The sequence below is a fragment of the Diorhabda sublineata genome, chromosome 1, assembly GCF_026230105.1.
Source record: "Diorhabda sublineata isolate icDioSubl1.1 chromosome 1, icDioSubl1.1, whole genome shotgun sequence".
In the NCBI taxonomy this organism is placed as follows: Eukaryota; Metazoa; Arthropoda; class Insecta; order Coleoptera; family Chrysomelidae; genus Diorhabda; species Diorhabda sublineata.
The window spans coordinates 32636763-32871893 of NC_079474.1; the positions used below are offsets into that span (position 1 = coordinate 32636763).

The window sequence follows — 235131 nt, forward strand, 5'->3', positions numbered from 1 at the left end:
TCGAAAAACCGCATCGTTCTTGGTTAATCTAGGACCTACTAAACATATTATATTCTCGTCATATCATATGCCTACATATCGACAAACCCAACAATTACTGGTGAGAACGCAGTGAACCCCGTAACGCTCCGCGCAAGATGCTTAGTTGCAGGTTGTTTAGACCGCGCGCAAAAATGATTGTTTGGGGTGCGTGGCGCGTTTTTGCAGGTGAATATGCACTTCTAGGTAAAAGGACTAGTATTTTTTAATTATAATGTTATTATAGTATTCATAATAATACGTAAAGCTTTCTTTTCTTTAACTTAATGATATTTTCATTACTTTCTTCTATTTTTACCTACGTCATGAATTATTTATTGTATTCTATAAAAGCTACATAGAATTTTATCTTTACAGTCACCTTGACCATTAAGTCCAGCTACATTGTAAAAAAATTTGTTTTAATTGATTAATAAATATTGTCAGTATCGTAAATTATACATCTAGAGGTATGTTTTTTTTTGTAATAAATAAACATGAGATGCTAATGCGTTTTACGTCATGTCCATGTTAATTTACTGTCTGTCGATGTAAATAACCATCAATGTATACGAAATGATTTAATGATTTAGCGGAATTATACGGAAGAACGGGTTTTTTCTTCCTTGTTAGAAAGTTTCTAGGTTAAAAAGGGAAATTCGAATGGAGATTTTAAAGGTGTTTATAACCTAACATGATACCAAAGACCAATAAAGTAAATTTGAGAAATTTACTTGATTGGCGAACGGGTTAATTATATTTCTTTCTCCTCCACGCATCAGCATTCGTCCGTGATGCCCATAATATGGAGATGGAGCAGCTGTTCAGTTATAAAAGCAGAAGGTCCATCTTTGTGTGCATTACATTGTCTCTATCTATCTCCACAGAGCCTGACTTGCAAGCAGACTGTCGAGAGACGTAGTAGCAACAGCTAAGCCAAGTATGACTTCTGGTGGATTTCCCCGAGTGACCGGGCACCTCAACAGGATTTTCTCAAGCTGGTACTACATGATGCGTCCAACTTTTGCGCCAAAATTCGCGTTCTACCATACGGTTGATCATTGGAAGGAAGACTTGATGTAGAGCTGCAACTACAAAATACATTTTCGCCAGCATTCACCTTTCAACGTTGGCTAAACATTGAACGAAAGCCTGAACCTTATTTAATCTTACTTATAGAAAAGAAAACGTGGTATAAAAGTGATGAACGGTATAAAACAGATATAAATTCTGTTCTGATCCTGGCAATTTTGGTTTTTTATACAAAACACGTGGCATTTACACGCAAGGGAATAAGAGGTGTGTACAACAAGTGTTGATTCCAGTTGGGTTAGATTCGAGCGAGCTACTTTCCATGGACAACGCTGGAAGCGAAACATTCGTCGCATGTAATGGTCACTACAACCACACGTGTTATACCGGCTTTAGCACCAGGACAAGCCTGGAACAAACCGTTTCAGACGCATGAATGATAATAAATTATTTGTTTTATTGTTTACGGGCATAATTAATTTATCGCAATCGTTAGTCTAATTTGTTTTAGATAAATATGTTAATTCGTTCAATTAACACAAAATATACTTTAGATAACTAATTATTTCTATATTACTTTTTTATCTATTAACACGACTAACGCTTCCATTAAAATTAGTGAGTAGAATTATTCTTATAGAAACCGATAGAAATTCAATTAAATAATAATCTATTCTAAATGTTATAATTAGTTTCTTCTAATCATGTGTCAAAACAAAGTACAAAGTCAATTGTTATATATATATATATATATATATATATATATATATATACGTCAATATTAACGGCAAATATTATTAATGAGAATTTAATCCAAATGAACTAAGAATTCATATAATTATAGTCAAGGATTTTTTGACAAATTGAGAGTTGAATTCCAATGAAATAACTGTATAAATATAAGGAAGCTTTTTTTACAACAATTTTTTTTTCTATCCCATCTAAGTAATGAAAAAAAAACTCCCATGGCCCTTAATATTAATATTATGTTCTAGACCGAGGGGCAAAGCATCGCTTCGACCATGAACGTTTTTTATTCAATATTGAATGCTCTATAAAAGTGTTCAATGCGATCAAGCCGTAACTCGAACCGGCGAGGTAGTACAGGCCTTAACTTCAGTCTTTAAAGACGATATCTTGGTTATCGAAACGCGCGTCAATCATTGTAACTGTGATTGTCGGCGTAGTGTAAACAGTGTGTTCATTATGAATATCATTAACGGTTCTAGAACTCGACATTAGTATTAATAGAGTCTATCATCCACGAACATCTTCAATATCGTCGCGATGAGTTCCCAAACCGTAGAAATTGGAGACAAAACTGAGTACACAGGAAGGAGCGCCAGTGAAAGCAAAGACAACAAAGTTCCGCGGGTAAGATTATGTGTACTGTATTCTGGAACCGACGGGGAGTGCTGTGCGTTCACTCACTACGCACACGACGTTCCATAAATGCTGCATGCTACTCTGTCTTTCTGAAAACACAAGTTACATTCGCTCGAAACGGAGTATTCACCCAGGATAACGCGTGCACTCATACTGCGCTCGATACTATATCAGAATTTGGGTGGGAGATACTAGAACATCCTCCCTACACTCAGGACTTATTATCCTGTTACTAGGATATGTTTGGATCACTGAAAGAAGCCATCGGAAGTCAATAATTCAACAACGGCGCAACAAGGTAGAGGTGCGCACATGGATGTCCGAGTTGTCTCGATACTGGCATCAAAAAGCTTCAGGAGAGGCCGCAAAAATGAGTGGGGAATTAGCAAATATTTTTTCTTGATAATAAATAAATGTAACAGAGCGTTTGTTTAATTTGAACGACCCTAGTATATCTAACTAAAACAAAAATATGTTCAAAAATGTATCGCAACTGTCCCAAAAATTTCCTTTTCTTCTTTATACACTAATTTCGAATTACCCTCGTATATATAAAAGTTATGCAACAGTAAAAAAAGATCAGATTCAATGCCGAATTTATTTTTCATAAAATATCGGGATGGGACGTTTTTATTTATTTGCAATGGATCCAAATATAATGCTTGTTCATCTTTAAAAAATTTTCCCCTAAAATTCACAGTAGAAACTTTTTTTGTTGTCGCTTACGTCACTGGTTTTTACGGTGTTGAATAATTCTTTTAAAAAAATGTTTTATTGCTAAATAGTTTTATTTATTTATTTTATTTACGTCTATATGTATCTATTAGAAACGTTATTATCTTCTCGTTTTTGAAATTCTTGATGTTTTTTAATTCCTAATATGAATTATATTTTCCATTATATTGATGTTCTTTAATCTTTTTTCCAAATAATGTGATGTTTGTCCTACATAAACATTATGACACCTACTACAAAGGAACTTCATTTGATTCAGAAGCAAATAACTAAATTAATAATTTTTTTCGATGATTTTCTTTTTCTACCGAATCCTTTTACTTTCATCTTTACATTTGAATATCTATACATATCAAAATTCGCATACCACAACTCCAATGATTGATTGGTTCTTCCAATTTGCTACAAAGTTTCTACGAACGCCTAACGGCCAATACTAGAGATAAAATTGAACAAATCGTGATTTGATTGTTCGGAAATTAATCCTAATCACGTTCAATGGAGAAATGACAATATATTAAAGATCTACTAAAGGCAAAATGGAGTAGAAGAAACCTAACCAACAAAAGATAGAAAAGGTACAGAAATACAACAGATAATACAGAAAGAAAAACTAGGAGAGGCCCCAAGAATAGACCAATGACAGATATGTTAAATATGACAGAAATGGGAATACAAAATTTACGTTACAAGAAACATAACAAATACATACACGGAAATAATAGAAAACAGACTAAGAGAAGAAATAGTAAAAACAAATCACATGAAGTACACTGGGTCTTTAGAAACAATTCGACAGTGTCAGTAGAGATGACATGACAATATGACAAATGACAATAGAAAAACTAAAATGCTGAGTGGGTGTAAAAATATGTCAAAGATATGGAAGAGATATCAAAGAGGTTCGAAACGACAAAAGAATTAAAACAAGGATGTGTACTACGCTAATTATGGTTTACTATAGTTTTGGATGAAAGAATAAAATAAACAAGAAGACAAATAAAACAATATAATGTAAGATACTGAAAGATGGAAGACATTAAATCAAAATTGAATAATACGATGATGATGATTATCATAAGCTAAGAGGGAGATTAAACTAGAAGAATCATGATATACACGAGAGAACTGGAGCAGCTGGAAGATTATTCATCGCAATCAAGAAACAGTTTCTAACCAAAAAGGAAATACCTAAACAGGGAAAGATAAATTATAGAATTGATATAGGGGGAAATTTGAAATTAAAGCCAATTTAAACCAAAATCGAAGACAACTAAGACGACTTGGCTCGTCATGGGAAGATATCAAGAGAAATATGAAGCATCAAATTACAAAAATATGAAAGGAAGACCGAGCTGGAGCTGAAGAAAAGAAATAAAAATAGTAACTATAAAGAGAAACCAATTAACACAAACAAATGTTTGTAGATTATTATTATTAAACGTAAAATTTTAATTTGTTTATTTCTTCTAAACCATTTATTGCGTCAATAATTACATCGAATTCTTCTGGGAAATTTCAAAAAAAAAGTCCAATAATTCTCAAGTCTCAATACGGCTCTGTGTATTTAAGTCTGCTGTAAAATCTTTATGCGTGTTGAAAAATTGCTAATAACTATCCTATAATAATTATTTAAACACCTAAATATATATTATATAACTAAATAAAGGACTATTAACACCAAAACTATAAAGATAAACCATGGGAACAATTAACATACGAAAAATAGGTTAAGAATCTCTGCGGAATTAATTTTTATCTTCTATAAGGGTTTTTTGCAATATAACCCCGCATTTCTTCTTCTTTTCTTTTTCTTCTTTTCTGTAGATATTATATTTTAAGTTTGTTTATAATGATTTCATAACTTAACTAGAAGTCCAACTTGCTTAAAGCAACCGGTTTTAGCTGATCTAGTGAAATAGATTTACGGAAAGAAATATGGTTAGAACTAAATAAACACTTGATTCTTAACCTAACCTAACCAAGTGGACTAAACAGCAGAGAGTGCTTGACAATCAAGGACATGTTGAATTTCTAATTATGCAAGTTTTTGTAGAGGCAAAGGCATAAAGGAACTGATCTGTTTGATGAAATATTTGAAGATATGAAATAGTAATGGCCACTGGATCGGTTTTATGTTTTATTTTGTATCATTAAAATGTATTTCTGTTGTTAATTCACAAGTTACAACTACTCAAATTGGATTATTATTCGTATTTGGTGGTGGAATTCCAAAAACGGGAACTCACCGAGTGGTTTCGAATGTTTACTCTATCACACACTAGGTAATTGTACCTAAAAGGATTTTTGAAGCTTCGCAAGGAAAAGGGAATAAAAAAATATTTTCCCAGCTTAGGTAATTTTATACTTTCGCCCAAGAAAATCCAAAAAGTAGCCCATTTCAATGATTTTTTTTAAATTTTCGTTTTTACATCGGATTTACGAAAAAAATTATGAAGATAAAAAAAAATTGTTGATAACTTTTTTTAAAATAATCTAATTAAGTTTTTATATTTTTTTTCTACACAAAAAAAACGAACAAATTGGAAAAAAAATTATAGAAAAATGTTGATTTATCATGTTTTTACAATTAAAAATAAAAACAATTTCTCTTAAAATTGACCTTTTCTCACATATAATCATTTGTACCTTTTTTATTAAGTAATCATTAAAGTTATATGAACAAAAACATTATTAAAATCACTTATTGTAATCAAGATAATCAATATTATAAGTTAACTTTCGTTTTTTTCTGTAGATTAACAAAAAACGTATATGAACTGCGTTTGATGCTTTGTAAAAAAGTTATGGACGATTATATGCGAAGAAGTGCGTTTATGGTGAGAGGTGAGATATTTCTGATATTTTTTCTCATAAATCCGCCGTGAGAACGAAGATTTAAAAAAAAATTCATCGAAATTGGATACTTTTTCGATTTTCTAGAGCCAAAAAACGAGGGGACCGCGAAAGTATAAAATTACCTTAACCTAACTTAACCACGTATTTTCAGGTAGTGATATTTTGTGTCTATATTTAGATTTTTTATGACACAAAAAACTTCGCAAATTCCTTTATTCAGCAACCTCATATTCCTTCTATACGTTTTGTAATATCTCTAGGTTAGGTTAAGAAAATTTTTTGTCATCCCCTTTTCTTTCTAGACCACAAAAATCCTCAATAGTTGTCGGCGATCGTAAACGATTAATGACATAAGTTTAAAGTTATGTTAACGCTTAGAAAAATGTAAACAACTAATATTTTCTATTACACATAAATATTGAACTAAAAAAAGTCATGATTAAAATTCTAAACAAGTGGATTTTGTTTTTTAACTACCTTTATGTGTGCCTTTGTCAAAAATCAATATTTTTTTTATTGTTGTCCAATTGTAGCTATTATGAATAACTAATTTGTGATGTAAAGAAATGTGGGGTTACAGTCACAAAGCACCCTCAGTAAACAATGTTTCATCATGTTAAAATTCAATACTAGTATTGTAATTTGCTACATCAAAAAATCCCCATTATTTCATTAATTATTATCAAACGTAATGTTTTAATTTGTTTATTTCATCTAAACCATTTCTTGCGTCAATAATTTCATCAGATTGTATTAGAAAATTTAAAAAAAAAATCATCTACGTTTACTATAACAATTAAGAACCTCGACGGAACTGGTATTAATAATTATTCCGCATCTTTAACCCAAAAATATACGTAAATATTTCCAACAACACAACCTATAAATTGCCGAGGATATCAACCAGTCGCTCATATATCGAAATTCATTCGAGGTGAAAGCACGCGCTTATAGTTAACAAAAACCGGCATTAAGTTTTGCAGTGATAGTGAATTTTCAAGATGCATACGAATCCATTCACTCGTACTCACAGCCAAATCCGTCAAGTTATCGATAATATCGTTTTTGGAAAAGAAAAAATGAGCAGAAATAATTCCGAAACGTCTGTTTGGTCGAATTCTTCCAAAGGATCGAATAGTTCGAAAAGTTTTCTACATTCAACGGGACATTCATGGAATTTAAAATCGTTTAGAAGAAAAAACCAAAGAAATTTCAAATAAATCTATCGAATTAGTGAGGAAAATTAAAAATGGGAATTAGTGATAACTATCCATTATTTTTTCTAAAAGAGTTTGGAAAAGTTTTATTAGAGAAAATGGAATATTGATCAAGGTAAGCCTTATTGATAACCCAAAATATCTTCATTTATATACATTTATTTAAAGGATGTTTTTAACCTTGTTATGTGAATTTTAAAAAAAATATATTTACATTTACATTATTTTATGATTAATAGATAAAAACATTTAATACTTTAATTAAAGATAAAATAATATACAGTTAGGTGTGAGTTGCCTTAGTAATCAATTTCTTTATTACATTTTTCTGAAAATATTGAATATTTAACCAAATTAGGATTATTCGTGATAAAATATTATTAAACCTATAACTTTTTTAAAAACCTTATTATAATTTATTTTTATCAAATCAATCACGAACCAATTTAATCTTCACATTATAATACATTGTCATTAAAAGCTTCCTAGATGTTCCTTCCTACAACATGGATGTTATTGATAATTAACTAACTCTACATCAAAGTGATAATAAATATGCATTCAAGTTAATTATTCTAATAGATGGAATTTTTGATAACTTTAACTTAAAAATTGAATCACTTTGCATGTTATTTGTTAAAATTGATATATTAATTTTATATTTCTTTTGTTACAGAATCTCGTTTAGTCCAAATCTTTCGTCGCTTTTTTGTTCAAGGAAAAAGCATAGTGACCCAAAGATGGAGAAGGACAGTGTATTTTTGATTCAAGATACCTTTAACAAGCAACATAATATGTTGTATATTCATTAGTTAATAATAAAATTATTATTTTTATTCATGTTTTACGCTAATTTCTCCCGTTTCCATCAATAAAACATATTAAAAATCTAACCTCAAATTTTGAGCTTTTACTCATATTATTTTGTTATATTCAGACGTAAATCTTATTTCTAGTTGATTATTCAGTATGGAATTCAATAATGTGGATTATAAATTGAATCCTTTTATAACTATGAAAAAAATTATAATTTGTAAATAGAAAACCGTTTATTATTTGAATTTGACATTTAACGCTTAACGGTAATCTTTTATGGCAATGCTTTACCTACTTCATAATAGATGGCAGTTATTAAAATTCAGAACACGAACCAAAAACGTTTTGTCAAAATTATAAAGATTTCTTTTACATTGTTCAATAGAAATCTACATCTACACTAGATGGTGCTGCTACTAACTTTATTGAATAAAAATAATCAAATAACCAGAAATGCTAAATACATGGAAAAAAATTTGGTCGTTAGTCTTCAACAAAGTCTTCAAGAAAATCTGAATAGACCAACTATTATTTAAAATTTTAAACATTTTACACTCAAATTTAGGAAAATAAACTTCGTTAAACTTGTATTATTAATGATTTTATGATTCTTTCTCATACTTTAATGTTCTTGATGAGTTCCTTTTTTGGCAGCTGAATATAAAATTACAATCATCTATTTTTTTTCACATTTCCGTTTCTGCTAAGAATTTATAGGGTCGACGCAAATGAATTTGACACACTGACATTCCGACCTAGAAAAGTCAATAACAAAGAACAATCATTAATGATTTTATGATTCTTCTTCGTATCATAATATTCTTGATGAGATGGTGACCATTTAAAAATGGCCGTCGTAGGATAAACAAATGCTTTTAAGTACTGTGTGGTGTGTGAAGTTATTTGTTGGATTTATACAGAACAAAACAGTCGACGGAAATGAATTTGACACACTGATATTCCGACCTTGAAAAGTCAATAACAAAGAACAATTATTAAGGATTTTATGATTCTTCTTCATATCATAATAGTCTTTATCAGTTTTTTCATTGCATAATAAGATAAAAAATTAAAATTGTCAAAATCAGCTGGTGACCATTTAAAAATGGCCGTCATAGGGTAAAGTTATTTTTTGGAATTATACGGTACAAACCAGTCGACGGGAATGAATATGCTTGAAAGACTAAAAAATACTGCATAAATACCCAGTTTATATTGTATAAATTTTTCTGAAAGAGTACTAAACAAAATCTATGAAGACCTCTTATTACTTTAAACTAAAAATCAATAATAAACAAACGAACTGCCAAACAACATCTAGAAATTGTTTACCCTACGGCCGTCATTTCGACGTACATCAATTGTTTGTGGATAGAGTTTTGTCCTCTGTACAACAGAATCTGCACGCTGCATTATCTGCTATGTCTAACGTTTCCAGGTGTCCATTGAGGTGATAATGCCTCGACAGGACTGCTGTTATTATTCAGCAGATTTTCTCTGGTTGTAGTTTCCTAGAAGGGTCTTTGTATGTCTCAGCCCCTATAGGTTATCCCAATAATTGGTTGTGCTCTTATTTACCTTCTTTACCAGTGTTTTTTCCATTGTTTTGTAGCTGATACCACAGAAGGGTTCATGTCCCATGAAGGGCTAATTAAAAAAATTAAAAATGACCGTTCATATCACAGATGCTCTAGAAAAGGGATAAAAATAACAAAATTTTTTAGAGCTCGTGTAAGTATGTTAATTTTTAAAATTTTTGAATAAATCAAACAAAAATTTTGTGTAAAAAGTTTTATTGTCGTCCAGTTTCTAAAAAATTTTTTGAATTTAATTTCGTAAAAATGTATGGCGCGTTAATTTGTGGACATCTGAATTTCTGTAAAATATATTCTAACTTCTTTGAACTCTTATTACCAACTGGTTCTAAAAGATTATTCCATAACATATTGGCAGCTGAAAAACAAAAAATCAATTCTACTAGAAATTTTGTTCCATCGAAATCATCATCAAAGCAAGAGCAGAAATCAATTTTCCATGTCATCAAAATATAACGAAATCTTCGCCAGCTCGATTATGAGCGTTTTCACCAAAGTGTACTAACTTCAATATATTCCGAGCTTTCAAATACTTATAAATCCATCGTCTGGAAACTAGTTAGTTAAGATTCGGCTAATTATTTCCCAGACGATGAATACGTTATTCGAAATCTCGGAATATATTAAAGTTAGTACAATTTGGTGCTTAATTTGGCACATTATTTTTTTGACTCTATATTATGTATGCATTACCTAAAGCATGTCCTTTTTGAGAAAAGTGAAAACAATCATGAGTGATATACGAAATATCAATGACTTCATCAAATCGATGACTAGGATCTTCTGGAGCATTAAAAAGTTTCATAAAAGGCTGCAATACTACTGTAAAATCCGATTTTTTGTCGTACTTTCCACTAGATATCTGAAAAATCGGTATAAATTACAAAAAAAGCTCCTGTAATTTTTATATAAATCAAATATTTTTGTGAACTTAGAATATATGTAGTGGATATGCTTACTAAGACTTCTTCAGCTTGTTGATAAGCTTTCGTTAGAGACGTTATCACATTAAATTCGTCTCCACCACGATGGAAGCATTCACAAAACAGCCTGTGAAGAAATCTGCAGCTCAGCGTTCTCTTTATTCTTAGACTAACTGAAACATCTTTAAATCGACATTTTAAGAAACACAAAAGTATAGTTTAGAACAAATTTGAGACAACTAAGACACGGAAAATTATGTAAAAGTTGTCTAATTATTGCACGAATAGTCAACTGATGTGATTTAGAATTGAATCGTATTATCTCTCAGCTACTAAATATAGCGTTGCTAGACACTGCTCTTCTTTCTTATTTGAGTTGGTATCCTCAAAAATTCTTGTTATTTGAAAAATTGCCCAAGCCGCCTCCGTTTAAACAATTGCCAACAGCCACCTTACATGATCTTATATTACTTACCTAATACAGGTATCAAGTTTACAAAAGTTCTTGGTAAATTATTTTGTAAGTAATCCAAAGCTCTCTCTAACTTCCTAACATGACTAGCAGCTGTCGCAGCTTCTTTGTCATAACACTGAGCAGAACAAAGATCGTTCGCACCGAAAAATATAGTCACCATCTTCCAATTGTTATTTATATCCATATCGGGATTATCTCTAATTTTTTTGACTAGAATTTTTGCTTGCCGTAAAGCATCGGCATCGGCAGCCACAGGAAAAGCTACGTTTAGCTTCGAATTTGAACTTAAAAATTCTCCTTCGCCTAAAGAGAAACCTTTAAGGTTAGGATTGAATTCCTTTAGAATGTTTGGAAGAGTTAGAAATTCTCTCCACGTCCCTTCACCACCTAAAAAAAATGTATGATATGATTTCTTTTTACAGTTTTAATAAATGCAATTTACAAATTAAATTTCTATAAACAAGCTCCAGATTACCCGTTTTTTTCTAATCAAAAACGAGATTTCAAAATCTTTCATTGGTGTTTTACGTAGGTGCCTGACAACACGGTTTTTGAGTTCGTCAGTGACAAGTATCAACAAGCTTTACGCAACATTTTAACTTGCTGCTTAGATCCATTTCGTCATAGTAGAGCTCTAATGACACCTCAGTCAAGATAGAAGAAGCTAATGAAGGATTTATAACAACACAAATTAAAAACAGAATGGAAGCTGTTTAGTTGACTTGTGTCCACCATTTGGTTGTTTCGCTGGGGACAAGAATCATTAAAAGATGACCCGTGGGACGGTGACGGTGATTACTCCAGAAAGCATCAAATTAGTGGAAGAAGTTGTTTTGAGTGACCATAATCTAAAAATTAAAGAAATTGAATTTCTAATACTCGTGTTCTAAAGATCCTACATGAAAATTTTAATATGATAAAAATGAGTTTACGACTTTTACCGTCTGGACAAACAAAGACCAAAAGAGATTCCATGGATGGCATTGGAAAGAAAAGCCTACAATATTTTGGAACTGCAAGGTACGATTTTTTGAAACATTTTTTTATGCTGACATAGAAGCTTTAGTCAGAAGTTCTGAGAAGTATGTAGAATAAACATTATATGTTAGGTTAAGAACTCATTGATCACACTAGGTGTTATTTATTAACACTTTTCCACCAGAAAAGTTGCAAATTTCAAGAGAACAAACCACAATGTAGCCTATCAATAGCAGAAAATTGCTTTCTTTATTTTTAACCAACCGTAAAAAATATAAATAAGTTGTTTCATTTATGAAAATTCATTTAGTAGATGATAAAAAATAAAAAAAAATAGTATCAATGTATTTTTCTGTATAAAACTAAGTGTCAACGTGACATCATAAGTCATTCAAGTCTATAAATCATCAAATCTCAAGTTACAGATCGACATAACATATTTTACTACAAATAAAATGACAAACCGTTAATTCTGAAGAGAAACGAAACTGTTGGTGTAAAATTGAAATCTTACAAAGGTATATTTTCACAAATTTGATAAAATACCTTCCGGAAAATCATGCAAATGAAATAATACTGAACTGCTTTGGTGGAAAACTATCCAAACATAAAAATGGCTGGTATTTCTCTAAGTCAAATAAATATAAGTTTCATTAGAGGTTCTAATACCCGAAACTCTGTAGCGAGTCAATTAATTTCTTCAATTCATTTAGACAGATTCGCATCATACACTAAAAGTTTTCCTTGGACGAAAAACAAGAAGTCCCTCAACGAAATTTTGGAAAAGAAATTATATGAATCTAAAACAGGATGTGGTTTTAACAAAAACAATTTGAAGGATACAGCTCAAGATATTATACAGAATTTTAACGATAAGTACGTTCCGAAAATGTTTATAGAGAGTTGTAATTCGTGGTACAATCACCACACCATTATCCCCACTACTCCGAAAAAATTCCTAACAAAAATTAATACTAGAGATGTTGGTAAAAAAAAGAAAAATAAGAATATGAAAAAACGGAAAAAATATGTTTGTAAAAAATCTTGTGGTAACTGTTATGTTTGCATTAAGAAAGAAACGTCACGGATAAAACGCAAACAGAAAGCAGGATTGAATAAATTATTGACTGCATATATGTCTAAAAAAACATGAAAAATAAATATTTGTTTGGTATTTTCTTTACTAAAATAAATATATTTCCTTAGTTTCTATCTTAAAGAAGTCGCTTTGGTGCTCGAATTAACAATAACAGAAAATATCGCATACTGAAGAAACATAATATGATATCGGGCAGTATTCATAGACATAATATAGTAGACTGCTCGTTCGTTGAAATTCGTGTTCCAATATTAGAATGGGGATACGAAGAAAGCTACGTTCCTTCTAATTTCTTGTATCGTACTCTTTCCGCCCTTATATCTCTATTTATCTCGTTCCACCAATCATTATATATATCCAGCAGTGTAGAATTACTATGTCTATGGTTATGTTTTAATTTTATGGTTTAACATGATATGCTAGTTGCCTATACGGTAGGTATCTCTACCAGTGTCAACCATTTGTTCTTTTTATATGATAATTTTGTTTAAATATTCATTATTAAGTACATTATTTCTATATGATGGTGCACGTATTATATCTCTTCCTTAAATCCAATTGTTTACTAATTCATATCACAATATCTTTTACAACTTTCAATAATAGATGTCAATATTTAATCATAGTCATAACCGTCGATTGATTCTGTCCAAGGTTGGTAGAGAATAGGTTGCCGCTAACTCGTGCGATATATGCGTGACGTCATCTGTTGAAAGCCGATAGACAAGAACATAGGAATGGTACGGTTTTTATCGACTGTTCGGTCGTTTTTGACATAAATATAAAACCACATTTATTTATAATAAGAAAGAAATTTCTTGAACTATCCAATAGTATACAGATACACAAATTTAATTGTATTAGATATTTTTGTATGATTTCATTGTGATTTTCATATTTATTTCAAGTTTATACCAATTTTTTATTCTGCTTTTTATGATTGTTCTAAATACAGGTTCAATTTTATAAAAAAAAATATATTTCAGTTGTAAAGTAGCAATATTTTATCAAAGTGACTAATTCAACATATAAAACATTTAATTATTGATATCTTTTGACAATATATAAATTTAAAAACACAATTAACCAAAAAGTTGAATATTCTTCTAATCGTTTTCAACAAATGACGTAACGACTTCCACGTCTGTTGCAGCCACATTACCGGACAACCTATCCTCTACCAACCTTGGATCCTGGACTTTTGACATATAATCGGTTAATAGTTTGAAATTGTTATAGAACTTTTCGGAAACAACAAACCGGATTATGGTCAAAAAAAATTCCACAAAGAATAGGACGGTCTACCATTCCATTAAATCGACGACACAGTCCAATTTTATGACGTTACAAATTTGTTGTTTCATTTACAGTGGGTTTTGGGTTTGTAGTTGCAAATAAATTGAGTCCAATCTTGATCAATGTTCGATTTATTGAACAGGATTTCAAAGTGCGTTCAAATAAATAATAATAAAGGAATAACAATTTCAGAGCACGTTTTTCTTTCGCCTTTCTTTTCGCTCGTGTCACTATTACATGAAACTGTCAAAAGGTGCTTATCGCCTACTAATTTAATAAAATCAGAATACATTAGAATACATAATTACCAACTTTGACTCTATATAAAACAAAAGTATAGTGTGAAGTTGGATAGGGTCAAGGTTGGGTTGGGTTCGGGTCAGCTGTCAATTGATCAATTCTCAACAAAATTAAAGCCATCATATGAGAACTTTCATCAAAAAGTCTAGTTAATAATTTTGCATTCTTTCGAGCTGATATATGTATTTCTTCCTTTAATTTATTTTGTATCCGTTTTTCATTTTTTGATTAAAATTTTTTTGAAATTTAAGAAGCTACTTATATTTTCTTCACTATATAAAGTAACGTTTATATGAAAGACAAATTCAATAAGAAAACCTAATTGTCGAATAGATCAGGAAGTTAATCACCAATTATTGTCATGGGATTTTCAAATGAGAAAATGATTCCCTATATTCTGCCAAATTTTAGTTTTCTGTATTCATTCGAGACTGTGTGTTGTATAAGAACTCATGAGCACGTACAAATTCCATCAGCATTTTATTCAGAGTATCAAACTACACTATAAAAGTGAGGTTATGTTTTAGACTTTCAGCGATGATCAACGCGTCTAAAGTGAAAAGTTGGTTAACTTCGACGTCAAGAACGCGTATAAGCATTATAATTGTATGCGTTATTACAAGTTGAAGTTATTACAAGTTGAATTTGGCATATATGAAGCGGGTCATTCTACGTACCGTTTTAAAAAAAAGTGTGTTGGTTTCTCGTTAAGAGTAAACGTCAATTTGACATTGTCACATACATTTTTCAACATGTCATCCCACTAAATTACGTGTTTTCGAATTTGAAATGTTTATTAGTTTAGGAGTTCATCCATGATGCCATTTACTAAAAAACTTCATCGAGGTATTACTTAATTTTTTCTACATACCTTATTAGAATATACCGAAGAAAATAATTAGAAAGATGTGAATTTAAAACAGACCGTCGTTTTGGAATAAGTTAGATAACAGGACATTTTATTTAAATAAATTGAAGTTTTTAATTTGTTTCAGTTATTTTTCTCTAGAAGAAACTTTTAGTGTCATACAGAAACAAAAGAAATGTTGAGATGTGTACAACAAGAAACCAACAAAAAAATGCGTAAAACCAAAAAGAAAACTAAGAAATCAAGAAATCGTAAAAACACTGACTTACAACAAAGTACCAATGATCGATATTTATGTATTGAATGTTTTCAAAATTCAGATAAAGTAGTTGGACAAAACGATTGTCTATACAATACAGATACAGAACCGTGGTATTTAAATGAATTACTTTCTTGGCCTACGCCAAATTTTACGAACATATTTTGTAAAAGTAGTATTCAAAAAAACATCGAGTCACAATGTAAAGAAGGCATGTTCTCTGAAAATTGCCTCGAAGAAATCCAACGTAACTTATGCTGCCAAAAATCAACAGAAGAAATCATCGATCCTTGTAATCCCCCTAAAAAATCAAAATCTGTTAAATCATCCAACAAAAAACATTGCAAATGTCCTCCAGACAAAGATTCGACCGTAAAAACCGCGAACACCGTCAAAAAATGTATCGGACACTCTCTTATTGAAGATGAAGTGCTTCAACGTACTAAACCTCGGAAAAACAAATCTAAAAATGGAAACTACGGGAAACAATTCGCTTGTGACAGTGAAACGATGACGAAATGGTTTTCGGAATTAGCCCCAAGACCTAATTTCGATTTGGGAATTGTTGAAGCATGCCAAGATGCTACGGAAAGAGTTATTTGTTGCACTCAGATTAATGACGACGAAACAGACATTTTTAAAGCTCGAAACACTAAAAAATCAAAACTGAAGAAAATAACTTCGAAGAAACTAAGTTGTAAATGTAGTAAAACAAACATTGAAACTGAATATTGAATAAAAATATCAATTCAACGTAATTTATTGTTTTAATAAATCAAAACATCCATAATTCCTATTAAAAATTTTGAATGAACATAGACAATAACATCAAAGTATTTTGTGTAGGCGTAATAGGCAATCGATGGTATTAATTATTTAATTTTGTAACTAAAGTATATAAAAATTTTTTTTGGTGTACGGCCTTAAAGACCTATAAATATTTACAAGTTCACTAATTTTCTCTATTTTGAAGTGTTTCTTTAATATTGTTTAAAAGTATCACAATTTTCGTGCAAGTTCAGAAGTAACGTCTAAAGCCTAGATTAGTATTTTCAAATTTGCCGCCGAAACTAAAATCAAGATGACAGCACTAGTACGTTCGCGTATGAATACGCTTATTCTCCCCTACATATCACTGGCATGTAGGGTGAATAATTCTATATATTAATCTCATGTTACAACTGAAGTATACTAAAATATAGATAACTAAGCGAATGCTAGAGTATTGTGTATAGTTATAAAGAGCGAAAAATTATTTTTACCAATCTAAATCATTTAATAACTCGAGAATACTGGAATGTAGATAACATAGCATACATTGAAGTATTTTGTGTAGACATAACAGGAGATCGATTCTATCAACTAATTATCTCATTTTATTACCAAAGTATACTGGAATGTAGTTAATTCACAACACATTAAAGTATTTTGTGTAGGCTCACAGGGATAACAATCTTATTTATCAATCTACTTCATTTTATATAACTTGAGTATATTGAAACATAGACAACACAACATACACTCAAGTATTTTGTGTAGACCTATGGAGCGAAATATAATAATACTGTATTGATAGTATTTCTTAAATTTAAATATAAAATAAAATTTCCATAAATTTCAATTAGTACCTTTTAAGTTGGTAATGTCTGTTTTGTATATCTGTTCTAATGACATGACAGGTACTATTTTGAAATGAAGAAATAAAATACAATTTCAAAATCAATTTCTAAATTCTTGTGATAGCAAAATTTTTGTGATAAAAAGAGCCGCGCAACATTATGAACGTGGCCGAAACATTTGATTTACCATATAAAAAGAATAGGTAAGATTAAGAATTATTATTAGAAATAGTTAAATTATACTTAAGTGTTTCAAATTGTACGATATTAGTAAAAATATTCAAAAAATTGTTGCCTTATATTGCATTTTTCGATTCCACATTGCTTTTTTCCGTTAATTGGGTTTTTAAGGATTTTTTTAACCATTAATTAGTCCACGACAACTACTTTCTACTTACTTTTTGTATACAGGGTTTTTAGAAACAAGATTTTTTGACTTTATTTTATAGTTTAGACAATTTTTACCATTAACTACCTATTATTGTATAGGGATATTGTGAGATTGGATTTGTTTACTTATATATGACGTGTTTGGGTAGCTCTATTACATAAATGACTGTATTTTACTGGGTTTATGACCTCTTTTTACTTGTAGTTTTTTTCTTTACATTCGTCCACATATGTCATGAAAGTAATTATACGTTTTTATCCAATGAATGTACAATGAAGAGTGTAATTGAGGCCCTTACTTCCTTCATATTGGCACAGATTTGGTTGATTTTGCTACTTTTTCATGTACACTGAAATTTTAGTGGGAAATATTGAGCATTAGTACCAAAATCAAAACTCAGGTCTAATTACCAATAAATTCATTATGACCTACCTTGAACGATAAGTCTTCGAAAAATGTCTAGTAAATGCTATTACAATTGTGGTAGTTCTGATATATCAAAATGTATATTCGGTTGTGAGACTTGTACAGCACAAGTTTTGAAACGAAACGGCCTGCAAGATGATACCTGTTGGTCGTATTATGGTCCACTACCAAATTGCTGTTGCCAAACTTGTAAGCGACAAATGGATCTGTTATGGCATAGAAGAAATTGTATAAATTTCCGTAAGTAATCGAATGGTACTAACTAGGCAACGATTCTTAGTTATCAGAATTTTTTGTTTCAACTCAGGGCAATATCGTGATGTCTCTTTTAAATGTAGACCATCATCCGAGCCCCCTTGCAACAATTATCAACAGTTACCAGTATGTAAGGGTGGTTGTCGAATCTGTGGTACTTGCATTCCTTGTATATTTCAACAAAGTAAGTAGTTACGGTATATTCACTTATAAGTACCTATCCATTCCCTTCGTTCTACAGAATATACTATGGATCAATGTTGTCAAAAATCGGACCGAAATATATTAAAAGAAAGTAAAAGTGTCGGTAGTCTAAGCTTAACTTTAACACTAGATTATTCAACTTCAAGTGACGATTTACGTCCCGGGTAAGTTAATTTACAAGTATACTGACATCTCAACATTTGATTAACGTATTATAGAGTCAATACAATTTACAGATTGTCCTTAAAAAAGTGACATAAACTTGCGTGTTTACAAATCGGCCAACTGTAAACTTTTGACTTTAACTATATATTTTTTTTAAATTATTCATCAGATCAAAAAAAATATGCCGTTTGAAAGACAATTTGATATGCTCAAATATGAGTATAAGTTTATGAAAATTTATTTCGAGTAACATAGTGAAATTAATGCACTCAGTAAATTGAACTTTTTTATTATTAACGTAAACAGGGTTATTGACAATTTGAAACTGAGCACTTAATTTCTTAATACCACCTCTTGTATTAATCTCTCCCCCATCATTCGATTAGGCATAGTTCTAATCACTTTGGGGTAGGAAATTTATATCGAATTTTTATTCTTAGCTGGCCACTCCATAACCCGAAAACCGACTTCTGCTATGCAATTTTGGACGATTCTGGCGGTTTGCCACCTTGCATTCTCATTCAAAAAGGTAAATTCGTCTCCAACGTAGTTGATGTAGGGTACCAAACGAATTGCTAATGAACACAGATCATGCAGAAACCACCTCAATAAGCACTCATCAAAGCTGCGATCTGTAAATCGCTCTCAATTCAGATGATGATGATGAAACGCAGGCGTTTTTACCGATGAGCTGGAGACAGTTTTGGACCAATCGCTGGTGTTATTTTCGTACAGTTTTCGTCTTAGTGTCCACTGAATGATAGTCACTCCTCGCACCACACGTAGATGTCGTTGCACTTGTACGGCATTAAGGTGACGATGTTGTTGATACAATTATGGAGAATAGAGGTAAGGAGTACCATCTCTGTGCTACAAAAAGTGTCCATCAAATTCTTTACGTTAGTGAGACGATACTATCGCATAAGTGTAAATTTTAAATAAAGCGACGACTCTAGTTATTTAAAATTTTTTAACACTGCATATTCAAATAAGACTGAACTAAACGATCATATGATATCTCGTCCGACAGGAGCGCCATTCTGGTCAAATTTTGAATTATAATGTACCGTCTACAAGCGGACAGTTTTTAAGCTACCATATGATATGGTACTCCTTACCTCTACCTTCCATAGATACAATAAAGCGGTCATCACGAGCAGTTGTAAATCGTCTTCTGCCTGTTCCAGGTCGCCCAAATTTTATTTGTTTACCGGTTGCCACGCATATAAACGATAAGCTTTGCCAATAAACTAATACTCACATTAAAGCATATTGAATTGTCTTTCATACAGCATATTTCTTTTTTTGATCTGATTAATAATAAAAATAAACATAGAGAGTTATCAAATGTAGTGAATACATCCAAACCTCGCTTTAGGGCCGCTCTTTATAGCGTATACGCTATGACGATCCTTTTCAATTAAGACACGTTTTTTATTTTGTTTCACTGTAACGGTAAAATATATTTTTCCAATGTCGATATAGAGACCGACCACGATAACTTTGGTACGATGACGTAATTTTCGATGCGCGAAGGCGTGATTAATATGCTAGTAGCGGCAATTTCGATGCAGACTCTTTTCTATATCAAAAGAGAAGCCGAAAATCAGTCACGATAAGAACTAAACTATGTTGTATCGATGTGGAATTGTTGAAATTTGCATGGGACCATTATTCAAATTATTTAAAAAAGAAAACATTAAAACGAATTTGTGATTTGACGCACCTTTACATGTTTCGAGATCAACACGCCAAAGAAACTGGCTTATATCGTGAAAAAACTTTTCGAAAATTTGAAGAATGGAAATACCGATGAATCCGCAGAAGATGTCACATCGAAATACTTGATAATGCATTTAATTTGCATACACTACCGGACAAAAGTTTTTACCAATCGACCATATATAAATAAGGATATATTAATAATAAAAATACAATCTGTAATTGCTATATATTTTAATTTTTGATTCATTGATGCACAATTTTGGCATTCTCTGTGACAATTTCGACAAATAATCGTCGATTTCACTGATTTCTGACCAATTCTGTCCAATTTGACACACAGTAACTCACTCAGATTGAGGTCGGGCGACTGTGACGGCCAATTCATTATTTTCCTCAGTTTCCTTAAAAACATCACCGATCATCCGCCGTGTTTTACAGTAGAGGTTGCACATGGATCTAGCATCCGTTGTTTTTTTGCTCACAACCACTCTTCTTTTAGACCTAAAAACCTCAAGCTTTTGACTCATCGCTTCATAAAACTGTCCAATTTTTATGTGAGGTTTTTCGAAACCACCCTGAACGTTTTCTATCGCCAAAGCGAGGTATGGGTGTATAAGTTTTTCATGTGAAATATAATGAATAAATAAACATATGATCTAAACCACTGTTTATTAGTATAATCCAGTCATTTGAAAATTTTTCTTTGCCTCTATATTCGTCAAATCTTATGATTGAACTGTTTCCACAAACATATAACGAAACATTTATTTTTAGAGGAAATAAACCCGTTGATGATTGTATATGTGAAGATAAAAACGGCAGAATTGCTAGGAGAGGTACATCAACATTAAATAACCCAACAGCTTGTTCGAAATGTGAAATATCTACAACGGAAACCATTCAATTCGTTCCTTGCGCTGAATCTGATTTAAAATGTTCTTCGCTATCTGATCCGAAGTTTGAGAGGGTTACAAATCAAATATCTTCCAAAAAACATGTTCCCGAAACGTGCATTTGTAAATCTGAAGAGAGTTTGAAGTATGAATGTCATATAAATCAAACAAAGTTTTCCAGCAAACAGAAATCTTCTAGAAAGCATATTTGTAAACATGTATCTAGAAAACCCATTTCTTTATCAACAAGAAAAGTCGAAAATAAACATATTAGAAGTTCATCATGTTCTAATGCAGATGCAATGTCTAACAATCATCTAGTTAATGCTGTACATCCAGAATCCAATCAAATACCAAGTCAAGACTTTCGATATCTGTGTACTTGTGATAAAAATCCTGTTTGTAAATATTATGGTAATATTAGAATGATGTACAGACGATATATGTGTCTAAGACCTAATAGTGTATGTCTTAAATATGTTAATCCATATTTCAAAATGCTCTGTCATAATTCAAAATTAAGACCCTCCTATGAACAAACTCATGAAAGAGCAGAAATCAATAAACCAGTTATTCTACCTCATTTAGAATCTTTGAAAAGAAAACAAACTAAAAGAAACGCAAAATCTACTGTGAAACCAATCAAAAACGTTATAGGTAATATTGAAACTACTGGATGTCGAGATAGATTTGTACAAACTGTTTGTTTCAATACAAAGTCCGTTTCATCAAAGTCTGTAATGACCCCAAACACTGAAGCAGCGTCAAAGTTTGAACCGGAAATTTTTGAAAAAGCTCCTTCGAAGACTATTGAAAAAGGTTTAAAATGTATCAGTTGCAAAATTGTTGATTCAAGCACTGTTCATGAACCTTTTGACTCCACTTGTAGCTGTAATAATTGCGGAGATACAAATTCAACTGAACGATGTATTTATAATAGAAAACTTGATAAAGAAAAATGCAGTTTAGAAGATAGTATCATTGAAAGACCATCATTTCAAGAGGAAGATTCGAAAGCACAACTTTCATCGCAAGATGTATGTACCTGTACAAAAAATGGATATGAGTGTACTGAGTCCTTCGGCACAGTTCACAAACCTTTTGATTCTATTTGTTGTTGTAGTAATTGCGGAGATAAAAATTCATCCGAACGATGTATTTATAATACAAAACTTGATGAAGGGAATTTCAGTATAGAAGATACTATCATGGAAAGACCATCAATTCAAAAGGAAGATTCAAAAGCACAACTTTCATCGCAAGATGTATGTATTTGTACAAAAAATGGATATGAGTGTACTGAGTCCTTCGGCACAGTTCACAAACCTTTTGATTCTAGTTGTTGTTGTTGTAATTGCGGATATAAAAATTCATTTGTACAATGTATTTATAACAAAAAACTTGATAAAGGAAAATGCAGTTTAGAAGATAGTAGAATTGAAAAACCATCATATCTAGAGGACGATTCAGAACCACAATTTCCACTGCAAAATGTATGTACCTGCGAAAAAATTGAATGCGATTGTACTGAGCCCAAAAAAAATAACGAAATTGTATTAAATGATATGACGAAAGTTGAATATGAAAAATTGTATACATATAGTTCTGAGAAAATAGGAATATCTAAATGCCCTTCACCAGTTTGTAAAATAGTGATTGATTTTAAAAGAAATAAAACGAAATATATAAAAACTGAAACATTAAATCTTTACGATACCAAAGAAAGTGTATTAAATTGTAGTTGTGGGACTATCAATTAGCTATTAAAGACATTCAGTATTTGCTAACTAGGTTTTTGTTATACTTTCATTAGATATTAAAATAAAAAAATATGTTTTCATCGGTTCAATATTTTCTATATCTTCTTTTGTTCTGTTATATTGCATTACAGTCTTATTATGTACTGAACTACTTTGGCGTTTGTGGTACTAAAATGTTTTCCGTGATAGTACAGGCAAATTAGGCGATTTTGAGCTAAAACCCTAAATCAAATCGGGTGGTTTTCATTTTGTAAATTCTGGAAGGTTTTGGGATACAGCATAAGACTAGTAATTCTTAACAAAATTACGGGCTCGGGTTTTCGAAATTTTGTGATTTGAATCTCAAAAAAAATTTGAAACCCGAATAACTCGAAAAGTATGAGGAGTTAAAAAAATGTAGAATATAAAATTCTCTACAAAAAAGTATCCTAGGTATTTGTTCATAACCTTAAAATTTTTACCTTAAAAATGGGTTTATACAGTCAAAAATATTTTGCGAATTATTCTAAAACTACGAGGAATTCGAAAAAAAGTGCTGGAACAAAAAATGTACAGCACAAAATTCTCGACAGATTGGTCTGTAAGCATTTTTTTCAAACCTCAAAATTTTCATCGTAAAATGGGTTTATACACTCAAAAATATTTTGAATTGCGAATAACTCGAAAATTACGAGGATTTCGACACAAACTGCCGGGGTATTAAATGCGGAGCACAACATTATGTATATAAAAGGTTTCAACTTTTTCTTAAACTCAAAATTTTCATCGTAAAATGGGTTTATACAGTCGAAAATATTTTGCGAATTATTCTAAAACTACGAGGAATTCGAAAAAAAGTGCTGGAACAAAAAATGTACAGCACAAAATTCTCGACAGATTGGTCTGTAAGCATTTTTTTCAAACCTCAAAATTTTCATCGTAAAATGGGTTTATACACTCAAAAATATTTTGAATTGCGAATAACTCGAAAATTACGAGGATTTCGACACAAACTGCCGGGGTATTAAATGCGGAGCACAACATTCTGTATATAAAAGGTTTAAATTTTTTCCTAACCTCAAAATTTTCACTATAAAATGGGTTTGAACGTTCAAAAATATTTTGAATCGCGAATAACTACGTAGAATTAAAAAAAGGTGCAATTTACACATCATTCCCAAATTAGGCACTGGTTTCGGTCAAAAATCATGCTTATTTATGTGAAAAACACGTCTTCTCCGCACGCGCATAGTTTGAGATCATCTCTGCAGATGGCAAGCTTAAGCCAAATATCTGAATACAATGTTACGACTCTCAATCGATTCGGTGCAACGTGCTTTCACAAATAAATTTTAAAATTTTCGAATAAATTTACTCTTGGATATTTAAGGACATATATACGTAAAAACGGGACATTTTGAACTTTCTATGCATTTTCAAAATTGTCAGAATGAGGATACATCATCCTGCGAATGTTTTTATATAAACTTGAGCTGAGATTCTAAGCTTCAAAATGAGTAATTGAAATAATAATCAACCGAGAACGAAGATAGTATTCTAGATCGCGTTTTTTAAAAGTTAGTTCATTTGAAACCAAGAAGTAGTTGATGTTAATATTGATAATGACACGAACGACAAATTTTCCAAGAGTTAGAGCAGTTTCCATGTGCGCCTGGAACGTAAATTGGCTTGAAATCGCACTGGCGGGAATTTGCGAGAGGATGCTCCAGCTTTCGGCGGATGCTCAGAAATAGTGGCTCCAACGAAAAAATGATTTCAGACATTTTTGTAGAAAATTTTGTGCTCTACATTTTTAGTTCGGGTACTTTTTTTCGAATTCCCCTTCGTTTTCGAGTTATTCGAGTTTCAAAGTTGCTAGGCTTATTTCAATTTAATTTCGAGTTTATTCCTAATTTACCTGTACTACGATCTTTTTTTGTCCCCACATCTTCTATAAATAGTCAAGTTTTGTCGTTGGTTGGTCTGGAAATCATTTTTTTATAATTTACAAGGAACTATTCAGTTGTAGACTATAGGGAGAGTTAGGAAAGGTGATAAATTCAATAAATGTTAGAACATTAAACAGCTATAATTAATTTTCAGGTGTTTTAAGACCCCCTGGTGCTAGAAAGAAAAATGAGGACATTAAACAAGAGGTTCACTTTGTGCCCTGCAGTAAATTAAAAAAACGCAATAATTTTGATGATAATTCGACTTTAAACAAGAAAAATAATTTGAATAGATCTCGCAAACATAAATCCCCAATTGTATTGAGCAAAATAAAACTAAATTATTGCACCTGTGATGAATCTCTACCATCAGATAGCTTAGAAAAAATGAATACTCAAGCAGATGAAACTATGTTAGATAAAGAAGAGAAAAATAATAGAAGACGTTCATCAAAGGATAATAATTCACTAAACGATGAAAGTTTTTGTAATTGTAGTTCTGAAAGTGAAGAGAAATTAAGAGAACCAAAATATTCGAAACAAAAAGAATATTTCAAACAAAATAATGGGGAAGATTGTTGTGAATGTAGTTCTGATAGCGAAGAGCAGTTGAGGAAATCGAAATATTCAAAACAAAACCATAAGTTGGGTTATCAAAAAGGAGGAAAGTTTCTACTACATTCTAACGAAAGTGATTCTAGTTTTGATGAGAGAAAAAATACAAAATATGTCTCTGATAAAACTGGAAATTATGAAACAGATAATGAATTCGAATCTGATGATGAATATGAAACAAGCGACGAAGATGAAGAATTTCGCCCGTCGCCTAGTACATTAATTGATGATGTACCTTTCTGTTTAAGAAAAAGAATCAAACCGGTTAAAGAAAAAGGAAAGAAAGGTTCTTTTATGAAACAATTATTCAATAAAATAAAGGAGAGCACTGAAAATAGATTCGTCGATAGTTTTTGTAAATGTGATGAAGAAAATATTGCAACGAACGAATATGAAGATGATGATTATTTTGAAGATGATACTTTCCAAACTAAACAATGCTGTTCTTTAGTTTTGTCTTGTGATAGTTCTATATGTTTAGATGATGATCAAGCAGAATGTTCTTTAATAGACGACTCCTAAGTTTTTCAAAATAAATAACTTGATCAACAATTTTTTTTATAATAAAACGATATTTCAAAAACAAATTATTTATTAAATTATTTACGTAATTTCATGGTAGTTTCATTTTATTCTAAAAATGATTACATTGATTATGACTTCTAAAGGATTTTTTAAAACTACCAACTTCATAAAAACGGCAGGGGGAGACCAGAGTGGGTGGAAACATTCAAATTTTGAATTCCTATTTATTAAATTGTACACACGAGTTATGGCAGACAATTTTTTTTATGATATTACTACGTAAAAAAAAGGATTTATATCAGAAAAGTACAGGAATGTCAACAAACAATTACAATATTCATAATTCCCGCTCTTGATGATGATGTATCGATTTTTATCATATCTTATTTATTTAATTATATTGACTTGGTATTATAATATCCACCATGATAATTCCGCCGTCAGTTTGGAAGCTCCATAGGTGGTAAAATCAAGTACGTATTGAATTTTTCAAATTATTTCTGTCAGAAAACAAAGTTGGTCCTACCAGTAAATTCTGGAAGGTCCAAAGAATTTTTCAGATCAATAAAACACAATTTGATTTTTCGAAAAAATTTCACACATGTCTGTTATATATCGTTAAAGTAATTAATTTCTTGTTCAAATTGAAATTAGTTTTTTATGAGCATATATCTATGTAAAACCGTGGTTTGGAATGATCAAGAATTATTAATCTCCACTGTTTACCAATGTAAACATCGAATCGTAAACATAAATGCATTTCTTATCGGAAGGCGTATGTACACAATTTCTTCGAAATATTCCTGCTACACAGTCTGCGATAAGCAGTGGCATGGTTTCGTGAGATTTATTTCATTCATAAATAACTTTAAATAAATAAAATATGATTGAATGAAGACTCTGAAATTGCACAGTGTAGTAAGAATAAAGACAGGTATTGATTTGATTATAAATATTTAGATATACAAACACAGTAATTTTAAATATAATCGAATATTTAAAAAAGAACATAATCATCAAACTGATAATACAATCATAATAGAAAATGCTGAATTAACTAGAGTAAATAAATTTTCCATTTCCAGTTCTAATAGGCGAATGGGATACAAAAAGGGCCCAGTTCACGTCGAGTATCCTGCTTAAACCAAACTCCCTTACAGGCAGGTACATTTTACTCGTCTATCTATACAGGGTCTTTCAAAACGTCCGCATCCGAGTTATATCTCAGCATTAAGCGAAAAAAAAATCACCAAACAATCACATGTCTCTAACGCATAGATTAATCGTAAATTAACAATAAGTTTTAACCAATCAAAGCTTGTGGAATATTTAAGTTCATCCCTACCGAGCGGTCGAGAGAGCCATAAAAGTATTTAGCTGCTGCCGCAGCAATTCAACGATCGTTAATAATACGCGCCGAAAAACTTTCGAGTATGTTTTAGAAACATAGGGAGGAACTTAAACGTTCCACAAGCTTTGATTGGCTAAACCTACATCTTATTTATGTGTTATTCATTTTAGCGCGTGTTCTATTCATTTAGAAAATATATTAGAAACAATATCATTAAATTGATTAATTTCATGGTTTTGCTCATCATATTTTAAATAGTCTTTTATTTTGTGGAACAGGCAATAAATTATATTCCTTGTAAACCACACGCGGCCTTTAGAACGTGAAATTATTACTTAAGGAATCAAAATGAAAATTTATAACACGTATACACCATACATTATATTTGACATTTTGATTCCAACATGGCGCCATATTGTGCGAGAAAGATGGCGCGTGCCTGCGCATAAGCATACCGGTGTATGTATAACGTGTGCTTTGCTAACGTAAAGACATTTGCGTCATTTCCGCCAATTTGATTTTTTATTAGTGTTATAAACTGATAATTAACGATTTATTAGATCTTAAGTTATCTAAATGAAACGTCCTTAAAATATTTAGGCTGTGATTTAATACTTCGATAATTCTGAAATAAATTGTTTCAATTTTAATTTTAAATCTCAAAGTATTAGATATAGGCAACCAGGATTACAAACTAAATTGTAGGCAATTTATATTACACTGTAAAAGTAATCAAATAATCAAAGAAATCTCAACTTCATTTGCTGTTAATAATTTGAATGTTTATATGTGTTCGAAATGTTTTTTTTTGGTTTAAACAATAGTCAAATTATTGATCAGAATATTTTCGAAAAGGAGTACTATAATATAGTAATTTAATTATATATTATATTATGAAAGGTTTGGCTGACATTTGAGTATTGTGAAAATAAAAAGTTCAATAAAAAATGACTTCTCTTCCTACTGTATGGTCTTTGTTTACACGATTAACTGTCAAATTATATCAACATTTTGTCATTTACAAAATTTATGTGCCTGTAAAAGAAAAATCGAATTAATACGCAACCGTATTAAAATGTAATATGTTTCAGGTAAGCTAGCTACAATTTTATATGTATATCACCTATAAAATTTATCGAATGATTTTCGATATCAATATAACGTGTAGTTGAATTGTATTTTTACTATTTTTAGTATAAACAGAATGCCCAAACCAGAATCGCCGCAACGTTGCGAAGAATCATGTCCCGGAGCATTAGCAAGTGATTGGAGTATTAACGAATTTAACCGAAACGCAAGTAATTGTTCTATTTGCGATTTAGAATGTCCCCAATCCAAATCGCAAGTACCAAATAATTTTAATAGGTAACATTGCTGACAAAAGAAAACTAAAATTATATACATTGGTAAATTAGGAAAACAAGTTTTAGAATAATAATGTTAATGATTTAAAATTTTCATTAATAGGAAGGCGAATGAAGTTGTGAAAAATATTTTTTGAAAAAATCGCGCATTTTAGAAAAAACCACACGATAATAAAAAAATTTCAATTGATCATAAACTTACATAGGCGTGGTTTAAAATGTTATTGTTAATGCTTATTTGTAGCTCTTTATCGAAAACAGACGAAAGCAAAAAAAAGTGGATTGTGTGCTTCAGAGGAGTTTTTTCAAAAAATAAATCCAATATTACGCCCGGCGAGCCAACTCCTTTTTTTAAAGAATCCACGATTGAGTCGCAGTCTAACCAAGCAGGTATGTAAAAATAAAGTTAAAAGACTGCTTCCATCGCTCGGCTGTTGTCTAATTATATTATTCATTGAGATCTATCGACCTTGTTTCTTGAATTCTACGCGGTTTCTGCTACAATCGGAAAGACCTTAACACAATAAAGATTATAGACAAATCACACGTGATTAACTTGGTTTTTATTTGTAGTATCAGAAAATATATATATATGCACTTCCCAAAATTAATTTGTATCATCAAATTATCTATTTGCGCCCCTCTTAAAACCCATTAAAAAGTGATTTTTTAAGTGCGAATCAGCTATAGAGAAAATATTAATCTAAATAAAATACCCTCTTCGGTCTACGAGATCTGGTTATTAAATAAAGAGACTACGCGCATAGAGGGCGCCCTTGACGGGTGGGGTGAAAAACGAGTAGTGGGCTATGTATCTAGATATCTTATCTATGGACGTCCCAAAACATGTTTCCATCACTATTATAATATTTGTGTAGTAGCGGTTTGAAACTAACGTGTTTTTTTCTCAACGTATCAATCTCAAATTTCTTGTTAAATTGAAAAAAACCTCCGAATGAGTGCTGTAAATTGTTGCAAGAGGCTTATGGGGACCATTATCTATCTAGTGCGCGTATTTTTTATTGGTTTAAGCGCTTTAGTGATGGCCGAGAGAGCACTGAAGATGACCAGCACCCTGGTCGTGCTATGACTGTTTCAACTCCGGAAATAATTACCAAAATCAACCAAATTGTACGTGCAGATCGTCGAATGAACATCCGGATGATTGCCGAGGTTATAAATGCCGATAAAGAAACGGTTAGAAAAATTTTACCCGAGGAATTACACATGACAAAAGTGGAAGTTGGTGCCAAAAAATTTGACTCCTGACCAAAAGCTCTTGCGTCAACGGGTCTGTTCAGATTTCCTTGTAAGATTGGAAAAAGAGCTGCTTTGAAAGGGACCCGATATGAGTCGATGGAAGCGGTGAAGCAAAAAACGGCAGAGTTCCCAAAGGCACATCACCAACGGAGATCCAGCACCGCTTCGATCAATGGAAAAAACGTATGGAAAGGTGTGTGGTAAGAGGAGGGAAGTATATTGAAGGGGAGCATTCGAATGTCGAGTAATTTTTATAATAAAACCCTTTTCCGTGCAGCTAAATCTTTTTAGGTGGTAGGTACTAAGGTTTTTATCATTACAATATAATTTTTTTCTATAAGAATTATAAGTTTTTATAACGTACGTGAATTTTATGTTTCTTATACTTTACGTGAAGGGTGCAAATGAAAACAAATCGATTCATGAGTAATTTTTTTGTTGATCCGCACTTAAAAAATCACTTTTTTTGTATTTAGTATACGTTTTCCGAGAGCAGGTTTTTTCTTATTTTCCTAACTTTTTTAAGGGGTGTAAATTAGTTAATGGGATTTTTTTATAAAGTAGAACTGAAATTATCATGAAAATATGTATAGTTAGTATTATTTATGAACATAAAGACATCATTTTCTTCTCCTTTATTGAAACTAAAAATTTTTTCCAAATTTAAATCGCGGCAAACGAAAAACTTGTCACTTTTAACATGGAAGGAAAAAAAATTCGTGAAGATTTAAAAATTGGTAAAATTGCTAAGAAAAATATAGATATAAAATAAGATATAAAAATCTGAAAAGTTTACATTTATTCCTTAAGTACTTGGAAAATGTGTATTCAAGGTTAAAGGTCACGAAAATGAATATTTACGCGTTTTTCAGCCAAACAAAATTACTTCCTACAAAAATTACAAATAATAAAATGAAGTTAACTGATTACAGAATATTTAACAAAATCTTGTTTTTTAAATTTGTCGTTTTACATCCTTAAAATTGCACATTTCGCATTTCAATCACTTTCATATATATATAAGGAAAAATCCGTTTTTCCTGAATTTTTGAAACGTTATATCTCAGACATGGATAACACATAGAAAACAAGTATTTGGACTATTTGATAGGTAATCCTATTGTCTACAATTTTTGTATGAAGTTATTTTTGATTAAATCTACCATTTGACTGAAAACCGCGAAAAAACAAATTTTCATGACATTTGACCTTGATTACATGTTTACTCAGATACGATATTGAGATGAATTTTTCAGATATCATATATGATAGTATTTTTGTTGCTTCAAGTTTATTTATTGGTCAAATCTAACCAGCCAAAGATTTGAATCTACACTACCCGTCAAAAGTTTTCTCCCACCTACGCCCATGTCTATAAACGTCAACTGTCAACATTCCTTGTAAATGACATTTAACAATAACATGCACGTATTGAGATCTCATAACATACACGTGCGTTTTGAGAAAACAAATAAACTTCTTGGTTTAATTAAATAAAATTTTTATTTGCGTAAAACTTTATTTGGTCTATTTACACAAATTTAGTCAATTAAAAAACATAAAAACTTTTAGCATTAGCGAGATATATTTAGGATTGAAAGAGTGATGCTCCTAAATGTAGGCAGCACATTATGCAATTTCTTTAAAAATAGGACACGGTTTCTTAGTGTCAGTTATTTTTTCGTTGTTTATGATTGTAGTTTTTCTTCTCGTGAAGACTTATAACTTTAAAACGTGATCGACGACTGACGAGCCCAGAGATAACAGCTCGGATCATTGAATTTAAGAGTATGCCTTTGAGTACTTCTACAGTGAAAAGGAGATTGAGAAAACCTCTTCTAAATCATTAAAACAAAATTAAGAGGTTGTAGTGAGCTAAAAAGTATAAAAATTGAATGTATGAAAAGTGGTAAGTATTATGGAGTGATTTCATTTGTTGTGTATCACGCAAAATATAGAGGGGGCCAGAACTTTTGAGCGGTAGTGTAGCTAAAGAAAATTATACGAACACCCTTAAAGGTAACTGAAATATATAATCGATTAGGAAATATTAACAAATATATGACGTTTGTGTGCGCAGTATTTAATACTATTTATTATCAACAGAGGGCAGTGGTTCCGATTGCAGCTGTTGTAATTGCAAAGATAACCAAGCGCAAGAAGACAGAAAAAACGTATCGAATTATCCAGACAAACGAAGCCAACCGTTACTTCAACCAGTTTTAACTACTTTTGAAGATACATCTTTACTAACAACACCAAACACACTTCCATCTACTTCTAAATCTATAGGACAATCCCAATCCAAAGGCCCAATACTTCCTCCAGTTCTATCTACTGTCCAACCGTGTGTAGTCGATTCAATTTTTTCATTCAAATGCCCGAAAAATTTTGATTTGTCACCAAAAGTGTCTCCGAAATCTGCCCCTACAACTACAAATAAAGATAATCCTCCGACTCTTCAAAGTTTGTCTAATTTTTCAATGACTCAATCGAGAAGATCTGTCAAAAACGAAATATCTGTACCTCTTAAAACTTCTGTTTTCTCGATCCGCTCCAATGATTGTTCAAAATTACTTAACCCTCCGATATGTTCAAACCAATGTTTAGAAATACAACCAACGCTACCAATGATTTCAGAAGTATTTTTCGAAGAAATAAAGACTACATCTTCTAATACGTCTAACGTTCAAAAAGAGCTACCTATTGAACTTAAGGAAGGCACAGAAGAACAACTAGAAGAACCAGTAGAAGATCCAGTAGAAGAACCAGTAGAAGATCCAGTAGAAGAACCAGTAGAAGTATCATTAGAAGAACCAGTTGAAGAATCAGTAGAAGTACTAGTAGAAGAGCCTGTGGAAGAGCCAATAGATGACATGAATGAATCAAATCCTCCTCAAACTGAAATTGACGCGAATGAAGATCCCACAGAAAATACTGAACCAATCGTTCCCGTAGAGTCTACTAAACTTTCCAGTAATGAATCAAACTGCAGCTGTTGTTTCTGTAATGATACCCCAACAATTTGTCCATCTGAAAGTCCGACATATCCTATATTTTCTTCGGAATCTACCGAAGCTAAACAAATATCGAGAAGCGCTTGTAAATGTTCTTCAACAAGTTCCAACGTATCTGCTCTCGATGAATCAGACATTCCTATTTTCGTTTGTGCGACAGACTGTACAACGCCTTGCTCCAAAAATCCTCAATCGAAATATACAAATTCTCAAAACTATTCCAAAAAAATCGATAAAAATGACCCGACATGTAATTGTGTGAATGATAAAAATATACTAAGAGATACTAGACCGTCAATTAAACGCTCAACTTTTCTGAATTGTCGTGCAAGTGGCATCAATACCCCAAAATCGAAGCCAATACAATCCGGATCATTTCTTATATGCCCAAAGTTGGCTCCATTATTCGTTAAATCTATTTGTCGATCACCTCATCATATTTCCATGCTACGATCAAAGTTATGTTTAAATTACAAGAATCAAAATATCTCTCCTGTTTGTTCTCTTAAATCGTCAGAAGAAAAGCCTTGTTATTTCTATTTATCACAATCTTCGAAGGCCAAGTATTCAGGAGATTCTCCTCAAAAAGTTTGTAGCTCTAAAAGATCTCCTAATAATGCACGAAAAATCTGCCACAATAAACAGAATCTTCCGAAAGAATTACCTACCAAAACAAAATGTATATCTTCTAAATCTTCAACGCCTCTCAAACCTAAATCTACAGATTTATCATCCAAATGTACAGCTAGGTGTTCGAAGAAATATCATACAGTATCTTCAAAAGATAAGATGGATTCCTCGAAACTTGGGAAAGAACAATCAAATAATCCTAAACCAAGCTCAAAATCGAAATGTTGTTGGTTAGTAAGTAAGAAGAAAAGTATTTTTTTGCAAGTGCAACATGTGTAAATGGAGTTTTTGTTTATTTGTTGTGACTTACAAAAGAATATATGGATGGTTCTTATTTAGTTCACATTGTCTAGGTTATTATTAAGAATAAAACAGTCGTTAGGTTTATCCACACAGGTGGATAGGTGGTTTTAGATTTAAGTGATCCGTCGTCTTTACGTCTTTAAATAAAATACGTCTTTCTTGGATACCGTACGCCTTTCGGATTTACAGAATATCTTAAAACATAGGTGCTTACGTCTTTTAAGCAACTGAATCTCGCGCTTTTCGTCTAATCATTATATTCGCCGCGTTGTTGCCGGCTGGCGCTACACTGGGTATTTAGTTAAAAGAATAGAGATGGGAGATAAGGAAAAACGATAACTAAGTGAAAAAAAAACGAAACTAGCATTTGCTTATTCAACTTATCAAATTAAGAAACAAATATGTGGTCCAACTATACAAGACATTCGTAATCAGTAGTCGAATTATTCTAATTTATAAATGTTGCACTTACAAATATTTTTAAAGTGCCACTCAAATGTTGACGCCAATATTTAGTATCTAGTGCTTTTTTGTATCACATCGTTTGTATCATTTGAAAAATACATTTACCTTTAAATATCAGAAGAGAATTTTACATTTTTACCAACAGACGATTTGTAGCTATAAAATCTCAATGTTTCAATAGATCGTCGGTGTTGCAAGTTTTCTACAGTTTCCTGTAGCCTGATGAACTGGCTTACCTATTCTTTTTCATTTTTTTTCTTTGTCTTTCAGTCTACTGCAGTGCATATCACTCTAAGATCCACCACAACATCAGCCTTGCAGAGGAATATTCCTATATCAGGGCCTAACCTAATAAATCCCTTCTCCTCCAAATGAATGATATCTTCATCCAATCACACAGAACCTCTCTCCCTCTCTCTCCCTCTCTCTCTCTCAGTGTTTCCATGGAGAACTTGAATAAGGCTCTTGCATGCCAGAAGATGATTTTACATCATCATCTATTTGTGGCTGCAACATCTTAATGTTTCAATGGAAAAAGTGAAAAAGTTTGATACACGCTAGAAGAGGATTTTACATCTTTACAATCAGAAGATTTCTAGCTTTATCATCTCACTGTTTCAGTGGGGAAATTGGAGAAGATTCGTATATATCAGAAGAATATTCTACATCGTAACCATCAGAAGATTTGTAGCTGCAAAATCTTAATGTTCTAGTAGAAAACGTGAAAAAGTTTCTTACATGCCAAAAGAGGATTTTACATCTTTACAATCAGAAGATTTCTTGCTACATCATCTCACTGTTTCAGTGGGGAAATTGGAGAAGATTCGTATATCTCAGAAGAAGATTCTACATCGTAAATATCAGAAGATTTGTAGCTACAAAATCTTAATGTTCTAGTAGAAAACGTGGAAAAGTTTCTTACATGTCAAAAGAGGTTTTTACATTTTTACAATCAGAATATTTCTAGCTTCATCATCTCATTATTTCAGTGGGGACGTGGAGAAGATTCGTATATATCAGAAGAATATTCTACATCGTAACCATCAGAAGATTTGTAGCTGCAAAATCTTAATGTTCTAGTAGAAAACGTGAAAAAGTTTCTTACATGCTAAAAGAGGATTTTACATCTTTACAATGAGAAGATTTCTTGCTACATCATCTCACTGTTTCAGTGGGGAAATTGGAGAAGATTCGTATATCTCAGAAGAAGATTCTACATCGTAAATATCAGAAGATTTGTAGCTACAAAATCTTAATGTTCTAGTAGAAAACGTGGAAAAGTTTCTTACATGTCAAAAGAGGATTTTACATCTTTACAATCAGAAGATTTCTTGCTACATCATCTCACTGTTTCAGTGGGGAAATTGGAGAAGATTCGTATATCTCAGAAGAAGATTCTACATCGTAAATATCAGAAGATTTGTAGCTACAAAATCTTAATGTTCTAGTAGAAAACGTGGAAAAGTTTCTTACATGTCAAAAGAGGTTTTTACATTTTTACAATCAGAATATTTCTAGCTTTATCATCTCATTATTTCAGTGGGGACGTGGAGAAGATTCGTATATATCAGAAGAATATTCTACATCGTAACCATCAGAAGATTTGTAGCTGCAAAATCTTAATGTTCTAGTAGAAAACGTGAAAAAGTTTCTTACATGCTAAAAGAGGATTTTACATCTTTACAATGAGAAGATTTCTTGCTACATCATCTCACTGTTTCAGTGGGGAAATTGGAGAAGATTCGTATATCTCAGAAGAAGATTCTACATCGTAACCATCAGAAGATTTGTAGCTGCAAAATCTTAATGTTCTAGTAGAAAACGTGAAAAAGTTTCTTACATGCTAAAAGAGGATTTTACATCTTTACAATGAGAAGATTTCTTGCTACATCATCTCACTGTTTCAGTGGGGAAATTGGAGAAGATTCGTATATCTCAGAAGAAGATTCTACATCGTAACCATCAGAAGATTTGTAGCTGCAAAATCTTAATGTTCTAGTAGAAAACGTGGAAAAGTTTCTTACATGTCAAAAGAGGATTTTACATCTTTACAATGAGAAGATTTCTTGCTACATCATCTCACTGTTTCAGTGGGGAAATTGGAGAAGATTCGTATATCTCAGAAGAAGATTCTACATCGTAACTATCAGAAGATTTGTAGTTACAAAATCTTAATGTTCTAATAGAAAACGTGGAAAAGTTTCTTACATGTGAAAAGAGGATTTTTCATCTTTACAATGAGAAGATTTCTTGCTACATCATCTCACTGTTTCAGTGGGGAAATTGGAGAAGATTCGTATATCTCAGAAGAAGATTCTACATCGTAACTATCAGAAGATTTGTAGCTACAAAATCTTAATGTTCTAGTAGAAAACGTGGAAAAGTTTCTTACATGTCAAAAGAGGATTTTACATCTTTACAATGAGAAGATTTCTTGCTACATCATCTCACTGTTTCAGTGGGGAAATTGGAGAAGATTCGTATATCTCAGAAGAAGATTCTACATCGTAACTATCAGAAGATTTGTAGCTACAAAATCTTAATGTTCTAGTAGAAAACGTGAAAAAATTTCTTACATGCTAAAAGAGGATTTTACATCTTTACAATGAGAAGATTTCTTGCTACATCATCTCACTGTTTCAGTGGGGAAATTGGAGAAGATTCGTATATCTCAGAAGAAGATTCTACATCGTAACTATCAGAAGATTTGTAGCTACAAAATCTTAATGTTCTAGTAGAAAACGTGAAAAAATTTCTTACATGCTAAAAGAGGATTTTACATCTTTACAATGAGAAGATTTCTTGCTACATCATCTCACTGTTTCAGTGGGGAAATTGGAGAAGATTCGTATATCTCAGAAGAAGATTCTACATCGTAAATATCAGAAGATTTGTAGCTACAAAATCTTAATGTTCTAGTAGAAAACGTGGAAAAGTTTCTTACATGTCAAAAGAGGATTTTACATCTTTACAATGAGAAGATTTCTTGCTACATCATCTCACTGTTTCAGTGGGGAAATTGGAGAAGATTCGTATATATCAGAAGAAGATTCTACATCGTAACTATCAGAAGATTTGTAGCTACAAAATCTTAATGTTCTAGTAGAAAACGTGAAAAAATTTCTTACATGCCAAAAGAGGATTTTACATCTTTACAATCAGAAGATTTCTAGCTGCATCATCTCACTGTTTCAGTGGAGAACGTGGATAAGGTTCTTACACACTAGAACAGGGTTCTCCATCTTCACCATCAGATTTATAGCTCCAACTTCTTGCTAGTCCAGCGAAAGAATTTTAGCTAAAATATTCTACGTTTCCCTTGAAAACTTGGAAAAGGTTCGTACAGGTCAGAGGAAGATTTTAGATCCTCAACATCAGATGATTTGTAGCTTGAATATCTTACTGTCTTCTTGGAAAATCGTTTGAGGAATATGTCCGTGTAACAATAAAAGTCAGAATATGTCAATACCAGGAATGATGTCAAAACGTTTCGGTTTTAATATTTGTTTTTGGGAAAATGACGAAAGACAGGAATATTCCAGCAACCAAAATAGAATAAGAAAGTTGTCTATTTGTTTTTGCATTGGGAAACGTTCCAATATTCCAATCGGATATTATTTTGACGATCATTTTTATCCACTTTTGATACATTTTCATTTGTTTACGTTGATCTAGTACCAAAAATATGTTTAGAAGTGTTTGTCAATTCACTGGACGGAATTATCGTTATTCGATAGTTGTAATTTTCAAATAGTTTATAAATAAACTAAAAATACTTTTTCACAAATGTAGAATTATTATGAGAATTAGAAAATTTAAGTAACGATGTCCACATTTGGGTTGCGCAAGTACAATTGCGATAAATATATTATTCTGCAATAGCGTGTTTCATTCATATATAACTCTGATATTCTTATATTGCTAGTACTTGGAAGAGAAAGCTCTACCCTTGAAATAGGAGATTAAATTCTAATACAAAAGTTAATTTATCTCATTATTTTTATTTGATTGTTTATAAGAGTTTAGAAGGACAATCCATATACTTTCCATAGCTTGAATCACAATTATATACTCACAAGGTATATGTCTGCAAGTTTTGCTTCCTATATCGACTAGCAATATGGGTGTATTACATACAGGGTGTCAATTCAAGAACGTAATATATTTCCGATCCATTCAAATATGCGCATATGTATAAAAACTTGTTTTCAAGGAAGTTTGCATGTATAAAAAGTAGTCTTCTACATTCCCATAAGTGCCCATAAACGTGTAAACTTTTGAAATAGCTCAAAACCTCGTAGAAATTGAAGATGTCAAGTACGTGGTGTTTTTAGAAAGGTAGTTAAAAAACCAAACCCTTTACAGTTTATAGTTAAATCAGTAGGCGTACATAGATTTTCTGATTAACCCTAGGTAAACAGTAAGTCTTGTCCAAGTGTGGTTCTTTGCACGTGTGAGAGCTGGAGAATTACCAATGACGTGGTCTTTAGCTTCTTTCTTCTCTATGCACCACCACCACCGTGTTACCTTTAGTTTGAAGATGGCGTCCGGTCAAAAACGCTGGTCAAATTTCGTGCCTGTTTAAATGAAGCAGTTGATTGTGTGCCCGATTATGTTTACCCATACCCATCATCTTTTCATCATCAGAGACAAATCCCAGTTGATCGGGCATTCAAATTAGGTAGAAACCAACCTCTTTATCTATTCAAAATTTCAGCGGTTGCGTCCGCTCTTGCTAGAGGGTAAATGTAATTCAGCGCAAACTTTTAAAAATAATTATGATGTATGTAGGTGTAACGTTCCCAAGTTTTCACCTTGTATATGATTTCATCACATTTTTCTGGTTTTTTAACACATTTAACGGCTATAATATAATGAAATGTTTGAATAAATATTTAATGTACAAGGTTATTCTTTATTTTTTATGTAGGTTTGTACTATTTAAAAAAGAATAACGTTGTATATCTATATAAGTGGTTTTTTCTTGTTAATCGTATCATGTTTAGAAAATTTGCCGCTATACAGTGGATTATAAAATGATATATAATAATATTACTTCCCTTCCAGTGACACTTGCAATACCAAATTTTTTAAATAAAAGTTGGGGCGATATTAGGAAAAAAATATTTCCAAACTATTTGAATTTGGTAAAGACGGACGACCTTCAGCAATAGTTTAGTTAGTAGCATTCGTGAGAAGTCGCAGGGGATGAAATAGTTATAATTTTGCCAGCAATGTTATTCATTATTTTGTATACGCTTTGCAAGAAAAATGACGCTTATGGTATATTAAAAATATACACGTTATGTTCCGATTTAATCCTTTTTCAAACTGTACAAATATCGTATTATTTTTAATTGTTCCTTCGTTCTTTTCATTTCCTCCTTCAATCCCTCAGTTCTCTTTTTTTTCAGGTAGTTTTCTATTTCTGTATTCCATTTCCTAATGGGTTTACCTCTTTAATTTTGTTTTTGTTTTCCACATCACTTTAACCATTCTGTTTTCTTCTATTCCAAACCATTGGGACTAGCACCCAGGATTAGCAACCATAGATCGGAATTGGTAGTAGTACTGATTCGAAGATTCTATTTAGTTGAAAAATTCTTTGTATAATTCATTTTGTTCACATTCTTTGCTCTATTGTTTTATAATTTTCTCTAGATACTTTATCTTGTAAACCTTCTGTTTTTCCAATTCTAGTATTAGCACAGGTTCATTATTTCTGTGTTTTGTATGTTTATTTCATTATGCCATTTCTGTATTCTGTTTTGTAGATCTTCTTTCATATTAGCGTTTATCAATAGATCGTTAGTTCGTTTATATAGATTGGTTTCAGTCTGTTGAATCCTATGTGTTTCCTTATCATTTCATGCTTAAACGATATTTAAACACCTCCTTGAGGAGCCCCTTTGTGAATCACAAAACTACATGTCATCTTTAGGCTAGCTCATACCACCATTCTTCGTTTTATTATATATATATATATATATATATATATATATATATATATATATATATATATATATATATATATATTCTTATCTATGGTTATAATTTGTTTATTAACTTTTATATTCTTCATTATTTCCCATTTTTTTTGCTTATACTGTCAAAGGCTTTTTCTGTATCAACTGTTGCAACTTAAATCCAATTCTCTGTGTCTGTTGTTTTTCCTGTTATTTGTTTCATAGTAAATATCCAATATGACGTTAATATATTGGATCTAAATGTTATCTGTGTATTATTTAATGTGTTGTCTACCTCCTATCTTTGTCCATTTTCAATGATTCGTTCAAAGAGTTTATATGTAGAACAAAGTAGCGATATTCCTCTATAATTTTTTGGGATAGATAATATTATTGCTAATTCCGATTTTCTAGAATGTATTTCTTACTTCAGTAATACTTTATTCCATACCCTTATTTCTCAAGTACTTTAGCATTATTCTCGGTGCTTCCCGTATTTTTAGTTTTTCTTTCGTCTTCATTACCTCGTTCTTTTTTATTTCCGATCTTGGGTCTTCTCGTATTGCGCTTATCTTCTTTTTCTGATTATTCTTCGATTATTTCTGCTTCTATATATTCCCTCGTTAGTTGCTTATTGAATTTTTCTTTTTTTTGATGATCTTAGTTTCTGATACAGTTTCTTCCAAGTCTTCTTCAAACTCCTCCCACGACTTTTTCTCTCTGTTTTTTTTTGATATGTCCATCATTCTTGTTTGACTGATGTATCTCTTCCATAATTTTTTTTCTCTATTATCTCAATTTTTGTTTCCTCATTCCATCAGTGTGTTGATTTCTTTTGGTTCGTTGTATGCGATACAGTTTTCCTCCATGTCTTTTCCAAACTCCTCCTACGACTTACCATGAGCTTCTTTTACCAAGTTTTTTACTTTTTCTCTCTGTTTTTTTTTTGTATATTTGATATCTCCATCATTCTTGTTTGACTGATGTATCTCTTCCATAATCTTTTTTCTCTATTATCTCAATTTTTGTTCCCTCATTCCATCAGTATGTTGATTTCTTTTGGTTCGTTGTATGCGATACAGTTTTCCTCCATGTCTTTTCCAAACTCCTCCTACGACTTACCATGAGCTTCTTTTACCAAGTTTTTTACTTTTTCTCTCTGTTTTTTTTTTTGTATATTTGATATCTCCATCATTCTTGTTTGACTGATGTATCTCTTCCATAATCTTTTTTCTCTATTATCTCAATTTTTGTTCCCTCATTCCATCAGTATGTTGATTTCTTTTGGTTCGTTGTATGCGATACAGTTTTCCTCCATGTCTTTTCCAAACTCCTCCTACGACTTACCATGAGCTTCTTTTACCAAGTTTTTTACTTTTTCTCTCTGTTTTTTTTTTGTATATTTGATATCTCCATCATTCTTGTTTGACTGATGTATCTCTTCCATAATCTTTTTTCTCTATTATCTCAATTTTTGTTCCCTCATTCCATCAGTATGTTGATTTCTTTTGGTTCGTTGTATGCGATACAGTTTTCCTCCATGTCTTTCCCAAACTCCTCCTACGACTTACCATGAGCTTCTTTTACCAAGTTTTTTACTTTTTCTCTCTGTTTTTTTTGTATATTTGATATCTCCATCATTCTTGTTTGACTGATGTATCTCTTCCATAATCTTTTTTCTCTATTATCTCAATTTTTGTTTCCTCATTCCATCAGTATGTTGGTTTCTTTTGGTTAGTTGTATGCGATACAGTTTTCCTCCATGTCTTTCCCAAACTCCTCCTACGACTTACCATGAGCTTCTTTTACCAAGTTTTTTACTTTTTCTCTCTGTTTTTTTTGTATATTTGATATCTCCATCATTCTTGTTTGACTGATGTATCTCTTCCATAATCTTTTTTCTCTATTATCTCAATTTTTGTTCCCTCATTCCATCAGTATGTTGATTTCTTTTGGTTCGTTGTATGCGATACAGTTTTCCTCCATGTCTTTCCCAAACTCCTCCTACGACTTACCATGAGCTTCTTTTACCAAGTTTTTTACTTTTTCTCTCTGTTTTTTTTGTATATTTGATATCTTCATCATTCTTGTTTGACTGATGTATCTCTTCCATAATCTTTTTTCTCTATTATCTCAATTTTTGTTTCCTCATTTCATCAGTATGTTGGTTTCTTTTGGTTAGTTGTATGCGATACAGTTTTCCTCCATGTCTTTCCCAAACTCCTCCTACGACTTACCATGAGCTTCTTTTACCAAGTTTTTTACTTTTTCTCTCTGTTTTTTTTGTATATTTGATATCTCCATCATTCTTGTTTGACTGATGTATCTCTTCCATAATCTTTTTTCTCTATTATCTCAATTTTTGTTTCCTCATTCCATCAGTATGTTGGTTTCTTTTGGTTAGTTGTATGCGATACAGTTTTCCTCCATGTCTTTTCCAAACTCCTCCTACGACTTACCATGAGCTTCTTTTACTAAGTTTTTCAGTTGGTCTATTCTATACAAAGAAAATATTGTTTTGAAACTTATTTTTATATGGTTAGTCAAACTTCTCAGTAAAATTCATATTTTTTTGCAAACCTCGTATACTACGAAAATAATTTATCGTCTGATGATTTTAGTTTATATTTCAGAGTACGTAGTAGTTTAACAGGAATAAGATTTTTTCGTAATATTAATAATAAAAAAGTTATCCGATTAAATCACTAAAAAAATTCTTTCCTTATTTTTTGTCATAAGAATATTTATTATACACAATAGAAATGTTTTTTGGCTAACTTTTTGAGCAGGTTATAATATAATTTACTTTCTTTTTAGCTCTAACAAATCAACTGAGAAGAGGGAAACTATGGATAACAAACAAATTCCTTCATGCTGGTCGAATCGATTTCAACAACCTGATAAGGTTCTAGAAAATAATCAGAATACATCGAATTCGTTATTTGGAAAATACAAATGCACCGTTTGCCGAAAACCTATTATCGATTGTAAATGTAAACCTAATATATCCGATGAAGACGAAAGCTCTAGCAGTTCTGATCAAAAGCAAATCTCCCCCAATTGCTCAATTTGCAACGAACCAGTACAAGAATGTAAATGTAATGAAGACGCCGTATTACCCTCGTGGAACGATAAACCGAAATATTTATGTCCCGTTTGTAATAAACCGATCGAAGAATGTACCTGTCATCAAAGCGACACCGATGAATCTGGTGAAGATAGTATTGACGAAAATTCACAAGCTAACTTAAATGAGTGTTTCGGTAAATGCGCGACATATACACAATCGAGGACACCACAAACTTTCCCGGGTGACAGTAATAAAACTTGTATGTGCAAATCACAAAACGACCAATTCGATGAACAAATTAATTGCGATTGTAAAACTTGTCGCGAACAGTTGCAAAAATATCGAAAAAAATCGGTTTGTCCAAAACAGGGTCCAGCTAAATGTGTCGATTGCAAAAAACTACTTCAAGAATGTACCTGCAAACCGACTTCATTCGAACCGCCAATTTACACAAAGTATAAGTGTTCGGAATGTAATCAACCAATTCCAGAATGTACTTGTGATACAGATTCACCAGAAAAAGAACCTACGTACCAAAAAATATCGAATAAAGCACAAAAATATTGTAATTGCCTAGAAAAAGAGCAAGAAGATAATCCTTTCTCTAAAAATCGACTTATTGATGCATTACAAGAATGTGTGTGTGATAGTAAAAATGCTGAACAATCGAATCAATGCCCAAAAGCGAATGGAAGAGAAACGATGTCTTATTCTTCAAAAAACGACAATCAATCAGTTGTAAAACAAAAATATAGATGTTTGTGCTGTAAGAAACCGATACAAGATTGTACATGTACCTCGTTTGGATTTGAAAATAGTTCTAATAACATGGCTGATTGTAGAAATATAGCTGAATCGGAAATAGGGAATCAGATTTGTTCAAAATGCGTCAATAAAAATTATTCCGACACAAATAACAAATCTTATTCAAAACCAGCGTTCACGAAATACAAATGCACAAATTGTAACGTACCATTGTTGGAATGTAAATGCTCTTTAAGCGATATTCCAAGTGCCATTTTGGAAAATAATAATAAATGTCAAGAAGATGAAGCTTCTGAGGAAAATAACGAATCAAAACTTTACGTATGTTCCGAATGCAATAGATCAATTCAATATTGTGTATGCAATAATAATAAAAAACGAGAATATCCAAAGATGAATAATGTTTCCAAATACAAATGTTCGGAATGTAATAAACCTCTTGAAGAATGTAAATGTAAAGCAGAAAATAACGAAAGCGTAAGTGATCTGGATTGTGGAAATTACAACGAATCTAAACAATTAGAAACAAAACCAAACTACGTATGTTGTTATTGCAAACGACCTATTGAAGATTGTGTATGCCAAATTAAAAAAGACTCAGATTATAAACAATCGGTACCAAAATGTAGTTTTCAACGACATACAGAAGATGTACAAAATTATTCAAATTGTTTATCCAATATGGAAAAAGGAAACTCTAAATTAAAAACCAAAAACTTAAAATGTTGTAAATGTAAACAACCCGTAGACGAATGTATTTGTGATACGAACGATTATTCAACTAACCAATCCAGACAACCAAATATTAATAAATTATGTTCAAAGTACAACAATAAATCCAATAGATTTGGAAACGAAAACGTTTCGCTTTCTTACCAACCTCGTATGAATGATACAGGAAATGATCGAAATCGTGCGGTAACAGAATCTTCTAGATTTTCGAAACTTTGTACATACAACAAAAATCCTCCAAAAAAGACAAATAGGAATTGTATAGATATTCCGCAGTTTCCTCATCCGAGCTTATTAACTGAACCATGTCTCGATAGCTGCGACAGCAAAGGTGCTTCATCTTACTGCCCGCTTAAAAACGAATGTAATCCCATGCACTTTTCTAAAAAAAAGAGATTTGAACCTTCAAAACCTGTAACTTCTCCAGAAGACGAGTTTTCAGATTGTCCTCTACTTTTTCTGAAAGTATGTCCAGTATCTAAAGTCGGTCCGAGACGTTCTGCAAGTCGGATTAAAAAATTTCCGAGCAAAGTAAAGAATTGTATAACTCCTAAAGCTTCTTTGAAGAAATCTTCTAGACGTCGTTCTCCTTCTAGTTCTTCTAGAAACAGTCGCGATAATCAGAATATGTTTAAAGAAAAAGATTTGTATCAAAGGAAGAGCTGCAAAGTGTGTAATCAATCTTCAGAGAATCGAACCGTTGAACAGAGTGTTATACATAAAATTAGACATTTTAACTCGCTATTTAATAATAAAGATTGTAAATTCAACTGACTTTTGACATTTATTAATAGATTTGAAAATCGGCTTAACTAAATGTGGTTATAAGGATATTTTTAATTATTAATACTCCAAATTTTCCTGGCGACAAATTATATATCACATTTTTGTTAATATTGTTTTTATTTAGTATGTATTATCAGACTTCTTAATGTTTTTATTTCACTGGAAACTCATCTACGAAGCGCATTTGAAAAGTTTCCAATCTTAACCTCAAAATACTTAGTGCACTCCAACTTATCCTAACAAAGAAAGAAAAGTCATGAATAAATGAAACTGATTATTTTTCTAACATTCATTTCAACATACTTTTCAGAACGTCTGAAAAAACTTCTATGCTACTATAATAATATGGCGCATGTTCACACATCGTCTCTGTTAAATCTACAACTTATTTTGCCTTTCAGTTTTGCGAACAAAAAATAGTCGGACGGAGACAGATCAGGGCTATATGGTAGATGAAGACACATTCTACTTGATGCTGTTTTTGCATTGCGCTCAGAATTGAAGACACTAATTTTTGTCATATTTGCCGGTCTATGCTGGAATTTCTTTTGTTTTTGAATAGAAACACAGCAACTATAAGATGAAAGGGTTGAAATGGGTAGGAGAATCGTTAGAAAAAGTGTACAGACTCAAAAAAGACAACCCTCGTAGTTATTTCTGATGACTTCTTTTATTTTGCTCGATTGCATCTGGGGCAATAAGCGACAAAATTATGAATGGGTTATAATTTTAGTGTTAGAGTGAAATATTCAAAAAGTTTTGTTTTTTGAATCGAAACAAGCGATTAAAATAAGGAAGAAACATGTCATTCTCTCACATATCGTAGACTGAACGTTTTCTAAAGATCTGTTGTTTTTATTGGTTCATAACAAGGTCCAGAATTAACGTATTGTCATAAGATAATTCCCGTATAAAAAAAAATCGAAAAAATGTGATAAATTTCTTCAGTTCCATATTTCTCACATTTTTGTTAATAGATCATTTATATACGCTCTGGAGCGCAAGTACATCATTAGTAGTGCGGGGTGTATGCCATTTTGGATGTTTGCGTCAATGGAAGTGACGTCACCCACCATGTCTGCTATATTGGATGACATCTATCAACTGTCGTGTGTTTTTAGTCATCTGTCATTTTCGCCATGTAAATGATCATGTTTGTCAAATGTCGTGTGTGTTCTATGTCGTCTACCGTTACCGCCATTCTGTCGATTGTTCTATGAGGCCTACGATTGTGTATGTTAACTGTCGTGTGTTTTGTGTCACCTATCGTTTCCGCCATCTCTAAACTGTTCTATCATGTCTATGAATATGTCTGTTAACTGTCGTGTGTTTTATGTTATCTGTCGTTTCCACCATCCTTCAACTGTCATGTGTTTTGTGCCATCTAGTGTTTCCGCCATTGATCAACTGTCGTGTCTTAAGTCAAATGTCGTTTTCGCCATATGTCAACTGTTTTATGATGTCTACGATCATGTTGTCAAATATCGTGAGAACATGTGTCGCATATGCTGTGATATCCCACCCGTCAGTAAATCTAAATATTATATATTTTTCAAATTATCTTCATTTTACCTGATTTGAAAACCAATTTTCAATTAGAAATTATTTAAAATAAAGATAATTTAGCAACGAAGAATAGGTTTTTCAAAAACGCCGAAAATTTTTTTAATAATTGCAAAACAACAAGTAAACTATTGTTTTTTTTTCAATTTTATGATCACTTTTGATTTATAAAAAACCTATGTTCTTATATTTATGATAAATATCAATAGTAAAATAATTTAATTCTTTGGAATTAGTACAAAAATAAATCACAGGCCAGCATCCGTAGAGTTTAAAATTATTATATAGTTTTATAAATTATATTTGAAATACCTGCACACCAAGAGACGCCTCTATGCTCAATTATAGTACCAAATGCATATTCCTCCAAAGCTCCATTACCAGCTACCAGTGAATCGCCCAACGCTCCTATGATATCAATATCACCAGGTCTAAGTTTATGAATGCTTGTAGGTACGGTCGGGGAACGCCCGAAACCGTTTTTAGTTATATTGGTACAAGGAAACGGGATCGATTTTGGAAAATACGGTTGAACTCTTAAGCTACTTTTTCTCTGAGGGTATTTGATAACAAAATTTCCGTGTTTACCCTGAAATAGAATATAAATTTCAAGCACAGATATTAGAAGAGCTGGTTTCATGATGAAATATGAAAAGGACATGAGTTTCTGAAAGACAAAACTCTCTTGAAACCATGTATAATAAAGCATCTGTTCCATTGCGATTGAAGTATCTCCAAAACTATGATGGCAACGTCAAATTTGACATATTCATATCTGTAGTGCCATATCTCAAAACTTAATTATCAGCCCTCGTATAAATATTGTTTATTAAATAAAACTGGTCCCAAATTCTTCATACAAACCCAAAAATGATTCCTGATCACTTTTAATCATGCAGACTCTGTATTTTTTTATTTATTATTTAATTAATATAATATTTAACAATAATATTTGTTAAAACGTAATCATGTTATTAATTCTGGGCTATGGTCACTAATGCAATTCTCGCGAAAGCAGTTTCAAACCACAAAGGTATGGTTTTTTAAATTTAATACCTGATTGAATCAAAGATTGTTTGACCGTATTCATTTATTAATTCCAATAACTTACCTAATATGTATAGACATGAATTCTATTGTTTATCAACTTTCTTTTGAAGACGCAACTTATTATGAGTGACGAATACAAAGTGCGTGGGTACGAGGCTTGTTCAATAAAAACGGTTCCCAACGAGTTTTCATAATGAAAAGCATGAAGCATTGAATAATACATTGATTGTTGTGAATTCAGGACATGCTAACATCAGGGTTCATCTCGCTGAAGTTCCGAACCGACACCCTTCGATCTGTCAGCATTGCGTCTTCCACTTTCGTAATTATTTCTTCCGAAAACGATAACCAATCATGGATATATTTGACGTCTCTCTTTGAAGTTGCACACTCATACACTTTTTGATTGTTTGTACATCAAAAGAAGTTTCTTTGCACACTCAAAACGAATCACAGAGTGAGAATCGAAAGGAAGCTCCATGTTTCGTTGCTACCAAGATAAGAGCCAAAGGAGCCAAGCTACACACAATCTCTGCCAAATCCCGCCAAACAGCGTTCCTGGCGTCCTCAGCTCCTTGGGAACGTTATTTCATGGACAACCCTCGTAATAACCAACGACTTTTATGTTAAGTAGGACCTTATGTAGCTGTTTAGGAAGAAGGTCGAGCCACTAGGCCCAGTGATTGTTTTGTTTTAATTAGCTCCACCTCCAGACCGTGACTGTTGACAAACCGAAAAACTTTTTACTCGTACGTACAGGTGAAGATCTTCAAATTTCCATAAAATGAAAAAAGTAGTAGAAACAATTCTATGTAAAATACTCACCGTTGCTGTATCCTTAATTATCCTTTGAAATGTCTTCACATCATCTCCTCTTTGGTTATAAGCAGTTTTAATAAATATCACAGTGAATAGTATAACTAGAAGTGGCGTCTTGAGTATTCTAGATGGCATTTTTCGTATTGCTGGTAAATGCGGCGAAAAATATTCAGAATAGTTTTTTGGAATTTATCCGAAATCTAAAATGAAAAGATCTGTATTCATGTATATCCTTAAATCCCAGAAGTACTTGGTTCAACAAAGAAAACACGTCTGGGAACGGAAAATAATCCGAGGGGGCTGAATCTGGTAAATAGGGTGCATAAGGTTGCAATTCAAAACTTAATTCATTAATTTTGGCCATGGATGTGTGAGCTGGTGCATTGTCGTAATGAAACAACACTTTTTTCTTAGTCAAATGCAGCAGGTTTTGCTTGATTTCTTCACTCAAACGTTGCAAGAAGTTCGCATAATACTCAGTCAATAGTCAATGAAAATTATCCCACGCGCATCCCAAAAAAACGACGCCATACCTTGCCAGCAGATAGAACAGTATTTTCTTTCTTTGGAGACGGTTCTCTCTTTTCAGTGCATTGTTTTGATTATTTTTTTGTTTGGGTTGTAAAGTGATAGACTCACGTTTTATCTATGGTTATGAAATATCTTCACGAAGCTGTTTTTGTTCTATTGTGAGCAAACGCGGCACCCACAGCTTCCTCATGACCAAATTTTCAGTTAATACTGCACTTTTTGAAGTGCTCAATATGTCTGCAAGCTCACACACTTTCATGCAATACCTCTTCATGGATTATCTTCAACATTTCAGGAGTCGTCACCTCATTTGGTACGACCTTGTTTAAACTCTGTTACCCAATATTTTACTGTGAATCTAGTGGAGCTTCTATATTCTTTTCAAATAAAAATATTGTATTACAAACGATAACCATTTTTTACAAGTTTACAAATTCTAAGGTACTGGTAGTTTTCAAGCAACCGCTACTATCTCTAAGTCAGACCAGGTACTTCTGGGACTATAATAATGTATAGATGTATAGACTAATAATGTTTAGAATAAAGTAAATATTAATAATTGATAAATAAGAAGAACAAAATTATTTTCCAATAAAGAGTTGCTTTACAACGAAATGAAATGCATTCGTTTAGACGGCTTGGTATGCTAAGAATCACGTGATTAATAGCAGGAAAAATAGTTAATCAAGAACAGTACTTTGAAGATTTTCACGATATTTAGTTTTTTACTTTGTTTTTAATGAAATAATAAACACCTCGTTTTATGGTTTATGTGCGATTTTAACTAATGCTAAAGTTCATACTCCGTATTTTATGAATAGACAGAAAATTATAATGATTATTAAATCAATAAAATTGCCTAACATAACAAGACAATCATCTATTAACCCAGAAAAAAATATGATTGGAAAAATTGCTCAAATTCGGTCAAAGTTTGTCAATTAAGATTGTATAATAAAATATACTTCTAGAACTTTCATTTTGTACCTACAACCTTGATAAAAATAATCATCAATTGAAGGTTTTACCAAGAATTATAAGAAGTAAGAAGTGAGTAATGGTCCAGAATAATGACCAGCATAAGTGAAAGCTCGGGTCGGTGTCTTTGATGCGGTCTAGGTCAAATTCGCACCGAAATGTTACGTGAAAAAGATGTTAGTGAAGTTGTTTTTACTTCGATATACTTCAAAAACTGTTAGAAAGAATATAAAATAGTTGAAAATAAAAAAATTAATATATGCTTTGGAAGCATATGAATGTAATAAAATGTCCTTGAAGCCTTTTTTATCTTTTAGGAGCTCGCAAACTTTTGAAACAACAAGAGGGTTAAGGCAATAAGTAAAACCTTTCACCTTCTTCATAATATGGGCATTGGGCATATATTTTCCAAATTCTCTCATGATATTGATCCTAATAACATTGATGGAAGTGTACTCGATATTCGGTTAGCTTTGCTTTCACTTCAATCATTGTATTTTGATTTGAGAAGCGTTGTATGCCAGATAGGCGGATCATATAACTTTTTCTTTAGTTCAGATCTCTACAATAGGCCAAATTTTCACTGGTTCTCCAGAAACCGAATGTTTTGCGTTTGTATTTCCCCTATGAGATTTTTATTACATATATTTCCATTCAATTCTTCTTCTATGTTAATCATGGGAGCCCCCGCTTCTTTGTAAAGATTTAGATGCTTTGGTGAGTTCTGTATAATACGTATATTTGAGTTTTCTGATTGGTTTTACCACTAAAATAACACCTCCAGCAATGTTAATTGTCTCTATAAAATGATTTGCTCACTATAGGGCCTATAGGCATAACGTCAGGGTGTTTTTGGATGTACAACTTCCACATCGTTTTAATGTTTAGATCAGGTGATAAAGACAACGATGAGCAGTAATAGCTGACTGCAGATAACAAGCGGAAGTGCAGAAATCAAATAACAGAATTCATAGACGAAGTGGACTTTTTTTAAAAAGAAACTCTTTTGAATTTGTGCCCTTTTAAAATAAACAAAAAATAAAATGCTGATTAGACCTCCAAAACCTGAAAATCGAAAAAAAAATGGAATTTTATTTTTCCAGTCGTTTGTCATGTTTCTGCCCGATTTTACTACTTACCCCTAAAGATGGTGCTGGGAGTACGTTACATAAACTGTAGTTAAAAGACGATTGTAGAAGATCAATAAATTTATTTTATTGGGTACGAAACTATCGATTTTGGTGGGCGTTAGGTAATTTTATATTTTCGAGGTCCCCTTGTTTTTTCGCTCTAGAAAATCGAAAAATCGAAGAAAATCATGTACGAAAAAATTATGGGGATAAAAAAAATGAAAACTTATATTGGTTTCACTGCTTTAAATGTTCATGAAAATGCACTCAGTCACGTATAATTGTTGATAACTTTTTTCAAATAATTTAATGAAGTTTTTATATTTTTTTTCATAATCTACATAAAAAAACGAACAAATTTGAAAAAAAAATTATACAAGAATGTTGATTTATCGTGTTTTTACAATTTAAAATAATAACAATTTCTCGTAAAATTGACCTTTTCTCACATATAATCGTTTGTACCTTTTTTATTAAGTAATTATTGAAGTTATATGAACAAAAACATTATTAAAATCACTTAGTGTAATCAAGTATACAATGTTGAAAGTTAACTTTGAAAAATTGAAAATTTTCACTATTAAAAAAACTGTATCTTATACTAAGGTTGAATGTTAGAGATAAAAAGTGAATAAACAAACATTTTTGAATTTTTTTTCCAATATGTGCGTTTTTTTTTGTGTAGATTAACAAAAAAACAAGTATATTAACTGCGTTTGATACTTTGTAAAAAAGTTATGAACGATTATATGCGAAGAAGTGCGTTTTTGATCACATTTAAGTCATAAAAATATGTGAAATCTCCAAGTGAGATATTTTCCATTTTTTTTCATAAATCCGCCGTAAAAACGAAGATTTTAAAATAAAATTCATCGTAATATATAGGAAATGTTATAGCACATTAATTATCGAAAAATCTTGAGGAAACTGTCTTAAGCAAACTTAACATGTTTATTCCATTATTTTTTTGTTATGTAGATGATGTTTGTGTAAAAAAATGGAAATATAAGCCAAACATAAAATTCTTATAAAAAAACTACATTAAAGAAAATAGTTAAATTAATTTTCTTGTTGTCATACAACTAAATGGTGTACAAAACCAATAAATTTAATCTTCATGTCATAACGTCACGAACATAACCTATAAATGCGAATTTTATACTTTCGCGGTACATTCGTTTTTTAACAAAATCGAAAAATCATCCGATTTCGATGAATTTTTTTTAAAATCATAGTTTTTACTGCGAATTTACGAAAATAATTATGGGAATAAAAAAAATTAAAACTTATATTGATTTCAGTGCCTTTATGACCACACTAAAAGTCATAAAACCATATAAAACCTTCAAGTGAGATATTTCCTATTTTTTCACATAAGTTCGCCGTAAAAACGAAGGTGTTTAAAAAAATTCTTCGAAATTGGATAATTTCTCGATTTTCTAGAGAGTTTAGGAAAACATGTAAAGCCAGAAAACCATAAATAATCTTTAATTAAGATAAAAAATGAATAAACAAACAAACATTTTTCAATTTTTTTTCCAAAATGTGTGTTTTTTTGTAGATTAACAAAAAACAAATATATGAACTGCGTTTGATGATATGTAAAAAAGTTATGAATGATTATATGCGAAGAAGTGTGTTTATGATCACATTTAGAGTCATAAAACTATATGAAATCTCCAAGAGAGATATTTCCCATATTTTTTTTATAAATTCGCCATAAAAACGAAGATTTAAAAAAAAATTGATCGAAATCGGATGATTTTTCGATTTTCTAGAAATAAAAAACGGAGGGGACCGCGAAAGTGTAAAATTAGCAAATTTAATTTATGCCGTACATTGATATTTATCAATGGTATTTATCAAAAGTCTTTTACTGATTTAGTTCTATAGGGATTGTATATTTTTTAAAATTTTTGTGCTTATTTTGAGCATATATTTAGTACATAGCTATACGCATCTTTTATCAACATTTTTAATATCTATGCATCTAAATTGAGGATCTGACAGTTGTTTAGTTCTTTCAGAGTAAGATGATTTATAAACAAAAACCGTCTAAAAACCAAGATCATATTTATGGACACATCTTTTACCTACTAAATTAATTAATGGAATTTTTTTTTATCGAAATAATATAATAAGTTGTCTTCATTATTCAAGTTATTTAGAAAATGATAATTCAATACGTACCTGTAATAAATATAAACTAAGCTACATCACACACTTCTACACACACGCGTACCAATTTGAACGAACATATGAAATTGGTTGAGCCTCCAACATTCGTGAGAAAAATATTTGAAAAACTACAATTAACTCGAGGAAGGGGTAATTACTTACGATACGTTTGGTTCATTAGACAGAAATTAACGTGAAAAAACTGCGAGAAATACTTAATCAATACATAAAAACTTATATTACTAAAAAGAAAATTAAGTTAATCATATTATTTTTATGCTTTCAAAGTATTTATTCATATTGATTCTATATATATATCATTTCTTAATTTTGTCAATATGAATTTATTAGTATTTTCTCATGTTTTCCTTATTTCCTATTATTTTACGTGAGTTTCTTGTTTTGGTAATTTTATCACTTTTATCAATTTCTTATTAATAGTTCATTATTTGTTGTTGTTGCTGTTTCTAACGAATGATTCGAGAAAGACCAACAAAGACAATCTATATAGAAAGAATAGAAGGTAAAAGAGGATCAGAGCACTCTAGAAAAAGATTATTGAATGAGATGTAACAAGACCTAAAGAGAATAAAGGGATTAGGGAAATGGAACTGTTGATAAAGAAAGACAAGTTCCTCCATAGATTGTAGAGACGAGGAATGTAAAACATGACAATAAACTGTTTTCACAAACTCCCTTTAGTTCTTTATTTCTAATTAATAAAGTTAAAAATCGTTAAAAATTTCCGTCATTTTTCGTTAGTTTTTATTTCGTAATTCACAACATTTCTTGTCATTTTCCGTAACATCTTCATCATTTTTCGTAATACCTTTTTCTGCATTTCTCGTCGTTTTCCACAACTTCTAACTATCTCACGTTATTCCTTTCTTTTCGTTTCTCAATGCCTTACAATTTATCATCATTCCTCGTTACCTCCTTTCATCAAATTCCTCTTTTTACTTTGTTTGGTCGTTTGACCATCCACTTCTGGCAACTTGAACGGTTGAACAATGTTTACATCCCACGTTATTCGTTCAATTGTTTTGCAATATCTGAGGCTGCATTTCCACTTTCCGGAAAGTGATTGCCTTGAGTTATAGTGTATATTGATTTTATATGTTTCACAATCGGTTTTTCTTGGCTCAGTGGAACACGATTATTCTATGATCAGAGAGAAACGGCTCATTAGATACCCTCTAGTTTTTTTTCCCCGTTCTTTTACGTTCGATGTACTCAATGTTATGTTTAAAACTTTTTCCCTCTTGTTTACAACTGTTGGTAAGCTCCCTACCTAAGTAATCAAACAGCTGAAATTCTTTTTCAACTTGAAAAGTTCACTAATAATGGAAGTCTTTTTGAGAGAAATTGGAGAATTAGAGGTATTTTAGAGTTGATTAAGACTTACGAAGCAAAAGACTTTATAAAATCTAAATGAATACAGTGGCTGGGATATTTGGAACGAAAGAGTAGAATAATTTCATAGTTATGGTCCAAACGACGTTTTTGTAAAGATACTCCTTTATTTGCAGTTTAAATGTGTTTGAATTATACCCGACATTTGGTGTTGAGCAATTTTATTGAATTGAAAATAAATAAATACTTTCACTGAAGGGTTGAGGACCACATATTTATTGGAATCGCGCTTAGAATAATTATTAGTTAGACAGAAATCCGAATTTCGTATAATCAGTAGCGTATCGCAGTAAGAAAGTATTTCTTTGAGTATTATAGTTATTTATATCAAAAACGAACAGTATTACCCGGGAGAGTATAAAAATAAGAATTCCTAAGCCGTGATTTATTGAAAATTATATATAATAAGCGTTAAGTCTTTTTTTTAAAAAGATTCTTATAATTGTATGAAAGATAAATTCGAAACATAAAAAATAGGTGAAAAATAAAAGAAAATACATATTAAAAACAATATTAAACATAATTTGACTTCTCTCCAAACATTTTTATCTATTATGAGCAGGATTACCCATTTTGCAGGACTCAAATCATCTTGAAGTAGTGTCGCCCAAAATTTCAATCCAAACATCAATTCTCAAATATTACGATGAACGATTTATGTTAATACGTGAAAATATGGTATATAAAAAAGTTTTGATACTGATTCTCATAGAATTATATTATTATTATTAACCATGAGGGGGCCATGTCATTTATTGTTGTCTAGGTAATCCTTTCGCAGTCACCTTTGTGAGAGACGTCGCTGGTTTGGAAAAAGGAATTTCTCACTAGGGCGTTTCCTAGCATTTTATTTCCTATGTGAAAGGGTAGTTGCTACTTATCTGCCGTCCACTCTGATGCCGTATGACTGGATATATAACTTTGTTTTCTTCCCTTATCTACAAGTGCAGGTTCGAGTCCTGCCAGCGATTGAATGTCATCGGTAATTTGATTGCCCTTGTCTACTGTGTTCAGAGATTCGAAGCAACTCTACAGTTGAAAGATTTAGTATATTTGGAAATATAACATCTAAAATGTTTAAATTGAAATCCATATGTTTCATAAAAGTTCACTCATATAATATATGTTACATTGACATTTGCAATTGCAGAAGTTCCTAATATAATCTCTATATAGTTTTTATAACACGATTCCTTAATCTCCTTTCTTATTTTGTCGATTATTCTCTTAATAAAACGTTGAAAGATAAGGATTGAGTCAAGTTTTTAAATTTTTGGTTCAAACTTCCCGCTAAAACGCTCATTACCAATATGGCGGTGCACTGACGACAATACATGGTAAGTTGTAAAAAATTAACGGTTTCTTCAGTGTTTTATTCGATTATCTGTTATAAGTTATGTATAATGCATCAATGTACTAATTTCTTAATAAAATCACCTGAAAAACTATTTATTCACGTGCCTAGAGCAAAAATGGAACAAACAGAGCGATTACAACTTCCTGGTAGAGATCGAGAGACTACAACTTACAATTTATATTTATGAAAATCACTTTGATGTATATAAAAATTGTTATATCTACTTCTTTAACTCTAGATAAATATTTTGTAACTAAATAAAATTAATCATACAATGATTTTAGTCGGACTGCGTCGAGTGTTTACTATTTAGTGACGTCACTCGGAGTTATTCGTGCACCGTCTGTTCTTTATCACTTGACAAAATTTTAAAATTTCTTCTATTCAAAATGTTTTAGGAATTTGATAATTTTATTTTCCAACTTCTTTCTTTTTGATTGAATTTATACTGTATTATATTGTACAGAGAGTTAAATGAAGAAAAGACAAAACAGAATTATATAAAAAAACTATATTTCAGACTAATGTTAGTAGTTATATACATAAAAACATTATATCATATTTTCAAAATTCTTCCAGCAATACGAGGATGAGTTCTGAAGAAGGAAATTTACTTAGATCCTTGTCGAGTCTACATTATACTATTGGAGGTTCACCTGGACCACTTTGGGTAGCATTGGTTTAGAGCTTCTTTAATTCTCACATCTAATTCAACCTCAATTTTCTTCACAGTACCCAAACTTCCGGAAGTCGTTGTAATCAGGCGGTTGTTTAATCCAATATAAGTTTGAAAATTTTCCTTGAAGTTTCCTATCATGTTAAACCACTCAATTACTGGAAAGTCTGGTTGTGTTTCCACCTTTCCACAATTCTTAGAATTGATACAAACTTGCATATCTAAAAGAATGCTGTATAGTTGTGAGGTGTCACTTCTTCCCAGGCTTTAGACAAAAAAATTTACTGCTTGCAGGACATTAACAGAAATTGTATGGAAGGCGAACTTCTTAATATTGCAATTTATACAACAATTTATAAATGTCTCTTGTTTTTTCAGTTCCAGTCTTCTTTAAGCTCTTAATAAATAAATAATAGGAGAAGCAATTCATTATGAGAACTATTTATTTATAATTTGTATAAATGTTCTAATTGGGTAGTTCAAAGGTCTTCTCCACACTTTGGAATGAATGAGGCAATTGACTATTATGCTTTGTGTAAATATAAGGATGTTCTTCAGAAGGACAATTAAATTTTGAAAATGTTGGAGTACCATCTGTGCTCTTGTTACCAACAGGTTCCAATAGCGAATTCCACAAATCGTTTGCGACTGAAAAATATATTTATTAGGGTTAAATTGTCATTTTATATACATTAATTCTCTATACATTCGTCTTTCTACAAATATCTTTTATTCTCTTAATCAAACTTTCCTCTTCATCTAATGTTTTTTTGAGACTCTCAATTGTATTTTTTTAATAACAAGCTCATGTTATAATGTGTGGTCAAAAAAACCTGTTTTTTGACATTGCAATTGTAAGAAGAATGCCAAAGAAGTTCAGGATATGCTAAAATTTATATAAGATCCTAAGCTCAAACCAGGCAAGTCGTTTGATAAAGTATTACTCAAAAGATTACTCCACAAATTGGAAATGATTCTGCCAAGACAATATTCCCAAATTCTAAAGTCTCACTTATCAGAGAGATATTTCAGAGCAAAGAGAGATGAATTGTATTCTGATCTAGAAAAAATCAAGGCAGGACAGTTATGGGCGTGGGTAATACTCACGAAGAAGCTGCTGAAAACTTACAAGCACTCATTGACCAAATTAGCAGCTGGACCAAGAGACGTTTCCTATCAGAATTAACAATATTAATATTACTTTTAATAATACAACAAAATATCTGGATATGACTCTCGATGTGGGATTTTACAATAAACTGTTTCTATACAAGTAAATATTGGGACCTATTTGGAGTTATGTTATACAACTGTTGGGTTTTGTTAGTAAGAGACACATTATTATGCAACGATAACAGAATAAGATACGAAGGAGCATCATCGGTGCACCCTGGAACTGCTGAAACAGTTTCATCTCTAGTATCTTCAGATAGAGACTTAACCAAATCACAACCAAATTTGCAAATTACTTTTTTATTCTATTTCTTTAATTTAATGGGCATTTTCCCCCTATCTATTACATCATTTTTGCATCGATTTCACTCAATTGTGGGTATTGTGTTCATAAACCTAACTTTCTAAAAATGTACTTACACCTTGCTTGTGATTTTTCCGAAAAATGGAAACAATCAGGCGCTAGGAAAGTATAATCAGGTTTCCCTTGTGGAGTCCTAGGGAACGAGTAGTTTAACGTATAAGTATGACCTATCACAGTAAAATCTTCTAAATCAAATTCGGGTAAATTGCTAACTTCGATATCTACCTGCTGCCATTTTTTCATAATGTCGCTCATTATTTTCCTCATATTTTTGTACAATAAACCTCTCATGCACGAACAAACCGTACTTTGAACAATATAACATTTTAAAGGGAGGTTCTTCATTTCAAACAGTACATCCAATCCTATAAAAGAATATTTCTTTCAAATATATTATTAATACATAAATCTTGAACATTACAATAAGCAGTTCTAGAATTTCAATAGCCTGGGAGATCTATGATGAATTAAACTTTTTGTTATAATAACCCGAAAATGTGGCAATGAAAAAATTTTCCTGTGAGGTACATTTGGTACATTTCATACTTCCAGTTTGTAGGCAACATAATAAGCAACAGCATTGATAAGAATGTTCAAATCATTAAATATTCCAAGTTTTAGAAAAGTTCTTCAACAAATGGAAGTTTTTAAAGAAATAAAAGATGTGGCAATCTAAAAAGATCATCCAATGAAATAAAGAACAGAGTGTATTTCCAATGTATAGGCAACACAATAAACAATGGCGTTAATAATGTTGTCTAGCTAAAAGCTACGATACTCATTCAATATTTAACAAAGTTTATTATTATTGTTCTAATATCGAGTCTAATTTCTGAAATTCGAAATTTTTTCTTTTATGTGAGGTCTGCAATAAATGAAACTTATAACAATTCTAAAAAAATAACTGGTTTAAAGAGCTTAAGATACTTCTAGACCACTTCAACAGTATGTCAAATTGAAACTAAATCAGCTGATTTTGATCTTTCTAGCGCAAACTAAGACTGATCATTATTATAAGAATTAATTTTCGAAATAGTTTTTTGTTGTTTTAAAATGAGATAGACTTAGTTCTTATACCTAACCTGCAGTTCTTAATTACAAAAATAAAAACAATTTAAATGAATTTGAGAAGAAATAGGATGAATGAATGCTATAAACAGGGTATACTTAAGCAAGGCGCAAACTGTGACACGTATAGCACGTGTCAGGTATCGTGACACGAGAGACACGACTCGTACATGCTACACGTGCTGCGTGGTGATCCGAATATTGAGAAACACGTTTTCAAACAGAAACGGTAGGGTGTGGATTTGATTGGCTTTTCGCGACTAGCCGGTATAAAAAAATCTCTGATATTTTTGACAATCCAATAAAACAATTGTTGCCTTTCTACCTCTAAATTTACGAGACAAATACTTATATATTGGAGCCTTGAAACTAAGCTTTGAAAACAGAAACAAATTAACAAATTAAAAATACAAAAAAACGTCTCAAAAGCAGAAGCTTATTTTCAAGGTTGATATGAATTTCGACTACATTACTTGGTGCTGGTACTAAATTAACTATAGTCCTTGGTAAATTATCCCTTAGATATCTAAGAACTATTAGTAAGTCTTCTTTGTGTTGTCTTAACAAATCGTAGCTGTTACGGAGTAGACAAATCTCTGAGCAAAAGTCATTGTCGCCTATCATTATTGTCACCATCTACAACAGAAACAAAAACAGTAAAATTAATTTCTTCCTTAGTTTTATTCTAGATACGTCATGATTTTTGTTTAGCTAATGAATGAAATTAGTATGATTATAAAGTATCTTAGCGATAATAAAGAAAAAAATACAAGGTGAAATAATTTCCATATTATTTCAATCGTGGAATATATTTTTTACCGGGTTTCGATTCGAAGGTTAAATATTTTAAGAATGTACATACTATTTGAAAAAAAAAAGATGCGTGGTCACACTACGAAGTGATAAAATGTTCATTGTAATGCGAGAAATAAATAAAAAATCTGGTAAATTTAAATAACTTCTTGTAGAATATTAGTCCAGTCATTCAAGAAATATAATTTATGGTGTGTTTTCTAAAAATATATAAGTAGGAAGATATTTATTATTTAACTGTTTAAAAAGCAAAGTAAATATTTTTTATTGATAAATTGTGTTGATTATAGAGAAAATTATATAGAATAATCGGGTAAAAATTGATGTTTTGACCTATTTCGGTCTTCATCCTAACTGAAATCAAAGATGATTTATCAAAAAACCATATAAATATGTCTAAATGAAAAGTTGATAGAATTTATATTTTTTCTAACAACATTTATATGTTCATTTAATTAATAAAAGTTTATATATCAAAATATTTCAATTGCTTTTTAAGTAAAAAAGGAATTTATTCTATTTTTTAGCAAGCGATAGGTGAAATATGAGCTTAGAAGATGATTTGAAGGAGAAGTTTGTCCACTGACAACTCTCCGTTGGTTTAATAAATCAGATTGTTTTTTCCTCTTTAATATTCTGCGTACTGGTAGTGATTCGTTGACTTCTTTATTTTGATAACCGGGTACTTTTCGATAATAGCTGCTTGTACTTGATAAAAAAATGGAAAAACTCTAAAAGTAATCGTAAGGATAAAGAAAAACTCATTACAAAGCTTAAATAATATATCTCTTTCATTTAAATGATATTCTATGTTTCCTACAGAGATAGTTGGTTGAAGATTTTTTCCTACAATTCATTAAAGACTGTAGTATCAGATAAAAATTTTGTTTTGAATAAGCTCAAAGAATAAAAACCTTAAGATTAATCTGGTGATCTGAGAAGCCAATAGATCGCACTATTTGAAGGAATAATTCTATTATTAAAACTGTTTTCCGAATAATTTTGCATTTATTGTGACCACGACAGTGGTCTAACTGGAATCAAATTTCCTAAACGTTGACAAGAAGTAATTAAAGGACTTTTCAGAAACCATGATCGAGATAACCCGATCATGATCTGAATGTTCAGAAACTAACGTCGTAATCTTATATGATGGTTTCTATCCTGGTAGACCGATGGATAAATGCGATCAGCTGATGGGTTGTTTCATTTGTCTGTGGTTTTTGAACTTTAAAAATTATTTATTGCCTTAAATGGCTGTCTACTAATTAATTCTCAAGAGCAGGGTAATTGATAAGTTACTGAGGTTTTCAGTTTTTATAGTTTTCGACACTTCAGCCTAATAATAGTTTCTTAGTATTAAAAATCAGTGCGAGTGGATAAATAGTTGATAATTGCCCAATAAAAATTTATTATCAAGCATCTAGAATCTAATATCGTACTAAATAAATATCAGGGAAGTATTAAACCACAAAAAATTAATAAAAATCAAAAGTTTTCGTTGACCGTGTTTTAAATTCGAAATTTGAATATTTGTGCGTATTTTCTCTTTTACTAGGGGTATTTTTTAAGTTACTGTGGAGCGTTTTATTGCTAATATACCATGGGGCGTTAAGAACGTTGAGAGTATTTTTGACGAAATTCGTAAGAAAAGGATTTGATTGGATTTTTTTAAAATCCCGACGAATCGTTCAATATTCAGAAAGGATAATGAAAAATCGAAAAATAGATGTTTGAAATAAGATTTCCTAAGATTAAGATGAGAACTAAGGTCAGAAACCAACATTTCTACACTTTTTTGCCAATGAAAAATCCGAAAACCATAAATTTGTCTGCACCTGATCTGTAACTAAGGACGGCTGTTTACCATATCTCAGAAACGGATGATTATAGCTGCAGGGAAAACAATTAAAACAAAAGTGCTCTCATAATAAAGCATGTAACGCCCTAGAGGTTCAAAATGACGTCCATTTTCTATACATGAAATCAGTCCCTGGATAGAACTGCAGTTTCAATTGAAATACTTCGTATTGCTTGCGTTTTCTTTCAATCATATCATGTCTTCTGTTTTATTCGGTTCTCCAAATGAAAATCTAAGCAAGTTGGGTCTGGAGATCTGGGTGGTCAAATAAATAAACTTCCACGTTCTTACTACCTTTGCTGTTGTTTGCAAAATACGTAGATTTTTGCTTATATTTTATGATTTGATTCACTAGCAAACAAATATAACATTTTTAAATAATGAAAAAAGCTTAACACAACTCACTTCGTCAACCTTCCATACGTAAAATTCTCGCTAATTACACATTTATTAATCATAATATCCAAAATATATTAAACAAAAACATTTTTTCATAAAAAGTTGCCACTTTCTACCACGTCTTATTTGAAGAGATACACTAAATATAAAAAATGCATTAAATAATTCCATTATATTATATAAAGTGCCACTTAATTGGGTAAATTCTGAAAAATTTCGCTTTTTTAATGTCATATTTTCAAATACTCTCTCTAGTGGTGTACCCAAGCTTCTCAGGCCGTTCTCAGTTTCCCACCCGGTACTTAACTGTACTTAAAGTTTTTTGTAACTTTTTTTCGGAAAGTACATGGAAAAATTAACAATTATATGAAATATAACCTAACCTAAGCTAAAAAAAGTTTACTAGTTTATAATATATGAGTTTAAATTATGGTATTCAAATATTTCCCCAGGCCTCCCCTTTTCAAGATAGCACCTTAAAAGGCGGTGAGCAAAATTGAGAGTTTCAATTTTTTTTCTAAAATTTGAGTAAAGCTATAAACTTGATATTCCGTAATTTTTCTACATTTGCACAGGACGGAGCTGGTCATTTACAGCATTTATTATCAATAGTATTACACTCAATTTATTAAAAAAATTATAAATTATGGTGTTTATTTTTTTTCTGTGCAACTATGGGTTTGGCTTAAAAAGAATAGAAAATATATTAAAAAAACAATAATTTCAAGTTATAATTCCATAAAACTTCATTTTGATAAAAAATTTTCATATGATATAAAGTAAGGGCTGCTAATTTCACCCCTTTATAAAGTAACAGGAATATTTAATGAATGTCCGTAGTTAGTCCTTTGCGAGTGTATGAATATTACAGAATATCAAGCTTCTAGCATTACTGAAGTTCTATAAAAGCAATCACCTCCTGAATTTTATCGCATGAATTTAGAATCACCCTGTACGTACTTACTTTCCAATGATTCTCTAAATCTACTCTAGGATCTTGCTTGATTCTTTTCACTAATTCCTTAACCATATATGGCATATCATTCGATATGGCGCCATTTTCAGCAACATTAAACTGTGATTCCCATTCGATGCTCTGGGAAGCTTTTAGAGCAAAACCGAACAACTTGGGATTGAATACTTTCAAAATATTGGGAAGAGTCAAGTAAGATCTCCAGGTTTTCTCACCTCCTAAAAATACCAAATATTGTCGATTGAGACGAAAATAAACCGGACTGGGATTTGTTTAATGATATTAAGAGCTGATCTTAGAAGGATCCCGATATGCTGAATCTTAGTTAGTGAAAAATCAAAATAATTATTTTTTCGAATCCATAGTTTGTGATTAAGTGATTACTGATGGGATTTTTTCCAGTAAAAAATACCACTGGAGAAGATCTGTGCAATATTTCATAAGTCGTTACCTAGACTGCAGCTCAAAGTTAAACGGGATCAGGGCTACGAGAATGAATCAAACATGGAAGATTTTCGGTCTTCATATATTAAATCTCGTCGTTAATGATTTTATCAGCTCTAGGGGTGAAAATACTGGTTTTTTTTATGTTACATGAAGGTTATATCATCACCAAATCGTTGATATTAGTAAAAATTCACGTGAAAAGTCTAACTTTAAAACCGTTAAGTGAAACACGGTGAGAAACTTATGCAGACATTCAAATGTTTGTACTTTTTGCGCTCTTAATATTTATTTGAATCTTCCACATTGTATTGATCACCAAATTTCTTTTACTTTGCTAAAGGTTGGAGCATCGAAAGGTATATATAATAAGCGACAAATTGGATAAAAACTTTATATTGAGACGATATTATCATTTTCAACACTATGGAACTTTCATGAAAAGAAATGTTTGTTGAAAACTCAAACGTTCAAATCGGCTTTTTATTCTATACCTCAGCATTGATATCTCGACCATCAGGAATGATTTCGAAGTCCATAAATCCACTAGATGCAACAAAATTTTTCGCTCAAATCGAGCTTTCTTTGCGACACGTTTTTGTGATTATCTTTGGTCTAACCACTGATTATCCATCCAGAAAAATCCAGGTAAGGAGCTTTTTGCGAACCTCTACTTGACAGTTAATTCTTGTGACAACTTCTACAGATTAAACTTAATGATTCTTAATGGTATATTTCGAAGATCCAAGGGAGCTCAATGATCGGTCATAGCTGGTACTAAGTTGATTTTCTTTTGCTTCCCTTGTAACCTCAATTTCGCACACGATCTTTAAGCGTCAAATCGCTAATTTTTAAACCAACGCTGTGCTGTTTGTTTATCAATTCTTTGCTGCCACGGATGCTTTGAACTTTTGTTTTTAATAAATTCTCAACAATAGACGAATTTCAAATTGATCTCACTCGCAATAGACAAAGAGAAAATGTTTAAAGAAAGAAAATCAATTAAGCTCTTGATAGATTTGGAGACTAATTTCAAGAAGTTACATGTTTAAATTGAGACAACCTCTGTAATAGTGGAAAACGACACATTATTTATTATATTATATTAGGACCTAATGATATTGTGGGAGTGCAGTACCAAAAAAATCTACAAAGTATTTTGGCATAAATTTTCTTTTAGTGTAGTTAGGTTAGGTATTTACCTGCTGACCAGGCTCTTCCTCTTTGCGGAATTATCAATTCTTCAATAACAGAAATTGTGGATATACCAGTGCCTGCACTTAAGCTATCTCCCATTCCTGCTATTATGTCGATGTCACCAGGACGTAATTTATGAACACTTGAAGGTACAGTATCACTTCTCAATTTAATATTTTCTAATTGACAGGGAAATGGATCAGCAGCTTTAAGTTTCTTCGCTGCTCTCTAAAATTTCTTAGTAATAATTTCATATTTATTGTTAATTTCATTAGTTATATCATAAATCTTTGAAAATTTAAGTCTGTATCAAATCATGCTTGAATATCTTGAGTTATTTTGTTTTAAAGTTTTATCAAAAGCATTGGATAAGAAGAAACTAGAGATTGAGAAAAAATATGGAACCTGGAGAGAAAAGTGACAAATTTCACCATTACATATGAAAGTGAACATCACGAAACAATTTTTTAAATGATTAGATAAAGACGGGAAATGATTTAGTCTACATTCGAAAGATACTCAATTTAGAAATTCTATAATTGATTTAGAACTAAAGGCTTGTACAGCTTGCGTCCCAGAACTGCAGAATTTTCTCGGGAATAGAATATCTAAAAACTATATTGAAATTGTAGAAGACTTTTTGTTACAATTAAAAAATATGGCGTACAATATGAGCCTAAAACTTGATTTCCTCTTTAGTTACTTAAACGGGTTTCAAGAAAATTTAGGAGATATAAGCGAAGAGCAGGGAGAGCCGATTTCAAATGTCTACACATCTACAAACGAAATCGATATGTTCCTCAAGAAGATCTCAACTCCAACCTTAGGAATTATACTCGATCAAAAATTAACATGGAAAGCACATATTCTGACATTAGAGGAAAAGTCCCAATCTCAAATTAACTTTCTCAAGTCACAAATTACAAACTAATGTGCGAAATATGCTGTTGTAAGTTAACACCTTTTAATTGACTATTAAAAATTAGTGACAACGAAACAAAGAAGAATCAACTACCACATTCATTGGAGAAGCTACTTATGAATTACCTGAAACAGTGTAAATAAATTAACAAAATCTAGATTATGATCCCAAATTTATTGAACCTTGAAGTACTCGCTAATAACCATACGTGGTTGATGCTAATGAAAATAATTCATGTTTTTTTTTTCTGTTTTTTTATATAAACATTAGTCCAGTCAAATAAATATTTTATCAATTCTTTCAACCGCTATATCACGGAAATGGCAATACTTATGAAAAAAAAGTAGATACATTTTTTGTAGAGAATCGGATGATCTACAATTTTTGTCTGAACTATTTTTGCTGTTAAACTCACCGTTTAGCTGAAAAACGCGAAAAATCTAGTTTTGCAAACTTTCGCCGTCAATAAAATTTTTTGCACAAGGGGGATTGATGGGGACTTTTCACAATTCATTTATAATAGTATTGTGAACATTCATACCTATTTTTAGCTCTATGGGAATTTTTGTAACCTTACTTCTATTTTAAGGACTAATTTGACTGTATAGCTGAAACTCATAAACTAGAGCAGGATAAAACTTTTTTGTACTTTTGAAAACAGTATGTATCACTACGAGGATGGTTCCAGAAGTACCCTGACAAAGAAAACACGAAAATTTTGGAAGAAAATATAAGTTCTATATCCTTTTTAGAATAAAAATTGTCAAGTCATTAACTGCCGGCATCACTTTGTCATTGTTGAAAAAATATTTGAGCACTAGGCCATTTTTTCAAAGTCTAAAAGCAAAAAATAATCCGGGAGGGCTAAATCTGGTGAATAGGATGCATAAGTCATTAATTTTGGCTATCTCATTAACGGATGTGTGAGCTAGTGCATAGTCAATGAAAATTAACCCATGCGCACGCCAAAAAACCGACACCACGACCTTGCTTGCTGAAGGATCTTTGCCTTATTTGGAACCGATTCTCCCTTTTCAGTCTATTGTTTTGATTGTTCTTTTGTTTCGGGTGTGAAGTGATGGACCCATGTTTAATCCATAGTTATGAAACTATAACTTTATATATGTTACAAACTTGATGTAAACCCATCTTGCGCGCAGCTTTCTCATAGTCGAAACTTTCAGTTAATATGCACGTTTTGAAATGCTCACTATGTCTGCTAGCTCACGAACTCTCAGTCGACTATCATCTTCAACAATTCTGGAGTCGTCACCTAATTTGGTCGACCACTGCGATGCTGGTCGTACGGCCTCATGTAAACTCTTCTACCCATTATTTTACCATTGATAATGAAGGAACAGTCTCGCCCAGAGTAGAATCTAGTTCATTCATATTGGTAGAGCTAAGGCCTTTCAAATAAACGTAATGTATAACATAACGATGATCAATTTCATTCAACGTTCACTATTGATGGCTGCCAAATACTAAGCAACGTGGCGTCTTCAAATTCTAAACATATGCTGTATAGATTATATACTTTCTAATATAGTGGTATTTTTTAAGCAATTATCGCCATCTCTAGGTCACGCCAGGTAGTCCTGGAACCATCTTCGTCAAGCTTTAATATTAATATGGTTTTAAATTGTCACATACCTGTTGTTTTACTAATATTGCTCTATTAAAATTAGAATCAGTTTGTTGGCGAACCTTATGACCAGCTTTTAGTAAAAATGTCCGCAACAGACCTCCAAATATGGCATCTAAACTAGTCGTATTTTGAGAATTAGTCATTGTTATTAGCATCGATAACATTAAACTCAAAGCGTGAATCTTGTAAATTAGAATTTTCATGTTTCGCGCATATCAAAATCTGTTAAAGAACATAAAAAACGTGTTTAAATAATGCCTATATGTGGTGGTGAAATATTGATTAATAAATGCCGTATATAAGTAAGAATTGACAGTATCTATTACTATTTACTTTGATTAACGCCCATCGTAAATCAAGCTTATACGCCAACGTTTGAATACATTTAGAGCCAGTATACAAAATTACGAACTAAGGTTGTGAGGACAAAAAATCTCTACATTTTTTCGATTAGAAGTTTAGTTTCAACTATGGAAAATAAGAATGGGAATAGCTAGTTAAATGATTTACGATCTGTTGACATGTTGAGACAGTATTTCGATCAGGATCGAAAGAATCAGACAGAGAAGCAAAAAAAGAGAAAGAAGCGGTTCACGGAGAACTGGAAGTCACTTTGCATGAATTCAAAATCGATAAGAGATATGTAAAAACATTCTAAAGAACAAAAATCATTGACAACGAGTTTTCGTCTACTGAAGGTTTTGAAATCATTATCGATGACGTGTCATATTTTATTTAGACACACTCTTAAGCTTATTTCTTCACGAAAAAGTCACTAGGCAGGGAATGAGGAAAAGCAAAAGGAATTGATTCGTCCTTTTCCTGAAAATGTGTTTTTTTGTCGAAGAATTTTGTAAGCAAATCAAACTAAACATATTACACGAAGCTAAACAGCATTAATATGAACTACTAAAGAGCAGGTCTAATGCTTACATACCAGAAAAATCGAGAAATTTAACATCTGAACAAATTCGTCAATTTATTTGTGAATCAACATTTATTTACAAAAGTGGCGCTCAAGTTACGTGAAAGAAAATTCCAGAACTTTCTGAAAATTAAGGCGCATAAGGATCAAATTACGTAAACAACTATCAGCATTTGGTAATTATACACTTTCACGGTCACCTGGTTTTTTGGCTCTAGAAAATCGAAAAATGGATGGATTTTAATGATCTTGGTCTCAAAATGTTCCATTTTACGGCGGATTTATAAGAAAAATTAGTAGAAATAGCTGGAATGAAAATTTCTCATAGTTTTACCGTTTTAAATCGTAAAAAAAAACGGTTTTGCAAAATAATCCTTTACAAAAAATTATCTCATTATCAGATAAAGTTCTTATATTTTTTTTGTATTCTACATAAATTAATAAACAATTTAAAAAAAAAATCCAAAAAGAATGATTTTTTCAGTTTTTATAGCTTAAAATGAAATCGATGAAAAACAATCAATTTTCGTGAATAGTTTCGTACTATATTCTTCAATGTTAATAGTTTTTGGACCATAAAAAATCGAAAAATAGATAAATTCTATAATTTTGGTCTCAAAATGTTCCATTTTACGACGAATTTATGAAAAACACGGGGGTAGTGGCTGAATTTGCGGTTTTTAAAGTTTTAAACCTTAAATAGTAGAAAAACTTTTTTTTTCAAAATATTCATTTTTTTATGTAAATTGCGAAAAAAAATATACGAACTTGATTCCACGATTATATGTGGAAAGTCATTTTTTTGCATTTAAAGTCATGAAACTATAAAAAATATTTATTTTTTTTAATTTTTTTTTATAAATCCGCCATAAAATGGAACATTTTGAGACCAAGATAATTAAAATCCATCCATTTTTCGATTTTCTAGAGCCAACCTAACCTAACCTAACCTAACCAAAAAACCAGGTGACCGCGAAAGTGTATAATTACCATAATTTTTTGCAAAACCGTTTTTTTTACGATTTAAAACAGTAAAACTATGAGAAATTTTCATTCCAGCTATTTCTACTAATTTTTTTTATAAATCCGCCGTAAAATGGAACATTTTGAGACCAAGATCATTAAAATCCATCCATTTTTCGATTTTCTAGAGCCAAAAAACCAGGTGACCGTGAAAGTGTATAATTACCCAGCATTTTATTAGTATAAATATGAATATTGTAAACATCAAAAAAATGTATCTTGTTAATTTTATCGTGAAATTAATCAACATCATGCGCTTATAAAGTTATGAAATGTAATTTTTTTAACAATAAAGTTTATTAAAAAAATATTTTCAAAAGTAGAATCTTTAACTGGCGCAGTCAGTAAAATTAGCGACCGCACGTATCCTACTGTGACTGCGCCAGATAAAGATTTTTAGAATTTGCCGTTGCCATCTTTAATCTATCTGGATTATCTTCTTTTATAATTAGTTTATTAAAAGAAAATTTTTTATAATTTTTCCATTTTTTGCTCTTCTCTTATCAATTAAAGGAGATTTACGAGACAACCAGTAATTTTTAAAAATTTGTAATGTACTGGGGGAAATTGCTAGATGTCTACGTATACAAAATCCAGAGTTATATAAGTACTGTTTCCAAAGGTCATTCGAAACTAACCTGGTGGATTCAGGCTGCGAAATAACTACCTTCAAGAGACATGGGAGTTGGAATTAAGCTACAATGTCAAAATGTCATATAGATGAATCATTAGAAAATAAAAGTTGCTAATAAATTTTTGCGTGTGGTGAACGAACCGTCGCGTCGCTGACGTGCTTTAGGGATTTGGTGGAATCAGAAATCTGGAATATGCCGAAGAAAAACCGCCAACTATAAATTACCAAACACCCATCTTTCATTTTGCAAATATCAAGTGTGTGAGTGATATAAAATAAATTTTTAATTTGAAAATTTGTTAATTTACAAAAATTTTATTGCGCTATGGATTTTGGAAAAAATATCTCACTGGAAAGTAATAAACACTCTCACGTGAATTCCCTTTCCCACAAGTTTTTTGAATGTCACTTTCACGTATATACTATAATATAAAATTGAAATATTAAAAAATTTTTATAAATAATGAATAAAGTAGTTAAAAAAAAATTCAATTCATCAGAAACTATACAAAAATTGACTTATAGTCTTTATTTGATGATACTTACTTTTTTTAAAAACTCACTTCACTTTCGTAGATTAAAAAAATTGTTAGAAATTTCTATTAGAAGATTTTCAAGAAAATAAATAATAGTTTAGATACTAGTTAGTACTTTTTGCTATACTCTTATGAGCTTACCCGAGTCAGAACATCATATGAAGAATAATAAGTGTCTGACCCTCAAATAATAGTTTTATGCAAGTATCTTATGGGAGTCATCAAGATGTTAACATTCGCGAAGGTTTAAACCCAAACAACAACAATGCTGCTATGTGTAACAACTGGTTTTTTTATTTCAATTTGCCATATATTTTTTATTTCATTTATAAAATTGTTATTGTTAATTTTATTAGTTACTTTTGAAGGTCACACCTAAAACTATAGATTTTCAGTAGGTTCAAAGTTTTGGAGCTCTGGATCCAATATATTACAACATTTTTGTAAATATTGATTTATTTATTTATAAATGAAATGTGTCTTAATTATTAAACATTTTATTAAGACTTCTGCGTCATTTTGGTGATGGATGTGGATGAGTTTCACAAATTTCAAAATAATACATCTCAACAAATTTCTTTTTTATATTTTCAAGCCAAGATGGAAAGGTTTGTTTTACAAACCAAAATGGCTGGATTTTTTGGAAGAGTTGCAATGAAGAAACCTTTTTAAGATATCAAATTAAGTGGGCTTGAAAAATATAAAAATTGGGTACATGAAGAGAGTAGAAGAGAGTTTTATCGAGTGATAAGGTTGAGGTTTTTGGAGTGTTTGTGCGCAAGTCAAAGAAAAAACGGATAATTATTTAGTTTAGATTCCGTACGCTCGATTTCCTTAAAATTTTAGTATGTTATAAAGTTTTTTATGCTAAAAAAGAAGATATACTTTTTTGAGGTTGAAAATTTAGATAGGTTAGGTTAGGTTATGTTTAGGTTAGGTTAGGTTATGTTAGGTTAGGTTAGGCTCATACTCAAAATATGGAGCGACTTGGCGAGATATTCATAATAACATACCTCGTTATGGAAGAACTAGATCTCATTGTCGTCAGTATTTTGGGGAATTTCTATTTAAAAGACATTATTCATATTCAAATAGAATTGAAGCATTAGTTGAAGAAATGTCACGACTGTATCCAATAGATTGATAATAATTGATGATTAATAATTGATGATTATTTGTACGTATAAATAAATGATTATTGTTAGAAATTGATTTGTGTTAATACATTAGTCGTAATTAATTGTATTTAATGTTGGACAGGATTGAGGTTGGGGGGACGGGTGCTAAAAGATAGTCTACATTTTTAGCAGACCCCCCACGCCCCTAATCCTCTTCAACATCAAGTATTTACACATTTTCCAATGTTTAAACCATAAAAACTACGTGAAGGAATGTTTTCCGTGCCCAACATATATAAATTTTCTGCAACCTAAACTAAATGATTACCAAAAAACGTATTATAGATCCATGTTGATCTATGATCTTGACTGTGAAATACGACGGGGACTAGGGGATGGTTTAGGGATGTTTTGGAGAAAAGATGACTCGAGACCGGCTACAAATTTAAGGGATTTTGAAGAAATAAGGTTATAAAAAATATTAAAGGAAAATGTAGCGTCTGATCGGTTGAAAATATATCTTTCAGCGTGATAACGATCCAAACATTCCTTAAATCTGTGTAAAGAGTATTTAGAAAGAGCTGAAAAGGCAGATTTTACTGAGAGTAATGATTTAATTGTCACAATAGCCCGACTTCAACCCGATTGATTTAACGTGGGACAAATTAAACAGTGAAGTCAAAATACAGTGTCCTACTTCCATTTTACATCTTCAACCTAATAGACGACGATTATTTATCGAAACTCGTACATAGAATGCTAAAAATGTGCACCGAATCAATTGAAGATTGTATTTTTATTATTACTATATTCTTATCTATATATGATCTTATATAAATATCAAAATCGATCGTTTTTATTTGTTGTGTATGACGTAAACTATAAAGTGGGCAAAAACTTTTGACCGGTAGTGTAGATTAGGCTAGAGATGAGACCCCAAAATATGCAACCATTCAGTGCGGAAATGGAAAGAAGCGGAGGTATAAAAAAGTGAATCTACAGCTATAATTGCAAATAAAAAATCGCATTAATGATTAATTTGAAAATAAATTTCTTGAAATAAATGAAAAAATTTAAAACGACAACTTTAACGAGCACAATCTAACCTTAACTGACACCACCAAACCTTTTATTTACAATCTTGCAATTTATACAAGTCTACAATTCTTATAACTCTATATAGTCTTGAAACTAATCGCCATTAGTACTCAATTACACGGTCGGGGAATGTTTCCCTTTTTAAAGTACACCTACGGAAGTATTCACGTATTGGTTGCCACGAAACAATTTTTTTAAGTATTTACTCCTTCCCAAGACACAAATCAGTTATAAGAACGTCACTCATCTGTGACTGATTTCTCTCTATCTTGATTGGAATCTGGAATCTTCTGAACCATCCTCGATCATCTTTAACAACCAGTGGGCTTCGGCAACTCGGCCTTTATGGAGCTTGCAGATGCATACGAGTCCTTATTGGCAAAACTGTACATATTTCTAAGGATTAGAACTAGAAAACTGTCGATGAACTAAGCTTAACTCTTCTTGAAGATGAAAGGGGCTTGATGTATCTAAATGCTCCCATAGATCCTCTATTTATGTCCCACACCATTTCCTTTCGTAATAATACATGTTGAGGCCAAAGGAATGGATTTTGCTAGTCATAAACGACATCTTTCGTCAAATAAAACGACTCCAACTCGTATTTTTCGACTAAGTATGAATTAAGAACGATTACCAATTAATACCGAATTTTAAATTCGAGCCCAGAACCGCGGATTACTCCATGTCAAACAGTTATAGTAATTGGAAACAAATATAAACTGTTACATACAGATAGATCCCGATACTTTCGATTGTATCAGAATGATCAGGGTTACTTTCTGGTACATAGATTGATTGATTTTTTATTCAACACTGAAAATACAACGTGTTTTGCTTTTGCTCTACACGTTCAATAAATGTTTGATCGACATAAATGCTCCCCCAAAACTTTTTTTAGTAATATAAGATCAAATTACGTATTCACTTGATGAACTTAAATATTAATACGAGATTTACTTCATGTGATTAATCACGATTGTTGAAGTTACAAATGATGAACATGGAAAACTATTTTCACTTATAGTAAACAGTAAGTGTTAATACGTTTTCCATGTTTTCAAAAAATCAATATATATCGTTTCAGTCGAATAATTGACTTTAATTACTATTTAAAAATGATTGCATCTTGTATTTACCATAACACCTTGAACTATTATAATTCAATGACAAATCGCTTTAGAAAAATCCTAAGAATATTTAAATTTTTAAAAATATTAATTGAAATTATAGTATTATATGTAAGTAGCTTATAAATTGAGAATTCCAAGATTTCTTTCCTCTAAACCAGGGGTCTCCAAACTACAGCCCGAGGGCCATATCCGGCCCGCGGACAGATTTTGTCCGGCCCGCGGAGAGCTAGCGTACTCGAAAACTCCTTTTAAAGAACATATTTTTTATAGCAAATAAAATTTAGTTTACTGAAGTATTCCAATTTTATGTTGAATAATTATTAATATGACATCTACATTGATATTGTTTTAGGCTTATTGTTATTGTTTTTGTGATAAGTTGGATAAAGAAACACAGCATATAACAAGTATAATGACATATGAAATACTAATGAGAAGTATGTACTTGAAATTTACCACTGACAATAGTTTGTAGTTGTGGACTAATTTTACTTGTACCAATTATTAAAAGAGATTTAAAATACTCATCAGTTAATGTAAACATTTTTTGTGTACTTCATATTGGAGAAGGTCTTCTTACACAAATAAGTAGTACCAAAAACAGAAAACAGCCCACGAGCAAATTTTGCAAATTATCAAATTATCTCAGTGGAAGATTCTTATAAAATTCCAACAAAGATGAGTTTTGATATTTGTTCTTAATTGTATCACTGCACTGTAGATCAATCATTTCCATTTGAAGTTCCGGGGCTAGGGTTTCAATGTCAGTATCAAAAGGATTCTGAAAAATCTTATTTCGATTCGCAATGGCATCAAAGTCCGAGGAACGAGTATCAAAATTTATTTGCAAAGCACTCAAAGTTTCGATTGCAAAATCGATAGGAAACTCAGTCTCAGTGGTGTGGTTGAATATTTCACATGTTTTAAAATGTGAAAAACATTTACTTCGTAGTTGTCATTGAAACAGTATCAATTTCTTCCGGAATGATTTGATATTAGTGTATAAATCAGGAAGACGCTGGTTTTCTCCTTGCAATCTCAAATTCAGTTCGTTCACATGTTTTGTCAAATCAACATAGAATGCTAACTTACACAGCCATGCATTGTTTTGTAATTGAGTAATAGGGCGATGCTTTTCATTCAAAAAAGCGCTGAAGGACTTTCCCACAACTAAACCAACGTATGGCAGTATGATAAGGTAAGTCATTTTGATAAAATTAACAGTTGATATGACTGGTTTCAGAACTTCAGACATATCCAAACATTTTCTGCACAAAGACTGTTGATGAATGATACAATGTAAGACTAATGGTTTTGAACCACCGTCATTTTCTACAGCCTTTAACACAAGAGCGACCACTCCTTTATCTTTCCCACTCGTGTTTTTGCCTCCATCAGTTGTAATACATTTCAAGTTTTTCCATTGAAGGGTCTTCTGATTAATGGCCATTTCAACTCCTTTAAAAATATCTGTACCAGTAGTTGTGCCATGAATACTATACATAATATCAAGAAGTTCTTCATGATCTTCATAGCTTTTATCTACTCCTCGAATATAAATCAACACCTGAGCAGTATCTGACACATCCGTTGACTTATCCAAGGCCAAAGAAAACCACTCAACATGTCCATTTTTGTCCAACAGTTGAGAGGATATATTTTTAGCGATGTTTTCTACCCGTCGAAAGACAGTGTTTGCTGACATACTGACAGTTTTTAATAAATTTACCTTTTCAGGGCACATTTTTTCGGTTACTGCAATTATGCAATCTTTGATAATTTCTCCATCGGTGAATGGTTTTCCACGTTCTGCAATATCAAGAGTTGGTGCGAGTTGCAGCCTCTTGTTCAATTTTGAGTTTTGTAAATGAAGATTGCTGCGATTTCAATCCGCGCTTCATAGCTTCGAATTTTTCTGTCCGCAAACTTCCTGTATATTTTGAGAAATTTTGAAAATGTTTTGTTTCATATTGACGTTTAATGTTATATTCTTTGAGAACAGCTATGCTTTCATTGCAAATCAAACATAGCGCCTTGTTAATGGACTCAATTACGAAATACTGAATGTTCCACCGATCTTTGAATTTTCTGCATTCACTATCAATTTTTCGCTTCTTTTCCATACTACTAAATCACACCACAAAAGCAACAATTCAAATCAAAATAATGTTACAAAGATGTCTTAAACTAAAACACGCACAAACACGTTTTAAGGAGGTACGCACTATTTTATTTCACAACAGTGTCATAGGATCTGAGTTGTGGTTGCGCCATTAACCTTCTTATATATTTCAGTTACCGCCATCTAGAAGTGAGTGGAAGATACCAGAACTTTCTCGAACCAACGAGATTATTCTGTACATACTATTATCGCCATCTGTTAGCGATAGAAGGTACTACCTATTTCCGCTTGTGTCCAACAGATGTTGTATCACGTTACTCCTCACGGCTCGTACTCTACGATCTAGAAATTACAGATAATGACAGGAAAATTAATAATAGGCAATGTTGCCGTTTTGCGGACTTTAGTCCGATTTGCAGCCTTTTTTAAACGTTGCGTACTTTTTTCATCAGTGGACTATTTCACTTTTTACCACCGGCAACAATGATAATATAGTTTTGGCCCTCGGGACTTACTGGAGTAATTAGTATGGCCCTAAGGCTGGAAAGTTTGGAGACCCCTGCTCTAAACTATTATTGATATGATTAAAACGATCTATGATAAAACTGCGATTAGTTCGAAACATAAGAAACCATTTATTAATGAGAATAAGTGTGGTTTAAAACCAGCAAATGGAATAAACTTGTTAATAAATAGATGAAGACTTGTTGGAAAAACCACTTGGAGACGTTTATTTGTATTTATGAACCCCCATTCCATATTTAACTGATCTTAAAAAAGGAAGCATATACCATTTAAGTTATATAAATTAAAAAGAATACAAAAAAGTTAAACCTTACCTAACCTAACCTAACCATTTAAGCGTTATGAATTAAAGAGAATACAAAAAATGATTTTTCGTTTATAATTCACAGTCAGTGATTATAGGTTAGTTTGAAGAAAACCCACATAATTCTGGTCGAAAAAAATATAATATGGTTTCAGAAAGATGAAGCACCTCCGCTTACAAAATCAAGGTACTGCAGTATTTGAAACAAATTTTTTGCAAATCGGTGGATTGATGAGTCACGCCTGAGATCTTGAGTAACGCTAGAAGATAATTTAACATATTGCAAAGACGTTCGCGGCGAGCACCTCGAACATCTCCCACATTGACATCATTGTTTTTTGTTTTCTCTTACATTGTTAAGAAACAATCATTATTACTTTGTAGGTTTGACTGTTCCACACCGTATATTTCATAATACGAAACAATTTGTAGACATGTTAAAAAATTTAATTATTGTTCTATTTATAGAATATTGAAATCGACATTGGAGCATGTTGAAAACTGAGAAATTTGCAATAGCAACGGCACACTTTCGAATAGTCGAAAAACAATTGTTTAAAATATTTTGGTTAATATGTAATCAAAGCAATCAGTGTTAAAAATATTCTAGTTAGTGGACTCTAGAAACGATTAAATATTAATTCCCACACAGACTTTGAACTAACGAAGCAATTCTTGATGATTCTGAAAAGAACAAAGAATATCGAATGACTTGACAACTGGATTTATCTGTTTTATCTATTTGTCGTGGCTTTTCAAATGTCAACTACGATGTTTTCTTTTTGGTACATTTTTTACAACCAATTCCATGGATAAAAATCTGGTGGACAGATGGAAATGCGTTCCTTTGACAACGTTTTGGTTTTTGTTTTTATCTAAAAAATCCGAACATAGACAATGAGTGGTTGCACAAAGGACAATTCCCATAACTCTTCGCAAATAGACGTCGATTTGAGCAGAAAATATTGTTGTGTGTCTCGTGGAATTATGAAGATTTAGGGTACTTCGAAATCATCTTATCAGGGAAATATTCAGGTTTAATCAACCGAAAGCGGGTTCTTTACCAACTAGACAATACTAAACCGCATACTGATAAAGTTACGTGGAATAAGATTAAATAATTTGGTGGTATTAAACTTCTACCACATCCAGCATTTAATCAGGACCTAGCATCATCAGATCCATGACGAAATTCTTAAATCGGAAACAATTTGAATCTATAGGCGAAGTTGAAAATGTAGTGCGACAATTTCATGCATCGAAACCTAAATATTTGTTATACCAATGTCTCAAAGAGCTTTCTGATCGTTGGATAAGAACCATAAAATAATTAAAGGTTCCTTTTTATGATTATCCAATAAACATGGAAACTAACATTATTCATGAGACATCCTGTATAAAATAATGGGTTATGAATATTTTTTATGCTAATTCGCTTTTTTGAGAAATTTGGAAGTTGCTGTTAGATTTATTTGTTGTATAAAGAATATTTTGGAAACATGGATGGAACTTGATTCAAAATTTTGAATTTCTGTTTAGTATTTTATATCAAATGCGTTTCTGATAAATTATTATATACTTATAATATCCGATAATTCTTATTATCTGGATAAAAGTCAAGTACAACAACTAATGACAAAACCGGATAGTTTCATGGTAGTGATAAATTATTGAAGAATTTTTTTTTAATTACGAATAATATTCCTTTTACGCACAAATAACAAACCTTATGTAAATTATATATAGTATGTCCCAGAATAGCTGAAACGACTTTTATCGATTTAAATTTTCATATATGAGAGTCCGGCCTTGCTTGGCTGGAAAATAATTTATAACAAATTATAGTTTTGACTATTTAAATATTTGGAGATTCTCAAAAAACCATGTTTCTCTCTACAATAAAGTGCATTTAATGTGGCAAATATGACAAATTAAAATTTCACTGATATTTGTAATGAAGAATGCCATAGAAAAAGAAGTTTTATCCATAACGATTTGAATCTGTTAAAATGAATTTTCGAACAATACTTTCTTATACTTAAAGTGTTTCTAATGATATTTTTTCACTATTTGCCACTATATTTGTCACTTAAATGGTTTTCAAAAGCTATCATTGATCTTAATGCTTCCAGATGCACGTGATCTTTGGCGAAACTTCGATTTCTAACAGATCAAGTTAAATATTAAAATTTGTTACTTTTATGGATAGTATAAGCAGCTCTTTAAAACTTTCCCCGGTATATCATTATATATCTTACCTTTAAACAATGCTTATGAACTTTTTTAAACTTTCTATTATCAAAATCAAACAATTCTTAACAAAATCTCAATTGATGTGTCATTTAACATTTTAAAGAGTTTACAAATAAACATAAGTAATGAATATCGGTTAATGACATTTAAAAAAACTCAAACTTAAGGTTAATAAAGAGTCAGCGTAGCTTTTAAAAGTATTAATATTTCATATAAATAGTGAAAACCATAACTTTACAATAACCTTGAAAAGGTTATAATATAGACAACACAAATTACACGTATGAATTCTTAACAAAATGATAATTCAAGTGCCATTTAATATTTTAGAAAGTTTGCAAATAAATATAAGTAATTAATATCAGTTAATAACATTTAAAAAACTCAAAATCAAGGCTAATAAAGAGTCAGCGTAGCTTTTAAAAGTATTATTATTTCATATAAATAGAGAAAACCGTAACTTATATAATAACATTAAAAAGGTTGTAATATAGACAACACAAATTACACGTATGAATTCTTATACACATATCTTTCGGTGTTGTGTTTAACTAAAAAATTTAAGACTTTAGTCATTTTCGTTTACAAACAAATTTTCCATAAAATCTAAAATTGTCTAATTTATCTTACTAGTTACTATAATTAGGAAGCTCTTAACTATTTCGAACTGGACCAACTTACGCAAGATGTAATTTGAAATTATGAGTCAAATGTTAAAAACCATATGAATATTAGTTACATCAAAGATTTTGATGTGTTTACTCTTTCCCAGGTATATTCCGTCTAAAGAAAAACAACATAGCATAAGTGTATACCAAATAATAATATAAATATACAGCTCCTGGTTGTTAAACGATTTTTTTTATTTATTACAGTAACGTGCAATGAATCTTTGATATACCTTATGACAGATTATTTTAAACGATAAGATTTCAATCTTTCATGATAATACCACCAGTTTAATAGTATTGTTGATAATCCTCCATCTTTTCATTATAGTTTTATTATCAGTTGTTCTTCGTCGTTGAAAAATGAAGAAAAGGCAAAAAAGAAAATATATAGAAGAAGAGTAGACGGAAAAAGAGGAATTGGACGCTCCGGAAAAGTGGTTACGTGACTTGACTGTAGAATCGAGGAGTATTTGCCTTTTATCTACTGTTTTATATCTAAATGTTTGCTTAAAAATCTTCCCAGCTGCAGCCCTCAACTGAATTCCCAATTGCGGTTTTTCATTATGAGCAGTGAACGGCCCTGCTCGAGACATTCAGTGCTGTCATCTTGACTTTTATTTTACTTCATGTCTTCCAGTTCGTTTTTATTTTAATTTCATTTGGTCAAGTAATTTAAAACTCTGTGAAACCGTAAATCGTGTTGATTTGAGTTTCTTCAAATTGGAACATGAAAATCACATCAGAACTCCCTACCTGGCAGCTCTCGAACTGCGGAAATTATTAAAGAAGTAACGAGTAGGTTGAACAGATTTGAATAAAAAAGGAGCTTAAGCTCTAATATATGCATAAACTGAATTCTATTAGTTCTGTTCCCCAAATGAACAAAAAATACGAATTTACACAAAAGCTATTAAATAAAATTTGCTTAAAACAAAAGGAAATTAATAAAGATATATGGAGTTTAGTGTGAGCTTTATATGAAAAGCAACGTTGAAAAGATGTAAGAATAAAACTTACCAGCGAATATAAAGATCAATATAATCACAAATTTATCTAAATTTACTTCGATTTAATCACTTTTAGAATTAGATAGAGGACGATTTAGCCACGAAACTAGAGTTTTATCGAATTCTTCTAATGGAGTGGGAGGTCGATAACAAATTAATTCCTTCAAAAACTCGAATGCTAAAAAAAGAAAATTACTAAGGAAGTAACGAGTAGGTTGAACAGATTTGAATAAAAAAGGAGCTTAAGCTCTAATATATGCATAAACTGAATTCTATTAGTTCTGTTCCCCAAATGAGCAAAAAATACGAATTTACACAAAAGCTATTGAAAAAAATCTGCTTAAAACAAAAGGAAATTAATAGACATATATGGAATTTTGTGTGAGCTTTATATGAAAAGCAACGTTGAAAAGAAGTAAGAACAAAACTTACCAGTGAATGTGAAGAACAATATCTCCACAAATTTCTTCAAATTTACTTTGATTTAAACACTTTTAGATTATAGATAGATAGAGGACGATTTAGCAAACAAAACTAGAGTTTAACCGAATTCTTGATTGATTCGCGTATTGGAGTTAACCTATCAAGTTTGATTCCCTTTTACGTCTCATTGTCACACCTTGCTTTGTAGACTGAGAAGTATTCGTCAAAAACATTGTTTCCTAGATAGCATCTCTTCTGGACGACAAAACCGATCAAAATCAGTTTAAATCACTGAACGAGCATCAGTAGATATATGTTGCCGGCTCTTCTTAACTGTTTTGCCTCTTTTTGTGCTAAGCTTTGGTGAGACGTATACCGAATTTGCAAATCGACTTGATAGTTGATCTTGAAGCCACGGTTGCCACATACTTTATTAATCATAAAACTTTTATTTAATTTTTTTGTGTAATGTTGTTTATCTAAACTTTCAAATGATTCACTGATTCTGACAAGTAAACGTTTTTCATAATTTCTCGCGATTTTTTTTTATTTTACGCTATTTATAAACATGGAGTTGTTTTAAAAATCTATTCCCGTAATTTTTTATTAGTTTTTATCATTTTATATCATACTTTATGACAATTTTATCATATTTTCTGTCAATTCTTATCCATTATTGACATTTCTTGTGTCTCAAACACAATTTCTCCCAACCTCTTCATAATTTTACGTAATACTTTCCATTCGATTGGTAAATCTTTCTTGATCTTCAGTTCCTACTTTACGAATATTTCGATTGTCTAATTGCGAAAAATCAGTACAAAAAGTAGTAATTAACATCATGACAAATATTGTAGTTTCTTCTATAGCGCGTCTATGATGTATTTAACTTGAAATTAAAAATAGAGTCAGATCTCAAGCTCAACGTTTCTCATCTAATAAAGTCGCGCGACGACTAGCGATCTATAAAATTTTCTGATTACCTGCTGAAATTTTCTTTATCTGAACGAACGTTGTCTAATCGGATGCTAGAAAAAAAAGTATTGATACTAAGATTTCGCTAATCAGTAAATATGTGCTTGTAGATAAGTGCCGAACGGTTTTTTGTATAGAAAAATCTTGTGAGATTATGTATTGGTTAATGCGGTTCTCGTTGATTTTTTGTGTAATAATTATCGCAAACAGTAAACAGGTAATTAAATTTTATTTATTGCTGTCATAATCACCCTTGTAATATTTTTATATAAATCTGAGATTAGATCTTCGTAAAATTGGACGATATTATTTGAGAATTTCTCATTTTTGTATAATTAATAAGATTTATCAATTATTAGATTTGTATTTATAACACTATATTAAAGTAAATCGAATGTATAAATGAAATATTTTATTATAGATTAGATTAGAAAATTTTGATTATGATCTAATATAGTACTAACACTAATTTGGAAAATAGGATTTTTGGAACATGCCACCTAATATTTTCTCGTCCAATTCAATATTAAAAACACACACACACACACACACAATGAAACAATAAACTCTGTCGCTTGATTTTATTTTCTATACTGTCCAATTCTGTCACTATTTTTTAAATCTTTTACTGTGCGTTGGTATAAGGGTGTGGGGACAAAATTTTTAGACAGCTTAGCAAGGAAATTAGGCATTGATTTTCAATTATAATCTTCAAGATTTTCAAAATAGTCATTAATTGGCATCACCTCTTCATTGTTGGAAAATCTTTGACCATTTTTTTAATATGAGAAACGAAAATAATCCGAGAGGGCTAAATCTGTCGAATAGGGTGTATGAGGTATCAATTCAAACTCTAATTCATTAATTATTTCTTATCCAGCTCAATATTTAAAAAAACACACACACAATGAAACAATAAACTCTGTCGCTTGATTTTATTTTCTATACTGTCCAATTCTGTCACTATTTTTTTTAATCTTTCACTGTGCGTTGGTATAAAGGTGTGGGGACAAAATTTTTAGACAGCTTAGCAAGCAAATTAGGCGTTGATTTTCAATTATAATCTTCAAGATTTTCAAAATAGTCATTAATTGGCATCACCTCTTCATTGTTGGAAAATCTTTGACCATTTTTTTAATATGAGAAACGAAAATAATCCGAGAGGGCTAAATCTGTCGAATAGGGTGTATGAGGTATCAATTCAAACTCTAATTCATTAATTATTTCTTATCCAGCTCAATATTTTAAAAAATACACACACAATGAAACAATAAACCCTGTCGCTTGATTTTATTTTCTATACTGTCCAATTCTGTCACTATTTTTTTTAATCTTTTACTGTGCGTTGGTATAAGGGTGTGGGGACAAAATTTTTAGACAGCTTAGCAAGCAAATTAGGCGTTGATTTTCAATTAGAATCTTCAAGATTTTCAAAATAGTCATTAATTGGCATCACCTCTTCATTGTTGGAAAATCATTGACCATTTTTTCAATATGAGAAACGAAAATAATCCGAGAGGGCTAAATCTGTCGAATAGGGTGTATGAGGTATCAATTCAAACTCTAATTCATTAATTATTTCTTATCCAGCTCAATATTTAAAAAAACACACACACAATGAAACAATAAACTCTGTCGCTTGATTTTATTTTCTATACTGTCCAATTCTGTCACTATTTTTTTTAATCTTTCACTGTGCGTTGGTATAAAGGTGTGGGGACAAAATTTTTAGACAGCTTAGCAAGCAAATTAGGCGTTGATTTTCAATTAGAATCTTCAAGATTTCCAAAATAGTCATTAATTGAAATCACTTCTTCATTGTTGGAAAATCTTTGACCATTTTTTTAATATGAGAAACGAAAATAATCCGAGAGGGCTAAATCTGTCGATTAGGGTGCATGAGGTAGTAATTCAAACTCTAACTCATTAATTTTGGCCATTGCAATAACTGGTATGTGAGCTGATGCATTGTCTTGATGAAACAACACTTTCTTACAAGTCAAATGCGGCCGTTTTTGCTTAATTTTTTTGCTTAAACGTTGCATAATACTTGCTATTGATAGCTTTTCCTTTTTCAAGATAGTCAATGAAAATTATTCCACGCGTATCCCAAAAAACCGAATCAATAAACTTTCCTGAAGATGGAACGGTCTTTGACTCCAGTCTACTGTTTCGGGTCTGAATTGATGGACGTACGTTTTATCCAAATTATTCAAATCCAAATTTTTACTTAATATGCGATGTACCACACTTTTTGAAATGTCTACTATATCTGCTATCTCGCGCACTTTCAGTTGACGATCATCCATCGCTTCGTGGATTTTCTTTAACCTTTCTTGAGTCGTCACTTAATTTGGTCGACCACTGAGATTGATAATCACCCTATTATTCAATAGTTCTATGCACAAATCATTATTCCATCAATATTTGATACCGCCTCAATTCACATGCAAAGGTTTTGAGTTATGTAAAGAATGAAAGTTATTTGGCTCAACAGTTATATTGAGCAACTCATCAGAATCGGCTACCAAACTCCTATCGTTTAATTATAGAGAATATTTTAAGTATTGCGGATATTTTAGAGGATGTATGTATGTTTGGATTTAGGGTTAGGTATACACTACAACCCAAATGATCTATTATGTCCCCCTTCCTTGCTGCAATATTGAAGAACCCAATGTTTCCATCAACCCCACTGATTTTAAGAAGTCTGGAATGTGGGATGGCTTTAATTGCCGGAGATCTTCGTCTTCTATTTCAGGAGTTCCCCTCTTGAGTTCTTTGTGTTTCACACCTCGAAAGAATGTGGTCTCAGCCCCTGTAGATTGTCCCAATATTTGCAAAAAAACATTGGATATTGGTGTAGCAATATCGAAATTATTTTTTTATTTTTATCCAGGAACAACAAAAATATTGTTTATTGCGTCAGCAATATATTTATCAACAATTATGGAACTACTTCGCAGGGTACTATTGCTATAACTATACCAATAGTGCAAGATTACTTAAAAGATACGAAATAGTTTCAAATGAAATAATTTTCAATAATGAAACCATAAAGATCCCAATGGCTCTGGTAAGTATAATCAAAATATTTCTAAATACAAAACATGATTTGAGACATAAGTTATAAGAAAACAACGGTATACAACCAAAAAAATGCCAAAATAAAAAAGTAGAGGAAAACACTCTGGTCGAGGCCGCTAGGTCTCGGAAAACAAGATACTATAATGCGTTTTGCAAACCGTACTAGCCAAATACTTTCTATAACATTAAGATATCTAGCATCTAGTTTAGATTTCAATCTTACTCAACCAAAAATTGGACATTATCCTACACAAAGTTTTTATCGGCGATGTTTTCGGAGTTCACGAGATCCAACGAAATATCCTTTATTGTAGCTGTCAAACAACTGGCTGCTAATTCAACAAAAACGATCAATTTGGGCGTCAATTGGGTTTCAGTTGCAACACGATCAATTAATGCATCAATGAAACCAATTGTCGATCACGATTATCAATTTATTTGATCGTCTTGGGGGCAGTTAACTGTTTCAAGACAATATTTTGATTGTATTCCAAGATATTACATGCTTCGAGCTTTTATATTGTGGTAGCTTCGGTTACAAACGTGAATTGTTGTAGGTGGTGATTATTTTGAATATCATTGAAATCATTTTGTTTAAAAGTGGCTTTCTTGTATCTCAAAATATTTAAGATCATCCTTGTATAACTTCTGTCTTCAATTGCAAGTAATTTGGATCAAAATTCTTCTTTTTAATTGCTAAATATTAAAGACAAAACCAACGTTATTTTCTTGTAAAATACTCTAGGGGGTACATTACAAATCGACTATTTCGATACTAGATTTTAAGTCGTTCCTCACTTTGATCGTTGAAGAAATTCACAATTTTAATCTTGGGCAACAGTTCAACTGATCTATATATGGATACTATTGGGAATTTCAAGTTTGTATAACATTTTAAGAACAATAAAATTAGCGTTTATCGATATAACGAAACGAGCAACTAAAGAAGTTGAAATTCCAATTTTTTCTCAAAACTTATGTCCCAGTTTCTTGTTAATTATATGCTTTCAATGAATATTCAAATAAATTCGTCTATTTTTTTGATAAAAGAGAAAATTTGAACTTACGAGTAAATAGTGGGAGAAAATTTTGATAAACTTTATGATATTGTAGGTTGGACCCAACATAACCGCATCTTTCAATTATAAAATCCAACAAGATGCTGAGTACATAAAGCAATCGTTTAAGAACGACGATATGTTTACGAATTATTTATCTTGCTGCCAAGAAGCCGAAAATTGTTGTAATAATGTTATGAACAATGAAAATATTATCTATAGTAAGCTTTTATTTTTAATTTTCAAATCGTATATTTTTTTCGTACTTAAATATTTGGCCGAAACGAAAAGCTGAAACTTCAAGTATAAAACTAATTTATTTGCGAATAAAATACACTGCTCAACAATTGAAGTGAATATTAGAGGAAAATTGAAATTAATGGTGAAGATTTTAAATTAATCAAAATGAGATATGTTAAACATAAACTTTGTTCATTGACCTAATTTGACAGTTACTAAAAAGCAAAACAAATTCAAGTCTAATGGAAATCATGAATAGATAAACATGTCACAGCCAGCCGGCGCTGCTACTTGATTCATGTAGTTAAACATTCCGCCGTAGACGCCTTCTGGTGTCATCTTCATTTCCAACTGCGAACCATTAGGCAAATTGAACCCAGCCCACGCGTAGCACATGCGTGGATTATTTTGTAGAACGTTGTTTCAAATGGAGTGGTGCATATTAAACCCATCCCACGGCCAGCTCCTACCCAACCTGGTTCGCGTGGTACCGAGTTGTACTAGCAACACAGTTTCGTGGGTCGTGGGTAGCTACTTTTAAATAAACCATCCATTACCAAACAGTTTTTCTTTTGATTTAAAAATGGAAAAATCAATCGAAATTGTGAGATCCTTTCCTGTACTCTACGATTCTACTCATGAAGATTATATGAGAGCAAAACTGAAGGATGATTTGTGGGAGAACATAGCAAAAGAATTAAATTTTACTGTTGGTGAGTAATTTTATTTGTAATACTTCAATTTAGTAGTATTAAATTAATGTCTAAATTCCATTAATAACATTTGTAATTTACTTATTTGCGTTGCACTCTTGACCAGTAATATCCTATTCAATTAATTTATGAGCTTCACTAAACTGTTTTCTGTTTAACCGAAACGCCTCCTTGAACATATTTCTGGAATTTCACCAGATAACTTGAACTCTCCGTAGCTCACTCTTTTTCGCAAATACTCATTTGTTTTACTTCTTTTTTTTTGTTGGTAGTTGTAACATAATAAATCTTTTGTCATCCTCAGATTCAGACTCCAGATCGAGAAGAAGCTGCTGGCTCGCTGTCATCTTGCATACTAATGGGGATTTAAGTACAAATCGTGGGCGTGGGGTGTGTTTAATATGTAGAAGTTAAGTGTGAATAAAATTATTAGGTGATATATGAGCAATTAAAAACCATAATATCTATTTACACGTATTATTTCGAATTTTTTAATTAGAAATGTTGTTCTTCCCGTTCCTCGAAGGAGGAAATAACTACTTTCCTGGCTAATACCACGAAGAATACTGTATTACACCTTCTCCAAAGAACGTGATGTAAATCACAACCCGCTGAAATTGGCATCCCTAATGGCCAGCAATTACAAGGAGAGAGTCGTAACCACTGACTAGTTTCGACGTTATGCGTCTCTTCGGAGTGGCGTAACAATCTCTCCTTCGGAATTTCTACTCCGAACTGAAGTCACAGCCAGTCGGCGCTGCTACTTGCAAAAATTTGAATGAAAATAATATTCACTTCAATTGTGTATTTTTGTAAATCAGACTACCTGTACAAAATGCTATCGATGTCTTTATCGATCTCAATAATAGACATTCTTGTACTCTCCAGCGTAACAACGTTGAGTTTGTAAGATTCGTCATTTTAATATATTTTGTAGGTTCGACACATTGCCCAGTGATATGGGACGCGTGGTCGTGTTTCCCAAGGACTCCAGTAAATACAACTGCTAAGTTACCTTGTAGTAGCCAAGCCTATCAATCACCAGAGGGCGTCTGTATTTGTAAGTAGATCGTTCATTTTGAAATAATGGTATGATATGTATATATGCCCGATAGAGACTCTCCAGGAGGATCATCTGGTTTTCGCTTGTCCCGCCTCCCTGTTGCTCCGCGAGTCAAAGAACGTGAGGACGTGAATATAGAATAAAGCGAGAGTGTGATTACTAAGATTTTTTTCGCTTCGGCTCTTCAAGATTTTCGTCGAAAGCGTATAGGGGGCGCCCCGCGAGACAGTGTGGATATTTTTCAAGCAAAAGTCATCTGGAAGTCAGGCAAGGTATATCTGGAACCATCTTCGTAAAATGTGTGAACTTCTGTTGCTTGGTTAGTTCTGGATGAATATCCTTATACATCTGTCGGTATAGAAGTAGTCAAGTCTGGCTGTTCAAGTGTTGTTGCATCAATTCAATGGTACACTGTCATATACTTTCTTCGATTCTACAAATAGGAGATCAAGGGCTTGATCGTGGGATATTTGATTGCATAAACTGTATTTTATAGCGAATGCAGCGTCCAAGAACTACTTATTTACAAAACTATTCTTATTTCTGTTGACTAGTGTGATTAATTGTTTCTCTTTATCTATGCTTTCTAATTATTTTCTCTAAAACGATTCTCTTTGTAGTAGAAAGTGAAAAAAAATGTATCTGGAACGAAACAACACAAACAGTTGAATGGATCCAGCAAACGGATTATACAACTTGTGCTATGGCTCCTGTATATACGAAAAGGTACAAATTCCACGTGATATTTTTGAGCATCTGTATCGGATTCTGTATTCCGGCAATTATAATATTTTTAATATTCGAAAAACTACGAAGAACAATTCGAGTTATCCTTCACAGAAATTTATTGATTGCAATCGTTATAAGAAATGTGCTGACGATAATGTCTAAAGAGTTGATAATTCTGGATGCTTTGAAATCTTCAACATTAAGCCATCATAGAATGGAAGAGAACGGCGTCGGGTGTAGGATATTGGCATTTCTGGAAACCTCTGCCATCAATTCAATTTATGGTTGTATGTTTTTGGACGCTTTTTATTTACATAAAGTTATTGTGAGAGCATTCGCAACAGAAATAAGAAGAGCTTATATTTATATAACATTAGCAGGTAAGACATTTTATTTATACTAAAAACATTCACCAACACTCACAATTACAATGTCGCTCGTTTCGATTACCAAGTTAACTCCTTCAGAAACCTTCAAACAGTGTAATTGTAAGTGGTTCTGTAACAAATCGAATTGAATATTCAGCAAGACTTTCCAATGTGCTGAAATAAATTTTCAATAGAAAACAACGATAGCAACGTTTTGTTTTGTAAAATTATTTGTAAAAATTTATGTCAGAGATCTAGTATGATTGAAAATTGGACAGAATGGTTTATCGAAACGATTAACTTGAATACAAAGAAAAAGAAATTACTAATAACTCCAATAGATCGACCACGATTAGCCGATTGGTCCAAAGTAAAAACCAAATTGAATATTGACGAATAACTTATCAAATTATTAAGAACCTGCGTATTGGAAATACATCTTCATCAGTTATAGTCTGGATCTTCACTTAACTTTTTTGTTTTTCGTTCTTTTGTTAATTAAAACTTTCAATAGCAAAAAAATTTCTATCCGAATAACTGGTAAGTGCTCAAAAATTTCATAACAACTTTCTAAAGCTTGTTGCTAAAAGTCAACAGACCTCCGCCAACGGAAAAATCGAGTTTCCCAACGAAGTATACTATTTGTATACTATAATTAACGTTTACTACTATTAATGTTCAATTGTATCAACTGCTAAAATTCGTACTCCTCGTATATTCACTAAACAATGTTTAATGGTACATGAGTTCTTGGCCTCTCTACTAGAGAGCGTTCGCACAAATTTTTGTACACGCGTCAATGTCAAGCTGTCAAATCTTAACAATGATTAAATGGTATAATTAATTAAATTAATAGATGATTATCATACAAAATAACATAGCATAACAAAAATAAAACGTTTTAATAAGAAAAAAACAATAAAAAAGATGGAAAATGACATTTGTTTTACCTATAGAATAAATTTACCAGATCATCAAGCGAGGAAAGTATAATAAGAATTAAATAACTTGCGTTAAAATCTACAGATTCCAGTATAATTAACAATATAGAAACTATTTGAATTAGCACTGAGCTTCTATTCACTGGACTTAAATTGAATAAACCCCGTCAATCCGATTTTACTAGTTAAGTACGTAGAAGTGCCCTGTCCAGGCTCTTCGATGTTCAGCACGAATTTTTAAAGTACCATCGAGTTGTTTCAAACAGTTTAGTGATCTGGAGTGTTAACACTTCAGTCACCAGAAACCCTACTCCTTTTAACTGATTTTTATTGGAAATCCCAGCTACCTTCGACAGAACGACACTAAGTCAATATTGGTTTTTGATTTTCTCCTATAAACACTAACTAGATAATAGCATACCCCAAGGATAAATCCAATTCTCTTCATAATAACCATACGTGATATGATTTGCTCTTTAAGTAACCCCCCTATTCAGATCTCTGCGGAAGAGGTAAATAAACTTAGTCAGGAATCCCTTTCAACTGTTTATCACTTCTCAGCCGCCAAGTCAAAAATCAATAACTTCAGTAAAGCATCAAGATTAAGCACGGATCGATGGAGATTTCAACTCTAGTCCTTCTGGAAGCATCAATCGTGAATCCAATGAACCTCCCCTATGGCTAATTGTCATGTCATACTGTGCAAAAGTTTCAGTACAATCTGATAATTCAGTTTATTCTCCGTTGATCTGACACCAGTAATTCTGGAGGGAACCGCCAGCAATTCTATCAGCACTCATAACCAATATTAACATATCTGTAACAACCCCATTCATATCTCATCCTATCCTCATTGGAGAAAGCAACAATCAAAATTTAATACATCTCTAAACGTATTTTCTAAGTGCGATATACTAAAACAACGATTTCTGAATATTTTCAATTCCACCCACTATAATAAAATTCTGTATGCTGATTTATCTAAATCTGAGGACGAGGTAGATTTTATTGCAGCCAATTTACATTCAATAATCGGAATATTGATCCTCTTGCAAGATTTTACTTTAATCTGGATACTGTCTTATACTGGAATGAACTTGCAGATGAAACTGCAAAAGAAGGTTAGACGGCTAACCTCCACAAAGACGTTCCATCCGCGACCGATGGGCGAATCACTGAGCAAGTTACAACACCAAAGTACATGAAATTCAACGGTCCATCGACTTCAAAAACCTACCTTCCATGAGTCGTAGAGACTCAGTTGTTGTACACATATTTGATGGTCGCTTCTGATCCTCCCAAATTTCAGCATTGCTAGATGACACTGATGTTGTTATGCTCGTATATTTCTGATCCCAAACTACTTTAGTGTATAAATCAAGATGTCGAAGTTTTTCTGTAGATCTTGGATGTTTTTTGTAATAAGGACTCTATCACCAGATATTTTGTTGATCAATATGTTGGAAGGAAAGCAATTGACGCAATCCACCACCTGCAATTGAATACAATGGATTCGAAACATTTAAAACGAAAAGAAAAATGACAACGACCGGGATGAAAACGCTTAGAAGAATTGGTGGAGTGAACCGCAGAAATAGTTTGACAAGTCGGGATGTTAGAGAAAAATTACGAATTGAGAATGTGGTGAGATGCGTTAGAAAACGTAAACGTGTAAAGAGAAATCATTTCGACAGAATCCCAGAAAAAGAATGGGCAAAAATCCAGAAACCAAACACATGGGAATCACTAAAGAGACCACCATAATATGATAAGGGAGCTGGAGCTCAGCGACTCTAGAGGAGCTCAGGAATTAAACAGGATAGAATCTTATCTATAGAAAATATATGTTTCACGTTGAAGCGAATTCTTAAACTGATGTACCGGAAAAGATTGAAATGAAGTATGATCGTTCTTTAGACAGTTGTGTCTGTGTCATGGAAACTCGTGCTCGTCCTGTAGACGCGTTTGCAAAATGAATACCGCTTCAAGAAAGAGTTTTTTTGTTACGTCTTATCTGTGTATAAATGAAGATTACGAAACTGCGTTTACCGAATTTCAACAACAATTTCCGAACTCGCCGCTACCAAATCTTTCAATAATGTTAAATACGTAACAAAAATTCTTAAAAACGGGCTCTGTTGCCGACGCACCGCGTTCTGGTCGTATCTATAACCACTAACGAGAAAATTGGCGCTGGAATTAGTTGAGCAGCCGAACTAATCTGATTGGAATTTTGTGAAAGGTACTTCGGTTGAGGTCTGCAGTTCCAGCATTCCATTTTGTGGTCGGATGAACCAGCCTTTGAGCTGAACGGTACGGTCAATCCGGCTTAACCGCGTGACGAGCCAAAGTTAATCTGGAAATGCTCGAAGTACGTAGGCAAATGGATAAGGATCCAGCACTCCCGATCTTAACATGCCTCGGCGGACTTACCTGTCCATTGAGAAACGTTGCTATAAATGCATTGATCAAGATGGGCATCAATTTGAAGATTTAATCGTTTTGTAATTTCTTCTAATAAATGCATTTTTTCTCTTATTACTAATTGGTTATATCGATCTGTGTACTGTAAGAAAATCATTGCGTTTATTCCAATATTAACTTTTTGTCTCTGCAAGATACTTTTGAAAAGAAAACATACATTCCAAAAATACCGATGAATATAATAACTCTTTGAACTCTTTAGTGACAATTTGCTTTGTTAACTGCTTAGTAAATTTATTTGAATAACGTTTTGATGGCACGAAACGTCGTTTACTTATTTCAAATTTATTGCTGACATGATTCGTTATCCGTTATTCTGCGAATCATTCCAGAAAATAAAATTTGAATTGTTTATACGTTCAAATTAGACAGTTTATATTTTCTTTGGTAATAAAATTGAATTATACTCAACTTATTTCATTGAAACAGATCAAAAACTTTCAATTGGTAATTATTTTTTAAAATTGATCGATAGATTTTTAAAAGTAATGTTATTTCTAAGAAATTCCATTTCTATTTGAATCGTTACTTAAGCTCTACGAATCAGTGATGGATTTACCAGTAGGCTGAGTAAGCTGTATCCTAGAGCCAAAAATTTCAAGAGACGGCAAATTCTGTTCAAAAATTCAGTGAGTTGAAACCATCGTTTCTAAGGGAAAAATTTTGAAAATCTAATTATAAATGATTAGTCTTTGTTCCTGCGAAAACAGAATGTAGTAAAAATTTATCCAAACTTTGATACAACACTTTCTATTGCTGTGTCTGTACCAGCATATTCGCAATTACACTGTCTGACGCGCGTTTCGATAATCAAGTTATCGTCTTCAAAGACTGAGAGTAGTAAGCTCCAGTTTACAGTTAATCTGACTTCAGACTTCCGAGACTGTAAACTGAAGTCTCTGAAGACGATAACATGGTTATCGAAACGCGCGTCAAACAGTGTAATTGTGAGTGATAGTGTAGTGGTAGTGTAAACAGTGTGTTCATTATGAATATCACCAGCTTTTCATGATTAATACAAGTAAAGAACTATTCGTTACCGATTTTAAGTGAAGAAAAGCTAAACGCTCTAGCTCTTTTATGCATATTTCTGTTCTTTACACTGTATCATAAGCCTTCTTTAGATCGATAAATTCTAGACGTAGAGGAACATATTTGTAATACTAGTTTGTTTTTTTAGTGTAAATTTAAGGGGAGACGGGACAACTCAATGGAAAATACATAAAATTATTGCCAAATGATTAAACTTTGATAATGAAAATAATCAAATGTAACAAAAACCAAAAATAAAATGTCTATTGTTGTTCCAAAACGTTTTGTTAGATCTATCAACTCTATGTTTTTGGTTTGACTTTCCATCGAGAATCAAGAGCACTGAGGATGCTGTTTGTCCATTCTGGTCAAGCCATATATACTCCACCTGCAGGTTTTCAATACCTTGACCCAAAACTGTACCAAATATGCCGCATTTTTATTTTCGGCTTTTTTTCTAGGAGTTTTTGAATTGTATATATTGTAGACCTTCCTGTTGGCAATCCTGTCTGTTCTTACCTTATTTTTCCATGTATTTGTTCTTCAATCCTGTCCTTCCTCATAGTCTGTCCATCAAAGCCACGACACATATAATTATTAACAAAAAACGTTTGTTTTAACTACTTTAGTTACCTAGTCATTTAGAAAAAGCTTTAGAAAACAAGAAATTTTGTGATGTGTTCCTAAAAGTAACATTCGACACAGTCGGACATCTTAACAATTAATAACATAACCATGGTGAACGTCTTCGAAACCAAGAGAACGTGTAAGTTGAACTGACCTACGTGGGATAGTGAGAAGAATCAAAAAATTTGAACCATTTGATCTATTGTAGTGCTGGAAAAGCAGAACCCAGTACGCTTTCTGTGCTTTAATAACTAAGACAAAACAAAACTGAATAAACCGCAATCGTTAATCTTATAGATTAGCTGTAATTAAATTTTGTACAGGGATAATCATTTCTATTGATTGAGTATTTATAATACGTTTTAAACGTGATAATTTTGAAAAAAAAACACCTTTTTTTTATAGTTATGAAAAAACTATCTTCACTTTCGGTTCAGTGAATTCATTTTGCAATTACAAGAATTTGCTCATTAAATTATTTGTTTCTAGTATTGACCTTCACGTTTAGTATCTGTTGGGCAATAGCTATGGCAGTAGAAAATGCAGAAAATTGTTGGATGGCGGATCTTCAAGGTATTCAATGGACTGTGGACGGTTTCAGAATTGCAATATTAATCATTAATACATTAATGCTGGCAGATATTATTAGAGTGATGGTGATGAAATTGAAACACGGTAGTACCACCAAACAAACAAAGTAGGTATTGAATTAATCAAATCTCGCAGTTATTCCTTCCTGGACCTGGAATTCCAGATATGACTTATTTAGAAAGGTGGTTGGTGTTGTTCCCGCAATAACCAACGCAGCTACCACGGGAATTAATGAAAAAGGGACAAAAAATCCATACATTTTTAGACAAATTAGCAAGTAAAGTAGACGTTGCTATTAATTATTTCTCGTAATTTGGCAGTTGTAAATTGTCCGAAGTACATTACGTCAGTTATGTAGAAGTATGGAAAATCTAAAAGGAATTTTTTTGCTCCAGTGGAAAGGAAGGAAGGAAGGAAAGGATTGGGTTGTCAACGTGAGAAAAAAATATGGTTCAGAGTTTGAAGAAACTATGGTCAAAACCATGTGGAGCCTAGTAAGTGAGCTGCATTAAGTTCCGTAGAAATAACAAAAATGATAAATGAATAGAATGGAAATACCCCTGAGGATGCTGCAACGGAAATTCTATCTCTTAGCCGCGGTAGAATTAGCTTGGAGAGGTGGGGAGGCTGTTTGCTTGACTGACTTTTTTGTATCAACGTTCTTCAACAAATAGATTTGAATAAAATCATGTATTTACCAACACTTGCCAAGGTGGTTCAAGAATGTGTAACGAAGGCAAATTTTAAACAGAAAACAACGACAGCTATTTGATGTCAAATAGCTAGACAAACGATTTACGGTAACTGTTGGCGTGTTGAGACAGATATTTCTATTAAAAGAAAGGATCAGATACAAAAGCAAAAAAAGACCAAAGAAGGAAAAAGAAGCTTTGGTTAAATCGGCTCACTGTGAAAGAAATTTGGACAGAAAATTGAAGATCAATAAGAAATATGTAAGCAACATTCTGATTGAAAGGAATGTAGTTCAAAAATCAAGAAAATCGGCACCCAAATAAGCAACAAATGGAACAAATATTAAAACCTTTCAAAATACACAAAAACTTCAACTGGAAAGTGTTGATATAATTGGCGATATTTACTCGTGGTAGTTCCTCGGCATACATTTGTTCTTCTGGAAATTCTGTAACTGCCAAAACATACGAAAAAGATTTTACTAGATCTAGATTAATTCAGTTCATAAAGAACAAACATCTTATAGGTAATTTTGTGTTTTGGCAAGTTATGGCAACTGCTCATTAAGCAAAGGACGTTGTGGGAGCTTTTGCAGAGTGGAATATCAAAAAAACGATCCGATTGAGTTCTGATTCAGTTATATAAAATGTGTGTAATTATAGTGTAGTAACTTTTGTTTCATAAAGTGCAGATAATTATATTAAAACAAACAGTTTGTACGGATTTTTTGTCTCCACATCCATACCAAATTTAATATGAAAGTATTTGAAGTTTTTGAAATTTCCAGGGCAGCTTTTAGAGCTACAGTCTTTCTGATACCTTTATTTGGACTGCACATAATTGTTACAGCAAAAAAAATCGTATACGACGACTCCTGTACTGCCGAAGACATTTATGATTATGCAAGATACGCTATGGAAGGATTACAAGGAATTGTCGTATCAATTATTTTCTGTTACGCAAACAATGAGGTGAGAAATAAAATAATTTTGAACTTATCAGAATCTCTTGTGTTTTCTGCTTGCTAGCAGCACTTTCTTAGTCTTTCTGCTTCAAGCAGTTTCCAAAAGATTTACAGTTTTACTGTGCTTCAAGATAGTTCTGTTATTTTTTATAACTATTTCGACTGGTTTTCACTGGTATTCCCCAGTTACGAGGATGGTTCCAGAAGTACCCGTGCATGACCTGGAGATGGCGGTAGTTGCTATGCTTCAATTGAAGACCCCCGTTGTTTGGTATTTGTTTGGTAGCTATAAATATTGAACGTTTTCAGTGAATTTGGAAACATGGAAAAAATTGGTTATCGTTAAGTGATACAATACTTTTATGCGGTACATCGCATGCTAACTGAAAATTTGGACACGAGAATGCTGTGTGCAAGATGGATGCCGCGTTTGCTAACGTTAGAAGTTAGAGTGTTTGGCAATGATTCACAGAAATAAAGCTGAAATGGACTGAAAAGGGAGAAACAACTCCAAAGAAGTCCAAGATCGTTCTATCTGCAGGCAAGGTCGTGGCGTCGGTTTTTTGGAGTACGCGTGGGTTAATTTTCATTGACTATTAACGGCGAGTATTATGCGAAATTATTGCAGCATTTGATCGAAGAAATTAAGCAAAAACGGGCGCATTTAGCTGAGAAGAAAGTGTTGTTTCATCAAGACAATGCACCAGCTCCAATATTAGAGAATTAAAGTTTGATTTGCTACCTCGTGCACCCTATTCGCCAGATTTAGCCCCCTCGGATTATTTCCTGTCTCCAGACCAGAAAAATGGCTCAGTGGTCAAAGATTTGCAAGCAATGCTGTCGGCAGTTAATGGCTAGTTTGAGGAGCTTCAGGATTCTTATTATAAAAAGAGTATTGAACTTATTGAACATCGCTAAAAACATTGAAAAATGTATTAATATATTTTTGTGTTTTCTTTGTCGGACCAGGAACTTTTTCTGGTGCCATTCTCGTACATCAACTGTATTGAGTTCACTTTTTGTTTCAATTCATACAAAATTCGTATCTTTTGCTAAGTACCATAATTTTCAGTTTTTCTGACTTATAATAACCAATTTGTACTATGAAAAAGTGAATGTCCTTCGGAAATTCCAGTCTATTTACTCGTCATACGCCTTCCATAAATTATCGTAAAATTAAATCCACATAATGTAGTTCGTATAAAAATTTTACAATCAATTTATTTAACAAGCTCTAAAGCAAAAAAATTAAGTTTACTTTTGATAAAGATCGAGGAGTTTTCGTTTTCGGTAGGCAGCACAATAAATCCCTGTTTCAATAATAATGTATCACAATACTTATAAATAAAAGATAATAGTTTACAGCAACAGATATTTCACAAGATCAAATGTCGTTTTTACTATGATAAAATTAGAATTATTTATTTAGTCAAGTCGATAGTCAAATAAAAATTTAATTAGCTTCAGTTTAGAGAGAATAAATAAGCAAATAAAGTAAATTTATATTGTGTCAGATAAAGTTTTATTTTCGAATACAAATAGTCCATTTCAATTTCATAGATACAAAAACAAGGTTTTATATCTTAGGATATTAAAAGAATAAAATATAGATTTCTAATAAATGAAGCTTTCGCCTCCCAACGAAAGATGTCGCTGTCAATCTCATCGATCATTATTCCGAACTAATTTATTCCATTGTAGGTTAGAGGAGAAGTTAAGAATAGTTATAGAAAAACTTGCATTTATTTGAATCAACGATATGGTTGGAATTTGGGCGGTGACTTATTATATGATAAAAGAAGAGCTACAACAGCTACGTTTGTCCAAGAAGGTTATCAATAAATTACACTGTTAAAAATTTCTCTGGTAATCTTACCAAAAATGTGTAGGAAGTCTTAACGTACAGCAATTTAGTAAATTTACTAAACAAATTAAATCGATTGACATTAAAAAAATTATAAAACATTTTATAAGCGGTACTAAGAAAATTGGATTAGTAATTTTATTATATTATAATTTTGTAATTTCAATCAAAGATTCATCACAAGGATACTCAGAAAATTTACTATACAGTGTTGTAACTTTGTAAGACTCAATTTAATTGACAAAATATATTTTTTTGTTTACTATAAATAACCTGTTCCTGACAAGCTATTTATTATGATATATTTATGATTTTTCCTAGTTTTATTCTTTTATAAAATTCTCGATTTCCTCTAAATCAAAAACTCCTCAAATTGAAAAATAAGAAACTTATTGTTTTAGACTCAAGCATAAATGCTAACGACGTAGCTTACATCATCTATCAAATATTTTCTATCACATTTTTTGTAATTTTACTATAAATTTTTTATAATCTTCAAACTTTGTTATTGAAAAATAATAAGCAGTTTATTATAATTACTTTCCATGTGAGATTTATATCAAGAAATAGTAAAATTACACTTAGTCTCAGTAAATTTATTCAATTGTCTAAGAAAATCACTCAAATTGTATTATAATTTGAATTTACACACACCGATTAGTAATTTTAACAATCATATGTTTCGCAAAACATGGTAACTTTACAGTGTAGTTCATTATATACAGATTCCTATAAATGACAATGATTATTAATATTAGATCTTATTTATTGTATAATAAAGCCGGTATAGTTTATAAAACTGATAATATGACTATTCGAAATAAATTTACAAAGTTATATAGCCGCTTTATCTATCATCGAAATATTACGGAGTAGATGACATTTAAACAGAATTATGGATGGTAGACGTAAAGAGAAATTTCTGTGTGTGAAAAGTGTTCGTACCAATGCGAAACTACAAGATGTCGCCACTATATAAGAAAGCGGTAGTTCATATGTCGTCATTTTTATATCTTTACTCTTTTAGTTTACGTAATAACAATGTATGATAAATGATACAATAATTTTGAAAATTCTCGTTTTAATACGTTTTTTATTCACCTCTCGTTCCCTATATTTTCGTATACTACTTTGATAAATATATTTCCTTTTTAGATTGTCGTTTGCGAGCGCTATTATGGAAAGTTCTTGAACTATATAAAGTTTCGTTTTCAGAAGGGCACATTTGACAGTTTAACCTCGTTATATAAAATTGTGGTAAGCTCTTGAAATATAATATTTTTCGTTTTCAGGACACATTTTATAGTTTAAACTCTTTACATAAAACTCTTACTTCCATAAATAGAAATGAACAAGTCACAATGATGTTTTCATTATTCTAAATTATTTAGTGGTTACTCTACTGCTACACCAACACTGTCTGACGCGATTTCGATAATCAAGTTATCATCTTCAGAGATAATTTTTTTATTTCTGTACTCACCACTCTGTGGCTGAGTATGGATATTCATATAAAACCAATGTAAATATGGAAGAAATCCCTTGAATTTTGCTAAAATCATTTAATATTTTTAATAGTAATAATCCCACACAATCAATAACACTCCAAATTGAAGTCTAATTCTCATAGTTGGAACAAAATAAAAATAATTGTATGGAAATACTTGGGGCTCCTTCTCATACTGGTCTCCAAGGAAACTAAGAAGCTAATCACAACCCTCGACAAACAGTGATTAGTGAAACGGCGAGTAAACAGTGCAAAAGATAGTGAACAAAGATAAACTTACTACACTAATAAAAAGTGCAAAAGCTATGACAAAACGAGTGGTAAATATTCCAATCGAACTTGTACGCAGTAAAAATTATTTAATTAAATTTAGATGGACTAGGTTACGAATAGCTAACTCGTAGTTACTCATTTACTAGGAGTTAACCTCAAAATGTAAATTATGCAATACACAACGCGTGGTCTAACATAATAAACAACTGCTCAAACATTTTAATATTAAATCAAAGAAAACAATTTTAAAAACAAACAGTTGGTAAAAATCGTAATGCCCGAAATCTTTTTAAATATTTGAATGTCATTAACGGCCATATTTGCGTCCTTATCGTGGCTGCACGAACGTTAAGATCGGGGCGCCGTTTAGTAAATTCTTTGCACATTACCACGCAGGGTTTTCCTACTCCAGTTCAGATCAAACCATGAAAGACAATGTACTGATGGCAATTATTGTCTCGAGGTATTCACGACTTTCATCTGGACTCGCTTTAGTAAGTTTTTTAATTTTGTTTTGTGTCCAATCAATGACGCCTGTTGACATCAATTTCTCTTTTTTTCAGTGTTTGTGTGTTTTATACTCGAATTTACGTTTTACATTTTGTATGTATCCAATATAACAATTTTTTTTCTTCTGTGGGTGGGAGACAGCGCTGAAAACTAAATTTCTCAACTAAAATAAAGTCTGTACTAAATCGATTTTCAAGGTTAAAAATCCATAATTATTTCACCCCAAAAAAAGGTCTGTTCCCTGCTCGGGTTCACCCCATACCAAAAAAAAAACGGTTCCCAATAACTCCCGTCCGATTGCTCTATCCCCAGCTATTGCCAAGGACATGGAGTTAATCATCAAATCTTGATATATCTTTAGTTTGCTAACATCATCAACGACCATCAATGCGGCTTCCGTAAACAAAGATCAACCGTAGACCTTTTGGTCTATGTCACCAACGTATGGACTGAAACTATAGAGAATTATGGAGAATCCAGAGTAATATCACTGGATATATCGAAGGATTTCGACAGGGTTTGGCATGACAACCTTGGCAATGATCTACACGACAAAACTTCATCCCCGATCTATAGCTTCGCCTCAATCCACCGACTTGCTTTTTAAAAACAATTTATTCAGCAAACTGAGGATTTAATAATTTAAAGTTACAAGTGGTTACATTAATTTGAATGGCGTGCTTGACGAATATTAAATTGAATGAACCCAGTATTAGTTTTACAGGCTTAGATAAATATATTTCATTGGTTCATTATAATCACATTAATAAAATAAATAATTGAAGATGATACCTTAATGGGGTTGAAGTTGAATCTATAAAACTGACAGAAATACTAAACAGAGACAATTTATAGTAACGATAACTTAATGAAGTTAGAGTTCATAATAATAAATAAGTAAAGTTATTTTGGATTACTTAACTATAGCACTTAGGGTTCGTCCTTCACATAAACCGCACCAACCATGAAAAATTGATGTTGAAAACATTCTAGAGTGTGGTAGAAGCAATTATATTGAGTTTAATGCGGCAAAAACCTAAGCTGTTATTTTTACAAAGAAGGAATAATAAAAGAAGCTGCAATTTATTTGAAATTATATATTTAAATAGACATAGTCGAATTATTACTACAAGCTTTACAACAAATTCTTCTAAATCCCTTAATTTGACAATACTTATGTAAAAGATCAAATTTACAAAATTCTGATTCGTCTTGTTGGCATGTGAATTTATTTTTCTTTTTACACGATTGTTTTGAAAATCTATCGTTAGTGCCCAAACAACGTTGTCGTTGTGGCGGAGGTGAATCGCCACAAGTAAAGAACGTTTCGTCCGGCGGTGGGAAGCAATAGGAGGATCTGGTTTTAAAACCGCTACCGCACGTTGAAGAGCACTGAAAATTTTTAATATTCATGACATTTTACGATAATAGTTATTTATTTTTCTGGATAGGTGACCAAAAGTAAGAAGACGCTTCACCAATGGTTGCCAACAGTACCGGATTTCCTGGGAGAGTCCCGATTTACATTCGCTTGACCAGTGGCTCGCCTCATCTGCCTTCGGACTAAATCGAAATGGCGTTCTTCTCATTAGCCAACCCTAGCGGGTAAAACCAGTTTTTTCTGAAGAAAACAAGCGTCAACTTTGACAATTCAGAATAAAATATGGCAAGATTTTCGCTTGTGTCAAAGAAGCGAATTTAGATGCTCTAAAAACCGTTGTATCATTCCTTCTAACTCCTATGTCGGGTATTTTCTCACATGAAAACAAAATGCAGAAATCATTGCAGCGTGGATTTGATAAGAGCCGAAGTTCTCATAACTTTAAATTCAGAGATGAGTTGCACTTGTCTAATTTTAAACAAGATGGAAGCTTGAGAAATGCTGCGGATTTCTGTGGCCGGAAGTTGGCAACCCTGGTTTCACCTACATGTAGAATATTCCATAGATGTTTATCTTTCATGATTTCTTTTGTGTATAATGCCTATTAAATTAGGGATTTAATGTTGATAATACTGTCCAGAAAAACAATTCTTATTTTGTGAGCATTTATACGTATGTTAGACGGATTGTCAAAATTAGTTCGATGCACATGCAAAAATGGCCGCCGTGGTGTAAACAAATTCTTTCGCCGTAAGTTTCTATATGGTTTGTGGAAAGTTGTGGGAAATGATCAGGATTCTGGATAGAGCTCTTTTTATCTAATGAAAACTCCACCCGAATCTTTGTGTTGCAGCCTTAAGCAGTACTCAGTATTGTTTGATCAATTTGACTACAATAGTGGAAGTTTATGTCTCGTAATAGTACAAAATAAATAAGTGTTCAACATTTTGTGAATTGCTTGAAAGCTTACTTGCAGACTAACTAAAAAAACTGTCAAAGTACTAAATTTCAGCTGTATTAAACATATATATTAAAAAAATTGATGATTTCCATTCCGAATCCGTTCAGGCGTTCTACCCAACTGATTTGCTTAATTTTTTTTTTCAATGAAAGGTATTGATGCACAGATCAGCCATCAACCATCGGATTTCATCTAATTTTCACCATTCTCAAGTTATACTCAAATGCGATTTACCCATGTACATTACTTATGGGAGTTTTTCACATACACACGTTGTATCCTCAATATCTCAGGTTCTATTCAAGAGAGACTTCGTTTTGGTTGAGGAACACTCGCAGAAACACTTTCTTTCTTTTGAGTTTTTGAACACTTGAATCAGTTGAGTTGGAGAGGAGCTAGGCGCGGACATTCAATGTGGAGTTATGTATATTTGTAGGTTTTTGGCAATTTTTCTACATTCAAAGATCTATATCTCAGGTTCTAATATAGCTACAGAGTTCGTTTTGATTTAAGAACACTCGCTGAAACACCTTTTTTCTTTTGAGTTTTTGAACACTTGAATCGGTTGAGTTGAACTGGAGCTAGGCGCCGACATTCAATGTGGAGTTATGGATTTTTGTAGGGTTTTGGCAATTTTTCTACATTCAAAGATCTATATCTCAGGTTCTAATATAGCTACAGAGTTCGTTTTGGTTTAAGAACTCTCGCTGAAACACCTTCTTTCGTTTGAGTTTTTGAACACTTAAATCGGTTGAGTTGGAGAGGAACTAGACGCGGACATTCAATGTGGAGTTATGGATTTTTGTAGATTTTTGGCAATTTTTCTACAATCAAAGATCTATATCTCAGGTGCTAATATAGCTACAGAGTTCGTTTTGATTTAAGAACACTCGCAGAAACACTTTCTTTCTTTTGAGTTTTTGAACACTTGAATCGGTTGAGTTGAACTGGAGCTAGGCGCCGACATTCAATGTGGAGTTATGGATTTTTGTAGGTTTTTGGCAATTTTTCTACATTCACAGATCTATATCTCAGGTTCTAATATAGCTACAGAGTTCGTTTTGATTTAAGAACACTCGCTGAATCACCTTCTTTCTTTTGAGTTTTTGAACACTTGAATCGGTTGAGTTGGAGAGGAGCTAGGTGCGGACATTCAATGTGGAGTTATGGATTTTTGTAGATTTTTGGCAATTTTTCTACATTCAAAGATCTATATCTCAGGTTCTAATATAGCTACAGAGTTGTATGTAGCCCTATCACGTGGGAAATCGTTCAAAAATGTCAAGGTAGAGATTAAACTAAAGGGTCGACGCACAGCCAATGTTGTTTGGAAGGAAGTATTGTGAAATTACATAGTCTATTGTATTATGAACAATGCAGAAATGATGGCTGATTTTTTGACCGTGCCCCGATAATTTTTGTATACCTTTGAAAACATAAGTATTGATTGATTTTATGACGAAGCTATAATCATCTACATAGTCACTGCTGCGGAGCAGCACGGATCCGAACTAGTTTCATTGAAACAAATCTATGTATCATCTTAACACTATAAAACCAAAAAATACTACTACCGGAAAAAATAAAAAAAGCTATCAGAGAAAATTAATTGTTTACCCCACGACCACCATTATGACGTAGTTTTCTTAGACTGCCTTTTGTACTATTTAGAGCTGTTTGGCATCAATAAATATTATTTTACAATCAGGTCGTTTTGGTCGAATCATAACATTCAATTAATAAACCTTGATTATAATTAGACGAAAATTGATATTAGAAGCGATACGATCTAAACTTGCATATCATCTTCAAAGTAATTATCAGAGTTAATTAGATAATATGTTCTGTTGGTTTCGATTATTAATCAAAGCGTTGTATTATAGACTTTTAGATTCTGCCCAACGGAATCCAGGGTTAGAAAAAAAGAAGTTTTTCAAAACCATAGAAAAAAGCTCATAAAAAGCTACATGAACAATTTTTTTACGTGAATCTGTTCTTTTAGATGTTTTGCAAGCGTAGTCTGATTTTCTGCATCCGCCATATTTTAATTTGATGTCTTCGGAAAGAGAGAAAGAAAGAGAAAGGTTGCTTCAGAACAGGAGTTGTGATAGATTTAAGATGATAGAATTCACTTTAGTAGAACGAAAAGAATATCATCTTCTATCTGGCTTGTGAACCAGTAAATCAGGTTACAGGAAACCCGCAGAAAGCCTATAAGCACCGAGGATCAACGAGGTGAGATTTGCAAAAGGTTTTTAAGTAATGGCAATGGGAGAAATGCCAAAGGAAGCAAGACAGTTTTCATGGAGGACTTCGTAGGAAGTTTCCTCCTCGTCGTCTAATACTGATCTAGGGATAACAAAAGGGTGTTTTTGACAAAGGAATTGTTTGATTTGATGGTACGAAGAACGTATCGGGCTTGGAGGTCATTTAGACGGCTTGAATTGGATATTGTGCCAACATTGACAGTACTTGAGAATTAGCTGTTCGTAAGACAAAATATTTTTGAGAAAATTAAGATGCAGTATGTGCTTGCTCTATATTCAATTAAGGAACAGATGGTTCGTCCGACCTTTTCACTAAGTGCCTTGATGAAACTTCTGCGGAGAGTCATCCTCCATGTGTGGTATCAATTTCAATTGTACGAGGCGCTGGAGTATAGATGATATATAGAAGGGGGGCTAGTATGGAGCCTTGTGTAACTCCAATAAGGGAGTTAAGGTAAGAAAACGAATTTGGCACTAATGGAGAGGGTTAGTAAGATATGAATATATCAATTTCATTATATGGCAATCGAATAGTTAGAAGCTTCCTAGCGGGTCCGGCATGCCAAACCTGATCGAAACTTTTTGAGCCCCCATGAAGATGGCAGCGACGCACTGTTTTCGGTTGACTGTTGAATGAATAAACAAATAAAAGTTAGTTGAGAACAAGATTCTCCATAAGAAATATTAGATTTTTTACTACTAAATGAGTAACTAAACATGAAAAATGTCAAGCCAAAATATTAATATGAAGCATATGAAAATGATCAATATAATTTACCTGAGTCCAATTTCCAAATGTCCAAAAAGATAAACAAGGTTTCCTGTTACAAAATTTTAAACTAGACGGCTTAGTGTCCCCGTCACATCTAATTGGATTCACCATGAATCTCCATGGATTTTTTATTGTACTATTTGTAGATTCTAGTACAGAACCTGGCAGGCAATAGATTTCTCTATGTTGAACTCCTAAAGTACCACAAGACGTAGTACAAGGCTCCCATTCTCCTGGCACCCATTTAAAACTACAACTAAATCAGAGACAATCAGATTTCCGAACTATTCCGAACACGTAAGATGCCGACGTAATTCTTAGTTTATAACCGCGAGCAATTATGTCATCAAACACGTTCAACTGCAACTGTTGATACTCGAAGTGAAAGATTTCCAATCAGTCGAGTGTATGTTAAATTTAATTATTTTATCTCGAAGGACCGTTGTGAATTATTTGATATTTAGGTTGTAAACAAAAGAAGTTTCTAGTTTCGAGTCATTTATTATACTGGTTACCTGACCCTAGCCGATGTCGCCTCGAAAACGAATTAAAGAAATGTACGGCGTTGCCGGCTCTATAAAAAGATATACTATATATAGATATGTACAAATACTTGCAGTGAACTGGAACATGCCGCCCCCTTTGAAAGGTTTAGCATTAAACTTTCAAGATAAGTAAAATTAACAAATACATTAATAAATTAACAAAAATACGTTTATACATTCGAATCCAACTAAAATTAAATTCCTTCATTAGGTAAAACACATATTTTTGAGACAGGCCTTTTTAACACTGCATTCACTGTTATCACCGTTACCACTCTCGTTATTCCGTCACTTCCTGGGTGAAGTTCGACGATTCTGCCCAGACTCCATTGAAGAGGTGGTAGATGATCTTCCTTTATAAGGACAAGTATTCCAGGTTTTAGAAAATTTGGGTAATGATGTTTCCACTTCCTCCTGACTTGGAGTTCTGATATGTATTCTTTGGACCAGCGTGTCCAAAAGTTTTGAGTCATTTTATTGCAGCGCCTTAGTCTCGATAACAATGACTCCTTCACGATAGTACAATTTGGTGTTGGTAAAGCCGTAAGAGCTTCTCCGATCAAAAAATGTGCTGGGGTTATAGGGTTAAGATCAGTAGGGTCACAGGAAAGAGGATAGAGTGGTCGTGAGTTTAAACATGCCTCGATCTGCGCGAGTACCGTACTGAATTCTTCATAAGTGAGTATTGATTCTCCAATGACACGTTTTATATGATATTTCGTTGATTTCACTCCAGCTTCCCAAATGCCTCCGAAATTTGGAGATCTGGGCGGGATAAAATGCCAATTAATTCCTTATTGTCCCATTTCAGTTAAGACCTGGCCTTCAGCTGATTTTAAGAATTTTTGTATTTCAGCATTAGCGCCAACGTAAGTTTTAGCATTATCAGAATAGATATTTACACATTTACCACGTCTTGACATGAAGCGATGTAATGCAGCGAAAAATGAGTCTGTACTTAAATCGCTAGTAACCTCTAAATGTATCGCTTTCGTAGACAGACAGACAAACAGACAAATATATCCCTTAGTTACATTAAATTTTCGAGTTTTCCGATCTCTTAATTTGAATGGACCGCAATAATCTATGCCACAGTTTAAAAACGATCTGCTTGGAGTTACTCGAATATCTGGTAAATCACCCATTAAATAATTTAGTGCCTTTGGTTTTACTCGGAAGCACGTGACACAATTGTGAATAGTTTTTTTTATTAGATTACGCGCCGATATTATCCAATATCGTTCGCGTAATGATGCTAAAACTTGTGGGTGGACCCGCGTGCAATAAACGGATATGTTCATATTGTACGGTTAATTTTGATAGAGTATGTTTGCCAGAAAGTATTATCGGAAATTTTTTGTCAAAGTTGAAATTTGATTTTGTTAATCTCCCGCCAACTCTGAGGATGCCCTAGCTGTCTAAAATTGGGTTTAGTTGTAACAAGTTACTTCCTTTACTTACTGTATTGATTTGTCGTATATCGGATATTTAAGTACAAAACGTTTGAATTTGAAAGATTTTAATCAACGTTTTTAACGAATTTTCTAATTCTTGACAAGTTAAAGGACCGTACTCCTTATGCTCCGTCATATTTAATGTGTTGTTTCGAAATCTCAATATGTATGCTACTACACGTTGTAGTTTAGTCAATTTGGAGTATTTATTGAATAGATTCAAACTGTCGATCGCTACTAAAGTCCTTGCAGGTTTACTTTGCAATTCTACTTTGATTTCTTGCGAATAATTTGAGTTTATATCATTTGTTATGTCGATAGGCCACTTATCTTCTGGTAATTGTAGCCACTCAGGACCTGACCACCATAATTGTAAATTTTTTAAATTTTCAGGATATACGCCTCTGGATATAATATCCGCGGGATTAGACAAAGTATTTATATACCTCTAATCGGTTTTATTAGTCAGATTTTGAATTTCTTCTACCCGGTTGGCAACGAATACCTTCCAAGTACTTGGTATAGACTTTATCCAATGGAGCGTGATCGTGGAATCACTCCATAAACATGTTCTATTGATTGGAAATCGTAATGACGATTTGACTTTATTAACAAGTCTCGCCAGCAGAAGAGCTGCGCATAATTCCAATCGCGGTATTGTGACCAATTTTAACGGAGCTACCTTTGACTTTGCGCAAAGTAAGTTGATTTGACAATTTCCAATATTATCTATAGAACGCAAATATAGGTAGGCACCATAAGAAGTTTTGGATGCGTTAGCAAATCCATGTAATTGTATTAGCACTACGTTCTCGCATAAGACATGACGAGGGATATGAATATTCCGTAAGTGATGTAATTGATTGTAAAATGTTTGCCACTCATTCAAAATAATTGTGGGTAATTCACTATCAATCAATCAATTTTTTGTAGCCATAATTTTTGAAGCAGAATTTTTGCAATTATGATTACTGGTCCAAGTAGTCCTAGAGGGTCATATATTTGAGCTATTACTGACAGCATTGCGCGCTTGTTAATCAACCTTTGGTTATTAAATTCCCGTATCGTGTAACTTAAAGTGTCCGAGTTATAATGCCATAGTAATCCCAAAGTGCGTGTTTCATTTTCCTTGCCAATATTCAGTATAACATCTGACTGTGAATTGTAAATATTTTCTAATATTTTATTACTATTTGAAACCCACTTATTCAATGAGAATTGTCCTGATTTCAATATTAAACTTATTTCGTGATATAAAGTATGTAATTCCTCCAAGTCATCTGAACCTGTTAAAAGGTCGTCGACATAAAAATCATTTAAAATGATTTTGCTTGCAATGGGGTAAGTTTCTATATGTTGATAAGCCAGTTCGTGAAGACACCGAATGGCTAGAAAGGGTGCAGACGCTGTACCATACGTTACTGTGTTCAGCTCATACTGTTCGATTGATTTTGTTGTATCTGTACGCCACCAGATTTTCTGTAATTTTCTATCATCAGGATGTATTAAAATTTGGCGATACATTTTCGTAATATCACCTGCTAGAACAAATTTATGTGTACGAAATCTAGTGATTATCGAGAATAAATTTTGCTGAATTGTGGGCCCTACAAACTGTAAATCGTTCAGTGAATACCCGGAATCAGTTTTGCACGATGCGTCGAACACGACTCGTAATTTAGTAGTTACACTTGATTCTTTCTTTACGAAATGATGTGGTATAAAATAGCCATCGTTTTCCTCACGTTTGTTTTGCAATTTTGACATATGATTTAATTCAATGTATTCACTCATGAATTGACCATACTGCTGTTTCAAATTATCGTTACCCTTTAATTTATTTTCCATAGAATGTAAACGTTTCAACGCGATATTCTTTGATTCGCCTAATAGATTACTAGGGAGTTTTAACGGCAATCTAACAATAAAACGTCCATCTTCTGCACGTTGTGTTGTTGTTTTAAATAGAGCTTCGATTTCTACATCATTAGATGAAACTGGAGCATTTTCATATTCTTCAATTTGCCAAAATTTCTTCAATTGGTTGTCAATTTCCGAATTTGAAATGAAGTTGCAACGCGTTAAGTAATTTGCAATAGTTTGTGGAATCTCGCCTGAGATAATCCACCCAAACAACGTTTTTTGTAGGACTGGATTATTGTGACCTAATGATATTTGTCCAATTCGTAATAATTTCCAAAATAAGCCCAACAGCATTTCCACTTGACTTGATTCGTTAAAGTTTGGATCCGCTAGCGTTACATTTTTTGGTATATCCAGAATATTTTTATCAAATGTAAATGCTGGTAATTTATCTGTAATTTGTGGTATTATTAAACAATTTATTTTAAATTCTATTGAGTTAATATTTGAACGTATGTTTACATCTGACGAATATTTAATTTGACTGCACGAATTATTTAAACCGGAAACAGCCATGTTTATTTTTGATTGTTCGATCTTTAACTGGTTTACAAGATTTTGTGTGATGAAGTTAGATTGCGAACCCGAATCAAGCAATACGCGACATATGTGAGCATTTCCGTATACATCTAGTACCTTGATTAGTGCTGTAGATAGAAGAACTTGACTCATATTTACACTTGTATGAACTACTACAGTTTGATTTTCAGATTTGTTTTCCCTCGAATTAGTTTGTCGGCTTGTTGTTGGTGCATTCGACTCACCCTGTATATTTTCGAAGTGTAATAAACTATGATGACGCTTTTGACAACCTTTACAGTTCGAGTTACTGCGACAATCAGCATTTTTGTGGTTAGACTTTAGGCAATTAGTACAAAGACGATGCTCTTTAACTACATTGAATCGTTTATTTGGTGTTAGTTTAATAAATTCTGGGCAAATTTGCAGTTGATGATTCATTTTACATAGACTACACGTTAAGTTTTCATTTGATATGAAAGCTTTCGATTTTATATTTTTATCATATGACGTTGATGGTGTTATCCTTTCCAGAAATGCGCATTTTTCTCTTAAAAATGTCGTTAATTCAGTTAGCGACGGTAAAGTTTCAGCCTTTTGTTTTTTCTCCCAATCGCGGCGCGTAATGGAGTCTAGTTTATTTGAAATTATGTATATTAATAACGTATCCCAATGTTTTACGGGTTGTTCAAGAACTTCTAATGCTCTTGTATGCTTAATGAAACCGTCAAATAGCTGTCGTAAGGCGAAATATGATTCTTTGTTTACCGCGGGTAAATTAAAAATAGCTTTTACATGGTTATTAACTAAAAGAACTTTATTTTCGAATCTTTCTGTGAATAGCTTCCAAGCGATATCATAATTTGCTGCGGATATTTCCAAGGAATGTATTATGTCTGCTGCCTCGCCCTTCAATGATAAGCGCAATAATGAAATTTTTGAATTTCAGATAAGTCCGAATTGTTGTGAATTATTGATTTAAATGTATCTTTAAAATAAAGCCACTGACTGTAATTTCCGTCAAAACATGGTAAATTTATAGTAGGTAGCTTAACGTTACTTAATTTATTTGAACGTAATGAACTGCCAGATGATGATGATGATGATGATGATGATTTACGAATTTCCTGTCTGTTTGAATCAATTAAACCTTTGGCAAGAGATATGCAATTATAGTATTCATCTTCAAAATTTTGTCTTTCTAAATTTTCAGTCTCGAAATTATCTTCAAGTACCTCAATTTGACTTTGAATGTCGCAAAATTGTTCCCAATTAATTTCTAATTTATTTAAACGTATTTCTAATTGAAGTATATCTGGATTGTCGGTATCTAATTTGTCATAAAAATTTTTAAAACGAGTTAAGCTACCTTTAATAGATGCTCTTTTAATAAAAGTTCTCGAAGGTTCGACATTTTGTGTTTATTTATTTCAAGTTTTAGAAAAAATGCCTGAATTGAATAGAATTTGTAACAAAAAACAGTATTATTTTCCGCTCAGATCGAAGGCATGCATAAAATCGTTAACATAAAGGAATCAGCAAAAAATAGGAAAGCACTCTGACCTTGTAGTTTTATGTGATAGCTGGCTGCGACAAGCGAGTTGTGTTTGTTATTCGGCAGATTGGAACAATACCAAACCAATGCATGTTGTGTAGACGCAACTATTATGCGTAAATTGAAATTGATTATCACAATTTATTTGCTGTTTCATCCGGCTGCGAACGGACCAAAAATGTTGCTGTTTCATCCGGCTGCGAACGGACCAAAAATGTTGCTGTTTCACCCGGCTGCGAACGGACCAAAAATGTTGCTGTTTCATCCGGCTGCGAACGGACCAAAAATGTTGCTGTTTCATCCGGCTGCGAACGGACCAAAAATGTTGCTGTTTCACCCGGCTGCGAACGGACCAAAAATGTTGCTGTTTCACCCGGCTGCGAACGGACCAAAAATGTTGCTGTTTCATCCGGCTGCGAACGGACCAAAAATGTTGATACTCGAAGTGAAAGATTTCCAATCAGTCGAGTGTATGTTAAATTTAATTATTTTATCTCGAAGGACCGTTGAGAATTACTTGATATTTAAGTTGTAAACAAAAGAAGTTTCTAGTTTCGAGTCATTTATTATACTGGTTACCTGACCCTAGCCGATGTCGCCTCGAAAACGAATTAAAGAAATGTACGGCGTTGCCGGCTCTATAAAAAGATATACTACATATAGATATGTACAAATACTTGCAGTGAACTGCAACAGCAACTATCCATTGCACAGCCGCGACCGCGACCCACTTGTTTTCTTCACACCCTAACTTATATAAAATGAAACAGTTTTCTAAGTTGTTGGTTGTATTGTTAACATAATCTTGTGTGTCGTGCCCATTTCATAAATATACAAAGGGTTACACATAAAACAAAAACTACGCTTATGAATCGAATACTCACATTTTGTACCCAAAATAGTTATATTTTGAATACATAACCTCAAAATATGAATTCAATTAATTCTATTCTAATCCTGGATTTCTGTTACGTAAACTTTTTATAGATATCAAGATTATATCTCAGACTTATAGTTGGGTTTCTTCAAATTCTTTAAAAAAAATAGTGTTTTACCTGAATGTATTACAACTTTCGATGTCCAGCTTCGGTTTCTGAAATAATGAACAATGCGTCCTTTTAACAATTTTGTTATTGTTGTTATCGAAACAAGCAGCTGTTCTTTGTCTTCTACCTCCTTCGCAACTAACAGAACATGGACCCCAGCCTCCAAGAATCCACACGAAACGTGAAGAAGGCAACAAATAATCTTTATGAATGGAATATTCTGTTGAATAGGAAATGTTAATACCCAAACGAAGGTCTGATTTATCTACCACTATCTGAAAAATGATTTTTAAAGATTTCGTAAGAAATATTAGTTATTAAACTGCATCATGGTCGCAGACTACTCCATGCTAAAAAAGCAAACTGTTTAATTTAGTTAAAAAATATTTAGATCCTTTCCTTTGCGGGTCCTTGAATTGCGAAATGGTAAATATTATTTGCAAAAAAATATTCGCTGCTTGTAGGTAACTACTGTGCCTTAAGAATACGTAAATTAAAACAGATACTGCAAATAAAATATTCAGTTTTTTAAGACTTCAACCAGCTGCTAGATCAGCGATAAACACAAAAGGAAAAAATAAACTTAGCTCCGTAAAACGGGCGGTGCAAAATGTACAAAAATTTTTAAAATTACCAAAATTTGTTACTAATAAGTTGTTTGATGGATTGACGTCAATTAATGTCTAATGTCTATTTCTGTCTATTGGTGTCGATTGACGTTCACTGAAAGTGATTGAAGTCGATTGCCAATTGATGTTGCCTGATGTCTATTGGCGTCTAACGAGGTTGATTGACTTCAATTAACTAATATCAAATGTTTCGGTTTAAATCGATTGACATACATTGTCAATTGATGTCGATTGACGTCCATTGAAGTTGAGTGATTTTGATTGTCAAATGATGGCGATTGATATCCATTGAAGTCGATTAATATCGATTGTCATTTGATGTTGATTGATCTCAACATACATCGATTTGTAAGTTAATGTTAATAGCTGCCTTTCGATGTCTATTGAAGTCGAATGTTGTTGATAGACGTCAATTGATTTCGATGTTGTCAATTGATGTCGATTGACGTCTATTGAAGTGAATTAATATCAACATATGTCGATTATAAATTGTTGTTGATTGATGTCTTTCGATATCTATTGACGTCAACTATTGTCGATAGACGTCAACTGATGTTGACTGATGTCTATTGACGTTGAGTGACTTCAATTAATTGACAACTAATGTTTCGATTGAAATCATACATTGTCAATTGATGTCGATTGACGTCTATTAAAGTGAATTGATGTTCATTGACAAATTATGGCGATTGATGTCAATTGAAGTCGATTGATATCGATTGTCAATTGATGTTGACTGATGTCTATTGACGTTGAGTGACTTCAATTAACTGATAACTAATGTTTCGATTGAAATCGATTGACATACATTGTCAATTGATGTCGATTGACGTCTATTAAAGTGAATTGATGTTCATTGACAAATTATGGCGATTGATGTCAATTGAAGTCGATTGATATCGATTGTCATTTGATGTTGATTGATCTCAACATACATCGATTTGTAAGTTAATGTTAATAGCTGCATTTCGATGTCTATTGAAGTCGAATGTTGTTGATAGACGTCAATTGATGTCGATTGACGTCCATTAAAGTGGATTAACGTTCGTTGTCAATTATTGTCGATTGACATTAATTAAAGTACATTGATGTTATTGTCAAAAATCAATTGATATCAACGTATGTTGATTATAAATTGTTGTTGATTGGTGTTTTTCGATGTTTATTGACGTATCGATAGACGACAATTGATGCCGATTGTCAATTGGTTTCGATTGATGTTTTTTTTTATCTCTATGTAGACTGACGTCAACTAAGATTTCTAATGTAGACCAAAATGTCCATTAAAGTCAGTTAGATGCCGATAGTCAGCAAAAATTTGTTGCTATTGTTAACTGCTATTATTTTGTTGCTCAATTCGATCCCCAAAAAAAGTTTTGACGTCAAACTAACAGCAACAATTCAAAATTTTTATCAATTTGAGAAATAAATGCACAGTTGTAAGAATGCACTCGAATAATGTACTTACCAGCACAACCATTTCCGAATGTATAGGTCCTTTAGCCCAAATTGCATATCTATTATTGACTCGTTGATAGTGAAACCTAGCACCTTCAAAAATTTTATTGCGCACCACTGAGTCTGGAGATATGACTGAATAACTTTTTCTTTTTCTATTTTTCAGAATTACAGCCATTACGGGATTATCTGAATGATACTTCGTTAAATTGATTTCTGTTTTCAACTCGTGAGCTTGTTCCGGAAATACGGATATTCTACTTGATTCTATATATATATAAAAAAACGAAGTTTAAATTCTTTTCCGATAAAAATTATGAAGAAATACGATTGTATAAGCGCTGTACGTCAAATTGTGAGCGTATAAAATTCGCTTCTACCTTTTTTAAGACGTCTTCTATCAAACCTCTTCATCTCAATACAATCTGAATTGTCTCCGCCGCAAACACCACATCTATCTCTTCGTAATGGAGAGTGGAGGATCCCATCACAACCGACTACGTGGCACACTCCCTGAAATCAATTTCTCTCCGGATTATAACGGTTAATCTCGGGGTTGGTTGAAAACGGCAATGGCGCACTTCATTTTTATATATATCTTAATTTCAGAAATTGGTATTCTCATCAAAAAATCTATTTACCAACAGTGGTATAAATTAGAGCAGTTGATACTGTCTTGCAAATCATATTTCTGGAATCATCATTGATAGCAGTGAGAATTGAATTCATTGATCCACTTTCTTTCTTCTTCTTTCTTCGGTGCTTTTTTTATTTTTCTACTGTTGCAAAGACGAACTTGGGGATTTTACAACCCATGCTATTCTACTTATAACTTCCCAAAGCTTGATTTTCCGAATCTCTTGGCTCTTTTCAACGTTTCTTTTAATATCAGCAGCTCATTTTCTAGTAGTATTCAAATGAATTTCAGAGTAGTGGAAAGAGGGACACGGTGGACCGTCGGTCAGAGAGGTCTTTGGCTTTAAATCATATCAAAACACATGGATTTGTGAATAATGTGGCAACACTGTATAGATCGAGTGACAGCGAACGCCCGTGTCTTTGTTAATTGAATAAACAGTGAGAAAAATATTGGTTTTGAAAGTAAATTTGAAAAAAAAATCATTAAATTATCTTTATACAAATTTTCAATATGAATTTTGTGATTGAACTACAATATATAAGATTTCGTATATAATTGATAATATTTCATTATAAACTAGTCACGTGTTTTTTTTGTAACTACTATATTTAGGGCACAAAGGACTGATTATTTTTGGGGCACAAAGGACCAGAGGTGCCTTCTGTCACTGAAGTAGCTGAATCTTCGACATACCCACTATTTTGTTCAACTGAACCTAAGCCTCTGAATTGGAAATGGTTGTCTTGCCTTTCTATCAACTTCCTAGAGTTGGTGTACTCAATCCAACACTATAATCTAGCAAAACGTCTGTGTTTTCCTCTTTTTTCTTTGGAGATAATGATCCGAAATCTTGAAATACTTGATTTGTTCATTCAAGGTTATATTTGCGCACTATCTCTATGTAGATATAATCGGTTTGAGACGGTTCGGATCTCCCGCTTGGTTTCATGTTCAAAGTTGCAGGGTTTTCGAGTCCATTAGCTCATTCTTTATAGTAACCACGTTTCATATGTTTTTATCGGCTTGCTGTTTGAAATATATTTATTAATCTCGTACTACATTCTGATAAATGCTGAAAATGTTGGGTAGCGCAAAAATCCAAATGATACACGCTACTGCAAAATTTTAACGAGATTATTATACCAGCCGTCACCGGCGCATTCGCTATGTCAAATCTCTCACATCATTAATCTTTCTAACTTATACGAGGTTATGATGAACGTTAGCGACGTCTCTTATGTAGGGTAGTATTTTAGGGCATCTCGATGCCGACAGAGTCCTTATTCGGAATATAGTGATAATTGAAAATCAATGACACGCGTTCGGTATACGGTAAAGGGTGAAATCGAAGGGACGGAAATAGATTTTAACCTTGAAATATTCTCAATAAATGTTTGTCATTATTAAAACTACGAGGAAATCGAATGAAAATACATTTAATAATACGGGGGAATTGAGAAAAGTTCAAAATCGAAATATATATAATTATATTACAAAAAATTGTATAGAAGCTTTCCAGACATTGTAATAGTGACCCTATCCCACTCAATAACAACTTAAAAATAATCTATAACCCAGCTATTATAAAGAAAAACAAATTCTCAGTGTTATTATGATAACGCAAGTCGATTATGAATTGATACATGTCAATGTTTTCAAATTGACACTTTTGGTAACTTTATAGGATGTCTTGTTATGTCGTTGGTCCGGAAACTTATCTAACAACCCTCGTATGTAGGCAATTTTTTCCGAAATGTATTTCGGACTATTTGAGTTAATTCAGCACGCGGGTTAGAAATACTTGAAAAAGGATAAAAAGGCTTGGCCATTATCCGGGCTTGGTTCCAGGAAAATGAACCGTTAAGAAATGGTTTGCTAAATTTCAAAAATTCAGCACCGAGGACCATAGACGCAGTAGAAGCCCCAATGAAGAAGTTACCGACTAAATCATCATAACATTCCACAAATTAATGTTGGATAATGAAAAAGTGAATTTGATCGAAATAGATAAAGACATGGCTCCAGCATTTCACAGCGGACAGTTGGCCGAGATAAACCGACTCCAAATCTTAGAAAGATGCAAAAGTCGGCTGGTTTGTTCGCATTAAGTTCAGACTGACGCACGCAGTGGAAATCTACTCAGAGGAAATATTTCTTGTAAATGATGTCCATTAAACAATCTGTAGACGAAGCTATGCGGAAAACATGTATGATCTACAAAACATGCCAAAGTTAGTCAAGAACATAAGCTGACACCAAATATATCATGAATGACTATGGGAGACGAAATACTGGAAAGAGTTAAGAGATGTGACTACCAGGGTATAAGTGTAGATTTCTCCGAGAATGACTATTTAGAAATAAGGATCCGAATCGAGAAAGCCCCTTTATCGTTTATAAAAAACAAGAAGCTTCTCTGTAACCGCAATTGTATAAATTGAGCGTGGAATTGCTTCCGAATCTACCACATTCTCCAGATCTGGCCACCATCGACTTTTTCCTCTTTTCAAACCTCAAAAGGATGTTCGCTGGACTAAAATTTCGCTCCGATGAATAGGTTATGAAACTGAAGGCTATTTGGAGGCTAAAGACAAATCGTACTATAAAAATTAGTCGAAGCGTTGATATAATAAATCTATGCTAACCCAAAAGCCCAAATTATGTGAAATATGAAATCTCTAATAGTTTTAATTGTCTAATATCTATAATATGGTGTTAAAACTGATTACCTGGACACATATATTATCGTTATTTTCATAAGAGCAAAGAGATCCATCTACCAAATTTTCATCAGTGAAATAAATTTCTCTTTTATCGGCATTCAAGCATATAAACTTGCATTTTTTAGCATCTAGAAATTGATATAACATATATTAATAAGAAGTATTGACGTCTGTTTTAGAATAAGAACTATCGTTTATTTCAAATAACTCTAGGTCTAGCTCTAGGCTTGTGAATGATGTAGATGTACCTTCTACCTCTCTTGTTAAACAACTGGTCCACTTAAACAGGATCTAATTTCGACTGGTACCTGGACTTGCAGCCGGGCATCACAAACGATCTGCAGTGCAACTGGTGCATTTAGAAGAATTAAACTGCCCATTACTCAAGCGCGCGAGGTTCAAAAACTTGAGCAAGCCTCACAGTGTGCCTAAGGACATGGTTTGTTTGTAATTTCAAGTTGGCCTATGTGCTTAACGGTCTCTGGACGCCTAAAATACTACTATGAATTCAACCTAACCTTACCTAATCTAACAATCCAATGTAACTAAAAGAAAAATTCGTTTTCCATATTTTATATGAGCTTCGAGGGCTAGGAATACTTCTTGAGTACGACATAAATTGGAACTACTTCGCTATTTTACAGCTTAAAGTTAACTAAATACCCTGCACCAATTCGTGATCATTAGAGGCAAGGTTTTAAGCAGTTTTCCGACAGAAAATCCTATTTTACTTTGTCACAAACTAGAAAACGGTTTTCCATAGACGCTTACGGTACGAGACACATACGACATTAATGTATATACTACCATAATATCTCCAATTTCAATTTGTGCGAGGACCGTTTTTTTTTCAACCTCCGATCGCTCCGTGCAGACGCTACGCGGGCAGAAGAAAGTGAGCGTGCGCTCTAGGCGACTGCGAAGCTCTCGCACTACACACTCCGCCATTGTTGACATTCAGGCGTCAGTCGGCGTTGTGCTACAGCCACGTAAACATGTCTGCCATTATTGAATGTGTCAATTGCGGAATATGATTCGTTTTCTACAGGCTGAAGGCCATACTGCCGCATAAATCCATCGGAGAATGAATTGTGTTTATGGGGAAAACTTTAAAACTTTATGAGTGATGGTGTTGTGCATCAATGGTGTTTAAAAGTTTAAAAGATGTGCATGACGCAAATCTGTCGTTTTAGTTGACCTGGTTCAACGAATTGACAGAATGATTAAGGAAAACCGCAGATTCACCATTACTGCTTTGTCTACGGAATTTCTAGAAGTTTCAAGGTCTGTTTTGTACTCATTAGGGGCTAATTTTGAAGAGGGTATTGAAAATCTTGTCCACAGATATGAAAAACGTCTCAATTTTTGCGGTGATTATGTCGAAAAGTAACTTATATGAATTTCACTTTTATTTATAGCCTAACGGAGATTGCAGAAAAAACGGTCCTCGTATATTTATCAGTATTTTCTTTATAAACGTATTTTTGACAGAATTACTCACTTTCGTCACTTTCGTAAGGTAACCATGTGATATTATCAGCGACTAAATTAAAAATTTTAGGCAAATGTTTACATTGTTGAGCTCTTAGGTCGACGTAAATCTGCGACCCGCATTCGGTGATTTTACACAGACGCCATTCTTCTGAATCCCCTTCGCAAACTTTCCCACCAAACGATGGCCTGTAAAAAATTATTTCGACTGATTTACCGATTTCTGGGAATTGCAGACTATTAACTTAGAATTTGTCATAACTTTCGCTATTAAATTAATTTGTTACTGAATCCAGTACAAAACCATCCGATTTTATCATATAAATCATGAGTAATTTGCCCTAAGTACGTCCCTGTACGATTGTTTGCCATATATGTAATATTCCTATATAGACAGTTTCTATAAGCTGTTCCGACTAAGTGAAACAAATAGTGTATCGTTCTCTTTCTCCTCCGAGTGCTTCAGTTAGTTCTGCGCATCTTTTGAGCGTATGAAGCATGCGCAGTATAGATAAGCTGTCTCTAATGAGAGAGAAAATAAATACTAACGTAGAGACGTTTTTTCCCATAAGAACTGTCTATATGGGAGTATTACATATATGTTGTTTGCGGAAACTAGCATTTGTAACATAAATATCCTTTTATACCAATTTATTTTCATTTGCCACACTTCTGATATTAATTCATTACAAGATGCAAAGTCGTCGAATGTCAAACAAAAGAAATTTCAAATAAATACATCTTCGTTGGGAAGGTAATAAAAACTTTTCCCATTTTTGTTGTCATTAACGAACGCAACGAAAAATACCTTCGTTGTCTCGGAGAAAAAACAAACGTTATTACGATAGGCTATGAAAAATATCTATCATAACCTAAAAATATTACGTGACGGTATTTTTGTGTACTTAAAAACTTTTCTCATTTATTTAACCGTTAAGAATTCTCGTGAAACTTTCACAACGCTTTCTTAATTGTCATTAGTTGACACCCTGCGGTTGAATTAATATATAAAAAATTATTATAGCCTCAGCTTAGATTAAATCTAAATTAGAGTCTCTTTGTTAGAGCTGGGCATATCGGTGCGTTATACTTAGACAGTTATTATACTGTTATTTACTATTAAAACTATCTGTATATTGCAAAAAACTTCTACGTTTGGGTTTTCGGATACGATCTTTTTAACTAAAATATTTTCGATGGTAGCCGAACCGGAAGTCGACTGTAACTTTGTTATTTTATATAGAGCACCCTGTATATTAACACATATTTTAAATCTACGTAAAATTTTAGTATACTTTTGCTTGTAAACTTTTTTAGAAAAAAGTATACTTATTGAGTTATTAATTTTTTTGTAAAATGTTTGACCATTGCAGACCCTTATAAATTATTTTTTTACGAGGATTCCCTTGAAGATATGAGAATGGTTTCTATTCGGTTGCTTTTAGCAAGGTCAGACGTATTTGAATCTATGCTGAAATATTTTTTATTTTATACAGGGTGTGTATAAAAAGTACTCAAAGTTTAATTTCACAAATATCAAATTTCTCTATTTTTTTAAATAGAACCACCTGTTTTTCATATTTTAATGCATTCAGCGGTTAAAAATGAGGGAACTTTATGTATACTTTTCTATACCTAAACCTTACCGTTATTCAGATATTAAATGTTTTCTGTAAAATTTTAGAGATGCAGAAGATGCAAATCTAGACCACACCTGCACCTCTAAAAATTTAAATAAAACATTTAATATCTGAATAAGGTTTAGGTATAGGAGAGTATACAGAATTTACCTTATTTTTCACCCCTGAATGCATTAAAATCGGGTGGTTATATTTAAAAAAATAAAGAAATTTGATATTTATGAAGTTAAACTTTGAATACTTTTTATACACACCGTGTATAGAATGAAAAAAATTTTTACATACATTCAAATACGTCCAACCTTTCTGAAAGTAACCGAATAGAAATTATTTTCATATCTTTGAGGGTATCCGCGTAAAAAAATAATTTATAAGGGTCTGCAACGGTCAAATTTTTAACACAAATATTAATAACTCAAAAAGTATGCATTTTTCGAAAAAAGTTCTTAGACAAAAGTATACTAAAATTTTACGTTAATTTAAAAAATGTATCAATATACAGGGTGTTCTATTCAAAATATGATGTCGAATTAGCTCACGATTTTATCATCACAAGGGTATGGAGGGATGGAAGGTAAAGAGAGGCAAGAGTATCTCTAATGGGAGAAAAATGTGTCCAGGTGTATATGATAAATAATAGTTCGAAAACCTTCCAGAAAGGCGATGACCTAAACAAAAGGTATAGAAAAAAAAAAGTTTCAATTTCAATTGGCCACCAAAAGTCTCTCCGCGGTCCTGCGCATAAATTTGATAATAGAACATGTTCATAACCTTTACCACGAGCAAAGCTAATGTTGAAGATTCGTCAATATTAGTGATAACCGTTCATTAGAAAATAAAACGAAATACGCGACACTGTCTATCCTCTAGTATCACCAATTTCCAACAACTAACTATCTCGAATCAAATATAATAAAAAGCGAGACGCTGCAAAAAATATATATCAAAAGAAAAACAGATAATTGCGTTTCTTACGGTGGATTATCACATTTTCTTGCTCTGAATTGCACGCCTGTGTCACAGCTTTTAGTACACGGTCCCCAAGGACCCCAATCACCCCATTGACCATCTTGCGGGTTCAAAACAATCGGAATCCTCTCGACTCTTTTCGCAAAATCTTCGCAGTAGCCGTTCACACACCACTGAAAATTATTAAAAAGATAAATGAATTCAATTTAATAAAAATCTAGTATCGTCACGAATTTAATAAAAATATGAAGGGCAGGGAGGGAAGGGCCCCACTGGTAGCAAAAAAACGATTGTTTACTCAAGCAAACCGAAAATTAGAAACTTAATTGCAACAGTCAAGGAGTCTCCAGTTCGCAGGTAATCGGCTCCTTTAATTTATCAAGGTTCTGAAACCAGATGGTCTGAGAAATACCAGAGAGGTCAGCTGTCAGTAAACTAGAAAATCTCTCCCTACATAAGATCTACTCGACAAGCAGACTTGGCTCATGAACATCCTACTTCTTTCTTTGGAGAAGTACAAACCTGAGCTGAAGATGAATATTTTATAATGTATCAGTTTGCTGGAACTGTATATTGATCTTCAAGCTTCATCACCTTTAAAGATACGTTTAGCGTATGTGGTAATAATTTTTTTAACGCAAAAACCGTAAAAATATTGTGGATCTAACACCAAAAGTTGCCTCAATCTTTTGAGGTATATGGCAAATCGAATATATGCAGTGTTGCCAGCTTAAGCTTTTCTAATTTCGTGGCTTCCCAAGAAATTATCAGTATAATATATTTTAGATGATGTAAAACTGAAAACAGCGTTGAGTTCATAACCGAATGCTTTTGAAATTGGTTTAGTTAACAACGGTTAATTTTGTTTTTAAAATTTTTCTTTACATCTAAATAAATTTTAACTCTCATCCTATATAAATTTAAATAATACTCTCGTAATCGGTTATTGATTTTCGGACTATTGTTTTCAGCAAAATGCCTCTCTCGTATCGAATTTAAGCGGCTTCCTTTTCATCCGAACTGCTTCGATTTTCAATTTTGTATCGATTCCGTGTTGTAATGTCTTTGTTAGCCCCTGGGAATTTTCTAATGTTTATAGACCAGATACATTTCAAACAATTTTTTCCCTTTTTCTACTTCTTTTCGTAGTATGGAATATGTAATAGACTAACCGCTATTGACGAAGGTCCGATGGGAGTAAAAATGATGTATTTCCCATTTGTTCATGTATTCATCATATTTCGTTGTCTATACAATAACGGTTCCAAAAATTGGAACCAAGGTCATTTTTTCTGCAACGCTAGATGTGTAAAAGATATTGTTTTGTGTATTTTTACCGTAATGACAGCTATCAACTATGTTCTGAATTTAAATCTGCAAATGAGAAGTCCTCTTAAAAGGAAATTATGGGTTACACCCCATTCTATCATCTTGGTTGTACACTGGTCCTAAAAAACTATCCATTAGAGTGCATGCAAACAAATCAGTTGAAATCAATTCAATGTGTGGTCGGCTAGACGAACGACAAGTCAAATATCTTTTTTAGACGACGTCATCTAAAAGTTGTTTGTTCTGTATTCATTTACATGCCGAAAGTTGCGTTTTGATTGTTCCATGTAGTGAAAGTGACAGTTCCGTACTGCAACCGGGACGCTCTGGAGTACACAATTTTAACTTCCTTAAATGTGACTCTAGGTTGACAGTTGACAGTTTCAGTTCGATGATGTTGTATAACCTGAATGCTTATATAGATTACTTAATAACAAACAAGTTTGAAATTGCTAACGGAATACTTTCTCCACCACAAATACGAATCAATCAACAAATCACAACACAAAAACACATCTACAAATTGTATTGAAATCGCAAACACATCTACAGAGATTCCATCAACATCTAGTAGAGATATACATATTCCATCTGCATCCAATCCAATAAATATTAATAATTGTCCTGGAGGTACAATAAACATTACTTTTTGAAAATAATTAATATTGACATTATAAATATCATTAAGTAGATTATATTGTTCAATAAATAAAATGTTTATGATTCTCCATTATTTATTTTCTTTCCTCAGTGGAATTGAAAAAGTTTTGGATCTTATGCGTCGTCTAAAAAATGTTGTGTACGCCGCGGCTGAAATACTACTTTGTGACAACGGATGATTGTATCAGTTTTCTGTTCAGTTTCAGACTCAGTCAGTTTTTCGTAGGTGTAAAAGTACGTCAAATATATACATTGTTTGACAAACACGTAAAACAAGCTTGGTCACTTCCAAAAAATTCCACCAACATACTAGTTAAATATTTCACAAATAATTTCGCCTTTTACAGTTTTTTCATGTTACTCTAGTGGAAAAGTAGTTTATTAAACATTGTTTTTTATGATATTTTATTATTTCTTTATTAATATAAGTCTTTTTTTACTGTTTGCGACTTTTTCTTGCATTTTTTATATCTAGCAAATTTCAAATATAAAGAAAAAACTTTTATATTAGTACATCTTTTACAAACTTGGTGGAATTAATTGAATGGGCGAATGTTTATTTAGGAATAGCAACAAAAAAGTGTCTGAAAGTGTTTCTCCCTAACAATAAAAATATTTTTTTATAAACAAACTATGAAGGTTCTTAAATATTGATATACAGTCATTTTTTTTTTCGAATTCTTCGTATAAAATTATGATGAAGATAAATATAAACTTACTTTACCAAACCCGCATTCAGTGCCTTCTAATGGTGGTCCTTTCTTAGTTTTACAAACTAGGGGTGTTTTTTCGTGACCACACCATAAATGAGAGCATGGTTCTATAATTTCGAAAGCTGTGCACATTTTGTACCTTAAACAATTTAATTAAAAATAATACAAATTTTATACAATATATCTAAAAATCCAAATTTTTACTATAAAAAATTCTCTTTCAGTTTTCACTTTAATGATCTAATTACATCATAAAAAAGCCCCTAAAAAATATTTATCGACGTTATATCAAAAATCTGTTAAGAAGAATTATCTAAAAAGGTAAAACGAGAAGTATAATGTACCGGGTGTGTACTATAAATTCACCCGCGTTTAATTTTACTACAAGCTTCAGTATGTCTTTTCAATTGATCCTAAAGACACATTTGCACTTTACCAAGTCCATATTTACGGCAAATCAACGTCCTTACGAAAGTTCCCTCAAAGGTACAAATAGTTAAATGTCTGAGTGAGCGAGATCTAGACCGTCAGTAGAGTATTCAAAACTCGTACAACCAAAAAAATTTTTCTGAGGGTACCTCAAGGTATTTCCAAAAGGAAGATCCCTTCCAGATGACGAGACCCAGGAAATGGAAGCCATAATATACCTGAGAGTAGTTGAACTAGCTCCATAAGGAAATGTGGATTATGAAGCATAACCTACTAGATCCAAACATCTAAATAACGAATGTTAGAACAAAAAAGATGTTTCGAAACTATACAAAGTCTTCTACGTCCCATCGGTAACAGAGGGCGCATAATGGAACATAAACATCATAGTACATCGAAGAAAGACATTCGACAATGATTGTCAAGTCTGAAGAAAAACAATCGGCATCATATATCACGACTGAACAGTTGGACCTACCCGAGTCACTTATAAATACGAGCTCAGACAACCACTTTATAAACAAATGCTTAGTTATACATCTAGAATAACTATATAACTATAAGAAAGACGAAGAACCATTCATTCGGATTTGATTTTATCTTGCTAAATAAGCTTAGAAAAGGTTTACCCGAGGAGGCGAAACACACACACACACACACACACACACACACACACACATTAGCCACTGGTTTGAATCATTAACAAGAAGAAAAAACCTTTCGGAACTAGAAGGGATTGAGATGACTGCTCGTTAAACACGATGAAAACTAATCAGAATGACAGTAGGTGGTGGAATGTCCTGTTTAACATCCATTCGTGAACTTTGTCGCGCGTGTGTCTGTACCAGGTTCCGGTAGCTCTTTTTGATGATACTTCAAGATAAAAGACGGCCGAACAGCCCAAAAACAGTACTACGTATGATATGATGACTTCTTCGTAAAGAAAAAGTAATACCCTAAGTTTTGAGACATATTTTCCTAAATATTTTCTTAATGTGTGGTTAGTCAAAATTTGATCAAATTCAATCTTTCTTTTGTTCTATTGAATACGACCGTCCATATTATAAAATTGAATAAATCGGGGTCGTTTTTCAAGTTTTGGTAGTATATGTTGGCAAAATTTTCATCCTTTGAGCTTTTGATCTTCTCCAATATTAATCGTTAAACAACTCATTCCAAGTTAAAATATACTCCGAGAATACATTTTAGAATCACTTCGATAAATCGTTGATTAAAGTAATTAAATAGCTAATGGAATCAAAACATTTTTTGCTTATAATTAATAAGGAGCTTGTTATTCTTTCCTAATTATTGGCTCTCGAGTTTTCCATTCCACTGTATTTATTCCAAAATATGAATTTTTCAACATATTTATCTACTACATCAAACAATCCGCATTTAACTGAAGTACAAAGCGTTTAATATTTAATATTGGAAATAGAATATTATTAAATATTCCTTTACTACGTAAAGTTCGCTATAAAAAAATATCAAAAGCGAGATAAATTATGTAATGAAAACAAACTACTCACCCTTCCCCAAACTCCATCCTGCACTGTTGATCCATGGTAAATGAAGCTTGGAGTGTAGCGTTTAATGGAATTTCTCCCAGGCTTTCGATAGGAGAATTCAACAGACATAACCACTTACTATAAATATAGTTTCATTTCATTAATTCAAAATAAAATGATCGAACCGATGGAGAATTCGTATTAAAATATTATGCAACCTTTTTCGATTGTGAAAATTACTAACATATGTTGTTGTCGAGGAAGAAACAATAGGAAAAATAGGAAAAGCTTGTGGAGGTGACAACATAAAAGCAGAAATGATCAAATATTTGGAGTAAATGAGAAAGATATTTCAATTAGCTACGAAAATCATAGAAAAGGAAAAAAACTGGAGGAGGGAATGAGAATCGTAGAGACGAAAATAATGAAATAAATTGATGAGAAATTGAAGGAAAAATGAATGCGTATAGAAAAAGGGGACAAACGATAGTCAATATGGGTAATGAACAAAACAGGGAGTAGACTGATAGCAGCAAGGATGAAACAACTAAGAAAAATAGCAAGAAAACGAGAATAAATAGGATAAGAAAGAAGAAATAGTTGATATTCAGATACATAAACAAAATAAGACCAAAAGAAATAAAAAAAGCGCAGACAAACTTATCTGGAATAAGTGGAAAGTAAATTAAACGAAATTCAAGGAAATGAAGAGTCGTAGTCAAGGATTCCCGCCAAGGAGATATTCCCGCTGGAATTAATTTTCGCGGGAGAAGGTTTATTGATGAGAAAATTTGGCATAAAAGAGGAAAATCAAATCAATAGTGTTTACCTTCAATCTCTGAAGACGATAACAGTGTAATTGTGAGTGTTGGTGTAGTGGTAGTGTGAACAGTGTCTTCAGTATTAATATCACCAACGGTCCCAGAAATTCCAACTTAGGACAAGTAGCACAAGAGGTAACTAACAAACAGTATGATAAATGAATGGAGTAGTAAAAGATTTGAGAAAGTGGGAAGACTATATGACTCCCCCCTCTAAACCCTGATTGATTAACTTGGTTTTTTGTTCCAAAGCCGGTGAGGAATTGAGGATTAAAGTAAAAATTGCGTAAAATTCGTCATTATGCTGTCGAAAATAACGTAATTAACTTATATTTTGTGGGTAAAAGGCTTAAAATGCCATGTTTTGGAGGGAAGACTCGTCCTAATACTAATGACCCTGGATCCACCCTTGAGTTCTATACAAAAAGAATAGAAGAAAAAACCTCAATAGTCTTTAAAATGGCTCGTTCGATTTTTATAAATTTTGTGAATGTTTTTGAACATTTCCCATATTATGGCGTTACATTTTTAGTTTTTGACATCCTCAAGATATTACATAAAACTCACTTAAATATTACAATTAAGTATATATAACATTTCTTTGGAATTTTGTCATATCCATTTGATATAACAACTTTCATTTAGATGTTCAGTAAAACTAAAGATCTGACAACAATGTAAATGCCGCATACGTTAATTACAAGAAATTTGACGACAAATTTTGTACTTTAACGGATTTAGAATGAAAATTTACTTGAATCAATATAGAATTATATAAAAAAAATTATTTCACCTTCTAGCTTTTTTAAATTCTCGTCTGGAACATTCAGACCAATAAAATTTATTGAATGTAGCCGAAACCATCGGTGCCATTATACTTCCATCCAGAATATCATCGGAACAGTCATTGTCATTTTTTTCATCTCCATCATGACTCAAGCCCAAACTGTAACAAATAAAAGTTTCCTTCTGAATGGACTGAATTTTCGACTGTTTCAAAGTTTGTCGTCTAACCAGTACAGAAATAAAACAACTTTGGCATCTTCTACTGAATATTTTAGCATTCATTATAATGTTTAATTAACTTACATGTGCGCAGTTTCATGAGCGATTATAAACGCGCTAGTTAGACCTTCGTCTCTATTGAGTGCGCAACTTCTTTTAGGATCACAAACTCCACCTACAGGCGCATACCCGGACGGTCCGCCAATGTCAGATCTGGTTAACCAAATGGCGACATCGTGTACCGGCTCGCCAGGTCGTAGAGAAGCATGTAGAGCTTTATTCCAAGAGTTGACGTTTTCTAAAGACTTTTTCGCGTTTCCCGATTTAATGACTCTATGTCGATATTTTTTATGTTCGTACATAAGTAGTTTGGTTACCACCAATTTCATGTTTGATTCCAGCGATGGATCTTGATATATAGCACTCACCTAATAAAGTTCTCATAAATAAAACAAATAAAGAAGAAACGATACATCTACGATTTATCCAACACATATTTTCTACGTACTATCTTCTTCTATCAATAGAAATCAAACATAACAACATAAAATCGATTTAAGGACATTTCTTCACAAGAAAGACCGACTAAAAGACATACGTTATAGTTTTTTTTTTAAATTGACAGTAGTAAACGTAAAAAGAGACAACGATATAATTGACGTAACGTGAATAACTGACAGTTACTGAAAGTTGTGTTTGACATTTCATAATGTCTAAAAAACCGTGAGACGGGATAATAGCAATTCTTATTTTATTAATGCTTCTAAATGTTCCTGATTTTAGGTCTCTTTTGTTTTAAAATTAGTTTTTTTGTAGTTTACTCCTTAAGAATCGATTTGCATATATAAGGGGCCCGGTATGAGAAAAATGTGAGGAGTAAAATCTATCGATGAATGACCTCGTTACGTTTTTGGTGCACATCCTATGATGCGCAACTTTCTAATTTGTCAGTGTCGACATACTTATATTGCTGTTTTTATTATAAATATCAATAATTAATATTGTTATTGTGTTTTAATTTTTATCATTGTGTTCCGCTAAAGTGAACTGAAAGTATTTTCAAATAACTATGGCAGAAAGAGGTGTAGATGATATTGCCGGAACATCTAACAAATACGTGGTTGCAAGGTACGTTATAATTCATGTATTATATGTATGAGCATGTGCAATTTGTATTTATTAAATATTTTAATAATTATCGATGTAGTTCATATAAATATATATTTGAAAACAACACATAAAATTAGATAATCAACCCAATATGAATTATGTAAAAAGTTTAATGTAAAATATTTCGTCGATTAGTTATAATAAATGTATATGAAATGAATAAATTGAATAAATATATATTTATATATGTATATTATTTTCATTAATTAACAAATTTACCCTTTTATACAGAATCAATCTTTTTTAAGTTAATTTAAGTTAAATAAACTCTTTTTGCGTCTGGTTAGAACTATCGAACTTAAGGAGTAAACTCCAGTCGTGCGTCGGAGCTGACACACACAATTTTTTATTAATAATTTTTGAAGTATTAATAAGAAATTAATGTTTCAATTTTGTACAATTTGTGAATCTGTAGAATTTTCAAAATTACATAAATTATGTGTCAGATTATACTTGTAATTTCATATTAACCAACCGATATATCCAGAAAATGAGTTTATTATAAATTCTATTGAATATTTTGAGATGGAAAAAACATTGACGGACCTTTTGAAGTACTTTTATCTGTTTACGAGTTATTACAATAAAGTTAACATCAATTTAAGAACATTTCTATTTGTTAGTATAAGTCACATAACCTGAATAACTGACAGAACTAAAAGTTGAGTTTGACGTGAGCTTTGTTTACTTTGTTGTTATTAGTTTTGGATTGAACGTGTGTTTATTGTTAAAATCGATTCTTTTAAGAACTATTTGACTTTTTATTCAATTTTACATTAGTAAATACGAATATAACAAATCATCAACTTGTAAGCTTAACTTTTGACATTTCATAATATCTAAAAAACCGTGAGACGGGATAATAGCAATTCTTATTTTATTGATGCTTCTAAATATGTTCTTGATTTTAGATCTCTTCTGTTTTAAAATTAGTTTTTTTTATTAATAATTGTTGAAACATTGATAAAAAATTGACGTTTCGATTTATCAGTGGTAAATAGTGTTTATAATTTGGTACAATTTGTGAATCTGTAGAATTTTCAAAATTATGTGTCAGATTATACTTGTAATTTTATATTAACCAACCGATATATCCAGAAAATGAGTTTAGTATAAATTCTATTGAATATTTTGAGAAGGAAAAAACATTGACGGGCCTTTTGAAGTACTTTTATCTGTTTACGAGTTATTACAATAAAGTTAACATCAATTTAAACACATTTCTATTTTTTAGTATTAGTCACGTAACGTGTATAATTGACAGTAGATACTAAAAGTTGAGTTTGACGTAAGCTTTGTTTACTGTGTTATTTTTAGCGAAGTTTTGGATTGAACGTGTGTTTATTGTTAAAATCGATCCTTTTAAGAACTATTTGACTTTTAATGTAATTTTACATTGGTAAATACGAATATAATTATCCACAAATTCAAACAACACATTCGTTTTATCGAATTTATATTCTTGTCTGTATCTACAAGATTGGAATGAAGTAAATAAAAGCATGTAATGAACTAAACCAGGATTTCCGCACAAAAAGGAATAGCAGAGGAATCCTGTTGTTTGAGCACGTATTAAATAATTATATTTATAAATGAACTGGGATATTCTATGAGAACAAATGAACCGAAGGTATTAACCACTGGAACGAAAGCTCGTTGTAATTTTGTGTTGAAACTTTTTAATTGAATTTACTGACGACGGTAATCATGTTCACAAAAAAATACAGTCATGTTAACGTTCATTCCCGTATTTTTTAATACCTACACAATTGCCTAGAATAATAAACATCATTTGAAATAATGGAATGCGAAAGGAATCTATATTATTCCAAATATAAAGATTGTCCAATATTGCAACGTTACTTGAAAAGGAATAAACTATTTACAACCATGTAGTATTTAAAAACAAATAAAAATCGAAATATTGATTTTAATTTTAACCAACTTATTACAAATCTGTTACAATAAACTCCGATTTTTCGAATCGAAACCGAGCAGCATCATAACAAAAAGCGAGATGTTGGTGTATAAGGGCGCGAATAAGTTGCGGGTTCGTGTCAATGTCCTCCTCGATCGGATTCCCACCTAGCGGTTCTTCTTCTTACACATTTTGTGTAAACTAAACATTTGTACATTGCTCATAAAATCATCAACTGTTGAGGTTGAAAGCAATGGTCGATTTAACTATGGCAGCTTCACAAAAACTTGGAGCTCTCTTTAAGACTAAAAAGGTATATACACCGAAACAGCTTCTAGTCTGTGATTCGTCCATGTTTGGAATATCGCTTGCATATTTGGAGTTAGTTCTAGATGCTTGCCTCAATACAGAAAAGTGCAGTTCGACTTATAGGTGATCCAGAGTTGACCAAAAGCAAAAACATAGAATTTAACCTAACCGATACTACAACGGCACATGTTCTTTCAAGCTAGCAATATGAAGACAGAAATTACCAAATGAAAACTATTATACTCACTATATTCAATAGAGATAAAACATATTCTTCTACCATTTCACGTCCATGGAACGAAATTAGAGTATGGTCAACGGCGACCGCAATTTCCATCCATCTGGGTGATAAAATGGAACCGCTCGGGGACTTTCTTACTGAAATTTATTTCAAAATGGAATATTTTCATTTTATGTAAGACGAAAATGGGGTTTTTCTAAAAGTTCCTGGCTAAATTATTAGACGCACTGCAAGATTGCATGTAAAATATTAATTACCGTTTCGGTTTATTGAGTTTTGAAGAAAATTGAAAATAATGTAAGTAACAGTCCATTTTTTCTAGAAGCTGTGATCACCTCTTAGCTACTTCTTCAACAGACCGATCAGTGTGGTAGGGAACTCCATTTTGCACGAAAGTGAATACAGAAACCATTCTCAGAACTGCGAAACTAACCGATTTTGTAATGCTTCTTTGTACTGATCTTATCTCATTATTCCTATTAGAACTTAAAGCCGTCCAATGCTCTTGCCTCCGAGTCTCGGTCAATTCTTGTAGCACATAGATCTTAGCTGAACATTTTAAATGGCGATGTATGGTATCTTCACAAACTCCAAGATAGTACTGGTACTAGGTGGATTTGCTACTAATTCATCCGTTGGAAGGGTACGTTCACGTACAAAGCTGGTAACAAGCGCCTTTCATGTACAAAGCTGAAGACAAGCTTAAGCTGCAGTTAACGAGATGTCGTCAGTTGGCTTAGATGAAATTAACCTTGATTAGGTGTAGTTTCAACTTTATTCTAGAGAAAATGGAGGTATTGTTAACAAGGAATTGATGGAACCGGCACGAGCAGCCTATATATCCGGAAGAGCGTCTAGTTGTTTGTTCTAGAGATTTTAGAAACTTTCTATTTTACACGTTCATTTGAAATGTTTCAAATTATCTTGCAAAATACCGGAGTTATAGCCATTCGAAATATTAGAATAGCCATAGACAAAACGATGGACCTTAATAAAGATTCAAACATAGATAAACCTTCATAACTTCCACGCCAATTTTAAATTACTTCGATTTCGACCATTATCGAAGTTCATTCAGGGTTTGTGGCAATAGAACCAAAATTTCATCAAAATCGTTTAAGACGTTCGAAAAATTAAAAGTTGAATCTAATTTCAGAGAAGCTCTTGAAGCGTTTTGAAAGTTTGACAGTACAGAAGAGTGTATCGATTTGTATAGATATACGTGTTTTTTAAAGGCTGTTGTTAAGAGAAATGTGGTCAATCTAGGGTCTCTTCCTTCAACCTCAGATGTAGCCAAATTGTATTGCTTAAGAGTGTATTTCCAGGTTCAAGAATGGCTCTCCTATATCAGCTTAGATCCAGTAAAGTGGGGATGGGAGTTTCGAAACATTTTGTCCCCTAAAGCAACCACCAGCGCCGTTAGAGATCTTAATAATGATTTTTTGTAACTGCCTAAAATGTTGTAGTAACTTGTTTACTTGCAAGAAGGCTGAACTGCTATTTAGAAGACTGTGCGGGTCGTGTTCACAAAATTCATGCACGAATCTGATTCCTGCTGAGTTGGAAGAGCAGTCCTGCAGGAGAAGACAGTGAAGACACCCTGACGAGCACGGAATTCCTCTTGGAAGAAATGATCGAGAGTGATGATGAAATCTACTAGATTGCAATTGATTTCTTATTTTCGATTTTCAATATCTCCTCTATATTTCATAAATGTTTAAATAAAGTTCTCACAAGAATAGTTTTTATGGATTATCCTTGTCCCATATTTAATTTTAGAGAACTTACAACAATCAAGATTTTAAAAGAGGATTTCTGGCATTTTAGAGTTTTTTGTAGGTTAGAAAAATCATATTTGAGCTTCTTCGAAGGTAATTTCCTGCTCGGCATTTTTTTTTAGAAATTTACCTCTACATTTCAATTCTTTTTTGATTTATCCGCAAAAAGTGCACTGTTGAAAAAATCTTGTAACACGAAATTCGCTTTTTGTAAGAGTAATTTTGAGATTGGGAAAAAATCACATGGCACCTTTTTTGTAGGAAATTTTTTGGACTACATTTTTGACCATTTCAGTTATTTCGAAATTCGGCATAAATTCCGAGTTATTTGCAAAATTTCACCTTCATTTTTCTTTTTAACGAATATCTCTTTCCAACACTTTCAAACACACGTTCTATTAGAATTAAGGTTTAACTCGCTTATCCCAAATACCTCATTAGAGAAATTAGATCTTCTGAATCAACCAGGTACTATTTGTCAACTATCCAACTGCATCCAACAGGCTTTATCTGTAAACTAGAAGCATGGAGAGCTTGTGAGCACTTTCCGGCGCTTGTCTGCACTTTCGGGCAACCAGCTTTGCATGTGAACACACCCTAACCTCAATATCCCACGCATATGGACGACCTGAGTACGAACGATCGTCAAGCGTCAAATCTCCGATATTAAAACAATCAAACCAACGCTGTGTCGTTCTATTTCACATAGAACTAGAAACTAGTCTTAACAGCGTAAGAATTTTCCAATATAAACACTGACACCTTCTCTAATATAAAATTATTGATGTTATTTTCAACGGCAATGTTGAATTCATACGTTTACCAATAAATGAACGGCAAAGTTTTGCTGTTTTCGTAACAAAACATCAGAGAGATTTATCGACATACTGACTAACATTTCACAAACAGAATAATAGTAAATTAAATAAGAAGATTTAGTTGGGTTTCAGCTATTCTCTCGAAAAGGCAATATATCGACAAAAAGTTTCATTTCCAACTTGTGTATTTGGTAAAGTTCGTCGGAACGATAAACTGTAATAAAAGAAAAAGAAAAATTTATTGTCAGGAAAAAAGTGGAAATCACAGACAGGTAAATACGAGGATTCTACAAACGGAATTTTTGAATAAACGCGCGAAAAATTTAGTGTCTTTAAAGTGGCAGCAATGGATATTAGACTTGTCTCATACGATTACCTAACCTCACTTTTTAGTGTACTTATAGTTATAAGCGAGAAGAAATAAACACTGTATGCTGTGCATACGCGTATAATTACTCTATTTTTGATCAAAGATAATGTATAATCCGCTTAAATTCAACGAAAATTATTAGACCAATTCGGGGATGAGTGCCTTTCCAAGACTCAAATGTATGAATGGTGTTCCGCTGTATGAAAAAATTGAGAATTGCTGGCAAACTTGGTAACAAATTTCCCGTCACCGCTGTAGAAAAAGTTATTTTAGAAGTCCAATGCAGTACTGTACGCGATATGGCTGGAAAATTGGATGTCAGCATACGTAGCAATTAGCAAATTCATGAACGTTTCGGTTGGCGCAAAATTTCTGCCACATAGGTGCCAGCACGCTGGGAAGTTTGCAGGCGTCTCCATTAATTGGATTTGGAGACACTGAAACACCCTCTTATATACACGATTTTATAGTTAGTTCCATCCTTTTCATTTTTCAATACAGTCTCCTTTCAAGCCTTTTTTTCAGTGATCATCTAAACTTTCTAACCGTTCCAAATGATGTTGTAGCTTTCCTTCTCAAAAATTTAAATTTTTGCTGTAATTACAGCGATATTCTCTCAACGCCTGCGCAAATATATTGATAAATACCGACATCTTCAAGTTGAGGTCGGAAAGTTTCTAGACAACCCTCGTAGTCTCGGAAAAAAAATAGAAAATAATTGAAAATATGATGTAGGGTTTTAATTATTCAAATCGACGTCTTTATCCTTTATGTACACGGCAAAAACTATTACTAACCTTGTATTAAACTTGGCGTCCATTCATTATCATAAAAATATCCATCATCCTCTTCTCCATCATCACCTAGTTGATGCCACGCTCCTTCTGGATGTGTAAATGGAAACGCAGAAAAATTACCATCATCTGAATCGTCTACATCTACAATTGTCATGTTATCTATTTCGAAAAAATTCTCGCTTGTTGTTTCAATATCTTGTTGATTTTCCTCCTCTTCGTACTCTTCTAGATTATCATCGATATCAATCGTGTCGCCGGTCAAATTAAATATCCACCGATTAGTTGTAGGGGAGCGTTTGTGAATGTGAGTTTTGCTTAAATACATATGCGTATCACCATAAAAATTGTTGATATTAGTGATACAAAAAGTAAATAACACATTATACTGATAGATAACTCTATCAGGTAAATCAACTTACCTCTTGTAGATAACATGCTCTCCTGTCTTCTCATCGAGTGGTTCGAAAAAATTAACAACATTTCCAACCTCAAAATAACCCCTGAAGAGGGTATTGCAAATAGATACAGCCGCCTTAGATGATCCTTTCATTCCCTTCACGACCCCCATATGATAATTACATTTCTTGGGTTCCTCCAAGATAGGCACATTGTTAAATTTATACCACTCTGTCTTGAGTCCTGGGGCGAGGACTAAATTACCTTGTGATTCAAGCTCCAGCGACCAATCTCCTAGTTTCACCACCTGCATCGTTTCAATTAAATATACAATCAAATTAAACTTAAACAAATGGAATTAGTACTGTAAAACAGGGATGGATTATGAATTTCTTGTAATTTAATTAAACTTCATTGTTAGAATGCGACATGTTTGCGAAATCTAGTCATTTTTGACACAAATGATGAAATGTTTATTACATATGACAATAATACGTGAAAAAATTATTTTTGAAGCTTGTACAAGCTTCAAAAACAGTTGCGATGCCGGTATTGAAGCCTAGGTGATGGTGAAATGATTTGTTGTTTATATACAACCTGAACTTGGTAAACGATCGGCTCTATCTATTGTTCAGAGCTGAGAGTGTTGACAGGGAGCTTGTGAAAACTACTTGGTTCAGTTTTTCGTCGAAATCAACAAAATTCCTACATATACGAATGATTTTCCTAGATAAATGGTACAAATTCTGAATTAAAAGAACAATTAACATCATTAAATAAGTCGCGTGACTAAGAAAGACACATCTTTTTGTCAAAAATCTTTTATTCATCGGTGTAATCTCCTCCAAGAGCAATGCAATCATTCCAACGCTTCTCTAAGTTCTTGATGCCGTGCTTGTAGAATTATTTGTCTTTTGCTTCAAAATAAGCTTCAATTTCAGCAATTGCTTCTTCATTTGAGTTAAGTTTCTTACCGGGGATAGATAAATGGTACTAATTATCAATTCAAAGAATAATTAACATCATTATATAAGTCGTGTGACTAAGAAAGACACATCTTTTTGTCAAAAATCTTTTATTTGTCGGTGTAATCTCCTCCAAGAGCAATGCAATCATTCCAACGCTTCTCTAACTTCTCGATGCCGTGCTTGTAGAATTATTTGTCTTTTGCTTCAAAATAAGCTTCAATTTCAGCAATTGCTTCTTCATTTGAGTTAAGTTTCTTACCGGGGATAGATAAATGGTACAAATTATCAATTAAAAGAATAATTAACATCATTAAATAAGTCGTGTGACTAAGAAAGACACATCTTTTTGTCAAAAATTTTTTATTCGTCGGTGTAATCTCCTCCAAGAGCAATGCAATCATTCCAACGCTTCTCTAAGTTCTTGATGCCGTGCTTGTAGAATTATTTGTCTTTTGCTTCAAAATAAGCTTCAATTTCAGCAATTGCTTCTTCATTTGAGTTAAGTTTCTTACCGGGGATAGATAAATGGTACTAATTATCAATTAAAAGAATAATTAACATCATTAAATAAGTCGTGTGACTAAGAAAGACACATCTTTTTGTCAAAAATTTTTTATTCGTCGGTGTAATCTCCTCCAAGAGCAATGCAATCATTCCAACGCTTCTCTAAGTTCTTGATGCCGTGCTTGTAGAATTATTTGTCTTTTGCTTCAAAATAAGCTTCAATTTCAGCAATTGCTTCTTCATTTGAGTTAAGTTTCTTACCGGGGATAGATAAATGGTACAAATTATCAATTAAAAGAATAATTAACATCATTAAATAAGTCGTGTGACTAAGAAAGACACATCTTTTTGTCAAAAATTTTTTATTCGTCGGTGTAATCTCCTCCAAGAGCAATGCAATCATTCCAACGCTTCTCTAAGTTCTTGATGCCGTGCTTGTAGAATTATTTGTCTTTTGCTTCAAAATAAGCTTCAATTTCAGCAATTGCTTCTTCATTTGAGTTAAGTTTCTTACCGGGGATAGATAAATGGTACTAATTATCAATTAAAAGAATAATTAACATCATTAAATAAGTCGTGTGACTAAGAAAGACACATCTTTTTGTCAAAAATCTTTTATTCGTCGGTGTAATCTCGTCCAAGAGCAATGCAATCATTCCAACGCTTCTCTAACTTCTCGATGCCGTGCTTGTAGAATTATTTGTCTTTTGCTTTAAAATAAGCTTCAATTTCAGCAATTGCTTCTTCATTTGAGTTAAGTTTCTTACCGGGGATAGATAAATGGTACTAATTATCAATTAAAAGAATAATTAACATCATTATATAAGTCGTGTGACTAAGAAAGACACATCTTTTTGTCAAAAATCTTTTATTCATCGGTGTAATCTCCTCCAAGAGCAATGCAATCATTCCAACGCTTCTCTAACTTCTCGATGCCGTGCTTGTAGAATTATTTGTCTTTTGCTTTAAAATAAGCTTCAATTTCAGCAATTGCTTCTTCATTTGAGTTAAGTTTCTTACCGGGGATAGATAAATGGTACTAATTATCAATTAAAAGAATAATTAACATCATTATATAAGTCGTGTGACTAAGAAAGACACATCTTTTTGTCAAAAATCTTTTATTCATCGGTGTAATCTCCTCCAAGAGCAATGCAATCATTCCAACGCTTCTCTAACTTCTCGATGCCGTGCTTGTAGAATTATTTGTCTTTTGCTTTAAAATAAGCTTCAATTTCAGCAATTGCTTCTTCATTTGAGTTAAGTTTCTTACCGGGGATAGATAAATGGTACAAATTATCAATTAAAAGAATAATTAACATCATTATATAAGTCGTGTGACTAAGAAAGACACATCTTTTTGTCAAAAATCTTTTATTCGTCGGTGTAATCTCGTCCAAGAGCAATGCAATCATTCCAACGCTTCTCTAACTTCTCGATGCCGTGCTTGTAGAATTATTTGTCTTTTGCTTTAAAATAAGCTTCAATTTCAGCAATTGCTTCTTCATTTGAGTTAAGTTTCTTACCGGGGATAGATAAATGGTACAAATTATCAATTCAAAGAATAATTAACATCATTATATAAGTCGTGTGACTAAGAAAGACACATCTTTTTGTCAAAAATCTTTTATTCGTCGGTGTAATCTCGTCCAAGAGCAATGCAATCATTCCAACGCTTCTCTAACTTCTCGATGCCGTGCTTGTAGAATTATTTGTCTTTTGCTTCAAAATAAGCTTCAATTTCAGCAATTGCTTCTTCATTTGAGTTAAGTTTCTTACCGGGGATAGATAAATGGTACTAATTATCAATTAAAAGAATAATTAACATCATTAAATAAGTCGTGTGACTAAGAAAGACACATCTTTTTGTCAAAAATCTTTTATTCATCGGTGTAATCTCGTCCAAGAGCAATGCAATCATTCCAACGCTTCTCTAACTTCTCGATGCCGTGCTTGTAGAATTATTTGTCTTTTCCTTCAAAATAAGCTTCAATTTCAGCAATTGCTTCTTCATTTGAGTTAAGTTTCTTACCGGGGATAGATAAATGGTACTAATTATCAATTAAAAGAATAATTAACATCATTAAATAAGTCGTGTGACTAAGAAAGACACATCTTTTTGTCAAAAATCTTTTCTTTGTCGGTGTAATCTCCTCCAAGAGCAATGCAATCATTCCAACGCTTCTCTAACTTCTCGATGCCGTGCTTGTAGAATTATTTGTCTTTTGCTTCAAAATAAGCTTCAATTTCAGCAATTGCTTCTTCATTTGAGTTAAGTTTCTTACCGGGGATAGATAAATGGTACTAATTATCAATTAAAAGAATAATTAACATCATTAAATAAGTCGTGTGACTAAGAAAGACACATCTTTTTGTCAAAAATCTTTTCTTTGTCGGTGTAATCTCCTCCAAGAGCAATGCAATCATTCCAACGCTTCTCTAACTTCTCGATGCCGTGCTTGTAGAATTATTTGTCTTTTGCTTCAAAATAAGCTTCAATTTCAGCAATTGCTTCTTCATTTGAGTTAAGTTTCTTACCGGGGATAGATAAATGGTACTAATTATCAATTAAAAGAATAATTAACATCATTAAATAAGTCGTGTGACTAAGAAAGACACATCTTTTTGTCAAAAATCTTTTATTCATCGGTGTAATCTCGTCCAAGAGCAATGCAATCATTCCAACGCTTCTCTAAGTTCTTGATGCCGTGCTTGTAGAATTATTTGTCTTTTGCTTCAAAATAAGCTTCAATTTCAGCAATTGCTTCTTCATTTGAGTTAAGTTTCTTACCGGGGATAGATAAATGGTACTAATTATCAATTAAAAGAATAATTAACATCATTAAATAAGTCGTGTGACTAAGAAAGACACATCTTTTTGTCAAAAATCTTTTCTTTGTCGGTGTAATCTCCTCCAAGAGCAATGCAATCATTCCAACGCTTCTCTAACTTCTCGATGCCGTGCTTGTAGAATTATTTGTCTTTTGCTTCAAAATAAGCTTCAATTTCAGCAATTGCTTCTTCATTTGAGTTAAGTTTCTTACCGGGGATAGATAAATGGTACTAATTATCAATTAAAAGAATAATTAACATCATTAAATAAGTCGTGTGACTAAGAAAGACACATCTTTTTGTCAAAAATCTTTTATTCATCGGTGTAATCTCGTCCAAGAGCAATGCAATCATTCCAACGCTTCTCTAAGTTCTTGATGCCGTGCTTGTAGAATTATTTGTCTTTTGCTTCAAAATAAGCTTCAATTTCAGCAATTGCTTCTTCATTTGAGTTAAGTTTCTTACCGGGGATAGATAAATGGTACTAATTATCAATTAAAAGAATAATTAACATCATTAAATAAGTCGTGTGACTAAGAAAGACACATCTTTTTGTCAAAAATCTTTTCTTTGTCGGTGTAATCTCCTCCAAGAGCAATGCAATCATTCCAACGCTTCTCTAACTTCTCGATGCCGTGCTTGTAGAATTATTTGTCTTTTGCTTCAAAATAAGCTTCAATTTCAGCAATTGCTTCTTCATTTGAGTTAAGTTTCTTACCGGGGATAGATAAATGGTACTAATTATCAATTAAAAGAATAATTAACATCATTAAATAAGTCGTGTGACTAAGAAAGACACATCTTTTTGTCAAAAATCTTTTATTCATCGGTGTAATCTCGTCCAAGAGCAATGCAATCATTCCAACGCTTCTCTAAGTTCTTGATGCCGTGCTTGTAGAATTATTTGTCTTTTGCTTCAAAATAAGCTTCAATTTCAGCAATTGCTTCTTCATTTGAGTTAAGTTTCTTACCGGGGATAGATAAATGGTACTAATTATCAATTAAAAGAATAATTAACATCATTAAATAAGTCGTGTGACTAAGAAAGACACATCTTTTTGTCAAAAATCTTTTCTTTGTCGGTGTAATCTCCTCCAAGAGCAATGCAATCATTCCAACGCTTCTCTAACTTCTCGATGCCGTGCTTGTAGAATTATTTGTCTTTTGCTTCAAAATAAGCTTCAATTTCAGCAATTGCTTCTTCATTTGAGTTAAGTTTCTTACCGGGGATAGATAAATGGTACTAATTATCAATTAAAAGAATAATTAACATCATTAAATAAGTCGTGTGACTAAGAAAGACACATCTTTTTGTCAAAAATCTTTTATTCATCGGTGTAATCTCGTCCAAGAGCAATGCAATCATTCCAACGCTTCTCTAAGTTCTTGATGCCGTGCTTGTAGAATTATTTGTCTTTTGCTTCAAAATAAGCTTCAATTTCAGCAATTGCTTCTTCATTTGAGTTAAGTTTCTTACCGGGGATAGATAAATGGTACTAATTATCAATTAAAAGAATAATTAATATCATTAAATAAGTCGTGTGACTAAGAAAGACACATCTTTTTGTCAAAAATCTTTTATTCATCGGTGTAATCTCGTCCAAGAGCAATGCAATCATTCCAACGCTTCTCTAACTTCTCGATGCCGTGCTTGTAGAATTATTTGTCTTTTCCTTCAAAATAAGCTTCAATTTCAGCAATTGCTTCTTCATTTGAGTTAAGTTTCTTACCGGGGATAGATAAATGGTACTAATTATCAATTAAAAGAATAATTAACATCATTAAATAAGTCGTGTGACTAAGAAAGACACATCTTTTTGTCAAAAATCTTTTATTCATCGGTGTAATCTCGTCCAAGAGCAATGCAATCATTCCAACGCTTCTCTAACTTCTCGATGCCGTGCTTGTAGAATTATTTGCCTTTTCCTTCAAAATAAGCTTCAATTTCAGCAATTGCTTCTTCATTTGAGTTAAGTTTCTTACCGGGGATAGATAAATGGTACTAATTATCAATTAAAAGAATAATTAACATCATTAAATAAGTCGTGTGACTAAGAAAGACACATCTTTTTGTCAAAAATCTTTTCTTTGTCGGTGTAATCTCCTCCAAGAGCAATGCAATCATTCCAACGCTTCTCTAACTTCTCGATGCCGTGCTTGTAGAATTATTTGTCTTTTGCTTCAAAATAAGCTTCAATTTCAGCAATTGCTTCTTCATTTGAGTTAAGTTTCTTACCGGGGATAGATAAATGGTACTAATTATCAATTAAAAGAATAATTAACATCATTAAATAAGTCGTGTGACTAAGAAAGACACATCTTTTTGTCAAAAATCTTTTCTTTGTCGGTGTAATCTCCTCCAAGAGCAATGCAATCATTCCAACGCTTCTCTAACTTCTCGATGCCGTGCTTGTAGAATTATTTGTCTTTTGCTTCAAAATAAGCTTCAATTTCAGCAATTGCTTCTTCATTTGAGTTAAGTTTCTTACCGGGGATAGATAAATGGTACTAATTATCAATTAAAAGAATAATTAACATCATTAAATAAGTCGTGTGACTAAGAAAGACACATCTTTTTGTCAAAAATCTTTTATTCATCGGTGTAATCTCGTCCAAGAGCAATGCAATCATTCCAACGCTTCTCTAAGTTCTTGATGCCGTGCTTGTAGAATTATTTGTCTTTTGCTTCAAAATAAGCTTCAATTTCAGCAATTGCTTCTTCATTTGAGTTAAGTTTCTTACCGGGGATAGATAAATGGTACTAATTATCAATTAAAAGAATAATTAATATCATTAAATAAGTCGTGTGACTAAGAAAGACACATCTTTTTGTCAAAAATCTTTTATTCATCGGTGTAATCTCGTCCAAGAGCAATGCAATCATTCCAACGCTTCTCTAACTTCTCGATGCCGTGCTTGTAGAATTATTTGTCTTTTCCTTCAAAATAAGCTTCAATTTCAGCAATTGCTTCTTCATTTGAGTTAAGTTTCTTACCGGGGATAGATAAATGGTACTAATTATCAATTAAAAGAATAATTAACATCATTAAATAAGTCGTGTGACTAAGAAAGACACATCTTTTTGTCAAAAATCTTTTATTCATCGGTGTAATCTCGTCCAAGAGCAATGCAATCATTCCAACGCTTCTCTAACTTCTCGATGCCGTGCTTGTAGAATTATTTGCCTTTTCCTTCAAAATAAGCTTCAATTTCAGCAATTGCTTCTTCATTTGAGTTAAGTTTCTTACCGGGGATAGATAAATGGTACTAATTATCAATTAAAAGAATAATTAACATCATTAAATAAGTCGTGTGACTAAGAAAGACACATCTTTTTGTCAAAAATCTTTTCTTTGTCGGTGTAATCTCCTCCAAGAGCAATGCAATCATTCCAACGCTTCTCTAACTTCTCGATGCCGTGCTTGTAGAATTATTTGTCTTTTGCTTCAAAATAAGCTTCAATTTCAGCAATTGCTTCTTCATTTGAGTTAAGTTTCTTACCGGGGATAGATAAATGGTACTAATTATCAATTAAAAGAATAATTAACATCATTAAATAAGTCGTGTGACTAAGAAAGACACATCTTTTTGTCAAAAATCTTTTCTTTGTCGGTGTAATCTCCTCCAAGAGCAATGCAATCATTCCAACGCTTCTCTAACTTCTCGATGCCGTGCTTGTAGAATTATTTGTCTTTTGCTTCAAAATAAGCTTCAATTTCAGCAATTGCTTCTTCATTTGAGTTAAGTTTCTTACCGGGGATAGATAAATGGTACTAATTATCAATTAAAAGAATAATTAACATCATTAAATAAGTCGTGTGACTAAGAAAGACACATCTTTTTGTCAAAAATCTTTTATTCATCGGTGTAATCTCGTCCAAGAGCAATGCAATCATTCCAACGCTTCTCTAAGTTCTTGATGCCGTGCTTGTAGAATTATTTGTCTTTTGCTTCAAAATAAGCTTCAATTTCAGCAATTGCTTCTTCATTTGAGTTAAGTTTCTTACCGGGGATAGATAAATGGTACTAATTATCAATTAAAAGAATAATTAACATCATTAAATAAGTCGTGTGACTAAGAAAGACACATCTTTTTGTCAAAAATCTTTTATTCATCGGTGTAATCTCGTCCAAGAGCAATGCAATCATTCCAACGCTTCTCTAAGTTCTTGATGCCGTGCTTGTAGAATTATTTGTCTTTTGCTTCAAAATAAGCTTCAATTTCAGCAATTGCTTCTTCATTTGAGTTAAGTTTCTTACCGGGGATAGATAAATGGTACTAATTATCAATTAAAAGAATAATTAATATCATTAAATAAGTCGTGTGACTAAGAAAGACACATCTTTTTGTCAAAAATCTTTTATTCATCGGTGTAATCTCGTCCAAGAGCAATGCAATCATTCCAACGCTTCTCTAACTTCTCGATGCCGTGCTTGTAGAATTATTTGTCTTTTCCTTCAAAATAAGCTTCAATTTCAGCAATTGCTTCTTCATTTGAGTTAAGTTTCTTACCGGGGATAGATAAATGGTACTAATTATCAATTAAAAGAATAATTAACATCATTAAATAAGTCGTGTGACTAAGAAAGACACATCTTTTTGTCAAAAATCTTTTATTCATCGGTGTAATCTCGTCCAAGAGCAATGCAATCATTCCAACGCTTCTCTAACTTCTCGATGCCGTGCTTGTAGAATTATTTGCCTTTTCCTTCAAAATAAGCTTCAATTTCAGCAATTGCTTCTTCATTTGAGTTAAGTTTCTTACCGGGGATAGATAAATGGTACTAATTATCAATTAAAAGAATAATTAACATCATTAAATAAGTCGTGTGACTAAGAAAGACACATCTTTTTGTCAAAAATCTTTTCTTTGTCGGTGTAATCTCCTCCAAGAGCAATGCAATCATTCCAACGCTTCTCTAACTTCTCGATGCCGTGCTTGTAGAATTATTTGTCTTTTGCTTCAAAATAAGCTTCAATTTCAGCAATTGCTTCTTCATTTGAGTTAAGTTTCTTACCGGGGATAGATAAATGGTACTAATTATCAATTAAAAGAATAATTAACATCATTAAATAAGTCGTGTGACTAAGAAAGACACATCTTTTTGTCAAAAATCTTTTCTTTGTCGGTGTAATCTCCTCCAAGAGCAATGCAATCATTCCAACGCTTCTCTAACTTCTCGATGCCGTGCTTGTAGAATTATTTGTCTTTTGCTTCAAAATAAGCTTCAATTTCAGCAATTGCTTCTTCATTTGAGTTAAGTTTCTTACCGGGGATAGATAAATGGTACTAATTATCAATTAAAAGAATAATTAACATCATTAAATAAGTCGTGTGACTAAGAAAGACACATCTTTTTGTCAAAAATCTTTTATTCATCGGTGTAATCTCGTCCAAGAGCAATGCAATCATTCCAACGCTTCTCTAAGTTCTTGATGCCGTGCTTGTAGAATTATTTGTCTTTTGCTTCAAAATAAGCTTCAATTTCAGCAATTGCTTCTTCATTTGAGTTAAGTTTCTTACCGGGGATAGATAAATGGTACTAATTATCAATTAAAAGAATAATTAACATCATTAAATAAGTCGTGTGACTAAGAAAGACACATCTTTTTGTCAAAAATCTTTTCTTTGTCGGTGTAATCTCCTCCAAGAGCAATGCAATCATTCCAACGCTTCTCTAACTTCTCGATGCCGTGCTTGTAGAATTATTTGTCTTTTGCTTCAAAATAAGCTTCAATTTCAGCAATTGCTTCTTCATTTGAGTTAAGTTTCTTACCGGGGATAGATAAATGGTACTAATTATCAATTAAAAGAATAATTAACATCATTAAATAAGTCGTGTGACTAAGAAAGACACATCTTTTTGTCAAAAATCTTTTATTCATCGGTGTAATCTCGTCCAAGAGCAATGCAATCATTCCAACGCTTCTCTAAGTTCTTGATGCCGTGCTTGTAGAATTATTTGTCTTTTGCTTCAAAATAAGCTTCAATTTCAGCAATTGCTTCTTCATTTGAGTTAAGTTTCTTACCGGGGATAGATAAATGGTACTAATTATCAATTAAAAGAATAATTAACATCATTAAATAAGTCGTGTGACTAAGAAAGACACATCTTTTTGTCAAAAATCTTTTCTTTGTCGGTGTAATCTCCTCCAAGAGCAATGCAATCATTCCAACGCTTCTCTAACTTCTCGATGCCGTGCTTGTAGAATTATTTGTCTTTTGCTTCAAAATAAGCTTCAATTTCAGCAATTGCTTCTTCATTTGAGTTAAGTTTCTTACCGGGGATAGATAAATGGTACTAATTATCAATTAAAAGAATAATTAACATCATTAAATAAGTCGTGTGACTAAGAAAGACACATCTTTTTGTCAAAAATCTTTTATTCATCGGTGTAATCTCGTCCAAGAGCAATGCAATCATTCCAACGCTTCTCTAAGTTCTTGATGCCGTGCTTGTAGAATTATTTGTCTTTTGCTTCAAAATAAGCTTCAATTTCAGCAATTGCTTCTTCATTTGAGTTAAGTTTCTTACCGGGGATAGATAAATGGTACTAATTATCAATTAAAAGAATAATTAATATCATTAAATAAGTCGTGTGACTAAGAAAGACACATCTTTTTGTCAAAAATCTTTTATTCATCGGTGTAATCTCGTCCAAGAGCAATGCAATCATTCCAACGCTTCTCTAACTTCTCGATGCCGTGCTTGTAGAATTATTTGTCTTTTCCTTCAAAATAAGCTTCAATTTCAGCAATTGCTTCTTCATTTGAGTTAAGTTTCTTACCGGGGATAGATAAATGGTACTAATTATCAATTAAAAGAATAATTAACATCATTAAATAAGTCGTGTGACTAAGAAAGACACATCTTTTTGTCAAAAATCTTTTATTCATCGGTGTAATCTCGTCCAAGAGCAATGCAATCATTCCAACGCTTCTCTAAGTTCTTGATGCCGTGCTTGTAGAATTATTTGTCTTTTGCTTCAAAATAAGCTTCAATTTCAGCAATTGCTTCTTCATTTGAGTTAAGTTTCTTACCGGGGATAGATAAATGGTACTAATTATCAATTAAAAGAATAATTAATATCATTAAATAAGTCGTGTGACTAAGAAAGACACATCTTTTTGTCAAAAATCTTTTATTCATCGGTGTAATCTCCTCCAAGAGCAATGCAATCATTCCAACGCTTCTCTAACTTCTCGATGCCGTGCTTGTAGAATTATTTGTCTTTTCCTTCAAAATAAGCTTCAATTTCAGCAATTGCTTCTTCATTTGAGTTAAGTTTCTTACCGGGGATAGATAAATGGTACTAATTATCAATTCAAAGAATAATTAACATCATTATATAAGTCGTGTGACTAAGAAAGACACATCTTTTTGTCAAAAATCTTTTATTTGTCGGTGTAATCTCCTCCAAGAGCAATGCAATCATTCCAACGCTTCTCTAACTTCTCGATGCCGTGCTTGTAGAATTATTTGTCTATTGCTTCAATTTCAGCAATTGCTTTTTCGTTAGCCAGTAGTCACTGGAAGCCCGATCTGGACTATACGGAGGATGAGTAAACAATTCGAAGTGTAAGTCTTTCAATTTAATTATCGAAACAACGGTTTTTTTCTTGATTTTTATAATCAAACAATCCAACAACTCTATATATAGTTATTGCTATTGATTGTCTCTCCATTTTAGAGATAGTCGAACAAAATTCCATGCGTATTCCAAAATGCCGAAGCCATAACCTTTCTGAAGATTATATAACTTATAACCATTAGTAAGAAATCTCCTATTGAAATTTTTCGACCAGTATATGATGGGTTACATTCAATTAGGAACAAACATCAAATTGAAGATTGATATGTTCAAAATCAAAATTAAAACATTCTATTGACGTTCCAAATGCTTGTAATTGCAATGTCTCTCAATAAAAATCCAAGTCGTCACTCAAATACCCATCGAGAACAAGCACGTTTTCTATAATGTACTCTAGGGGACTGTCCCAACTGTTCGTTTTAAATTGTTTGTCGACACCACAGACATATGATAGAATTTCAATAACTATAATTTTAAAAAACTAAAAAACATGCTTTTAGTAATAATAATCGACGTAAAATTTAATTCTCGACATGAAAATAAAATTAAAATCTAAAAGCGTGTATATCAATGTTCTTAAACTATATATACAGACACAGAAACAAATATATACGGATACGTTGATGGTTGCATCTCGTTTTGTAAACCTGAGACCGCGCGCTCACGTAGTTTACCCATTAACTCGGCCATGCGCGTCATGATGGAACAAAGATTTCAACTTTCGTCCCGTGTAGTGTTTACGATTTTTCTTCGTATCCGGTCGGAAGAACGTTGTCAATAATTTAATTTTTTTTTTTAGTTTGAATTGAATTGAATTAATTCTGTAGCTTTTTCTCGAATACACGAAAGCATAATATTGACCTCACCTTTACATCTCCGTCTCCAAGAGATCTTTTGATTCGTTTAACCTCCATTCGAGGAAAGACGCTGTGTACATCTTCTGCGTAAGTTAAATCCAAATCGGCACCACAAAATTCGAACGCGCAAACTATTAACGAAGCAACGAAAACACAAAAAAACATATTCTGATTATATAAATGAAAACACATAAACCTAATTCTCTCCATAACACGACATTTTTTGGTCTGGTCAATCTAGTCTCTTAATTGATTGTAATTGTGTAACTAATAGAGGAGCATCGTTTTATATTGAGTAAACAAGCATTTTATTACTTATAATTAAAGATATTAAATGAATTCGTTGCCCAACACATAGTGGGTGTCCAAAATAAGAATGAAACTTTCTGAAACCGCTTATACGATTAAGACAGATCCAAGAAAACTTGAAAATCATTTATATCCACTTAAATAAGAGGTTAAGTAAAGTGGGGATTATATTATAAAACTAGTAACTCTATAACGTATATAATCGTCCCTCGAATAAGAAGAAGAAGCTAATTCAAATAACAATAAATAGTTTGTGTGCTACGTTTACTGATAAGACGTCAAAAAGAGAGCTTCGAGGAAGCTGAACAATAAGTCAACAAGAAGATCGAAATGAATCAACACCTCGCCGTTCTCAGCAATTGGGAGTGTATCCTTACTTAATGGAAGATGGAAGCTTAATTAAAGACAAATTACCTTCATATTCGTTGTATTTTGTATGAGGATAATCGATACGCTTTACATCCACAGAACATTATGGTTCAAACACCAAACGACCAATCGGTTGAGGAATCATCAGGATTCTCGGAATGAGAATTTGTTTACCTTCGAGTATCGTCGTGTAAATTACACCAAACGCGTTCCTCTGTACAGTTTTGGTTGGTTTATGTATGTTTAAGCCTAATTAAAACGGAATCAACTTTTAGTATTAAACCAAATAAATAAGTACCTCGAATGTCGGATTGAATTCTAGTTCTTATCTGCCTCAATCTAGAAACAACCATTCTGAAGAGTGATTTTTTTACCTTGTCTTTTTGGCAACGTTGTTTTTGACAGATCACGCGTGAATCGTGTCATGTGTCATTGTCAAACTCGTTCAGTTTGGTTTATAATTTAATCATGAATCGACTTACGAACGAACAACTTGAATTTTACTATCAAAATTCATGCTCGGTTAAAAGAGTGCATCGCGCTTCTAATTTATAGGCAGTGTGGTAAATTTGGAACCCAGTTGACACCATTGAAAATTAAACCAGTAACACGCAAACACTATTTGGTGTGAATTATGGCCGTACTTGTTCAAAAGCGACGATAGCCGGAACGTTACTGTGAATGGCGAGCGCTACCATGTACTGATTGACGATTTTTTTGCCCAAAATGGAAGAATTGGACATACCTCACATGTGGTTTTAACAAGACGCTGCCATATGCCACACGGCACGAGAAAAAATGGCCAAATTGAGAACCGCATTCGGTGAACAGTATATCTCACGTTTGGGGTCCGTCAATTGGCCGCTTAGTTCGTATGATTTAACGCCTTTGGACTATTTCTTGTATTTAATGTTCACAGGGATAAACCAGCAACGATTGGCGCATTGGAAGTCAATATTGAAGCATTTATTCGTGAAATCCCGGCCGATATGTTGAAGAGAGTGTGCCAAAATTGGACCTTGAGCATGGGCTATCTAAAGCGGAGCCGAGGCCACTATATTTGTATGAAATCATCTTCAAACTGATCGTTCTATCGATGCCAATAAATATTTCATCAATTTTGTCAAATTTTTTATGGTTTTTTTCAAAATCAAATCCAATACCTCTTAAAAACAACAGATTATTTTTCTTTCTTCGAGTGTTTCTCCATGGAGCAATTAATAGAATGGCTCATATTGCGTTACATAGTTTACTTTCCCACTAAGGCAGCGCAATCCTGACTTTTCCGCAGAAAACTTCAATGCGCAATAATATTTGCAGGCAACATCCATTGGCCCAATGCGAACTCAATAATCAGTACTGCACTCGCATTGAAACGCTGCTCGATTCAAATCAGTACTTCATAAATTTCTTCTTGGACCTCGAAAATTATCTAGTTTTTGATCTCTCAGGTTTTCTCAAATGAACGGTTAGCAAAAATTACAAAGGAAAAGAAACCAGACCCAGTTCGACCTCCTGGACGACCACCTATAAGGTGGTATGACAGCTGGTCCTCAGCATCCCAACTACTCCTGACAAACCCTTGATGAAAATACAAGACCAAGTCCTAACGTAAGAAGAAGAAGAAGGTTTTCTCGTCGATATCGTCGCCAACCGAGCCCTATCATCGACTGTCTCGCTTTACTCTTGTGATTTATATACAGTTATACGTGTCATTCCATCTCTTATTAGTTTCATAATGTCTTCTACATTATCTGATCGACTTTTTCGATGTTCTCACAGAATAAAATCAAAGTAGTAAGATCAGCTAACCTAGGTGGCGTCTCCATAGATCCGCGACATCCAATCCACCTTCCTTTAAACTAGTTTTCGAACATAATTTGTGTAATGATTGAAGGTGAAGGGCCTTTAATCCGTGGGAACATGATAAAATCGTATCTTTAAAATCACTGTCAACCGTAAACATGTCGGTTACCGTAGTACACATATGACTAAGAATGTCTGTTTTGTATTTGTATATATACATGGACATTACTTAAGTGAATGTCTCAAGTCTAAAGAATGTTATGTATTATCGTCGCCTTTCTAGCGTGACGCGTCTTTTAATTGACTCGAATTACACGTTTCTGTTTAATCGTGTCTTCCAAATAACCTTGTTATTTTTTAAGGACCTTCTGGTTCAGAAATCTGAGATGTGGTAGTGCATCATCAATTAGGGTTGGAAGTACCGCCACACGAAGATGGCGTTCAAATGTCATTTTTTTTGTATGTGACGCGTTTTCCCATTTTCCTCAAAAATTAAAGTTGTACACTTTTATTCAATGGAAAAGCATATAGCGTATTTCAGAATCTGCCTCATTTTTTTCTTGGCAATTTCAGGACAGTTTTAATTGAAACCCCAAGCTATGATTTCTCACACGGTAATGAATGATGATAATGTTGCTATTTGAATAATGGTGATGTACTTCAGGGCCACGTCCATCTCCAAAAGGGACTATTTTTCGAAAAAAAATATAGGTATCTTTATTATGAGAATTTTCACGCTCTAAATACTAGTTTCTATACATCATATTGTAATTTTCATTCCCTTCCGCGTTATTAACGAAATACCAATTTTTAGAATTTTTCCGGTGGTTTTTCCAATTTTCCATGGTCGCGCGCAGGCAGACAATATTTTTTTCAAAGTACTTTTCAAAAACTATTTATTTGCCAAAAATCGTTACTATTGGTTTTAATATCAGGTTGCCTGGACTATTAGTGGAAATTGTGTGTGTGAGTTTTAAATTTCCAGTTTTTACTCTTAGTACCTGGTTTAATTATAACAGAAGGTTCATTTCGTATTGAAATAAAACACATTCAATAGATCAAAAATGTATATTTAAGATTTTACACATATTAAAATTGGGGCACAATAATAGTCCAGTCATTTAAGGTACTTCACCTAGGAATAAAGTTGTTTAAACTTGTTTTGCATATTTTTTGCAAATAACTCGTTTCCTATGGGTTTTACGCTATTTGTGTTTATTATCAATATTGTAGGTCATTGAATTCCCTACAAATTTTGCTTCAAAATTTTTTTCATACTGTGAATCGTTTCTGAGATAGAAGGCAGAGGGCGCGCGGTTAGAATAATGTTTAAAATCAACTGGTAGTCCCGATCAAAATAATAATAATATGGATGAACTTGCAGCAGCATTTGAAGAAAAAAACTGTCCAGTTCAGCGGGATCACGACGAAGATGAAGAAAATTGAAATTAGAACTCATTGTCCTTGTAATTATTTTTTGTTTTTTTAATTTTAACAATCACAAATGTATCGAATTACATTTTATAATAAATATTAACATTTTTCTATCTTTCCTGTTTTTTTTTTATTTAAAAATAAGTATTATTTATAAATATATATAAGTAATTATTTTGATCGGGACTATATATTTCAAACGGGATTCTAGCCCCGCGCGCTCAGTCCTTTATCTCAGAAACGATTCACCGTATGAAAAAATTTTTGTAGAGAATTCAATGACCAACAATATTGATAATAAACACAAATAGCACAAAACCCATAGGAAACGAGTTATTTGCAAAAAATCGATTTTTTTGACTTTTGAGCCCTAATTTTTAAAGTTGCTCACATCGAATTATATGTAAATTTTGAGAGGAGTTTTAGGATGTCAAATGAACAAGTTTGAACGACTTTATAGCTGAGTATCTCGATTTTCCGAAATTCTTGCCTAAATCTACCTAAAATGACTGGACTAAAACAAAATAATAATAAGCTTCCATAATCCCATTTATGGAAACGTATTTGTACATAACTTAACCCGATCGTAAATTTCCAATTTAAATGGAATGCGAACCGCACTTATAGTAACAGATTATGTGAATATGTATGTTTCGTTTTATAACATCTTTCGGTTAAATATTACTCATCAATGTAAAATGAAAATATGTAGTTCATTTTATTGAAAACGATATCTACAATTAAGATTAGATGATCTGGAACAAGTGCAGTCTCTTGGCACAAATTTGGTAAATAAACGATTATTTTTGATTAATTCGACTTCAAAAATAAACTAAACGGAACATTCGACCATATATTTAATACTTCGGTGCAGACATATTTACATACGTCATTTAGACTATGCGCATGCTCTCAAATGGAGCATGCTCACAAGCGCAATTCTATACATTTTTTTTATTTACAATAATATAAAGTAATATATAATAACAAATAAAAAATTACCCGTGCGTGATTTGACCAAAAAATGGTTATTATAATGGATATTAGCAACCGAGGTATGAAACTTTCCTACTACTTTTTCAACGTTTGCGCACAACGGATCGAGTCTGAATAAGTGAGATAGAAGAACGCTGCTTCCGGGGATGAAGCTTCTACTACTTTCGGAACGCATGCGCACAACGGATCGAGTCTGAATAAGTGAGATAGAAGAACGCTGCTTCCGGGGATGAAGCTTCTACTACTTTCGCAACGTTTGCGCACAACGGATTGAGTCTGAATAAGTGAGATAGAAAAATGGTGCTTCCGAGGGATGAAGCCCCTCCCACTACAGTGTGCCTACTACCATCACAACGCTTGCGCACAACGGATTGAGTCTTAATAAGTTTCTAACCTAAATTTTTGTCTTTTTTATAATGTTGTGGTTATGATGAGGGTTATTTATTTATTTATAAGTAATTTGACATGATTTCCTTTAGAACCACAATATCGTCCTCATTGATAAAACGAAATCCTCTACACAAGTTACAAATAAAGTCGATTTTCTCAAAATCGATAATTCTCAAAAAATACTGTCCGTAGTGACTCAAATTACCTACATCGTAGGTATGTAAACAATTCGCTTGAAACATTAACTTTAAATTAAAGTAATTTTCTGTTATCTACAGAAAGTGCGATTGCATCTCACTAAACCGAATACGATTCGTAAAATAGCGAAACTTGTAACTAGAACTGCACAAGAAATGTGACGATTCGGTGAAGCCCCGCCGCCGGCGTTGCAGTAATTATACTCGTCGCAACATGTTATACAGGAGTGAAGTTTAGTACGTTCACCAATTATTATACAACCAGGTTCGCAACTTTCGGTGCAGTTCCTTTGTAGTAACCAAAGTTTTGGTTCGCCCGTTATTTCGTCTGTACTTGTCGACATCGATATTCTACGGACCTGTAACAAATAAACGATTTCCGTAATTTGTCGTCCTGGTGGAGTAAATTTTACTACATAATATCTTTCAAGCATTTACTGGTGTTATCTAAAAAAGTTCCGCCATCAACCTGAAGATGTATACCCTAAATTATGTATATACGAGGTTTGTTTTCTCAATCTACGATGAGAGATTTTATTACCAAAAGTAAATTCATTTCTGTACAAAATCACCTTGACTATTAAGGCATTTTTCATATTTGTACAACAAACTTTGTAAAACCCGCTTCATGAAATGTAACCTCCAATGATTGGAAGTGAGTTGTGACAGTTTCTTTGATCTCCACGATCTCCAGTCAGAAAATCACTCGACGATAGGCTCGGACTGTATAGGTGTTCGAAAATATCTCACTCAAATTGCTGTACAAGAGAACTGTGAAGACAGCTTTGTCGTAGATCAGAACAATTCCAGAAGTCAGCAAACCTCTTCATTTGCTTGGATTAGCTATTGGTAAAAGACGCAAGACAATAAGAAACTGCTTTAATTGTTGTTCCAAACTGCATAAACTTCACAAGTGTCAATAAACAACCTGTCACAATAGATTTCAAAACAAATTCTCCATCAGCATTGAAACGGTCATGAAACTCCACGGCTGGACCCATTCAGCGAACTTTTGTGGCTGTGAATCAACATCTATGGGATCCAGTGAGCACAAACTTTAATGTAGCGCAGCTGTTCAGTTAAAACTTGCATCAATAATTCACTTGTAGTAAGCCTTGGTCAACTCGCTGAACAATGTCGTCTGTAGAGACAGACTTACGTTCATAACCTCATTAATCATGTACATTAGTTCTTCCATCTTTAAATTTTCGACACGAACAACACCATCATTCATGAAAGTATCTCGATAACTTAACTCATTCCTCGATTAATTTCCGCTGCACTGTTTCTGATTACAAGAAACGACTAACAGCTCGCAATTCACACTTGGCCAAATAATCAATGGCGACAGCCATGTTAATGTGACTGCAATTCAACGGGAAATGACGTAGCGGAATCGCCAGTTAAAGGGAAGATGCGCAGTCGCCTGCTACGCACACCAATCACTTCCTGCATTCCTAGCAATTCAACTCTGCTATCGAAGGCTGAAAGAGAACAACCCTTGTAAATTAGACACTGTGTTAAATTGTGTACATCTAAATTCAAACGTGAAAGCATTCGGACCGGCCAAAAACTGTGATATTATCAAAAAGTTTATGAAATGAGGTTGAGGTTAGAGAGACATATCTGCGCGTTGGGTGCCAGTTTAAACTAAAGCGCAATTCAATATAGATTATTTTTCAGGTCTTATTAACGCGGTTTAAGCAAAATAAGTTGTATTTAGCGAGATTCATAACTGTAGATGAAACCTGGATTCATCACCAAATTCCTGAATGAAAAAAGTAGAGACAGTGGGTTCCAAAAGGCGAACTTGCTCCGACAATGTATCAGCCATTGCTTTTTCAACAGAACAACGCAGTTCGATGATTACTATAGTTAAAATTCACGATTTATCGATTATTTTTCGAATTGGTTCCCCACTTATCGTTATCATCAGTTCAAAGTTTCACTTGCAGAGAGTTTTTTTATCAAACGACGAAATTATCGCAAACTTAAACGTTTATTCTGACTAGAAAGTCGGCAAACTATTTATTGAAGGCTTACAAAAGTTAGAGGTCGTTGAAAAAGAGTGTATAGGTTTGAAAATTAAAATGACTATAGCAAAAAATGTTATGATTCTTTGTTCGATCGGAAACTTTTCAGACAACCAATCCAAAATTTTTGACATTCACACGTAAAAAAATATGTAATTTCGAAACTATGAGAGATATGGAATTTCTTTTTGCGTCTTCCGATAGATTTTTCATTACTTTTGAATATCCCAATTTGATATTTGTTGGAATTATATAGGGTGCGATAAAAAAACAATAATATTGGTACGCCGTAATCGATACGAAGGCTGCTAGTTACTTAAGTTTTGAGATATGGCAACACTGATATGAATATGTCAAATCTGATATCGCCATCATAAAGTTTGATGATTTAATGGTAAACTAGATGACAAACGAGTGCTATTGAGTAGTTTACAGTTACTTGAAACATTCATCTTGGTCTAAGAATGGAATTGAATCGGTATTATTTTCGAGGTATGATTTTCTATGATTTAAATAAATAACAGTATGCCGATCAACTTGCTTCGACTTTTGGTGATGAAGCATCGTGGTCGCAGAGGATGAATTTCATCAAGGTCGTCTAAAATCGGTTGTTATACTAGAAAACATCGATGCTGTGCGTAAACTGATCGTCATGTGACATACCGTGAGATTGAGGTATACTTAGGCATTAATTCCACTCGTATACATTCAATATTGCATGAACATTCGCGTTGCATACCGCATAATATGACAATCGCTCTAAAAAGCTTGTTTAGTGCAAATACATGTTGAAAAGATTCGATCCCGGTGCTTCAAAACACGTCAATAAGATCGGTATTTATATAAATGGACATCGTTCCATTAGACCAACGTAGAACGGTTAATTCTGGATGGTACAGCAGCATTTGCTTGCCAGGAATGTTCGAAAGAAACAGGGGAACCAAACACAGAAGACGAATCATTCTCCGCCACGACAATGCGAGTTCTCTCACATCAGATCAAACAAAAACGTTATTGAACAGTCAAAACCACGAACTGATCATTATTATTTGGCACCAATGATTTCTCTTGGTTCACACAGATCAAAAATAAGTTTTTCTACACCAGAAGAAGCGTTAAAATCTCAAGGGTTTGGATGTAACTCAATCGGAATGGAAAAAATGCTTCGACGATTGGTTCAAAGGCATGCAAAAGTGTATTGATCTTAATCTTAATTTTATTTGTCTATCTCAAAACTTAAGTAGCAGCCCTAACAAACAAACTGTTTGTTGCATCTAACCATGAGCTATGAGCAGTAAGACAAAAACATCGTAACATCAAACTTATTTTTTGAGTAGTTATACCTGACATTTTTTTTGTTCTCTGGTACATTTATGATGCAAATAAGAATTATTGTTTCCTTCAACATCTAAACATCTTTCTCCATCTAACATTGTATCGCATCTGTAACACCAGAGGTCGTGTTGTTTTTCTGTAGCTCCTTTAGTTCTGTGGTGCATCTCACTCACATTCTCGCCTAAAAATAAATGAGAAGTCATTCAAACAATGACCAATGAGAAACAGGTTTTATAACTTTGAAAAATCTAGACCTCGTAACAAATTTGATAATTTCGTAAACGAAGCTCCTAATTAGTAGTATTTTGCGACAAAGGTAGTAGATTGAGCAGCAATCCAATCGTTTTTATCATCTAATTAATTATATGAGTTATTAGTGATTATAGTGCAGTAGAATTCCACTCTTAGTCCAGTCGATGAAAACACTCGAAATCGCGAAAAAGTTAGCTGAGATTCTGCAAAGTAGTAATTGACGCCCCAAAACAGAAAATTGAAAAATTTATTCCGAGGGTTAATTGGTCTACGGTAAAATCTACCCTTACCTAATAATGTTCTTTCTGTAGGAGAAGAAATGAAGGTTTAAGACATTACTTATACACATGGATTTAACGCGAATAATTCGTGAGTCTCAGAAATAAAAATGCGAATCAAATACATCATTTCTTATGCAGAATTTTCCACTCTTTGAATTGGCATAATAATTCAAAAAAAAACTACCTCTCAACTCAACTAAAAATTGATTTAAAAGTTTCAAGTGAGAGAAATGCTTTATTGTTAAGAAATAGATTACAATTTGTAGACAAAAAGCTTGTAAATAACTACAAAACAAAACACAAATAATTAAATAAGGGTGATTTTCAATCAAGATAGATTTTTTTTTCGTATTCAGGATAATCAAATTTCAATTTTCTTTGTCACAGTTTCAGGAAAAAACCTCTGCCGATACAATCAGTAGTATTATTGTTTGAAATTTTCAACAATTAGAAATTGTTTCAAGTTGTTTCGCTGGGGACGCGACGGCTATAATTATACCTTTGCATAAAGAAGGAGATAAAAATAAAACATCGGATTATTGCCCAATTGCACACTTTCCCACGTTATCTAAGATTATAGAAAGATTAGTCGAAAAGAGTCTTTCATCATTTCTGTCTACTCCAGCTTAAACAACTATCATTCCACTGCAACAACTTTTTGTGATTTTCTAAGGCTTTTGATTGCGTAAATCATATTTTAATCAATAAATTGCAGTACTACGGTTACAGGAGAACACCTCTCGCATGGTTAAGTCATACATTACCAACAGAAGTCAGATTGTAAGTGTTAATACAACAATGTCTTCTTACAAGCCAATAGAATATAGAATGCCCCAAGGTTCAGTACTAGGCCCTATTTTTCTTCTGTTTCTGAAGACATCGCCTATGTAGACATCAGTGGTAAACTATATCTCGTACTTCATATCTACCCTTCACACAGTTTATTATTCCCCAAAGAACTGAACTTATCCACCTGCTTAACAGTTTATTATGCCCCAAAGGACTGAACTTATCCACCTCCTTAACAGTTTATTATGCCCCAAAGAACTGAACTTATCCACCTCCTTAACAGTTTATTATGCCCCAAAGAATTGAACTTATCCACCTCCTTAACAGTTTATTATGCCCCAAAGAAATGAACTTATCCACCACCTTAACAGTTTATTATGCCCCAAAGAACTGAACTTATCCACCTCCTTAACAGTTTATTATTCCCCAAAGAACTGAACTTATCCAAGTCCTTAACAGTTTATTATGCCCCAAAGAACTGAACTTATCCACCTCCTTAACAGTTTATTATTCCCCAAAGAACTGAACTTATCCAAGTCCTTAACAGTTTATTATGCCCCAATGAACTGAACTTATCCAAGTCCTTAACAGTTTATTATTCCCCAAAGAACTGAACTTATCCACCTCCTTAACAGTTTATTATTCCCCAAAGAACTGAACTTATCCAAGTCCTTAACAGTTTATTATGCCCCAAAGAACTGAACTTATCCAAGTCCTTAACAGTTTATTATGCCCCAAAGAACTGAACTTATCCACCACCTTAACAGTTTATTATGCCCCAAAGAACTGAACTTATCCAAGTCTTAACAGTTTATTATTCCCCAAAGAACTGAACTTATCCACCTCCTTAACAGTTTATTATTCCCCAAAGAACTGAACTTATCCAAGTCCTTAACAGTTTATTATGCCCCAAAGAACTGAACTTATCCACCTCCTTAACAGTTTATTATTCCCCAAAGAACTGAACTTATCCAAGTCCTTAACAGTTTATTATGCCCCAATGAACTGAACTTATCCAAGTCCTTAACAGTTTATTATTCCCCAAAGAACTGAACTTATCCACCTCCTTAACAGTTTATTATTCCCCAAAGAACTGAACTTATCCAAGTCCTTAACAGTTTATTATGCCCCAAAGAACTGAACTTATCCAAGTCCTTAACAGTTTATTATGCCCCAAAGAAATGAACTTATCCACCACCTTAACAGTTTATTATGCCCCAAAGAACTGAACTTATCCAAGTCCTTAACAGTTTATTATTCCCCAAAGAACTGAACTTATCCACCTCCTTAACAGTTTATTATTCCCCAAAGAACTGAACTTATCCAAGTCCTTAACAGTTTATTATGCCCCAAAGAACTGAACTTATCCAAGTCCTTAACAGTTTATTATGCCCCAAAGAACTGAACTTATCCAAGTCCTTAACAGTTTATTATGCCCCAAAGAACTGAACTTATCCAAGTCCTTAACAGTTTATTATTCCCCAAAGAACTGAACTTATCCACCTCCTTAACAGTTTATTATTCCCCAAAGAACTGAACTTATCCAAGTCCTTAACAGTTTATTATGCCCCAAAGAACTGAACTTATCCAAGTCCTTAACAGTTTATTATGCCCCAAGGAAATGAACTTATCCACCTCCTTAACAGTTTATTATTCCCCAAAGAACTGAACTTATCCAAGTCCTTAACAGTTTATTATTCCCCAAAGAACTGAACTTATCCACCTCCTTAACAGTTTATTATTCCCCAAAGAACTGAACTTATCCACCTCCTTAACAGTTTATTATGCCCCAAAGAACTGAACTTATCCAAGTCCTTAACAGTTTATTATTCCCCAAAGAACTGAACTTATCCAAGTCCTTAACAGTTTATTATGCCCCAAAGGACTGAACTTATCCACCTCCTTAACAGTTTATTATGCCCCAAAGAACTGAACTTATCCACCTCCTTAACAGTTTATTATGCCCCAAAGGACTGAACTTATCCACCACCTTAACAGTTTATTATGCCCCAAAGAACTGAACTTATCCACCTCCTTAACAGTTTATTATGCCCCAAAGAAATGAACTTATCCACCACCTTAACAGTTTATTATGCCCCAAAGAACTGAACTTATCCAAGTCCTTAACAGTTTATTATGCCCCAAAGAACTGAACTTATCCACCTCCTTAACAGTTTATTATTCCCCAAAGAACTGAACTTATCCAAGTCCTTAACAGTTTATTATGCCCCAAAGAACTGAACTTATCCACCTCCTTAACAGTTTATTATTCCCCAAAGAACTGAACTTATCCAAGTCCTTAACAGTTTATTATTCCCCAAAGAACTGAACTTATCCAAGTCCTTAACAGTTTATTATGCCCCAAAGAACTGAACTTATCCAAGTCCTTAATAGTTTTTTATGCCCTTATTAAGTCTCATTTCCGATATGCCCTTCCCTTCTGGGGAACGTGTGGTGCAACTCAATTTGAGGTAATCTTTAAACTACAAAAGAGAGCTGTTAGATATTTATTCCGACTAAACAGCAAGGCTCCCTTCCAGGATTATTTGAAAAGATAAAAATTCAGAATATTCCTTCCTTAATCATCTTTCAATCCGTTTGCCTAATTTGTAAGCACGCTTCTTCAGTTTCATTGCACGGCTAACCACGCGGAGCACGATCCTTACCTACCTAGTCCACATTTAGAATTAGTTGAAGGCTCAATATTTTACAATGCAAAAAAATGCACAATCACTTGCGAATCGATATTATCTTTTCCCGCATTCCGCAATAATTTGAGGGCTTTTTAACTAATTTAACTTTAACTTTAATTAAAACAATTTAGTTTTTACAAACTTTTATCTACAAATTGTTACAATTTTTTGACTCTCTCTAAAATGATCCGGAGCGAAAGGTTTAAACTCGTGTCGACTCCATTTTGGAATTGCCCCCTTTAAAAATCAGATTGCCCCCCTGTGAGGCTTGGGTTCCACGTTGGGAAATACTGTTCTAGCCCATTTCTTCTATATTTATTATAAAAAGTCTGTTATTTCGAAGTGTATTAGACTTTTTGCGAGGATATGTTTTATATGGAATTGATAATACAATAAACAACAGTATTAATTCCTTCTTAAAGCTCTAACTTTGATTTCATATATTAGAAAAATAAAACTAATAGGAAATAATTACGAAAAATTTGATTTCCATAACGAAAACATTCACTAATATATATTTTTTGAAAAAAAAAGAACTTGTTGAATACAATTCCGATATAGCGGCACGGCTGACGCGAAATCAATACTCGATGTAACCATGGCAACCGAAGGGAGGAATCCTTTCTCTCTCTCTTTCTCTCTGGGTTAACTTTGATGTCTGTAGAAAACCGAACGAAGATAAACATAGCAGATCGAGTATTATAGAAGGAGATGGAGGCAGTGATGAAAATAGAAAAATTAGTGTGTAATCAACAATAAAATTTCCCGATTCGTTCATCTGCCCCATCATTTCCGTTTGTCTTTCTAGTTTTCAATAGGATTGTGCGTTAATTCAATATTCGTGGAATTAAGAATTAATAATGAGGTTATTTATTATTTATTATTCACGAATAATAAACAGCTGATTGAAGATAGAAATTATAAAAAGAAATGGAAAATGAAATAAATTATAGTTTAAACAAAAAACTAATAAACACGCTTTTAGCAATAATCGAGCAAAATCGAAAAAAGAATTCTTGGCATAAGAATCAAATTCCCAATGAGAAAATTAATGTCAATGTTATAAAAACTTTGATGGAGCTTTGTAATACCAATAGATTTGAGTCTGATGCCCAGTTCAGGACCTATAAGATGATTGATAGTGTTTCTAGATGGGTCTCACATTAGAGCTGGCAAATTAATCAAATGAGGACAAAAATCTCAGAATGTGAGATAGTCATCTATAAACTTTTATTTTGACAACCAAAATCTCAAAACATCAAAACTTACCGTAAGAAAAACGCACATACGAAGGTCAAAAAATATTTTTTGAAATTTTTAAATTCCCTGCAACTTTTGCTTTAATTTTTTTACATATCTTGAACCATTTTCGAGCTAGAGAACAGAGCGCCACCAATGCTTAATTATTTGTAGATTTATTCGAATTCAATTGGGGTGGTACTGATTAAAAACACGATGAATAAAGTTTATAAATTATTAATACAGACATAATTGCAAAAATTTGCCTTTTCTATTAATTATGAAATTATAAATCATTATTTTTCCCAATAATTAAGAATCTATTTATAATTACACCCACTCGTGTGGTTTACATTAGCCTGCAAGCTAAAGAGTACTGTAACCCTGCTTCTTTGCACCCACATGCTGAACCACAACAATTTTTGCGTTCCTCTGCTTTCTTATCTTCAGTTCTCCCAGAATTTCGAGGTGGAAAGTACTGACTTCATTGATATCGCTCTAATATAGTTAAGCTTTAAGACAAGCTCGCCCAATACATTAGCCGTAAGGTAAAGCGCACTGTAACCCTGCTTCTTTGCACCCACATGCTGAACCACAACAATTTTTGCGTTCCTCTGCTTTCTTATCTTCAGTTCTCCCAGAATTTCGAGGTGGAAAGTACTGACTTCATTGATATCGCTCTAATATAGTTAAGCTTTAAGACAAGCTCGCCCAATACATTAGCCGTAAGGTAAAGCGCACTGTAACCCTGCTTCTTTGCACCCACATGCTGAACCACAACAATTTTTGCGCTCCTCTGCTTTCTTATCTTCAGTTTTCCCAGAATTTCGAGGTGGAAAGTACTGACTTCATTGATATCGCTCCAATATAGTTAAACTTTAAGACAAGCTCGCCCAATACATTGGCCGTAAGGTAAAGCGCACTATAATCCTTCTTTGCAGCCACATGGTGAACCACAACAATTTTTACGTTCCTCTGCTTTCTTATCTTCAGTTTTCCCAGAATTTCGAGGAGGAAAGTACTGACTTCATTGATATCGCTCTAATATAGTTAAGCTTTAAGACAAGCTGACCCAATACATTGTCCGTAAGGTAAAGCGCACTGTAATCCTGCTTCTTTGCAGCTACATGGTGAACCACAACAATTTTTACGTTCCTCTGCTTTCTTATCTTCAGTTTTCCCAGAATTTCGAGGTGGAAAGTACTGACTTCATTGATATCGCTCCAATATAGTTAAACTTTAAGACAAGCTCGCCCAATACATTGGCCGTAAGGTAAAGCGCACTATAATCCTTCTTTGCAGCCATATGGTGAACCACAACAATTTTTACGTTCCTCTGCTTTCTTATCTTCAGTTTTCCTAGAATTTCGAGGTGGAAAGTACTGACTTCATTGATATCGCTCTAATATAGTTAAGCTTTAAGACAAGCTGACCCAATACATTGTCCGTAAGGTAAAGCGCACTGTAATCCTGCTTCTTTGCAGCTACATGGTGAACCACAACAATTTTTACGTTCCTCTGCTTTCTTATCTTCAGTTTTCCCAGAATTTCGAGGTGGAAAGTACTGACTTCATTGATATCGCTCTAATATAGTTAAGCTTTAAGACAAGCTGACCCAATACATTGTCCGTAAGGTAAAGCGCACTGTAATCCTGCTTCTTTGCAGCCACATGGTGAACCACAACAATTTTTACGTTCCTCTGCTTTCTTATCTTCAGTTTTCCCAGAATTTCGAGGAGGAAAGTACTGACTTCATTGATATCGCTCTAATATAGTTAAGCTTTAAGACAAGCTCGCCCAATACATTAGCCGTAAGGTAAAGCGCACTGTAACCCTGCTTCTTTGCACCCACATGCTGAACCACAACAATTTTTACGTTCCTCTGCTTTCTTATCTTCAGTTTTCCCAGAATTTCGACGTGGAAAGTACTGACTTCATTGATATCGCTCTAATATAGTTAAGCTTTAAGACAAGCTGACCCAATACATTGTCCGTAAGGTAAAGCGCACTGTAATCCTGCTTCTTTGCAGCTACATGGTGAACCACAACAATTTTTACGTTCCTCTGCTTTCTTATCTTCAGTTTTCCCAGAATTTCGAGGTGGAAAGTACTGACTTCATTGATATCGCTCCAATATAGTTAAACTTTAAGACAAGCTCGCCCAATACATTGGCCGTAAGGTAAAGCGCACTATAATCCTTCTTTGCAGCCATATGGTGAACCACAACAATTTTTACGTTCCTCTGCTTTCTTATCTTCAGTTTTCCCAGAATTTCGAGGTGGAAAGTACTGACTTCATTGATATCGCTCCAATATAGTTAAACTTTAAGACAAGCTCGCCCAATACATTGGCCGTAAGGTAAAGCGCACTATAATCCTTCTTTGCAGCCACATGGTGAACCACAACAATTTTTACGTTCCTCTGCTTTCTTATCTTCAGTTTTCCCAGAATTTCGAGGAGGAAAGTACTGACTTCATTGATATCGCTCTAATATAGTTAAGCTTTAAGACAAGCTGACCCAATACATTGTCCGTAAGGTAAAGCGCACTGTAATCCTGCTTCTTTGCAGCTACATGGTGAACCACAACAATTTTCACGTTCCTCTGCTTCTTTATCTTCAGTTTTCCCAGAATTTCGAGGTGGAAAGTACTGACTTCATTGATATCGCTCTAATATAGTTAAGCTTTAAGACAAGCTCGCCCAATACATTAGCCGTAAGGTAAAGCGCACTGTAACCCTGCTTCTTTGCACCCACATGCTGAACCACAACAATTTTTGCGCTCCTCTGCTTTCTTATCTTCAGTTTTCCCAGAATTTCGAGGTGGAAAGTACTGACTTCATTGATATCGCTCTAATATAGTTAAGCTTTAAGACAAGCTGACCCAATACATTGTCCGTAAGGTAAAGCGCACTGTAATCCTGCTTCTTTGCAGCTACATGGTGAACCACAACAATTTTTACGTTCCTCTGCTTTCTTATCTTCAGTTTTCCCAGAATTTCGAGGTGGAAAGTACTGACTTCATTGATATCGCTCTAATATAGTTAAGCTTTAAGACAAGCTGGTCCAATACATTGGCCATAAGGTAAAGCGCACTGTAATCCTGCTTCCTTGCAGTCACATGGTGAACCACAACAATTTTCACGTTCCTCTGCTTCTTTATCTTCAGTATTCTCAGGATTTCGGGGTGGAAAGTACTGACTTTATTGTTTTCATTCTGATATAGTTAAGCTCTAAGACAAGCTCCCCCAATACATTGGCCGTAAGGTAAAGCGCAGTGTAACCCTGCTTCTTTGCACCCACATGCTGAACCACAACAATTTTTGCGCTCCTCTGCTTTCTTATCTTCAGTTCTCCCAGGATTTCGGGGTGGAAAGTACTGACTTCATTGATATCGCTCTGATATAGTTAAGCTATAAGATAAGCTCGCCCAATACTTTGCCCGCAAAGTAAAGAGCACTGTAACCCTGCTTCCTTTCACCATTTGCAAAAAGTTTTATTAAGCAGCTCAAACAGAGCAGGTGGATCTATTGTCATAACAGGTTTTCAGGAATTGCACTTCGTGATTCAACCGGGCAATTTTCGTCGTCAAATGCTGCATCAATTTGACCCAGTTTTGGAAGTTTCTCAAGTTATTTTTTCCTCTTTATAAAGAGCGCATAATTCACGTCATAGCTCTACCAATAGAACTAGGTTCAATTCCTATTCCGGATCGACCGGAACTGGATCTGGATCGTTCTTTTCTTTCATTCTCTATTTTCTCATTCACCTAATTGGCACAAAATGGTGATATCGATATTTAGAACTCTTAGAGTGTTAGTTTGAACATGTCATTTTATAATTCTCTCATAATTTTTCTTTATTCTCATACCAATAATTATTTTTCACTTTATAGTTTGACTATTGCGAATATGCACAGATGTGTTGATGGTTGCATCTCGATTTCTCAAATCCTTGACTGCGCGTTTACGTAGTTCGCTCACTATCTCTACCTTCTTTTTCTAATGCAAAGAAAAATAGAATAAATTTATGACTCCTGCAAAATCTGATAAGGATAATCAGATATATTTTGGGTGTTTATATAAATTCGAATTAAAAACTTCCTATGACGTTGTCTGATAGCTAATTGCCACTCTTTCTTTTCTTATTTCGAGATCTGATAAAGTTGAAATTCTTCTCTTTCTGGGGAAGATTTAAAGATTTTCGAAGTTAAACCATATTAAAAGAAACTGTCTCAAATACTATGATAAGAAGCAAATAAACAATAATTAAGAATTTTTAATTGTTTAATATAAACCCTGTATAAATCTAAATGACAATTAACACATAAAAATTGTACTTACATGTAGAAATAAAGGTCAGTATACCTAACCACACTATGGTCGAATGTTGATAGTACAAACACTTCATTATAATTATGATTATACCAAAGTTCACATAATATTTTCACGAAAAGTCACTGGAATTTTATTTGATTATCATTTTATAATACACGTCGGGGAGAAAACCGCCATATTGGGGTTACTAGCGCATGTCTCATCCGCATTTTCCTTTCCAGATCGAAAGCGGATGACGAAAACTGTGTTTCAAATTCTCGTAACCAAATAAACTCTCCAAAATTTCATTCCTCATTATGTTCAGATGATTCGATGAAATTTCATTGAATTATTATAAGAATTGAACATTTTAATACGTAATACTGAAAGACAAGAAGACGATAGGGCATTCGGCAGCAAGAATAACGTATATCGTAATAGTTTTGATACAAAATTTATGAGTTTAAACGTAAATTCCTCAAACATACGCGATCACTACTAATATAATTTGGATAATGTAAATCTCCAGATCTAGAATTTTTTTTTTTCACGAAGGCAATTCGTGCAAAAAGTGTTATTGCACTAACGGCCTCGCTAGACACCGCATATGCAATAAGTCTGAATTAGCGTGCCTTTCTTTTTAATGTAACAAACATAGCACGTTTAAAAACGATTATGGTACGGAAATAGATTGATTGGTACTTAAATTTTCGTAATTTTCGTCGAAACAAGTTTTAAAAAAAAGGTAAAGTGCAATAAAACAATGAAATAATAGATATATTTCAATATTAACATGATTTTGAGACCATGAAATATTAACTTCAATTAACTTTAGTCTCTGATCGTGCAGTGTGTACGCAGACAGTTTAATTAAATGGAAAAACATATGCACATATATTGTAACGTGGCGTGGCGTGGCGAGTTGAGCAAGATTTAGAGTTTCGACTGATTAAAACAGGGAAGTTACTGTACCTCTTGTGACATTCCTGACTACATCCGCAGACGACACTGAAATACTAGCTGTTAGAGATTCATTTAAGAAAATAGATATCTAGACTAACGTATTGAATTCAATGAGGAAAAATCAACTTTAATTATAAGAAGATAATCTCTCAGTTGAACTGAAAGATGAGATTATCCAAACAGTCAAATATCTAGGACTATATCTGGATACGAAACTTGAGTATATATATATATCAAAAACAGAGGAATTGAAACTAAGCTAACAACTAACTATTAAAAATAAGGTGTTAGTATACAAATACTCAAACCGGCTGCAGGCAAAGTATTGATGGTTGCTTGCAAAGAGTCCAAAACCGAATACTAAGAAATATAGGAAATTCTCGAAAACCTTTTGAGTTTGAATGAAAAGTAACAGTTTTAACTCAGTTCAATAGTTAGTAGCCACAAACGTATAGTTCATGGGATTACTTGGGACGGTAAAGTACTTAGTAAATTAGGTTAAATGTAAAATGTCGGCGCATTGTTTTTGTCATTAAAAAAATATTTTAGACAACGCTATCTGAAAGTTGCTCTTTCTGTATTCATTTACATACCAAAAGTTACGTTCTATGTGTTCCATGTAGCGAAAGTGACAGTTCCGTACTGCAAAACACTTTCGGGACGCTCTGGAGTACACAACTTTAACTTCCTTAAAAGTGACTCTAGCCACTTCAATGTTGACAGTTGACAGTTTCACTTCGATGATTTTGCATAACCTTAAATTTTTAAGTTTCTGAATTTATTTGTTTTATCCGAAGTTTTGTCTAAATTAATGAAAAACAATGAATGATGATGAAAAAAAAATCATCAGCGATGAAGAGTTACTCGAATCCACGCCACCTGATGTATATAATTCTCTATCATTTATTTTCTTTCCTCAGTATAATTGAAAAATTTTTGTATCTCATGCGTCGTCTAAAAAATGTTGTGTACACCGCGGTAGAAATACTACTTCACTCGTATCGTAATTTTCAGTCACGTCCAAAAAAGTTGCACTTTCAGTCCTTGGCATACAAATAACTTTTTAAGACATACGTTGATGATTGTTAAAGGCTTAAGTAATTTGAATTAAATATTCATTATTATTAAACTTAACTCTGTTAGTTTCGTTATTTAGACGAGTTTTCCCTTTCCCTTCCCTTAAAAAAAACAAATTGATTTAGAAATATGACGAAATAAAAATAATTGAGTTATTGATGACAATGACGATCCCGCCAAATTCTATCAACATACTCGAGTTTCGCATTCGCCGTAATTTAAAAATTCCATAGAAAAATTCAGAGAGCAAAATCCCATCGATATTATTTTACCATGATACACTAAAACTATAATATTAATGCCTTTATTATAGCTAAAACATTGAAAAACTCGATTGCTTTTGTTTCCAAAGAAATTTTAGCTGTTGCTGACTACATACGAGGTCTGGCTAATAAATAACAAGACTGCTTGCCTAGAGGGCGCCGTAGACGAGTGGTATAAAATACGAGTGGTGCGTTGGGTATCTGAATATCTTGTAAACGCCGATAAAGAAACGGCTAAAAATATTTTACACGAGGGATTACACATGACAAAAGTCTGTACGAAGTTGGTGCCAAAAATCTCTTGCTCTGAAAGGTTAGAAAAAGATTTGCTTTGAAAGGCACCCGATTTGAGTCGATTGAAGCGGTAAAGCAAAAAACGACAGAGCTAAAGGCCCTCATCAAAGAAGACTTCCAGCACTGCTTAGGTTAATGGAAAAAACGTATGGAAAGGTGTGTGGGAGTATATTATCGTTATTTAATAGGCAAACCTCGTAATATGATGTTATTTTCAAAAATATGAAGGTTTAAAACAGAACAAAACGTGTAGAGTCCACACATAAGAGAAAAGGATTAAAACGAAGCTTCAATATCAAAACGGTTTAACATAATTTAGAAATAATAACGAAAAAAATTTTCCATCGATATGAATAAACAAAACAGAATTAATTACAAACCCATATTTCACGTGATTGCAGCTTATAAAACAGGAATATTCAACTGGATCGTACCTGTTACCAGATAATACTAGTTTACAAAATTAAACTTTTTGTTTGTTCCGCGAATTTTATAGTTGATAAAGGTCGAAAACCACTAGCAGCACGTCACACCACGCCACGCTATGTCGATTCACGTGGTACATTGTTATGTACACATTTATAACATGCCACATAATGACACGCTCATTTTATTCTATAATTTTGGACAGTAAAATTTTCAGTAGTTTTGAGTACGTTATGAAGATCACGAGTAGTTCGTCTCGGATCTAGAAAATTGCTGCTGCAGCTGTTGTTTTACACAACAAGAGAAAAAAAACAAGATTTTAGGTCTATAAAATTAACAAACACCGTAAAAAACTTGGTGATTTCCATTAATCCGAGAACTGAGAGCAGATTCTAATCGGTATCATCAGACATTTTAATTGAATGGAAAAACATATGCATACACATTCGAGGTGTGGGGATAAGTGGCGTGGCGTGGCGTGTTGCTGTTTATATATAAACTATCCGCTCGAGTTACTTTGTAATTTTGTAATAAATCTATAAACAATTAATTCATAATAAGAATAATCTTTGAGATAATAGAGCTAAACAAGATTGGTCTGTGGAGAGAAAAATATAATTTATTATAAAAAAATTATAAATTATACTGAAATTTTTATTATTATTGACAGATTTTTTATCCTTTTATATTTGTCCCAGTTCTAAAAATTGTCTTTTTTCTTGTTTTTGACTGCGTTTCAAGAATTTTCTTTGTAAACAATGTTGAAATCATTAAAAGTTACTCAACATATAATTTTCCTTCTTTTTTCCGTGGGTGTTTTTAGATTAGTGAAATTTTTCGATAATGTTTTATGTACTTTATGACTATTGGAATATAATTAGATATTTGTTAGGAAAATTCTTGTACATATAATAAGGAAATAATTTTTATAAATAGATTCTGTTTTCAATGACTTTGAAACATAATTGAGGTTCAATGTCGTTAATGTGCCAAATTATCCCATCCTTTAGCTTGGCTTATAAACATACACTTTTTCTTTCAAATATTCCCAAAGAAAGAAGTCCGACGGTGTCAAATCACATGATCGTTGCGTCCAATTAACATCGCCACGAGATAACACGACCATTGAATTTCACTCGCAAAAGAGCCATTGATCCGTTGGGTGTTTGATAAGTGGCACCATCCTGTTGGAACCACATACCGTCCAGGTCCATATCTTCAGTTTCTGGCTGCAAGAAGTCCGTTATCATCTCGCGATAGCGAACACCATTAACGGTATCTGCTTGGCCAACCTTATTTTCGATGACACAGTCACTCTTTGTGGATTCATCGACTTTTCAATAATCACTCGTTGAGTCTCATTGGCCCAAATGCGGCAATTCTGCTTGTTAACGAATCCACTGAGGTGAAAGTGTGCCTGTAAAGTCACCATTCACTTCTGTCTGTTCAACCAACCATTCGACGGATTGACGACGCTTGAAATGGTCAGCAGGCTTCAGCTTCAGAGTTAATTGAACCTTGTAAGCGTGTAAATTCAAATCTTTATTCAAAATTCGCATCAGTGATGTTCGTGAGATGTTTAATCGTTGTGCACGACGACGAGTCGAGATTGACGGCTCTTCTGTCCCAAACTACCCCCAACGAACGAAGCGAGCATGCACAGGTATTTTCACATTTCCTACAGCCCCGGTTTGCTGAAATTTGCGCACAATCCTCCCGATTGTGGACACATTTGGTCGATTATGTTGACTAAAAAAATCACGAAGTGCACGAAATACATTTTGATTTGAACGCCCATTTACGTAAAAGGCTTCAACAATCTTAACGCGCTACTCAATTGTGTACCTCTCCATGGTTGAATTTGTCAAACACTGAAACAAAGAAATGTCAAATTAAGTTGGACAAAAAACTTGACGTTAAGGTGCGACTCACAATTAGCACCGTGCATTATAGTTGGACCACCTTTTAGATCATAATATATTTGTATTTTTTAATGCAGTTTTTGCTCTTCGAATAGTTAGACATCTAAATCAAGGATCTGATAGTTTGATAGCTCTATCAGCTAACCATCGATCTCTTTTATGACATAAAATGACATGAATTAAATATATTTCGGATTAATTTCTTCTTTTTTTATGGAGAATTTTTCATGGTACATAATCTTGCAGAACTCTTAGAATTTAGCCAGGTTTACCGGAGGAGACACCTGATTAGAGCTCAGGTGCCAGTCATCCCTCGGCACGATTGACACCATAGAATAACCTGTCCTTTACACCCATGTCTACTTAAGGATTAGTTATATCTATTTACGCTTCAATTTTGTCTTATTTTTCATAAATATACCTTTTACTATTTTAATAAGAATATTTATATATAAAAAAAAAACATTTACATTTAACGATTTAAATATATATTTGACAAGAATTTTGGAGTTTTCAATTTTTTCTTTGAAAATTGATGTTTTTGATAAAAAATGTATCGTGGTAATAAATAATTTTCAATGAATTATTATATAATAGGCTCGCATTTATCGCATTTATCTAACTGCATATGAGCGTACACGTCAGTTGATGATCTGCGGAAAAAGATTCCCTCCGATTTTGCTACACTATCCTGCTCCTGGCTATCACAGCCTGCCTAAGCCAGTGTTATTGCGAGTTTCGGCCGTAACACAACTCCCTGGAAGTTTCGTGCTTAACTTGTTCACCTGTTACTATTCGCGTTTCAAAAATAATTATGTCTATGAGTAAAATATTCTCCTCAGATTAATTATATGAACACTGTGAAGTTGGCTGAGGTGTTTTTGTGATGTTTTTAAATACCAAGGACTAAAAAAAGGGTGAGTTTAGAAGTTTAAATGGTAAAAATTCCACTAAAATAGAAATCTAATATGAAAATATATATTTTTTAATAAATGGTCATAATTTGTAGAATAACCGCATAATCATTAACTTAAAAAAAATTGAATACGAGGGTTGTACTATTATTTTTGTTGTATTTAAACTGAAATTACTTTCAGTGATAACCTGATTATATTATTATCTTACAAGACATTTCTTTTTCATAATAATTTATATTTCGGATCTTAGTATCCTTAGAAATCTATACCCTTTGCCTTGAGTTGGTCTAACCCTAACAGGTAGCAAATGCAAATAAATTAGAATAGGAGAATATTTCGAAAAACTATCCTAAAATTTAGTCCAGTGAATACAGCCCAATTAGAGCCAAAACCCACTAAAATTAGTTATGTCGCTGATTTAGATAGTTGCGATCTATACATTAAAATATTGGACGCTAATCGATATATTTTTGTTTAAATTTTTAAAATTTCGAATTTTGCAAATAACTCGGATTCTATGCCGAATTTCGAAAAAAGTGAAGGAATCAAAAAAGAAAGAAAAGAATTTTTAATCAGAAGAGACCTAAAACCAAGAACATTTAGAAGCATAAATATACCAAAACATCTAAGAAATAAGAAATTATTTTTCAAATTCTGTTTAATTCAATGCGGTTTTTAAATATCGACATGTACATTTTGTTATATATGGAAATAACATTCATTATCAAGAGTCAGAATTTATCTTTTTAATAAGCCGAATAAATATAGTTTGGAATATTGAAATCAATTTGATTGAAGTTAAAATCAAAATTAAAACACAAAGTTTATTTTTTTCATATTTGAAAAAATTCAAATACTTACACAATCATTTTCATTGTATTGAGCCATTTTCTCGCCACCATCTTCCTTTTCCATACTACAAAATCAGTACAGGAAAGTATTAGTATTCTACCAAGCATTAATAAAATAAATCCCATATATATATATATATATATATATATATATATATATATATATATATATATATATATATATATATATATATATATATATATACCATAAGGTATTTTTAATAAATATCCCAATCCCAAATGTTAATTATTTACTGATATTATTTTTGTTTGCTTGGTAAAAAATGTCTCATGAAAATAATGTTCAATTCCTGAACTCACATTTCCCAATAGTCCTTATTTATCAACTTTATTTCACACTGGTTTCAACGTCCATGATTTATCAAAAAAAATCTTGAATTGGTCTAACCCTAACAGATAGCAAATACAAATAAATTAGAACAGGAGAATATTTCGAAAAACTATCCTAAAATTTAGTCCAGTGAATACAACCCAATTAGAGCCAAAATCCACAAAAATTATGTCACTGATTTTCTGGATTTAGGTAGTTCATACATCAAAATTTTGGCTCCTAAGCGATATATTTTTGTTTAAATTTTAAAAATTTCGAATTTTGCAAATAACTCGGATTCCATGCCGAATTTCGAAAAAAGTAAAAGGATCAAAAATGTAGTTCAAAAAATTTCCTGCAAAAAAGGTTTCCTGTAATTTTTTCCTAATCTCAAAATTACTCTTATAAAAAGCGAATTTCGTGTTACAAGATTTTTTCAACAGTGCACTTTTTGCGGATAAATCAAAAAAGACTTAGAAATTTAGAGGTAAATTTCTGAAAATAAAAATGCCGAGCAGGAAATTACTTTCGAAGAAGCTCAAATATGATTTTTCCTAACCTACAAAAATCCCATAAATCCTCTTTTAAAATCATGATTGACTGTTGTAAGTACTCTGAATTTAAGTGTGGGACGGGGATAATCCTTAAAGACGCGATCAAAATAATAAAAACAATTCAACATTTCACTAATCAAAGAGTATTTTGATACGGGCATTTACGACACTTTACGTACTAAAAAAGAAACACTATGTTTTTTTCGCTATTTTCTTTTAACAATTAAAGTTAAAACTTTACACGTGCACTAATAAAATGTCTTTTGCCGTCTGTCTGTTTTGCTCCGACTGCGCCCTCTACATCCGTCGAATCTTCGGTCGATGTATTGAAGAAAGTCTCCCAGTAGAAAGAGGTTTCTTTTTTGTAATGGATATCTATATACAAGGTGACTGTGCTAATCCGATTCTCTATCACGTAAGCTTTCGTTTCCCCCGGTATGATGCGTTAAAACCAAACCCTCGAAAATCGCAAAAAGATTTAAGAAAAAAACGTCGTTTTGGAGCTCTTGGCGAGTTTTCAAAATTTTGATGATAAACCGAAAATGGCTGGTATTCAACAACTTATAAAAAAGTAATCAAACTTGTCAATTATGAAAAAATCTAGCATTAGTAAAAAGTAGTTTTTTTCTTATCACAGAGTGAATTCAAAGGTATAATTGGTCCCATTTTGAAGGTAATCGTCTAATTGACTAGCTCAAGCGATGGTTAGCTGCTGGGTGCAGCAGAGTCGCAGACATATGTGTTTTAAGTTCACCCAGACAACCAATAAAAAACAATCCCGTTCGTACTGTTTTCCAAGAGAATTTTACAATTCTGATTTTTTTGCAGATGCAATTGAAAAGTAGAGACTCTAAAGAGTGAAATGTACTTTCTTTCGTACCGAAATGTTGAGTTTTCGAGGAGATACAGCAATTTCTTTTTCAGACGGGGAGGTAATTTCCCTCAGACTGTACGTGGCGCGAAAACTTTTTAGTAAGATGCGTCCCCGCATTTTACAAAGAAATGACAGTTCTCAGGGAAAAATCACACGGAACTTTTTTTGTAGAAAATTCTTTCAACTACATTTTTGGTCTCTTCACTTTTTTCGTTATTTGGCATAGATTTCGAGATATTTGCAAAATTCCGATTTTTGAAAATTTAAAAAAAAATATATCGCTTAGCGGCCAAAATTTTGATGTTAACTTTCACTGCATCGATAAAGCACTCTGAGAACTACCTAAATCCATAAAATCGACGTCATAACTAATTTTCGTGGATCAGGAGGTGTGATCATTGGACTAAATTACGAATTCTAAGTCAAATTGTTAAATTCTGATTCCCTGATGAGTTCAAGTTGGCAATGGTCTCTAAAATATATAACAAGGGTGGAAAAACGAGACTTTGAAATACCGCTAATAGACTAACCGATTTTTTGAAAATATTCAATATGATTTCTGATAAACAATTTGGATTTCTCAAGCGAATATCCACGGAGAGCATCTCCGTGTGTATAGTCCTATTTGAATGATAGCGCTAAAAAATTGTTTTGTTACTTGTGACGTTCCAAAATAGAGAAAATATTATTTATCTTATACTCAAATAGCTTACTAACCCTGGATAGCCAAGGGCAACTCTTCAGCTTTACAGATAATTCTGTGGTGACCACGTTGAAAATAAAACTATCAATTTCCCAATCGTCACAGGAAATTTTTATTTTCCAGTAAATCTCCAATGGTCCATCATCCGTGATTTTACTTCTTCCGGTGTCTTCCCAATCATTAGATGTTTTATCTCCTTAATTTTTTCCATCTTCTTCCTTTCTCAGCTGTTCCGTTTCATCGTTTCTTTCATTTTCTGTGCCGAGCAATACTTCAAAATAATCTCTCCAGCACACCATTATATCTACTTCATTTACTAGTACTTTCCCTTCCTGGTTCTTGATTATTTACCTTTTCGTCACTTCTAAGACCTTTCAGTACTCTATAGAAGAGTTTCTGGTTTTTTCTACAGCCTAACTTGTCCCCAAATTCCTCTTATGTCTTCTGTTTGGTATAATATCAACTTTTTACTTTGTTTTTTAAACTATTCGTAAACGTTTTTTTATGCTTGGTACGTTTACTATTTCATCTTTTTTGCTTTAACTATCTGTTTTTTGTTATCGTTTGATAGAGCTCACACAGGTGAAAAAAAAAACAAAACAAAAGCTCTATAATAAAACTAAGATTGATTTAAAAGAGGTTACTTGTTGAAATAATTCTCCACAAGTTATCTATCTATTCACATTAAACGCTTATTGCTTATTATTTTGGGCCTAGTTTCTTCTTTCTCTCCAACTTTAAGTCCACAGATGTTCAGTGCCATTTGGTGAACTTCGATAATAAATAGAGCTTAAGATGAAATTGAAATAATAAGAACTATGATTACTAGTCAATATTCTCTTAGTAATTAATTCAGATTACGTGCTAGTTTTAGATAAATTAAATAGCCTCATGTTATAAATGTCAACAAACGCTTTCTAGTACATACCTCGAATTTCTAAATCCGGTTTTGCAAACAGGATGCCGTGCCACGTCCTAAATGGCTTTTACAAGCATCAGTCCCATCCTCCACAAGCCAATCCTATACATTGCTTTGTTAAAGCGCATTTTCGGTAGAATGAATATAATTTAAAAGCGTTCCGTTCTGGAAAGCTTAGGACATAGAAATATGAGAAAAATATATATATAAAAAAAGATAATTGAATTTTATTTTTCATCGTGATAAATAAAATTCTGTCAAATAAATTCTACGTTGAACGGATTTATATTTACTGAATAGAAAGACGAAATTAATTTTCTGATTTACAACTTTTGACAAAATAACTATATCCAGTGATCTTTCCCATCTTATTTATCAGTGTTTTAAATACGAGGGATATACAAAAAGTAATTAGCTGATAACGTATATTTTAGTATCTTGTACATTGTTGAATTTCCGTTAAAAGACAGTAAATCAACGTTGGAGAAAACTCTCTGAAAACATTTTTGTTAACTGTATGAAATACAAAAAAATATAAAGCAAATAAAACGAATCTGGTTCGAAGGACCAAATGTACGATCCGGTGTTATGGATCTTTACTTTTAATAACACCTATAGGAATGTACAATTAACACCAAAATATACGTGAAATCGGGTTTTGATTAGTTCTCTCAAATACATTCAACGTTGAACTGATTTATATTTACTGAATAGAAAGACGAAATTAATTTTCTGATTTACAACTTTTTACAAAATAACTATATCCAGTGATCTTTCCCATCTCATTTATCAGTCCTAGCATCGTTGTAAATACGAGGGATATACAAAAAGTAACGAGCTGATAATGTACATTTTAGTATCTTGTACATTGTTGAATTTCCATCAAAAGTCAGTAAATGGATAGAACTATCTGAAAACATTTTTGTTAACTGGATAAAATGATACAAAAAAATATAAAGCAAATAAAACGAATCCGGCTCGAAGGACCAAATGTACGATCCGATGCTATGAATCTTTACTTTTGATAATACCTATAAGCTTTCGAACTAAACGATTCACTTCCAAATATTTGATAGCACCTATAATCTTTAGGAATGTACAATTAACCACAAAATATGCCTGAAATCGAGTTGTGATTAATAAGATGCCAAATTAGATAGAATACAAAATGAACTTTAGCGAATAGAGATTTAATCATATAAGATTTTATCCCATCATCATTTTGTGATTTCTGGTTTTTCTAAAGACATTTGTAGTTTTATTGTTTATTAAAATATATACCATCATCTAAGTATTCCATTTTTTTTTAATTCCGGACATAATATAGACTATTTCCTTCGAAAAATTTAAGCCAACCAAAAAGCTGTAATATTTTATATTTACCTAGCAACGATCAAATTTCAGCGATAATACTGCACTAGTGCAAATTATCGATAATTTGCACTAGTGCCAAATTTTCGTCTAGGATTAATAAACATCATTTGGTTTTAATTTTATATTTTAAGAAAAGGAACAATTATTGTTTATTTTAAATTAAATTTTTCTCAGGAAATAGTCTGCCAAAATGCCCTCTCGTGCATGTCAAATTGTCTCATAATTTCCTCTCGTGCGCATTCGCGCACTCGAGAAAATTAAATTATCGACAATTTGACATGCACTCGGGACATTAATATTGATAATTCTGATTCCTCTATGCATTTAGAAACTATGTTTCTGAAACTTTTCTTGGCTTTTTATTTTCTTCTAAGTTATTGCACACCAATTTCCGATTGTTTCTGATTTATTTCTATTGCAGAATCGACATACAAAAAAAGATCTTCAAACTTGATAGCGTCTTAGTCAACAACGTAAAATGAGAGTGGTTAATTTCCATTTCAGATATTTCGGAAGGGTCTCTTGAAAGTAGACCCTGCTAAAAATATCTCAAAAATTTAGAGCACTAATTCCATTTTCTAAACCTTTTAACTTCAATTTGACTTCATTACGTCAATTTTTTGTCGAAAGTTTTATGTTCAAGTTGTGAGTATTTAGGTCGCTCCCTAAGAAAAAATAGGATGTTCGAGTGTATAATTTAGAAACTATACTGAGATATAAGTTCTGATATCGCAACTTCAAAGGCCTATAACTCAGAAAAAAAGGACCGTATGAGAACAATTTTTGTCACAGAATTATTTTCATGTTATCTAATTCCCTAACATCCTGGTAGTCCTGGAACACCATGTATAAAGCAGTGATAAAAATAATTAGAACCCATAGTGCTAACAAAAAAAAATAAGAAAGTAAATTGAGGATGTTTAAGAAGAAAATTCCTGTAGTTTTCATTAAATTAACTAGTTTTCCTGCTATTATGTAATAAAGGTAAATTAGGCGGTTTTGAGCTAAAACCTTAAATTAAATTTCAAAATTTCTACCTTAAAACGAGTTTATACACTCAAAAATATTTTGAATCGCCAATAACTCAAAAAATACGAGGAATTCGAAAAAAGTGCTGATGCAAAAAATGTAGAATACAACAATTTCTACAAAAAAGTGTCCCAAGTATTTGTTCCTAATATCAAAATTTCTACCTTAAAACGAGTTTATACACTCAAAAATATTTGGAATCGCCAATAACTCAAAAAATACGAGGAATTCGAAAAAAGTGCTGATGCAAAAAATGTAGAATACAACAATTTCTACAAAAAAGTGTCCCAAGTATTTGTTCCTAATATCAAAATTTCTACCTTAAAACGAGTTTATACACTCAAAAATATTTTGAATCGCCAATAACTCAAAAAATACGAGGAATTCGAAAAAAGTGCTGATGCAAAAAATGTAGAATACAACATTTTCTACAAAAAAGTGTCCCAAGTATTTGTTCCTAATATCAAAATTTCTACCTTAAAACGAGTTTATACTCAAAAATATTTTGAATCGCCAATAACTCAAAAAATACGAGGAATTTGAAAAAAGTGCTGATGCAAAAAATGTAGAATACAACATTTTCTACAAAAAAGTGTCCTAAGTATTTGTTCCTAATATCAAAATTTCTACCTTAAAACGAGTTTATACTCAAAAATATTTTGAATCGCCAATAACTCAAAAAATACGAGGAATTTGAAAAAAGTGCTGAGGCAAAAGATGTAGAATACAACATTTTCTACAAAAAAGTATCCCAAGTATTTGTTCCTAGTATCAAAATTTCTACCTTAAAACGAGTTTATATACTCAAAAATATTTTGAATCGTGAATAACTCAAAAAATACGAGGAATTCGAAAAAAGTGCTGAGGCAAAAGATTTAGAATACAACATTTTCTACAAAAAAGTATCCCAAGTATTTGTTCCTAATATCAAAATTTCTACCTTAAAACGAGTTTATACACTCAAAAATATTTTGAATCGTGAATAACTCAAAAAATACGAGGAATTCGAAAAAAGTGCTGAGGCAAAAAATGTAGAATAAAACATTTTCTACAAAAAAGTATCCCAAGTATTTGTTCCTAGTATCAAAATTTCTACCTTAAAACGAGTTTATATACTCAAAAATATTTTGAATCGTGAATAACTCAAAAAATACGAGGAATTCGAAAAAAGTGCTGATGCAAAAAATGTAGAATACAACAATTTCTACAAAAAAGTGTCCCAAGTATTTGTTCCTAATATCAAAATTTCTACCTTAAAACGAGTTTATACTCTCAAAAATATTTTGAATCGCCAATAACTCAAAAAATACGAGAAATTCGAAAAAAGTGCTGAGGCAAAAGATGTAGAATACAACATTTTCTACAAAAAAGTATCCCAAGTATTTGTTCCTAATATCAAAATTTCTACCTTAAAACGAGTTTATACACTCAAAAATATGTTGAATCGCCAATAACTCAAAAAATACGAGGAATTCGAAAAAAGTGCTGATGCAAAAAATGTAGAATACAACATTTTCTACAAAAAAGTATCCCAAGTATTTGTTCCTAATATCAAAATTTCTACCTTAAAACGAGTTTATACACTCAAAAATATTTTGAATCGCCAATAACTCAAAAAATACGATAGAATTCGAAAAAAAGTGGCCAAAACTAAAATAATAATCAACCAAAAACGATGATAGTGTTCGCGTTTTCTTTTTAAAACCAAGAAGTAGTTAATGTGTGTTATATATATATGAAAATATTGATAATAACACGAACGACAAATTTCTCGTGGGATTTGCTTATTTGTATGGCGAGTGATGAAATATAACGATGCATTTTAATTTTTTGAAAATGAAGTAGTTTTCCAAGAGTAAGAGCAGTTTCCAAGTGCGCCTTGAAGTTGGCTTGAATTCGCACTGGTGGAAATTCGCGAGCGGATACTCCGGCCTTCAGCGTTGAGGGAAATTTATTCAAAAATAGTGACTCAAGACTTTTTTATAGAAAATTTCGTGCTCTACATTTTTTGTTACGACAGTTTTTTTCGAATTTTTTTTAGTTTTCGAGTAATTCGTATTCCAAAATTTCGAGGCTTATTCAGTAACCGAAAACCTCTGAGATCTAAAAAATCAGAATTTAATTTTGGGGGTTTAATCCAATTTTACCTGTACTAATGATTGTATTACCATTTATTGGCATTCGAAATTTAATATCCCGCAATATTAGGCGAAATTAATTTTGTTACTGGGCGTATTTGGTTCAATGTAAATAACGCATATACTCTCCAATCAATTATAATTAATTATATCACAAAGAAGAGAGATTATGAACGTTTCGCTGGTTTAGATTTTAGTTTAAAAGTTTATCCGTGGCTTCAACAGAGAGGATTAAGACAGTTTCATGAAAAATAAAAAAAAAAGGCGGATTAATCTGCCTTAGTAAGAGTCCTACTCTACCCGATCTAGGTGGCAGCAAATCCATGAGGGTATCCCCTTCGGAAAAAAAATATAGTTAGAACACGAAAAATCCTACAAAAAAAAGCATTAGGATAAGGATCGGCGGCCATCAGCAGAACATCTTCTTATCACTCTTTCAATTTAGTTGTCCAATAAATTGTATGCTATTTCTGCTCAAAGTATAGAAGATCTCTAAGTTTCTGTATGATTTTTGATCGTCAATGGTTTTTTAGAATCGATCTCTATAGGTTTCAGATGCAACGATCTAGGTAAAACTTTATCTTTCTATTTCTTCTAAAGCCAACTCAGCTCGACGTGGTCTCTCATTATCACAAAAAAATGAACTGTGGGTCTATAGCAGAATCTGCACATCGATAATGCATCTTCATATGCCGGCAATATTCCTGTCAATATTCATAAATTATTCTTGTTTGAGTTAATCTTCTGTATAATGCTTCGAAAGACATTATGAAGCACCTGAAGAAGTACCAGAAAAAATATAGCAATGATAATGATGCAGTTGTCGAACAAGAAGTGAAAAGAGAATTTTGGTGAATCTTTGTGAGTGAAGAATTTTAGCGATTTTGTTCCCAGAGTGAGATTTTTCAAAAACTCATTTCACCGGGTCATCCAACCCCGAACGGTATGACTGAACGTAATGTTCAAACTCTTAAACATCGATAAAAAAACCATGGCTGGCGATCCAGACCCCATGTATGTAAAAGTCCGCCAGATCTTGTCCACTCCATTGGCTTGTGGAAAATCTCCAGCAGAGCTTTACTTTGGAAGAAACATCAGATGCCAACTGGATGTACTTCGTCCAATAAATCACAAGCCAAAAGTCGATCATGGTCTCAAGAGCCGCCAATTAAACGTGGAAGATCGCGTATTGTCGAGCTACTATGCCATCAACTGGAATCAATGGAAACTTGGTACCCTTCTCAAGAAGCTTGGAAGACTTCACTACATCATTCATCTCGACGATCAACAAGCGGAGATGAAGCGTCACATTGACCAGCTTCGCCGTTCAGAAATTCCAAAGAAGAAGGTTCACTTTGCCCCTGAATCAGAAGAAGATGATTTGCAACCTACCTCGATTGCTCATTCTCCTCCAAACCTCCATGACTTTCAACCTATTCATGATCCATATTCTGACCGTACTCAACGAGGGAGACCAAGTTCTGGCCTGAGTCGGACTCCATCACCAGAGGTTCCAATTGCAGGGCCCACTACTAATGTCAGGCGTTCCAGCCACCCTGGCAAAGCGCACTCTTACTTGAAAGACTATATAACGTCTTGATAAGCATGGGAGACTGTTATGACTATCATAGTTAAAGCGGTGTAATCGTGAAATTAGAACATTAATAGGATGATACCGCGTCTGCGTAGTTTGTAGTGACTTTTTAGTAATTTTTTTTTAAATTATTCAATTCATCATTGTGTCAGATATAAAAACACGACTATCAAAGAAATCAGGTTCATCTCATTTCATTTTGTGTTCATCGATACCTTAATAATTATTTAATATTGCAAACAGTTAAATTTTTATTTTATTTTTAATACTATTAATAATACATCAAACGATATACTTCGATCTTTGACATTTACATATATTGTCAATACGTTGTATTTGCTGTTGATTCCTTCCGCTTCATCTTCTCCAACTTTTTTCCCATAGTTTTCTCTTTAAACTCGATTTATTCGATACTGTTCTAAAAGAACTATCCGTTGAAGCTCTTTGGTTGTCAAACCTTATGCTTAGTAATTGTCTTGTTGGCAATAGGGATTTGACAATCTTGACACTATTGTATTGGGGGTTTTATGATTAATTTATTCTTTTCTTACGTAATAGAAGCTTCACTCGCTATATGCTGAGTAAATCCATCTTCATTATCAATTTGCATTACCTACGATTCTTCCAATTGTAAGATTACTGTCGCCTTCCATAACCTTCTCTCCAATCCCAACAGTTTGATTACTTCATCTCCAGGTTTCTTCAAGTCATTTCATTTCTTCATCCTTCATTTGACATTTTATCTGTTGTTTTTGACTTTTAACGCGTCGTTTTAGACGTTTTTTACGTTCAATGTTTGGTTTTTGGCGTTTTGTCTCTCGTTTTTGACCTTTAATGCGTGGTTTTTGACGTTTTGTGTGTTGTTTTTGACGTTTTTTGACGTTTAACGCGTCGTTTTAGACGTTTTTTGACGTTCAATGTGTGGTTTTTGGCGTTTTGTCTGTCGTTTTTGACCTTTAATGCGTGGTTTTTGATGTTTTGTGTGTTGTTTTTGACGTTTTTTGACGTTTAATGCGTCGTTTTAGGCGTTTTTTGACGTTCAATGTTCAGTTTTTGGCGTTTTGTCTGTCGTTTTTGACCGTTAAAGCGTGGTTTTTTACGTTTTGTGTGTTGTTTTTGACGTTTTTTGACATTTAATGCGTCGTTTTAGGCGTTTTTTGATGCTTAATGCGTGGTTTTTTGACGTTTTGTCTGTCGTTTTGTGACCTATAAAGCGTGATTTTTGACGTTTTGTGTGTCGTTTTTGACCTATAAAGCGTGGTTTTTGACGTTTTGTCTGTCGTTTTTAACCTATAAAGCGTGGTTTTTGACGTTTTGTGTGTCGTTTTTGACCTATAAAGCGTGGTTTTTGACGTTTTGTCTGTCGTTTTTAACCTATAAAGCGTGGTTTTTGACGTTTTGTGTGTCGTTTTTGACTTATAAAGCGTGGTTTTTGACGTTTTGTCTGTCGTTTTGTGACCTATAAAGCGTGATTTTTGACGTTTTGTGTGTCGTTTTTGACCTATAAAGCGTGGTTTTTGACGTTTTGTCTGTCGTTTTTAACCTATAAAGCGTGGTTTTTGACGTTTTGTGTGTCGTTTTTGACCTATAAAGCGTGGTTTTTGACGTTTTGTCTGTCGTTTTTAACCTATAAAGCGTGGTTTTTGACGTTTTGTGTGTCGTTTTTGACTTATAAAGCGTGGTTTTTGACGTTTTGTCTGTCGTTTTTAACCTATAAAGCGTGGTTTTTGACGTTTTGTGTGTTTTTTTTACGTTTAATGCGTGGTTTCTGACGTTTTTTGACGTTTAACACGTCGTTTTTGACGTTTGATGGGTGATTTTCGACGTTTTTTGTGTCGTTTCTGACGTTTAATGCGTCGTTTACGCTGTGTTATGTATTACGTGACTATTTTTTTGACGTGCAACGTATACCGTTTTATACATCGTTTTTGACGTTTGACAAGACCGACTCCTCTTATATTATTGTTTTTGTCGATTTTCTTAAATGAACTAATACGTTCAATTGCAACAATTTATCAACTTTTATATTCAAAATAATGATTGGAATTTTTTTGTTTTACAATTTTAAAACAGCTTCTAAATGCCAGATATCCTTTTTTGCGATTAACGTTTAAAAATTAACTGTACTATCGTCTGCTTTTTTTACTATACTATTTTTAAAGTAGTGTGTGTGTGTGTGTGTGTGTGTGTTTGCGGTTTTGTGATAAAGAAATTATTTCAGTTCATAATTTTTAAACGTTTGGTTCTCTAAAAAGTCTTTCGCAACTAGTGCTTTACCAAATCTCTCCCCGAACTTCCTGATTATAATTTATTCTTGTTGTCTAGGGTATTATTTAACGTAACTAAATAAAACAATGGTTCATTCACATGCCAAGTCTGAGATTTAAGCGGTCCGTCGTCTTAACGTCTTTCAAGTCTTCAAAACAAAATAACATCTTTTCCGGAAACCGTACGCCTTTGGGATTCACACAATATCTTACAACAGTCAATGTTCACGTCTTCTAAGCAACTTCTTAACTAACTTAAGCGCGCTTTTCGTCTAATTATTATATTATATGACTATTACAATGGGTTCGTCACGACGATATCGGTTGACACAAAAAACTTCTTGATAACTTGGTTAAAGTTAAAAGAATAGAGATGGGAGAAAACGGAAAGCGATAACTAAATGAGAAAGAAACGAAACTCGATATACTTTCAAAGATATATTTTCATTTTATGAATGAGTACGGCCCTTTATTTCTGTAAATACTTGTATCCTACGTAGAATTTCTGTTCAATTTAATCTTCCAATGGTTTCGCCTTACCACGTATTCAAACAAACATTTTCGCGTATAAATCGCATCACTTCATCAAAATGGGAAATGTAATCAAATATTTGTGTTTGCTCTCCAGATTTAATAATAAACTCTCTTAAACGTATGCTCTTAAAGTGGTCTGACAGTATTAACTATATGTACATATAATTGACATTTATATAATGGATTTGTTTGTGACACTGGAACGTGTTCATATTGTTAGATTGGTATGAGGTAAAAAATATCTTTTATGGTGAATAATTCAATGCGAAACTATTATATTCAACTCACGTTTCAACCACATACTGAGGCTCGACGTGTTCATTCCTGAAATCAATATTTATAACTACTAAAAATTCGAAAGTTTTTCTTCAACTTTCAACTTCTCCTTAGAAGAAATAGGCAACAGAGAATAACGTAGAATCTTTCCTCCTCCAATAACTATACATTCATCCCATCTTCAATCCATTGTAGTCATTCGCTTCCAGCTCGTACTCCGGTACCAGAGGATACACTTCACCTCTGCAGATCTCTAAACTGAATACCCCTCTAACTCCATCGTTCGAAAGCTTGCTTGCCTGTAAGCAACAAGTTCACTCAAGTTGCCGATCATTACGGAACAAGACTTAAGCAGATTTCTGACCTGGAGATGTTTTCAGTCGCATATTCACTAGACTTCTTTGTATGTAAGCGCCAAGTCCACTTCGGCTTTCCATGGATCAAGACCTTGGCAGATGTCTCACCTGGAGACGTTTGCAGTCGCATTCTCACTGGATTTGCTTGCATGTAAGCACCTTATCCACTTCAGTTTCGGTTCACTAAAGAACTAAATCTTAGCAGATTTCTGACCTGGAGATTAGGTTAGGTTCCAGCCGTATCTTCACAAGACTTGATTGCATGTAAGCGCCAAGGCCACTTTAGCTTCGGATCACTATGAAACAAGACCTCGGCGGATGTCTCACCTGGAGACGTTTTCAGTCTCATCTTTATTAGACTTGCTCGCACTTTGAGCTAACTGCGCCATTGCTATACTAACGAGAAGGATATTTCCAGATATCTGACCTTAGAAATGATTATTATAATTGAGAAGTCAAATTATACGAGTACAAAACAGACCTTTAAACTTCTGGAAATTCCATAGACAAAGCAGTAATGGTGAATCTGCGGTTTTCCTTAATCATTCTGTCAATTCGTTGAACCAGGTCATCTAAAACGACAGATTTGCGTCTTTGGTCCCCTTCATCATGAACATATTTTAAGCTTTCGCACCATTTATGCACAACACCATCACTCATGAAGTTTTCCCCATACACACTTCGCAATTCACACTTGGCGGGAACATCAATAATGGCAGACATGTTTAGGTAGCTGTCACACAACGCCGACTGACGCCTGAATGTCAACAATGGCGGAATGTGTAGTGCGAGAGCTTATAGCGGATTCCCGCTTCCTTCTGTCCGCGTAGCGTCTGCACGGAGCGATCGGAGGCTGAAAAAAAAACGGTCAAATAAACTCACGAATGAACACGTGAATAAAATGTCCGTCGATGTCCGATATATATCCTGTTTTATTTTGTGTGTTTTTTCTGTAAAAACTTCTTAAATATACTTTTTGTTTTAAAAACGTATACGTGGCTAAATAGGAAATAATTATCTCTAGAGGTATTTTTACTAAACCAACACATTAAGCAACATTAACCTCAAAACAAGGGGCTTTGTATGGTTTTTAGTGGCTTTGGTTCCCTGTGGAAACATTCTCATAAAATATTACTTAACGCGTGAATTTAGGATAATTTTGAAAATCATATCACGTTTAATATGAATAAAGATGTTTCAGAATACCTTCAATAACAAATAATAATATTTCTGATATTTATAATACTGGGTGAGGCATGAGAAACTTTTACCACATATAGAGGGAGAATGTCATGTGTCAACTCCTCTTTTTTAGTAAATTAGAGAGTGATTTGTGAAATTTATCATACATTTTAATTGGCTTTAGTGTTTACATTCGATTTGTTAATTTATCTCATGATTTAATATCAAGCATTCAACTGGTATTAGCTAAACTTAGAATCAATTTACAAATAGATTGATTTTTCCAAAGCCGATCCTGTAATTTCTAAGTTTAGCTAAAACCTATTGTTTTTTTCATAAGGTAAGTTTTATTAATAACACAATAGATAAAAATCTAATGCAGTAAAATAAAATAATCATCTTTGTCCAAATTCAAGAGCTTCTTTTAAAAGCAAACAAAAGCTTGTTGAAGTCAACATCTCCAGCAAAATTAATTGAACAGAATTAAATTTAATCTCCTGACACAAAACTAATTTTGAACAAAAACGGAATAAGAACGTGCAATATCTCTTTAAGTTTGAATATTTTATCTTCGAAAAAAATATATTTTCATATATACAATCAATTTAAACATATTCACGCATAGTGTACGTGATCAGGGTTAAAAACGTCAAAGTCGAGCAGGTAACAGGACCGCACTCCGCACCAAAAAAATAATTTACGGTTTCATAAAGCAAATTAATAATATAAATCATAAATATTTATGGAAAATTTTTATTAGAAAAATATACAATGTAAACGTGAAGTTTGGACAAAATATGGAACACATTTTAGTTCTCTTTTCAGGCGTAGTTTAGCTAAACAACTTCATCATCTTTCTCCGTGTCAGACATATTAAACAAACAGACAAAAATACAAAAAATGTAAACAATTTTACGGCAATACGAAAATACGTTGCCGTCCCTGTACTAAACCTGATCTAACGACTTATTCAGCGTGTGGTGCTTGCCCCTCCCACGCCACTTTTTATTTGTTGTATATCAGCGTTGTTCAACTGGCGGCCCGCGGGCCGCAACCGGCCATTCGTTGTGGCCCGCGAAATGTTTTACGGAGAGGATTATATGCATTGTGAAAAAAGAATTAAATATTACGCTCTCTCAAACCTCTTTTTATATCACAAGCGCTGCCCACGTGCTGCATCGTGGACGTGTAACATCCTTCCTCCACCACTACGAGACCTGCACTCAACACTGCGCATCACAGTTCACGCAGGCAACACCTCCCACCATTGCCCCGATGCCTACTGAGACCGTCCGCCGCTAGCCGCCATCGCGTCACTGTGCTGTAGTCTGTTAAGTCGCGAGTGAACAATTAACTGTTATTGAATTCATTCTTTGTTTTGATTCCTTCCAATACAATAAAATAATGAGTGGAAAATCAGTAAAACGTAAAGTTGACTGCGAGAATAGGAGTTACAAAGAAAGTTGGAAGAGTGATTACTTGATTGCTAACCATAATGGAAAGTTGCAGTGTTTAGTTTGCAAGAACGTTATTTCCGAAAGAATACAATGTGAGAAGACATTACACAAGAACTCATGAAAAGAAGTGTGCTACGTATACAAATGAACGTCGGCGCGCGCTAGTTGCAGATTTAAAGAAAAAGCTTAAACAGCAAACTGGTATGTTTAGTAAAATATCACACTCTAAAACGCATTCTTTGCATGCATCTTATGCCGTGTCGCTTGAGCTAGCAACGGCAAAAAACCTTTTACTGATGGCAATTTAATTAAAAAGTGTGCCGTTGAAATGGCCAAAACTTTTGAAAATTCTAAAATGGCGGAGAAATTTCAATCAGTGCCACTTTCACATCAAACCATACAAAGAAGGATAGTTGCTATGGATGAGCAAGTAGAAAAGTCTATGCTTAGCCTAGTTAAAAAAAAGTTCATATATCTCACTTTGTCTGGATGAAAGCACACTGATCAATCAGATGTTAGTTAGCTCCTAATATTTGTGCGTACTACTTTTGACGATTTTACCAGTAAAGAGGAGTTATTTGATATCTGCCCTCTTTATGGGACAATTAAAGGAAAAGACATCTATGAGGCTGTGAAGAAAGCAGTTGATAGAATTGAAGGTTTCGATATATATTCAGCCCCATCAATGACTGGTAAAAAAACTGGATTAGTGAATCTGCTTCGAGAGAATGGTGTTACTTGTCCTGCAATCCATTGTATTATACATCAGGGAGCTTCATGTGGAAAATCAGTCAAGCAAAATCAAGTTTTCCAAACCGTGAGTAAGATTATAAATAAGATTAGATGTTGAAATCGATCCCTTCTACACAGGCAACTTAGGCAGTTTTTAGTGGAAACAGAGGCTGAGTATGGAGACTTGCTAATGTACAACCATATAAGGTGGCTGAGTGCAGGAAAGTGTATGGAATGATTTTTTGCCATAAGAAAGAAATCCCTGCATTCCTCAATGAATACGTTTCATCGGCCACAACTGAACTGGAAAGAAAGCTTAAGGATCCAGAATTCTTAAGACAGTTAGCTTTTTTAACGGATCTGACTAATCATCTTAACAGTTTAAACTTGAGTCTTCAAGGAAAAAACCAGACGGTTTCAGATTTAATCGGAAAAATAAACGGATTTTGGAATAAGCTGAGCGTGTTTAAACATGCTTTGGAAAAGAACAGCCTGACATACTTCCCTAGCTATCTGCAACTAGCAGAAGAATTCAATGGTGAGGAAAATATTGAGTTTTCATGCTGCAGTTCATAAATTCAACAAGTTAATGATGAATTCAATACAAGATTTGAAGAAATCGAAAGTCTCAAAAGCAGTTTACTGCTTTATAATAATCCTTTTGAAGCAGGGGTGCTCAAACTTGAACTGCTGGCGATCTACCTCAATATTTTTAGACTACTTACGATCGACTCTGAGAAGCTGCAAGTATGTGTGATGCAGGGTTGTCGTACATACACGATACACCCTACCTACCTAGGTAGGGTGTACCGTAGCATATATAGATATTAGCTTTCTGCACAATATAGGTACATTATTTTAGTCAAGGTTTGGGTTAGGTTTAGTTAGATTCTTCTCTACAATATCAATGAAAAAACTCATAGTTATTCAAAATTGCGAGTTTATTGGTTGTTACAAAACAAAAGAGTTACAAATGGTGTTAAACCTAACTAAAGAGTGGCTTTGGATGTTGAAGCGTGGCACTGCATGTCCTCAGCATACTTGTCATAAGATGGTACGTAACCACTGAGTGCTAATCGCAAGCATGATGACATATGATCGTCAGTTAGTCGATTGCGATATTTTGACTTAATTATCTTCATTTCAGAAAATGCAGACTCGCACAAGTAAGTTGACCCAAACAATGCCGTCAGTTGAAGGGCGATTTGCCTTAGATTCGGATATTTATCTTCAGATATAAAACACCAGAAATTTGTATCAGATGCTGTAGCTTTGAGATGTATATCTGATATAATCTGCACCAACTCATTTTCAACAGAACATGAGTTCATATTAAACTGACTTGCTATTTCAGTAGCTAATTCCTCAATGTTTTTACATGAAAAAGGATAACTCATAAATGATGCTATATTTTCCAATTTACTGCAATCATAAAAACGCATTTCGAATTGTCCCAAAATATTTGATAATTCAGCCCCATACGTATCATAATTAAACTGAGAAATCCTTGCTTTCAAAGACATGAAGAAGAAAATGTTTCAGATCCTTTCTTTTCAGTTGATCTATCATAAGTTGCAATTTACTTTTGAATGCGTTTACTGCGCTAATCATCTCAATAATAGTTTTTCCTTTACCTTGAAGCTCCAAGTTAACGATGTTTAAGTGTATTGTGATGTCAGTCAAAAATGCCAAATCAGTCAGCCATTTTTCGTTTTTCAAAATCTGAGTGTCATCACCTCTTTCGTCTAAAAAAGCTGTTATTTCGGGCAATAATTCTTGAAACCTTTGTAGGAACTTTCCGCGACTCAACCACCTGACGTCTGTGTGAAGAACTAAATCAGTGTGTTCAGCTGACTCCCTATCTTCCAACTGCAACTGAAAGAGCCGCCGTTGCAAGCTACGTGCACGGATGGAATTCACAATTTTTGTTGCAATGCCCATATTTCCTCCGTGTTTAAAACTTTGGAACACAAAACTTGTTGATAATTGATAATGCAATGGAATTAAAAAAATGAAGGGAATTCTTCATTAGCTCGATACAATGCCACAAAACCGTTTTTGTTTCCAGTCATTGCTGGTGCTCCATCGGTTGTAATGCACACTAATTTATATATTGTTAGCTCGTAGTTTTTTACAAAATTAAAGAAAACTTCATATATATCTTCGCCACGGGTCTTCCCCTTCAGAGGAATGATTGTCAAAAATTCTTCCTTAGCCGACATGTCATTGAATACCGTCCGAATAAAAATACACATCTGGGCAGTGTCTGTCATATCGGTGGATTCGTCGAACTGTAAAGAAAAGTATGTACATTCCATGATATCATGTTTTAGTTTATCTGCGATGTCCTGACTCATGACTTCAATACGCCTTGTGACAGTCGGCCGAGATAACTGAAGTTCTCTAATAGCAGACATGATTTCTGTTTTATTTTTAAAATCTCCAAATAAAGTCTCACCCGCTTCAATAAATGCTTCCTTCACCACCGATCCATCTTCGAATGGTGTCTTGTGTTTCGCCAATATATGAGATGTTTTAAATGACGCGATCGTAGCAGCTTTTGATTGTTTGGCTGGTCTTGTGAACATGGTTTGTTCTTTTTTCAAACAAGATATAAAATCACTTACTTTTCGTTTTCTTAATTCACTTTGTGGCGGAAAATCCTTTTGATAGTTTTTATGAACCGTTTTATGATGCCTCTCTAAGTTACCACGCTTAGGTATTGCAACTGACGCACGACAAATAACACAAATGCACTTATCCTTCACCATACAAAAGTAAAATTCTTCCTCCCAATCCTTATTAAAATGATACGTTTTAGATTTCTTCATTGCACTCATTTTCCACTATTTAATAATGAACTTTGTATCGACGTAGTATCGCTATCAAGTTACAATTCAGAATGACTCCAATTCATGCAGGCGCAACATTTATATCGGCGTGAAAGAAAGTCTCGAATGTTCCCGTCAAACGCGCCGCCCGAAACTAGACAGTACAGTCTAGTCTAGAAACAACGCGGCTTTTCTTTGACAAGTGCCGCGCGTTCCTTTGATAAAGCCGCCTTTTGCCGCAAGCAGTGTTATTCGTAATACATTTTTGTAGTTTAGTTACCTACCTACTTATTAAAAATTTTATTCTTCTAGAGATCTACTCAAAAAGCACTCGCGATCGACCGTTTGAGCACCCCTGTTTTAGAGCAATCATTAAAGATCAACCACCCGACTTACAAATTGAGTTATATGACTTTCAAGCTGACATGTTCCTAATCACCAGAAAAGAAAGGGGACCTGAATTTTCCATTCATTTACAAAAACGTACTCGATGAGCAATAAAAGAAATAATACTCTTTTTTTGTTTTAATTATTTTTATACCTTACATTATTTTGTTATTACTTTAACAAAATTATTATATGGCCCGCAACCACATCAAAGGCTTTAGTTTTGGCCCTTGGGGCCTTGCAAGTTGAACACCCCTGTTGTATATTATGGTACTCCTGATTTGAGCAAATAACGACCATTGTTTTGTTTTTCTATTTTTTTCTAATAAATAAACTTTAGATATTGTACTAATACGTAATGTTTATCTTTCGGTCTTGTGGATCATTAGTCACTACCATTTTTTTCTCTATCAGATTCGTAAAGTCGAGAGGGATGAGAACATAAATTACGTCGTCTATAAAATAACAGCGCCAGCATAAAAGGTTGGTGCTGGGTGAGTATTTTAATAATTTATCATCTATTAGCCGATACTGCAAATCGTAAAAAAGCTATAAGAGGATATCGTTTTTTTTTTTCTATAGTTCAGACTAGATTCTCAAGTTAATTATAAACGTAATAAAGAAAAGATAAATTGACGATACCTTTGAAATAATTTCGAGACTTATGATATATTTCGTAACGATTTTTGAAATGAGAGTGATTTTTTTCTTTTTCTAATGAAATATAGAGGGTGTTTCATAAAGAGTTTTGCCAATATTCATACAAAATCCATTTTAATCCAATGTTTTGCAAGGTCTTTGAGACCAATCTTTGGGCTTTGGGCTAAATAAATAGTAATCTGATGATGCAAGGTCCGGACTAAATGCTGGATGGGGTACGAGTTGAATACCACCAAGTACTTCGATCGTATTTAGCATAACTTTCGCAGTATGTGGCTTAGAATTGTCTTCTTGTAAGAGAACCCTCTTTTGGTTAACTAAATGTGGATATTCCTCCAATAAAACCTCATACATTCTCATCCACTATATACCTCGACATTAATAGCTCGATCTGCAATGATTACTCGACATTTCACTCAAATCGAGATTGTATAGTATCATTAGAAGGTCCAAGCTAGTGTTGGTAATAGTTAGTTTTATACTGCTTCCCTTGTAACTTAAATATCCCATGCAGGTGGACTACCTGAGCGCGAATGATTTTCAACCGTCAAATCTCCACTATTGAAACGACTAAAACAACTTTATAGAATTGCGATTTAGTCTTACTAAGTTATTACATGTTTAAATTGAGGCGTTGGCTATAAAAACCGATACCCTCTGTATATTTTAGTCTGTAACATACCAAAAAAAAATAATCACTCAATTTTTTTTAAATAATCATTTCTTTCATGTAGATTACAAATAAATATGTTTCACGATGTCAGAAATATTTATGAAAGTTTATATTTGAAATTCGAACTTCATAAAACTATGAGAAGTTTCAATTTTTTTCAACAAATTGAAACATATTCTAAAATTGTTATTTTTCAAATTTTTTATACTCAAAAAACCAAATGACAACGAAATTGACAAAGGCTTCTTCCGTAATGGTTTTCATCTGCTTCGACATAACCTTCATGATACTACGTTTCCCTTTTAATACTTTGATAATTTTTGAAAAGAAACAGAAGTTGCATGGTACTAAATCTGATCAATAAGACTAAAGGTTAGGTTAGGTTAGGTAAACATAACCTAACATAACCTAACCTAACCTTTTTTTTTGGTGTGGGTGGGAAAATCTTCGAAAGACCCCTGGGAAGGTGTCCCAAGTGTGCTGGATTCGTCCGTTAACCGGACGCCTACCAGCTTAAAAACCCACCCTATTCTCCACCGACGCGTGTGGTACCGCTCTTAACGAGCATCGCTTCACACCTAACCTAACCTAACCTCACATAACCTAACCTAACCACCACGAGACTCAAAATTTCCGGAATCAAAATAAAAAAGTTGTTGGTTCAATTTTCAAATCTCTTTTCCGCCCATACGTAATATTAAGTTCTTCTCTGGGCTCGTAGATCGTAAAGTTGTCAACTTCTTGCACATTTTCATAAGTTTCTGAGATATAAAGACGCCCCAAGAGTTCCTACAACTTATTTGAAGCACTTACAGTTTGTAAACAGTAATCAATCTCTTTTCATTAGCACCAAACAAGAGATTTTAACAGATTACAAACTTCTTGGCATTTTATTTCACTTGAAATAAACGTAATTGTTGGTTGATCAGGTATAGTCGATTAGAAATTCCATAGAAATGATTATTCGATCTCAAGAAAAGTCCAAACACCTCAAATCACTTGGCTGATGAGAAAGAAGATAATTTGTTATTCCGACTACCATTCAAGGACTTATACGTCCCCAAATTAGACCTTCTTATTGTTTCGTAGTTAATCGTTGAAAAATGTTTTAACCCTTTCGCTCCCAATTGTTTTTTTTGCGAGTAATTATGGTACTCAACAGCTTGATGGGCTATTCAATACTCAAATGATATGGAAAAATTTATTTTTTATTTCAAGGGAGTAGCTAGGGGGTAATGGGACACTTAGATCCCAGTAGAAACTTTGTGCGGGACATATTTAAACCAATGGTATTCATTATAATTTTATTCACAACAAATTTTTATATATGAAAACTAGAAAAACAATTTTTGCACAGAGGAACATTGCAAGCTGCAGCTGGTTGTTGTGCATTTTTCTCTTTTATTTTTTGCACAACTGCGACATCTCCTACGAGTTGGTCCTTCAATTGGAAAATGATCCCCAACATTCAATAAACCTTTGGATGATTTTGATGGTCTGCCGTATTGGCGTTTTCTAACAACCCTGGCATATTGACTCCGCACGTGGAACCAAAAAATCCAGGAAAGAAATTTTCTTACGATGTGTTTCTCTCCAAATAATCCATGCATTTACCGCACTGGTCATATGCGAACGGTAAAAAACTTTATTCCACCACTTCAAAGACTCACGATCCATGTCATAAATACCAATCAACTGGTCAGAAAGATCAACACCTCCCATGAACCTATTGTGATGGGCCACAATTTCAGGACGAGGAATTTCCTTTTTATTGCCATCTTTTTCTTTTCTGTTCACAGAGGTCATATCATTTCCATGACGATTTGAAAGCAGCGTTACTTCTCTTTCTCTTTCCACAAAACCGCTGTAGTACCAAATTGATTATGGACAAGTTCAGCTTCGCTCCTGTTTCTTTTCTTTTTTTCAAATTTAGGCATGTTTCTGCGATTGCCAATCACTGTGCCAAACGATCAAAACATAAACTAACCTCTAGATCTCTTATTGAAGACGAAAGCTTCGTGACAACTGATTCTCCAAGAGTGGATTCGGTATCTCTGTTGGCATCCTTTCCACAATAAATATTGAAATCATTATTGCTCGCTTTGTAAGTTTCAAAAGGAGGTACTGTTTCAGAGAACACCTGCCCTTGAACTTAGCCATGGCTTCATCAATACTTTGCAAAGTGCTCTCACTCCTTGCTTTTTGAAATCTTTCTTTCAAACAATCAACCACTGGTTCAATGTAGTACAGCTTAGTGGAGTTCTCGTTTTTTTCAGGATGGTTGAAGTACATCTTCGAAGACAAAAATTGGAACCTATTTCTGGATATGGCCTGTTTGATTGCAGTGTTTCCCATTAAAGAATTAGTAGACCGATAGTGTTGGAATGTTGGAGCCCTATTGAAAGACATAATGAAGTAGCATCCCAGTACAATCATTATCTCGTGCTGATCGGTTACAACAGCCTTTTGCTTTTTATCTTTATTGACTTTATTCAATCTTTCATTGGTTTGTTGTGCAATCCAAAAAAAAAGGCTTCTTGGAAATAACTTGAGAAATACACCAAGCTCAGTTGATCCGCTTTTCAGATCAGCCAGAATGCTGCATGGTTTAGCACTAGGGACATTCTTTCTTGGAGTGAATTGCGTGTGTAGTTTCTTCCAAGTGTCCGAAGGAACAAGTGGGGAGGCAGTTTGTACCTCATTATCTGAACTAGTTCTTCATTATTTTCAGATTCTCCCCCTGAATTCTCAGCAGAAGAACCAACATGATTTGCTCCTGGAAATTCTGTAGACACATCCGACTCCCCATTATCTTCTGACTCATCAGGTTCAAATTTTGAACCGCTATCTTCATAAGGGTCCTCAATATCAGACAAATTTTCAACCATATACTGTAATTCAGCCTGACTCAATTTTCTTTTTCTGCAAAAAATAAACTCAAAATTACCAATGGGACAAAAATATTCCAAAAAACATAACCAATGGGACGTATGTGTCCCAAAACAAAATTATCATTTTCTAGTGACCAACTGAATGGAGTTTGTAGCTAACAGGTGGCGATTTTATTTCTGAATATACTATATTTCTTACCTGGATATTATTAGAAAACAATTACAGCGACAAATCACTCAAATAATCAGATACGGTTCTAAACTACCGGCGAGACTTATTCGATTTAGTTTAGTACGTCTCAATTTCTCTCTAGTAATTTTTGAATATGTGGCGGGACGTATATGACCCATTGGGAGTGAAAGGGTTAAGATCCCCATAAAACATGGTCCTTATGTTATATAACAAATTTACAGTAACTAAATTCGTCGTTTTCTCTTTTATTTTCAGATCATTTGAAGAATGCGAAGATCTTCGATCCTTCGAACGCAAACCTCAGAGCCCCTGATCGTCGTAGAAGATGATGAATACGAAGAAGAGAAAAAAGAAGATTCCAGACAAAATTCGGAAGACGAATATTCTTTAAATCCTTATCTTTTATCGCCGTACGCGAGAGAAATAAGAAAACATTCGTTACCAACACCGCAATGTTCTGGGATCACAGCCAGTCAAGTACGTAGATTGTCAGAGAGGGGAGAAACCGTAGGTCCAGGACCAAATCAAGTGGAATTTTTAGCTACTTTATCGACGGCACCACAACCTAGTCCTGGTGGTAGGAGACATTCGGTTGTTACCATTTCGAGAGTACCTACTACGTTGTTCGGAAGAAATAGACGTGAATCTGTAGCAGCTTTTCCGAGTCAAGCGTTTGCCGGAAGAGTTTTACCGAATAGAAGAGAATCTATAGCATGTCCGCCTTCAACAGAACCAAGAGGAAGTATACATAACCTCCAATTGGATATAATGGACGATATAGTACAAGCTCGTAAAGTAAGAATGAAGATGTGGGGTACTAGTAACGAAAAAGTCTGCGAAGTACAACCTCTTGACGATTCCGGTAACGTTCAACGATATACTAATTCTGGAAGGCGATTTTCAGATTTTGTCGGCACTACTCTCACTACTATACCTAGTTTGAACAAGCGCAGAGCATCTGAGCTTCCTCCGAGTCCTATAGCTGAGACCTCTTTCAAACAAAGTAAGAATACTGGCATTGTATGTTCTAATAATGATTTGATAAATATTTTGTCTTCTCTTTCCACTTCTGCCACTGAAATCAACCAGGAGAAGCCGCCAGAGAGGACGAATGTTGCTCAACAGAAGAGGAGTCAATTGAGATCGTCTAGATCGAATAGTTTCGATATTTCTATACTCAACGATGATCCAATAAGCAAAACAGCCCCATCCAACTGGTTCGTGAAAAGGCACCAGCCTATTACAAAGACTGATGATAAGCCTGCAAGTATTAAAGAAAAGAAGGAGAAGAAGACTGTTATCGAAAAAGAGCCAAACAAATTAATGTGGGACGAACGTAGTGGATCTCTTGTTGACCCACAGGCACTCGGTAGCGCTATTGAGGTATTTTTACGAAAGGCTTCCCCTTCGGATCCTCCAGGAACATCCACTAACATGTCTCCGACTAAAACTGTCGGGGAAAAAAATAGCGGGATGATGAAGACTGCAAAAAGTTGGTTTAATAAAGGAGATGAAGAATCATCGTCAACTGAAGCTTGCGATTCTTCCATCTGCTCAACCTTAAAAGATTTGTTTGTTAAATAAACTCAAAATAGTAAGTTTTAGACCATATAAACATTAGATGAGGAATTAATGTCTGTCTAACAAAGTTTAAATTAATTAGCTACTTTTCATATAAAAACAAACTCCGATTGTGGAACGATCTGAATTATTACATCGTTCAGTTTGCTTCGATTTGTATGTTTCGCGGCCCAATTTTGAAGTATTACTCAAAAACATTAAATCCTCTTCAAATTTGAAACACTTGAGATTAGATAATAGATTGTCGTTTGAGAAAAAATGTTGTCACGTGACGATCTTTTCCAACTATTTCACTTTATAGTTGAGAAACACACATAACTTTTTCTACAGTCGCACTTTTATCAACTAAAACAGTTATTTCTATTAATATAGGTTCTTACAAAAAGTGAAACCCGTAAATCTTCACGGGTGATTTCCATTTTGGAACACACTTGATTTATTTAGACATTTACTTCACTATCAACAACTTATCAAGTAAATTTCTACATTGCCACTAGCTTCGGAATAACAAGCGTCATAAATTGATGTCACAAATCATTAACGCCACCTATTGTTCAATTGTGCAAACTTGAAAAACAATCCTCGCAATTGGAATAAATTATTTCAATTGAATTCATATACTCTTACAGGTTTATTAAGAACTTTAGTATTTAGATCAGGTAGTTGGCATTACAGAACCAAAATGGACGACTTCCGGTGCTACAGGAACGTGTATAATGCTGTCAAAAAAAATTTTTTCTTCGTAATCGCCGGGTACATATAAAACACTTTATAGATGGAATTTAAACAATGAAACTGGTTCACAAATGATTCCAAGAGATTGAAAAATAAACGCGAGGTTGGTGGTTAAATATATCGTAATACGTCGTCGTCGTTATTAAGTTAAATGAGCGGGAAACCGTCTTTACAAGCGCGGTTGTTCATTATCTTACTTTCCACCGACTGCTCTAGCTGAGCTATGGCTACTCGAAGAAAACTCGTGACAGTGTCGTGCTTAGTGGCAAGTAGGTTGAAGTAAGCAATAATCGTTATTGGAGATTAAATATTGACTCAAACCTACATAAATCAATTAAACAAAAGGTGGAGGAGGTATCCCTTCCAACGATAAAATGCAACCATCCATAAATGCAATAACAATAAAAACACAAACTAAACATGACAGACATGTAACCACTTGTACTCGGAGTCACGTGCCACCTACCCCTACTTTCTCCGCTACCCTTGTTTAGCGGCGTTCTCCCCTTTCCTTCCACTACATGATGAGATGGTGCGCTGACCTCGATGCAGAGTAAGCGACATACGTTGATCATTCAGCACGAAGGATAACAAGTGACATACACGTCGTAACAAGTGACTGACGTGACATATATGTCAACTGTGACATGCTATCTAGGTCTCTCTCTTCACCCTGTCAACATAGATCAAAGGCATTGAACAATATTGACAGCACTAGTCATAAATACCCATGCGATGTACTCTCATGATGTTAGAAGTTGTATACGACTCACTCAATGCAGTAATATGTTGTCTTTTGGCCAGTAAACTCAAAAAAGCACAATTTTTAAAAATGTTGACAGTAACTGTCATTTCTCGGATTGGGAACGCCCCCGAAGTCGTCCATCTTGGTTCTGTAATGCCAATTACCTAATCTTAAAGTACCCACTGATGATAACCGTGATTGTCGAAGGAAATTGCCTGAAAATCAAGTTGACAGCTCTAGAAAAAAATTATATCATGCGATTTTGATCTAATTTTGTGATTTTCTGAAATAGCATAAAATTCTGACCAAACCCTGTAGTTTTCGCGACGATACGATTTTTTTCCACGTTGGCATGGTTTTTTAGCTAAAATTCTTGGAATCATTTGATTCGCCGACACTCTAGGCAGAGACATTCCCGAGTTATCAGCAAGATTTTTTTAATTCGCTTTTCAAAAAGATCCTTTCTTGCTTTAGAGAGTAAATCAACAATTCTCGACATTTGTTATTGTTATAATTAGTAGTCATTTTACAGGCGTCTATAGAAAAAATTCAATATTATATATTGTTATTCTATATATTCATTACAATTAGGATTTAATTCCTATTGTACCACATTGAACCGGTTTAGTCCGCTATTTGAACATCATACAAACACAAACGAAATAAAAAATTTCATAATTTAGTTGACGTATACCCATTTCCTAATTTAGTTACGTCACTTACTTAATATTCAGTGTTGCATACGGTGTAGGTATTGAAAGCCATGCTTTTAAATGATTCATCAAAATAATAAATGTTTTATAATAGGCATGTCTCATCTAATGTAACATGATATAACTAAATAATGATTTATCCTTTAAGGTTAGTGGAAAAGTATAATTTTCAACTTTGATATAGTTTTGTATTAACCAGTAGCAAATTCGACAGAAATTTTTTCTTATTTCTTAGACATACAAGGTTTGGCTATTAAATAACGAGACTGCTGATATAAAATAATCAATTTTGATATTATTTATAATTATTTATATACAATTCTATCCCTACATAGCCTTAGTTTTCGAAACAGAGCAGAAAATCTTTTTCGGTCTGTTCCTCTAGGACACGCGCTGCCTTTTCTTTCACGGCTTCATTAGACTTGAACTAGCTCCTTTCAATGAATATTTGACCTTGGGAAATAGGTAGAAGTTGCACGGTACAAGATCTGGGGAATAAGGTGGGTGGTCTAGCACTGAGATGTTGTACTTGGCTAGAAAGCTCTTAACAGACAGACTTTTTCGATATTTTCCTCCGTTTTTGACGTGGAAAGGTGACCCGAATCATCTTCCCGGCCATCTTAAAACCGCTGAAACCACTCAAAAATACGTGGAAGCGACAAACATTCATTTTTTCAATAAATTTCAGTTCGCAGTTCCAAACCTTATGCGCATGCGTACTTTTTTGTAGCAGCGCTAGATTCGTTACTCAATAGCCACACCTCGTATAATTATTATGTAAAGTAGGTAACTAAATTTTTGCAGTCGGGTTTGGAATAAAATTTTGTATGAGGATAGTTCTATTTTCAAATTTGGAAATAGTTTCGAAAAGCTGTACCTTCCCCCCATTTTTACGAAATTTTTGACAATGCTTGTGTTTGAATCCTTCCGAAATATCTAAGGTAATAACATCCAAAAAAATAAATTTACGTGACAAATGTATACGACCTTTCTTGTAAAGCTTTTCAAGAACTTTATTTTTGTTACAAAGCTTTTTTTCTCTAAAGTCAATATTTTAAAAGATGTGTAAAAATTTTGCTATAGACTGCATCCTTTTAGAAATTATCGTCTCTTATCAATAACAAGCTTTGGCAAAAATTCCAGCAACCTCAAGAGATTCATGTTTTCGGAACTACACCCAAAAATATCATTCAAATATATTAACTATAAAATTAGCTGAGAATACGGTGTATTAGTATAAAGATCGTTAATTTATCTATTATTATCAATAAAGTTTGGACACAGTAGTAATTCTGGTGTAGAAATACCATAAAAAGTAGGAAAATAATTTTTTAATATTTCTTAGACTTGTAGTGACATCTCTACTAGTCTTTGGAATCAATTCTTAAAACGCTGAAAGATTGTTCTCCTTTTTTATTTGCAGTGCCATCTACAGCGAATTTTGGAAACAATTGACAGAAAATAAATTCGCTTTAAAACTTTAAAATAACAGCACAATGTTTAAAAATTTATTTATGAAACCGTCTGTACTATCTTTAAAACTATTTGTGATCCAGCTCTTGCTATTATACATAAAAACATGAATAAATAGTTGAAAATGGACACTTTTTGACTGGTAGTGTCATCTTCAATCGATTTTAGAAAGTATTCCAATTATTTCAAACTTAAATTCTTAATGATATTTATATAACAAAAGGGATGTGCATATACTTATATTTTCATAGGAAACTGAACGCTTTGATGATGCTTTGTTATTGAATTCTTTCATTCTTGTTTATTAAGGGTTCAATTGTTAAAACACCATATTCTGTTGACTAGTAATCGTAAATAGTCGTTGTAGTTGAGAAGAAAATGTTTACAATATAAATGTGTCTTATCTCTAATTTGGAGTACAATCAGTATTTTAATAGGTGTTACTTTTTAGGAAATAGTAGAAAAAGTTTTATGGGAAAAAGAATACATTTTGTCATATATGATGGATTTGTAGCAGTAAAATATATTGCAGTGTTGCCAGATGAGTACAGTTGAGCTGTATAAATGTAAATTAGTTTTATTACTTTAGATGTTCTGAAGACTTTAATTAATATCATACTAAAACTTATAAGAAAAAAGTTGAAAATTAAAAATTAATAAAAAGTGAAATCTCGATACTGATATAGGTAGAAATTGATCAAAATAATTTTAACGTCAATGAGAATACTTGTTATAAAAAACAAATAACATTTAATATCAAATTAACACCTCAGATAACATATTTTTAGATGGCTCACGACAATATTATTTATTCTGGCCAAATTTACGCCATCTAGGGGTTTGAAGGAGCATATTCATATTTTCTTTTTTTCTCAAAAAATGTGGAAAACTCGAATATCTTGAAACTGTGAAAATGATAAATATTACTTAAGAAATTTTTATTGTTATAATAATAAATATTTTTAACATTGATATGATAAATTAATTTTAAAAATTTCTTGAATAGAACATGTTACTAAAACTGCGAAAATAAAACTAAAGTACATAAATAGTTACCTCTATTTATCATCTATTTTGTAAATCAAATCTTTGTACGGATGTCTATGACAGACCCATCTAGGGTCATAAACTGAAAATAAAAAATTAACCTAACATAAATCTTCTTTAAAATAGGTGATGGTAACAAAATTTTTCATTCATTTATAAATATAAGGCCATTCTTAACAATGAACAAATCATATGATTACGGCAGTTCAAATTTGTCTTTGAGAATAATGTTAATTATCAATATACAGGGTAACTACTTTAATTTTATAATGAGGAACTAGAGTAAATTGTACTTATAGTATTAGAAGAAAAATGATTTTTTTAATAGCTTGTTTTAATCAACGTTTCATTTAATGATGATAGTTTTATGAACTTGACAGATATAAAAAAAGGTTAGTTTCTTTTTCTGTTTTATCGGCAACTATTAAATATATATTGTTGATATATGATAAAACATTTTGTAAAATATCCACGAAGAAACATTAAAGCATTAATATTAAAATAAGATAAATAAATAAATAAAATGATAATAATACTGGAACATACTATTTACTTCGACCTCCACAACTACACTGACAGATCCAAACATCCAAACAGTGTAGACTGTAGCCACAGTGTCGATGTAACATAGGATTCCTCAGTGTATCAACATGTCAATGGAAAATACAAATGAACTATTTGTGTTCGTTCTTAAAAAAAAAATAATTTTAGCATTACGTTACAAGAAATATAATGCCTGGTACTCATTTTCAATTACTATCAATTTGACTATTGCTGCTGTAAAAATTCACTCACTGTAAGATTTTGTGATCACACCTTGTGTAAGTAACATGTGATGTAATGTTATCAGTTATTTTATTTAATATTATTTCTCAATAGATTTTCTATCTCGATTACACTGTAATTGTAAGTATATTTCAATATGGGTTGCTAGTTTTCTGTTTTGGGAGCGTTATAAAACAGGCCTTTGATATTCTGTATCTGTAGATACTTTGTATATACTATCATTTCGTCTTCTATTATTATTAAAACATTGAAAGGGTTATTAGACAAAAATTAACATAAAAAATTGGTTAAATAAATTGAATATATTAGAGCCTCGTTTAGAAATTTTTCGTTCAATTTCTCTATTACCTGATTTACAAAGTACATATCAACCACAATAAGCCACGATTAGTTTAGACTTTTTCTTCATATATTGAATAGAGAATAAAAACACAAATATCACTCAGAGTTCGTGATTATTCCAAAGAATTTTCGGGATTCGGGTATTTTAATTGATGTATTTTATAGCTCAACAAAGACTGTGTACTTAAAGTAGTTTCATTTCAATTGAATCTGTCAATATTTACAAAACCTTGATGATAATTAATCAATTAACCTAATTTGTTGAATAATTAGAAAAAAATTTCAATTAATCAGCAATACACATGCATTAAAGTGACAGGTAAAGCTTCAAAAATAAGCTTGTATTCCGAAATTTACACCAGTATCCCTGCAATGATGTCATAAATTGATGACTTATTTCAAAATCTATGGAACAGTTTCAAAGACTGAGGTAAATTTCACAGTCAAAAGCGACAAAGAGAATTCATTCAATGTAGATTTCATTTACTAAAAACATTGAAAAAAAAGTTTTGACGAATAAAATGCAAATGCCCTTAATGTCTAGTGGTTCATTCACTTCTCTCTATCACATTTCCCACTAGGAATTAAAAATAGGCAGGGTTGGCGTGGCCCCAAATGATAGATTCGTTATACCTTATAAAATTTGGGAAAAATAATTATATATAGAAGTTTTATTTAAAATGGTATTCGTGTTTGTTCACAACATTGAAATATAGCTAAGTGAACGTACAATAACTGAGGTTATTATTAATATAGTAACGAAAAATGTAAATTAAAATGTCAAAAGAACTATTATTATTACAACATTAAGTCGTGCGTAATTTTTTAATCACATTTGGACTCTTCGAGCGATTCTAATGATGTTGGGATGTTGCTTGTTTGCTGTGAAAATTAGAGACAAAATTTTTGTCACCAGTACAATATGGTGTTAATTCATTTAATCACTACCACTGGTCAGGGTACTGTTGTATATTACAAAGTAACTTCATACATCTCGCTTTTACAAAATAGTATTCTAGTAGATTAAATTAATGTTAGTGAGAAAAGAAACTTTGCTGGTCAAAGTTTATGTAAAGTAAATGTTTGTATATAGTTAATTGAACGGTGTGTTAGTGTTTAGAAAAAAAAACGATTAAAATGTACGAGTTTCTCACTATAATTCTCCCATTTAATTAAGAACGTCAGTTTAATAAAATCGCTTAAAATGTTTCTGGAAACTTGAAAAAATCATGATAATAAAAACTAAATCACATGAATGAGTGAAATAAGCCAAAAATTCTAACCGCGAAGAAAGGTCAAATTCTAGGAAATTGATTCGATAGATTATTTCTAATTTCGTCGTCGTTGTTCGAAATGTTGTGACCCGTGGCGATTGAGTGAATGGTTGTCTCAAAATAAAAATTGATTTAATACAAAACATTTTGTGTATCTTTATTGGTTATAAAATTCAGTAATCTAAGAAATTCTCAAATCAACTAATACTCATTTAAAAATGGACGCCGTGGGGTAAACAAACGCTTTTGTCGTAGTGATTTATGAAGTTATTTGTGGGATTTTAGATTCATTTCCAGTTTTATTATAAAATAGCTTCTTAAAAAGTTGCTACTTTAAGAAATATTCAACTCCACCTAAAGCTATAGTTGATTGTTTACCCCACGGCCGTCATTCTGACGTAGATCAGCTGTTTTCTTAAATTGCCTTATCAACAGGGAGGAAAATAGTGAAAGACAGAACTTTATTGACAATCCCTAAAATTTAAAAAATTATTTTTGTTAAATATTAAACATTTCTTGAAAGCTGCATTCTAAAATATGTATGTATATTTTTATGGTAAAAAACTATAATAAGGTGATTATTTATTTTTATTTTGTTTTGATTCTTAAACGGATATCGTTGATGTTGTAACATATAGTAACAAGTCTGCCTCACGATTTGTTTGTATCCCTATCAGTTAGTGAATGTTTTAACAGTGTTTCAATAAAAATTATAAAATAAATCGTATTTTCTTCTTCCTACTTTTTACCGTATATAATCATTCATAGTAAAAATTAATGGATGCACTTCAAATGACAACACGAGGACTAAACATCAGCTGTGGATAGTTTATGGAGAAAAAACTGAAGAGGTATACGTCGAATATGAAAGAATATTGAGTTTTTACTGTATATGTACCTAAAGCTGGTGGCGAGAGATCTTCGAAGAAGCTGCAGTATGTTCGTCATCAAATCAACGTGACTTATTGATCAAAAATCCTTAATTACATAGAAAATGTACGAATACTTGAAGATTGGCCTTTCTTAAGTATCCGGAACTGTTCAACCTTAAAATAAGTCGCCGGGACTATTTAATCTTGCCTCAATTGACTTGACTGCTACACTTTGCGTAAAGTGGCCGGAACTGTTCAACCTTGCCTTTAATGACAGAGACTATTTCATCTTGTCTTAATTGATGAATGTTCGTGAAGCTACTTATGCAATTCACCCACCCCTTTGACTACCCGGTGATACTTTTAATCAGCTTGCTTCAAACTATCATTGTGTCAAGCTTCAGAAAAATTGGCTAAACTCCATCCTCGTATAGTACCCTTGGATTCTTTGGAGGTAGTTTTGGGATATCGTGCCCATTGAGACTTTCAATAAGCCTGCTTTGAACTATCATTGTGTGAAGTTCCAGAAAAACTCACCGAAACCCATCCTCTTACGGTACTCTTCAGGGGGTTTTGTGCCCGTTGAGATTTTTATCAGCTGCTTGAACTTTCATTGTGTCAAGTTTCAGAAAGACTTGCTGAAAATCTTACTCTTATGGAGACTCTTCAGGGGTAGTTTTATACTTTTGAAACAACTTTCTTTGAATTGTCATTATACCAAACTTCAAAAAAACTGTCCAGAGCGCCGTCTCTTGGACTCTTCGAAGGTAATTGTGAGGTTTTATGCCCAATAAAACTTTTAATAAGCTTGGTTTGAACTATCATTGTGTAAAGTTTCAGAACAATTGGTCAAAATCAATTCCCTTCCTCCAAGGGTACTTCGGATAGTTCCGGGGTAATTTTGATTAGCTTGCTTCAAAGAATCATAATCAAAGTTTCACAAAATTGACTTAAAACCCAATTTTGAGCAGTGTATTTTGACGAAAATCGTATTGAGAGGAATTTTAATCTTCGTATTAATCTTTGTAGTCTAATAAATCCTTATGGAGCTCGAGTAAACCCTTTTAAGCTCTATTATCATTAAAAGCAGTAATGTTAAAAAAATACTAGCTGCTGAGGCTGATCCAATACAAAAAGAACATTTATATAGGAATTTTATTAAAATTGGAAATAAAACAAAAAAGCTGGTTATGATTTATTTCATTCCTCTTACATTTCTGGTAAAAAACATTTAGACTCTAATACAAACCGACTGCGATTTTTTTTAATAAGTCAGTTATACGTTTACGATGATCAACACCAAAAAATTAAAAATATTTTAAATGCACAAGTAATAATCCTAAATCTAATGGCATTATTATTATTATTAACGAATAAATCATCATCAGATCATTGATAATCTATTTAGTTTTTTCAAGACGGTACACCAAAATTTGAACTTACTTCCAAGGGAACGTTAACAGCATTTAAATTGGGTGTATCCTATTTATTGACACTCTTTAAGATGATCTATCAGAATACTTTTTTTTATCACTCACCCATTATTTATTTATAATTTGTTGCGTTTATTAGGAAATTACGGTACTTTGTTCAGCAATATAAAATTTTGTTCTAGTCACTACGATTTTCTACTAGATAAATCATGGAAACTTTACGAGGAAGCTATGTTAAGAGTGCCAAAATATTGTTCTTAAATGGTTATGAAATTAGGACAACCGTTATAGTAAATGCGAGAGTTAGTTAAGCACGAAAGAAATTATTCATATTATATTTTAGTGCATCTAAATTTGTAAACTCCTACCCCTACGAGGGATTATCGAAAAATTATTTTCAGAACACATTTAGAACCAAAATTGTTAATGGTAAGAGTATTTTCACTAGGAAATAATTTTTTTAATTGAATAAGGAAATTTACTAAGCCATAAAAGCCTTTCGATAGCTACACCTTGAATATCGATGTGTCAAATGACATGGGAACATATGATCCTAGTATTTCTTCAAAAATTGTCCTCTACGGGTTTTATTAATATTTTTCGGTGATAAAATAGTCGATATTTGAGATACCCTATTAAAAGTTCACATCAAATCTGATTTAATTAATTTCCTAGGTCAAAAAGCAACTACAATTTTTTTAAAGGCATCTGATATTTCTACTAATTTCATTTGGTCTCAAAGAGAGACATTTTTCCATACCAAAAAGTTGTTCCTGCAAATAAACGAATAAATTCAACAATTCAAAAATTAATTGGCTGCTTTTTAACTTGTCAAACTAAAAAAAATATAAAAATATTACCTGGTATTGGAGGAGGATCCCTCGTAAAACTTATGTTTTACGAGGGGATGTAAAATAATTACCTACTAGAAATATTTGAATGTTAAAACTTTCATAACCACTTAAGATATTTTATTCTAGGAAACATTAAAAAAATTACATAATTTACAATTGACCACAGTCAGCTACGGTGATTTTCTTGGAGGTTTTACCAGATTGAGAGCCCATAGCTTCAATTTTCTTGACAACATCCATACCTTCGACTACTGTTCCAAAAACGACATGTCTGTTATCCAACCAAGATGTCTTAACAGTAGTGATAAAGAACTGGGAGCCGTTGGTATCAGGTCCGGCATTAGCCATGGACATTACTCCGGGACCTAATAACAACAAAAATTTTGTAAAATTCTAATTCAAATTTGATCTAATAAAAAAATTACCTGTGTGTTTTAGTGTGAAGTTTTCGTCGGCGAATTTGTTGCCGTAAATTGATTTGCCTCCGGTACCGTTATGGTTGGTGAAATCTCCACCTTGGCACATGAAGTTTGGGATGACACGGTGGAAGGTGGATCCTTTGTATCCAAAACCTTTTTCGCCAGTACACAAGGCACGGAAGTTTTCGGCTGTTTTAGGGACTACATCGTTTCTTAACTGTAACAGATTTCGTTTTCCTTGATTTATACGGAAAAATGGAACCCAAATGAACATTGTAAATAAGTACACTTTGTAGATTATTATGACCAAATTTATAGATTAAAAGACTTCCATTAACAGGGATTTGCTTCATTATCCAATAAAGTATATCTTTAGCTCCAGTATTTTGCAGTTACAGCAGTCATATCTATCTAATCTTGCAAATATTTCATTTTTTATTATATTCCCCAAATATAAGCATCTTTCAAAGAATTGAATTTGCGATGAATTGAAGATATTCACAACACATGCTAAATGCTAAGTCCCATTGAATACCCAAATAATTGTTATATGAAAAGTGTGTGTCTAGGTAGTATTTAATCTAGGGACAAGTTAAACTACTTCAATTAATGTTATTCAACTTCGGATCATGTCCTTGAGCACCCTAATTTTATTATTCATTATATAAACGGAATGTCACTCCCCCAAATGATATATTTAATAATATATAATTGAAAAATCCATAAGAACCAATTAATTAAATGATCGATATTTCGAAAATGTTTGAATTAACAAGCATTTACTAACTGAAATTTTAAATGAATAATCAATTCATTCTAATGCATAATACAATCGATTTTTAAGCAGAAAAAAATATTTTTTAGAATATCCTCTTAGAATAATTCAGTATTATCAATGTCTGTTCAAACCACGCTGATATAAAATGAGAATTTTTTGATTCAAATACATGGCTATGTTTAGCTGGTATGATAAATATTTTCATTAATATAGAAAACATACCATATAAATCAATTTATTGCACATGATTCATAAATTATTTTTATTCCATTCAAATTGTTTCCAAGGCAATTACCACTACAAAGTTTTTCATAAAAATAGTTATGAGTAAGACTATTATGACCTCTAGTTTATATTGAAATTCCTTTTATGTAAAATTTGTAGACTATGACAAATAATAGAAGAGGATTTGTGGATTTTGTGAGACAAAAATGTTAATGAGCTATTTAATCATAATTATTATACAAATTCTGTTTCAAATGTATGATACAAATTTGGAATTCACTATTAAAAAATTAAAATACTTTCCAGCTTTAAATCGTAATGAAACACGCTAATTTTACGTTTTTGAAGTCGCAGAATCCATTTATCGAGATTCCAGATGTCTGAAATTTTAATTTGCGGTTCGACTTTATAAACTGAATGAATTACAAAAAAATGACAGTGGATTATATTAAAAAAGTAACCTAAACTAACCAGAAATTTAATCCATTTCTCTGTTTGTTTAACAACTTCAAGAGACAGTTAAACAATTAAAAACTTGAACGAGAATTACTTTAGACTTTCCCCTCTCTAGCAAAGCCCCCATCTCCTAAAAATAGTTCAATTAAAAAGCAGAACTTATAGTCAAACAATCCAATTATTGGTAAAACCGGAATTATTAATTTCAGATATCTAGAACGTCGATAAACGGATTCTACGACCTCAAACACGCTAAACTAACGTGTTTTTTTATTACGATCTTAAACCAGGCAGATACAAAGATGTGGGGAAAAGAATTTGAAGTACTGAGTATTAAAAATATTCTATTTCTTTCATGGTTATTAAAATTCTTGAAAAATCCAAATTTTGGTTCAAATTATTATTAGACTGCATTTAAATTTTAAAAGGGAAAAGTTGTAGGTTAAAATAAAATTAAATTATAATAAAAATAATGAGAAATAATCACTAGTTTTAACTTATCAAATCTATTATTAACATATATTAATATAGATAAGCTAGTACCAAATACATAATTGTTTATAACAGAACTTATTTCAAATAAAACACTATAAAACTCTAAAAAGAATGGATGGATGAATATTGAAATTACAGGAAGCTATTATGTTGCAATATAAAAATAAATCAGGAAAATATTTCTTAACAAAATTACATAGATATTAAAAAGAATATATTTGAAATCGAAAATTTTCCCTAAACATTAATTGTTAATTACACCTCATCCCAAATTGCACCATTTTTATAGCTTCATATCATAAATTCAAACTATGTAACTAGAAGTGAGGTTATATCAATAGAATTAAAATATTTGAACTTTAAATTGAAAGTGGATAAGCAATATCTTAATCAATATAATGTTAGGAGCAAAATTTTTTGTGGAATAATATTAACTTTTAAATAAGTAATCTTCCAAAATTGATGCAAAGTAGCTTTAAAAAAACATTATTTACTTAGATTTTGAAATTTACAAATTTTGGAATGAGTAGCGCCAATTCTATAGCGTCCTAGAGGACGCCACTCTGTAGAAATATCTACTTTCCTATATATAAAATTAATATATTAAGTAGTGGTGAAGCCACGTGGAATCACAAAGATTAAAAATTACCAAATAAATAAAAACAGAATATCACAGTTGATATGATAAAATAACCATACTTTGTAATGAAATAATGAAAAGTCTATACTTTCTTTAAAATTTAAGTGCCTACATTTCATGTGTTAAACATATACATGTATAAAAATAATTTAACTAGGAAACAAATGAAAAAAAAGCAAAAAGGCGATTTTAAATAGATAATTGTCTGAATATTACGATTTGTTAGTAGGATCAAATTCATGGTCGTTGGAAATTTCCATGGCAGTAATCACCTGGACCATATAAAATCGTATCAGTACATTCATTTAAATTCCATGTGATGTGAACATAAATAGCAGATAAGTAAATATCATAGCCATAAATTTATGCAAATACCGGCTTGGTGATATCTTTGAAAATTTGATTCATACCTAATTAAGAAATTTAATACTAACGATCAAATAGAAAAAAAACTAGGCGATTAATCATAAAATTATCGACTTGAACATTCTACTGTATTAAATTAGCAGTAGTTGATAAAATGATACTATAATATATGCCAAAATGAGTAATGACAAGACGCCATGAAGAAAAACGCCTTCCATATTACCCACCTACCAAGAATTTAATGAAGATCTTCGCGAAGCTCAACTTTAATATATTTCATTGAATGAATTATTAAAATGTAATTATCGTTAAACATTTAAGGCAACAACAAACGTCAAAAATTTATTAATCCCAACGTTTAGTGACTTGCAAGTTGGCATGGTCATGGTAGGCGATAACGATTATTTCTAATTTTATAAAACGTGCTCTGTTCTTACCTCCATAACAATCCTTCCAACAGGTTGGCCATCAGCAGTCATGTCGAAGAAAACCCTTGGTAAACCCATTTTGTTGCAACAGTTTCTGATCAAGTTAATGCCAGCAAAATTCACAAAGTGCGAACTCACACCTCTACCGGCGAATGCGCTTTGTAAACCGGCTAGACGGGAACAGACAGAGAAAGCCATCTTTAACGGAAGTGACGACACTAGAGTTTAAATTTTGAGTATTGTATTTTAAAAATACCACTCTTGATTTTTATATAGTATTTAAATGTAGAATAATGCTTGTAGCATATTCCGTCCGATAAATAAAATAAAAAATGTGATAATTATAAATAAAACTCTAGTTTCTCTCAGATAAACGGAAGTTACGTAATTCAAATTTATCTGATCAAAATGCTTGTAGTATGTTCCAAGATTCCAATTAGAATATACTACTTATTAAGTTCAAATTGAAAATGTCCAAGTTATAATATAAGTAAGATAATATCTTTGAAAAATCGCATAATATTTTTACAACATTATTAATAAAGGTGACAAGATATTTGTGAATTAATACAGGAAAATTACATGAAAAATGGTGAATATTCCTTCATGAAGACTGGATATTTTGAAATGATTCATATAGTATAAACTTTTGGTAGTCTAATGTTTTTTCATTATAACATTTTCTAAAATATCGGAACACTACTGTTGATATGTCAAGTAAAATATCAAATTTAAAGCGGAAGTGGTTGGAGACAATTTGACATTACAAAAATTTTTTGTTTTTGGTTTTGCAATTTGTGTTTGCCCAATGCGAAATATGAATAATAATATGGCCTTTAATAATAAGGCTTGGGGAAGATCAAATAATTCCTCAAACTTAATGAATCAGAACACCCTACAACCACAATTGATGAACCAAGCTGGTTTGGGTAATATGGTTCAATTTCCAGGTAACCAACAAGTTTTTCAAAATGCTATGGGTCTCCAACAACAAAATATAGGATTGGGACTTCAGCAAATGGCTAATAGTGCTATCAACGCTGCAGCTTCGTTAAATTCCCAAATAGCAAATAACCCTATATTTCAGCAAGTTACGTATCCAAATGCAAGAGGTTTAAATCCGACTGCTTTTCAGACGAATGTCCCAATACAAAATAATCAAAACAATTCGGGTTCAGGAAAACAAAGAGTTTTCACTGGAAAAGTAACTCAGATGCATGATAACTTTGGTTTAGTTGACGAAGAAGTCATGTTTCAAATGAATGTTTGTGCAAAAGGATCACATCCTTTAGTAGGGGATCGTGTTCTTGTAGAAGCGCAATATACTCCTAATATGCCGTTTAAGTGGAATGCAAGCCGTATCCAAGTTCTTTCAGGTGGCTCACATTCAAGACACTCTAAAAATTTTGGTAACAATTATTCCATGAACCAGTCAGAAGGAAGAAGTGGAAGAAGGAGAGATGGAAAAGGTAGGGAAAGATCGCGAGAAAGGGATAGAGATGATGATGAGATAGAGCGTAAGAGAAGAAGGGAAGATAGGATAAGAGAAAAAGAAAAAGAGGAAAGGAGGTCGCCTATAAGAAAAAGAACTAAATCAAGATCTAGATCACCGAAAGGAATGAGAAGAAGGGCTAGGATTATTCCAAGATACATGGTTCAGGTTCCTAAAATTAATTTAGATCTGTAAGTATCTATACATCATAGAATTTCTATTTTTTTATGGGTTTTTTCAAATTATTTTTTAATTCAAAGGAATAGTGGTGATGTTCTTGAATTGAAAAGAAGATATAAGAATATGTACATTCCTTCTGACTTTTTCTACACAAATATCAAATGGGTAGAGTCCTTCCCTGCTGATAAACCATTCGCAATTAATAAACCTTGTTCATTCCACATAATGAGCAAAGACGTCGAATCGGTGACAGAAAATCCAGTTACAGAAGTAACAGACTCTGATTATCTATTTTCTGCTAAAGTAATGTTAATGAGCACTCCTGGATTAGAAGAAATGTATCAAAAATGTTGTGCTCTTGCCGAAAATAAGGATGTAGATGAAAAAGACTATGTACATCCAACAAGGCTGATCAATTTTTTAGTAGGCCTGAGAGGAAAGAATGAAACAATGGCAATCGGTGGTGCTTGGAGTCCTTCTTTGGATGGAGAAAATCCTGAGAAGGATCCGAGTGTTTTAATCAGGACAGCAATAAGAACATGTAAATCTTTAATAGGAATTGATCTTTCTAATTGTACACAATGGTAAGCATGATTTGAGAATGTTTATTGTTTGCTTATTTTGTGTTCGGTTAATGTTGTATTATATCTGAATTTTCATAACAGATTGCTTTTATTTTTGACACTAGTTACTTACATATTTCCTGTATACAATATTGGAAACTATTTTAAGGAATCTTCATTCTACTCAATTATATCTCCCAGTAGTATAAGTTTGAATAGAGCCGTATTGAATGATAATTCAACTTTATTGGGTTTTGTTAATTGTGGGAATTGATTTTTTATAATTTCCGAATTTTGATTTCTTTTTAAATTTGCTTTAATCCGAAATGGGCTTTATAAATTGTAATTTTTGGGGAATGTAGAGGAATCCTTAGACGAATTAAAATGTTTTTTGAATTTTGTTTTGATTTCAATCATTTCATCTGTTTAACATTTCATGGGTTGCTTTTACTTCAAACAAAAGCCAAAGAGGCATCCTCACTCTTACATTACACTCGGGTAAAATGGAGTGGGATTCCATTGGTATAGTGGGGCGAAATCTAAAAAAAGCTGACCAAAACTAAAGAATTCAAATTACCGATCTGAAATCTCTCACCTGGGGGTTTTAAGGTCGTTGATTACGAATTCAATGTCAAATTTACCCCCTAATAACCACCCCTCGCATTTCAGCCTATACTTTAAAAAGCAATGAAGTAACATATCCCTTTCAAGGTCGCTAGTTACGAATTTAATGTCAAATTTACAAAAATTCAGAAAAGAGTCTAGAAAAAGTCTATTTAAGAGTTTAATTAACAAACTTTATATATACATTGTTAAAAAAAATCAAGTCGAAGAAATAGAGTTTTTGAGTATTTCTTTTCAGAAATATTACAAAAGGAATCAAGATCACATAAATGTGATTTCATTTTAAATATTTTTTTCAAAATTGTGCTTGTGCAGCTTTTTTGGGATGGCCTCTCCTTTTTTTTACTGGTTAGGGCTGGACGAGCAGCTCCAGCAATTTTATTTAATCATAATTTTTTCTATTATCTGTAATAACTTCTATTAAAGTGTTTATTTATAAAGTGGATATTGAAAAACTTGTTTAAAAAATCTTCAGATAATTGCTAATAACAAATAAACTATGCGAGATAAAGAAAAAATTCTATATAATCTTCAAAATATATTCAAAAGTCATTTAGTTGATAAATAATTGTCTAAGCTATTGAGAAAAACACGTTTAAGGTTTCTTCCGGTCATAATCTTTTAGGACATAATTTTTGAGATCCTAAGGGACCATTCAAAATAAAAAAAATTATTTTTAGAAAATTCTATAGTGGCTTAAAGCCTTGAGACTAGATTACTTAATATTAGGCTCGGATTTTTTGTCATTTTTTTTCTTATTGTATGGATAAAATAATAACTGAATTAATCATATAATATTATATTAACTTTTAGCTGACGATTCCATTTTTTTATTAAAAACTGAATTTTTCTCTCCTCAAAACCCACAGCCACTGCTTTTTGCATTCTAAGGGTGAGTGACCAATTGGTGTCCTATTATTGTTTGATTCTATTTCTCTAGCAATCACTTTAGCCAATTTCTTCTTCTTTCTAACATGGATGACTATATTAATAGGATACTGTCTTCTTTGGCGTCCAGCATTCTCGCTATCGTTTATTTCTTCTACCTTCTGGGTATTTTTATGTTCTTAACAAGTCTATTTTCTTCCATTGTCTGTCTGTTATGGTATTCTAGAGATTTTTCTGTTTGATAATGAATATTGCGTTGATGGTGGATCTGTTCTTTCAGAAGCCTTGTTGCTCTTCCCATATTGGTTTCTATGATTTATTTCTACATAGTTTTTGTGATTGCTTCAAGAGTGGGTGCGTTTTTGTCCCCTTTTAAAAATGGGCATTATTGTGCTATTTTTCCATTTGTTTGATATTTATTTGGGTTTTCTATGAAGTTCTAGGGTAATTTTTTCCCTCTTAATCATTTAGTTGGTGATATTCTTTTGATCCCAGGCATTTTCCATTTTTAAGAAATTTTAAAATGTTTTCTATTTTTTTTTATTTTTAGTTCTATATCTTTATCATCCATATATTCATTTTCTATATGTTCCTTTTGTTGCTCTTTCTTATATGGATTTTTAAAGTACCTCTGGTTTGATTTCATTAGTTTTTATTGTTTCTTTAATTTCGATTTCGAACTTGTTTCTTCTTAGCATTCCTTGTACTCTTCTACGATACATCTTTTTGTCCATATGAATTTTCCCCCCAATAGTTTTACTTTATTTCTCTTGCGTTCTCTCCAGTAGATGTTCCAGTTTCCAACTTTAGTCTAACTGATTTTTTTTTCTACTTTTGGCCAGCTTTTTGAAATTTGATCCCATTGTATATTCTATTGAAACTCATACTTGTAAATTGTAATTTAGATGGTTGAAGATGTTCAATAACCTATTTACCAATATTGAATATATTTTTAATAAACTAATAAATGAATAAAAGTATAATTTTAAATTTCAATAAATAAAAGTATCAATTTTGTATATATTTGGTTACAATATACTTATGTAAATACTTGTAGTGTAATCAAATTTAATTTTTCTTTCAAAATAAATAGCATAATATTAGTTAAAGTTTCCTAATACTTATTTTTTTTTATCAAACTCTATAAAGGAATGAAAATATTTCAAACGGTGTGCGATGATATATATTTTTTTGTGTTTTGGTAAAAGGGGATGAAATAAACAATAACTATTGTTGACACTGTATGTTCCACTAGGTACCGTTTCTTGGAACTGTATTACCGTCGGAGCGAGTCTACCCACAAGGGGAAGACCATTCCTGCCCGTGTCGAAACCGTCGTGATCTTTCTACCAGACGTTTGGAGTTGCTTACCAACCAGGTTGGAGTGGGAAGGTCTCCACAACGCCTACAGGAAGCAGTTTGAGAGAATTGTGAACCAATGTGAAACAACGTCTGCCGGTGATACTTCTTCTACTGGTGTTGCTGCTGCTAATTCTGCTGCGACTGCTGAGGCCAGTGATGACATGTCATCAACAGCTGATGAAAAGGCACCAGAAACGTTCCTTTTTAATTTCTTAATTATATGTATTTTTGGTGGCTTATTTTGTGTCGTCGAGGTTTGGTCAATTCGTGTTGAGCTGGTTATTTGTTATCGGTTAAAGTGTTACTTAAATTTTAAACAAATAAAAATATTTTTTTTATTAAATTGATATGGTGTCTCACGTGAAACCAAACCTAGACGCACAAAATGTCGACAAGTACTATGCTAGGTGAACGCCGAGCAGAGGCCTGAAAATGGCCATAGTATGAGGATGTTTGAGTAATAACAAAATAGCTTTGGAAAAGATACGAATGGTAGTATGAATGTTTTTACTGTAATGAAACTCTGGACGTTTTCTAATATCGGTTTCTCAACATCCCTTTAGGAAGAAGAATCACTGGATAAAATAGAACCAACTCATTATTCTCAATTAGATCCAAAGTCTATGGTCGTTAACGATTTGAGAAATGAATTGAAAGCCAGGAATATCAATTCCAAAGGTTTAAAGTCACAACTAGTGGCTAAATTGACTAAAGCTTTAAAAGCAGAAGCCGAAAAGAACGAAGACAATGATAAAGAAGTTAAAGAAAAAGAAGTTGAAACTGAACCGGAACCAGTAGTTACAGAAACCAAAAAAGAGGTAAATAATGTCATTTTATCATTTACACTATTTTTAATTTAAGCATAAAAATTTATTTTCCATACAGCCCGAAGAGAAGAAAATGGACGAAAAGGAAAAGGCTTTGCTTGAAAAACGGTACACTCTACCTGAACAACCACACATTATAATCCATCCGTCAAAAACTGCAAAATCAGGCAAATTTGACTGTACTACCATGTCATTATCTCTTCTCCTGGACTATAGACCAGAGGATTCGAAGGAACATTCCTTCGAAGTGTCCTTATTTGCAGAACTATTTAATGAAATGTTGAGCAGAGATTTTGGATTCAACATATATAAATCTCTCTACAGACTACCAGAAAAAAAGGAGGAAAAAAAAGAAGAGAAGAAAGATAAAAACGAAGGTGAAGGTGAAAAAATGGATAGTGAACCTACAGACGAATCAAATAATACTGAAATCAACAAGGAGTCTACCGAAAAAAAAGACAATGTTGAAGAAGGAAAAGATGATGATAAAAAACCCGATAAGGAAAAGAAACCTAATGGAGAGAAAAAGAAACAAGAAACCGACGACGAAAGCGAAAAAAGCGATAAAAAAAGAGAACGAGAAAAAAAGAAAAAAGATAAAATTAAATTATATACTAAAGATAAACATTTGCTTTTATCTTTTGTTTATTTCGATCAAACCCAGTGCGGATATATTTTCGATAAAGATATGGAAGATTTATTGTATACTTTGGGATTGAAACAATCCAGAGCCCAAATTAAAAAGCTAATAAGCAAAGTTATTGTAAGAGATTCGTTACACTACAGAAAATTAACCGACAAAGCTAAAGACGGAGAAGAAGAAGCCCAAGAAGAACCTCTCAAGGAAATTTGCTTATCGCAAGTTGCTTTGGGTAACAGAAACCTGTTGCCAATTTTTATAAACGATCAAAAAACCAAATCTGTTAAAGATCAACCCGGCAAATCCCCACCAACTTCTGCAGACGGTAAGGTTAATTATTATTCTTCATAGTTTATAGTTAATTGCGGGCGGTCAAGGGGCCTTCAGATAAGCCCGACGTGCCCCACTTGCCGTTACCAAATACCGATCCGATCAGACGCTTCGGCTTAAACCTTTTGATGTCATTAGGCAAGTTGTGAGGCTTGCCCAAGTGTTTAAACCGTTTTCATATGAATGCAGGGCACTCACAGATGACATGATCCTCCTCCATGCACTAACAGCACGCCAGATCGTCCATAATGCCCATGGCGTCTTGGATGGCAGTGTCTGGTTAGAATTTCGGTCACTAGTCCGATTTCGCGCCTGTTTACACGGAGCAGTTATTTGTCTCACGTGTGTCTATTGATCTTTACCGAGTCCGCCAAGCGAGTAGACCGTTGAGAGAGGCGATAGCAACATTTTCAGCCACACCAAGAATCGGCTCTGATCCCATCGGTAAGTTCCCCGATCTCAGTCTTTGTTGCCCGAGTGATTGGGCAACCAAAAGAACTGGATTTTGCAGCCACAAGTCACAAGATTCTGTAGGACTCTCTTGCACTTCAGCACTAGCCTAAAGTCCACTATTTCGGCCATTATGGCTTGTATGGCAGCTCTGTTATCTGAGCAGTTACTGTCTTCCTGTGGCGTCAATTGAGTATCGCGCGTCTGCATTCCATCACAGCGAATACCTTATCTTGGAAGAAGGTAGCATGAAAAATATTCGCTTATTGGGGGGGTGTCCTCTGCAGAAGCCTCCTCCTGGAGCCGTATGTGTACCAGGTGGTTCCATTATTCAATACAGCGGAGTCGAGAGTCCCTGGTCGCTGCCCATCGAAATGATTGGGTATTCAACTGTGTCCACATTTTTTTGCATGGCCAGTTTGTCCAGCCTGCAGTTTTCTGTGGCTGTCCTCATTGCTTCGAATTGTATCAGTAGATCTAAGGTTGGAAGGCCCAGTAGGACATCAAGGGCCTCAGTCGGGGCCGTACGTATGGCCCCTATGAGAACAGGTTTAACCGTTGAGGTATAAATCCAGAGGAGGATCTTAGATGAAAGATCCCATGTACAACCAAAGGCCCTTCTGTATGCCCAATAATATTATTCTTTTATAATTTAATTTTGTATTGTTGAAGGTTTTGTAAAATTCAGAGGCTCGATAGTCGACGTCGGTAAACTTCTAGAGCAATTAGAACGCAGTGAACAAGCAAGAATTGAAACCGAAGTCCGCCTTACGGAAATTAAAAATGAAAATCAAAAGCTTTCAGATAAATATCACAAATCTAATTCAACAATCAAACATCTCAATTCGGAGGTGAGAGATTATAGAGACAAACTTCGTACTTCGGAAGATGTTTTAAGCAAAGTTACAGTAAGTTCAACAGCTTTTTTATAACTAAACACCCTGTATATAAAATTCGTTGGAGATTATAACATGTGTGGGTTAATTTGTTCTACTCTACTACTTATGGTATTTTCCTTGGATTTGGTCGTTCTGAATATGAAATCATGCTGTTAATAAAGTTTGATTTACATGGTTCTTTTGACATTTCGGACTGATTAATTTACCATACCAAAAACCGTCCTTTTGGCTTTGGATGTTGTATTTTTTGTTTCATTGGATTTTGTCTTTCTACACATTAAACCATGTAGTTAATAAAATGTGATTTAGCATGTACCATGATGCTTTTACCATTCTGGACTAATTTACTAATCTATAAACCACACTTTTGGCTTTAGATGCTATTATCTATCAGATTTTCGGTTCTACTTCCTATTCAATTCTTCGACTTTCTTGTTTTAGTATTTTTGAAATTCATATTATTCACTTGATTCGAAAAAAATCTTCTTACTCAATTATCAAATTCAAATATTGTACAGGTCCCGCAGTAGTGTAAATATTATATATACTTTTTGACAGTACTTTCTATAAGTATCATTGAACATACTTATTAAATAAATAGTTCCTTGTGGATCACCATTACTAATCAATCAACTTTTTCTGTTCACATTCATTAGTTTCTATTTTATTTAGTAGCTTTGGAAGCTAAATTTTGTCGAATGCCTATTTGGTGTATAAAGAAATGACTGTTCAAGTTACCCATATTTAATGTTATATTATTTACAGTCTCATTCTAAACTGTACCATCAAGCGTTGATCGATATCAAAGATACTATTGAACCAGTATTAAGAAGTACATCGCACAAAGAAGACAAGAAAGACAGAGACGACAGAGATAAAAAACAGGAGGGCGACAAGTCGCGATGGGAAAAGGACCGAGAACATGTACACTGTAAAAAAGACGAAAAGGATAGAGAAAAAGAAAAGGAGAAAGATAAGACTTCTAATGTGGAAGTACAGGAAACTAAAAGTGAAGAAGTGAAAGTAAAGGCGGAAGAAACGAAGGAAGTAAAATCGGAAGAAACCGATACAAAGATGGAGGATAATTAAATTATTATATTAATTACAATTATAATTTGTTTTAGTTATAGAAGAGCACTTTTAATTTTGTGGTGTGAAAATAAATGTAGTCTTTATAATCGAAACGAATTTTTATTTAATTCTGTTATAAATCTGTACCAATGTGGGAAGGAAGTACTTTTTCGACATAATTGCAAGTTTGGAAAGATCCTTGTTTTCTATATCGGACTGTAGTATCATTTTTGTACAAACTTTGTAGTCAAATAGGTTGGGATTGTAAATATAACACCGATCTTGATATTTTAAAAGTTTTATTAAGAAAATTAAGGTTTTCATAACAACAACAAATAAAATGAAACAGATTTTCCTATAGTAATGCAGTACATTATTAGTAAATTAAAAGGCGATAGAAATCCATCGGGCAAATCAACTTTATAACATAAATAATTAATTTTGTTCACAAAATCGATTTTTAAATAATCTATATTCTATATAAACAAAATGGTAAATGATTGAAAAACAGTGTTGACTTGAAATAACTGATTTCATTGAAAACAAATCAGTAGGTGGAAACTACAAACGAGCTACACTAACTGTCAGTATTATAAAAATTTTGTTCAACCTGACGTTACTCAACCGCCCGTCGAAATTTTACCGATGATTAACATCCGGTATTAAAACCATTTGCAACCATCCTTTGGCCAACCTGAGCTGCTTTCTGCTGAAAAATTTGCGTTGGCTGCACTGAGAGTTCAATTTTAACCAATCAAACCCGAGTGAACTGACATTTGCACAGGAGTGTGTCAGTCAAGTCTAGTTTTGTTTGAAGTTTCCACGTGAACTTAACTTCCGTTAAGGTTGAACCAACCGACCGTAAACCATCCATTCGACCTCTAGCTAATGTTCATAATGCGAAAACTCGGCTTTAACTAAAGGTTGAATCTCAACCAACAAAATTTTAAAAATATAACCATAGAATCCATCAAATTTTCAGTGATATTTTGAATTATAGGCCTGATGTAAATGATCCATTTGTTTGCTTAAAAACTGTTTAATCTACTCAATAAAGGCAATGTCACTTAATTTTTTATATACATATATGCAAATGATACCTAAGAATCCTTAAAATAGACACGAAGTCACAGTATTTCCAGTATAATGAAAATATTTATTTATTGAATCAGTTTGCATTAAAAGACACATTTAGACATTGGAAACTTTTAATTCAATATCTACCGTATTAGTAGAAATAAACATGATCGTATTTATTCAGACATATTTTTGTTATATATTCCGATATATAGATGTAAATCTGTAGTTAATGTAATTTTTAATCCTAAATTTTCATAGCTATATTACCCTACCTAATTAAATATCAATGATTGTAGATAATGTATGGTCTCTGGATTTTTATACCACAAATTGAAAAAAAAAAATTATGTTAATGGCGAAAAGGATAAAAGTAAAAGTTTATGAACGAGAAACTCACGATTTTAATCTTTACGTTATTTATTATCCAAATATGTTAATATTAGATAGTTTCTTTTTTAATAATTGAAAATATTAACGTAGGTACCTCTACAAAATCACAACACGAGTCACAAACTATTATATACCACAATTCACTCCCAACTGAAAATGTTGGTTCACAAAATTTAAATAGACAACCAGAGCGTGACATCACGGCCGTCATATTGTTATGGTTCACTTTCCAAACAAAGTTTGCGTGGTAGTGTGTGTTCTTTTAAGTTATTTAAAAAGTGTTCAAATAGTTTACTGTTGTATAAGATGGTAATGTTATGTGCCAGAAGTTATTTTTTTACGAAAATACGAAAAAATCGTATACACGATCGGCAACGCAGTTAAAACTTTGTTTCGAAAGTGATCCCTGACCTGGCCTAGCAATGGCGGTGTGTGACGTCCACTCCTGTAGTCTATTAAAATTGAATTATTAATGTTTGTAGAAATTTTCTTTATATTATAAAGTTGTCGATGAGTTTTTTCATTTTGTGGCAAATTTATTTACCTGTCCGTTGTCGTTATTTTCAAAGGTTAAATTGGATGAAATATGCAACACATTGTCTAATACAAAACAACGACGGAAATGAATTTGACTTTTGTTGACGTTTATGGACCAACCAGATTCACTCTATGTCTATGTAATAGTCATATACATCAATTTATAACAAATTCGAATAAAAACATTTTCAAAATAATTACTTTAAATGGAAAATTACATATTTGATCTCTGGGTGTTGGTTGAGAAAATTCCTAGAAATTTATTTTCAGTTAAATAAGCTGTACAGTATATTTGTCAAATAATAATTGACCTGTTTCGTTCCGTTACTTTGTTAAGAAATTCCTTGTAACTCATTGAAAATAAATCCTAGAATATTGTTAAACATTCAAATAGATGTTACTGATAATACATTAATATTTCAATGTGTTTATACTTACTTTACAGAGTATCATCAATGACGATCACGTGTTGTATTTTTTTGAAATTTGTATACGAGGGTTTTCCGAGATGTTCATTGTAGTTATCTACAACTTCCGTTTACATAGGAAATAGATTCTAACCTTGATTTTTAAATAATTTTTTGATGAAACACGTTATTTTTTATATGGAAACAGTATAAGATTTCAGTTATTTAATTTTTTTGATAAATCTTCAAATGCAAAAAAAAGAGTTAAGTAAAAAATTATCAATATAAACGGAAGTGGTAGATGAAAATATTCCAACTGAAACTCCTCGGAAAACTCCAGAATATCAATTTCAAGAAAAATATGGTATATACCCTGTATATACACAACAAGATTTAACTATCACATCATCTACTTTCGAATATTTAAATTAACCAATTTATTAACTAACCAATAAGAAAAATCCTATAATCATCAAATGAAATGTCCAGAAGTCCCAAGAGACCATTATTTTTAAAACTCATATGATTACTAAGATTTTTAAATAAAATATTTCTAATTTCGTCGTGTTAGTCACTATTTTGGCTTAAAACTAGGAACTCGCTTTGAATATATTTACAAAAACATCAAGATGTACAATTTATTCTTACATTATTAATATAATACAGTTTATTTTAATTTTCTATGAAATCTAATGATTTAAATATCTTTTTTAATATCCCAATATGGACAGATCAAAACAAACCTCGATGATTAAATAAATCATACAAGAATATCCTATTAGTGAAATTTTATCTGTTGTAGCAATCACTGCGTTTCTTGTATAATTTTTCAATTCCCCAAAAAATGAAATAAAAATATCAACAACACTGCCCAATATTGAAAATATGTAATATATGAATCACAGTTGTAAATAAAAACTATATATCAAAATATTTTGTATAAAATTGAGGTTATTTGATCTTTTTACTTCATTTTATGTAATTAAAATTTTGCTAAATAAGATAAGTGAAAAGTTGACAACGTTATGATGATTTTTCTAGTAAAATTTTGTTAAATAACGAAAATATTCAAGATTTAATTGAAGCCATTTCCATTCACAACTATTAGTGTTCAAAGTAATTGCCAAGATTAAAAATTCTCTAGATATACACCGGTCCTGTATTTTTATGTGACGCTTATTTGAGTTTTGGAATCCCGCCATCTGTTGAGGGTGTTTTGAATAGCCTCATTTACAGATTCCTTTAGCTTGGTATTGGGCGACATTGCCAATGGTAAAATTTATTTGAACTTCTAGTATATTAGATACTAATTCTATTTATCTTTTTTATCAACAAGGTTATGGCAGGCAATTACAATTTTTTGAACTTGGGCTATAATGAAAATTTTTCTACAAAATTTTATTACTTCCGATATTGATTGAAAAAATCTATCTAGTTTGCATAAGGCAACACTCAATAGATGTACAAGGTGTCTCAAAAAAAATTCACCTTTGCCTATTCGTCATTTAATTGGTGCGCTGTGGTTCTAGGCTGATTGAAAAAAGGATCGAGGAGTTTGAAGGAACCAAATCCAAGCGTCCAATGTCGGTCGAAAATGTAGACAGTGTTACTCGGTATGTTCGTGACGAGCCTGACGCGTAATGTTGCTTTAAACCTCTTGGAGAGGTGACATAAGTTGGCCTACATGCTGTCCCGATTTAACACCTATGAATTTTTTTCTGTGATGTTATATCAAATCTAAAGTTTACGCTAACAAATTTCCAAGCAATGTATTTTAATATGCATCATACATTTTTGCAATAAACTTCTTACTTTTCCTATTTTTTTAAATGTGAACTTTCTTGTGAGACACCTTGTATAATATTTAATTTCAGACATTCGTTTTGGAAGTATACCTAGATAAGTTATCTACAAAAATCGGCAACGCTGTAAAGTAAAACGAAAGAAAGACCTCAAAACAGTGCAAATAAATAACAAACTGATTTGAAACTCGTATAAAACAACGATTTCAAGGGCGGTGGAAGTATTTTATTTCAACGAGTTAACGGAATCCCCATTAAAGAAATTTTTTAATCTATAGTATGATAATCTGATATTTATTAGATACAAGTATCGAATTAACTGTATTTGAGAGGTTAGAAACAAGTTACATTTTATCATTACTAAGTTGGAATTTCTGGAACCGTTGGTGATACTCATATTGAGTACACTACCACTACATTAACACTCACAATTACACTGTTGGTGCGCGTTTCGATAGCCAAGTTGTCGTCTTCGTAGACTGAAGGTAAACGCGCGTCAAACAGTGTAATTGTGAGTGTTAGTGTAAACAGTGATTTTAGTATTTCATTATTAAACAATTAGTTGTTTATTTTATCTTATAAAGTACATTTTACCTTTCTTAGCGTGTACTTACAAGATTTTTACTAGATTGATACTTGTTTTCGACATAATTAAAAATATTTCTAAATGAATATAAAATGAAGCGGTTTATTGAAAATTATGCCAAGTGTGTATAATGTATTTCTTAATAAAAAAACATTTTAATAATTTGAGTTATTATATGTATTTTATAACGTACAAGCCAGGACTTTTAAAATGTAATATAGATAACTTTGGAAGTGTCTTCACTTGAATATTTAGTTTAGATCAAATATACAAAGAAACTTAGATCATTTTATATCGAAATTAATGTTTGAATATGAATATTATTTGGTTGTTAGTTCCCTAAGGCTTCTTCAAAAGCATATTGTGATGCCCGTCATCAAATAGCGAAAATCTTCACGAAAAGAAATAAGGGACCTTCCTCTAAGAACTGAATAGTAAACAACTCCAGGTTCGTATTAAATTTAATTTTCAGAATCAGTGAATAAATTAAAATTATAAAATACTAAATCAAATATTACTGAAAAAATAATGAATGTGAATAATTCAAAATATATGTCAACAGATGGTCAAAAAGTGATTACAAATGTTTTTAGTCGACTTTGTAGCCGATGAATGTCTAGAAAAGATGCTATCCAGGAAACAAAGTTTTTGACAAATACTTCTCAGATTACATTCTACAAAATTGACAAGATGTGACAATGAGACGCAAAAGGAATGTTTCAGGAAATTTTTTAAAAAGAAACCTGATAGGTTAATTCCCTTATGCGAAGTAAAACTTAATGCCAAATCTTCAAGGTATTAAGGCAGAACTGAAAAGGAAAGGTAAATAAAACTTTGAAACAAAAAATCCATCTATGTATTTAATTTTACTGCAATTTTCTTCGCTTATTATATTAGGTACAACTCTGTACGATTTTTAATGATGGGCTTCTTATCTAAGTTAGTAACTCCATTATAGTTTTACAAAATAAATAAATTTTCGCTATTTGATGACCATCATTATACCATCAATGCTTGTATAGGTTATTTGATAATCGATGATGATTTGTTAAAAATGTTAGAATGATACACTATAATTTGTCATAATTACATATAAATAGGAAAGTATAGTTTATTGTTTGTAAATACATATCTACAAAGTCATTTAGAGGTATATTCATAAATAATAAATCTCCCTCAACCTTTTTATACTTACAGATAAAAAGGGCGAAAATAAAAAACTAATTGTTAGAAATTCGCAATCAATATGAACAAATTTAAAAATATACTCCCATCATTTTTGTTATATTAAAAAAAGGGAAGTCGAAAAACATCCAAAAGACAGATTGCCCTCAAATAATATGGTAGAATTTGTAACTGCTCTTAAAAGATACAAACAATTTTTGAAAAATTATGAAAAAAGTTATTAAATTTGAAAATTAACCTCAATTTAAATTTGATATCATTTGTATCTGTCTAAGTACAAGTTTAACAGATGAAATTTGTAATTATTCAAATATTTGACCATTACTTGGTTTTAAAAATACATCATGTGTAATGTATTATAACTGATTTTAATAGTATAAATATTTCCAAACATTCTGTCATAATTTTTCATGATTTGTTTTGTTTCATTTCCATATACGTCCAATAATAGGGTTATTTCATCCATGCCAATATAATTTTCTTCAACTTTTTACTTCTTAGACCTTTTTGTATGTTTTTCCTGATAATTTAAATGATTTTAAGTCTTTTTTTATTTTAAATTTAAAATAACATGTAAAAATTTTTACATGACTTACAACTGATTTTAATAGAAAAGAGACCTAAACTGAAGACAAATTATCACGGAAAAACATACGAAAAGATCTAAGAAGTGAAAAGAATATTTTAATTTAGACTTAAAATTAGTCGGAACGTCAATTTTTATCTATCTTTTAAAAATTATTAAAAAAAACTAATTTTGAAACGTTTACATGTGATTTGTTGATCCCACAACAATGGGGTAAGAAGAAGTTGAAAAAAATGTACAAAAACACCTCAGCTTCACTAGCAGCTATACAAACCCGCTATAGCTACTTCCAGCTTTTAGCTCTTTCACAGATTAAAAATGTCACTCAAAAACACCGGCTGGATGACAAAGAGATATTCTGATGGAAAACTAATATTTGGGATTATCTCACGAGTTGGAAACTTGTACTTTAATAGGTTAACTACTTCGAAGGATGTCACTTATCGAATGAAGAAGAATCACTCCAATGAATGTAGATTTGGTACTTTTGGGACAAACCTCGTATCTGTTCTTTTATATTTTTTTGTTTGGAAATTCGTTAAAAATATGAGTAGATTTATTTAATTTGGTAATTCAGGTTCCAATTCAAACTGATACAATTAAAACTCAATAATTTTTGTAATCGTTTTATTAATTTTTGTACAACATTTTGTTTTATAAAAAATTAGGAATTATTTTCTCGTTTAAGTTCATTTCAAATTCTACCATTTTCAAAATTAAACACAATAATTAAATGTTGTCGATATAATAGACCAACAAAGCAACATGTCAAGTTGGCATCATCTAAATATAACAACGCATTCGATGTCATTAGAAAGAAATCAATAAAAATAAGGAAAAAAAAATTATAATGATCTGAAATTCATTAATAAATAAATACCCGTATTAGTATATACCGGACTGCCCAATAATGTGACAAAAACTATCATCCCCACTTATATAAATAATACAAAAAAGTATGTGCAATTTTTATTTAAAATAAATATAAATTTACGAATAAAACTTATATACTATGAAATTTTAAATAATTAGAAAGCATTTGTAAACACGACAAAAAAATATTTTTTTTCTAATATTTAAGAAATAGTTTCAAAAATAAAATAATAACAATATAAATTGAATTAAATTCTAGTTTTGTTAAACATATCATTTCTCTTCGATTTTCAGTTTCTGTATACAAATATTTTCTGACAAATATATTTAATTCGATTGAAATTAATATTTTAAAAACATTTTTCTAAAAATAAGTTAATTGAAGAAAAATTGATATGAAATACCTCGAATAGGAATTGCAAATGTTTAATAAAAAAACTACCCTAACAGTCGTTATTACAAAGGGGCATTTATATAAAACAATCAAAAAGTCCTAATTTCAGCATGATTAGTAGTTATATTGAATTACGGAGTCCTTTTTATACCTTTTAAAGATTTTTTTAGTATTATCTATAGCGAAAGGGATTTTCAGTCAAGCCACGCTATTGGGCTACCTTATATGCATCTTAAGCAAAGTATTCTATTTAATAAAAAAAATAAATAAAAAAAACACTGCTTTACTTGGCCGAAGAACAACTACAGAAATCAAGTTTAACTATGCTCTCTTCCAATATAGTTCGTTTTTATTTTATTTATACATTTTTTTGCTAATATTTACTAGAGAAAAAAATTTACAGCCGATTTTTATATATACAAAGTTGACAGCGAACGGTCTTAAAGCTTACTTCATCCTAGTTATACATTCGTTCTTATTATTTAACAAATGAATTAATCAAACGGCAAATTTCTGACTGGTTTTTCATATTTTCAAATTATAACAATTTATATATACTTCAGTCGATACCAGATACCCAGATACCAGAATACATAAAGACTTTGGAACTGGACAGCGAGCTCTAAATACTCTTCAATAGAAGTAGCTCTAATACTATAAATCCTGAAGTCATAGTTTAACGTTATCCTGTATATAATTTAACGGAAAAACTAGTGACAAGTTTAAAAAAAAATAAATTTGGAAAGATCTTGTAATGAATTCAAAAAATAATTGATAGTAAAATTATTGCAGTCCCCTTAATTGTAAATGGGACTAAATAGTTTTTAAATCTAACCTCGTTAAAACCCGAGTGGGGTCAAAGGGGGGAATAATTGAAAATATCAGATTAATTTGAAATTAAAAAATATTCTAGTTAAAAATATGAACTAATCTGATAAAACATACAAGATATAAATAATCTAAATACTAGTTAAGATGAAAATAACGCAATTTTTATTGTATTAAATAAATCCAATACTAAAAATAGAAATTTCGAAAAATTTTTCTCAGGTTTAGGGGGAGGGAGATGGGGAGCTAAATAAATGGAGGAAATCGAAAAAAATCAATAAATCCACACTGAAACAAATTGTAAATAATAACTGAAAATGAAATTATTGATGATGTGACTCAAAAGAATAGGTTTCAAACATAACCTCACAAAACCCTACGTGGGGTCAATGGGAGGATTCGGAAAATAGTGTGAATGTGTGAACTTTGACTTAAAATTAGGGGCAGAGAGATGGGGTAAATATAAATTACACTATATGTCACTATGGGGTTAGAAGAGATTTTAAAAAATGATAAAAAATATCTCACGCGATAATCGTACAGCTTCGCCAACCTCTATACAGTCCCGATATAACTACCTTTTAGCTCTTTTGTAGATTAAAAAATACGATGGAAAAGTACTTTTCAGGACTGCCTCAGAAAATGGAAAAACTGTTTAATTCAAACTGTTGACTACTTCGAAGGATATTACTCAACGCAATTAGAAGACGTGGCACCAGATGGTGAAAAAAACTAATGACAAATTGAAAAGGGAAGAAATAGAAAAAGATTTGATAAATCTATACTGAAACAAATTGTAAATAATAACGGAAAGTGAATTTATTGCAGTCTGCTCGTTTAATAGGAAATGTGCATAAAAAAATAGGTTTCAAACATAACCTCACTAAATCCCACGTGGGATCAATTGGAGAATTGGGTAAATAGGTTGATTTTGTGAAATTTCCCTTAAGATTAATGGAAGAGGGATAGGATAAAGATAAATTACACGACATGTCACCAAGGGCTGAAAATAACTAATGACAAGTTGAAAAAAGAAGAAATTCGAAAGGATCTTGTAAATAAGTCAAAAATTCCCACTGAAACAAATTATGAACAATAATTTTCCAAAATATAATGATATATTCAAAGTTTCAAACGTAACCTCACTCAATCCCACGGGAATTCGGGAAATAGTGAGAATATGTGACATCTCACTTAAGATTTTCAAAATATTAGTAAATTTATTGCAGTTAATAGTAAATGCCTCTAAAAAGATTA

The 235131-nt window shown here is 32.6% G+C and overlaps 9 protein-coding genes and 1 long non-coding RNA gene across 21 annotated transcripts; 6 read left to right on the forward strand and 4 right to left on the reverse strand.

The window, feature by feature from the left end:
- The first annotated feature begins 6943 nt into the window (after positions 1-6943).
- Positions 6944-8083, forward strand: LOC130445513 (uncharacterized). The gene is made up of 2 exons (XR_008910061.1): positions 6944-7362; positions 7924-8083. It is a non-coding gene; the product is annotated as an uncharacterized LOC130445513 (long non-coding RNA).
- Positions 8084-9839: 1756 nt separating this feature from the next.
- LOC130447613 (phospholipase B1, membrane-associated-like) lies at positions 9840-54426 on the reverse strand. 2 transcript variants are annotated; one of them, XM_056784529.1, is made up of 7 exons: positions 54333-54426; positions 49510-49703; positions 47947-48223; positions 11057-11443; positions 10618-10763; positions 10352-10520; positions 9840-10016 (listed from the first exon to the last, which is right to left on the reverse strand). In XM_056784529.1, exons 2-7 carry the CDS (start codon positions 49636-49638, stop codon positions 9856-9858), a joined length of 1269 nt encoding a protein of 422 aa, XP_056640507.1. In that variant the 5' UTR covers positions 49639-49703; positions 54333-54426; the 3' UTR covers positions 9840-9855. The 2 variants fall into 2 exon arrangements, with proteins under 2 accessions (XP_056640507.1, XP_056640516.1); XM_056784538.1 differs by lacking the exon at positions 54333-54426 and adding an exon at positions 52152-52302.
- On the forward strand, positions 17402-26448 carry LOC130447573 (uncharacterized). Of its 8 annotated transcripts, none has more exons than XM_056784515.1 (6): positions 17541-17678; positions 18228-18532; positions 18600-18731; positions 18789-18915; positions 21416-21477; positions 25377-26448. In XM_056784515.1, the coding sequence occupies exons 2-6, from the start codon at positions 18322-18324 to the stop codon at positions 26357-26359; spliced, it is 1515 nt and encodes a 504-aa protein (XP_056640493.1). In that variant the 5' UTR covers positions 17541-17678; positions 18228-18321; the 3' UTR covers positions 26360-26448. The 8 variants fall into 8 exon arrangements, with proteins under 8 accessions (XP_056640469.1, XP_056640477.1, XP_056640493.1 ...); XM_056784472.1 differs by having other exon boundaries at positions 21416-23027; positions 25377-25414; XM_056784506.1 differs by lacking the exon at positions 25377-26448 and adding an exon at positions 22658-22779 and having other exon boundaries at positions 21416-22571.
- Positions 54427-57627: 3201 nt separating the features above from the next.
- On the reverse strand, positions 57628-151381 carry LOC130452771 (A disintegrin and metalloproteinase with thrombospondin motifs 3-like). 4 transcript variants are annotated; one of them, XM_056792203.1, is made up of 18 exons: positions 151122-151359; positions 138381-138664; positions 137962-138275; positions 134205-134335; positions 130645-130988; positions 130349-130501; positions 128756-128872; positions 126801-126933; positions 124099-124265; positions 121494-121672; positions 119999-120120; positions 117010-117142; positions 116640-116896; positions 114552-114817; positions 107507-107756; positions 60845-61007; positions 59360-59668; positions 57628-58414 (listed from the first exon to the last, which is right to left on the reverse strand). In XM_056792203.1, the coding sequence occupies exons 1-18, from the start codon at positions 151320-151322 to the stop codon at positions 58233-58235; spliced, it is 3705 nt and encodes a 1234-aa protein (XP_056648181.1). In that variant the 5' UTR covers positions 151323-151359; the 3' UTR covers positions 57628-58232. The 4 variants fall into 4 exon arrangements, with proteins under 4 accessions (XP_056648181.1, XP_056648189.1, XP_056648197.1 ...); XM_056792211.1 differs by lacking the exons at positions 116640-116896; positions 117010-117142 and having other exon boundaries at positions 151122-151341; XM_056792219.1 differs by lacking the exons at positions 57628-58414; positions 59360-59668; positions 60845-61007 and adding an exon at positions 103202-103511 and having other exon boundaries at positions 151122-151381.
- LOC130452791 (corticotropin-releasing factor receptor 1-like) lies at positions 83473-131564 on the forward strand. Its single transcript, XM_056792242.1, has 10 exons — positions 83473-83592; positions 86275-86451; positions 87576-87741; positions 89411-89533; positions 90157-90645; positions 96207-96414; positions 97789-97972; positions 99667-99796; positions 100985-101086; positions 131377-131564. Exons 1-9 carry the CDS (start codon positions 83530-83532, stop codon positions 101056-101058), a joined length of 1614 nt encoding a protein of 537 aa, XP_056648220.1. The 5' UTR covers positions 83473-83529; the 3' UTR covers positions 101059-101086; positions 131377-131564.
- Positions 151382-154699: 3318 nt separating the features above from the next.
- On the reverse strand, positions 154700-169742 carry LOC130452797 (uncharacterized). Its single transcript, XM_056792255.1, has 3 exons — positions 169578-169742; positions 159990-160162; positions 154700-156972 (listed from the first exon to the last, which is right to left on the reverse strand). The coding sequence occupies exons 1-3, from the start codon at positions 169642-169644 to the stop codon at positions 156685-156687; spliced, it is 528 nt and encodes a 175-aa protein (XP_056648233.1). The 5' UTR covers positions 169645-169742; the 3' UTR covers positions 154700-156684.
- A 5475-nt stretch (positions 169743-175217) lies between these two features.
- On the forward strand, positions 175218-209636 carry LOC130450042 (uncharacterized). Its single transcript, XM_056788205.1, has 2 exons — positions 175218-175412; positions 200474-209636. The coding sequence occupies exon 2, from the start codon at positions 200486-200488 to the stop codon at positions 201800-201802; it is 1317 nt and encodes a 438-aa protein (XP_056644183.1). The 5' UTR covers positions 175218-175412; positions 200474-200485; the 3' UTR covers positions 201803-209636.
- On the forward strand, positions 185177-185785 carry LOC130441242 (uncharacterized). The gene has a single exon (XM_056774866.1). It carries the CDS (start codon positions 185177-185179, stop codon positions 185783-185785), a length of 609 nt encoding a protein of 202 aa, XP_056630844.1.
- Positions 209637-210969: 1333 nt separating the features above from the next.
- Positions 210970-216296, reverse strand: LOC130451895 (peptidyl-prolyl cis-trans isomerase). The gene is made up of 3 exons (XM_056791250.1): positions 215890-216296; positions 212499-212709; positions 210970-212438 (listed from the first exon to the last, which is right to left on the reverse strand). The coding sequence occupies exons 1-3, from the start codon at positions 216076-216078 to the stop codon at positions 212224-212226; spliced, it is 615 nt and encodes a 204-aa protein (XP_056647228.1). The 5' UTR covers positions 216079-216296; the 3' UTR covers positions 210970-212223.
- Positions 216297-216613: 317 nt separating this feature from the next.
- LOC130451900 (cell division cycle and apoptosis regulator protein 1-like) lies at positions 216614-225319 on the forward strand. Its single transcript, XM_056791256.1, has 7 exons — positions 216614-217563; positions 217633-218136; positions 220883-221174; positions 221553-221807; positions 221875-222781; positions 223909-224144; positions 224901-225319. Exons 1-7 carry the CDS (start codon positions 216689-216691, stop codon positions 225222-225224), a joined length of 3393 nt encoding a protein of 1130 aa, XP_056647234.1. The 5' UTR covers positions 216614-216688; the 3' UTR covers positions 225225-225319.
- Positions 225320-235131: the final 9812 nt, after the last annotated feature.

Excerpts from the sequence above, each read along its gene's own strand:
- LOC130447613 (XM_056784529.1), bottom strand. The coding sequence starts at position 49,638 with ATGCCATCTAGAATACTCAAGACGCCACTTCTAGTTATACTATTCACT. Across the intron at positions 10,764-11,056 it reads AAACTTGATACCTGTATTAG|ATGTTTCAGTTAGTCTAAGA; the intron begins GTAAGTAATATA and ends GTCGATTTAAAG. Across the intron at positions 10,017-10,351 it reads TCAAAAAGGACATGCTTTAG|CTGCCAATATGTTATGGAAT; the intron begins GTAATGCATACA and ends TTTGTTTTTCAG.
- LOC130452797 (XM_056792255.1), bottom strand. The coding sequence starts at position 169,644 with ATGAAGTGTTTGTACTATCAACATTCGACCATAGTGTGGTTAGGTATA. Across the intron at positions 160,163-169,577 it reads ACTGACCTTTATTTCTACAT|GCGAGAATGTGAGTGAGATG; the intron begins GTAAGTACAATT and ends ATTTATTTTTAG. Across the intron at positions 156,973-159,989 it reads GAGAACAAAAAAAATGTCAG|GTCCGTAGAATATCGATGTC; the intron begins GTATAACTACTC and ends TATTTGTTACAG.
- LOC130447573 (XM_056784455.1), top strand. The coding sequence starts at position 18,322 with ATGTCTAGTAAATGCTATTACAATTGTGGTAGTTCTGATATATCAAAA. Across the intron at positions 18,533-18,599 it reads AAGAAATTGTATAAATTTCC|GGCAATATCGTGATGTCTCT; the intron begins GTAAGTAATCGA and ends GTTTCAACTCAG. Across the intron at positions 18,916-21,415 it reads AGTGACGATTTACGTCCCGG|AGGAAATAAACCCGTTGATG; the intron begins GTAAGTTAATTT and ends ATTTATTTTTAG.
- LOC130452791 (XM_056792242.1), top strand. The coding sequence starts at position 83,530 with ATGTATTGGTTAATGCGGTTCTCGTTGATTTTTTGTGTAATAATTATC. Across the intron at positions 90,646-96,206 it reads TATTTATATAACATTAGCAG|TATTGACCTTCACGTTTAGT; the intron begins GTAAGACATTTT and ends ATTTGTTTCTAG. Across the intron at positions 96,415-97,788 it reads AGTACCACCAAACAAACAAA|GGCAGCTTTTAGAGCTACAG; the intron begins GTAGGTATTGAA and ends TGAAATTTCCAG.
- LOC130441242 (XM_056774866.1), top strand. The coding sequence starts at position 185,177 with ATGGCTGGCGATCCAGACCCCATGTATGTAAAAGTCCGCCAGATCTTG.
- LOC130451895 (XM_056791250.1), bottom strand. The coding sequence starts at position 216,078 with ATGGCTTTCTCTGTCTGTTCCCGTCTAGCCGGTTTACAAAGCGCATTC. Across the intron at positions 212,710-215,889 it reads TTGGAAGGATTGTTATGGAG|TTAAGAAACGATGTAGTCCC; the intron begins GTAAGAACAGAG and ends AATCTGTTACAG. Across the intron at positions 212,439-212,498 it reads CTTCACACTAAAACACACAG|GTCCCGGAGTAATGTCCATG; the intron begins GTAATTTTTTTA and ends TGTTGTTATTAG.
- LOC130451900 (XM_056791256.1), top strand. The coding sequence starts at position 216,689 with ATGCGAAATATGAATAATAATATGGCCTTTAATAATAAGGCTTGGGGA. Across the intron at positions 221,175-221,552 it reads CATCAACAGCTGATGAAAAG|GAAGAAGAATCACTGGATAA; the intron begins GCACCAGAAACG and ends ACATCCCTTTAG. Across the intron at positions 224,145-224,900 it reads ATGTTTTAAGCAAAGTTACA|TCTCATTCTAAACTGTACCA; the intron begins GTAAGTTCAACA and ends TATTATTTACAG.
- LOC130450042 (XM_056788205.1), top strand. The coding sequence starts at position 200,486 with ATGCGAAGATCTTCGATCCTTCGAACGCAAACCTCAGAGCCCCTGATC.
- LOC130452771 (XM_056792203.1), bottom strand. The coding sequence starts at position 151,322 with ATGGAGAGAATTAGGTTTATGTGTTTTCATTTATATAATCAGAATATG. Across the intron at positions 121,673-124,098 it reads AGAAAATGTGATAATCCACC|GCCATCGTTTGGTGGGAAAG; the intron begins GTAAGAAACGCA and ends AATTTTTTACAG. Across the intron at positions 107,757-114,551 it reads GAAAGTTGTAATACATTCAG|TTGTAGTTTTAAATGGGTGC; the intron begins GTAAAACACTAT and ends TCTCTGATTTAG.